Source organism: Rissa tridactyla, chromosome 4 (genome assembly GCF_028500815.1).
Source record: "Rissa tridactyla isolate bRisTri1 chromosome 4, bRisTri1.patW.cur.20221130, whole genome shotgun sequence".
In the NCBI taxonomy this organism is placed as follows: Eukaryota; Metazoa; Chordata; class Aves; order Charadriiformes; family Laridae; genus Rissa; species Rissa tridactyla.
Genome location: NC_071469.1, coordinates 21,958,892 through 22,238,152, shown reverse-complemented (window position 1 = coordinate 22,238,152; position 279,261 = coordinate 21,958,892). Strand labels below are relative to the sequence as shown.

General features: G+C 41.0%; 1 protein-coding gene across 7 annotated transcripts; it reads right to left on the bottom strand.

Moving 5' to 3' along the window:
* Positions 1–115,117: 115,117 nt before the first annotated feature.
* TTC7B (tetratricopeptide repeat domain 7B) lies at positions 115,118–267,532 on the bottom strand. 7 transcript variants are annotated; one of them, XM_054198205.1, is made up of 23 exons: positions 267,252–267,532; positions 246,836–246,990; positions 245,539–245,707; positions 231,892–232,022; positions 229,477–229,598; positions 214,183–214,261; positions 211,865–212,037; positions 207,244–207,307; positions 202,133–202,270; positions 196,647–196,730; positions 195,295–195,399; positions 192,626–192,743; positions 192,372–192,429; positions 187,749–187,821; positions 186,283–186,443; positions 170,557–170,673; positions 166,185–166,282; positions 162,542–162,686; positions 161,000–161,016; positions 160,686–160,736; positions 154,922–155,062; positions 148,579–148,781; positions 115,120–116,458 (listed from the first exon to the last, which is right to left on the bottom strand). In XM_054198205.1, exons 1-23 carry the CDS (start codon positions 267,370–267,372, stop codon positions 116,237–116,239), a joined length of 2,745 nt encoding a protein of 914 aa, XP_054054180.1. In that variant the 5' UTR covers positions 267,373–267,532; the 3' UTR covers positions 115,120–116,236. The 7 variants fall into 7 exon arrangements, with proteins under 7 accessions (XP_054054179.1, XP_054054180.1, XP_054054178.1 ...); XM_054198198.1 differs by lacking the exons at positions 160,686–160,736; positions 161,000–161,016 and having other exon boundaries at positions 115,121–116,458; positions 162,522–162,686; XM_054198200.1 differs by lacking the exons at positions 160,686–160,736; positions 161,000–161,016; positions 267,252–267,532 and adding an exon at positions 248,964–253,708 and having other exon boundaries at positions 115,121–116,458; positions 162,522–162,686.
* Between the last annotated feature and the right edge of the window lie 11,729 nt (positions 267,533–279,261).

Below are 279,261 nucleotides of genomic sequence, written 5' to 3'. Positions count from 1 at the left end.
CAAGTAGAAAGCTCTCAATTGCAGAAGTATGCCTGCAGAAAAAGTCTGATTGCACTGATATTAAATTATTATGGTAGTTTGAAGTTTTATGAAGCAATAGTTATAATAATGCCATTTCAGTACTCTGTACTTGGACACATTAGACCTGGTTCCATACAGTAGGTAGTTACTATCTGGGAAAAATAACCTTCCTTCTCTGATGAGGCAAAAAAGCTTCCTTATACGAAAGCTATTGCCATTAGTGAATATGTATAAATGAAGAAGTAAAATCTAATAAAATATATATAGCCAGGTACTTTTTTTCAGAGTTTTGCAGTACCTTGCTTACTATGAAATAGTGGAATATAGTGTAGTGCTTCTCATTTTAACAGGATAGAGAAGAATTCAGGTTCTTATTCCCAATTAATGTCCATCGCGTGCATGTGGCTTCACGGTGCCAGGCAAATGATGATGTTACTTCAAGAATGAAGTATGAAACTAATCTGTTTGTGGATTGTTAATTACTATAGCAATACCGAATCTCACATGCAGCTTTAGTTCCTAAGCTACTACCCAGAGGTTATAGAATCTACTTGTATGGCAACATAGGTATTTTTAGTGATTTACAACTCGTAAGGCATTGTGTTGACCAAATTCCAGATTAAATTAATTTGAATAGTAGATACAATAATAATTGGAGTAAATACAATAATAATTGGAGGAGGCATTAAGGTCACGTGGCTGGATTGGTGAGAAAACTGAACCTTTTTTGAGAGCTATTTCTGGCTGCACACCGCTGACTGCTAGTTTTGGAACTTATTTAATCTCTTCAGTCTTACTCTATTGGATTGGTAAGGTCTTTTTACATACATATTTTCTAATGAATTGAGTATACTTCCTTTTGAGTGAATAGATTGCTGTTAAATATTTCCATTGGGGATTTGGCCCATTTTGCAAATTTATCACCTAACAGCAGATTTTCTCCCAATTTTATGTTTCCGAATATGAAAACTCCATCACTCTCTTCAACGAAAACCAGTGAAAGCGTCACTCTTAGATCATTGTGTTCTGTTCGTGCACTACCAGCTCAGTGCCCATGAACTCTGGCAATTAGGTGGGATTAGTTGAATGAGGCAGATTCATCATTAGCTCAGAATTTCTTTGATTCTGGAGATGTAGGTCAGACCAAGTTTTACAAAATGAGGTTTTGTGGTTTCATTTAATTTTTTATTATACCCTCTATAAAAAAGAAAAAAGGTTTAAAAGGAAAAAGGTGTTACTGGTATAAACAAAGGCAGGGAAGCCGGCCTGATGGGCTTAGGGAGGAATAAAAGATGAGTGTGCTTGGCAAAGCGCTCGCACAGAAGAGCTCTGCTAGGGATGATGAGAGATTTCTGTAGAGCCATCTCCGGGAGAATCCCTGCAGAGAAGAGAGGCGAGTGGGGGCAGAAGTGTTTGAGGAAAGATCTGAAATAGATGAAAAAAGGTGAAACATGCAAATGGCCTTGGGATTGCAAATTATAGCAGCCCTGCTGCAGAAGCAAAGCCTCCACTGCCTGCACTAAGCTCCCAGACTCCCTGCACGGGTTAGAGGGGAAGAACCAATGCATGGGAGAAGATTCAGGGAGTGCTCACAGCAGGGACCTGTTTAATGGGCATGTTGGGGAAAAAGTATGAAGAGGTGACAACCCAACGTGCTGCTGTTCCCCTGTACAAGCTCTGTGCAGTGCCGTGCCTGTTCCCACTGGTCTGGAAGGCAAGCAGCAGAGGACCACGCGGTCGCTGTCACCAGGCATCGCTGTGGTCAGCCCTGAGACCATGCCTTATGCCCTGCCAGTCTCCAGGGTTTAACTGCTTCATGCAGCGATGCAGAAAGGCATCTCCATGGCAAGAGGAGTCAGTGCTCAGAGCTTGCCTGCAGCAAGGGCAGTGCCGGCGGGGCCATCCATGGTGGCCAAGCTGTCCTTTGTGATACAGGGGACAGCTTCTCTCCATCCCTGCACAGCTTCCCACCTTGCTCAGAAGGAGTGATGATCACTTGGTGCAGAGGAAAACAACATGCATGAGACAACGAGTCTCTCATCTCTTACTCTCCCTGGAGAGGGGAAAGCTCCATCCCAAATCTCTGCTCCAGCGATGCTGGGTTCAGGATAGAGAAGTTGTCAGGGGGCCTAAGGCTGGTGCCCAGGCCCGTGCACCGCAGCCAGTATGAAACGGACTTGGGACCCTGCTGCATGGGCTATATTGGCTGTAAATGCTGAAGCCAAGGAGCTTACAGGCATGTCCAAGAACTCAGGAAACTTCACTGTAATAAAGAGAGTCGCCCATAATCCTTAGGCAGCAGCTGAACAGGAGTTTAGGGAACTGTGTCTTAGGAGGAGTGAGACAGAGTCCTTTGTGTTTCCAGTCCCAGAAATGACTCTAGTGGTGGCTTGGCTTTCCATCTGGTCTTTAAAACTCACCTTGTCTCCTGTGCTGCAGTCCATGTTACCAAGCTAGGTACTGTGTGCTGATTTTTAGGGTGTTTTCTCTATCCTGTTTTTACCCACATGCATTTCTCCTCAACTTTTAAAATATTAGCAGACTGCAGTTTAGGACTGAAGCCTCACACAGGCCTAAGCTTGAATATGGACTATTTGACTGAAAACTGTCAGACAAGATCTTTAAAGCGTACCTAGAACAGCTATGAAGGGTTTAAAATCTAGTACAATATTTTCTAGCTCCTTTCTTTAGCCTCTAGCCCTAGTTTTTTCTTTCATCACATCAGTTTTAAAACTAATGAAATAATGACTACAGAGAAGGTATAACAGGTTCCAAATTAACACTTAGCGCAAAATCAAATGCAAACACTTTCCTCATTTTGAGCAGTTTAGCAAATGGTCTAGAAAAAGGAATATGGTGCAGGGCCATCCAGCCCAAGTTCACCAGTTCAGATGCCACCTACAAGAAGTTAACAGAAGTTCTTGCCAGCCAATGCCAGCTTGGCAGTCTGCAGAGGAGTGCTGCTTGTAACTTCACCCTGTGAAAGCACTTGAGGTTGCTGTGTGCCTTTGTGGCCAAGAAGGTCAATGGTCTTCTGGGTCGCATTGAAAAGAATGCTGCCAGCAGGTTGAGGGACATCATCCTCCCCTTCTAGTCTGCCCTGGTGAGGCCGCATCTAGAGTACTGTGTCCAGTCCTGGGCCCCCCAATTCAAGAAAGACAGGGAACTGCTGGAGAGAGTCCAGTGGAGGGCTACAAAGATGATCAAGGGACTGGAGCACCTCTCATATGAGGAAAGGCTGAGATCCGTGTCTGTTTAGTCTGGAGAAGAGAAGACTGAGAGGGGATCTCAATAATGCTTATAAATACTTAAAGGGCAGGTGTCAAGAGGATGGAGACAGACTCTTCTCAGTGGTGCCCAGTGACAGGACAAGGGGTGACGGGCACAAACTGGAACACAGGAAATTCCATCTCAACATGGGAAAAACTTCTTTAGTTTGAGGGTGACAGAGCGCTGGGACAGGCTGCCCAGAGACGTGGTGGAGTTTCCTTCTCTGGAGATATTCAAAACCCTCCTGGATGCGTTCCTGTGCAGCCTGCTCTGGGTGAACCTGCTTTGGCAGGGGGGTTGGACTAGATGATCTCTGAAGGTCCCTTCCAACTCCTACCATTCTGTGATTTCCCCTTCACAGGTGCTGCTATGGCAGGGGACAATACTCAGTCTCCCAGACTGGTGGTACTCCAGCTGCTAAATAGTCACCCTCATTTTCAGCGGGCTGAGCACACACAGCTCCAAAGTTTAAATACATGCACCTTGCAAGTGGAGGCCAAGTCTCCATGTGTCTCAGAGGTGACTGGAGGCTGCTGGACCATCAAGGGCTGCTGGGCTGCCCAGGCATCTTTGTCGTTGCCCTTTGCAGGGGACCGGGGCTTGCTGCTGCAGCAGCACCCACACCGGCCTGGCTGGGGCTCGGCTCCCTGCTGAGTGCCTGCTGCTTTCCGGGCAGGTTTTGCAGCTGATGCCAAGCGTTCTGCTGCTCCCACCAGCGCTGGCCACTGATGAACCCAGCTTCAACCTGCCGGGAGAGCCCTGCACAATGCTTTGGCTGCTGGGGATTACATCCTCCAAGTGGACTCTGTCTCCTCCACAGGGCTGTGCTGGAAAAAGGGATTTGTTGTTATTATTAATATCATTATTCGAACCAACAGAGTCGTGTGAGCTCCTCGCCCACTGCTTTTTGTTGCCCTGCACAAGGAAGTCAGACATGGAGCCGGTTCCTTCCCACACAGACAAAATGAAGGGTAACGAAGCTGGTGAGGGGTCTGGAGAATAAGTCTTATAAGGAGCGGCTGAGGGAGCTGGGGTTGTTTAGCCTGGAGAAAGGGAGGCTGAGGGGAGACCTTATCGCTCCCTACAACTACCTGAAAGGAGGTTGTAGCAAGGTGGGGGTCAGACTCTTCTCCCAAGTAACAGGCGACAGGACAAGAGGAAACAGCCTCAAGTTGCGCCAGGGGAGGTTTAGACTAGATATTCGGAAAAATTTCTTCACCAAAAGCATTGGAACGGGCTGCCCAGGGAAGTGGTTGAGGTACCATCCCTGCAGGTACTTAAAAGACGGGTAGACATAGTGCTCAGAGATACGGTTTAGTGATGGTTTTTGTCAGAGTTAGGTTGATGGTTGGACTAGATGATCTGAAAGGTCCCTTCCAACCTAGGCAATTCTATGATTCTATAACCTCCCTGTGCCCACGGGAGCACAGCAGCCCCCAGGCCGGATCCTGCATGGCCAGCTGGAAGCCGACCCGAGCCCAGCTACTGGGGCTCATTGGCACAGGCCACCCCGATCGCCCGGCCCAGGGAAATGTGACAGGACATTTACATGTCACCAGGCTGGAGGGACTGGAGGAAACTGGTCTCGGGTCAGCAGCTCCCATCGCTGTCACCTGGGATATAAACACAAGGAAGGAAACATCTTACAAATGGATGCGGGCTGTACGCAGTGACCTGCGTTAAATATTGGCAGCTGAACCCCCCCAAACTTTTGGAAAATTCAGATTTAAACTTTGTAAGTGGCCTCTATCTTGTTAATCAAACCGAACACCCCCGTTTCCCTACTCAACCCCAAACACAGCACATTTGAAATTCAGACGCAGAGAGAAATTTCACACCTTTAAACCACCCCACTCCCCATTTCCTTATAGCATGCCAGACACGCGCTTCCTTTCTTTTTTCCTTTCTGGATCAGTATGAGCACCTTTAACACTTTCATGGTTACCCTCTGTAAATATTATCAGGCAAATAAATGCCAGAAAAGAAGGGTCATTTAAGTCAAGGGACAACTCTAGAAGGACAAATGGGTAGGAAGGGGCCCAGGGTAAAGCTACGTTGGAAATTAAATGTTTCCTGGCATCAGAGGAGTGCAGATCTGGAGACACCGTTCTGTAAGGAGACATGGGAGAAAAAGGATTGGCTAATTTTTGCTCAAGCCTTACTAAAGGGAATAGATGATACGATTGCCTGAATCTCCCAAAAGCCAACCCCAAGGCTTGTCTTCCTAATGGCACTTGCAGTGGGGCTAAATAACCAGGACTCGTTATTAGAGTATATTTCAGGAAGAGTTTCATGGCAAAATTGGTGGCTTCCCACCATCTTGTCAGTCTCCCTGTTCCTAACTGAAAAGTTCCCTTGTTTTTTGGTTTGCATTTTGCTGTAGTTTTTTAATATTGTTTAGCAATTACAGATCCTGCTCATTATGCCCACAGCAAACTAAGCAGAAGAGGAGCTTTCAATAAAATCCATTGAATTCTGGGTATCTTTTGCAGCTTTCTTGTTTTTTTTTTTTCCAGTTAAAAACCTCTGAGTGTTTTGCAGCGATGTTATTAGTGAACTGCCTGCCTGCATATAAACAACATTACCACATTATTTCCAAATGTCCAAATGATTAACTCTGCTTCTGCCTGTCTACATTTTATTTTTTTTTTTTAGATAACTAACCAAGTTTCTTAAGTGTATACTCAGGTCAATGAGCTCAAGAGCTAATGCTCAAAGAGGAGGACTTATTGGGAAATAACAAGAGCTCTATAAGGATTTATGAGCCTCTTTTTGGTAAGGCTGAGGCAATAGCGACGGGTACGTTATTACCATATGCCAAATATTTAATTTTTTGCTGGAACAAGTTTGATAGTGACAGTTGACTTCCCCCGGGGCGAGTTGTCTCTTATGAACACTATCTTCACTGTCAGCCTTGTTGGATGTCTTGAAGGACAAGCTGAGAACTAACTGGGAGCTGGATAGCAAGGGGCTCATGCATAGGGATGAGCCCTGGGCCACAGATAAGTGGGGTAAGGAAACCTGGTGTTACCACTTCCAAGCTGTATCTGTTACTGGGTAATTAGAAGATTTCGATCTTCAGGGGTGCACAAACTCTGTTATCCACCCAGCCATTCTCTGAATTATTCACAACTCATTTAAAAAGATAAGGGAATGAAATATAAGATGTATGCACATAAATCATAGTGAGATCTTGCCAGTACCTGCTATGGTCAAGAATGAAACCCAGCTTCCATTACAATCTCTTTTTCTCACGCGTTTCTAACTTAGAAAATACAATAAAAATAGAAACAACAACTCTGAAGCAAATATATTTGCTTTGGTCACTCCCCAAGATTTCTATTTAGGGGAAGTTTAACTATCACCTTTTTGCCTTCATCCAGAAGTTTTTTTCCTCTAAAAAGAAAACAAACACAGAAATTAAATGCAAAGTGTTCAAGTTAACAAATGGCTGGGTATGGAAAATTTCTAATCACCTCAATGTCTGACACTGCATTTTGTATTTATCTTTCTTAGATTTAACATAAAGTTAAATAAAATAATATATGTAGTCTAACTGATACCTCCAGACTAATCAGGAGGTCAGGTTTTCAAAGTCAGCAATAGCTCAGTTGAAAAGAGAATAGGAACTGCAGGGCAGCAAATATTTTAGAAAAAAAATCTGGCCTTTTTCTTAGGCAGTCAAGGCTTCCCCTGATGAGTGGAGGAGGTATCGCTCTCCCACCAGTTTGCCCCTCCGAGTAAAGTTGCTGAGATGATATTGGTTGTGCAGCTTGAGTTTTCAAAATTTTCTACAGTGCACCAATTTGAAGTTGTGTGTGTTTTCTCAATGTGATTAGGTAATACACAGCGCTATGCTGAAAAAGGGGGAATTGTGCACTCACGGAGAATGAAATGATCCATTAGAACAATACATGTATTAATACAGAATTTCAGTGAATATTTAATATTATAAGAATGTCACTTGGAGTTACAGTTGACTTATACATGCAATCCCATTGACTTTAATTGAGGACAAAATTTGTTACTTGTCTTTTCTTTAACAAATTGTTCATTAAACGGTTGTGAGTTCTCTACTGAACCATGTGGCACTCGAAAAGAACAGTATCTTCATTGCCCGTTTATGATTTCTGCTGAAAGTCTCTATTAGGCTTGTAGTTTTGCCTTACGTTAGCGAATGTACTAATGGAATTTCCCTCTTTTGGGCCACTTTTTACTTTGCAACAACAGTTTCCGTGTTTTGTTTTAATTTTATTTCCACTCCTTCAGGCTGGTTTTCTAATGAGTTTCTCTGTGTGAGGCGCAAGGGCTTAGGTGTCTGGATGCTGCAGGCAATACCGTGCTATTCTGTAAATCCAGTGCCTACTTGGATGGTGTTAGAGGACACAAGGTCATAGACCAAATGAATTTAACAAACTTACACTGTAATAATCTCCTCACAGCGAAATGCATACAGCGTCTTGTTGCTATTAAGAAATTGGTTAATAAAAATAAGAAAAACAATTGGAATTGTGTGCTATAAAAGTGGTCATTACTTCAAAGAAGGAGCAGAGTCTGGGACCTGGCTCAGGTCCTATAGTTCACAAAGCTCTGTGGATAGTTGAGTAAATTCTTAGGCATCAGCAGTATTTGTAGGCAACAAGATCGGCAGCTTTAATGTCTGTATATATTTTATGATATGAAAATATTGCAAAATCATTTTACATGGTTTGATCTTCATGGCACTGATGATGATACTTTCATTGATGGCTTGAGTAGGTGCAGCTTTTTTAACCTGGTAAAATAGTGAAGGTGTTCACCAGTATTTGGACCAGCTCCTACAAATACTGTATTCCCTTGACTATAATTTATGTTAACAGGTGATGTGGACATGGAGTACTTGGAACTGTACTGATGGGGTCAATATTACCAGATGCTCAGCGAACCTACGAGATGCTGAGAGATTTCCAGTGAAGGCAGTGAGAGGCAGACTGTCAGCTCCTGGCTGGCTTGAGCCTTTGCAGAACACAAATTAGCTCCTGTCTGCTTCTCTGCACTTCTGCTGAAAATGCTCGCTCTTTCACGCTGGCTAGTTATTGCTCTGCTTTCTTATTGCTCATGAAAAAGTAACAGAGTAATCAAAGTCAGTTTTCTTATAATCGTATCGAAGTAGTGATTTAGTGGGACATCATATTTTTCTGGGAAGATTTTACAAAGCTTGTTTTAGTCATCTGGAATGGAAGCACACAATGAAGTGCAGTCCCAGTATCCACTTAAGGATCATTGGAAAAAATATGCAACATCATATATAATAGAGTTGGACAGTTTATTTATTTGGAATAAAATACCAAAGAATGGCTCCAATTAGAGTGATATTTGTCCAGACCGTCTTTGTTGGACACAAAAAGAAAATATTGTGCTCTTCTTGCTACTCTTTTTTGGGTTTTTCTTTCTCTCCTCATGCTTTCTGAATCTCTTGGCTTGCTTGCTTTCACACCTACTGCAAGCCATGCAATTCAAGAAAAGACCTACAAATTGAACTGTTGTGTTTGTTACTATATACCTGTATTCAAGCAAAATAAAAGGCAGCATTTGAAGATAGATATAGCCTGCTGACATCACTATGGAGGTCTTTCCGACGGCCTGGAAATCTGTCTAGTGTAGAGAGGGGAACAGGAGGACGCACACCTTTTTTCTCCACTCTTCATTTACACAGAAAACATCAGGATTTGAGCTCTGTCCGTGTCTGGCAATCTCCTGGACATGAACATTGTGTGCAAGACCACAACAGGAAAAGACGGCATGCTCCTGAAAATAAAGACAGGTCTTTAAGAGGATAACAGCCCACGGACATGCTGCCCCGCTGGCAGCCAGTCTAGTCCTGAGCACGCAGACCTGGGTCTTGGTGCCTCTTCCAGATTCCTCCTGTGGGCAGCGCTCACTTCTGCCGCCGATCTCCTGGCGTGTGGCTGTATGAGCTGCAGCTGCAGGGAAGGTCCTTGCTCTGTTTCTCAGTGTGGATTGTAGATGTTCAGTGCTGCAGCAAGAGCAATCCAGAAGTTTCCTGGGAGGTGCACAAACTCAGGGGCTGGTAGAGTTTGTCAGGAGAGGTGCCCCACAGGTGCTTCATCCCTCAGGACCTGCCCATTCCCAAGTAAATCATGGCAGAGTTCAGATTTAATTTTGTTTTCTTCACATAAATCATACTTAAATTTGAAGCTTATAGCTAACTCTACCTCTTTCTGCTATGCAGAATACAGGATGAACATAACACGTTCCCTAAAACATCAGATGATGTTCCGGAGGGCCGCAAAGAGCCATGAGCTGCATGAATAATAACTGTAAACCTCCTGACACTCTTGGTAGTATTTTAACCCATTGTCCTTCTTCAGGCAAGAGAAAAAAACCTGTCTCACTCTGTGTGTGCACACATAGCACTAGTATGATTCAGTACGCTTCCCTTCTTTCTCAGGAGCTGCCTTCCCAGCCGTTTGATCTTCATATGTTCTTTCACAGAACTGAATTGGGCATCTTTTCAGAATTACAGAGCAAAATGTTCACACCATAATCACAAGATGGAAGAAGTTGGGTTTTTTTCAGGCACTTGGGCATGTGCATTTGTTGCCTGCAACATATTTCCAGTCTCAGTGGTGGATACGGTGCTCACAAGAGGGTTAATGACTTCTCTGCAGTTGCTAGGTAATGCTGTCTTGTCATTGGGACAACTTACTAGTTAGTGCCAGCCTTTCTGATGATGTAATGCTTAAATAGTAATTGTGGAGTGCATTAAATTACCTTTTTATTTTTCTTGTTTCCTTTAGAAAGCTAGGAAATGAAACATAAAAGCCTGCAGCATTGTGATATAATCCTGCGTGGATAAATCAACCAAAAGCCAGAAAATACAGAAGCTGAACATTAGTCTAAGGAGACATCTTCAGCTCTGGGAGAGTGAGCTCTCTTGCTAATGTATTGTAACACAGCTTTTCATAGAAAGTACTGTCGCTTCATGGTTCTTGGACCAATACAGATTGAAACGATGGGTCCAGGTGATGGATCACTACAATAACAAATAGAGAAATGTCAAATGGGCTATATTGCAGTTAAAAATTCCTTTGCTCACTTTCGTTTTATTTTTCTCACTTCTGTTTAATTCAGCAATTAGAGCCACTGTTATAAAATGACAGGCACTGTTTGGATTCAAATTATTTTTCGACACAGACCAAACTGCTCAAAGCCACATGCAGCCTGAGGTGCAGCCAGGAGCCATGTGGTCAGGTCAGTTCCAGAGGTACATTCTTTGGATATCAGATCTGAAGTAATTGCTAATTTGTTCCTAGGTAACAGGAAAACACATCAAAGCGAATAAAACTATTCAACAAACATTTCATTCTCACTTCTGTTCATTTCATTCAGCCAAGTGGTCCAACCCCAGATCCCCCTTTTCCTACCCTGGGAAATACTGGAGGAAGACGAGACACAGGGAGGTTTTACACCCTTAAAAGCCTCAGAGCTCACGAGGGCCCTTGACCCTGGTTGTGGCACACCCCACCTGTGTTTTCTGCTCTCTCGGCCTCCTGGGACCCTCTCCTCCAAACCCCCTGCCCACCCCCAGCTTCGTGTGGACCAGGGCTGCTTTGGCTTCGTGTGGACCAGGGCTGCTTTGCTGACGCCTGCCCTCGGGTTGCACAACCCCAAACAAGCGCAGATTCAGCGAGTGCTCCCAGATCAGCGTGCCAATGCCTTCTTTCATGTGGCCTTTTTCTTTTTCTACACAAACATCTCAGGCCATGAAATAGCATTGGGAGTCTGGGGACTCAGGGTGACTACAAAGTGCCTGACTACCTTTTCATGCAAGCAGGGCAAATCCACTTGTGGATGCCATCCCCGAGGCAGGCTCTTACCCTAGATTAGAAAGCAATCACACAATGAGAGGAGTGGGTATTTATATAGCTGGCACCATACAAATGGGGAGAGAAAGGTGTGGGTAAACACCAGATTCTTTTTTTAATCTCTCTACGTGATCACTTTGAACCCTTTGGTGACTAGGAGAAACTGCATGCTCACTCAAACCTATATAATTGTGCTGAGCTCAGCTCATGTGCCCGCGTGTTGCTGAGAGTAGCTGTCTTAGCCAGCAACAGCGGCAACCCAGCATCTTTGTATTTCCCATTTGTCAAATTAAAAGGCCCTATTTCAGGCTTTCCCTTACGTATACTCCCACAGTGCTGCGCTCAGTGGACACATGAAAGGAGACCGATTGCTCTCTGAGATGCGTGTGGGATTCAGTGCCAGGAGAGAACAAGAAGTCTGCAGGCTTCAGCACCCAGCCTTTTCATGCCGCTGACAAAACTAGCAAGAATAAAATATGCAGGCTGAAAGGAAAAGGGAAATAATTGTACCCTTATGGGAGCCCTTCTCTGTGTTTTTGGGAGATATAGTCACAATAATGGTGGACATAGCATAGAAAACAATGCACAGGGTGAGATCATTCTTGTAGTCAGGTTCAGTACAGGTATTATTTACCAGAACCGCAGTGTACAGAGCCTTTTTGCAGGGCAAGTCTCTCCTACGACAGATCATTCAAATGCTTGTGGCAAGTACAGTGACTGCTGATATGAAAAAGCGGCAGTAGGAAAATAACTGACTACAGATTGTGAACCACTTTAGATAGATAGATTTTATTATACTAAGTTGAGTTTTAAGCCCGTATGTAGGTAGCTATACTATAATAAGGATGGTGAAGTATCACCACAGCTGTGAATGGCACTACCAGTCACATTTGCTTCCATTTGATGAGATAGGAGATTTCATCCTACTCACTCAGTTGTCTCATCTCGAAAAGCATAATCACCTTACGCAAATACCTGATGTATAATGCATGGTCCCAGCCAAGGGTGCGTGCACTGTGTTGAAGTCGTCCCATTTTGCACGCACGTTTCACAACAAAGACTGATACAGGATGGGGAGAGATTTTGCTGCATCACTACCGAAACTGAACTGTCACTTTGGTACTCTTTAAAAATACTTTTTCCTCCGCAAACATCAGTTACACCAACCCGTATAACCGCGCTGACTGAGCGTCCTGCAATGCCGGCAGTCACTACTACCCCTGCCTTCCAGCGAAAGGACACAGCATGCCAGCAGCCCGCCTGTCCTCTTCCAAGCATAAATCTTGGCACATAGTGTGGCCCCAAATTATTCACCTGCTCTGTGGTGCATCTAACCGCGGACAACCAGAGTCACCCAAGTGGCACCTGAAGCAGCCCTGGCAGTGCTGCCCACAGGGACTTGTCTGCAGCTCCTGCGTTTGGGCCTCCACAAGTGAGCAGCGTTTCCTCTTCACTTTCCTTTGGCTTGGGAGACGCAGAACATTGTCCTCATTCACTGGCTTTGCTGGAGCAGACTTGGTCTTTGCTTTAGCTAGCACAAGAAATACATAGATCAAAGCCAAATAGCGGAATACACATGTATTTCCCAGGCTCCATTTCCTAAATGTGTCTGAGCTTAGGTCAGCATCTATCTACGGTCTTTCCCCGCACTTTTGTGGCTTCTGCATGGATCCACAAATCTTCCCCTCTTCTTGCAACCATTTCCTTTGACCATGGCTCATTCTGCCAGTGACAAGGTCTTGGCTAATATAAAAGCCTTCTCCAAGGCTTTCTTTTTCTCCTTACATGCACCCTGCCAGGTCAACGAGTTCTAGCACCAACATCTGCCTTTTGCTACTGGCAGTTTCTGAGCTCTGCTGTGGTGCAAATATCCACCTGATTTTATCTCCCAGCCAGCCTTTGATGAGCCCCCTGCGCAGTGGGGCGTCCATGCAGGAGAGCTGTGGTGGGAGCTGGGGGGCCTGCGCCCCTACACACCCCCTCCCTGAGTCAGAGACACCCACGGGTCTGGACAGAAATGGGAGATTTGGGGGCCCATGAGGAGCTCTGCTCCATCTTCCTTCACCTAGCACTGTCCAGGCCCAGTTCTAGACCGGGGACGTGTGTTTTGTCCTCCTCCCAGTTCAGCAATGGTCCCCTTCACCAAAACCCTCTTAACGGAGCTTTGGGCTCCCGACGAGTTATTTCTATTCCGTACGTGTGCTGGGGCATTCTCATCAAATGGCTGCAAAGGTTTGTTTCTGCCTCCCCCCTCCTCAATAAATCTGCTATTTGGGAAGCAGATTTCATTTTGCTGATTCTGTCCGACTGTTTATTATGCTGGATTTCTAAGGCACTTATGCTTGGCTCGGTGATTCCTCAGAAAGGGAATGGTGCCTATTGTAGTTAACCCTGTAAAATATCTAATGAATAATTAAATAGCATGTTGTCTGTAATTCAGCTTTGTCAGTTCGGTCAGTCAATTGCTGGTTGCTGCTCCTATCAGACAAAAACCTTGCTGTGAAGCTTGTTTAAAATTCAGCATTTGCTAATTAGCATTGTTCCGAATGTAATTCTAAGTGCCACTTCTTCAGGCAATTCAAGAGAGCAATGTAGAACTTCAGTGTCTCTATGGAGACCATCTATAATTTAAAAGACAGAAACAACAGTTTAATGCCTTGTAATACTTAAAAAAATCACCCGTAGCTCTTTCCAAAATACCCCCAAAATACAAATAGAAAAAGGCTTGTGCCCTACCAGTATGCGAAGCCAATTTGTTGAAGATCGCTGAATTGTGATAGAGATGATTCAGTGAAACTAGTTGAGGGCTAAGTTACAGCACCAGGATTAGTCTCAGGGGTTTAAATTAAATACTGAATAAATATTTAAAATGCAAAAGATCAAATCGTTAGGCACACGTGCCAGCTGTAGGAAGGTAAAAGCATTTTGTTGGATTTATGCACAGAAAGACCAAGAAATGAATTCAACAGCCCTGCTAACCATCTGGCTCACAGGACCGTAAACCATGACTGATCTTGATTTCCAGGGCAGAAGCGAAGCGGGTTTGATCACCCACACCGGGCATCTTGCCTCCAGCAACACCTCGTATCCGACGCTTCAGAGAAAAACAACTTTGGGCATGACAGAAAGACAGGGTCTCCTGTAAATAACCAGCAACCACACAGGCGAGCTCTGATGAATGAATAATGCGAGATGTATGTACAAAGCCGTGCCTCCTCCTGTACAGAAGTATTACGGCTGATCAAAACCCAGTGCTGAAGCTGGTGGTGCTGCAGCACGTCGGGGAGAGGAGAAATGACTGCCTGCAGCAGGGCACCGGGATAAACACAGCTCCTGGGCTCTCCGGGCTTGCAGATGGCTCACCGATGCCTTGGAAACTCTAAAATTGTGGACAGTGTTGGGTACGATGTGGGAAAAATAGACAGAGAGCAAAAGCCATGTTCCCCACAACTGAGGAGCAGAGTAAAGGTGAAAGCTGATGGGGCAGAAGAAGGTCCCAGCAGCTGTGAAAGAGCCCCATCCTGGTCCAGACCTACCCTTTGTACGCGGCAGCTTCAGGGAGCTCCCTGGTCTGGTGGCATGTCATGAAATCAGCAGGGAGGGTGGGAACAGGCAACCAGGAAAGGAGGAAGAGACAGGAGACAGCCTGGGTGGTGAGTACAGCCCTTCTCAAAGTTGTGTTGGAGGCACCAGATATGAGGTGGGATAAGCCCCATCTCATGACAGCACCTCGCTAGGCCCAGCATGGTACGAGGCAGGTTTTGGGGAAAAATGCTGCATGCCCTGAATTTTGCAGGTAAAGGGGAACACGATGAGTACAAAACTCACCATGCAACCTGCGGGAAGAGGTAGGATAAAAGATACTGCCTGAAAAGAATAATCAGAAGCTAAAGAAAACTTCTAAACCCGAGGTCGTTATTGCTCACATTTCTCTATACCTTTTTCAAGGTTGCCTTGCAGTCGAGACCTTCTGCTCTCCTAGTGTGAAATATCTTAAAATAAATAACGCTATCTTCTCCAATGGTGCGTTATAATCAGAGTAGGAGTTTTTAAAAAGCCAAGCGGAAATGTGTGGTCTAATTTCTAGCTGAGTTGATCGGAGATAGGTTTTCTTACATCCTTAAAGGTATTTTAATAAAGTAGGATTTCTTATTATACCTTGTTAGATCACAGGAAATATTTACTACTCAAGTTTGTTAAGGAATACATTTTGCCTTCTTCATTGTCTTATTTCCTTTGCCCCTTCAGCAATAATGTTCATTAGTGTCTGTAAAAATAGACATTTAATGAGATGTTTACTTCATTTAATTAAAGTCTAATATTTTCTGCCTGGAGTACAATACCTACTTAGTGCTTTTTTTCTACATTAGATACATGTTAACTACATAACTGGATATTAACAGCAAACAGGGATTTTGTTCTTTAATACCAATAATTCTATTTTTTTCCTTATTATTCACTCACTGTTCCAGCTGATGTCAGTGGAAGGACACATATAGGAAAAGCGTGATCAGACAACTCAATGCACTTTGTATTTCGTGTGCAGCAGTATTTTTCTTGAAGAAACAAATGCTTTTTGCTTTAGTTTTTAGGAGACTTATGTGATTTCTTGTCTTGCAACTTCTTCATTTGGAGTGCTAGGGTATATGCAGCCATGGGATGAAAGAAACGCTTTGGTCATGGCAGTTTTCAGAAGTCCTACTTGGCATACAATTAGCGATGGCTCACTCCGCGGCTGCCCTCGCCAGCTCGATGCTTTCAGCTCACTCACTTTTGTCTCCTTTTCCCCCTTTATTTTCTTGCTGCCCCAGTATGCACTCTTGCTAAACGTGACTAGTTACCAGAGCCTTCAGTAGCCATCTTGAAACACTGCCTTTGCGGAAGCCGCCGGCTCGCACTGAGATCCCACTCCTCCCAGGTGGTGGGGTGCTCGTCCAGCCAAAAAGCTGTACACGCTACACACCTTACATGCCTGCCAGAGCACATACAGCGTGCGGTTCTGCAGTCTCCGGTCCAGCAGAGGTTAAACCAATGGTCCATGGCTGCAAACCCCTGAGCCTTGCATGGCAGCTGTTTGTGAGATAAGAGGGTGAGTAGCTGGAAGCTCCGTACCTCTTCCTCCCTACAAAACCAGCACATGTATCAGGGCACAGCCCGTCACGCCAAGCCAAATAGCAACAGAGCTGGATCAAGCCAGTTGGATTTTGGCAGGAGCCTTACGCCCAAATATCAATCTTTCTTAATTAGCCAACAGTTAGCCTGAAATTATGCCTCATCGACACAGCCGTATTCCTGTTGAACTTTTTGCTTTTCTGGTGGATCAGCCTTACTTGACTGAAAAAAAAAAAAAAAAGCAGCAAAGAAATACCTCATCAAAGATGATACCTCCTTCCACTTCCAGCTCCAGGGAGGGGCGTCTCACGGATCAACGAAGCTGGAATCAGCTGGTGTTTGTACCACAAAGGCATCCTGTCTGGAGCCAAAGGGGCCTCACCTCTCTCATCAGATGTATGCCCATTTTGAAAACAAAAAATTAGGTTCCCCCTTCATTGCATTTCCTTGCCTTTCTGTCTGCTGGTGTAAATAGATGCAGGACATATCTTAAGAGTCTGTGTGATGCCTTCTGACCCACTGGATTGCACTTGAGATATCTGCTTCAGACCTCTCTTTTAATATCATGTCTCTTCCACTTCAGACTAGGTCAGCTATTACTCTGTTAAGAATATTAGAAGTGTTTTTAAAAATGTAGTAAATTAAAACCTACCATTTCTTATGTGTCTCTTCTTCCTTTCCAATGTCATTGTTTGGGCAATACATCATAAAAACCGCCTCACTACAGTGATGTATGGCACTAATCTATCATGCGAGCACTATCTTTTTGGTGATATATTAGAACAATGCATCATTAAAACATCATTGATGGAGATATATATTACTCAGCTACCGACTGGCTAACAACAACATATATATTGGGACTTAGATAGCTTTAATGTATTAAATCAAAAGTGCATCTAAAATAATAATAGCCGAATGCTGTTAAGAATGGTGTGAAGTCGTATATTAATAGGTATAATGAGAGCCTCCGCAAGACATTTCAATTAAAAAAAAATGTTTTAATGAAGTGGTGGAAGCTGCCCTTCTGCCACCCACATTGTTTTCCTGTTCCAGAATGGGCCAGAAAGGAAAGAAAAAGGCAGAATGAAAAGATATAGGGCAATAGTCCAAAGGCATCACTGCCTCCTACGGCTTTGATGGGAATTAGGAAAAATAATAAAAGCAAGTGAAAATTTAAATGGAGAAAAGCAGTACCATTCCTTTAGGATTTTCTGACAGCTTTGGGTCTTTTTAATATCCTCAACTTTGAAGTTAAAACAGGGTCTCTGATCTTTAATAAACTGAAGTGAGGTGTACCATGGGTGTGGGCCCTAATAAAAAGAACCAAAGGGAAGCATGACCTTGTGTGATTCATTTGCTTCTAGCAAATTATGTGGCTTTGTCCAGGAGCATTTGTTAAATTCCCTGTCTTTTTCTAGAATGACTCCCTTTGCCCAAATGAAAATATAGGGTCACATCTGGTGAGGAAAAACCGTGTTGACAGAACCCTTCACAGACTATTTCCACTTGTACCAGAACATAAGATGCCCCTGCAGTTTCTGGACGTTGTTGGCTCTTCCTGACCCCATCTTTTGGGAATATCCAGGAAATACTCAGGGTCAGGGAGAGGCCATTGCATTCTTCTATGTGTGTCCTTTTTGCCTAAAGGCAGAAGCTGTGTTACAAACCTGCTCTGGTTCCTTTGGGGGGATGTTTCTGGTTTTGTGGGGATTCTCAATGACCTGTAAGCTAACATTTTTTAAAAATTATCCTCTCTTCAATTTACAGGGTGAGAACACTCTACATGGTTAATAATTTCTTCTCATAACCCACCTTTGAACTACAGAAAAATTAACTCATTTTTCAAAAGCTTATTACAGCAAAGCATAACAACTGTTTTATCCATGCTCAAGGAGCATATTGGTGTCAGAGCTGGGGCTGAGGTAGTAGGCTCCTTTCATGTTTTCCTAGACTTTAAACCATATTTATCTTTACCAAAAAGAAGCATTCTGTGAGCAGGGTTTGGAAAGGATAATCCAAACTCCAGGCTAATTTCTAAGGTGCAGATGAACCCCAGTCTGCAAAATGAGAAAGCCGCCTACTAATATTAGACTAAAATCAGGATATGTCGTGGTCCAGTGATGAAACTGCAAATTGTTCAGCTCTATTAACAGAAGGAGAGAGACAGGGGAGCAGGTAGCAGCAGGTTCAGCAGCACAGGGAAACCAATTGGTAGCATTTTGTAATGATGGGGGAGGGAGGGAGTGTGTTTCCGACGCCTGAGGGATCATTTTCCACACAAAGACCTTTCCCTGTGTACAGCCTTGAGTACATCCTGCACTCCACCAAGGCATTCAGCATTGCCAGGCATTGGGTCACCACATGCCCTATAAGTTCCAGTAATTAATTTCCCTTTCCACCGAAAGAATATGTTACATTAATGAATATCATTGACACAGTGAGGTGGCCGCGAATGTCCTGGTTCTGCTGTTACTGGTGCAATGTAGGACACAGGCAGAAAATAAACTGCCTGGTAGTTAAAAGGTGTTGTCTGGGAACATGATGTGGATGTAAAAATTCAGTAGCACAGGGCACGGCAAACTCATCTGTTCTTTTTGCAGTTTAGGCCGTATTTTTTCTTGTGGCTTTCAGCAAGTCCCTCAGGTTTTCTGAGCCCAGTCCGTAAAATCAGCCTTGCAGTCTTTTGTCATGTCCCACATAAGGGAGCATTAAAGATTGATTCATTCTTGTTTGAAAATTGCTGTGAAGATGAAAACTGCAGTATAAATTCTGCCTATTGTTCCAGTGGCCTCCTGATTTCAAAGGCTGCTGGGGTAAAAATGGTAGGAGACTGATTTAAGTGGAAATCAAGACGCGGTGTGGCTGACGCAGGACTCAGACAGAACATGTTCACCAGCAGCAGCCTGAGAGGGAACGATGAACGGAGAGATGATAAATAAAGCTCTTCAATACCACAAAGGCGCACATAAAAAAAATCTCATTACTGCCTTTTGCACTCTCTAGCCACTGTTCCTACAACTCTATTGGGCTCTGGCAGTAGTGAGAAACATGTTAATGAAACAGAACAGTATCTGGACCATCTGGGAAGGATATTGTGTCAGGTTGTATGATGAGATACACAGACATCCTTTGGAGTTTGCCAAGAGCGAGACAATAATATGCACGCTTAGAATAAAACCCCTGCCTTTGCAAGCAGACAGCAAAACACCAGAGGAGCAAAGAGGTGGGAAGAAACGCTCACACTGTGACACAAGTGGCTCTGTCAGAGTGCATGAAAGGGGCTGACAAGTGCTCCATCAATGCCTTTCATAAAACCAGCCAAGGTAAGGAAAGAGGTGAATACCAAAGCGATGGATACCGGCGTGCACGCCTGGGTTAGAGCCAGAGCACAAACCCATGAATCCACACCACAAGGACAACGCAGCTGCTTGTGGCTGCAGACAGGAAAGCCGGTGCAGGAAAGAGTCCAGAAACTTTCACTTGGATTTTCTCTTTAAGAAATGGAACAGCAAAAATAGCAGGGTTAATTAATAACCTTGAAAATTCATCATTAATTAAAACCCAGCACTGACTCATTGAAGTCCAGGCATACTGGGCACCCACAGTGTGGATGACGATGCTGGAGAAGGAGCCCTAATCTCACCTAATTGAATTCACTGTGGATCTGGGCAGCCTCCACGACAGCACCGAAATGGGCTCAGGAACGGGAAGGTCTCTGAGTGGTGCGCTCACCACTGTCGCCTGTAAGGGAGCTGAAAGCCACTGGGAGAGCTGGGGCAGCCTGGAAGCAGGAGCTGCGTCTGGGAGCTGACCTGACACCCAGTGAAATCTGTGGGAAGAGCCCCATACATAAGGCAAAAAATGCTCTAACTCTTGTGTGACGGTGTGATTGCCATCACGTTCTCTGCATTACGGCTGTGTGTGTTTGGGATAACCCATGACAGGACCCATCGCCCTACGTGCCGCCCATACCTGCGGTGTCAGCCTGGCCCCACAGCTCAGGGCTGGCCTCAGCCCGGGCCAGCAGACTGTGTCTCTGCCAGCCATGAGGCCCAGGATAAGATGGAAACAACATGCAAGCATGTGGAAAAAAAATGCCACCCAAAAGGGGAGAAGCTGCAAATGATTCAACACGTTGTTTCACCCTGTGGTTTCCCGGGGAGCCCAGGCTGCTGTGCAAGGACACAGTGTAAGGGACCAGCTTGCCCAGGAGCAAAGCGGCACCAGACGGTCTTGTAACCTACCAAGGTGCCACTGCGCTTCCCGCAACAGCCCTTTCCCTCCACACATTTAGAGGACCAATAATAATTAATTAAAACCTTGCCCTTCTGCACTGCTTTTCAGTCATGGCATTTCATAAGCATTACCAAACAAAGCTCCCAGACCCCGCTGGGAGGTAAGAGTGATCGCTATCCACCTTTTATGGCTCGATAAGCAAAGGCCTGAGGAGATGAAAGGCTGACTGCTCCCAGACTCGCCCGAGTGGGCAAGGGGAGAGGCAGGGCCAGGAAACCTCCCCTTTTCTCTTGCGTGACCATTCCAAATCCAGCTGTCCTCCCAGGAAAGAGCTCGGCAGCCCTGGGATATCTGCCTGTCACTGTGACACGAGGGCTTCCCCGGAGGGATGGGACTGAGCGTCCCATCACACACGTGCCAGCAGCAAAGGGACCGCTCACCGGGACAGAGAAAACCGCACGTGTCGACTGACAGACAATTTGCTCAACACCAGCAGGGAGTTTTTTGTGGCTGAGGACTGGTACCCAGGACTCTCAGCGCCATCTTCTCCCCTGCCAGCGAAATCGCATGACTTGGGGATAGCTGAAATGAGCGGTCTGTAAGTGAGCGGGCCAAGCTTTTTATCGTCTGAAAAAAGGGAGATGATCAGGGTCAAGACATTGGAGTGACTGCTCATAACCAAGCTGTCTTATTAGATTGGTAGCTCCAGTTTTGGGCCCAGATGTTGTAGCATATAAAAGCTGACATAAATTTACCACAGAAAAGCTGCCTTTGGGCACTGTAGTGTCCATCGTCAGCAGTGCACGCGCTCACTTAATGTCTCCTCCAGGCTCCCAGGGTAAACACTGCTTTTATGTAACATACCTACGCACATGCACATATGTGCAGGAGGATTCGGGAACAGTTTAGCTGAATTCTGTGTGGAGAAATTAGTCTACCTGAATGCCGTGTTGGATTTCATTGCGCTCATCTCACCGCACATCTGTCACAGCTGTGACCGTCTCTAGCAGACCAACAGCCTGTGCCTCCTGCAGCAGCTACGTGGAAAAGGCCTTCAGTTTGCACTGCTGCCTTCTGCAGCCCTCTCCCTCCCCTAAGAGGCTTTAGATGATACAATACATACCACTGTTTCGCTTGCTCCTGCTTTTTCATCCAGCAAGATAAAGGATCATGAAGACTCACTTTGCCTTCCTTTGAGCACAGCCTCCTCCATGCGTAGCGAAGATGAATATTCAGGCAAGCCACTCATCTCAAAAAACATCTAGGCAAGCATTCACACTATTTTAAAAACTCCCTGCCGGATGCTGTAGTGGCAATTGCCACAGAAAAGCCTATAAACAAAATAAACAAACACAATACCACTGAGGATCAGGAGAAGAAAGCAACAGTAATGCTTGCTATTCTGCAACCATTTCGAAATCCAAACCAAACCAACCAAAATTGTTTTCCTAGTTATCTTTTCATCCTTTTCCCTAGGCCTTTTCCACAAGGTACTTAGTGGAAATGAAAGCAATTGTTTTATACAGATAACTCCATAGCATTGATAAGAGACTGATCTCTTTTTTCCTGCTGCTTGAACACTGCACCAGTCTATATGGTGTTTGAAAACCATGTGGAAGGAGAACATTCTCTCTTAAATTCAATAGGCTTTTAGAATCACATTTATTCACTTCTATGGAGTTTTTCCATATGGGATTTCAGAGCCTTTTGTACAAGAAGGTGCCCCCTTTTCTCTTCTCCTCTCCCTCCTTTGTGCTTGTCCTTTCACCAGCACAAAGCTGAAGTGAACAATAGTATACACTCAGCTTTACGTCCCGCAACATCCAGGACTCTGAAGAACAAAGAATAAATACACGGCCGAGGGGCTAAAGATAGTGTGATGGGTAACTCCGGCTCTGGCGGAAAGTTCCGGTGCTGGTGGAAAAAGGTTCATTTTAGGAGGCAAAGAAAACGCATACTGAAAGCTGGTTCTGATGCGGGCTGGCTATAAAACCCCAACTGAGTCACTCTGCCTCTCCGAGCTGTGTTTTCTACAGCTGTAAAATGGGGTTTTGGCCCACAAGCCTGGGTAATGGTTTTATAAGGCATTATAAAGCACTATGAGGAAGATAAACAAATAACTTTGCTTTTTTCATGTGGGAGGGCAGGAGCAAAGACAGAAGGGAAAAAAAAGCAAATACACTGAGTGGGAGTGTGGGGACAGGAGTTGGGACAGTTTATTAATTTGGTTTCCATCTCGTTCTGGTAAACAACTTACAGCTGGGTGAATCCGCTTTGCGATCGCTCGCTTTGCTGGCGCTGGGGCCATGGTCCCTGCTCCGTGCCGAGGGCTGCCCCTGCGTGCCAGCATCCCCCTCCCCTGCTGGCACGGAGCCCGGCTGGCTGCCCCCCGCTTTGCTCCGCGAGGGCAGCTGGGGTGAGGGCGGCTCTGCACCCTGCTGTCGCTGTGTCACCTCGCCTTCCCTCCGTCTGAAAACCCGGCTGGGGAAACACGTCTCCTTCTGGTTGGGTACAGAAGGGGAAGGGAAACTGTTTGTCCCCTCCTCCGACTCAGATGTCCCCCTGGAGACCTTGGTGCAAGGTGGAGGGCACCCATGGGACCTGGGAGAACACGGAGGGGGAGCGGGTCAGGTCAGAGCCCTGGGAAAAGCTGTGCGGGGAAGACAAGGTCTTGTTTTTGTCCCCTTCTCGCTGAATCTCTGGGAACTCATGTCCTTGCCTGCTGCTATAATCACTGATTACATGCCATTTGCCTGTTGTATTAAAGCTGCTTGCTTAATTAATATCATTTTAAGGGCGGTCTTGGCATGAGGGAGACAAGCTGTTTTGAACTCCAGTAAACACATTTAGTATGTGATCATCATAAGCAGCTCCTGCAGCCTTTCTATGGCGAGCAGACAGAAAGCACCATGAGTTAATGAACTGTGTTTTAACCACCTGATGCTGGTCAAAGCTTTGATCTATCAGGTTTAAGGCTGGGTGGAGGAGGGGAGGCAGAGCGCTTCGCCACGCTCCCCAGTACCACTGAAACTGTTAATCAGCCTGCTCTGCAGTCTACTGCGGAGTTTGCTTTATTAAAGCTCCCTGCTGCCTGTACACGTTCACTGGCACAGACATCGGGAGACAAGCAAACACTTACCCAAGTGCAGAGTACTCGCTGCTGCATTGCAGAGTTTACTGGCATAAAATGATGGGGGTAGGTAATCGCAGGTGGAGGGTTGGGTCCTCCCTCAGCCCGCCCGCATCTGCAATCTCATGGATTTCTGTAATAGGGGATACGAGGAAGGCTGGGGGCAAAGTGTGCATGTTTAGGGCTCTCTTTTCCAGCTCCTAAATGCCTGGATAGCTGGCGTTGCTTTTACTAGTCTCGAGTGTGGTCTGTGCTGCTTAATGTGGTTTTTATTCACAGTTATTCTATACAACTAAAAATTAATTTCCTTTGAGGTACTCGATGGGGTAAGCATAATTTTATTTATTATTGTTATAAACTAACCTTGCCTCTGCCCAGAGGCCCTCTGTAAGGCTGAGGATGCTGTTGTGCTGTTGAAGCATTCAAAGTGAATTCAGCTCCCTTTCAAGGAGCTTGCAGCCTGAGTATTAGAGGCTTTCTGGTTTTCCTATAGGTTGTCTCAGAAGCTGGAGCAGGATGAAGTCACTTTCGTAGGAAATTGTAGGTGATGAATTCAGTTCATTTTTTTCCCCCTAAAAATCTCATCTGCAGGGTTATGGTTTTTTTTTTTCCCTTTTGTGCCAGCACAGAAATATTTGATTATTCAAATCATTTATTGAGGTTTAATACCAAATAGCTGGTCTGTTTTGTAATGTCTGTAAGCCACATTGGATTTGTTGTTTTCAACAGACAGTTTTTTCTGGAAGAAAGCTGGTATTTGCTTAAGAATTGTTAGGTGTTTCTAATTTACTGCTGTAAATACACGTGGAAATTTAATTACAATAATTTTCTTCTTTGTGAGGAGCTGATTCAGGGTTTCTTACATACCTGAGGAATACAAGGGGAAATAGCTGCCTTTTTTTTTTTTTTTTTTAATGGAACAAGGATTGCTCAGATTTCTTCTCCCTGTATGTTTCCTAGTGATACAATACTGCAGTCTCTGCCTTACTCAGCTTATGTCTAATTGCAGAGTATTTAGCAAAAGAATTCATGTGCAAGTTTTAGATTTGAAGTTAACCATCCATTATACTCGGCTTTGTTAACAGATGTCAGCTGAACAGCAGATACAGTCTAATAGGGAAAAATTCATCTTGAGGCCTATGTGAAGGTGGGCTCGCATCAGTCTGATTCAAGAATTTGTAGCTTGGGAGAGTTTAGGGAAAAAAAAATATTCTAGGCTGCTTTTTGTCGAAAAGCAAGGATGTTTCAGTGCAAGTGTGACATCTGTGGCAGCACTGGTTACTGACAGTCTTCTGGGACAAGCTGGCCAGCAGGGCTGGGTATCGTGGGAATTAAAGCTCCCTGTTCGTATGGCAACTTAACTGTCGAGTGCACATGCTGTCTGAGGGAAAAACATAATTTACCCAAAAAGGACTGCCGGAGCTTGATTTTTTGGAGCTGTTGAAGATCCCTTGACTCCCACAGAAATTGGTGGGAGCACGGGGTACCAGGTGTTTCCAAAAACACCGTCTCATTGTCAAGATGAAGATCGCGAAAGAAAAGCCAAATACGATTTCATTACTCTTTCAACCTTCCACATCCCAGATTTCACACCAATAAAATGAGGATGACATTTTGCTACCTTTTAAGGGTTAATGAAAGATAATATAATCTTAGGAGTCCTGCAAGGAAGACATTGGGAAGTGACACAGTTGTTATGCTGTTAAATTGCTCAAAAATGGCCACTTTCTCATCATTCAAATCCTACTTTAATTCACTTCCTCCAGTGACCCTTTCAGTGTTAATCCACCACACAGAAGTGTTGCAGTTTTAATTAAAAAGGAAATCTCTATCTCGGTAAGCTTAGTCTGCCATCTGATCGTGCAGTATGGTTTACGGACAGTATTATCTGTCTAATTTACATCATAAAACCGAGACTTAAGCGAGGCAGAACGCATGGGCAGCCCTCAGTAAATAATGCTGCTCTAACCAAAATCAGCAACGTTTTAAGCAAAACTCTACTGTAAGAATGGGGATGTGAGCACACCACACAGAGCGCTGCACACATGGAGGGTTACAGGGACACGGAGAGCTCTGTGGGATACCTCATTAAAATGAAATCTCTAAATTGAGTTTGGAGCAGCTTCTGAAAATATATGTTCCAGCTCAACCACAAGATATGGATTTGAGGCAGGATTTACTGGATTAAATTATTTGGCTTCTGGTATAATGAAGGCCAGTGGTCCCTGCTGACCTTTAAAATCTATCATCTTAAATATTGGCAGTGGTTATGTCCCAGGTCACTTGGAACTCCATAAATCAAATAGCACAGTGAGCTGCAAAGCTATGGACTGTCTTGAGGGCCTGCACAGGGCAAATATTCACACTGGGCTGACTAATATCCCCAAATCCCATCCCAGCAGGTGACTGGATCAGCACGAGTCCAGGACTCTGGCAAAAATCTCCTCTTAGTTGTTCTTATGTTTGGGTCAAGGTAAAGCAGCTGTCCCGGGGCAATATAAGGGTGAAGAACAGCAGTAAAAAACCAGTTTTGCTGTTCAGCTCCCAACAGTGCTAGCACATCAAGGCAGCAAAAGTGATCCGGGAGTCACTCACTTTGAGCAAAAACAGAGCCCTAAACCAATTTTTTTTCACATTACTGTCAGATTTTTAAAACACTGTGGGAGGAAAGCAGTGGGGGAAGGAAGAGGAGAGAGAAACTGGATCTTGTATTTCTTATTAGCAGAACAAGGAGGGAGGCACAAGATCTGTGTCACACTGTAAACGCTTTCCCTCAGAGGAAGGTGAACCACACCTGGCAGAAATTAAATGTTAATGCATCAAATCATGTCCAAAAGCACATAAAGCTCAAGGGACACCTTATGATACCCTTTGAAAACAACATCTAATTTAATTCCTTTGCATATCCTGATACCCAATCCTGCAGATTAGCATCAGTGAGTTAATGCGCTGCTGCCATTAGGCTCCCTTGGGGTTATCAGAAAACTGTATTCAACAAACTGTAGGCACTGAATTGAAGCACCTGGTCAGGGAAAGCCAGAGCAAACTACGTTGTCTTAATTGTGACCCAGTTTGGGATGTAGTAGAGTGGCAGCAACCCTTGGTAGAAAGAAACAGTAAATTGATTTTGCTGAGAACCTCATCAATCACTGATCACAGTGACCCATGGATCATTAATCTCATTAAAAAGTTCAGCCTCATGGCAGAAGTAATAGCAGGCACACTGAAAGTGTGTAAATTAGATATGCTTTCACAAATTCAAACAGGTCTGGCTGGCGTCCCTGAGGAGAGCTCCATTTCTAAATTGGGCAAACCCTTCACTGACTCTAGTTCAACTTCAGCCATTTACTCTGCGCCAGATACTGCCTTTAAGGCCTGTGGAGACCATCCAGAAGGTATCCGGCCTGTTATTGAGCCGTGTTTATAACACTCAAGTTAGGGAAGGAAGAGCTGAATCAATGGGCATGGTACATCACCTCTTAACATTGGGATCTTTTTGACAACAGACCGCTCTGCTGTCCAAGCTCTTTAGGTGAGGCGATCGGTCAACAGGCTGGGAAATGCATCTGGGAGTACACAGACAACCATGATTTTCTGTGTTTCTGTGAATCCAGGGATTTTGCATCGTTCTGGAGGATGATATATGACAGACAGCAAAGAAAGTCAGTTGTTCATGTTGGTCTTTTTAGCTATGGCAGAGGCTATTGTATCACTGAGCTGAAGATTTTGTTGTCTTCACCATGGGCTTTCATATAAAAAGGATGAGTTGTGAGGAGTCCTTTTTGTTAGATGCTGGACTTTTGGAGGGGAAATTGCTTAATATCCCCTAGACTATTTCTTGTCAGTACATCTGTTTAGCGTGTGGCCAAACAGAGAGATGCAATCCTGTGAGATGCGATGACCATCTGCCACTGGAGGGGGAAGTCCTGCTGTCCCCCAACTTCTTGCATGTCCAGCTGCTCTTGCCTGTCATTTACCTTGTGTCAGATCTGGTGCTTCTCGGATGCACCTGTGATCTACATCCATTTGCTAATCCAGAAGAAACCTAACCCATCAAAAAGAAAATGGATAGCTTTCTCCTGGCTTATGGAGCTGCATGAGCTCATGGATAAGACCAACAAGTGTCCAAGCTTGCACACGAGGTGGAGGGTGAAGTGAATGGTCAGGAACAGGAATGCGAAAGGGAAATAAATGCAAGGAAGTGGCTGGGTTGCAAGACAAGTCCTTGGCAGCAATGCCAAGCATTGCTAAGGCATCTCATCTCTCCTGGAACCACAGCCTACGAGGAACTGGGTTGAGTTCCTGGTTGATATATGGTTGATATACAGATCAGTAACTCATTTCCACTGCTTCCAGTTGGTACAGAGTCCCAGTTTTCCAATAACAAGATATGCAAAACAGTGGACTTTAAAGCTAGACAAAGTGTCGTTAGTCAATTGAAAAAATTGGTTGTCATATGCCTGATTGGTTTCTCTCTTCTTTCATGAGGTAGGCAAGTGCATCCAGGGTATTTCTGAGTACCTATTTGTAGAGGTGTAAGAGTTGTAACTGCATGCAGTTGCCAAAACTGCTACTGTGCAGAGTACAGTTGGAAAAATTGTTCTTGTTCCTCTCCGACCTTGTGAATGCAATCCATGATTCTGGGCACATCCATGCAGTCCATTTGTAGTCAGATTTGCTACTTGGCCCTGGTCTCCTAGTCATCTACATGCAACCACATCAGCCCAGCTCCTATCTGAAGCAAGTTAAATAATTACCTCTGCGAAGAAACTTGGATGCATTTGAGAGGGTTCTTCTCAAGGATCTGCACACCACAGACCCTACCTGCACAGACCTGGGCACATTCACTCCCTCCCCCCACAAGCATTCTCCAGCGCCCATAGGCTTATATTCATGCACACAAATGTCACTCAGCTATGCTCACAAGACTCCTAGTTGGCATGAATAGTACAAAACTGGGGAGCTGTAAATCAGTCCTCTCATTATTTGACCACTCGAGTTTTTATACGGAATCTCGTGATTGAAAAAACTAGAAGTTTTTCAGCTGTAAAAAGAAATTCAGGACTTCCATATTCAGGATTTCCAGGTTGTCCACATGCCATGAACTGACCAAGGCCAGTTCGTGCTGTGGGTTTGTCCTGCAGCAATAAGAAATTTGACTTCAGATTCATCCAACCAAAGGCTGCACATAGAAAGAGCTCTGATGTCAACCATAATGCTGGTGCAGCTTGACATACATGCCTTTATCATGAAGCTCTGTGCTTCACCGTCACCTGAGACTTGACCATCACACTGAGGTTGAGAGCTCTACAACCTTGGTAAGCTTTGAGACAGGTCAGACTCGCTGGGGACGTTTATTCACCCCTGCCATATTTATTCCCATGCTCAGAAGTGGAGGGGCCCCAAGCATGAGGCCATGCCTCTGGCATTGCCCCTAGCTCTGGTAGGTGTCTCGCCTAAGTTATGTTTACTGGAGAGATGAGAGTAAAAAGTAATGTCTAGGTACAACTATGCTTAGGAAAGGTACGCTGTGTGATTTGGGCATTCTTCAGCAGACATGGGCGACTCAGGGGCCAGGACAAAAGAGAGTCATCTCACCCCATGCCTTGGTTACCACTCACACACATGCACACACACACATGAGCAGCCTTTTCCACCAGCAGCCTCCCAACCTTGTTTGCCAACAGCGACATCCAGGCCCTGAGAGCACTCCCATATAACAACTTGCTATGTCACAGCTTGGCTGGCAGCTAAGAGCCAGGCACATAATTGGGGCAACAGTAGTGCACAAACACCATCTGGCCTAAATCAGCTCTAACAGGCATCTGTGTGTAGCCATCCATAGCCCTAGTTTGAGCTGGCCTTGCCTGCACCCCAACACATGAGGTTTTCTGTGGTGGGACTCTGACATCGTGTGCTGAGGAAGCAATGGCAGCAGATGCAGTTGTAGCAGAAGCAGGCAGTGTGGTTTTGCAACAGCCTCTGCACTTGTTTCCTGAACTTGGTCACCTTATGAGGAGGATGCTGGTGTGTGGTCCTCTGCCGTGCATGGGGCAAGTGCATTCTGACCCCGATGCTGGGGAGGTGTGGGGTTGCTCACCCCTAATTGCAGACATCAGTGGAGACTGGTAGGATGCAAGGTTTCTTCCCAGAGCACTGCAGCGTGGTCACGGTTCACGTGCTCCTGAGGAACGCAGGACAAATCGTACAGGACAGCCAGGGGACCAGGGCTTGCTCCAAGTGTGAGCTGCAAAGACAGTGTTAACAGGCTTTTTGTCTGCTCTATAGCAGGGTCCCAGTACATAATGGTGTGTTTGAACACAGTATGCAAAGCCAAGGCTTAATCATGGGTGCAGGGAAGCATACCAGATCATTGCTTCCTAGACTGTTGAGTTAAATGTGCAATGCCTAATGTTAATATTAACCTATATACTGGGTGGTTTGGAAAGTACCTGTTTGTACCGAGCTCTTCCAACTGAAACGCTTCATCTGCAGAGTTCTTGGTGCAGAACTGGTTATTCTGAAACTTGCTTTCCCAATTAGCTGGAAAGAGCCTGATTGTTTTCACCTTTTGGATCACATTTTAACTCCTGTAATAGCTTTACCTGATATAGATTGATGAGCAGAGATTTCTTTAACAATGCTATGATTACAGGCTGATTACACTTTCTGTGTGAATTAAACTTTTTGTGTAATTGGGCGTGAATTTAGGGAGAGCCTTTTTAAACTCCATTAGCAATTCAGCTGGGTTGTCTCTTCTGACTGGTACGCCTTGCATCTGTCACACGAGGGTACTCCATTGAGCTGTGCACTTTATCAGATGTAAATATGTACATGTAAAATCAGACCAACTGAAAGTCCTGAGTCTGCTTACATCCTGGCATGAACCCAGGATCCGTCATGTCGTTTCAACTGGTCCAGCTGGACACAGCTACCTCCTGGCAACCCTATACATCATCAGATGTGTCTGCCTCATCCCTTCCTGATTAAAGAGTAGATTATGTGATCCCAAGCTATTGCCAGCAACCTGGGCAAAAACTGCATAGCTCACAGGTACGGCATAACTAAGCTTGTGGTCAGACTGGTGCTTTCAACTCCATGTTGTTGGTTTTGTCTATAGCTTGCAGAGTATCTGCCCTACCTTCACAGGCAATACACCATGGAGTTAAAGAGGTTCAGGAAAATATGCTTTATGAGGAAGGACTGAGAAAGTTTAGCTTGTTTTGTTTAGAGAAAGGTTGACTGAGGAAGAAAGGTGGCTGCAGAGAGGAAGGGATAACCTGTTCATTATATGTGCTATGGACAAGGCAAGAAGTAAAGTGCTTGGATTGCAGTAGGGTAGGTCAAGGGAAAAACTTCCTATTGGTAAGGAGGTGAAAGATGGAAACCAGTTATCAGATGGGCACAGCATTTCCACCCTTCCACCAATTGCCTGTTGGGCATGTTGTAGGCAAGGGCAGGGCATTGGCGTGGCATAAGCCAGCAGAGACAGGCTGGCTCTGAAGGGAGACCCAGCACCCCTGAGCAGACCCCAGGTCACCACAAGCAACAGCAGAGAAACTCACATCCCTTTGGCTCCTCCATTAGCGGGGTTTCATAAATATCTGCCACAGGTATAGCTCATTCAGACCTATCTTCTAAGGTAGGTTTCATAAATATCTGCCACAGATATAGCTCATTCAGACCTATCATTCAACTACAGAGCTGAGAGAATAGTGCAGGTGATCTAATTCTTAGTTATCTGTTCTGCCCACTAGACCACAAATACCACCGTTCTCCTGAAACATGAAATTAAGCCAGGGTAATAATGATTTTTCTCCACAGTACTATTTAACACAGAGGTGTTAGCAGCAGCAGCCCCAAGTCCTAGGGGACCATGGGACACCTTAATTAGGAGGTGTGGATTTTTCTGGAGGGAAGTGATTTGGTGGGCTAGAAAGGTATTCTTAGTGTCCTCCCATGGATGCGACTGTGAGAAATAAATGATCTTTGGGCCATCGTTTTTGTAGCAGGTCATATTTTCGTGATGTCAAGCATGCTGCTGTCTTTTCTGCAATAAAGCTCACCTAATCAAAACAAGTCAGAGCTTATCTAAGCCCCTAGCCGGAGATATCTCTGTGGTGGCTACAGAGCGGGGTTTCCTAGCAACCTAAAAGGCATTAGACAGGGCTTTGTCAACATTTATCAGTTACACACAAAACCCTCCGTTTGAATAATGTTATGGGTGTGACATCAACTGACAAAAGCCAGGAAATTCAGAGCTGGGGCTGATTTTCTATCCTTGCCGCTCATCACGCTGAAAAACAAAAGGCACAGTCATGTGAGTGATGAGCAGAGCAAACCAACGTTTATATTTCCTGGCTTTTGTCCCAAACGAGATGCCATTTAAATGAGGTGCTCGGTATTCATTTCCTCTGGTTAAGACAGGTTGAAGGCTCACAGTAGGTAGCATGTTGGCAGCGCTGCCAGCTTCCCCACAGTCTCCCTTCCTTGAAGGGGCCGGCTTGCATGAGGAAAGAGATCTCTCAGCCACTCTGTGATCCTTGTTTTCTCCGTGGTGAAACCAGTTTTCAGATCCATGCCTTCAAAGGCGAAGGCTGCGAGCCTGCTCTATGCAGGGCCACCACTGTGTCCTTCAGCAGTAAAGATGCTCCACCTCTGTTAGCCCAAGGTGGAGCCGGTGAGGATACACAGGTTGAAAACACTGCATCTTCCCACCAGTGCCCAGCTTTATCAATGGAAAGATACCTTTTATAGTTTTCAAGGAATTCTTGGTACAAGAGCTTGGAATGGATCTTGTTATCAAGAATTGCGAAAACAAAAGTTCAGGAGAAAAAAGAATTAATGTAGGTGGGTTTTATTTTCCCAGACCAAAAATATACTGAGAACTGATGAATGGTCTGAAAAGTGATGGATCAGCACTATCTTTTATTTCTCCACTTGTAGTAATACAAGTGTTTAAAATCTCACAGCTTGTGCTTTGTGGAGGAAACTGGTGGAGGAAGGGATGGAAGAACTACCATTGCTGCTGATTGCCACTTCAAATCCTTGGGGAAAAAGTCCTCTGCAATTGAATGGGAACTGATCACCTCTCTACAGGCTTCTTGAGTCATCCCACAGAATTTAACAGAAAATAATTCTTTTGCTTCAGATTTGTATAAATGCTAGAAAAGAGATCTGTTAATTTTCACAATCTAAATTATCAGCTGGCATAAATTAACTTAATCTGACTTCTCCGCAACTCTTTGAATGTATACCAGCTCAGACTCTAACAATATAGCTTTTTGTATGTGTATTTGCAGTGCTTTACTGGTTTCATCTCTGGGTCTTTCAGTCAAAGATAACAGCCCTTTTTTTATGTTTATTTGAGGCCTGACATGAAGGGTTTATCGCCATGTAAATTTTTCCAGCCCGGTGGTGAAACCTCTGAAATGGTTTGTAAAGAAAGTTCTGATGAAACTTAGCTGTAGTTGAGTACTCCGGTGTTGTAAGGGAAAATCCCCTGAATCGCTGTCAGTGGGTAAGCAGCCGGGCTTTCATCCCCTCCATTCTTCACTGTAATCTCCATTAACATAAGAGTTGGTGTTTTGCTCCCCACTCATGGATGCCATACTGTCTGAAGTCCAAGGGGCTGGTGGAATAAAGGCTCTTATACAGGCCTCTCTGCTGAGGACAGCCAGCATTTCTTCAGCAAGCACATCATGAATATATATGCTACATATACCACAATGGAGAGGAATTACTATGCGCAAGGCTTTGAAAGAAATAGAAGCAGAAGGAGGTTCTTGCACTTTCTGCCAACATCATCTTTACTGTCCATCCATTTGTTCTCCATTTAGCCTCCCCACTGGCAAAGCCACTATTATGTATGGGAAGACGAGACAATGGGAGCCCACTACATGCGGCAAATGCGTGCATTGTTCCACAGGCTCCCTATAGGAATCACTGCATTTGCATGACCCATTTTCCAAAGTTTGGGTTTTTTTTTTTTCCTGAAGGGGGAGGGTAAGAGGAAAAGGGACAATGTCTCACAGCTCTGTGCAGATTAGCGGTACATTCATGCCCATGCATTGAGGTGGGTAAAGTAGCCATATTTTTCCCCAAAGTGCTTATTTGTAATGCATGCATGAATTCACTTAAGTCTAAAATATTTAGTGAATGTTGAGCTGAATGGAGAGTATAGGGACACACACGCAAAACTAGCAGAGATAATTGAATACGTTTAGCAATCATAGCAGCTTTACATAGCTGTATCACGTGCTCTATGGATAACACAGCTGGGACAATATGATTAGAGTTTTAAAATATCTAAGGATTTCTGTCTTAAGATAGTTATCAATAATTGCAAACTGTAACATTAAACATTTTTAGCTCAGTTAAAAACATATACCTCTTTTCTTTAATGCATGATAAAATATTGTAAAATAGAAAATATTTTCCCTTTGTCATTTTTTCAGGACTCAGGTAAGCAGGAAAGGTCTCTGAGAGGGTCTCTCCTGGAGCTGAAGTCTGCCTTGGGAAAGCCACAGGCTGCCAAAGGCAGGTGGATTAAAACACGGAAGACAGAAGTCCCTCAGATCTGACAGCGTTTGAAATGCCAAACGAGATCAAGGAGACAGGTTGCTGTAACACAGGTTCGTATGACCTGTAAAGCTGGTAAAGTCCTTCAGCAGTGGAGAAAATCTTGCTAGATCAAATAATAATTTCCCAGCTTCATTCCAGCTGAGCCTAAATCTGTACCTTTGCCCTTGTTCTGACTAAGACCAGGACCTCAAACCCATAGTCTGCAGCAACACATCCATCTCGACTCACACCTAATTAACTGCTTAATTAGAGCAGCACTGGGGGAACTCTGCTGTTTGGTTTCCCTTTCTCTCTGGTGCTCGATGCCACTCTTGGCAGGACCACGGTTCAGCACAAAGTGCTCAGGGCAGCTGAGCCTTCCTGGTGACGCACAGCAGGTTCAAGGGGAAGGTCCCCTCTGCTGGGGCTTTTCCTCTGTCTTCTGAGATAGTTGACCTTGACGCCACCATGAAGCTCTGCCCCAGGTCTCATCACTCGCACCACAATCAATTACCTTAGCTGGAGCTGGGGACTAATGCCTGGCTGTTTAAATTTGAAGAGCAATATGAAGGTCACTGAGGAAAGTAATGCAGTCCTGTTGATTGAACATGTGGATAAGGGCACCACAAAAACATAATCTACTTTGTTGGGGATGCGATAAACCAGGTTTATGTATGCACTTGGCAAGCAGTACTTGTGAGTGTTACTCCATCAGATAATCCAGAGAGCAGAGCAATTATATATTCCTCCGGTTCCTAATATGGCTTTAATGTAAGGATTAGGTCATTTTTATATTTGTAGGGTTTTCTAAAACAGTATTAGAAGTAACTCTTATTTATTTCCTACTTTTTTCCTGATTTTTATTCATGAAATGCTCATTTCTGTAACCAAGCAAACGTAGTTTAAGGGGAAGATTTCTGATATTCCCAAGGGCAAAACCTCAGTAGGACAAGCCTTCTTTTTCCTTCTCTATGCAAACACACATAGCGTGGGGAATAAAAAAAAGAACTTAGAAGCATGTGCACGCCTGCAGCGCTATGATCTTATTGGCATCACAGAGACATGGTGGGATGGCTCCTGTGACTGGAATGTTGGAATGGAAGGATACAGGCTCTTTAGGAAGGACAGGCAGGGGAGATGGGGGGTGTGTGTCACCCTCTATGTGAATGACTATGTGGAGTGCATGGAGCTCTGCCTGGGGATGGATGAGGAGCTGACTGAGAGCCTATGGGTCAGGATTAAAGGGAGGGCAGGTGACTTTACAGTGGAGGTCTGCTGCAGGCCACCTGACAGGAAGACCAAGTGGATGAGGCCCTCTATAGACAGATAGAAGCAGCGTCACGTTCACAAGCCCTGGTCCTCATGGGGGACTTCAGCTACCCTGGTACCTGTTGGAGGGACAACACAGCAGGGCATAATCAATCCAGGAGGTTCCTGGAATCCATCGATGATAACTTCCTTCTCCAAGTGATAGAAGAGCCAACAAGAAGAAGTGCCATGCTGGACCTTGTTCTCAACAAACAGGAGGGGCTGGTGGGGATTGTGAAGCTCAAGGGCAGCCTTGCCGCAGTGAGCATGAAATGGTGGAGTGAGGAGGGTGCACAATGACCTCGCTACCCTGGACTTCGGGAGAGAAGACTTTGGCCCCTTCAGGGATCTGCTTGATAAAGTACCATGGGATGAAGTCCCTGCAGGAAGATGGAGGCAAGAATGTTGGCTAATATTCAAGGATTAACTCCTCCAAGCTCAGGAGTGATGCATCCCAACAAAGAGGAAGTCAAAAATTCCAGGAGGCCTGCATGGATGAACAAGGAGCTGTTGGACAAACTAAAACACAAAAAGGAAGCCTGCGGAGGGTGGAAGCAAGGACAGGTAGCCTGGGAGGAATACAGAGTATTTGTCTGAGCAGCCAGGGATCAGGTTAGGAAAGCTAAAGTCAGATAGAACTAAATCTGGCCAGGGATGTCAAGGGCAACAAGAAAAGCTTCCACAGATAAGTCAGTGATAAAAGGAAGACTATGGAAAATGTGGTCCCTCACTGGAAGGAAACAGGAGACCTGATTATGAGGGATATGGGCAAGGCTGAGGTACTCAATGATTTTTTGCTGCAGTCTTCACTGGCAAGTGCTCTAGCCAGACTGCCCAAGTTGCAGAAGGCAAAGGCAGGGACCTTGAGAATTAAGAACCGCACACTGTAGGAGAAGATCGGGTTTGAGACCATCTAAGGAACCTGAAGGTGTACAAATCCATGGGATCTGATAAGATGCATCTGCAGGTCCTGAGAAAACTGGCAGATGAAGTTGCCAAGCCACTATCCATCACATTTGAGAAGTTATGTCAGTCTGGTGAACTTCCCACTGACTGGAAAAGGGGGAACATAACCCCCATTTTCAAAAAAAGGGAAAAAAGGAAGATCCAGGAAACTACAGGTCAGTCAGTCTTACCTCTGTGTCTGGCAAGATCATGGTGCAGATCCTCCTGGAAACTATGCTAAGGCATATGGAAAATAAGGAGGTGATTGGTGACAACCAACATGGCTTCACTAGAGGCAAATTGTGTCTGACAAATTTGGTGGCCTTCTATGATGGCATTACAGTGTTGCTGGATAAGGGAACAGCAATCGATATAACTCAAAGAGTGGTGGTCAATGGCTTGGTGTCCAAGTGGAGACCAGTGACAAGTGGAGTTCCTCAGGGGTCAGTACTGAAACCACAGCTGTTTAACATCTTTGTTGGTGACATGGACAGTGGGATTGAATGCACCCTCAGCTGGTTTGCCAATGACACCAAGCTGTGTGGAGCAGTCAACATGCTGGAGGGAAGGGATGCCATCCCTAGGGAACTGGACAGGCTTGAGAGGTGGGCCTGTGCGAACCTCATGAAGTTCAACCAGGTCAAGTGCAAGGTCCTGCACGTGGGTCGGGGCAATCCCAAGCACAAATACAGGCTGGGTGGAGAATGACTTGAGAGCAGTCCTGAGGAGAAGGACTTGAGGGTGTTGGTTGTTGGGAAGCTCAACGTGAGCTGGCATTGTGGGCTCGCAGCCCAGAAAGCCAACCATATCCTGGGCTGCATCAAAAGAAGTATGGCCAGTAGGCCGAGGGAGGTGATTTTGACCCTCCACTCTGCTCTGGCAAGACCCCACCTGGAGTACTGTGTCCAGCTCTGATGACCCCAACATACAAAGGACATGGACCTGTTGGAGTGAGTCCAGAGGAGAGCCACAAAGATGATCAGAGGGCTGGAGCACCCCTGCTATGAAGACAGGCTGGAGAAGAGAAGGCTCTGGGGACACCTCATAGCAGCCTTCCAGTACCTAAAGATGGCCTACAGGAAGGATGGGGAGGGACTCTTTATTAGGGAGTGTAATGATACGACAAGGGGCAACGGTTTTAAACTGAAAAAGGGTAGATTTAGATTGGATATTAGGCAGACATTCTTTACTGTGAGGGTGGTGAGGCACTGGAACAGGTTGCTCAGAGAGGTTGTGGATGTCCTGGAAATGTTTAAGGCCAAGCTGGATGGGGCTTTGATCAGCCTGGTCTAGTGGGAGGTGTCCCTGCCCAGGGCAGGGGGGTTGGAACTAGATGATCTTTAAGGTCCCTTCCAACCCAAATCATTCGATGATTCTATGAAGCTATGAAATTAGAAGTGTGGCTTATTACCTGGTAATATGAAAGGGTAGGAGTGAAGTCTTGCTTTCTTTGAATGTGGACTCATAATTGGTTTAAACCGATCAATGTCCAGGCTGTTAGCACGGGGTTTTTTGACCCCTCTCTGCCTGTTCTGCGTAGTCCTGACACCTCCCTTGGCCCAGTGCATATGCTTGGATAACCGTGGGATCAGGAATCTTTTCTGACATAATTTTCAGCTAGATGAGTTTTCGAAGACTGGCTGACCATGAGGTGAGCAATAGTGTGATCACTATCGTGGTACGGAGGAGGGAGTGTGACCACATTGTGAAGAGCAGAGATGCAGGATGTGCCTGTGCCCCGGCTGGAGGGAGGTGAGGCAATGCCTGTTTGGCAGCAGTTCACGCATAGAGTCAGCTTAAGCTAAGCACGAAACCAGAACAGAGAGGTTAACTTCATCCAGGGAGAACTATTTAAGCTATGGCACAAGGCTGGCACAAGAACAGGTGGACATATGGCTATGAATAAAATTAGGCTGGAAATTAAAAGGCTTCTAGCCACGAGAGGAGCGGGGTTCCAAAATAGCTTTCCAATGGGAATAGGGGGGTTCAGAGGAAGTCAAACAAGTGTCAGATTGAATTTAAGGAGATTACGTGACACAGTTGCTGCGATAGTGAGGAACATGGGCCAAAGACCCAGGAGATATATTTTCACCCTATCTCCCCTTCATGCTTTCATTTTGACTTCCTCTGTTACCCTTCTTTCTACTTCTTTTTTTCCTATTCCTTTTTTCTACTTGGATGACAGGCTGGAAAATCCTCTCTATGCGTTTTCTCTGTTGCTGTTACGTTAATTCAGCAGAACAAGGCAGGGGCAAATCCTGCTCTGGTACATCTAAATAGGCCTATTGAAGTTCGTAGGCAGAGCCAGCATGGGGCTGACCCTCGGGGCACAGGAGCTGGGGCCATGGGAGGCCATGGTGCCCTGATGACACAGCAGAGTCCCTGCCCTCTCGGTGCACAGCTGGTTCACCTTGCTGCTGCGCCATGGACGTGCTCACGCCTTAGCAGGCCACTCAGCGGAAAAGCACTTGTTTTCTGCTTGGGGAAACTGATGACACAATATCTACTCAAGAAGGGTAGTGAGACGTTAAATTCATTTAAAAGATGATGTGCCCTGAGATGTCCAAATGCCTGCATAAACTACAGTTTCTGTGGAGCAGAAAGGTCAAAAATACATGAATAGGTGTAATGAACATCACTGTAAACATGGTGTTCTGTTTAATTGGATACGGAGAGGCTGACCAGGTAGCACTTGTTGGGGAGAAGCAGGAGATGCCCTCAGAGCATGGTGCCAGGAGCTGCTGGGCAGCTGAGCTGTGCCCTGCCATTGGCATTAGCTGTGGGTACCCATCACTTTTGGGGTCCGGTCCTCCTGCGCTTGGCAAGTGAAGCAGCATGGTATCAGGCTTCTAGTGGCACCATCAGAGTCTGTGATTCGATCCTGCACCTCCAGGCTCTGAAATTCAGCTTGGAGAGAGCAGCTTGTTTCAACATATAATAAATACAAAGAGGGGCTCTTCCTGGCACTGGCTCCTTCATGTGCACTGGCACCCACTTGCAGTGACTGTATTTTACAGCTTGCGAAAGAATTTCTTGGTTTTCACAATATGCTGTTCTGTAAAAAGTAAGCATATCTTGCAAGAAGTTGATCAGTTAACATGAAAACTAGTAATTTAGATGCTAGATAGACCAAGTCACTTTTTTCTTCTACTGCACTATTGCAGCAGATGTTTAGGTTGCTGGTGGTCATCTGAAAAGTTGCCATGCCTCTGTTAGTTGGCATTAGTGCCTTCCTTTCATAGAAAGAAAACTGTTGCTTTTCACAGTTCAGGCTGTAATTCCATGAGGACCTCAGCCATATATCAGCTAGTTGCCATGGTCATAGCCTTTGTCCCACCCTGGCCATGGGACCCTGCCATCTCCCTCGAACAGCTCCAGTACTAATCAGCCCTGGCGCCCATCCATTTCAGCATACCAAACGGGCAGAAAGCTATTCACCTTTTTTTTGCCAGGCCAAAGGGGGCATGCCCAAAGTCACGGGAGCTGGCCAGAGAGCAGCCAAGCCTGAGGAAGCGGCAATCCGATGGGTCCAGGCTGCTGAGGTGTTGCTCACAGTTTGAGGGCAACAGATTTAAGGAGTCCTGTGGCTTAATTCAGCTTGAGTGTGATCCTGCTGGAGCTTTCCTTAATTGCCACAGTGATGAATTTAGCTCCTTTTGGTAAAACCTGGCCATTAGAGATGATATGCGCCTACGTACATACCCATCTAAATACAGTATAACCGGCTGAGTGAAGGGGAATATTAGAAATACTGCAGTTTCCCTCTTTTTATCAGTGTTCTCTGGGTTTTCCCTTGTTGGAAAAATAAGTTAATACACATTAAGATGAAAGCAGAATACAAAGTGGAAACTTCCAAAGTGTTCGTCACTTGTGTTTGTGTAAATTAAAATGTTTCATCTACAGGAAACTCTGGGCCTTTCTTTTTTCCTGTAGATTTTAGATTCCACAGTCAGCACTGCGGCATGAGATGCGCATTGTCGTCCTGCCCACTCTAACGCAGCCCACGCTCCATCAGTCCCACAGAACCTAACAACAGGTCGGTATCCTACACTGGTACCTGTTTCACCATCAGGTGACAGGGGAAAGGGCTTCCATCTGGAGGTGTCCGTAACACAGGCAGGAGGATGTGACCAGGCGTCCTTTGGGCACCATGGTCCCTCTGAGTAGCCAGTGAATATTCAGAGCCTTTACAGGTTTTTGGTTTTTTTTTCCCCTTCAGAAATTTCTCATGAGGTTTAATCTTAAACAAAAACATTTTATTTACAGCTAATGCACCCAGAACCTTGTTTGTCTGGTTGCAATAGAAATAAAAAACACCCAGACTATTTTCACTCCCCAAACCTGCCTGTATTCTGTAGGCCCAGACTCTGGCCCACTGCGTTGGATGGCTGTTACTTTTATCAGGTATTTCACTCTACAAAGGGTCTTAACTGAGCCTGAAGGAAATGTTCTTAGTGCTTTAATCAGATGTATGATTTTAGGTAAGACATATTAATGCCTTCCGGTACTATTAATTCTCTTGCAGCAATAAATAAAGTATCAGATCTTAGAGAAACACTTTACCAGCTGTGATGTACTTCTGATAAAAATCTGAGCCTATAAGTAATGAAGTTCTTCCCTTTCTGGTACATCCTCGATTATCATAATCCAGAGGTATTGTTACAACCTGCAGGATGTATACATGCACATAACAAAATTTTGCACAGTGCCAAAGTATCTTCTGTAGTTGGTGGGATCATGTAATAAAAAAGGAAGAAATTGTCTAACATGGTAGAAATCATTTGCTTAAAATGAGTCATGATTGAACGAACAGCCCGACGAGTGGAAGGAGCTCGAAAAGTCAGCAGAGCCCATGTTCTGGGTGCAAAGTAATATTGCCCACTGATCTGCGCAGAAATGTGCACATTTATATTACTCATATGTGAAAAGGCATGTCAGCTGAAGAGAAAAAAATAGCTGGTACTCTATCAGGTTAGACCTGACGAATAACTACCCAGAAGCTAACCTAATATCTGTGTGCTAGACACCCTGACGTGATGCCCAAGCCACAGAACAGTCTGTGATAGTTTGACTTTTTGGTGAAAGGCTGTGTTTACCGAGGCAGATTAAATAATATGAGACAGAAGAATGTGGGGAAGAATTCAGCAAATGTTTGTGGAAGCTCTGTGTGCTAAGTAAAGCTATAGATATATTTGTCTGCAGACCTCATTGCTGCCTCATCCTGCCGTCAAGTTCATGGCTGTTCTGCCTCTGCAGGCTTCCCTTCACTTTCTGGGGTCTTCTCCAGACATGGTCAATGCTGCCTCAAAACCTGACTGCCCAGCTGCGCTGTCGGCATGGCGTCAGCGTGTAGTGCCTTTTCAGCCACCAGCTTCTGGACTTCTTGCATGAGGTTACTGTTTCTGTTTGAATAACGTGGGATCAGAATGAGCTGTGGATCTATAGATGGTTTCCTGTGCTCTCTTGCCTATTCCTTATTGGATTGTAGCTTCACAAGTACAGTTTCATTAGAAAGGCCTGCAGCGGAGATTGCCTTCCCACTCTTTCCTGTTTACATGATACTGCTTATGCGTGCTGGGCAGAATAGTCTTCTTCTTCTCTGCATTCCCAGTATCAGACATTTATAGATGCATAGAGGCCACTTTGGTCTAATTTTACAGTGTTTCTGTAGGAGGGAAGGTAGGGTTAAAGCAGTTCGTTGGGGCTCAAGAACACCGGGATCAGTTCCTCACTTGATATATAGATAAATTGTATAATTTGCTTCATTTCTTTTTTATCTTAAATGTCTTTTTAAAATGGGGATAATGACATCTAGATATGTAGGATCACAGCAGGCCAGAGCTGACTGCTGCAGCAGCGGGCATTGCCATCACAGCTTTAAGCTCACTACCACTGGTAGCAAGGCAGGAGATTTCACCCAGGCTTTCACGTAAGTATGGTCCAAGATGCCCACAAGACTCTTATGATTTGCCCTGAAGCCCGTGTCTGCTAACTGCTGTCTGCCAGCAGGTTGCCTGCATGTGGCTGCCTGTGGCCACAGGCAGCGGTGCAGCTATGGCACAGGCTGGCTTGCCTGCCCTGCCTGTTTCTGTGGGGCTGTGGGCAGCCTGGAGAGCAACGTAGCCCAGAGCATCTTGGTGCTCCTCGTAAAAGAAGCAAGAACCGGTTGTTAAAACTGTCCGTGTTTTCTTAGTTATCCCTTTCTCAAAAGAGAGGAGCGTTTTGAAAGGTAGGAGTTGCTGCAATGAATTGGTGACAGCGACCCAGCTAGCCTGGCATTTTGTCCGGCAGGGACACCCTCCAGGCATTTGGGAAGACAAGGCAAGCAGCAGCACAGAACGCCAACGGTGGTAACCTGCCACCAAGAAAAGCCCATTCCTAATACCCCATGGTGAGATATTACATGGAACTTGATTTATATTCCCTCCAAAATTCTTTGGTTTTGTGCTTATTACGTGCTCTTAACCCATTAAGATGTCTGGTCTCCCTTTGAACATATACTTTGATTCCACTCTCCACTTGGATAACAGCCTGTGACAATGAGTTTCCCTGTCTAATTATCCATTGTATGAAAAAATATTCTTTGAAAGGCTTTGAATTACCAGACTTTCCAGTTAGTGAATATCCTTTGAATCTCTGATAAGAATGTTCTATCTTTTCTGTATCAGTTCTACAGAATTTCGTAAGGATACCCATGTGCTGTAAGAACTTTCCAGTGTTATGTTTTCTTTTGGAGCCTTAGCGTTGAAGTGGGATATGGTAAAGTTAAAAAAAACAACAACAAAGTCATGTTTTTCCTACCATGGCCAATGCTTGCTGAAGCTAGAAGTAAAAGGAAACTTTTTTCACTTAAAATTTGTGTAACTGCTTTGCTTCTTTTTCAGCCAACCTAAGCCTGGTACAGGCACATACAAATGCATATGAAGAAATTTCTATTCCTTCTAATGAGGATGGTGCCATGTTTTGGCAACTAACTAGCACTGAAGATTCAAATGATGGAAATAACTAGTTTTGATTGATTCACATAGTTCTATAATTGTAAATTATGAAACTTTTCAGAGAACGAAGTCATATTTGAACATAATATTAGAGTGTTACCTGTTTGATCTTCTATCTTACCTTAACTGTTGACTTCTTTACTGCTATATTTAGTCTCTGGTTCAAGAATATGCCCACATACCTTAAGGAGAAGACACGTTTTCAGAGCTGGAATCAAGTCAATGTGACTAGAAGCGCTTGAATATACACTGCATTTGGATTTCATCTGGGTTTGCTTCTTACAGACGTTCCTCTCCCTTGCAGGTTTCTAGGCTGTTCGCTCACATGGATTGGATATTTTCAGTAGCTGCTTGGAAAACAGGGGGACTTAGATGGGCTGCAGCAGATCTAAGGTTTAGATTCAACAACCTCTCCGTGTGTTTACTTACTGAAGACAAGGAGCAAAAGAGCAGGGCTTAATTTATTCAACAGTGACTATAAACACATTTTGTTCTCTGCCTATAGTCGCCCAATTCATCCAGAAACCGCAGAAGCAGGAATTTCTGATATGAAAAGCTGTGTTAGGTCCCCTAGGTCTCTTCTGTGCCAACCGCAGGGCAGAAATGAGGAAAAACTGACACCTGCATGGGAGTCTCAGGTCCTGGATACCGCATACGCTTCGAACTTAAATAAGCAGAGTTTCTGCTGCAGAGGCTCACTTTGAATGTCCTTGAAGTCTGGTATTATGCATTCTGGCAAGCAAGTAGAGAAATGAGCCAGATGCATCAATTTAGTCATATAGGGAGGTTTCTAGTAAACTTCTGCACGACGGGGTAGTGACAGTGTACTTAGTAAAGCCACATGCTTTTTTAAAAATAGCGCTATTGATTTTGTTAGTGTGTGTATCAAATGTTAGCACATTCATTAGAACAGCAGCCTTCCAACCACTGCTGTAGAACAACCAGCAGGCCCAGAGTCGATATCCATCTGAATACTGGCTCGCTTTCAAAGGGCAACTTAAAATTAGGGCATTGACTTTTCATGTTATAGAGGAAAGATTTTAAAGGGAGCATTTATCAAATAGAGTTAGGCAATATTTATCAAATACAGCTGGGCTGCAAATCCTGTTTGAGCAGGCAGAGATGTGTGCATACAACCATGTACAGCACTAGGAAAACCACATGATATATGTTTATACGTATATGTTAACATCTAGGGTAATGGTCTAGTATAGATGCATAAGAATAAAGAGGAAGACCTTTATCGAAGGAAACTTCCAGTCGCAAACTCCTGTGTCTATATTGAAACATCACTGAGTAGGAATGTAATGTATTACAGTGATTAAATAGATACTGTGTCTGTGTCCTTACAATGTAGTTTTTGTACAGTGCTGTGAACAAAGCAGCACATTAGGACAAATATATCTTTTGTTGGCAGTAGGTTTACAGCAACAAAATACAATCTATTGTGTCTGTTGAAAAAGAGCTAAGATAACATAGTAAAATCAACTTTCTTTCTCTCTCCTTGTAAGGATGACAGGTGACAGAAGAAGAGTGAATGAAGGTCGTTCCACTTCTTGTAGATTTACTATGAATTTGTGACCTACCTGTTTTTACTTTTTCCCTTTTGTGTCTGTTCATGCAACCCTTCAAACTTTCCTGGTCCCTGAGAAAAGGCTCTGCAGAATGGGTTCAGTACCGGTTGTGCACCTCTGTATTCTTAATGTAAACCCACGAGAGCGATTTATGTCTCTGGAGGACAAATGTTCCCACTGTCGGGGCACTGCTTGTTTCCTCCACTAAACTGATTAGGTTTATCTAATATCTGTGGGGTTTATTTGGTTGGTTGGTTTTTTGGCAAGGTTTCTTTTAACCCAGATAGGGTCACAAACCCAGTTCACCCTGCTGCTCCGCTGTTAACTACCTACCTGAGATGGTATCGATGGGGAGAAGAGGAGGTAGAGATGTCTGATTACATTGCTTTAGCTGACAGGAAAAACAGCCACAGGAACAAAGCCAAAAACACCTCCTGAAGCAACCTATTTCTCTTTCTTGGAGAAGGACACCAGAACTTCAAAGCTCCTAACTTAAGCAGCTTAGTTAGGTGAAAGAGAATAGGCATTTCCAGTCACACAGAAATTTTCGCTGCGTTGATTCTCTCTCCAGCGATGCCTCCATTACTGCTGTGACTGCAGAACGACATTTTGGTGAGGTGCCTGGTGCCAGGGGGTACCCCTGTGTCCGCAGTGGTGGCTCCCAGCTGGCCCAGGGGCATTGTATCTGAGCTGGGACTGCTCGTACAGATACTGAATTCAGTGAAATCTTCACAAAATCCCATGTTGATCTACTCCTGCTTCCCAGCCACATGCTGAAAGCATTGAACTGCATTTTCCCTCTTTCCTGTATTTTCCTTACTTTCTCTTTTTTAATGCAGAGCGGCAGGCGAAGAGGATGATTTCATTGGTTTTATCGTGTACAGGTCCTGTTAATTTTTAACCTGCTTGCCACTGTGATTGTTTGGTGAGGTCTTGGCTTTGCAAACTTCTTTTAAGTCTCAGCTGCCACACACTGAAAAGTGCTTTTGTGGTGGTGTTGCGTGGCAAGCAGTTAGACAAATGTCTTGGAGAAACACTATGTTTCTAATGGAAATAAAAGGTAGAAAAGACCTGCCTCTGCATTATTCTCTCCATTCAGCTGTCTTCACAGTTGGTACTGGATGCCTCTTTCCAGTGTATATCTTATTTTGAAGCAAGTTCAAGTGTTCCTGATGATGAGACTTCCCTTATTTTATTTTCTTTCATGTTGAATGCATTATTACCGCAAATGAATTTTACTCTCTCTCTCTCTCAAGATGGATCTTTACTTTATTTCCTGCTCCAGAAAGAGAAACCATGGCTTTGGGCAGTCAGCCTGTGTACAGCATAGTTTTAGCAGTTTTATTGTTCCCCACAGATTACGAGCTCTCGAAGTCTCTCTGAACTCCTGAACCTCCTCCTACTATTAACACTGTGACCAGAGCTGGGCTTTACAGTCTAAGGGGTCACCCAGGAATCCTTATCATTATGATATATTGCATTTATCTTGTCTCCTTCTTTGATGAATCCATCCTGAGCAATAATTTTAAACCTTTCTTCCCTTAATAGCAGGATGGGTTTTCATCTGGAGTTGAGTGTCCCCAAAATAAATCCAAGACAATCAACAGAATGAGGGAATGGAGTGTTGAGGAGCAAATATGGGAGGTACAGGGGGTTTCTGGGTCTTCCTTGTCATTATACCACCAAAAAGCACTATTGTAACCAGTGAAATTAATTCTTTACTTCTTTTCCAATTTCCACCAGTTCAGAGGGAGGCTTTAAATGAATCTCTTAGAGCAGTATTTCACACGTGGCAGCAGATTCGGGGTGAATTTAAAGTGTTGGTTTGAGAAACTTGACCCCTGTGGCAGAAAAGTTGAGCTCCTAAACTGTGAAGTGTCCAAAATATGGACTCATATCTCTGTCTGATTTTATGAAATGCGACTAACATTCTTTACCATGTTTGTAAAATACTCTGGATCAAGGATGCCATGGATGTGCCAAGTATTAAATTAGACTTATTTAGGTAACCCTTCTCCTCCTTAACCTTCTTCTCGTCCCTCTAGTTTTGGGCATCTTGTAGCTACCAGTGACCCAGCTAGGATCTGCCATGTAATATTGAATGGCGAGCTCTGAGAAATACCGAGTGTAGATACTGTTTGGAAATTAGCCACATTGCCAAGCTCAGATGATTTATAAAAAGTTATCTTTTTGTGTCCTTTTTTAAAATTTTTCCTTTCAAAAAAAATCAGATCCTTGTAGAGCATGAGAAACAAAAACTGCAGCACTAGTTAATCCCATGAAAACTTCCCTTTGGCGATGCCTTCTCGTAAGTAAAACGCAGTCCCCCAAAACCGGTTTCCAGAAGGAAAAAGTTGTCAGATGGCCATGGACATTATATGAAAAAATGTTTAGGATCTCCGTGCTGCTCTGGTTGCTGGACAATTGCGGTGTGGAAGGAGGGCAAAATCCAGTTTTGCCCATGCCAGTCCCAGCCACCCTCAGCCTACATCCACAGCAGAACCTGGGCCCATTTTTTTAGGGTGGGTGTAACACGTCCCCAGCTGACACGGCTGTGCCGAGGGCCACAGTTTGCTCTCCGCCATCAGTACGGATGGACACATCAGGGAGAGTGAAATGAGCCACACGTACACCCCAGGGATGGATGGGGCATGTGGCTAAAATGGAAGGGATAATAGAAAACTGCTCAAAAATCAAGAGAAGTTCTCTATGTTATGAATGTGATTTGTTAAATTAGCCCCAGATTTTATTTTTCTTTCAAAAACGGGCTCCTTCCTGACTAGAAAATTATCTATTTGAAGTCTAAATGACTTTGAGATTAAACTAAAAATTAGATTTCTGGATTTTAAAATTCAATTTTAATTGAAAGTTGCAGCCCTTTGGAATTTACAGAAACAGAAACTCTCTGAAGCCAAATGGCAGACATATTATTTGAAATTTGATGAAGAATTTGTCCTTAATTTTATCCAATTATATTAAGAGGTCTTTCTGCTACAAAGCATTAAAAAGCACTACTAAGGCCAGAGAGGTGGTAGCAAAATCTTTTTTCTGTCATGTGGAGCCCTGTGCAGAATTGCGTGGGCTTAAATAAAATGTATCTTGATAGTTTACCTTAAAACTCTCTGTCCTTTTCCTCAGTTCAGCTGAATCCTATGAAATAGATACGCAGCTTGGAGAAGTTCTTCACACCCCCACAAATGCTAAAAATGGCCCTGATACAACATGTATTTATGTAACAAAATCATCTGCATTAATATCTTCCTTTCCTTTCTGCAAGAAGCACAGGAGGGACCCAGGCTGACACATTTTCATGCAGCCCCTTCCATTCTTCTCCTTGCATTTGGGGCAGCAGGGACAAGCCGTGTTTTCCCTTAAAAAACAGGCCACTGAATAAGCAGGAATATGACGTGACTATTAATAGGGTGTTCGGCTGCAAAACCGCAGCCCAAGCTTTTGGGCTCTCTCCCTTTGAATATTCAGTACTCTGCTATGGATCAAAATTGCTTGGTAACAAGAGTTCTGGTCACTGTTGTTATCCTGATCTTCCAAAATAAAGAAGGCATTAAGAGCAAAACATTTCTTCTACTTTTACTGAAAAGCCAAGAGACTGGCTGGCTGATGGGATCAAGTGTGATGTATCGAGCCTTTAACCACTTATTCACATCTGGCAGAACAAAGAGAAAAATGTCCCCACTTGGCAGCTGTTTGCTGTCCCATTTGTCACCATCACATGCAGGTGGGCTTCTGCTCTCTAGATCACAGCCCGTCCCCAGGCACCTGGGCAGGTCTGCAGCCTGCGAGGAGGGCTCAGGCGCCGCGTGAACAAAGAGAGGGGCTTTAACTTGGCCTTCCAGGGCCGGTTCCCCAGGCTGAGGTGGAGATGTGCTGTCAGGAAGGGAAAGAAGAGTGAATTACAGCTACTGCTGCCACCGCCGATAGTGTCGGGGAAAGTCTTGGCAGCCCTGCCATGTTTAGCATCACCAAAATACCTGGGAAAATCAGCAGTCAACAAGCCTCCCTGTTTTTCATCTGGAGACTTATATACTGGTTCTGCTGTTCCCCTGTGGATACTGACAGCCGAAGGTGCCACAGTCCTTCCTTGCGCCATGGCTCGCCGGGATGGCTCCCAGCTGCGAGCCGGCTCCTTGGCAGACTGTGTTATTCCCAAGGGAGTCTCATGAAGAACGACCTCCTAAGCCTATTAAACCAACACTCGCCGCCCCAACCTGCTGCCTCTTGTGGAAATGAATCCTGACCAGCAGCGAGAATCAAACCAATATTCTCCACAGCAGCTGTAAACTCGATAAGCTCCCCGTCCTCCCTTCTCTCCCCCCGCCCCGTCCCTCCCTTTGGTGCCGGAATGAAGGCAGAGACACGCTGAGAGAAGCGGTCCAGTGCTCTGTTTGCAGGATAATATGCAGACCACATGTATGTATTAAAGGCTGTATGGAGTTATAATGAGCCAGGAGCATTTAAATGCAAGCCAAGGGGAATTTGCTATTCTGTGTGGGCAGATTTCAATTGTAAGGTTGGCAGCTCTGGTATCCTGTTCTCTAATGCCATGGGATGAGAAAAAATAGGCTTTTCTTTCAGAGCAGTTGATTATTGAATCCGCACCAGCTGTTCACCCTAATCCAAGCTTTCTGTGCTTGCGTCTTGTAATAGAGGCATCCCTCATCCGTCCATCCATCCGTCCATCTCCCCGTTCTCATTTTCATGGCTCTTTTGTAATCTTTCAGAAAGGTGGTTAGCAGATATCAGCCATCTAAAGCTACATAAGCGTCAGTACCAGGCAAGGGTTATAACTAATTAACGAGAGAAGAAAGGCACCCCCAGCCATTTATTGAAACTCAAATTATATTTCGCATCCACTGCAAGATGGGAAAAAAGCCATCATGAATCAGAAGGCAGAGAACCATTTTTTAACAGTGACACCTGACTCTGTGCCCAGCAAACCATGTGGGATCAGAGCTGGAGCGAGTCCGAGCTGGCGCAGAGCGGCGGCTGTCCCTCCCGCCCCGCCACAAGCCGAGGGACCTGCACCCAGGCATGCGGCAGCAGTAAAGGAATTTTACCCTTTCCACGCACCCCCCCCCCCCCCCTTTTTTTTTTTTTTTTCATACTAAAGCAGGAGGAAGGGGTGAGATAAGAAGTGAGTTCCTTCTGGGTGCTTCTCACTCAGCCTGCAATGTTATGTAAGGCTGGCACAGCCTAATGCCTGCTCTGCTTCGCCATCAGCCCGGCTGTTTCATCCCTGCTACACAATTATTTCATCAGTCTCTCCTACTAGACATCATAGGCTATTGCGATTAGTCACATTTATTAGGATAGCGGCTAAAAAAAAAAAAAAAAAAAAAGAGCAAGCGCAGAGGCCCAGTTGCACAAGGGACTGGGTGAACACGGCTCCTGGTGGTCCTTGCCCTAGAGACATTCCCTAGAGACATTCAAACCTCCTGGAGGAGGAGGACAAGGGACAAGGGAGTGACACACAGGAGACAAAAGAGGGGTGTGAAAGCAGCAGGAGAAATTCTGTTTCCATGAAGAGCTTTGGCAGGGGAGGGTGAGTTTAAGTGGGAATGAGCCAGCTGGGAATAAAAAGCAGCTGCAGAAAGGACATTGTAGGGGAAAGCAGGGTGGAGGAAAAGGTAAAACAGTAAGTGACAAGCTGAAGAACAGAGGTTGACAGTGGGGAAAAAAGGAGGGTTTGCTCAAAAAGGCAGCCAGCGCAGCATATCCTCCCTGCCTGCATGTCTCCTGCCCATTTTGTCTGCTGCTGCTGCACATTTTGGCCCTCTGTCTGATTCCCTCACGGTGTTTCTCTGTCTAAAAGATGCCTCCTTCCCTGCTTGCCGTGTTCTCCTGGGCTCGGAGGATTACCCCACACTTTGTGAAAGGGCAGCCTGTCGCCGCCTCTCTGGAAATCTTTGCTGAGTTGCAGAGACTGAGTGTAATGCCAGAACCATGGGAACTGCAAAGCTGCATCAGCACTAAAGATTGTACGTTCAGGTTTGGAAAACACAGATTTGGGATGCTCTGGGGCACGGTGGGGAAAGTGGACTGTATGACCTGAGAAGGAAATGACAGACAGGCATGTACAATTGCATTCCTGTGTGTTACAGGCATACAGAGGGAAAAATGAACCCTTGAAGTGACTGCTTGACTTCCAGGAGCTGGAGAGTTCAAACCGTGTGTGTGACTTAGCTAACAATTTAAATCAGTATATCTGGACAATTTACAAATAAATCTCCATAAAGAATTGGCTTGGCAACTCATTAGCTGACAGATGTTAATATAAAAAGAAGGCTAAATGTGATTCTTGGATGAGTGGAGAGGGGAATGATAACTTGCAGTAATGTGATTTTTCCTTTGCAAATGGCATTGGTGACGCTTCTATTGGGCTACTGATGTTGTAGTTTGGGCTGGACTGGCCACTAAAATGAACGACAGATGCTCTCTTTTAACTTCTCTCCCCAGAAGGAGAAAGAGAAAATAAGAGAGAGAGAGAGAGAAGTAAGGCAGAGAGAGAGACACTAATGAGTTGAAAAGAAACTAAACTACTTTAATGGAATAATAATAATAAAACAATAAAAAGAAAAGATAATAATATTAATAAGAAAATAATGAAATATGTACAATATATACAAAACCAGTATCGAGCTTACACGGCAGGCACTGGGAAAGTCCCAGGCTGGACACAGCGGTGGACGGGAGCTGAACTCACAAACTGGGTTCAGGAACACACAATCATGATCAAAGGTGAACGAACAGACAGAGTCCTCCTCGGACGCCGGCCATTGAAGAAAGAGCCTGACCCCTTTGATCCCTCAGCTTTTATACTGAGCGTGATGCAGATGGGATGGAATAGCCTGTAGGCTGGTTCGGGGTCACCCGTCCTGTCCGTTCCTCCCCACAGGTGTGACCCCTCTACGCTCTTCTGCCTCCGACTCTCCAACTTGGTACGTAGCAAAGTGAACTGACCTTGGTTGTTACAGCAATAAGCATAAGCAAGAGCCTCTCTGCATACCATCCCTTGGTATTAATTATAAACACCAGGCCTTATCTCTGCTAGAAGCCGACACTGTCTGAAAAATATTGTCCTGGTTCCGGTGGGGATAGGGTTAACTTTTCCTGGTATTCCATGCCATGTGAGCCACGCCCACCCTGAGCTGCCGGGGGAGGGGGCAGGCAGTTGCCGCTTAAAAGCGGGCTGGGGCGGCCCGGTCCGGCCGGCGAGCGGCGGGGGAGCAGCGGTTCCGTAATCGCGTTTGTATATTCCCCTGTCAGTGTTGTTGTTGTTGTTTGCCTGTTCCCTTTGCTGTTCTGTTAAACTGCCTTTGTCTCAACCCAAGAGTCTTGCCTTTTCTTACGATTCTTCCTGTGTTTGGAAGGCACGAGCGAGCGGCACGTGGTTCTTTGTTGCCATCTGAGGCTAAACCACGACAGTCCTTTTTGGCGCCCAACGTGGGGCTGTGTTTCCACCCCTGGGGCAGTCGATTCCAGGTGTACTGGATGCCCCTCCAAGTGAAAGCAAACTGTGGCCTGCACTCTGCTGCCAAAGGGATTGAGAAGAATGCATTCGCTATATCAATCGTGGCATACCACTTGGCTGCCTTGGACTCCAGTTCGTACTGGAGTTCTAGCATGTCCGGCACAGCAGCACTCAGCGGTGGCGTGACTTCATTCAGACCACGATAGTCTACAGTTAGCCTCCACTCTCCATTAGATTTTCGCACCGGCCATATGGGACTGTTAAAGGGTGAGCGAGTCTTGCTGATCACTCCTTGAACCTCTAGTTGACGAATCAGCTCATGGATGGGAATCAGAGAGTCTCGGTTAGTGCGATACTGCCGCCGATGCACCGTTGTGGTAGCAATCGGCACCTGTTGTTCTTTGACCCTCAACAACCCCACAACAGAAGAATCCTCCGAGAGACCAGGCAAGGCAGACAACTGTTTAACTTCCTCTGTCTCCAAAGCAGCTATGCCAAAGGCCCAGCGGTACCCTTTTGGGTCCTTAAAATACCCTCTCCTGAGGTAATCTATACCAAGGATGCATGGAGCCTCTGGGCCAGTCACAATGGGATGCTTTTGCCACTCATTCCCAGTTAGGCTCACTTCTGCCTCCAGTACAGTCAACTCTTGGGATCCCTCCAGGAAAAGCGCCGCCCCAGTTTCCAGTGGGCCATTCCCCAGACAAAGCAGAAGGCCTGATCTTGCTTCTGATCCTCTTGAAGGAACTTCCAAGTCATTTATGCAAGAAGTGAGTAACGGATACTATGACCAGTATTAGGGGGGCCCTGCCTCCGGCCAGGTGGAGGAAAGGGACAACCGGGTTTATTGGACGGTGTGGATTCGATGGCCTGGCACATCAGACCCACAGGAGTATAAGGCTCTAGTGGACACGGGTGCGCAGTGTACTTTAATACCATCAAGCTATAGAGGGGCAGAACCCATTTGTATTTCTGGGGTGACAGGGGGATCCCAAGAGTTGACTGTACTGGAGGCAGAAGTGAGCCTAACTGGGAATGAGTGGCAAAAGCATCCCATTGTGACTGGCCCAGAGGCTCCATGCATCCTTGGTATAGATTACCTCAGGAGAGGGTATAAAAAGGACTGTCGTGGTTTAGCCTCAGATGGCAACAAAGAACCACGTGCCGCTCGCTCGTGCCTTCCAAACACAGGAAGAATCGTAAGAAAAGGCAAGACTCTTGGGTTGAGACAAAGGCAGTTTAACAGAACAGCAAAGGGAACAGGCAAACAACAACAACAACAACAACAACACGGACAGGGGAATATACAAACGCGATTACGGAACCGCCGCTCCCCCGCCGCTCGCCGCTCGCCGGCCGGACCCGGGCCGCCCCAGCCCGCTTTTAAGCGGCAACTGCCTGCCCCCTCCCCCGGCAGCTCAGGGTGGGCGTGGCTCACATGGCATGGAAACCAGGAAAAGTTAACCCTATCCCCACCGGAACCAGGACAAATATGCTGTTACTTTCAGACAGTTCAGTTAGTTAGGTGGGGCTTAACTGAAAAGTGAAACCACTGAAAAGTAAATTGGTTCTGTTTTACCTCAAACCGGGACAACTGGATAATGCTCACGTGTCCACGTTTTCAGCAGAATATTGAAAAAGAAAGTGAGGTTGCAGAAAAAGGGCTTTGAGAAATTAGAATTATAATTTGAGATAATACTTTCTAGTAAAAGACTCAGAGTGCTTAACCTGTTACGTTTATCGAAAAGAAGATTGAGAAGTGGCTTGATTACAGTGTGAGTACCTTCATGGTGAGAAAATACCAGGTATTAAAGAACTCTTTAATTTAGCGGAGAAAAGCATAATAAGAAACGATAGTTGCAAACTGAAGCTGACCAGAGAAATTTAAATGAGAACTGAGGCATAATTTGTTTTTTAACAGTAGGAATGATTTCTGACTAAACAAATTTTAAGTGCCAAATGCTTCACCTCTGGATGTGTCAGATGAGAACTAAGCTCCTTTCTGAAACGTTCAGTTAAACACGCATTTTTTGTGATTCACTGCAGATGATATTGGGTGAAAGCTGACGGTTTGTGATACAATTTGGTGGTCTTTTTTGCCTAGAACTCCACGAACAGACCATGTACCCACAAGACCTCAAATCTTTTTACCCTACCCTCTTTATCTGATCACTTCCTTCTTTACCAGTTTATAGGTAGAAAGCTGATGGATCTGTACGCATTTGCATAGCAGTTAGCCCAAATCCTGGAGATCCTTCAATTCACATGCTAAATACTAAACGTAATTAAAAGTGAAAACACTTACAGCCTCAGTTCCAATCAAGACTGACTTCCAAGGGTATTTTCATGGACTGACAGCAACAGGAAGGCAGATATGAAGGTTAATATGAGTTGGGTGAAAATTGGACAGAAGTGTTGATTTGACAAAGTGGAAAGTTGCTTAAATCTGGCACTCAGCAGGTACCTAAAATGGTTAAAACTGACCCACGGTTCTTTGCAAGTACCGTCAGAGGGTGGCTGATAGGGTGCTGGGAACTGCTTGGTGTAGAGTAGATGATGTCTGGACTCTTATGGATTAAACAAGTATTACATGAAATCTGCAGTCATGACTGGCTTCAGTAATTCGGTCACTTGTAGTCATATGGTCCTAAAACACCCGCCGCTGGCTGTGTTGGTGCACACCAGCAGGAGCTCTAATCCAAACACTGCAAACACCTTTTTTTGGACCAGCGTGTCCCCCATTGCTATGGGGACTCCCTGAGTAGTCTAACAAGGGACCTGGTTGGCATGAATCTTGGTGTCAACCACACGTAAGGGCAAATATGTCCCAGATTTAGAGCCAGCGAGTTTAATAGTCGCCGTACTTTATAGGACTGCTGAAAATGAACCGCAGCTGCCAGGCTGTTTGTCTCAGCATCTTCTACCACCCCACGGTTGCTGTCAAAAAAAAAGGGAAAGAACATCCCATTCAAGCAAAAACCTGGTACAAAGCCTGCCCAAATGTGAATCAATGCAAAGCCCTTTAAACACGGTGGCCCAGCCCCACTTGTGGCAAATTTACCCCATGATGAATCAGTGCTAAAATTGTCACATCTCAGAAGCCTGTCGTTCTGTGCACAGCCTGCTCCTTTCTCACGCTTTCAAATGCACAGCCGGCCCGTTTTGTACACAGCTGCCACGGTGTGATTTGCTTTGTGTTTATGCCTCAAGCTTTGCCTCTCTGTTTCTGTGCCCGCAGCCTCAGTCTATTTTATGTCATCCTGGCTGGAACGCGTGCGAGAGAAACGTCCCCTTCAGCCGCACGTGAGGGCATGGGGGCTGCAGCGACACCGCAGAATCACGCCTCGTTTCTCTGATTGACTCTGGGTGCTGCTGTGGGGCGAGGGGGTGTCCTCGTACTTCCCAGCCCGCCTATTCCCACCCAGCACCCCATCAGGTGCGGCTGGGCCATGGATCCCGGGGTGCCAGTCTCTGGCAGCTCTGCCGCTGCATCCTGTCCATCATCTGGGGAAGGCGCTGATGCAGCATGGCAGGGGACAGACAGCCTGACAGACCCAGTGTGGCACCCGGCCCCGGCACCCTGCAGCTCCCAGCTCTCTTCACATGGGTATCACAGGTTGGGATCCGAGCCCGGAGCTGTGGTGCAGACCCTGTGTGGTAACATGGGTGTAAATCAGGAGCAGCGGTTTTCGAAGTGGGTGATGCGGCACTGGCGTGGAGTGATGGTATGAGGGCTGAGCTCTGGTTTGAGAGAGGGAGAGAGGGGGAGAAAGGGAGGGAGCGCTAAGGTAACCACAGAAACATGGTATCCTTGGATATTAGCAATCGTGACCTACTTCTGGGTATTCACTCACTTTTTTAGTGCTGTTGACAAAGGAGGAGTAAGATGGAGGGCTTAAAGCTCTGGGGAAAAAAAAAGAGGTCTTTCCATCATTTTCTAGGATCAGGATTATTCGAGAAATATTCAGCTAATGTAAATCTTTAACAGTTTTATTCCCTTGCACATCATGCTATTTTCATTCCCGCTTTGTGTACTGTAGAAAGTATTTCAATAATACATTACTGAAATATAATTGACAGAGCTGTATTGTTATGTGTACGGTGTAGATGACTGTGAGTGACTGGGGTGTCGTTGCGCATGTATAATCTAGCTACTGTCAGTGGTGTTAATCTTGGTCTGCATTTGATTTAGATCAGAGAGAAATCCTTCTTCACATGTGGTACCTGAGCCTGCAGGGCTCCTGGTGACCCTGCTGCAGCTCAGGAGAGATCTCCACTAATACCAGTAATTACTGTCGTAAATGCAGAAAAAAACAGGCCCTGGGCTTCAGTGAGATATGGAGAATTTATAATAGTATGTAACTGAGAGCAACTGAGTCTGTTTATTTTATGCCAGATTAAATACCTCTTTCAGACCGAAGAACAAATGACAAGGAAAATGACTGTGGAATTCACAGTCATTCCTAAACTATCAAAGGGGAGGGCTTTATTGATAAACAAAAACAGATGGGAATACAAGCACGTTGCCTGCTTTGGAGCAGTAAATGTGCATTGTAAAGAGTCAAAAATACATAATTTAGGGCTTCGACTGAACACTATTAAAGCTTTCGCTTCAGTGGACCATGGACCATTGTAGTGCAAAAACCACCTGTACCTGGTGTGTTGATAAAGACAGAAAATGAGGTTTAAGTCTGTAACTTTAGCTTCTAGTCTTCTTTCACTTTTGACAATTCTGTACAAAAAAAGTTGATAATGAATCAGGGCTTGTCAAGGTATTTTTAATATTTTTCTCAGCTGCAGTTCCTTCCAGCATACACAGTCTCAAACATTTAGACTATGCTGGCAAAATGAACCAGAAAGAAAAGAATCTCGAAGCCAATGGCAGTGGAAGTGTAGCTTTCCAGCATGACTTTTTATTAACTGTTGAGTGAAGACCAGGTTAGCTAACAATACTAACATAATGTTGCCTGAATTCTATTACAATATTGGGTACGTGCACAGCTGCCTTCTCTACAAATTGAAATCCACAGGTATTTTATAGCTCTATCTTCTACAGAACTTGAATCTCAACAGCAGGGTACTGACTAAAGACATGGCTTGAAGGAATCCCGCATAGCCCTTCAGCTACACCGGACATGGCTCAAGCCATGTTGTTAATTCTCAGAGCAGCAAACAAAGTGCTCAGATTTGACTATTCCCACTTTATGGGTGGGAAAATTGTACTAGATGGAGGTTAGGTAACCTACCTAACAGTAGGTTCCCTAATGCCACACAATGATTCATTTTGCAGGATTGAGTGGAAATTCATGAAGCCCGAGTCTGACAGAGCACAAGGCTGAACCCTTGCCTTTACAGGCGTTGACCCCAAAATTTTCACTATTTCTTTCATCTATTCAAGAAGGATTTATAGTCAGCTGGTTTCTGCTGATGCTTTAAGCAATGTCTCATGTAGACTTGCTTTGATCAGGCTTAGACTGTCTGGATTGAAATCTTGGCTCCACTGAGGTCAGGAAGAGTCTTACCATTGACACCAATTATGATTAATGAAACTAAATCTCTGCCAGTTGCTCTTATCAGGAGCCTTGTCTACTCTACACGGTAGAGCCTCACATGCATAGAGCTACCATGGCAGTAAACAGCACATGAACCTCTGGTGGGAAGAACGGCAAATCTGGGGCATGCACTGCGCCTTGCGTCCTCCTGCCTCCCCTCATCCCGCACCGTCAGCACAGACATCCTGGGGAGAGCATTAAGCAGGCACAAAGAAGCAAACATGGACGGGGTGGGGGGGATGTGTCAGTGGGCTGTGGATAATGCTGAGCTCAATGTGCAGTTTTGCAGTGCTGTCTAATGCCTGTGTCCTCAGGGATGTAGACTTTCTTATTTTGAAAAGGGCTTGTGCAGCGGGTTCATGAAAGATTTCTCAGAAAAAGCCTGTCTCAACAACCTATTAGTAACACAGCCTTATGACAGACTCGGAGATATTGCTAAAGCTGTTAGCTTAATTTATTGTGGTTGGATTGGGTGATCTGAGGCTTTATTTTTTGAGGACACTTTTTTTTCCTGTTGCACTCCAAATTTGGTGTTTTTCAACTAAAAACACATGACACAGATTGCATTTCTGGTCAGATTTTTAATACCCGCCCCCTGCACCATACTATACTCTCTCTGCTAGGGGGTCGTATTCATTGAACAGTATTTCCCACAAGCCTGTACATTTCCTTCTTCGTCTAAGTAGTTACTTAGTCTTTCTTTACTCTAAAGCTGAACTTAAATGAAATGTAATTTACATAACAAGTCACTCAGAGCCTATTGTGTGTCAAATAAAAAAACCTGCCATATTTTATCCTCCCCAGATGACAAGTAGAAAGAAATATGTTGAAAGGGACATACCCAGTTATTAAAGAGGTTTTGACAGCTTGCTTGCTTGCTTGCTTTCTTTCTTTCTTTCTTTCTTTCTTTCTTTCTTTCTTTCTTTCTTTCTTTCTTTCTTTCTTTCTTTCTTTCTTTTTCTTTCTCTCTCTTTCTGTCTCTCTCTCTTTCTCTCTTTCTCTCTCTTTCTTTCTCTCTTTCTCTCTCTTTCTGTCTCTCTTTCTCTCTTTCTCTCTTTCTCTCTCTTTCTTTCTCTCTTTCTCTTTCTCTCTTTCTCTCTTTCTCTCTCTTTCTGTCTCTCTTTCTCTCTTTCTCTCTTTCTCTCTCTTTCTTTCTCTCTTTCTCTTTCTCTCTTTCTCTCTTTCTCTCTCTTTCTGTCTCTCTTTCTCTCTTTCTCTCTTTCTCTCTCTCTCTTTCTCTCTCTCTCTCTTTCTTTCTTTCTCACTTTCCTTCTCTCTTTCTCTCTTTCTCTCTTTCTTTCTGTTTCTCTCTTTTTTTAATTTAGTAAAGTGCCCTTGTCATAAACTAGGATTTTTAAACACAAAAAGTTCCTGAAATATTAGAGTGTGCTATCTGGACTTTAGTCTCAACAACAGGCAGATTTACAAGACAAATGGCTTGTAGGAAGAAGCTACAAGAAAGAGGCAAAACTAGTTTGAGATCCATGATGAAGCAGAGACCCATTAAACTGTTTCCTGCGTTCCATACAGGAGCAATTCCATTGACTTTAAGTAAAATCATTGTAATACTAGATCCTTTAGTTCTTATTCATCTGCTTGAAGTTGAAGATGTGCTTTGCTGCATGGGATTCACAGTGAACTGCGCTTTGAAAGACCGAGTTGTAGGTAATTAGTAGTAGAGTGTTACAGTTGCTATCAAATACCTGAAGTTGTAAGGAATATTTGGGCAGCAGTAAAGCCTTATAACCTATGCAATGCACAACTGAGGTCATGACCACCCAAGGATATTAAATATGCAAAGCAGTTTTCTAAGTCCAGCAGTTGGTTTTGGTGTACAGGTCACATTTCAAAGTGGTAATAATCTGCCTATGGCAGTTTTACCCAACTCCAGTATGTTATTCTGTTCCAAGTCACAGCATGGCATGCTCTTCATTGATAAAAAAAGCTCTTGCTCTTCAGCAGATAAGTGACAGTCTCTGAGGGGACAGTGACACCAATGTGCAGCAGTCAAGGCGACAAGGAAATATTTGTAGTGAAGAGAAACAGGTAAATAAAAGTTTTTCTTTGAAGAAGGTTGGTCTGCTGGGGCTTGAACCCACCTGTGAGCCCTCATGGGCTGGAAGGTCTGAAATTCTGCAGCACCAAGGTCTGACAAGTCTGTCCATGGCCTCCATCAGCAGTAAACATTTCCTTCTGGTGTCTCCATGAGAAAATTAGCCCAATATTTGCAGCTTTTTGCCAATGACAGGATTAGTTGGAACACTGGGTATCCTACTGGGGAAAATCTAAGAATAACATTAATAATGTAATCCTTATGAACTAAAGCATCAGTCAGAGCCTTTCAGAAGCAGTAGAAGGGGTATGGTACATCCTGCAGCTAACGTGGCAACTTCAAAGTGCATGGACAGCATCCGCACAGTGCCACTAAGTGATATAAATACTTCTCTTAGCACTCCGTGCCAAGCTCCCTGTTGATACAAGCTGTTCACAAGAGATTCAGGCTAAACCTATCCATAGACAGAAGGAACCCAAAAGGTTACGTTTTTTTAGATGAAAAGTATATGAGGTCTGCAAGCTTCCAGTTACTTCCAGTACTTCTTTGAAGTATCATTTTCTGTTGTGAGCTAATTTCTGTTGTGAGCTAATCTCTGTACTTTAACCTGCATGTTTACCCACCAGGGACAGCTAACTTTGGGCATGGTGGGGGGTCCATCCTCACAAGAATGACACAAAACTTAGTAGGATCCTTTTGTGCCATATCCCCACCTCTGCTGTGTGAGGACAGCACACATGTTGGCACCAAGCCCAGCGCCATCTCTCGCCACACTGGGAAGCGCACACCATGAGGGGAAGCGCACTGTGCCTGCACAATACCCCTCAGCAGGGATCCCCGTCAGTCAAAAGGCCTTAGAGTCAACCACAGTCCCCAGGCAGGGCCTAAATAATAAAAAAGAGATTATAGAAGTGCTTGCAACAGGACCAAAGTCACAGTGGATATCCTGCAGTCAGAGGAACTGGCTACATTTGGCTCCATGCTGGTCTGGGGAGACACCTTCTTCCCCATCACCTCAGAGCAGCTCAGTAAAGTAGAGGGTGTTTCTGCCATTCGTTGCAGTGCTCACTAACAACACTACAGCAACGCATTATGCAGGCAAGGATGAGTAAGAACATGCTGTCAGTGCCAGGCAGCTATAGAGATTTGGAGTGTCCGTCATTGCATCCCTGTAATAGGATGTGGATTGAATTTTCCAGAAATGAAGGACTGGCTGGGTAGAGTGAGCCAGTAAATGGCCATTGATCTTTGGGTATTGCCTCCTTTTCCTAAAAATCCCTAGTTTTCAAATACCATGTTTGTGAAGGAAATAACTTCTCTTTTTCTGCAGTATGTTCTTAGTAGGATGATAGGTACAGTACATTTGGCATTGGGTTACCCAATTATTTCTAAAATGGAAAGACAAAGGGTTAGCATTCACAAAGCCCGTTATTGTTCTGTGGATCTCAGCACAGGGTGAATTTTGAATGGGAAAGGGGCATTACTATAGCAACACATAATGTAAGCATATAACCATAGCTTCCAGAAGCTCCTAGAAGTCTCATTTTCCTTTGGACAGCTCTTCTTTTTCCTAAAACAGATTCTGTGGAAAATTGGCTGTAGGGAATTTACCTCTGTTTTACCTGCTTTCATTACTGGTGAAGAAGAACAGCAACTGGAGGCATTTGCAGATTATTACATTTTTAAAATCTGGATTTTGCACAGTTTAGGAGGCTGTATGCTTTTCTGGAAAAGCTGCTCATTGATTAGAGCACTAACTTGGATGCTCAAAATGCTCCTGGCCAGCTACAGAATTGGGTGACCTTGGATATGTTACTTAACCACTAAGCACTAGTAAAAGACAAATTTCCCTTATAAGGTTTTTGTTAGAATAAGAATACAAAAGATTGTAAACAATGTGGTACAGTGGACAATACACATTTAAGATAGATATTTTTGTATTGATAAAACATGGGTCTTAGATGACGTTATTTGCTATGCTTAATCAGACAGCCACTGAAATAATCAGGGAGCTGATTAAAAGTGCTCTGTATAACCTTATTGAGGATGTAGCAAGTTGTCCTAACCATACTTGTTTTGGAGAGTATCTTGATAGAAAAGGACATTCCAGTTCAGAACCAGAAGCTTTCTGCATGGCAGCCACATCTCCCAGTCTCTATTCCTTTTCTACATTTATGTCTTGCTGTATTCCCAGTTCCTCCCGTGCCAGGATTTTCAAAAGTGACTACACAACTTGGATGCTTCAATTTCTAGAGAGTTCTGAGGTGCCCCCTCAATGCCCAACTGCTCCTGTCACAGGCTGCAGGTACAGGAGAGCAGAAGATACAGATCCAGAAACGGGCTCAGAGTTCAGACTCTGTAGTCGCTAGAGCTGCAGGTGTGCAAGGCAGGAACTGAGTTCAAGCTGCTCCACATTTCTGTGCGTTTCTCCTTGTATGCATCCATCTGTGAGAAGATCTACTGAGCTTGGGAGTAAGTATATATATAGTGGGGTGCTAGAATACATAAAAAGTCACATTCTGCATTTTTTGCCATGCTGTAACATGTCAGAGGCAGATAGACTGATAGCAGTCAGACCTATCTAACCTCAGTAAATGTGTTCAGTTCATCCCTGGGTATTGAAAGGCTTTAAGTAGTAACCATCACGCCCACGTGAACGTATGCCCACCAGCCTGATGAACTATGTGATTTGACTTTTGAACAGTACAATACGGACAGAAACAGTAGATAAATAATGACACCCCCTTTGGTTTTAGAAATAAGGATTTTCACCATCCAGCAGAGCCCGTGGTAGGCAGTATCCTGCTTCTGGGACTATCCCCATTCAAAGATCAGTTCCCTCAGGGGAAGCCATAAGAAAATGTGTCGAATGTCTATGGAACAACGTGCCAACAGGGGAGGTTTCTTCTACTCCTACTTAGCATTTAGCCTAGACTAAAAACACGGGAATTAATTGCCCTTCAAAATATTTTTAATCCCGTCTAATGCAATCGTGGATATTTTTTTGTCATTCATATCAGAATATAATTCATCTTCTCTGTCCTTTCAGGAAGAAAAGTCTGCCTCTGGCATTACAGTTAATATGGGCCATCTCACTGAGTTCAACCTCTCATTCTTGCCATGCCATATTCTTTTCTTTCCATGCAGAGAAACTAAAGCACAGAGCCTGGCTGCACGACTACTTGCTGCAGGGAAGGACAACTACTCATGACATGGGAATGGGACCAGGAGTGGCGAAAGTTCTAGAAGGGAATTGAAGCTTTACTAATGCCACAGGCCCAGGCTCCTGATCCATTCCCATCCTGTGTGTAGGCACTGGCACTGTTGCCAGGGCAGGAGCAGCAGGGCAGCACCTTGTCCTGCCACGGCACCTTTCTCAGTCTAATAACTTTGGACACTTCATCAGGCACTGGGAGAAGCAGATATTGCTATCCCTTTGCAACATAAAGAAACCAACAGACAGAAGTCCAATGAGGCAGATAGATAGTCTCAGGTGAAGTCCCCATTCTGGTGCTGTATTTTACTCTGGTCTATTAGTTTTGTATTGAATTCTTGTTCTGCATGAAAAGTCTTTTCTGGAAATGAAGTAAATGAACAAACGCCAAGATGGGCTCCCTTTGGGAACTGCTATTATTGCTAATGCAATGCCAGCACCCTGTGGCCCTGCTCACCGCAGCATCCTTGGACCTTCCTATAAACCTGGGTCTGATGGACACGTAACCAAGCCTAAATAGTTCTGTGATGTCTGAGGTACTATACTGTCACCTAAAGAGATTAATAGTCTCTGGATAATGAATTAAGAGAAATATAGACAATGTGTATACTGATACATTTAATATAGAAATATAAGATAAAAGCACAAATATAAAGCTTTCCCCTTTTCATTCTTTTTTCCCTCTTTTATACCAAGCTGCGTTGAGACTGGTCTTCTTTTAAATATTTTTAGAAATAATGAAATAACTGATGCATTGTAATCCCAGTAGAGGCCTCACCATTGTACCCTCAGGCGTTGCTCTGCTATTTCAGGCTCGGAAAGAGTGCAGTTTAATAGAGTGAGAAGATCAGAAAGCTTTGTCTTTGTCCTAACTTGATGTCTGAGTCCTCTAGGATCTGCTCAAATGCCCTGGGATTTCTGCTTAGTTCTTTTAAACATTATTCCAGTGCTGTAAGGGAAGACTCTTGAGCTGGGACCATGCTTCATCTCCAGAGGCAAAGAAGCTTTAGGGTAATCATTTCATTGCCTAGGGATTTGGAGGAAGTTTAAGGCATCATTGTGCCTGAGGATTTCAAGCTACATCAGGGACCAGAGGAGCCACTGGCATACATCAGAGTAGTTTCCATAGTCCAAATCAGCCCACAGCCTCTAGAGCAGCATATGCTAGAGTATTTTCTGCTCTTACTGCTTTTCCTTTCATCCCTGCCATCTTTGCTGGGCCTCATAAAGCATCAGTCTTGGAGGCACAGCAGGGATTGTTCTTGTCCCTTAGTTACTCAGCTGCAGTCCACGTGTGCCTTTAGAAATGTACACTGGGACGCGACGTAGGGCAGAATCTGCCTCTGTTCGGCTGGATTTCTAATGGTTTTCAAATTGTGACCAATGCAAACTCACTAAAGAAAAAATCTAGAGGGATCTCATGTAACATGAATAATTAGTTATGGTCATAACTAAACAATTGTTACGCAGTGTGTGTGTGGCCGTGCATCTGCTTCCATCTTTAGGTAATCAAACCAACATTAGAAATAAAAAACTTACACTAGGTAATGAATATAATAAAAAATTCTCAAGCATAGACATTCCAATTTTAAATGAATTTCCATAAATTCTGCTCATGCTTTTCCTCCCATCGTCAATGAATATTCAAGAAAAAGGTTCATGGTCAAAAGCGTTCACAAAAATAGCTCATTTTAATGAAGTGATACAGAATATGCACAGAAGTGCGTTTCCTATTCATAACTGTCCAAATCACACCAGAAACCTTTCTTTAACAATTTTGCCCGCTCTAGCAGAACATGGGGACCTTGCACCCGACCTCTGTGTCCCACCAAAGCACTCAGGCTTTCTACATGCAGGAACAAGGCTCCTCTCTAACCATTTTCTCTTTGAAATTCTGCTTGATGCTATTTCATATCCACAAGAACCTGAGTATTTTTAAAATATTGTCCTCTGCCTTTTTATTTGTCTGACATTTTGCATCAAAGCCCCTCTGCTGAGTAAGATGATTTAAGCAGCTGAAGCAATTGCCCAAAGCAGAGGCCAAAGGGAAAATATGAGTGAGGATCTGTTTTCTGTGAGCAAGAATATGTACTGTAAGCAGTGGAAAAACTCAAATTAATAGTTACCTATGGCAGAAAGCCAGGAGCATGCAGAAGCCTTTTGTGCAAGAAACCTGAGAAAACTGCCTTTTTATTAAATCTTACTGTGATTGTGGATTTTGTGGACATCCTTTGTAACCAAACAGGGACCTGTAAAACCCAGTTTCCATCGACAACATCTGAAACCAAGAGGCATGATAGTTCTTGTCCTGTCAAAAAACACAGGTAGGTGTTAAAAAGCTGATATTTAGCTGATAAGTCTTGAAAAAAAGGGGGGGAAAAAAGAAGACAGAGAGGTTAAGCCAAGACAGAGGAGTTGTTGGGGCTGGGGTGGGAGGCCGTGGCTGTGGGGTCTGCCCCATGGGCTGAGGTACCGTCAGAGGGGCTGGGCTGAAAAAGCACATGGAGGAAGGAGAAAAAGCGTTTCCAACCTACCTCAAAAACCCTGGGCAGTGGTGCCATGCTTCTGCCAGCCATGCGGCATGGCAGAGACAGGGGACCATGTGGGAAGGCCGCAGAGCAGGCAGCCAAGTCTTTGCCTCACTGCCCTCCATGTTTGCTTCAGGCGGAGGAGGCAGCCCTTCCTGAGGTGCCTTTAATACAGGTTTTAATAATTCATGTCATGTGAGTTTCCTGCTAACGTGAGGGGAAAGAGGAGCTGGGGCAGGCTGCATGAGGGAGGCTCATCGGTATGGAAATCACATACTCCCAGTCATCTATTTAAGAAACGTGTCGGTGCAGGGGTGGGAGCGCAATGACTCAGCGCAGGCAGCAGCAGCAGCAGAGGGGACCCATGATGGCCTCCGTCCCCCACCACTGCGCCAGCTTGGCCGCCCCGCTGGGTTGCCTTCCCTCCTGCCTCCCTCTGCCAGCAGAGTCAAAAAGGACATTCTGGGGACCCACTACTGTGTGGCCCCACATCACCCCTCTTCTCCCCCAGGCTGTGGAGGAGCCTGTCCTGGCATGCTGCAGTGCCCTGGGGAGGGTGTGGGGCACACGGGGTGCGAGGACACCTTCCTTCCCCAGCAGAAATAGTGATTTCCAGTTATGACCTGGAGCAAGGTTCATGGCAGGGTCACTTCGGTATTACATAGGGCCCAGCCTGTCCCGACGCTGCTAGAACAGGCAGAATCACAGAATCACAGAGCGGTAGGGGTTGGAAGGCACCTCTGGAGATCATCTAGTTCAACCCCCTGCCAGAGCAGGGTCGCCTAGAGCAGGTTACACAGGAACACATCCAGGCGGGTTTTGGATGTCTCCAGAGACGGAGACTCCACCACCTCTCTGGGCAGCCTGTTCCAGTGCTCTGCCACCCTCAAAGTAAAGTTTCCCCTCATATTCAGGTGGAACTTCCTATGCGCAAATTTGTGCCCATTACCTTTTGTCCTGTCCCCAGGCACCACTGAAAAGAGCCTGGCTCCATCCTCCTGACACCCACCCTTTAAGTATTTATAAATGTTGGTAAGATCCCCCCTCAGTTGTTTTTTTTCCAGACTGAAAAGACCCAAGTCCCTCAGCCTTTCTTCATAAGAGGGGTGTTCCAGTCCCCTAATCATCTTGGTAGCCCTTTGCTGCACCCTCTCCAGCAGTTCCCTGTCCCTCTTGAACCGGGAAGCCCAGAACTGGACACAGCACTCCAGGTGCGGCCTCACCAAGGCAGAGTAGAGGGGGAGGATGACCTCCCTTGACCTGCTGGCCACACTCTTCTTGATGCGCCCCAGGATGCCATTGTCCTTGGCCACAAGGGCCAAGGCGAGGAGGAGGGCATGATGGAAACACCATTATGGGTTTGCAATGGCACAGGCATGCTAGCACAGTGCAAGGCCTGGGGAGCCGCAGCAGCCTGTAGCTTCCCCATCTCTCCTGGGGGACCAGCACTGGGACATGTCTAGCCACAGGGCTGCAGGGTGACAGAATCACGGAATCACCGAATCTTCAGAGTTGGAAGGGACCTCTAGAGATCATCTAGTCCAACTCCCCTGCTAGAGCAGGATTGCCTAAAGCACATCCCTCAGGGCTGCATCCAGGTGGGTCTTGAAAATCTCCAGAGAAGGGGACTCCACAACCTCCCTGGGCAGCCTGTTCCAGTGCTCTGTCACCCTCACTGTAAAGAAGTTTTTCCGTGTATTTGAACGGAACTTCCTATGTCTTAGCTTGTGCCCATTGCCCCTTGTCCTGTCACTGGGAACCATTGAAAAGAGCCTGGCTCCGTCCTCCTTAAACCCACCCTTTAGATACTTGTAAACATTAGTCAGGTCCCCCCTCAACCTTCTCTTCTCCAGGCTAAAGAGTCCCAGCTCTTTCAGCCTTTCCTCATAAGGGAGGTGCTCCAGTCCCATAATCATCTTGGTTGCCCTTCGCTGGACTCGCTCCAGTAGTTCCCTGTCCCTCTTGAACTGGGGAGCCCAAAACTGGACACAGTACTCCAGTTGTGGCCTCACCAGTGCAGAGTAGAGGGGGAGAATGACCTCCCTCGACCTACTGGCCACAGTCTTCCCTATGCAGCCCAGGATGCCATTGGCCTTCTTGGCGACAAGGGCACACTGCTGGCTCATTGATAATTTGCTGTCTACCAGGACCCCCAGGTCCTTCTCCTCAGAGCTGCAGGGTCTCATGCAGCGGCTTGTCGGCAGGGTGTGTGCAACCCCTGTGGGTTCAACATTACTGCAAATGTAGTACTTTACGGTGCAGAGCCTCCTTTTTTGCTGTCCTGCACCTTGTAAGACAAAATGAAGCAGGCACGTATACCCAATACCTGCTTAAGGTAAAAGCACGGAAAATATTTGATTATTAATAATAAATTATTATATATGTAATCATGTAGGTCTGGGTCAGTATTAAGGAAAATGCTACCAAACTTGTACCAGATCAATGAATAGCCACTTAAAATTGGTTTAGGTAGTTTTTCTCTTTCTACAAAACCATCTCCCAGAGATCACTTACGAAGTCAGAGCAGAAGGCAAGGAATGACCGTGTCTGAATGGTTTAGTTATGATAAGGGCCTACTTGGAGGGGCCAGAGACAGTTTAAGTTAAAAGGGATTTTAATGTTGGTAATGCATATAATTACACTCTGCCTCAAAAATCCTTTGAGGTAGGCAAGTTATCCATATCTAGATGTTGAAACATCGTAAGGTTAACATTGTGTCTCATGTATATAAAAAATTTCAGATTTGCAGTATGAATTACTTTATGTTTTGCCTGAAGAGAAATAACAAGTGAGCAAGTTTCCGAAGAAGATTTTCAGAAGAAGAATTTTCAGAAGAAGAGAGGCTATGTTTTGCAAAGTGTCATGTGAATCAAGTCTCAAAAATGTCACTGGCTGTAGCAGGCCATCAGTTCAGAGGTGTAAACCAGCTAAACCCAGAAAACAAACTAAACCAAACTCAAAACTTTCCGAACTGGCAAGAAAAGGGTTTCACCAAAATGAAGGAAGTTATGTTTGAAAAATTCTTCAGAAAGGCTGCTCAGGAGGGAACCACTCAAGGACTTCTAGCTGTAGGGTAAGTGGGAAAGCCCTAAGGGTTTATCTGCAATAACAGTCTCGAGAGAAACCTGTCATTGCTTCCCAGAAGGATACCATTGAACATAATAATTAACCCATCTATAACCAGCATTTCTCTCCTAATAGAGGAAAGGGATGGAGAACAGCCTGTCAGAGTGTTTGCTTTCTTCATTGTTGACAACATACCCTTGCAATGGGTACATCTAGAGAAAGACAGGACAAGATAGCACTAACTGCAGAGCAGGTGGAAGGAGGGGAAAAAAATCCCTTGATGGAAAGCTGGGAACATTTATAGCCAATTGGTATTTTCGAATGGAGCTAGGAGGACAATTTTCCTTCCTTTTCACCTATTAATAAATCACTAGAAATAGATTCAAGTGCTGGTGGGAAAGCACAGTCTATTTTTCTGCCTCTCAGCAGGATAACCTGGCTATATGGAGGACTATCACCATCCTGTATTTCGTTTTGAGGCAAAGAGTCTCAATGGGTTGCTCAGAAAGCAAGTTTAGACTGACTAAACCAACGTGAGTTCATATTTTTGGCCTCAAAGACCAAATTCAAACATTGAGAATTCAGTTGCCAGTACACAAACCTCCAGAGAGAAAAACTACAAAAGTTGCCTCCATTGATTGTTCCTGCTCGGCTCCATGGAGGGGCTTCACTTTCTTAGGATGGGCTCAGCCCTTTCTGAAAAATCAGACATTATTGATATGCTGCTAATTTTGTTAGTGCTCGTCCAAACCCTGGCTCAACTTCTCCCTGCCTGATGTACCCCAGGAGCCAGTATTTGTCGAGAGTCAGATGAGAATGAAGCTTCATTTTTTGACTTTGATACAGTGCCGTAGGAAGCGCTGACAGTTAAATAAAACTTACTGATTCAGCTCACCCAAGTGTCTCCGCAGAGGAGCTGCCACACTCTTGACAACACATCAGTGTGGTGTTATGCTCCTTGAGGAGCTGAATGCATGCTAGATGGAAAATGCTCTTAATTTTTCTGCTTGCAGCTATGCAACTTTCATGGGGATTTTTCTTAAGCTCACTGCTGTTCTTGGTCACGTTCTGTGTCAGCAAAAGGAGACAAAGTTTGTCCTTGTTGCTGCTGAATACAGTTGTCTTTCCCTTGGCCTGAGTCCTGGTTATCAGGGCTCTGTAGCAGAGGAGAGGAAGGAGGAAGGAAGGGGAGCGAAACTTCAATATTACCAGCTTTCCTTGCTCGTGCCCAGTATGCAGGAAAGACTGGAGCCAAAGCAACAGGCCACTGTACCAGTCCAGCTGTCACCAGGGATTGCTACATGAGCCACGGATGTTGGAACACTGTCATGCCACAGTGATGGCTCTCCTGTCACCAGTGGTAGCTTTAAGTCACCTTTACTCAATTCTACAAGTGGAGTCTTATTTGACACAAAACCAAGTGTGTTGTTTCCTTTATGAGACCTACTGGACAGACCTGCTTGCACGATTCCCGTTGCAGCAAATCTATTTTACAACAATTCCCCCCTTCAAACATAGTAAATATTCTTTGCACTGTGGCATCTGAAAGGATACAGTTACTTGAAAGTGGGGTGACAGCCTGATGCCTTACAGTGAAACCTGTTTAAAGGTCTGTGCTCTTGCACTCAAGCAACAAAATTAAGTAGCCTTCAGATACTTCTTTCAATACTGAGTTGGTCTGTATTATTCTAACCACTGTATGTTATCAGTGCTTCTCAGCATAGCACTGAGCAAGATAGGAAGCCTTTTTATACAAGAAAAGATGATTAATATGTTTAACTGATTATTTTTGTAGCTTCGCCAAATGTGGACTTTTATTGGGGTGCAAGGGATTACCCTTAATCCCTAAACATCTGAAGAAGGTGCGAGCAGACGGGATATAATCTGCAACTGCTCTAGTATCTTTTGCCTTTGATTTTAAATGCAAGGCCATGATTAGAAAAAGAAGGACTGAAACCTGAGCTCTGATTATTAAAAGGCCCTTGGGAGTCATCACTGATAGCCAACTAAATGTGGTTTCCTATGAAGAACACACGGCAGAAAGTCTAACCACGGTATAAAAAGAGAGGCATCTGAACAGCGGGGCAGTTTGTGCTGAGCATGGCACCAAACAAGAATGCTGTTTGGGATCTGTGGTTTTTGGGAAGAATCAGGAAAGATGTAGGCATGGTAAATGTACTTGATGAAGAGATTCCCAGTGATAAACTGGATGTGTTTTTAATGTCATGCAGACGTAGGCTACTAACCTGAATGCAACCTGGACGGAATTGCGTCAACTGCATTAGTCGTGAGACAAGATTAAATAGCTCTAATAATCTCATTGGCCTTTACAAATTTTGTGGTTCCTGTGATGAGGTTTGTGTAAGTTCTGACAGGCAAACGAGTGCCCAACTGCATGCTAGAGGTGTTCCTCTGCCTGAGAAGCAGCCAGCAGCTATTACCACAGTAACCTGCCTTTAAATATTTTATTTTGACCCTTTTGTTCTCTCATTAAAATAACTGAAAGATGATGGACCGGGGTAGAAATCAGGAAATAGGCACTACTGACTGAAGAAGCTGTGGTTTGGCTGCCATTAAGATGTGGTTGACAGTTAACTGCATTGAATTTTTGTCTAATGCCAAGAGTTGGGATCTAGCATTTCGATGTTTCACCAGTTTTAAAAAAAACATGCAAGCGATCCTTAGGGTAAGGAAAAAATCTCTCTCTCTATAGATTTGTCATTTACAGCACAGGCACTTTGGTGATAGACGGTTGTCAGTGGTCCTTGGTTAGGTTTCATTGTCTTTTATATCTAAAACAAAAGGTGCAAAAACCTCTTGCAGTGAAATAATGACTCTGACTGCGCATTCTGAACTTCCCTGTTTGGCAAAGACATGAAGTGAACTTAAACATATGAGGAAAAACACCCCCCCCCAACAGAAGCACAGAAATACATCTGTAAAGTGGCAGGGGCAGGGAATGATTAGGACTTGCTGAAACCAGAATCTCCTGATTTGTGAGACTAAATCTTCTCTGATAGCAAGTCAAAGATTAAATTTTTATAACATAGGTTTCTGAAAATGACTAAAGAATCTGTTCTTAGCTGTCTGACCAGCTTGAGAAAGAAGTTGAAAATTGATTTGGTTGCCAAAGGATAGTTTAAAAGAAGTCTGTTTTCAGAAACGGCTAAAGCATCTTTGATCAGAAAATCACTTTCTAATTCTTGAGCTTTCAGCTATATTTAGACATCTAAGAGGATGACTTTTGCAGATGCACTGGGCAAAGTCATCCATGAAGTTGCTGGGAATTTAATTGTGGAGAATTTTGTCTTTTTTAAGACAAAGATTTAGCTTTCATAATCATGGAGGAAAAATAATGGAAAAAGGAAGGCTAAAAGTTGAAGGCCGATAACCCAGGAAATAACATACAAATATTATTTGTCAAATTGAATGATTTTAAGGTAAACTCCGTGATCTGTAGAGAGCCTAGTTCATGATTAATTCATCTCTTCCCCCGCTGAGTTCAGGACCAAACATAACGTTAGGAATTGAGAGTTGACCATTTTGACCTGAAAATGATTGTGGTGATTTTGGTGCCCTTTGTGCTGTTACAAACTTTTTCTGAAGAGTATCCATAATAGTTGGGAACAATATAGCTTAAGTTTCAGTGGGAGGGTAACAAGACTGGCATTACTGGAGCTCAGCACAAGAGTGCCATTACTGCAGCCCCTTCATCAAACTCTGTTTAAGTTCTGCTTTTGCTATTATAGGACACATTAGGCAAGCTGACAAACTTAGACGTCAGCTGGATTTCCTAAGTAAAAGAAGGCTGGGACAGGAAGGTGTCTATCTTTTGATCCACCTTGTCTAGCTTTTTAATCCATGTGAGGCTGCAGCTGGTGTGACATAGCTGACATTGAATTTAAATATTGTGACTTCCCAACAAGATTTGTCATGCAGGTAGAGGGGAGAAACACTGGCAACATTTCCACTGAGAAGAAGAGTTGTGTTGTTAAGCCCCTGATTTTATACACCTGAGAATTCACACAGGCAAAAGCAATCACAAATTTCCTACAACTGGAGCCAGCTTTGCTCAGAGTTTGTACCTATTAGGCATGAGAAACACGAACCATGAGGCACAAATCCCTCGGAAATCATGTTTTGTGTTCTAGAACTACTGTTAGTTTTGAGCAGTAAAGCAAAGATCACAGTTGTGTTCTCCTCCTCTAACAAAGGAGTTGTTCCAGGTAATGTTTGCAAAGTTGTGTTTAAGGAGAGAGTAGTCGCCAGTGTAAATAGAGCAGGACATGGGCAAGAACACAGGAAGGCTGGAGCCTGGGCTGCAGGAGCATGGGAGCATGCTGAAGGACCTTGCTGAAAAGAGATGGGAGAGCATGGAGAAGGAGAGGCAAGAAAATGAGGTAATTACTTTAATGAAATAAGGAATAAATATAGATGTCTGAGAAAAGAAACAAAATATTCTGCAAAGTGACAGGTTAATGAAATCCTTTAGATCTGTGTTCTGCAGCTGAATTCCCTGGCACCAAATTTTCCAGTGCAACCTCTTACCGGTTTTTTTTTTCCCCAGAAGCTGGGAATCCACTGTGCGTCTTTCCTGGGTGGATTCCCTGTGTCCAAACAAGGACTCAGCTTCAGTTTCAGCACTCCTCAGTGGGAGAACGAGCAAGGTCTAAGAGAGGATTGACAGGTAGTGCATTAGTGCTGGTTTGCTTTGAGCAGGTAATTTATGTTTAGTCACTGGATGGCTTGGACGTTTTTCTGTAGACCACACCTCATATTACGAATGCTTTCTCCGCAGTGGTGCCTAAGGTAGCTGTGAGAATGCATTTTCTTACTTCACCACTCATTTTGCCCACAAATACCAGACCATCCACACCCAGACACACTCACACAAGGAAGAAATATCCAAATTTTAAAAAACGTATTTATACCTAGTCACACAGAGTGTCAGCCTTACGCTGTCACAGTAATCATCAGATTCTCAAGGACACAGAAGTGGGTTGGTATAATAGAGAGTGGATGAGCTTTTATTCATTATTTACCCAGGTTTTAGACTTCTGCACATGCCTTAAAGTGAGTATAACATCAGGTTTTAAATTTCCATTACTGTGGTCAGATGTTACTCAGAAGTAAGAGGAGGAAGTAAAAAATAACTTGAGTGAACCTACGTACTGTTTAAAATGCATTAGTCTTAGCTGCCAGAGTTGCAGGAAGGAAACCAATTATTTCAGAGAAAGTCCAGTCTTGCTCAGCCTTTAGGCATGGCATGGGGTCAAAAGCTTGCCAACACTTCGGGGTTTTAGGTTTGGTTGGCTTGTTTTCAGGTAAAATGTTCCCCACACCACAAAGCCTATCGAGCTGGGTCGGGGTGAGGCAGGTGCAGGTAGGAGGTAGCAGGGCAGACGCTTGGGACCCCTCCATCCATCCCCTCCACACCCACCAGCCTTCAGGGGCAGATGCCACGCTTTCCTCCAGCCCCACACTGGGACATCTGACCGCAGGCCTCCAGCAGAAGTCGTGGCGGTGGCCGGCACAGCAGGGTGGCTGCGGGAGGCTGTGGGATGCCAAGGGCTGACGGCGGCTCCCAGGGCGACACACGGCAGGCACTGCTTCTGGCCCCGGCTCGCCACGCATCTCACAGAGGCTCAGCTTGCAATGCTGTGTAGGAAATGCTGCTTCCCACCCAGCGTTGCCATGGTGACAGGGAAACAGGCACCGTTTTGGGCTCTTTTCTTGGCAGCAGTGTCTGAAGGGAGCGGCCAATGCGTGGGTGCATAAGTCAGCCGTGCTCCACACACTCTCACTATAATTGTGTATATACATGTGTATATATATATAAAAATACATATATAGACACTTTTTTTTTTTTTTGCTAGAAAGCCCTTGCAGAACCTGTTTGAGGAAGTAACATAAACAATTGATATGAACCAGAGAATCAAGAAGGCAGCTTCGGTAGGGGAAATCCTAATTTTTGGAAAAAAGCACCAGTCCAATGTTCACCGTTCAATCCAAGGCGGCATTTGGTTCTTTCCACTGCCGCCGGCTGCGCAACAGGCGTGGGAGAAGCCGGGTGCTCAGCACAGCAGCGCTGGGTGGGGAGGCAGCCCTGAGCTGACGGGGCCCCATGGAGCTCCCAGCAGCTCCTTATCCATGTGCAGGAAAGTGGCTTCTGCAGCGAGGCGGATTCTTTAGGTGAAACACAGGACATCTTGGCATGCCAGTGATCCCGCACCCCTTGTGGTTGGCCGCACAACGTTCATGTGACCAGGGAGCTTTCAGTTGTGAAAAGGAGATGCATCTCACCACATTGAGGACAAAGCGCTAACAGTGACCTGCTCCAACACTTTGGCTACAGCAACTGCATATAAACTCATCATGTTTGCGGCATACGCAGCCCTTCTACGTGCTTTTGCAGAATTCATATAGCAAGACCTTGTAGTTTTTCTTGTTAACTCTTTTCCTGAAAGATCTACGTACACCAGCAACCACATACACAAGTGACCTCGCAATAACAAAGCGAGTTGTGCTTCAACAGTGAGGCAACTCCGGAATATCAGCTGGTCTGCAGTGTAGGGATATTTTCTCTTTTGTAAGGCTGTGCTAAGGTTCAGCATTGCTTTAGACTGGGTGACTCCAAGGACTTTTCTGATTCAGAATACAGTGAATTGTGAATTCCAAGGTGGCTTATTTCTCCTTTCTTCATCTGATAAATTGGAGATGTGATTAATTTTTCATTTATTCCAGCATAAATCAAGAACATCCTGTTGAAGCTGTCAGAATTTTACTGATATAAAACTCTCTGAACCTTTTGGCCCCCAAATTAGTACCAACCCTTGGAATTTCTATTGGATAACATTCACCTTAGACAAGGCTTTTGACGGAGATCACCATGTTTTCTTTGTTTAACATGGCTCAGTAGACCAGTTCCAAGTAATTTACCATAGGATTATGGAGTTCTTGAAGATTTGAGAGCTACTAAAATAAGACCATAAAGTAGGAAAGATCATTGGACCTCTGATAACAGTAAGCAATACCCATAAACAAGATGCATTTAAGCTTAAGAAAAAAGAAATTGTATATATTGTGAAATAAAGGCTATTTTTTCCCCTGATGCTGATCTTCTTTACCAATGTAATTTTCTTACAACATACCTCTGAGATACATTCTCAGAAGTGTAGGTTTCTGTCTGGTAGAACTCTGCAGCTGTTTCAGTTTCTAGAGGAAGAAATCAGAAACACAAAAGGGAATTACTCAACTGGAATTTGTCCAGAATTGCAGCAAAGTCAGGCGGCAGAATAAGAGAAAAATTTAACAAATTAAGACAAAAAGGAAATTTAGGGAAAATGAAGCTTCTTTGGCCTAACTCACTGCACTGTGCTTCTCAGACATTGCTGCTGTCTCTGAACTGTAGGAGATATGTGTTCACAGACTCCCTTTGCAGCAAAGTGAATTTAAGGCAGTGGGACCCTGCTGTCCCGGCCTTATATTTGAACATCCTTGGTCTCACTGTATCCTGGATGCTTTCTTAGTGTTATCATTGCCAGAGTCACTTCCGTGGGAGGGTGTGAAATACGATGCAAATATGTCGGTTCATATTTAGACTACTCCTAAAACTCATTCTGCACACCCTTGTGATCATTTGCACTAGTCATTGGTTATTTCTTCCAACTTTCTGAGCAGCACTTGTCACTTCTCACTGGCTGATCTGTTTCCTATGTAGGATCAGGTGAGGATTTGGCTCCTATAGAAGAATTGCCAAGGAATAGGACAGCATGTGTCCTTTTTCATCCCCACTTCCCTATGGGAGTAGTGCTGCTTCCAAAGTGGTATTTGGGTGATAAGCTTGACCAGTGAACTCCAGGCCTGACACATGGCACTGCCTTTTTAGCAATGCATCACCCAAAATGCATGAACTGTTTGACAGGCATTTCTGTGATTCCAGGTTCACTGTGCCATATACTCACCTTGCTAGGATGGGTGCCATGGATGTGTGTGTAGAGTGAGCCCTTACTTGCTTGAGTGACACAGTAAGGAAGCCCTCGGGGCTCCTTGCAGTAGAGGCAGTGATGGGGACCGAGTGAGAGCCAAGGTCTTGGCAGGGCTGAGCTGGGATCTGAGGGATCTGCAGAGCTGGAAGTTGACACCTGCTGATTACTGAACTGACAGATAGTTAAGGGCATGAGGGGTCTGGGTAAAGAATTCAGAAGACAGATCCTGGCCAAAATATAGCCACATAAAACCAGCATAACTCCAGTGATTTTGGAGGCAATCATTACTTGAGTCTGAATCATGACTTTTGAATTCTTTACATCCTGAGTATTATTTACCTGGGGCAAAATATGCTTCTCACAATGAGTGCTGAGCTCCTATTGCAGACCTCATTCAAATTTAGCTTTATACTTTGCCCCTTTTTCTCTGGAGTTTGCTCTCACCTTATGTACAGAGTGATCTAAATTTACTGGAGCTTTATCACCTGCTTCAGAAAGAATCACCTCCTTTTTTTTTCTCACTGAATCCGCAAGCTAAGTAGCAGTGAACTCCAAACCGCCAGGGCAAGCTAAGTACACTTGAGGCTCATGTAATCAATATGTTAGTGTATCTAATAATTAAAAAATATAGTTATGTCTATTACTGTTCCCTGCAGAGTTTTAATTGTAGTTTAATGCTGTGAAGCACATGAACTAAACTCCTTCATAGACTCACTTTGCCTCTTTCTCTTCTGGGTTTCCAATTTTGCTTTGATACAGTTTTTTAATTGTAAAATATTTACCATAGGGAGGGTGGAAATGTTTTAATCATTCAGACTTTTATTAAGAATCTTTAAGTTGCAAACCAAATGCACATTTTCTTGCTTGGAAACCTGTTCGTTGCCACCCAGACTGTTTGTAGCACTATGAGGGCAGCTCACTATGTCCCCAAAAAGCCTCGTTGTCTTGGCAAACTGCCCCGGTCCTGGACCCGCAAAGGTGATGGACCAGGATAGGATCATGGCATACAAGGCAGGAGGGGCTGCATCAAGCACCTCAGATTTTCCCTAGCTTCCCTCTAGATGGACAATAATCAAATCTTATTTTGTGGCTTTTTATCATCTGAAGTACTGTCAGTTTGAACGATGATCTTAAGGGGGCCTACAAGAAAGCTGGTGAGGGACTTTTTAGGATGTCGGGTAATGGTGGGACTAGAGGGAATGGATTAAAACTAGAGATGGGTCAATTCAGAGTGGACGTTAGGAAGAAGTTCTTCACCATGAGAGTGCTGAGACAGTGGAACAGGTTGCCCAGAGAGGTGGCGGAAGCCTCATCCCTGGAAGTGTTCAAGGCCAGGCTGGATGGGGCTCTGAGCAACCTGATCTAGTGGGAGGTGTCCCTGCCCATGGCAGGGGAGTTGGAATGAGATGATCTTTAAGGTCCCTTCCAACCCTAACAATTCTATGATTCTATAATGACTGTATGTTAACAAATGAGAACAAGGAAGTGGAATTGAACAGTTTAGTCTTGTGTTTTAGACATTACAGAAAAACACAACCAAGAAACCAAGTAAACAGTATATATAGTTGAGCTTGTTAAGGTAAATATAAAACATACCCAAAGCTATGTCCTCTGGAATTTATGATCTAAAAGCATTGAAAGTAAATTGGGTGTTTAAATCTGGCGATGTGATCTGGGATATTTAAGGCACAAGGACTTCTATGACACCTCTGTGTGAAGAAATACGTATATTCCATTTTAATAGCCTGATATCTTGTGGTTTGAGAGGCAAAAATATTTTGGTAATTTTGCATTCAGGATACCCTGTTAAACTGAAAGGCAGCCTCACTCACTGTTTTTCTTGTTCCTGTTCAAATTGTTTTATGTTCTTGCTGTAACTGGAAAACGTCCCTCCCACACGCGCACACCTCAGTCACTCATCTAATTCAGTACCTGAACAGTCTAGTTTGTCAGGGTGAGCCAACTCTGGCACATTCATCACCATTTATCCACTATTGAACTGTCATGTTGAAAGTTGACTAATATTTTATGATGCTCTGTCGTTTTCGATAATGGTAAAGAGATTTCTATGACAGGTTGTCGTTTCTGTTTTCTCACATGTAATTAGTCTCCCATACCATTAATTACAACATATAATGTTTGGTTTTTAGAAATATTCGGGTTGGTATGTCGTTTGAGCCACAAGTGGAAGCAAAATGACGAGCTTTTTTGGAATCATTATTTATTTCGAAACAGTGAACTGGTCCAAAGAGACCATCACATTGCTGCATAATATAGAATATCTGAAAGGCAGTGTCAAATGCCAATTAAAGGCTGCCTCATAACAAGATAAGACCCTGGTGAAGAATCCTTCGGTTAGAAGGCAGCACGGTAGTCTCCTTGGATCACACATGGATTCTCTACAACTGCACTCTCTAGTCCTATAAAAAGTCAGTCAAAGATTTTTACTCTTTTACTGGAGTTTTTACTGTGTTTTCGGTGTGTGTTTAACTTTACGGAGCTTTAGACATTGATTCTGAACCTGAAGGATCTAAGCTAGCTGTCAATGGCCTAAATGTGAGGGGCTGATTACAAAAGATTACTCATTAAAGGAAGGGTTCCCTACTTGGTTTCAGAAGACGAAGCTCATCTGAACTGGGACTATTAGTGCTTGCCTCTGCTCACAGTCGTGCAGGTTAGCTCTCCCCTCGCTCACCCAGTTTGGCTATGGCAGGGAATGCGGATATGCATGAGCAGCAGTTACAGACACAAAGTATTTACTGGAGATTTGGCTCAAATTATGTTTTGTCTTGTCTCTGTCTCATGTTCCTCTTCATTGCCTTTCTCATTTCCCATGCCTTCCTCTTTGAAGAACTGTTCTGGATAAAAACTCCCTCTTGGCATCCATATTCTGCAGGGCAGTGTGGGATCTCGTCACCTCCTTCCCGTCTTCCTCTTCTACTCTGACAGCAGCTGCCTCTGGTATAGACAGATATGATATCTGCAACTCCCATTTTTAGTGGCATTATTAAGTGTAAGCTCTTTTTGCATGGTAAAGAAGCTGCAGAGGCAAGGAAGGGAGAGGGAGTGTGGACTCCTCTTCTGTAGGCGCAGGGAATGCTGTTGCAACAGGAGATTATTCATGTTTGAGCAGCATCTTCAAATCCAGAAGGCTGCTGACTTGGCCTCCTTGTAGAAAGAAATACTGAACCTTTTCTGGCTGTTAATTATTCACCACTGCAGAATGATTTAAAACGCATGCGAATTTTCTTAGCAAGCAGTCCCTGGTAAATACATATTCTGTGCAATCCTGAGTTGTTCGTGTTGATGGCAATATCTGTAGAGATTTCAGAGGGGCTAGAATATAATATGGACTACTCGATTTATTCAAGATGACACAGGCATCAGCATCTCCAATAAATGAACTATCATATTTCTATAGGGCTTGTTGTAATTCTTTCTTAACTCCTCTACCTAAGTACTCAGAAGTTGCCTATCACTACTGCATGCAAATAAGAACTAGGTCTTGCATAAAATCAGCTTAATGGAGCTATTCCTGATTTACAATGGCATAAGTTAAGTCAGAACTGAATCTTTAACAAAATCTCTGCAGAGTGCTTTGAGCATTATTCAGAGTGTTGTAAGAGAGCCACAAACAATGACCTTTTTTTACTGGAAGTTGAACAGATTTACTGAACTGTTGCAATGTAAACACCTTACAACGGGGACACCTTTCTTCAGACTCACTCTGGTCCTGAGTGCAGAACAAGGTGAGATGAGTAACATGAAGGGAAGGTTTTATTTAATCTTCTGACTTGCTGCAACAGAGAGAATTACTAGAGAGTGTGTTAGGTGACAGTTCTCTTAAAAGGATCGTCTTGAGAACATTTTAACACTGATAAAATGGTGACTAACATTTCAGAGCTGTTACAACACTGCACCTGCAGAAAGGCCACTCCTTGGGAATCAGTCCAACAGAGAAAGTGTAAGCTATGAGAACACAGGAGGAAAAAGATCTGCAGAATGAAGAGACAAAAACTAGGTGAGAAATCCCAAATATTTATACACGTGGAGCAGACCCATCTCCCTAGTGTCACAAGCCCATGTCTCCTCCACAGGCCAGTTGGGATTTGCAAGTGCTGTGTGTCCCTCTTTATCCTCTGACACTGCTCTATGGCTGCCCTGGCATTTTGTGCAAGATCAAAGGTGAGTGAATCTGTGTAAGAAGAAATGAAAGAGGTGGGGGCTGCACAAGATGAGTCTAAATCTCCCCCCGTTGAAGCAAACCTCTGCCTCCCCAAGCCCTCAGCCCCCAGTGAGCCAGCCTGCTTCTCCTAATTCACCAGATGTCCTGTTCATGGCCACCTGAGCTGCCAGTTCCCTCGCTCGGCACCCCTGCTGCCACTCATGCAGGGAAGGAGTATAAATCTCTCCTGCAGCGTGTGCAAGCTTTTAACCTCCAGTTTGCACAATTATAAATGAAAATCCAAGGGGAAAGGCAGAGGCGGGTGTGAGAACAGTACTGGAAGAAAGAAGGGCGATGTTAAATCCTCAGCAGTAGTGCTTTTGAGTTTGTCCTACATGAACGTCACGTATGGTGTTTGTAGGGTCTGATGCTGTAAGTGCCTGTTATCTTTGGGATGCAATATTTAAAATGGTGTACACGCACACACAGACACACACACAGAGGTCTGTCTGCTTGTACTCGCTGAGATTTGTGAACCATGCATGGTTCACAGCTACAAAATCAATAGGCCTGGTGTGCCGGACAATTTGAAAAGTGCTTTTGTTTTCCTGCCTACCCTCCTTAGCAGTTTTACTTGGAAGAAAGCTTTATTTTCTTTAATTTCCTACCCTAAACTGCGACAACAACTCTCTGCATATTTTGCTGTAGATAGGGATGTTCCAGAACAGATGGTCTTCAAACCTTAAATACATCCATTACTGTGTCATTCACCTACCATTTATCTGTGGGTAGGGAGGTTCCTTTCAACCTGCTTTGGACTTTTACCAGGGAACTGGAAATTAAAATTTATCAAAGAGTCTAGTTCTCATGTTTTTTTTTCTTCTTCTTTTTTTTTTTTTATGATTTTTTCTTAGTTCAGGTGTTGATATTATTTATGAGAATGACAAGGAAATTTCCAAGCTAGCAAATTGTGAATTTCCGATTAAAAAAAACCCAAACAACAGTATTACAGTAGCCTAAAACGTGGTAGCTAAATGCAGATAGATCAGTGTCTTCCGCAATGGAACAAAGTGGTTTCAACAGGAGTTAAAGCTATTGAAATCAATCCTGTGGTAGTGAGGCCTGAAGCCGTGGACAATGTCAACTCTGTCAATGATTTCTGCTATGAAAACATCAGTCAGTCCACAAGCACAGACACATTAGCACAGCTTCAGCTGACAAGTTGTCAGTGCACTACTTCCAGACAATCTCCTTACTTTCTGCTTCCTGAGCTTCCAGCTGGCCTTGACTTCACAGCCCTGCTAGTTCTAAGTTTCTCAAAATCACTGGAAATGGACTGGCCCTATTCTGCATCGTTTCCTTTGAAGGTTCCTGATACATAGAAGTCTAACTTTCTTCAATAAGCTGTAATGAGTTCTGTTATCCTAGAATATTTGCTGATTGGGGTAATGGCTAAGAAACAGTAGCAGGCAACTAGTCTGAAAGGTAGAAAATGACGGAAAAGGGACTGTGATCTTTATCAGCAGAACAGGACAGAAAGATACTGGTGAGTTTCCCCTGTTCCCCTCCATGGCATGCTTTGACTCTGCCCTGCAGTGAACCACCTCTGGGCTTGAGCAGTAACCCAAGCACAGTCAGACCTTGACATCGTTAACACCCTGCCTTGCGGTACTTCCAGGTTAGCCCTTTGGAGGCTGTTGCTTTGCCACCACACAAATTCAGAGAGCGCACAGCCTGTTGAGTCACTTAACAAGGTTGCTACTGCTGCACGATAGAGCTGGTTTCCCCTTGTTAAGTCTCTCCAGCTACCTGAGTACCGACAGACCTGCCTCTTGGCTCCTGTAGTAGCTTTGCAGAATGGATTATAAAAAATACATTCCTGGCCATGTTTCAGGGAACAAACCACTTTCTTTATGAGATTAGAGATGGGTCCTTCTTAGCAAATAGTTATTTGACAACACTACAATGTGTGGACAAATGCAGTGCATGCTACCCTTGCCTGTGACCAAGGTATGGATGCTAAAAGGAAGAATTTAGAAAAAATCTGATAGTAAGCAAGCTGGACTAAGATTGATTATCAGTACAAAAATCAGACGAACTAGGAAAAGAACTGCTCTAAAAGTTTTTGGAGCTCCTCGTTTCCTAAAAGTGAGCAATACATTGAGGTAGACAGCAGCAGGCTGAACAAAGGTAGGTTTGGGAAGATTTTTCTAATACACAATATTCTACTAACCAGGAAGTGCATATTATAAATGTTTGAGAACAGGCTCTCTATATAGCTATTCCAGGTGACTGTTAGCAGAATAGTTACCTGGAACTCCAGTCTGGAGCAAGGTATGCAATACAATGTGATTATGACCTGAAAATAAGGAGGTAGACCAACGAGGCTATGAAGGATGAACCCTATTCATATTTAGATCAGGATAATGTAGCAGTACAGTGTTGAGCGACATGGTAACTCTGACCCATGCTTCATAAAAAGTTGTTGATAATAGCACTGCAGTAGATGAAACCAATTAAGAAAGTGATGAGTCAGGCGGAGTTTAGGGGGGTTATGACTGGGTCATCTCATCATGATTATGATAATGGCATACCAGGTGTGTTTTCAGTCGCATCTTTTATTACAAGAATAACATCTCTTTGAAGGTATTACTTACTCTGAGTGGGGAAATTACAGTGACTATCTCTGGAAGGAGAAATGGTTTGGTGTGCCAAGTTCAGCGCAGCGAGGCACTACCCATAAGACAAGCAAGCTGAAAAACTACGTGCATGTACATAAGGAGTACTGTATACTACCTCACAGTATAAAAGCAAAGCATGCTCTTGGATTTTGCTGTTATTTACAAGTCTAATTCCCTTTCAGTCCTATAAAAGCACAAAATACCTTAATGCTATAGGGATGTATTTTTAACATGTACCAACTGGGATTGTGTGAGGATGATAAAAAGTACAGCTAAAATAAATAGCTCAGACAGATTGATAAACAGTAGATACTAAACCTTCCATACTGGCTTCTCCAAGGAACTGTACCACATACCCTGGCTATTGCCCCATCTATACTCTTTTGCTCAGCTCTAGGTCACTCTATATCCATTCTGCTTCAGACAGACCTTTCTGCAAACAAACAGATATCACAGATACTTATGACTTGAAGAATGTGACCACCAGATACCTTTAATATTGTACAGGGGAAGGGACCAGGGAAGAAGGAGGTTTCCCCTTTCTGTTAATGATAGACCAAAATGGATTGGAGCTACTGGATTAGGGCTCTGATCTTGATGGATTAAGCAAAATTAATTAGATCTGTAGCTGAATGAGTCAGGAATGGGTAAACTGGGCACTGACAGGAACACTATTGGATCCTCTTTCCTTTGATTCAGTTCAACATGCTTTTAAGGGGCAGTGCCATTCAAGAGTTGCTGTCTTTTTGTCAAGTAATGAAGTGGATAAAAAACAAAACGCAAGCACAGTCATTCCTCTCTGACAGTATAGGCAGCTGGTTTTCTAAGCTCTCTGTACTGTACCCTTAGCCTTCGAATCTTCATCAAATTCCAATGTATAATGTTAAATGCCAGACTTGCTTCACAGCCTCAAGATTTGCGCTGCCTGAATAGCCAACATATTCAGCTAAAATGCAGCTGTGTTTTAAGAATGGATGAAATCACACCTATGTGCATATTGATTATAAAGCACTGAGATAAAAGGTGCCCTGTAACTGGAAGATACTACTCTATTAAAATTTTGTTAAAGAATACAAATAGTTATATTCTTTGGAATTAGATGAGTATAGGCCATAGGATGTTTGCTGAAAGGTCTTGGTTAATGGATTTCAAAATCTCAAAGCAGCCATAACATAACGTTCCACAGCATTTTGGATTCTCAAAAAAACACAGCTAATATACAAAATAGCCCAGCCGTGTATGCTATAGAATATTTCTGAGCCTATCGTTCAATCTGGCTAGATTTTTATGTAGTTGATTGTTTCTGCAAAATCTTTCCTAAGAAATGTCATCTGATGAGTTTAGCTCATTTTTTTTTCACTTGTGCTGCGTCAGTTTCTTCCAGGTTAGCTTCTTAGTCAACCAGTAATCACTGCAGTTCGAATTGTTTGTTAATGATGACTGGTCGAGCAAACAACAGCATTTCTCTGCCTGCACTAAATGAATACGTAAGAACTCCCATTTCGGTGTATGTGTTTGGGTGTTCGAAATAATGTGTACTTGAATATCTGTGTGTCTCGAGATTTTTATTAGTGCCAGTAACTACTATGTGACCTAAGCTTATCTTAGCAGTAGGAACAATACACTGGAATTTCACAATTTGCTGAAACAAGTCTGCCAGTAAACTATGCATTGTTTTACTGATGGTCATTGAATAGAATGGAAACGTAACATGCTTTGTGTGTGTGTGTCCAGCAAGCTCCTGTTAGAAGCTACATAGAAATGATGGTTCTTCCTTGATTTGTTATAAGAAGTATGACTCATTAAACCTTCTATGGATGAGATATGGAATGGGAGACCCTCGTTGACAGGTTTTGAAGGAAGAGAGGAACATAAAACTTACCACAATAGATCATATTTTCAGTCCATCTAAATCAGCATCCTATTTTTGACAAACTCTTGTATCAGACATTTTGGATAAAGGTGAAGGTGTGACAAATGCACTGAAGGCAAAGTGGAGTTTAATTCTAATCTGGATTTGTAGTAGCTAGTTACTGGCATCAAAGGTAAACCATGAATTTAATAAATATATAGAATGGTCCTAGCTTTACATTTTGGATGTAATTTAATATTGGGCTTATATTTAACATCAAGTATAAATATATTTAATATGTTTAATACTAACTTTAATGTAGCTTTTAAAATACAGGAGGCTTGTGGAATGCTGCACCATGGACTATGTAGGCAACGGGAGGCCACCTGGAAGGCAGAGAAAGAAATGACTAGCAGCCAGTAGGAACAGTTTTATGCATTCCTGTCTAAGCTAAACAGGGGAGACCTTCACTGAGCAGTCAGTTTTAGAAAAGCTAATTGAAGAAGTCCTTCCAATTGCAAATCACAAATGAAAATTGACACTAATGCTGCATATTCAGAAAGCTGGCATTGGTGAGAGACTTATGTTGCCTATTTTCAAATGAAAGAGGTCACTCCTTTACTCATTTGTTTGGTGTTTGTCATAATAACTGTAATTACGAGGCACTACTGTGATAATTTAATGTAATTTAGCACATAATTAGTGAACAAAAATCCTACACAATAATTTTTTCATGGAGCCATGCTACTAATAAATAGTGGCATTCAGTGACATCTTTCCTGTCAATGTGCTCATCAGGCTTATGTAGCCTATAGTATTTTTACTTGTCTTGCTTTTTTTGAAAAATGAGCACAAGTATCATAGCAGAATTACTGCAATGAGAGCTGCAAAAAATGCTCTGCCCTTTGGCAAAGAACGCTAACTTATTCATTACCCAGTGAGTACAGCTAAAAGAAGAGTGTCCTCTGAAAGCTTCATTGTCCTTTCCACGCTCTGCTGATGCTCAATAATGTCATTGCTGCTGATTCCAGGGAAAAATACTTCTATTGATGGGAGGGGGAAAAGTAATTTCAATAGGCTTTTCTGCTGCAGATTCCTCTCATTTGATCTCTATACAGGAAACAATCTCTGATGTTTTCTCTTCCTGTAGAAGAGGAAAGGTTTGAACTGAGGTGTTTTGTGTCTGCTCTGCATGCATGCCACAGAAAACTTGGACAATGCAGTTGACACATGTTACAACCACAAAGGTGAAGTAAAAGAACCCAAACCCCTCTAATTCGAAACCCTCATAAGTGTTAATGTGACTATGTAAGCAATACTTCATGTACCTCTCTTCTCAAGGGATCAAATATCTGAAGCTACGAGTTTTCCAGTCCCACAGCTTATCTTAGAGGAGTGACTTAATGCTTTCAAATCTGATTTTAAAATCCAAAGGCTTTGTTAAACTCATGTTTAGCCTGGAGGAGGCTTGTGGGGAATCTTATCTGTGTGTATAGATACCTGATGAAAGGGAATGAAGACAAGGGAGCCAGACTCTTCAGTAGTGCCCACTGAGAGGACAAGAGGCAATGGGCACAAACAGAAATGTATGAGATGTTCTGAAACAAGAAAACAGCTTTTTACTGTGAGGGTGGTCAAACACTGGCAGAAGTTTTTCAGAGAGGTTGTGAATCTTCCGTCTGTGGAGATACTCAAAACCCAACTGGACACGGTCCTGGACAATGTGAAGTAGCTGACCCAGCTTGATCACAGCAGTTGGACTTGATGATCTCAAGAAGTACCTCCCAATCTCAACCATTCTGTGATTCTGTGATAAGGGGTTTTTTTAAAAAAATCATCACCTTCCTGAGGTGTGGTCCAGTTTTTATTACCTACAGAACAGACTTAATGGGATTGAATTGAAAAATCCACCAGTGATTAGGATTTATGATTTTTTCATTTTCAACAGTATGCCAGAAACAGACCTTAGTTGTCAACACAAGACGTTTGGTTTATAACACTTGGTACATTGTAACACTGTAATTGCAAGAAATTCTGCAAGAATTAAACCTAGCAGTATTTCTGAGGGAGGGGAATCATTCTTTATTTCCATTTTATATAAGGACAGAGATGAATCAAGCAGCTTGCCTGTCACTGCAGATGAACACCGGTTTTGAGTGGGACCTCCCATCTCTTAACCTGATCTAGGCTTTAAAAATGACAAAGATCTCTGGAAATCTGTAGCTGAATGGAGCATCTGCAGCTAAAGTAAATTTGAGGAGAAAGGCAAAAGATATCCCAGGAGTAGGGTTCCCATAACCAGATGTTGATTGCGTTAAAAAAGAATGGGGAGAGCACTATATTTGCCTCTGCACTGTGATCTTCTTAGCCTGGCTGAGGGCTGGAAGGGTGCGAGCTGGTATTCCCCGCTTTCCACAAATCCATTTTCATCAGCTCTATTCAAAACCTTTCATTCTAAAGCTGAACCCTCATGGTCCTGCCCTTTCTATATCAGCCTTTTGTATGGGGATGCGGTTAATCCCCAAGCCCTTGACCTTTAGTGATTTGTACTGCTGTCAAGACACATTACACAGCTTTGCAAGCTGCTCTGCACTACAGAAGAAAATGTCCACAGTAGGGTTCTTTTGTTTAAACTACCATGCAACAGGCATCAGTGTTATCATGCAAAAATTGTTTTATTTTTCTTCTGGGGAAACAACACCCCCCCCGCCATCCCTTCTCCAGGAGAGTTTCAGTATGAAAAACAGAGTTGAGAAGCTAGAGTAGGTGTAGGGGAGCTGTCTGCAATTTGCAAACCAATGAAGATTATGTTATTCCTGCTGGGACAGAAGCTGAGAGGAAAATTTGAGCTTGGTATTAATACCTACGAAGACGATGGCTCAATTTTTCAAAGAAAAAACGTAATTTCTGAACCAGCCCATAAGTTTGATGAAAAAATGGGTTGCTGGGGTCTAGGAGCATCTGTAAGACACTCAGGGACTTAGCTGTACTCTTCATGGTTTTTTGGTGAATAATAAGTCTGTGGAAAGCCTGTAGCAACTAGATGGTGTTATCCTTGTATCCCCAGAGACAAAGACAGCAGATGTAGCACGTATACAGTCTCCCACCCTGGATGTTCCTTCATTCAGAGATTTAACCTTAGGGTAGCAGGAACAATTTCTTTTCTCTGCTGATTCAATTCTTGTCTTTTTGAGGATTTCAGCACGTGCCTCAGATGGACTAATGGGAATTTTGAAATGGTCTAAAAATAGCAACTGATTTCACAACCATCAGTGATGACTTTCAGCCATCAGTCTAAGCTGCATTTTGATATGGAGCTCATAGAAGAGAAAGGACCTGGATGCATTAGAAATTCCCATAAAAGAGAAGGTTAAAGAAAGACTCTGCTTCCAAGATTTACCATGTTCCGCTTAAGAACACCATTCTCATGCCAAAGAGAGATTTCATACCAAATTTTCTAGCTGTTACCTTTAAGAATCAATTTCTCACGTCAGCTTGTCAACAGGAACATTTACCTTGCATGGTAAAGGAGATTAACATCAGATAGTTTAAGAGGACAGTATCCTGTAAAAATAATCTTAGCCTTATATGGACAGTGATGACCTTTAGATTAACAAGTACAACTCAGGAAAGAAATCTTTGGGACACAGTGGATATTTCTCTGAAAATCACAGCTCAGTAGCTGTCAAAAATACACATAATGTTTGTAGAGAAGGACCTAGGAACAAAACACTAGTACACCATTGCATAAATCCATAGGTTGCTGGCGTCTGGATTAACATCTGCTTGCGGCTGTGGTCATGCAACCTGGCAAGGGGAATAGTGGGACGCAGAGGCGCACCAACAAGAGCAACTGGGGAGATCATACACGGGGAACAGCTTTCTGCATGGAGAATCAAACAGCCTCCTGTTCTTTGTTTTAAAAGAGAGATAACTGGGGTGGGGTTGATAGACTTGATATTATCACAGATGTTGTGGAGAAAGTGAGTGGAAAATGATTATTCACTAGCCCTAGCAATATGAGTGAGCTAATTATGTTATCCACTGGCAGGTATAAAACAAACAAAATGAAGTCTGTTTTCCCCACACAGTCCATCCCCACACAATAGTTCCGATATTAAAACCATGAGACTCATTACTATGAACTGTTGTGGAGGGCAAAAGTTCAGAAAGTGATTAGACAACTTCAGGAAGGGCAGGTCTGTCACAGCCTATCAAACATCAAAGCCTGGCAGCAGCCTCCAGCTCAGAAAGTTCCCAAACTGCTCATCACTGAAGCTGGGAGGCTGTTGCCGCAGAGGGATTGCTCTGTCCACACCTCACTTTGCTCTTTCCTGAGCATTCTCTCCTGACAACTGCTGGAGACTGCAAGAGATAGATGGTAGACAGACCTATAGTCAGATCCTATCCGTAGTTATCTATTCAGCTTACCACCCACGGCATTAAACATGTCTATAGATGTCACAGTCCTGATAGCTTGGGCAGAAATTCCTGGCAACAACAGCACGAAGTCTCCAGTGAAACGTGCCCATGATTTGCACTTTGCTATTGTAACAAAGGTCTTGCTGTGATTTCTGCGCAGTGCCACAGCTGAACCACACGGCTGACGTTTCAGTGTGATTTCTCTCTACACTGATGTGTTTTATAATTGTGCTGAAAGGGATTTTTAACCAGTGAAAAGATTTTCCTGGATTCCCGATTACTGTGGGCCTACGCAGCAATACAGATTTTACCGGTGTCCAGATAGCTTTTTTTTTTTTCTTTTTTTTTTGCTCCCTTTTTTGCTTTTTGTAACAGTTGGGACCTCTGATTCAGCATCTCTCCCAGTTCCCTGCTTTCTCCAGCTCCATTCATGCCTAATAAATGTGGTTTTCAGAAAGGAGAGACCTTCCTGACAAAGGGAAAGGTAGGACAAAAGGGGAGATGGGCAAGAAAGGGGAGAAGAGCTAGGCAAAGGGCAGACGGAGCTTTTCTTGGGCTCCTGCCCAAGATAAATTCCTTGTCCCTTTGCAGGGAGAGAAGCAAGGGCCTGCAGCAGCAAGAAGGAGGAACACAATTAAAACAAGGCTGAACCAGGCTGGTAGGATCACGGCTCAGGGTCCTTTTTAGGAGCTGCAGCTGTACACCAGACTTCCACATCATGAGCACGCTCCTATGCTTTTCCCCGGTGCTTATGGGAGGGCAGGTTTGCCGAGATCAGCAGGAGCTGGAGGTCTGAAGGGAGCAGCTGCCTCCGAGAGATCTGGCTCCCAGCGCCGGCCAGACCCTGAGCTTGGCAGGGGCCAGCCTGCCCTTCAGGTGAAGGCTTCTCTTACTCCCAGGGCCTCTGTTTCTAAACTGAGCTCAGCCCCAAGAAGGTGATGACTTAAGAAGCCCTGGCTTGTGGCTGTGAGACAGTGACCAGTCTGTGACCCAGCAGTAGCCCAGATTAGGGAGGCTGGATCCTGCCCTCTTGTTTAGGAGCATGGAAGATCCCACTGAGCGCTCAGCTGGGCTTGCCGTAACCCAGCTCTGCTGTCAGTGAGCTGACAAGGCATCCTGCAGCCCAGGGGACACTGGCTGTCAGCAGAGCGAGATTCCTGCAGGATGGGCAGTACACTGCCAGAGTGAGAAATAAATCTGGGTAAGTCACAGGGGCTCGCAACGGCTGGTGCTGGGCTCCTGCAGGCATTCCGGATGGAGTCGCCATGCCCCAGTGTGCCACAACACTACACTTACATTCAAAATCAAATTTGGTGTACAGTCCCACCTCAGAGGTATGCGTGTGTACATACCCTGAGAGCTGCAGGAATACCTCGTTGCTGAGCATGCAGAGTTACTTGGGTTTGCAAAATGGTATCAATTGACAGAGCAAATTATTAATGGAACAGACGCTGGCAGGGGCAGAGAGGTTTGGAAAGTTCATCAGGATACTCACCCACCCAGCTCCAGCCACGTTCCCTCCTCGTGCCTCGCGTCTGTGTTTCCAAGCTAATTTGTAATCCATTGCAATAGCTCTCCGTTTCTCCTGCGCTTGGAGTTTGCAAATCAGTCTGCCTGTCTAGAGCTATATCAAATGTTCTCAACCAGCTCCACTCTTTCACCCCTGTCAGCCGCGCTGACTAGATGAGTAGGCTCTGGAGTCGGGCAGGACTGGCAGACGTGACCTTCTGTGAATCAGCTGTAGACGGGCTCCATCTAAGGGGACTAGAGACACTCTCCAGCAAAGCTCGCCATGGTAATTTAAGACTTTACCATCTGTGGCTTCCCCTTTTTTAGGACTTGCCATTTCATAGTGGAAGAGAAGAATTACTTGCTCCCACCTTAACTCCCTTGCTCCTCCTCATCAGCTTAAACCAGCTCTGAAAGCCGGGCCAGTGGTCATACTGACACAGGGCTTGTGCTTAGTCTGCCACAAAGAGATCTCGCTTTGCTTTTCTGTGTTCCTCAGGAAACACACCTTCAGATGTGGTCTTTGCTGAGCAATAGGTGATATTTTTTTTTTCCCCACAATAATTAACTCAATGAAGACAAGATACTTTGTTTTGCTCTGGGAGCTGCAATAGTCAATGTCAACTCTAGAAACAGCTGTTGGCTGTAGCTGAATTCATTTTTTTCCCTTTTTTCCCCCCTTAGAATATGTAGGGTAAGGTAAAGCAGCACATTCTGTAAATGAATCTCAATTTTACTAAATTTGTTCAGTGGTAAGGAACCCTGAAAAAGCCTTTTAAAACATAAAAGTATTTTGCTAAGATGCTTTCAAATATTCTTTTCATTTGAAGCAATACTTTATTTAGAAATTTTCCTTACTGCTTTGAAGGCTCAAAAAACCCGTTCTGGGTCATTTTTATGTTTCTTTGCATTGATAAATAATTTTTCCCACATTTTGGTTTGCACAAAATGCCTGTGTTTTTTCATTGTGGTTGACCTGAATTCCCAACACAGATCCAGTTTTATTATTTTTTCTTTTTTAACTTGAAGGAAACAAAACATCAGCTATTAGCACAGCTCGGAGTGCATCTTGCCTGTTTATCTCATAGCTGAAAAGATGCCTTCCTTTGCTTCATTACATCCTATTTTATACAGATAGAGTCTCCTTGTGTTGCCCTGATAGTTCCTCTGCCTCCTCCTGGCTGTCCTCACCTCTCCAGGCCTTTCTGTTGTATCCTTCTGCTCTATGTAGGTCACTACTGCACTTCCCTGGAGTCTCCCCTTGTCATTTCTGAAATGAGATGCTTCATTAGGCACTCTCCAGTCTTCTGGCACTCCTGACTTCTGCAGTCAGCTTGCAGACACCTCTGCTCGTGGCTGTCTTCCTCCTCTTGCTTCTTGCCCTGCAGAAATAGTACCAAACACATCCATGAGTCAGAAGCTCTGGGGAATGCCCATTAGTGTGCGCTGGGTTTCTCCTGGGTGTGTTTCACACTCTGAATCTTATGCAACCTCATTAGGTTTCTTTTGTATTTAGATGCTCGGCATAGCTAATATTTGAGGAGGACAGATGAAAGGTTTTAACATTTTTTTTTTAAAGAACCCTTAAATTGCTATATTTTGGGGTAGAAGGTGGAGATTTGCAAATAAGAAGCAGGTCTATGCTTCCAGCTCAAATGGCTTTTATTTTACCCTAAGAAAAAGAAAACTAAATGAAGAGGAAGAGAACTATGTATTTGAGTCTGTGCAGCTTCCTGCCCCCTCCAACAGCAGCCCTGAAACCGAACAAGGCATGGCAGTTGTCTTCTACTGGGAAGGGACATTTCAAAGGTAGGAAACGAGGAGAACAAAGCGTGCGTGTTCCAGAGCTCTGCACACAATCACCAACAAATAAGCCTGGCAGCGCCTTCATTTTCTGTACGAGTGTGTTCCATGCAGCTAATCCCCTCGTCCCGAGCTGCCATCTGGAGTATGCCATGAGCAGGTCTGTGTAACAGAGGTGTTGCAAGCCTGCGACAAGCTGGGCAGTGTACTGAGGGCCTGCCAGCAGCCACGGGCTGTTCTTGCTCAGCCACACTTGGAGCCTAATACACAAAATGTACTCGGTGAAGGGCAACCGCCTCTTGTGAGAGGTCCCCTGGAAATAGGAGCCTGTGTCGTATCAGCAGGATTGCCCTCCCACAGTTTGGGAAAGCGGGATGGCGCTCAGCACGCTGCTCGGAGCGGCACTAGCACCCTGCGTCAGGGAGACTTTCAGAGAGCAGGAGAAATATCGACGGCGAACAAAACCCACTGAAACCTGCTGAGAGGATGCGTGGCTCCCGCTGTGCTAAAAATGGCCTTTCTCTTGTCTGAACACCAGGCGAAGGCCATGTGGCAGCTGGGGTCTGGCCATCCTCCTTTTACCCACCCAGCAGCTGCCCGTGGCGCTCACTGCTCCCAGCCAGCAGCATCCCAGCATCCCCAGTTGCCCTGTGTGCTGGTGCAGGGCAGCCAGCAGAGCCCTGGTAGTTCAGCTGGAGAGCCCCTGGGCGTCCCTCCATCTCTGCTGAGCCAGGGGGGCTGTGCCTCTCCCCTGGCCCAGCGCCATGGGGCCCCCGCTGTCCCCCACTCTTCAGCAGCCACAACTCTCTTGGCAGTGGGGTGAGGGGTCTCTGCAGGCTCTTTACAGCTATTGCTGTTTATGCTTCTGCTGGATGATACCTTTTTTTGTCTCTCCTGTCCTTTCCCAGCTTCATCAGCATCCCAGTTGTGCTCACCTCTCTTTTATGGCAGGCACGTGTAGGCAAGTGCAAGTTTTCAGACTCCTGGCAAAGCTTTCTATTAGAAAAGGGGAAAAATGGCTCAAAAAGTGCAGCCAAGCCCTGATGGCCGTAATCGTGCACGACTATTTATTTCCGCTTTTTAGGCCTGTGCTCTTTACTGGGCTGTCAGAGCAGCAACAGCTCCTGGCAGTGGGGGTGCTTCCCACCCAACGATCTCAAAGCTGGGAGTGGTGGACTCTCGCTAATCGCACTTCAGGGACATGGGGAAGGAAGAATGGAGCTGTGACATGATCTCCAGCCTGCCCTGCCTTGCTCCTGTCTCTCCTGACAGCTGCAATTTCTCGCCACCTTGAGACTAGGGCCCTCGTGTCACAGAAGAAGTAGAAAATCACCCATTAATCTTCTTCCTGTTTTTCCCCCAGGAGCTGCTGTGTTTGTTCAGGCGGGGATGCATTTGCTCAGAAAGGCAAGCGCTGCCCATCGGCACAGCCACCCTTTCTCTGCCCCTCTCCGGAGGGCTCTCCCAGCAGGGAGGCAGCAGCAGCCGCCTCCTGCTTGATGTCCGTCACTGGTAAACTGGCAGACAGGTCACCCTCTGCTCCAGAAGTAAGGCACCCAGCCCCTTTTTCGACATTAGCCTCTATAATGAAAGGTGCAGCTTCTGTTTGTAAAGAAAAAGAGAAAAAAGGCAAAGGTTTGGATCATATGTCCCCCCGCCCCTCCCTCCAATGGCTTTGATCCATTTTTGGATTTGGTCCAAAAGCTCATTAAAAGGAAAGTACAGCCAAGTATTACTCTGAAAGAGAGGAAAAAATGGCTCGTCCGTCAGAAGAAAGACAAACAGTGTCAGATACTGGTTGCTAATTTGGTCTCTCCAGGGAGATCTGCTTCTTTTTAACCAGAAGAGTGTTTTGCCACAGAGGGATGCTGAGTCAGCCTGATGCTTTCTTATCCCAGGCTTCTCCCTTTCCTGACATGACCCCAGAGTGGGCATCTCCCGTACCTGTTGACCTCCTCTGAGGTGTTGGATGGATACTCCTTGCGGAATGGACACCTCACCAATGCTCAGAATGCACCTGGAATCTTCTGCAACAGCTGAAACGCAGTGAATAGATGCATCCCGTAATAGCAGAATGGTGGCAAATAGGTAAATCCAAAAGACAGAAACCAGTCTGAACAATGATTCTATTATTCTATTAGTCTGGAGAAAAGGAGGCTGAGGGGAGACCTTATTGCTCTCTACAACTACCTGAAAGCAGGTTATAGTGGGGTGGGGGTTGGTCTCTTCTCCCAAGTAACAGGCGGTAGGATGAGAGGAAAGGGCCTCAAGTAGTGCTAGGGGAGGTTTCGATTGGATATTAGGAAAAAATTCTTCACTGAAAGGGTTATCAAACATTGGAGCAGGCTGCCCAAGGAAGTGCTTGAATCACCATCCTTGGAGGTACTCAAAAGACGTGTAGATGTGCTGCTGAAGGACCTGGTTTAGTGGTGGAGTTGTCAGTGTTAGGTTAATGGTTGGACTTGATGATCTTAAAGGTCTTTTCTAACCTAAATGATTCTGTAATTCTGTAAGAGCGAAGTAAAGAAAAATAAGGTGCTTCTATGTTGTTAAACATATTTGGGGACAAAACTAATTATGTCAGTGATGCCAGCCCAATACTCAACACAGTTCCTGGTCAGGTCAAGGGCTATGGAGAAAGCTAGATGAAGATGCAAATGTTGCATGACAAGAAGTCTAAAAGTCACTCAAATGGCTTTTGAGCAGAAACTATGGAAGATGTTGATTTGCAGGGTAACTAGGAGCACTAGGGAAATGCCAGAAAAGTGAAAGAAAGATGATGGGTTTACTAATATTTAAAAAGTGTAAATGAGATGTCCGCTCATGAGCTTCGAGTCCAGGCAAAATAATTGAATAGCTGAATGGGATTCTTTATTAAAAAATGAAGGAGAAGGGGGCTAATTAATTCTAGTCATCGTTGTCAAACTAACCAGGGATCTCTTCTTTGTTGAGATTATAAATTTGGTGGGTAAAGGTAAAAAAATTTACGTGTCTAAATTTAGTTTTCATCCTGACATTTTCTTTGGGAAAACACAATGTTTTGATTAAAAAATACAGAGTGATACATAATTCAAAGTGGAGCATGTTTGGTGGCTCAGAAAGTGGCTCACTGCCAGAGCTTCCACGTAACCATAACAGGAGAATTGTTTTGGCAGGCTGGTTTCCAGTGGGGTCCTGTGGGCCACTGCAGTGTTAATCTTGCCTCTTCTCCTGCATTAACTGTGGCTCATGCTCTCTGTGTGTGTGTGTGCTTGTGTAAGTAAGTGTGTACCTCTCTTCCTGGTGGGTTTGCACCTGCCTACAGTGGCTGTTCCTTGATCCCACATTTTTAATGGCTTTTTCCAAGGGTCTGAAGGGCAACAGCACGAATCCTGCATTGAGCACTTTTGCAAGCGATATAAAAGTTGGATCCTGGTGAAGAAGGAGGAGATGTGCTTCTCTGATACAGCGCAGCTAAGAGTGGGCAGTAGGATGGGCACGATGTGAAATATCTGCTTGGCAAATGCACTGAAAGCCCTGCCTGGCTGTGGGAGCTTCTGAGAGCTGTGTCCCTCTGGTTAAATCCAGCTTTCTATCTAGAGGTACTCCCATCAGAAACACCCCGTTGCAGGGGTCCTCAGTCTGGCGGGCACAGTAACAGCAAATGGGGGGGAAGTTCCATCTCAACAAATTCAGCCTGGAAATAAAGTCCAGATTTTTCATGGTCAGAGGAACCTCTCCTTGCTACAGCTTGCCAAAAGTTGTGATCACTGGGCACTTAGCATCGGGATGGGATGTTTTTCCAAAATGATGTGCATGTATTCAAGTGGAGTTGATTCAGGGAAAGCCTGTGGTAGTTTTCGCTGGTGGTAGTTTTCTCTGATGGTAGTTTTCATGCCCTTTTCATGCAAAAATTTTTGCTTCTGAAAATGTAGAACCCTTAGAAATTACATTTATGTAGATTGTAATACAGTTGTAGAATAGTTTTAGTCATCTAAAAACAGTCTGCACTGTAGGTCAGCTGTCACAGGGTAACCCTGGCGGTCCTGTCTACCTCATCCAAACACTGGTGCTTGTACCAACTTATTCTCAAGAGAAAGATGTATCCTCTAGTACAGCATTAGTCAGCAGTCTCCTCTGTTTCAGCAGTTGCTATTTTTTAGTCACTGGAAGGAGGGCTGCTTTAAGAAATACCATTTGAGTCATAGGGAAATTGAGCAGGGGTCAAGTCTCACTGTCCTGAGTAGGAAGTTGTACTCCCACTTCCTTCCTGCCTCTTTCCAGAAGATCTCAATAATCCTTTCCCTCCCGCCTTTCTGTCACTGAGCTGCCTGGGGAGTGAAACCTGCCCCAACTCCCTCAGGAGCCTGTGAAACGCTCCCAAAAACGGCCTCTCCCAAACCCCACTAGATGCCTCCTTTGGTGAAGCTGCAGGGTATCACTAAGATGTATTTGTGAACTCTTGGCTACTCTCAGCTTCATGCCCATTCCTTGCTGTGTGTCTTATGGCTGCTGGAAAGGTGAGAAATAAAGTGCCTCCAGCTGTGGGACACTGGGCTGAGGGCCTGGAAGATGGTGGAGAGCTCTCCACGGCTGTGCCCTGCCGTTCGCACCTCTTCCTCCTGGGTCACCATGCCTGAGCAACGCCGACTTGACCAAAGCACTTTGTCAGCTTTAATTATTATTGGGTTTGCTGCAAGTTGAATGTTTACTGCTTAGTAAATTGATGCATAACACGAGGCAACTATGATTTAATCCCATTTTGCAAACGGGGAAAGTTTAGGCCTGTTCCTGTAAGTGACGCCATGGAGGGATGTGGCAAAGAGCTGCGTGAAGAAGTGGGCTAATTCTTGGGCCAGCTTACCAAGGAGGAAATGGCTGAGGACACTTTCATCTTAGCGTAGCTGGATGCCTGCGTGCTTCGTAAGTAGTGCTCGAGGCAGTGCTTCCTCCCTTCAGCGCACGGAGGAAGGAAACTCAGTGGTGATAATGTACGGTGGAAGGTAGAGCTGGCTCGCAAGCTGCAGGGAGGATGTGACTCCACATGTGCCTCTGGAGTTGGGCCAGGAGCTGTGCCAGGGGAGTTTCCAGCGGACACCGCCTCTGCGCCGACAGAAAGGAGGCCTCCCCAGCTTGGATGCCATGTCCGGCTAAGGAGAGACCCTGGACAAGGAGAAACGGCTTAGCTGCCCCAGTAATAATAAAAGCACTGCTGGTGCCCTGTCGAGGTGGGGTGGAAAGATAGGAAGGGGAGCTTTCTGACTGATTTAGAGGAGGCCCACACATTTGAGAGATCCCCACTTTGGAAACGTGTGTCTTCATTGCCTTGGTCATGTCAGTGCCCTCACTGAGTGCTTTTGGCTGCCATACCTAATTCCCTGTGTATGTTACCCTTCATCCAGGGTTCCGAAAGCTGTCTGCAGCCCTTGATTAAACCGGTGCCTTCTAGAAGTACGTAGGTAATAGAATGAGTTTCATATATATACCTTATATATACCTTCATATATACCTTATCTTTTTTTTTAAATAATTTAAAACAATGTTAATTTTTATACATGCTGAAGTACCACTGGCTCTCTAAACTGATGTGAGGAGGGAACAAAACCGGATTCTTGCTTCCTGCATTTGCAGGACACGTTTATCCAAGGCTAGCAGAGAGCTTCAGTAACACCAACTGCAGATGTTCGTTCTTACTTTGTTAAAGGTGGTGTTGTGCCTTCTCTCCTGCTGAGCCCCACACGTGGCGGGCTGATGGCCCTGGTGCTCCAGCCTCCAGGGCACAGAGTGGACAACAGTCAACTGTGGAAAACAGGGCGGCTCTGGCAAATTCTGGCAGCTCCGTGCTGCGCAGACGGCAGTGGCGCATCCTCCGGGCTCATGGTGGCTGCTCCCAGCAGCTCGCCTGCACGCCGGCACTGGTGCCCAAGTGCAGTCACGGTGCAGCGACTCGGCCTGCTTGCGACTGAGGCAGCGTGGGTTTGTTCAGCTGCACCATTTGCTGGATTCCTTTTTATTTTCACTGTGACAGCTTTTACGCTGAGAAGTCAAACTCTCCTCCTAGCTAAACCTTTATATTATTCTATTGAATTGCAATAGAAAATTAGAAAGCCTATTATTGTCTGCAAATGCCGATACCTACAGGTAACATATTATTAGGGAATGAGAGAGGAGGCTCCAAATTCTTATTTTTAAGCAAAAAAATAAGGTTATGATAAACTAAATCTCTTTTGCCTGTTGAAGGATTGGGTGTAACACAAGTTCTCACCAAAAAGTCCAGGGGACACCTGTAGTCTGTCTTCTGAAACCTTGTCTTTCATTCATTGGTGTGCGGTCTGGTCTGTCAGGCTGGATGCAGCGTCTCTGAGAGCAATGGGCACAGGGGGCTGTCACTGAGCAGCACTGAGCGCAGGCAATGCCTACTCTGCATCTGTCAGCCGGATGCCTCTGCAAGGAGGTTATGAAAAGTTTGTCATTCCACATGTTGTCTACATATGATGGAGCCCTCTATAAACAGAAAGCAATTGGCAAGCCAGTATCTAGAAAAGGTCTAAAAGACAAAAATCTCAGACCGGGTTTTACTGTAATTCTGAGTAGAAATATCCCTGCGCACTGCGGTTGTGCCCAGAGTTCCCCTAAGCAGGATTAGTTTGTGACCAGAGGCAGCTCGTCTGTGAGGCCAGGTAATCTATTTTAAAACTGTATTTCTGGGGAGACCTCATTATGTTGCCAAATGAGCTGCTCTAACACGGCAGTCTCCCAGGGCAGCCAGGTACCACTCTCAGGGGTCAGATGATTTTCCTAACATTGTCTTGAGAGGCATGAGCTCAGGGTCTAGTGACCCTTGAATGAGGGACAGAGGGCAGGGGGCAGGAAGGAGAAAGATGGCATTTGTGGATGCAAATGGCAATGGAACAGGATCCATGCCAGGATGTCACGTTGCACTGGGGTAAATCCCTGGCCACCAGGGAGCCCTGGCTTGGTAGACTTTATTGGGATGATGTGACATGTCCCAGAAGACTTCACATGAAAACTGAGAAGCATTTCTGGTTTCCTCCTACTGTTTCTACAATCTCATTCTTTATTTTCACCAATTAGTCACAGGCATGGAGCAGAAATGCCTACAGTGTGTCATAGGTGGTGAAGAAGAAGGAGGTGTTCCTGCAGAGAGCCTGAAGGCAGGGAGGAGGTCAGTCTGGGCACCTGGACCATGACAGCAGAGGGGACAGTCTGCTGCTTGCTGCTGCCTTCTGACCCAAAAGCGCTGGTGGCAGAAAAGTGTCCTTCTGCAGGAGCCAGGCTTGGGTAAAGGGTGCCAGGGAATGAGCCCCGCTGACAGGACATCAATGTTTCTGTAGCCTGGAATGGCTTGGACACCATACAAATCAATGATCGGCACCATGGCTGTACTCCAATGTGAAGGAGAATCAGTGGTGGGGATTGCTCTTACTGCAGTGTATCTCAAAGCAGTATTTTTGTGGGTGCCTGAACATAGATTGTATGGTATTTTCCTCCTTGCAACGAGGGACAGACCATTTGACTAAAAATAAACCCCAAATTCAGCCCAGAGTGGATTCCTCCAGAATATTGCTTTTGGCCAAGCTGCTCTGAATTGGACAACAACGTCTGGAAAAGCTTCTGTGTCCCCTGACTGGCTAGAGAAAAAACTGTGCTTGATTTTGGCAAATATCCCAGCTCTCTTCAAAGCACAGAATGCTTCTCTCCTTTTTGACCTCTTTGCTGTTGGACTCTTAAACCAGCCAGAGTTTAGAAGCTCTCGGTTTATTGCGAGAAGCTGAAAATGGCTGGTGGCTAAGTTCAATACATGCAGGAATATTGTGGTTTATTCTTCCTCCAGAAAGGCACAGAAGAGAGGCTTTTTCCAGCCAAGCGGTACCCACAAAAGGTATGAAGCAGAGCAGATTTCATCAGCTCCAGCTCGCAGAGACTGCCCTTCCTAGGAGGAAAAACACCATTCTGTACCACGTAAATCAGTATTTTGCTCTGTGGGTCAGGAGACCTGTCTGCCATGTACCCGACTGGGCCGCTGTAGGAGCTGTCACCACAACATGCCACATAATTTGCTCTTCCAAGGAACTCAGTTCCCCCCAGTTTGAAACACCGGAGTTAGTCATCATTACCTTATTAGCCCACTCTTCCATGACGTAGTACGCCAGTACATTTTTAACTACCATTGTAGTGCTTCACAGCATTTATTCCACTGAAAGGCGAAGGAACAACATCTGTTTCAAAGGGAAGTGCAAGTGTGGGTAGAAAGTGCCTCCTCTATCCATGTGTGGTGAAGTCAGCTGCCGTGTTCTGGAGCTGGCCCTTGGGTTGGGCAGAGGGAGGCAAATCCTCTGGTCCATGTGTCGAGCACAAGAAGAGCAGATCCAGCCCCTTTGGGAACAGACATGAGCAGGGTGAGCTCGTCTTCCGACACGGCCTGGCATGTGCTGGAGACAGATGGGCCAAGAGACTCCGCAGTTGACTCTGCAGTTATTCACTAGCGAGATTTGCCCAGTTTCCCACCCACCTCCTGCCTGTGTCCTGAGAAGTGTGAGAATTTGATTTTCTGTCTTGTTTCCTAGCTGGCTCCCTGCCCGAGGGGGTGAATCACAGCAGCACCGTCCTGCCGCCAGACTTGCCCTGAGCCGATCCCTCAGCGCCAACAGTATTTCCATGAAGCAGGATGGCTCCTTCACGCCACCTCCTAACATCCCTCAGACTTTGGGCTGGTGCTGTCCCTGCCTTGTTGCTGACCTGGTCAGGAAACCTGCGGAGGGCAATCCAAAGCACCCGGGTGCTCCAAATTAGGCAGGCTTTTCACTGCATGCTAGGCAATGTTGGCTGATACAAGTTGCATGTCTACATCTAAACAAAATGTAGAACCTTTTTCACATCAAAGAGACTACCCATTTTGTCTGACATGGCCTCCTTTCATCACCCCCCCCCCCCCCCCGACCACTACTTGCTCCTAGATCTGTGTATCCACTTAGATATACAGGGTTTCAACTGTGTGGTTGTTTTAATTTAAATTTGATTTTGAGAAAGAACGAGATGAGCTCCAAGTAACAGAATGTGATAGCTCTGGAATATTACACAGCATTAATCTCAGCAATGAGTGGGAGCAAGACACTGAGGGATGCGCAGCCTGAGAAAACCAGGGAGGCTCAGTAAGTAGCAGGAGCAGATAGAAGCAGACAGCTTGGGAAGATTTTTGGAAGAGAAACGTCAGTATAAAGAAGGCAGACAGGAGAGAGACAACCCAGGCCACTTCCAGGGCAGACCTTTCAGTGAGTGCCAGCAGCTCTGTGCTGCTGGATGTGGAATTGTTTTATGGGTTTCTCTCATTTCCAGGCTTTTGGAAAACTATTGTCTAGTGCCTGACCTAACGGGAAGTGCAACTGCTCAACACAGGGAGCACATCCAAGAAAAAATTGAAAAGCAAAAAATGAAATTCAGAGGTTGGCTTTTCCTATTTTTAGCTTGTCTGCAAGTTATCCGGAGATGCATGCAACTTATTTTGGAAGATTTAGGAAGCAGAGGGTGTTGCCAGTTCTTGCAGTATAAAAAACCAAATGTGCTGCATTTCTTGTGACAGGTGATGAGCTGCAAAAGATACTAAATAGGCAGTGTTGTTAAGGGAGGGTGTTTTTAGACGTTGCATGAAAGATTTTTCAAGTAAAAGCTGAAGCACTTGCCTCCCTAATGTTAAAGAGAGAGACAGAGGGAGATGGACAGAGACCCAACACATGTGCAGTTCTGCAGCTGAGGTCACAGGTTGTGTAACTGCTCAGAAATTAATGAATTGGGCTGCAGCTGAAAAGGCGGTTTGCATTTCCAGACCCTCCCCTGCTGCACTCTACCATTTGCAAAGATCTCCACAGATCCAGTGGGGACGAGGCAGCAGGAGTCTCCTTGCTGAGGGCTTGCTGGTGTTAGAGGCAGGCCAGGTGAAAACCTTGCCTGAGGCCGGCTCCCTTCCCAACCCCATTAAGCACCTCTCCGTTCTCCAGCCTGACCCACCAGCGAGTTGCATCCTGAGCTCTGCAAAGAGCAACCCCGAGGCTTTCACAGAGCTCCCACCTCTGTTTGAGATCCAGGACCCCCCTGGAAGGGGAACAGTGCTTTAAACCCAGCCTGTGGCTGCCTACAGTCTCTCCTCTGAGCCTTATTGCGCAGACATGAAGAACTCAATTTTGTTTTCCTCTGAACCACTGTAGCTCACCGACTCCCACTGAGTTGCTCCTCATGGAGAACTAAAACTGTTCCTCACCAAACGCAGCTATGCCTGATGCACATAGGCTCCCTCTTTCTTCTACTTGCATTTACGGCTAAGGGCTTGTTAGCTCCCCGGGCCATTTTCTTTTTCCTGGTCAAACCAGGAATCTGGCTGAGGTGCCATTGCCTTGTGTGAGCTCTGACAACATCGAGGTCCTGGAGGTAAAGTCACACCAGTAGGTCATGGCCAAGGGATTTGTGTTGTATTCAGCCAGGAGGTTATTGTCCGCTATGCTCAGGCACTAATTGCTGATGAGGCCATGTATATGTAACACATCTTGTTTCTAATCATGTAAACAAGTATTTTCCTGGCCTTGGCACTGGCAGCAAAAATGTGATTAAAATTCAGTGATTTTCCTCCTGTCCCTGGTAGTGATTGTTCCCACCGAGCCATCAAAGGCAGCCGCCCGGCCAGGGCTGTGACCGGAGCTGTAGCCTGGATGATAAATTCTGCGAAGGAAGATGCAAACCTCCAGGAACAGCCTGTTTCCTCAGAAGGTCTGCGGAGCCTGTTGCTCAGAGGACCCCTCTGCATTGCTTCAGCAAGGAAAAGGCAGTGCTGCCCCACAATGGACAAAAGGGATGTGATATCCCAAGGTCTCCTTCAGCATCAGATTTCTGACATCAAGGGAGGACAAGCTGAAGAAGAGGCGAATATGTCTCTGCTGATCCTGCCTGCACCCTCTTGAAATGCCTTAAGTCTGTGCGTCAGGGCTTCTGTTGGTCACCTGTGGGACCAAGTGGGAATTGCTCAGCTACTTGGTGCAGACCTTGGATATGGGGGAGTTTGTTTCTCTGTTATTCCTGTCTTCCTGTGATGCAGAGGAGTATGGCACCAGCAAGTGACGGCATACGGAGAGGTTGGGGTTGTGCTCCCGGCAGTGTGCCTGCTAATACCTGTGGGCTTTCGATGACGTGCGGGAGGAATTATATTTTCTAGCCTAGGTTGACACAGCTTTTTCTCCTCCCTCCCTCCCTCCCTTCCCCCCTCCCTCCCTCCCTTCCTTCCTTCCTTCCGCTTGGGGGAGTGTCTTTTTTCTTCTTGTGGTCACCTGGGAATTGCCATGGTTGAGTCCCAGGCTGCCACGAAGGACCTGAACATGAGCAGGACCTGAACATGAGCAAGGCCCATGGGGCTCCCCTGTGTGCTTCCTGCATGCGATGCGGTTTTGACTTTCACCAGCCTCCTGTAGACGTGGGAAGTGAGACGTGGATGCCCCCATGTCCCTTTGCTGCTCTCTTAGCTGGTCTCAGCCAGTTGAGGGGTCCAAGCTCATATCCCGGGTGGATGCTGATTTATTCAGGATGGCTTGCTCCTTTGGCAGATGTTCTGCATTTCACTACATCAGAGACTCAGCTGTCAGCAGAGAGGGCAACATGCATATTCAGGGACTCCTTTAATGTCAGCCATTGCAGAAAGCGTCTGCTGCTCGGCAGTAACTGCTTGAAATGCTGGGTGGCTATCGGTAACACACCTCGGCACCCCTGTGCAAGTCGGGGAGCTCCCTTGCAGGCCTTTGATTCTCAGTCCGTTTGTTAGAAGGGCTGATTGCTTTGATCTTTTCTCTGGGAGACTTTTCCCTAGCAAGCCATACGGGGAATTTACAGCCCACCAGGTGCAGCACACTTGCACCCTATGGGGCTAATGAAATTTAAGCTTTTGTTCTAGAAGGTGGCTTAATGCACTTCTTCCGAGTTCCTTGCTCAGTCCTTGCCAGTAGGCCTCTTTCCACGGCCAGCACGCTGCACCCTGGCCTGGTTACTGTGCGTTAGCTCCCTCGGGGAGTTTTCCGTGGACACACAAAGGTGGTCAACTGTGATTAAAGGTGGTGGTTAGTGTTTTCCATCTTATCCTATAAAACCTCTAGTTAGAGCTGAGAAAACAGTAAATACCTAGCATGTAAGGGCCTGAGTGCTCTGCTAATAGCAGTGAAACGGGAGTTTGTGCATGTGCAAGAAGTGGTTGATATAGTTGTAGTACTGTATTTGTGATTTTTCTTTATTTACTCAGGCTTCCTGGCTTGTAATTTCACCTTTAGCGAGTGCAGGAGGTCTGTGCTGTTGGAGTAAATGACACTAAGGAACCTGGAGCATGTAGTCAATATATATATCTAAATGCTGGTGGCATCTGATGGTGAAGACTTTCTCAATCTTGCTGGAGGCCAATAACTGGAATCATTGTGGTGTTGCTCTTTCAGGATGCTCCAGACTTCTGCACATCAGAAACTATCAGAAAACAGTTACTAGAACCATCATAACATGGCCTTCACCCAGAGTGCCGGTGCTGCTGGGGCTTTCAGCTAAGACCTGGGCAAAAGCTGAGCTGTTTATTCCTGCCAGAGGTTACATTCATTCCTGGGTATTTTATTCCTCAGGTCTAGGAGGTTGAAGGGCTTCACTGTGTCACTCTGGCTTCTTTAGGATTCTGACTAGTTGTTGTGCTTTTCAAGATTACCAGGCTTGATTATCCAAGGTAGGGGTCAGCCAGCAGCCAAGCCATAACGGCCAAGAAGGACATAAATGTGTCTTGTAGAACATAATTTAAGGATAAGCCTATGTATAGAATGATACCCAAAGAACTCTTTCACAACAGCAGGGGCAGCTCACGTTAGTCAGTATTCCTGGTGCAGCACCTCACTGCAGGTTCACTATGTGGGACATCTTTGCGATGCACCACTTTCCACCTCTGGTGGTAGAGAGGGTGTCCAGCCTTCAGCCGTTGCACCAGTAAGAGGACTGTAAGAGTTTTCTTGCTAAGGGATGGCCTCAGCATGAGTTTTCATTATGAGTTCTGTGTATCTATCTGACACAGTGGTCTGCACAGAGCGGTGACAGTCACAAATTGTCAACAGCTGTGGCTATCAGTGGGTAGCAATGCTCCAGCACCGGGTCTGCCTCTGGCTCAGGAGCCAGGACCTGGCTCCTGGTTTAGCAAGTACCTTCCTTTGGGGACACAAGCAAGGCCTCAGCCAAGCTTTTGCTGCTGTTTCCATGCTGGGGCAATGGATGAGGGTTACCATTGGCCGTACCCGGCATTAACTTGTGAAACCTCTCAAGTCTGACAGCCTGTGGATTTGCTCCAGGCAGGCTGTGACCCTCCATGCCATTTCTACTCCCCACCCGAGGTTTATAGTTTAGTTAACAAATCCTCTTCTCCCCCAGATGGTAATCTGGAGTGCCACCCAGCTGAATGCCCTGGGAACACCAATCAAACATAGGTGACCGTTCAGGAGAGCAACCAGCACTTCCCGAGGTCACAGAATCGTTGAGGTTGGAAAGGACTTTTAAGATCATCGAGTCCAACCGTTAACCTAACACTGCCAAAACCACCACTAAACCATGTCCCTAAGTGCCACACGTCTGCCCGTCTTTTAAATACCTCCAGGGATGGTGAGTCAACCACTTCCCTGGGCAGCCTGTTCCAATGCTTAACAACACTTTCAGTGAAGAAATTTTTTGTACTACGGCAATCTAAACCTCCCCTGGCACAACTTGAGGCCATTTCCTCTAGACCCCTCACCAGCAGGCTCGAAGCACTAAAATTCCCTGAGCATTCTGCTGGTCAGCCGTGAAGTTTGTGTGTCATATAAATGGGGCACCGCACACAGCCGGAGATGCTCAGGTTGGGCCCATTAGATGTCTGCTTCCTACCCCTAAAGCTTCAGCACTGCCTTGCTGCAGTCTCCTTGGGCTTGGTGTGCGAATGTGCCCGGACCATGTCTGACATGGGACATCAGGACAGCAATAACAGCACGCAGGCCCTGCTGGAGCCTCTAGCCAGGCTACAACAGTCCAGAAGTTACAGCTTCTGCCCGGTCAATAGGATAGTTCGGGTCTTGTCCAATCTGGGCTGTCAGCATTTGGACCCACAGCTCCCACGGCGTGGAGGAAGGCAGTCAATCAGCAGGGTAAGGAGGGAAATTTAGGAGAAAACGCTCCCCTTTGGAAGCTAGCTGTCCTGCGAGGAGAAAGACAGGGTTCACAAAGGCTAGATGGTGCACAGCGTAAGGCCCTCACCAGCAGCCTGGAGAGCGAAGCTTGGTGAGCGCAGAGTCCCCGAGTTGTGGAAAACATGAGCTTTTTTTCTTTTGTGTAAGTCAGTGACTAAGATAAAGCTCTAAAACTCACAGTCATTGATACTACAGTAAAATTGCTGCGAAAGATTCAGAAAACCTGAATTTTTACCAAATGAGGAATACTGGCAAGTTCGGGACCACCCAACGTAACTCTGATGCTGGCTAAAACAAAGCCTGTTGCGGCGCCAAGCTGAACCCGAGTGCTGCAGCTCCGGCCATGGTGCCATACCCTGTAATTTTTCCTGCCCCTCTTCTTGCGAGCTATTTATACCACCCCCACTTCACGTAGGCTGCAGCTGCCGCTGTGCCTGAGCATCTCAGGCCGAGCGAGCTGCTCTCTGGAGGATGCTTTCTTCTAGGAATCAGGACACAAAAGCTGTCAGAGCGTATTGTTCGGCATCTCCCAGTGAAACGGGAAATCGAGGACGGAGAGCAGGGTGGAGGCAGCGCTTGTCACTGATCCGCGGTGCCCTTTGCACAGAAAGCAAGCTGAAACATCAGAACATGAGAAGAGCATTGAGAGACGCGTAGTGGGGAGTAGAATATAAAGGAGGCAGAATCTACGTCTGCTTTGGAACCACTCACAAAAAAAATACTAACGTGCACTTCCTCCAGGATGGTGGAAAGTCCAGCTTTCTTAGAGCATATGCCAGCCCTCAGGAGCACTCATTAACTGCCTTATGACTGTCCCCGCTAAATTACTGGGAAAAGACTTGAGCTGACACTGAATACTTCTGAAAATGTATTATTTTCTCACCTTTAGCTAGAGCCTTTTAGGCATTTAGCTGCCGGGTGGATAAGTACGTTCAGTGCCTCATTTTCACAGATAAAGCGAGGCTTTTTGGGCAAAGCCCTTGCTTGCTGCATGTTCACAATAGCCACAGCCATCTCGTTGCTGTTCTCTGGGTGTTACAACAGTGTGGGCTTGTTGTGCTCCAGGTTTATCACCTGTGGAACACCTCTGGTGTAGGCAAGGCTTGGCACAGGTCCCTTCTCTTTCAAAGAAGAGTAGGATCCAGGGGCGGCCTTGCTCTCTAAGCATAGCTAAGGCTGCGTCCTGAATACCGCAGTGTGTCACACTCAGTGAAAATCCTATTAGAGATGTTGGCAAAGGCTGGATGCTGACAGAGCTATCTCATGAGGACGGCGAAACTGCTGGGACAGTCAGTCCATCATGTGCCAGAGCTCTACGTTACTATCGGCCTAATTCGGGCCTACAGCGAGAGAATGATTAAAAAACTGCAACCCACGATATGCAGCACTGAATGTTTGGTGGTGGTATTGGCCAAGAATCACAAATTAAGTCCATTTTGGGGCCAGAAAAGGAAATAGTTGTGCAATAGCATCACTTCCTATTCAAATTCTCTACAGACAGGGTATCAAAGTCTGAGATAAGAATCACAGGGTGAGGCTGATACGCACTGAGGTATGTTGGCCATGAGAGTTGTTTTGAGTCTTCTCAGCTGTGACCTATATGATCGGTGCCTCCTTTCCTCCGGCACTTCCAGCAAGGCTGGGAGCTGTGGGTCTAGGCTACTGCTAGACACCAACTTATGAATTCTCGTGGTGCATTTGTGAGCTACAGTGAGCAAAGTCCACGTTATTTTTGAACGAGAACATCCACATAAGACATAGCATATTTTTATCTTACAGATTATCAGCATCACAGTTGTAATGAATGCATTTTGACTTTCCTGAGCAGATCTATTATCACCCAGTCTCTATTTTTCAAACTATAATGTAACAAGAGACATCAGTAGCGTAATACCTCAGGCTACTATTCACAGCAAAGGCATCTCAGCTGGGAACAGAAACCCACCATGCTCTTGCCGATTGTGTTTCTTATGGCAAGTGTGGTGCTCTGCAGCCAGGGTGGGAAAACTACCTTGCGAGTCCATGTGGGTGAGACCCAGCTGGGAACTGCCAGCACAACTAACTTGCGCTCTGCCACCCTACTTCAGCCTTTGTTTTGATGAGAACAGTGAGGGAAACAACACTGCAGGTTCTCAACACGCGTAATCCAACCTACCCAGTTGCTGGCCACTTCTGAAAGGGGCTCACGTCGCCTCTCCATTTCCACTGTCTCCTCTGCAGTAAAAAACAACCCCAAAAGTAAAGGCCACCAGCATGGTGAGCTGGTCAGACTCACCCTGCGGCCTCACACTCACCAGACCTAACGCAATCGGAGCAACGCAAATGCTGGGACAAGGTCTTCTGTTTAACAGCAGCTGCTGTTGGCTTGGGTCAGGCATAAGATGAAATTGCACCACAACCTGGCATCCAAGACATGCTTTCATTAACCCTTTCTGTTGCTGAAGCTCAGCCTTGCAGTACATGTTCCTTCAGGTGAAGCCTCTAGCCCAAAACAGACGATGAAGAACACACCAGAGTTCTCTGACAGGAGAAGAGGGAAACTGTACAAAGGTTTGTTTGCATCTGCTGGTGGGCCCTCTCCAGGGCTTTTCATAAGCCAGAGGAGCTTGTGCCTCCTCCCATTTTTATTTTTAATCTCTCAGACACCGATGCTCCTGACTCAGCACACATCACGAAGCGATTGCTCGCACACAGATGTGCTGTGATTTACTGCTTCACATGGTGCTGCCACCTCGCGCAGGGGCAGTGGGCAGGAGCACCTGCCCTAGAAACCTCTCTGGCTCACCACCAGCGTGGGGGAGCACCACAGAAACAGGGCAACGGGGTCATCAAGCGAGCAGGATTTATTCCTGAAGCCTAAGAGCGTGTAGGTCCTGTGTCAGTGAAGGCAGGCGCTGGGTGCTTTGGTCATAGGACCTGCCCGGCATGTTGCGGGGTTCGTGTTTCAGCACCCAGGAGTTCGCTACCCAAAATGCTTTCTTGCAAGATTAAAAAGAAGAAAGAAAGGAAAAAAACCTTCTGGAAGGGACCCTTAAAAAAAAAATAAAATGTTCAGTCAGAAGATTGCTGGTTTACTCCAGATAAAGAGCTATTTTTGTAGGGCAGTCAAAAGGGAAGCAATTTGTTATGTTTTATGGCCTCTGTTGCCCCCTCCAGTCCCACATTAGTAGTTGGTGCTGTTTGGAAAACAACAGTCCTGTGGAAACCTGCACTAATAATAATGTCTCAGGCTCGTTATTTGATATACATCTGACATGTGTTCGAAGTGAAAATTGGGCTCAGAATTTCCTTTTCTGGCACTGCCAACTTTCTATCGGAAAAGCAAAGCCTGTTTTTATAGAGGAGACAGCTTTATAGGCGCTGAAGTGAACTCGCAGAGGAACTCCAAGTCCTCTCAAAACTTACTGCCATAAAGGTAAAAAGCCCCTGTAACCTGGCTTTCTGTAACCTGTGAGCACGCACATGCATGTGCGTAGCAAAATATTACACTTAAAATATCGTAAGCAAGTCCTTTTTTCTCTTTGGTGGCAAGCGCGAGGGCACACACGCCGACCAGATGTTTGTTCCTCGGCTGTACCAACCAGAGGGAGCCCCAGCTTCACCGTCCTCGCAGAGATGGGGGGGGTTCAGCTGTAAAAACAAACAGAAAAGCACTGACTCCACACCTTTTAAAGCCACATCACTATGGCTTTAATAAATATTATCATTACCTTATTATGCCTTATGTCTAGTGATTATTTTTTTCAACACAGATGGACGGGGGCACCTTCAGTAATTTCCTACTGAAGAGTGTCACTTTCTTGGGGGGGCAATTTTGGGGGCAGAGAGGGAGCCAAGAGCTAGTCACGCAACTCCGGTGCAGACAGGGGGAGCAGGCTGTAGAGATTCATACCTGGGTGAAGCAGAGGAGGGTAATCTCTCCTACAGAGATGCCCGTCTCATGCAAGGACACAAAGGAAAAGAATTCAGCGTAACAGCAATGCATTTCATCCGCCCTTTAATGGCCAAACTGGGGTTTTACACTCGGTTCCTCCAAATAGGTTTTCTAAGTGAAGGCATACTTAGAAAGGCAAAAGCACTCTCTCTTCTACCTTCAGGAGCTTTGCTGTGTGCTCCTGCCGTGCCTCACGGACTGCATCCCCAAGACAGCATCTGTCAGCCATTGTACTCGGAAAACGTCTGGGCAAAAATGACAGTACAGTGGTGTCTAGCGCTTCTCTGTCCCATCACTGGGTATGTAACAGGACCCCGACAGAAGTAGTTACATCTTTTCAAAGGATTTATAAATTAAAAGGTACAGTTTTGTCTCTTTGAAATAATAATTAGGGAGACTAGGCAGTTGGGCTACAAAGGTGCTTTAAACTGGGAACTAGAAAGGCCAAGTGACCAACGCGGTGGCAAACCAGCATCTCAGGACCACGTATCCCTGAAATGGGGAAGAATGAAGTCTGACCAACACTCACCCCACATGCACCCTTCTTCCCAAAAAAGTCTGGGGTCTTTCTTCTGGTTCTTCTTTCTGATTTCTTTCTTCAGGTTTAACTTCCCTGTCCCATCTCTTCAAGCCCAGCTGCTGGCTTTGCAAGTCTGAGAAACTTGTCCCATCAAGTTTCACATAATCAGCGACGACAAACCACGCAGGCCAGAAGCTGAACATTCCCCCTCTTCCCTATTGTCCACAAGCAGGGTTCCTGGCAGCTAGGTTTTTGTGGTAATACAGATGCACGTGGAAGCGCAGCACATTCCAACAGAGGGATCAGAGAAGGTAGTTTGGAGATGAGGAGGTTAAACAGACCAAGTGCTGGCGAAGCGTACTTGCTGAAAGCGTATTTTTGCATACAAGGCTTTTAACTAGATGCTAGAGAGAGGATGATTACCAGATTGACAGTTAAGAAAAATGTCATTTTAACTGACAACTGAACAAACAAAGAATTAGTGAGGTAAATCTGGAACTCCAATATACCCAGGCTTATACTATCATTCCAGAGTAGAACAGTCTACTCAGGAAAAAACAGTTTTTCAAGGAAAATTATGGCATTTTTTTAAAATAGCCTTTGATGTTTAAAATGCATATAATTAATGACAAAAGTTTTCAGAGATAGTTGGATTAGTTCTGCTTGGACTGGTTCTCTTCTTCCTGTGATTCTCTACCAATCACGAAAGCAAAAAAAGAAACGAAGTAATTCGTGGAGTAAAAATGGCTATCTATCTCCACCAAAATTAGAGATTAACTGAACCAATTGCTTGAACGATAAGTTTTCTTATTGTAAGCACTGTGGAGTCAGACTTTTTATCCCGTGCAAGAGAGATTGCTGTTACACTCTAGTACATGCTTAATACAGCAAATGTTAATCGTTTCGAGTGGCACAAGCACGGCAGAGGAAGGGAAGTCTCCTCTGAAACCTGCTGTTCCAGTCTTATGGACGGGAAGTGTATTTGATCCCTGTTGAAAGGCTGGAGATCTCAAGCTTGTGCAGCTTGTCGTTATAGCGATACAGTTAGAGTGCTTGACAACGCAATTTAATAACCATTTTAAACTGGTGCAAGTACAGGCTGCTGTGTGGAGGGGAAGGCCTGTCTCCTCTCCTACATGTCAGTGTTTCTCCTTGGGCAGTAAATCAGATGCAAGAACTACCTGAAGAACTACTTCGGGTAGAAGCTTAGTAAAACCCTGGGGCAAGGGAGCAAGGGGTTGGCTTGGTCTTCAGCTGGATCAGCCCCTGATTTCTCTCACCATTCATCTGAACAGCTATTATTTCTGACACGGGCTGGGGGAGCAGAAGCACACATAGACTTGTGTGTCCACATGGAGATGGGGTCAGCCACAAAGTCCAGGAGCGACCCTCATGCAGCTGACACTGACCCACTGGCGCCAAGGAGAGTCCTTCCCCGGGACGGGCTGTTCCCACTGGCATCGCTCGCTTCGCCTCCGTGACTGAGACACCAGAGCAGGCTGGAAGTAGATTGCAAAAGGCAGATCTTTCTTGTATATCAACTAAAATAGATATAAAAACATTCTTGGCCTTCTTACTTGATTTAAAAAATGCAAAATTACAGCTGTGAAACACAGTGACTTTATTTTTAAGCTGAAAACTATGTTTAAACAAGTGTTGCTGTTTAATTCGTATGCTGCAAGGATTTCCACTTCCGCCTGAAAATTCCTGAATGTACAGTCCTACAGCACCGATCCCTTTTTAAAAATAGGTAGCTGAGGCTATTCCCAAGAGGTGGCAGCTTGTGGCTTTACAGTGAAACCGATTCCAGTGTAAGAGAAATGAAACAAATATTCAGGTTCACCCCATATACACAACAGCGGCCACTTCTCCACTAATAAAAGATACAACACAATCAGACAGCTAATCTTTCCACTTTGGGAGTTTATCAAAAGAGGCCAGGACTTTAAATTAAGCGAGAAGAATCAAAGATAAATTCTGCCATTACAGAATTCTCCTATTCTCCACTTTTGCCTGAAGCTCTCTTGAGGAAGACCACCAGTCTCAGATCTGCGTGCAAACTGCCTTGCTAGAAAATCTTTGCTATTATAATAAAAGGTGAATACATATTGTGAAGGAGCATGTCTGTGAAAGGTATTACAAATTTAAGTAACTGAACTGTGACAGCAGAAAAGCTCAGGAGGAACTGAATTAAGCAAATAAACGTGTCACAGTATCTTTCAGTACACCAGGTACCATACAGTGGATGCTAAAAGACAGCAGGGCCAGAGCATGTATTAGGAGCTGGGACTAGAAAAGAGAGAACAGTTGGCAAATAGAAAATACGGGGGGAAAAAAGCCAAGGACAGTAGGAAGAAAACATGCAAAACAGGCACTTTAAAAAGGGAAGGAAAACTTTGATGTTTTCGCAGTGAGCAAGATGACACAATTTCTACTGGCTTTTAAATAGATTTGAAAACACTACCTATTCTAGCCTTTTGGTCCGTTTCACAGAGAACATATGGTCTAAGCACTAAGCAGATACAATTTGAAAGTAGCCTCAGCCTAAAAGGCACATGAAATGCTGGGGCAGGGGGACGGGGGGGAGGAAAAAGAGAGGCAAAAATGAAGAGCTACCCCAAGTTTCAGTCTGCTGCCATTTGGAGATTCTCACTGGAGCACGCAGAGGCTGTGTCGCACTGAGATCCTCCTTCCACTCGAGGTGAGCAAGCTCTCTGGTGAGCGACGAAAAAGAACATTCGCCGTTATTATTCTGAATCATCCACTATCTGGTGCTAAGCACTTTAAAACCACTTCTTGTGACAAATCAGGCAAATCCCAAGGAGCACTCAGTCTAACGGGGAACGTGGAATTCTCCCCAGGCTCCATACAAGCCCAGAGTTGTAAATAAGCAGACATCAGACTACCCCAGCTCACACACCCTGAATATTCAGTGCAACGAGTGACCGTTCTCCACACATCCCAGATAAACCCTGGCAAGTATTTGTCTACTAAACATTTGGCACTATTGCTACTGACAGGGCAGCGGTAGGTTACCAGCTGACTTTTCCTTCAAGGGGTGCGAAGTGCAGGAGATGTTGAGAAAGAGCTCTGAAGACAGGCGAGGAAAACTGAAGAATAGCGTGTAAATATTTAACATGCTCTTCCCAAGCACTACCAAAGTATATGTAACTGCTCATGTATTATGTAGAGGCAGAGTAATCTGGCTTCATCGAAAGCTGGCGTGGAAGGAGTAAAAAAGGAGAAGTGAAGATTTACGGAAACCTGGAATCTAAGATAACAATACAACTGGCAAAGAGTATAGCAGCTTCTTTTCCCTACACTGGCCTCAGGGCATTTCATTTTGGTGTTGTTCCTTTTTGAGGCCAGCCGGCCACAGGCCCCACATCACAAAAGTATGTTCACGAGCCCCCTGGGTACTTAACCAGGACACAGGAAAGGTTCCATTTAAAAATCATTTTATTATTAACATAATCTTCCCATTTAGCCAAGTGTGGGTCACGTACAAGGAATGTCGGTAAATATTCCATTTGAGGCTTCTTTTTACATATTTCCATTGATAAATAAACTCTGAATTCACATAAAAAAGTTAAACTTAAATAACTAATATATTTTTGTAACAGGCATACATTGGTAAAATATAAATATTCTTGTACTCAGCCTTTGCTCTAAATAGAGGTAACAGTTAGCCACACATCACAGTTATTAACAACTGAAAACAAGAACTCAACTGATTTTCTGGCCTGGACTAAAATAGAGATGGAAACAGAAAATTCACATTTTGACTTCGGGCCAAAAGAGGTTGAGAGGCAGGAAGAGAACAGTTTTATTAACAGCCTTGTTAAAAATAGTCTGCTCTGCCACTGAATTTTAACTTATTCTACATTTGGTAGTTGATTCCATTATAATTTTATGTAACACTCAAATATCACTAACAAAATATGGCACATCATCCATGAACAAGATAACGATGTTTTAAAACTACCAGGGCAAAAAATGTAGGCGATATGAGTGATTTGGTTCTGGCTAGCCATTTTGTCCTCTCAGTCTAACAACAAGATATTGCATCACGTCTCTGTTTTGGCCACTTTCCCACAAAAGACTGGAGTTCATTACCTGTAACTCTAAAGTTTTTCAAACTAACCAGTTACCAGGCAAGCCTGACACACCTGGGTTTCCTCACCCAGAAGTCAGACCAAAATGGGTTGATCAAGATGCCCTCTCAAAGGACTCTGGGAATGATGGTAAAAGGGACCACGGGACTGCTCGCTTCAAGCTCCAGCGCCGTCAGGAAGCATTCGGTGGCAGCGTCATCATTGCCTTGAGCCTGCAGCACCTCTCCCAGGCCGTTCCAGACCTCATGGGCCGTGGAGTTCACCTGGACGGCATCTCTGAGAATCTTCTCCGCCAAGCTATAGCGCCCAAGCTGGTGAAGTATCAGAGCCTGCAAGAAAACAAAGGAAAAATGGTTGAGATTGCCAGTAGGACTTTCCTGAAGCTCAAATGGTATGTCGCAACAGTGAAATAAGCATATGTAGCTCTTGGGTTCAAAGTGTTATAGACTATATAAGACTCCTTTCTTTCTTTCTTTTTTTTTTTTTTTTTTAAGAAAAGAAAAGAAACAAACTGAATCAGGACTGGAGCAGGCTACTCCATACCAACAGGGAGTCAAGTGGTTTTGGACAAGAAACAAAGACACTGAAATGCAAAAAACGGAGTTGAACAACAAAACCTCCACCCAACCACCAAAAAATCATGAAGTACCTGAGCTTTTGTTGCAAGCTCCCATGTCTAAAGTCCCACCAAGGGGTGTGCCCTGAAGCGTTTGTATCCTGCCTGCACATCTCGGCACCCAGCTCATGTCTTACAACATCTGAGATCACGCACACGGCACCATCGTCTCTCAGGGACGGCAATGACAGAACCGAGTTCAGCCCAAAGGGCAACGGCCATGGCATTTGATTCAACCCACGGAATGGGAAGTGTGCTGGGAATAATATTGCACCAGTAGTGTATCAAGGTCCAGCAGGTAGATAATTTCCTCAGGAGCTTCCTAGACACAGATTCTTTGTATGTCGTGGGATGGGATCCAATTCAACACCACACGATCCAAGAGGATGTCCAAACCTGCTAGGATATGGGCTGAATGAGGTAGTGGAAATCTCCGTCCAACACATTCAGCTATGTTACTGTGCCAGAAAAGTCATGGAATGACCCAGTAAGAGTGATTTATTCTGGGATTATAGTAATCCTAATGATGTTATGCATTTTTACCTTGTGATTCTGTATTGCAAAATGAATATGGACCACAAATCTTTGTTTTTCCAGAGCGGGATCCTGCTTACATGCTTACAGATTCCTTGTGACTTCTCCCCTCCCAGCTCCCCACTCCTTGGACCATGACTTCTTTTATTTCTCCTCGTACATCTGTTCCTCAAATCCTTTTCAACCCAAGTGCCGATGATTAGAAAGTACTGAAATTCTATGCAACCCCTGAATTATCCACACTATGCTTCTGCAATTCTGCCCACCAGGCTGACTTTCAGCACGGGCAGACTGATAACTCCATCCTACAGAGCAATGGGGCGGACCATCCTCTGAAGAACGATATAAAGAGTGCTGTAGAGTATCGGCAAGTCAATAAATAAATGCAACGAGGGCTAATTTCTATCAGCCTAACAGATGTTCTCACATAAAGGTGTTAGAGGGCTCTTCTGGTTTTGGACTGTTTTTGAGCTGTCAAGTGAGTCAGCATTTCCAGAGTGAGCGAAGAGTGCTTCCAATCCCAAAATCAGATAACTCACAGCGTCGGTGTTTTTTCCCTGCAGGAAAGTGTCAGTGACTGGTAGGTATCAGATGTGAAATTATAAAAAATGAAGCAAGGAGGTGGAATATGTAGAGGTGGTTTGGCTGCATGCACCTAACCTTAATAGAATTAAAGTGTTCTTAATTTTTGAGACAAGATTGTCTACTTAATTTTCAAAAATATTCATATTTTTCTGTACTGATTTGTATATTTTATACTAATTAAACATATGAGTTCTTTGAATATTGGTAATACTTTTTTTCCCCAAACATGCCAGACTATTTTCCCTGCTTGCTAAGGATACAAGCTGTTCTTTTCAAGACCAAAGGAAACAACCAAATTTTGCAGATACAAGCCTCTTGATGGGAAGAGAAACACGTTATGTCACATCTGCCCATATTCTGTACGGACAAAAGGGTAGCTGAGATTTTCCAGGCAATAGAACTAGAGCAAATACTAGTTGTTTGCCTGCTATTATACTTTTCTAAGAATATAAGCTATTTATCACTAGTGAAGGAACCACTCTTGCATGGGCCATCGGGTCACATCCTGTACCCTCAGGTTTTGAGGGCATGGCTTTTTAGAGGGAGAGTCTCCCAGAAGTCAGTCTTTCACTGACGTCTCAGGCTGGGATAGTACAAAGACTCTGCCTTGGGTAGCAGCACTGGGGCAATGAGCTTTGCTTCCAAAGAACCAATGGGGAGAAAATCAGACTAATTTCATGGCAGAGCATCAAAAGGACGGTGACATTTGGTCACTATACCTGTGGGCTGAGCTCACATAATACCTTCCGATTCCTTAACTCTCTCAGAATGATGGTCATATGTTGTGAGTACCCACTTTGTAGATCTCCTTCCCGGATCACGTCATTAAAATTCCGAGGCACAGAACATTTCAAATTGTTTGTGGTCCTTGCCTGACTTTGCTCTATTAAGCACTACGCTACAGACCACAGGGAGAAGGAGCAGGAACGCCTATCACGCAGCAACATCCTTCAGTGACCTCACACCATCACCCATCCAAGAAAACTGACCTCCAGCTTACCAGCTGTCAGCGTATGCTTGCTCTCTGTACTAAATCCTTCAGGAAAAAAAAAATAACTCCCCAAAAAACCAACAACCAAACCACTAAAAAAAAAAAACAAACCCCAACCTATCCCCCCCTCCAAACCAAAACTCTTCTAAGATTTCCCAGAAATCAATACAAATTATCCTAGTCCTTCACTGCATATTTTCTTTTGCTTCCTAATTGGAAACAAAATCTCGAAGCTACCAGTTCTGGCCTTTTCCTATTTAGCAGCAGATGTCCAGACAACATTTATCTGCAGAATAATGTTACGTCTCTTACTTTATGGCTGGAGATGGGCTTGAACAACACATCAACTCTGCAGAAACACAGAGGGACACCTAAGTGACATATGGCTCACACCTTCAGGCTTGGCATGTTATCCTCCGCAGAACAGACACAAAGTTCAAAAAAAGTAAGTATCATAGGGATTTTGGAACCTGAATCAATTAGAAAAACTGCTATATAATCACTTGAGTAAATAATAATAAATATTAGTAGGAAAACACCCATTCTACAAAAAGATGATGAAAACAGTAAGTTCCTAAGGAATGACACAAATCTAAGGCAATCTATTTGTTCTTTGTACATTTTAAAATGCTGCGGTACTTGACAGAGGTGTTTAAGACAACTGTTGGCATCCTGCTAGGAGAAAGCAGGACCTTTCCTGCTATTGCACCTCTTTCACTAGTTCTTTCACATGAAAGACCGATAAATTTATGACATTTGCTTCTAACACACTTATAAAAGCCTCTATTGTGTGTGGGCTTCTTCATTTTGCAGCTCAGTAGAGATTTTGTTTATCACTTTTCCCCATATTTAGTTTGCTGAGAATTTTGGTGTTCCTTTGGGGTTGTTTTGGTTTTGGGTTTTTTTGACAAACCACTGATCTCCCCTAAGCACATTTAGGCTTCCAGCCTCTGTCTGTTCTGGATGTCTTTATGTTGTAAACTCTCTAAGCAAATCTTATTTTTCTTTTAGCCAGTTCTACGTTGTAGAGGTTGATTTTGTAACTCAAAAAACTCCAAGAGAAAACTCTAATCAGAAATGGCACAGGCAGAAAGTGAAGGGAATCTCTGAAGAAACAAAGAGACTTTTTTGTGCCATCATCAGAAGAAATGAAAGCGGCGCTTCATGTCCCCGATGTGTTGATATTTATACCAGTCACTTTGAATAATCCACAGTACTCAGATTTGTGGCGCTCAGATGCTCTCTGCTCAAGGAAAGGTCAAAAGCCCTTTACAGCGCCCAGGCCATCGCCGGGGCTCAGAGCTGGGACTAACACGGACTTTTCAATTTCGAGAGCCTACAGGGGCTGGCTTTCTGAAAAAAGAGTATTACTGCCTGCAAGAGGGCGGTACTGTAGTCACTACAAACAAGGTTCTACACAAGCTTCACATCACAACGGAACAAAACCCTCTAGAAATTAATAAAAAGGCTGGGGGGGGGGGGGGGGGGGAGTGCTTCCAACTTTCTTCTCTGCTGCAGGCTATTTCAACCAGCAATTTCTTGCTCATTCTTTCCTCATCCAGTCTGGAGTCACAAAGTCTCCCTCTACTTGACTGATGATTTCACATGTGTTTCCTCCATTACACTTCATTTTACATTGCCCCACATACAAACCTGCTATTCTTTGCTTAATTTGTCAAAGCATCTGCCCAATGATTGTTTTTATAATGATCGGACAAACAGGACCCAACCCCTGACTGAAGGCTCTTGGCACTGTTGTCAAAACAGAAGTGGTTTGTTATTTATTACTCAATATCTCCTAGGTACCTATAACAAATACAGCCCGGAAAAACAGCTATTGACTCTGAATAGGCAGAAATAGCTTAATGTACCTTCCAAAACACTCGGCTGAATAACCTTCATTTACACTTACCTTGCATGCGTTAAGAAAGGGGATTATACCTTCTGTATTTTGGATGCTGTCTTGGGACTAATCACGTTTAGCGTTTTAATTAGTGACACATCACAAGAATTATGAGAGTGATGATACAATTAGGTAAGAAAAAGTTAAGAGCATACAACATAGAAAGCAGCAGACGGATTATGAGATCTAGGATAACAGGAATAAGTCAAAAGTCAGTAAAACAATGTGGAAAATAACACAACAGTAACAGAGAAGTTCTGCAGCGTGGCAGAAGCCTGTAAATCAAGCAGCTTGGGAGAAGAACTACCAGTATCTTAAGGGGGCCTACAAGAAAGCTGGTGAGGGACTTTTTAGGATGTCGGGTAATGGTGGGACTAGAGGGAATGGATTAAAACTAGAGATGGGTCGATTCAGAGTGGACGTTAGGAAGAAGTTCTTCACCATGAGGGTGGTGAGACACTGGAACAGGTTGCCCAGAGAGGTGGCGGAAGCCCCATCCCTGGAAGTTTTTAAGACCAGGCTGGATGGGGCTCTGAGGAACCTGGTCTAGTGGGAGGTGTCCCTGCCCATGGCAGGGGGGTTGGAACGAGATGATCTTTAAGGTCCCTTCCAACCCTAACAATTCTATGATTTTATATCAGGCAACCACAGGATGACAGTGTGAAAATGTGCTGGTGTGAAAGAGGAAAACGCAGCTGACATCAGGAGAGGTTTCCAGTAGAGAGAAAGACACCAGAGACAGTGTCTCAGAGCTGTGCCGTACACAGCTACAGCACGGCCTCCTTGGGCACCTTGCATAGTCTGCTCTATTCAACAAAGGTCAAACTGCAACAGGCTCAGAAAATTACTGTTGAGACGATCAATAGAAATCTAAATTTACAAGAGGAGACTAACAGACTTGGTTTGTTTAACCTAGCAAATCAAAAGCTGAGAGGAGATGAAGTTACTTGCTGTAAAAACAGTAGAGAGAATAGAACAGAGAAAAACTATTTTAGTTAGAGAATAATGTTGGCACAAGAATACATGTGTATAAATTGTCTGTGAGTAAGTTTACCAAAAAAAGGTGAAAACATTCCTGGCAATTGGAGCAGCAAGTTTTTGGATCAGCCTTCTATTTGCAGTAGCAGGGTGCAAAACAGTGTTAAGACCGAGTCCTACAGCAACAGCTTGAATGCTCTGCTGGTTATGAGGAGGGGACTTGTCTAGAGGGCCCAAGGAGCTTCCACTACTCCTGTTCCAATATCAGGTTCTCTCTCAACTGCACCGAGAGGAAAGAGAGTGACAACATTTTCATGCCTACATAATTGATGCCCATAAACTTGATGCTTCTGTTCTAAGAACAACTTTCTCTCAATCCCTTGGGTTACACTGAAGCAGCAGGTGCAGAGAAATGTGCAACTAATGGATACAAAGACTAAAAAAGCAAAATTACAGTATGGTATATCCAGCTTCTTTCTGAAAGAAGCAGCCTAGTATGACAAAATGCATGGATTCTGAAATCTTCAAATGCATGAGGCATATTTTTAAAAAACAAACAAACAACAAAGCCCACACCATATTCACAGACTTTTGAGCACAGAGATGCATAATGGAGTTTTCAAATGCATGTAAGACAAGGCGTTTTAATCAGCATTCACTTCAACAGGACTCCACCTAGATAACTTTCAGTATGTGATTATAGATCTATCTGTATCCTAGATAAACAAGATACTTTTAAAATTTGTTCTATGGTGATGGCACAATAAAACCAATAACTTCAATTAATACCGTCTTCAATAAGCCAGAATGATATTTTGATATATTTTGCACATGTCAAAATTATATTTTGGCAGTTATTCTTCCCCTTGCAATTCAACATATTAAAGTTATTTTTCATTAGCTAAAGCTAAGCATTTTTAAGAGGAAAACGTTCCAATGAATTCTAATTTCCAAATGCAGATTTACATAGTCTCCAAGTAAAACCTTCAATTAGCAAATGCATCATTATTTATTAATAAAATATCATCACTAAGAATCCGAACAACATGATAAAATAATCAACTGTATAATGCCATAATTGCTTAAATAAGCATGTAGTGTAGTCTTCGCTGCAAAGGTATCCTTTTTTTCTGCAAACAGGCTTTCACTCCTTGCAAATTTACCTGTCATAACGATTAACCAAACAGTCAATGGAAAACACACACCTAGAAAAATAAACATGGGACAGAAATGGAAAACTACTTAACTAATTTCTGCTTTTGAAAACATGATTAAAACTAGCCATTTAGTAGTAGAGCCTAGTAAGGTCACTTTTTTATTTGCTTTTAGGCAAATGAGAAGCTACCATTAAATTTTTTTCCATGGAACTAAATTTTTAAAAATTAAAGCCATAATTATCACCCATCGTATGTCTCACCAAACCAGAGCTTCGCTGTAACGTGCTAAACAAGATTTGCACTAACAAAAGGTAAAAAGGCAACACTACAAAGATCTCTGTGGTTTCTTCAATGTGACTAAAAATGTCTGCTTAAGAGGGCTGGAGGTTTTCTTAAGGTTTAACCGTTTGACAACTATTCCACTCCTCCTGGAAAATAAACAGTTCTTAATCTCAACAGAAGCACCACTTGAGATTTTTACCTTTATTCACTTGATATCAAGAGGAACAATTTTATTTTCTCTAAGAAAAATACAGAATATAGGTGGGAGCTGTTCTAAAAAACAATGAAATTTATTTAAAAGTAGAAAAAATATGATGGGAACTTTGGCCATGAGTCCATTTGCACTTTTGCCTTCTTCAGAGAGGATGCTGAACTCTTAGTACTGAGCTCCCTCGTAACTCTGCAGAGAGGGAAACTGGTAACTAGGAGAAATGAAGAGTAACAGAAGGAGAAACGTGGCCAACCTCCATGTTTAGGAATTGCAGCCTGTTGACCCGCAAAAGACTCAGCTACAGAGATCTGAGTTCTACCAGATAATATATGATTTTTTTCCCCAGTAGGTTTATTACATTACTTGTTTGCTAAAGAGCTTCTAAATTTGTGTGATGCAGACCTCATTTAGCTAAAAAATACCCCTCAGAGCGAAAAGTTTCCTTGCAAAAACAACAGCTATAAGAAAACATTGTAAGCATATGAAAATAAAAAATGGACTGATTTTGCTTTTCACGATGAGAGCGGGGAGACAGAACAGTGGAACTACTACTCGCCTGGTTCACTGATAACCTGCTGAAGCCCAATAAGCTAGCAGCTGCAAATGTATAGTCAGATACAGAGCTATACAGATGTGGAAAAGAATGGTTTTTTAAAAAAGTTACAATAAAATGCCGAAATAACTCATGACGTCCAACTCCTCAGTAGTTTTCCCCGATCACAACTTTTTTTATTTTTTAACAAGTCCCAGCCTGCCTAAGACAGGATCAATTTTCAACCGTGGTATGCAGAAAGACGTGATAGAAACATCCCATCTTATCTAAAAAACTTGAAAATCAAGGATTACGACCACAAAGAGTTACAAAACTTAATATGCAATGTATGCATTGCAAATCCATATGCACTGTAATTTTAGCATCACAAAACTGCCCCTCGTTACATGCTGCTTTTTCAGCCTGTTTTGCATGTGTTAAGGTGGCTGCTATTTTCAAACAAATCTATCAAACTTGAAGGCTTTCCAGAGACTTGACAGTGTTATGCCATAATAATGAAACAGAAAAAGTGTTAGTGAGGGAAAACAATAAGAATTTGTCATGATATTTGGAAAAATAAGTAAAATTCTGCAGCTGATATTTCCCATTCTCTGTGATAAAAACAATGTTTTAAATGTATTCCATAATCAGTATTTTACACTTATGTAGAGTGAAATGGCACGTTATTTATATACTATGCTCTCCTATTTTCCTTTTAGCTGATGAATTTGTGCTGAAACACGTCCTTCTAATGGAAGCATGACTTTGCACAAGAAATCATTTATTAAATTCTCCTTTCGAAGACATATACCACAAACAGTTGCATGTTTAGTCCAGTTGCATGTAAGCAACTATTTTCTGCAAGTGCAAAAAGATTGTGACATGGCATATCAGTTCGAAATAAGCCATTCCATCAGAAAAATGATGGATAAATATAGTTCTATGTCTGCAACAACACAGATGCATTTTAGTGCAGGGATTTTGAAGGGTGATCATATTATAAGGTTTAAAAACAACTGGATCGACCACCAACACTTACAAGTAAAGATAATTTTCCATAAAATAAATAAATACATAGTTTTTTTGAACAGCAAAAGAAACTGCAATGTATATGCAATTTGTTTCCAAAATGCAGAATACAAAACTGCTTCTCTCATTTTCTCTAATGATGCAATTCTTTTGAATAATAAAAAGTGTGTTTCTTCAAATATGCTCAAAATACAGCTTCCTAGAAGCTCATTATGGATTTTTTTTTTTAAATGAGGACAACCAGCTGATACTACTACAGCTGATCACTCACTAAGCCAAACCAACTGATGAACAAACATGAACCCACGTCTGCAGCCAACATTTTTGTTTGTTGCCCGTCCCAAAGCATCGCCTGTTCTACGTGTCCCTTCCTGCCTTGTCCCCCTCACTTGCCTTCCTCGATCCCAACGCACCCAGCAACCGAGCTGTGTGCTCTGCGTCACCGCTGAAGCAAGCTCCCATCCCCAGTTTGTCATTTTTTTACCCTTCCCCCAGTGCTAACATCCCCCCTAAGGTATCCGATTGCTTCCCCTGCTGCAAAACACTTGTTGCTAGGAGAAAACCTACTGCTTGGCAACAGATTTTTAAAACAACAACTTTGGCTCTGTTGCTCACTGAACTCTACATCGCCGGCGTGAAATAACGAACGTGCGTGGTTGTTAGTGCATCTGTGTGTTCATAACCCCCTTGAAAATGACCGACCCCTTCCAACAGGGATGTGCTTGCCTTTTAGTTCGTTACTGTTCACAGCCCATAAGGCGGAAAGGTTCAAAATTGAAGTTGGGGTTTTAAAATTGCTGATTGCAGCCTTCCACCAAGATGGAAGCTCTTGGGAGACTTCTTTTCCTGTTAAGACAACATGATCTTGCAATAGTCTGCTGTAATTTTGATTTACACTGTATGTGAATGTCGTATCAGATGATAAAAACATGGCATGACATGCCAACATACCACGCTATATTGTGAGAACTAATTTGACAATAGCAAGCACACTGGAAGCAAATTAAACACCTTATTGATAGAGTGAAACAGCTAGTGACTTCAGAGATTATCTAACTTTTTATCTCCATCTGAAAATTACACTGAAGGTCTTATTTCATATGCTGTATCTACCAATACAGTAAAAACACGACAATCCTTCCTTCTGAAGTCAGATGGCTACAGCTCTGGCAAGTATAAAGGAATAATGAAATACAACCTTAGTCCCCAGATGATGGCCAGTCCTGAATTTGGAGTTCTTGTCATCTGGTGCAACCGTGTTACATTTCCTCCCAGCTGTGACACCATGACACTAAAGTGTAGGGGATTTATCCCTCCATCCGGAAGCTCAGCAGCGCTCTATCTCCCCCGTCTGCCCTCCCAGCACACATCAACCTTTCCCACAAATGAGAAAAGAGGATTTCCCAGATGTAGAGCATCCTTCAGATACAGACACCCACAATGAAAACAGGTGCTGGAGATCACGGCCACAGACAGTGCTGTTTATGAAATGGGCCCATGGTAATTTCCTTAATTCAGTATATTCTTGTATATTGTCATTCATATACTCACCCCTTTTCCCCTATGCAGGCATTTTATAGATACACGTCCTTGACCTAATTACAGTTTATTCACTACTGAAATCCTGCCATTTTATCAGTCTAATCAGTGGCTGCATTGAACTATTGCCTGGTTTCAAAAGCAAGGCTGGGTTTAGTACTGCATCACCATGCTACCTACCACCTACCTACTCCTAGGTACTGTTTGATACACATGCCATTATTTTCCAAGTTCTGAGTCAAAAGGTCAGACGTAGAGAAAAATTGTATTTCTGTTACTCAGGACATAGGACTAAGTGCTTTCAATAGCCAAAATCCTCCAAAAATGGCACAAGTGCAGAACAGGCTAGAGAAACTGAAAACCTCAGACCAACATTGTTGAAACGATGAGCCGCAAAGCTATCCCAGTGAGTCAATATTCAACCATTTGAGCAAAAGCTTGACTTTTCAGAGGAACTGAGGATACTGGGAATTCAGTGTCCTTACTCCACTGCCTAAAGACTAGATTTCAATTTAGTACATCTGAAGGTTCCTGGTTTTGAAAGCTTGTGCTTCATGCAAAATTATCACTAATGTCAAGAAACTCATGTTCTTCTGCCCACCAGTCAAGCAGCAATAGAATTAAAGAATAAATAGTAAGAAATAGCAAGCACGGCTTTTTAAGAAGCTGTTTTTCATTAATGGCAGTTCTTCTATAAAATCACAATGAATGTACTGGTGGTATGTGGCTTCTGGAAATAGTAATTAGAAAAATTGATCAAATGTTCTAATGAAGAAATCAATCTGAAGTCAGGGGAATAACTTGTGTATCAAAGAAGAAGCAGACATGCATATCCAGTACTAGGTTCTGTGGTTAAAATTTGTAATTAATAGAACTGCCAGAGTTCAAATTGAGTACTTTGGAGATCTTTAGCTAGATTGTCACTATATTGAAGGCTAGAACTTGCAGTCCATATTTGTACACACTCAATATTACAGAAACCAGCACTTACTTGTCTGAACTTTTGAGACTATGGAAAAGGCATCAGAAGTGAATGATACTTTTCTGAAGTACCTTTTTTTGCATTTATGCATGTGCATTTCTCTCAAATATTCTGACAAATGCTGTATTAAATATTCAGAGTCAGAACTGCAGTATAAGATAAAAGATGACCAGTCCTTTCATTACTAAAATAAAACAGAAATGCCAAGATTAAAGCACATTATTCACATTTTTCTTCCTTTTGCCCTTAGCCAAAGAGACTTTTGCGTATAGAAGCATGTACATACATAAGTTATAACTATGGCTAATGTCACTGTTTCAAAGGTGTTATGACACCACAGCAGCACATACTAGACTAGAATTGCAATAATCTCCAAGAAAAAGATTTGTAATAAAGCATTAACAAATATATATTTTTTATAGCATCCCCAGGAAATAGACCATTTCCCCTCTACCCCCAAAGCCGATGAACTGCCATCTGCTCCTCAGGCTCAACGCACTACAAAATGGGAAGATCCGTCTTCGTGGCATCTTGCAAAAACCTCCTGGCATGAGAGGGAATACACCCCCTTTTCTCCCCCTGGGAGATTCTTAAATGAAAGGCAGAAGCCGTAGGTACACCGCTACCCTGTCAGTCTGGCAGGACAACTGCCAGCAGATCCATCTTTAAGGGAAGACTATTTTCGGTGTGAAGGGAAGGCATACACCCTCCCACCCGTGCACTATCAGGCAGAGATCAGAAGAGCCAAACCCTAACTATGGGCTGAGAAAGGGCTTTTAGCGCTTTTTCAGTAAAAGAAAACAAAACACTTCTTTGCATACTGACTTACCTTTCACAAAACCTGAAGAAGTTGAATATACTGAAAACGAAGGAAAAAACGCTTTGGACAGTTAAAGACAGAAACCCAAACAGTAGTATTTTGGACAAAATACAGTGAAAATAATTTTAAATAAAAGCTAAAAATAACATTAATGTCCCTCAACATATCAGCTTTTGCTAATACTGATCTAGAAGCAAACAGATACATGTAACTGAAGTCTCACCTACGTTTTATAACTGAACTCCATATAAGCCTATTGGGTTCTCTCACAACTGTCTTCTTGTGGATCATTTTTAATTTTTTACTTAACAACTTGCCAAAAATAAGGCATTTTTCAGTTTAATTAACATCAGACCAGAAGAGCCTTCTTAGGTCATTCATTTTGCTCCCTTGCTGTTACCCACAACCTCAGCACCTGGTTTCTTGTTCTACACGATGTTTAGACTATAAGCGCTAGGAATCCTCTTCAAATCATCTTCCCAAATTTTCCCCTAGACTGTTTTAATTTGTTCCAGTGCCAATGTCACCTAGCCTTATTTTGCTTATGCTTATTTGTCTCATGTTTACATGGAGCATATATTATTATTAAAAGTTTCCTATTCTTCCCAGGAAACGTTCCAGAGACTTTCCAGTGCTACAGTTCCATCACATCACTGCTCATTGAGCACAAGGACAAAACTGATGCGAAGCCACAGGCCAGTTTTGTCATCCAGCCACACGACTTGGGATTCCAAGAGGATCACAGGGCCAAGCCTGGGAGGAAACCCCAAGTGAAACCTAGGCTTTAGTTCACACTGAGGGTAGACGTGCCCTGTTGGCCAGCCTCAACCAGTTTTACTGGCCATGGCAGCCTCCATATTTTGGGGACATAAAGCAAGCAAGTGGAGCATGAACACCACCACCTTCCATAAGGGAAGGACAAATCTGTGGGCTTACAAAATTAATGGTGAGATTACACTCTTGACAAGATGATGACATTGATAAATGGGATAACGTGATGTCTTATGTTGGGCTTGGCCAGCTCATGAACAATGAAGATGTAGCTCAAATCAACTAGTACCCCAGCTCTTTGCCCTCCCCTTTTGCACTTGCTCTTGCATTTTGTATTTGTGAAAGACACTGTATTCCTTTTTTAGAAGGGTCTCCACATCTCGCTTTTAATCCAACTGATGCCTTTCTCCTGCAACTGCTCTTCCCAAGTATAGGTAGCATATTAACTATCCTACAATCTTCTGTTAACTTAGGTTTCACTAAATATTACTGGACTAATGATTTGTTATTTCATCTACTAGTTCTTCCAGAATGCTGGCCAACTCCTCCATACTCTTCCACCAGCAAGTACTTGACACCATTTCCACACTTTCATTTCCACTACTAATTTTACCTTTGCCATTCATGATGAGCATCAGATTCCTGTTAGACTGAGGCAAAACACAAGTTTAATGGGGTTACGGACTTTTTATAATTGGTTATCCATCACTGCACTAATTGACACAGCATGTTAAATCATACGCTGCGGTTGGTTTATGGCTCTTGAAATCCATTTTCCAAACTAGATAATAAGTTAGGAATAATAACAAGGTTGGAATCTGCAGGGAAAGTGTAATTCCAGACACCGTTTCTCCCTCAGTCCTTTCTTTTGGTTTACTATGGTCAGCTGACAGGCAGCTGAAATAGATTTGAATCCTGCTTCCCAGAGCATCAGAATCTTGTCCATTTGAGTCACTTTTCTGGTTCACTGGAGCACAGTTGGCAGGAAGAACACAAGAATGGCAGAAAAGGCACTCCCACACAAAGCTAGGATTTGATCAGAATAAGTAAAGTGGGAAGTTAACTCTCACTGAGTGAAGAGCTGAAATGGAGAGTGGCAGCTTCCACTTTCAAGGATAAGAACTACAGCAACAGCGTGGGTTTGGTGGGGAAGGTGGGAATTCTGGAACTTAAGGCAGCCGCTGAGTGTGGGGTGAGATACAAACATTTCCGACCAGCTATTGTGTTAAACATCCATGGATTTTATCTTCAGCAAAAATATTCAGATACAAATGTTAGGTTAAATCGAATGTAATGCACATGGCAGAAAGATTGCACCTACTAATGAAACATCCTCCTTCAAGGAGAAGGTTTAGGGAAGGAAGCTTAGGGTTTGATTCTGTAGCAAGTGTGATGACTTCAGATGCCCAGGCTAAAGATACATCATTTTTTTTTCAACAGAGATCACCAACTGCTCACATTCTCATATCACAATTTTAAAGGAAATTAAGTTTGACGCGTCAATTACTTTAATAGATCTGACAGCGTTTCATACTGTTTTTGACTTTACATCAAGAACAGTTATTTCTGGCAACTGTAACCTACCAACTTCTGGATAGGCATTCAATTAACATGACAAAGCATCATCACAGACTGCATTTATGTCATACCATTTCATAGCCCTCTGGTAAGTCTTTGGGTCTGTGACCCCCCTAATACCATCTGTTCCGATGCCATTGTGGCTATCACTTTTTCAAACGGTCATAAATTAAAAACCAGACAGAATCCCAAAGAAGCTATTGTCAGCTGTCAGGACAAACTGTAACAAGGACCATGAAAAACATGGAAATTGAGATGTCTCTGCAGCTGACAGAGGTTCCCTTGCTCGTCTTTTGAAGAGTTGTAACCACTTGACAACATCTGCTGTAATTTATTATTTGCCTCCATTTAGAAAATAAAGGGTTCTGTTTTTAAATGAGAGAATGTACTTCTAAAACTACATCTATATTTAAAATTACATATTTTAAAGTAGTAAAACCAACTTACCAGCAGATAAATTTTAATTCAGAAACCAAGGCAAAAGCAGTCCTCTCTCTGAGTAGGTCAGATCTCCTCTGATAGAAGGCAAGTATTTTTCCAAAGTGCTACCTAACACAACCTTTGTCCATGTAAGTTAAGAGCTCTGATACCATTTTCACAGTGTATTGTACAGAAGAAATTTTGAATATGTATGATTTTTTTTTAAATTATTATTTTTATTTCCTTAGCCCTTTACTGATAAGGTCTTTATAACAACCACAATTCACTATTTTGTCTAAATATTTTATGCTGTCAAGTCATGTAGCTAACTAACCTAACGTAGCAGAATACGTTATGTTATGTTCTGGAATAATTTTAAAATCATGAAACAGCCTCAGTAGCCTTTCCTCCCGCCTCTTTTTTTTTAATACTTGCACAAGCCTAATTTTTTTTTTTTTTTTACAACATTCCCTCCTCTGTCTAGATGAAACCAGGTAAAGACTTTAAAAGTTGTGAAAAAGTATGAAGCTGACAAACGTGCACACAAACAAACATGATTTATTAATCCTGATTTGCTGATATCAGTCTGAAGCAGCAAGTTCAATGTGTGTGATATAAACAGCGTATCAGTAGAGGCTGAGAGAGATTGAACACACTGACCTGCAACAAATCATTTCACCAGCATCACTGATTAAAAAGACTAATCAATGAACTACAACCCGGAAAAAAACTGAACTCAAATGTTAATTTCAGATACATCTATAAAAGAAACATTAATAACTTAACTTATGAAGTTTAGTTCCTGGGATAAGAGGGAAGGGTTTAAAAACTTTCAGATTTTTCATCAACGTATTGAGAAAAAAATTTGAAAGAATCAAATGTCTGCATTCTAATGAGCCTACTAAACCACCTTATATTGCTCAAGTGTTTTGGGCAACTCTTTCTTTGCAGTGCTTAGCTTTTAACAGCATGAGCAATGTTAGCATTTTCATATTTCTGCCGAGTCCATACTTTGCTAATGAATTGCTTTGCTTGATTCACCTGAGCAGTACTAAAAGACTGAAGAGCCTTCCAGGTCAAATGCTTTATGTGACGATATGGGGCTCTTGAGTATGAGCACTCATTTTAACATCTCTATGTTTTGCTAATACTTCTTTTCCCTTCAGTTCTATGCCAGTTCTTAAGAAAGAAAAGCTGTTTTTAAATGCAACTTTAAATTCAGTGTAAGGGCTTTTTCTTGACAGGCAGCTTCCTTGAAGTACCACAACAGCATCTATTGTAATGCAGGATTTCTCGGATTTGTGCAAAAGTCAGACACATGTATTTTCCCAAGACTCCAATAAGCACATTTTTTAAAAAATGCATGTACAAAACTACATTCAACTTCAACATCTGGACAATAATAAATATTTACAACCATTCTGACAAACGTCAAGGTATTAAACTGCCCTCTCTTGTTTACCTCCCACTAATCACAGAGTGGGAGCACAGAGTTATGGTTTGCCATGTCTTGCCAAACTGAGCTCCTTCCCCAGAGGACCTTACCCCTCTGCAGGAAAAAGCTGGCCTGAGAAGTCTTGCTCAAAATTTTATTTATTGCAGATAACGGTAATTATATGAACACACAAACAACATAACAGCAAAAGGAAATTTATGACATTCGTTGTCCGAATCTGACATGTGCTACAAATAAGTAAATACGCAAGAGTTACATATGTGCTCACCAATTCATGTTAGGGGCTATAATATCCTCCAACTTCCTCCAAGGACATAAGACAAGACTTAGTTCTTTTTTGTTCAAACCCAGGTAGGAGTCTGATTTGTAGGACAGGAGGATGCATCAAAGCATAGACCTGAACAGAACATCTGAGAAAAACTAACAACCCATTATAATGAAAGCAGCAATCCTTTTTCCTTCAGATCTCTATATCCATAGACTTCATGTTTAGTGCTGGTTTGAAGTTAGCTTTTCTTGAAGTTTGAACTCTCTACCAAGTAATAACGTAAGATAAGAAACAAAGATCTATGGAAGTACTTTACCTTTATTACCTATAAAAGTACATCACTATGACACAGTGCTAAGTTTAACTGAGCTCTCAAAACCAGATCAAAAAGGAATCACAGAAACAAAGTACTGGTGCCACAGACACTTCTGAAAGTCTGCTATCCAAACAGCTACCTCCTCCAACAACCATCTCAGCTGCAACGACTTGGGAAATATTACATTCACTGAGCAAATCCAAGACAGCACTGACAAAATCTACCAGAAAGGAAGATAGTTGGAGGGAAGAGAGATGTCGGTAAACGAAATGATTTATTATTTATAAGTATTGAAAGTTCTGCAGGGAATTAGAGACAAGGGTCTCATTTTACTTGGCTGAACTGAAATGGCTATCAAGGAGCCGCCACATATCCCTTCACTTAAACTGCATGCAAAGGCAGTAACTATCAAAAAGATAATTTTCACTGATAGAGCTGTTTTAATCGTCTACATTTTAATAGGAGGTCCATCAATGACAGTACTAAATTTAAGTATCATCAGGGAAAACCCTCCTGAAGTCTGACAATCATTTGCAAGTCAAAACCCACAAAAGAGACCCCACAGGCTCCCTTCAGCAGGGACCGGGAATACTGATGCTGCTGCCTTAAGTGTACCAGATTCACTGGTACACTGGACATCCCTGGGGGGAAAATTATTTTCTTCAGAGTCCAAGTGCACTGGAAAGAATACGCACAGGAATTAAATGCGAGTCCCATGAATGTGATACTCAGATGAGAAATCAGGAGGCTTGTATTGTATATACAGCCAGGTAAGTCACAGCATCTCTGCCTCAGTTTCCCCATTTCTTGACTGGGAATAAATAATACATACTTCAGGGCAAAACGTATATGAAACTCAACATGTTGACCACTTAAAGCTGTTATGAAAACAAATACTATAACCTTTTTTTACATCTAGTCTTTATATCGAGAAATTTCAGTCATTGCCTTACTAAGTGCCATACCGCCTTTTTTGCCATACTATCTGCAGCCACTCACCTCAGCCAGTTACATTTTTATTCCTCTAAACTTGCTCAGATGCTTAAATATTCATGCTTAAAAATGTAAGAGCTGAAACAAAAAATGCAGCTATGCAACCAAGTATCAAATATTGCATTCAAGATTTACATCAGCTATTGATTCAAGAATGTAAAAATTGATAGTGCGTAGGTAAAAAAAAAAAGATTGTAATGGTGTATTTTTCAAAAGCCAATAGTTGCTTGTAAATTCAGTACTATAACAAAATGTACAGGCTAGATTTGTACATATGTGATTAGCTGTTGAAACTGAAAAGCTCTTTTTTCTCTCTATAAAGTCAATGCATATTAATATCAGAATTAAAAAGGTGCAGATCAACACTGCACTGCCGATTGAAAAAGCGATGAAAGCCCAGAACAGCTTTCTGTTTTCAAGTTTAGCATTACTAAGTCTCACTGGTGATGTATTTTTCCACTCCTATCAGTTTAGCCAAGTAGCTTACCATGACAGAAGCGGCACTAAAAGTGTTAACAACTCTAAATCTGCATTCGCTGTATTTCATGTAGAGTGCAGCTGGATTAAGCACACGGTGGGCATGTTTACTTGCAGACAGCAGAGTATTGGAAAGAGTCTGGTTTTAGAAAGCATTGATCCTTGTGCTTTTACACATGGATAACTGGGCTCAAGCAAATAAACTAACTGTACACCATAGCCTCTGGTATAGGTGTATCCAGTCCCAGGTTAAACGTGGTTGGCTTACTACAGCTTCAGTGAGCCTGCAGTGTTGACCAGACTTTTCAATCATTACCCAATTAAACCAACACAAATTGAAACTCAGACCATTGTTTCACAATGCCAATTGTACAGCACCAATACCAGTTTACCAAGACACTGGCTCGTAACTTTAGTGTTGATGTTAAAATTACATCACATCATAGCAACAGCATGAAAAGATCCTTTATGCTCAGCAGAAAGTCAGATTAAAAAGGCATCCAGACTTTCAAAGTAAAGGAATTTTCTTTTCCAAGCCAATATAAAACCAAAACCAGATAGATCCAGATAATCAATTTGTGAGAACTGGATTATCTCCATCCTAGAAAAAGACAGAAAAGAAAAATAAAAGAAATCAAGGACTAGGTAGCAAGTTAATAGTGGAAGCATTTTTACTACCAAATAGTAGTATACTGTTTGTATTTCAGAAAGAAAATTATTATTTCAGTTGTCTTAAATTATATGCAAGGCCTCAGAACAAATGTTGAAGAAAGGAATGGTTGGCAGTAAGGTAAGAGGGAAAAGTGGAATAAAAGTACAGTACGTGTTTATCACTGGTGAGACACTAAGCTAGCCTGTACAGTATTTGATTAGAGAGATTAATGCTGGGGGTGGGGTGGGGGGAAGTTGTAGAACTAATTGGCCTGGATTTCAGTAAAGTTTCAATATAGCTGGATATAGGAATATAAATCAAACTAGAGATGGCATAGAGAAGCAAAAGAATATAAAAATGAGTTAAGAACTAGTTTCCACCAGTCCATCCATCCAATAGGGACAGATGATGGTGAGTAGACTTCAAGGTTTGGCCTCAGGCTATATCTTACTTTAATTTATGGTCTCAGCCCACAGGTATCAAGACTGCCGATGAAATTTGATCGCAATAAAGTTATAGTACAGAAACAGGCCATCCAAAAGCTTTTAGTAAAGAGCTCCTGCAGTCCACAGCTTTGACCACAATAGTTTTAACTTGAACGACCATTCTCAACTTCTGTTCCCAAACTGTAGTTACAGAAGACAGCAGTCAGTTTTTTTCGGAGAAAACACTGGCCTTTTAATTAGTGAGATGCAGTACACAAGGTGGCCAAACAGCACCTCCCTCCCTACTGACAAATTAAGAGATGGCAGCTTTCTGAAGAACAGTAGCTGCACATAACTTTATTCACACTGTTTGTTGCTACTCGTTGAAAAAATATACTCTAATATGAAAAATAATGGAAAAATAAGCAGCAAACCTTAGAAAAGAACAGAGTTTTGAGAGTCAGACAAAACACACTTCAGATTTTCCCACAAGTTAAAGGTCACTGAAAGAATTGCTTTCTCTGTTAGTTTGATCATCTACGTTAAAAAAAACATCCTGAAGTAAAAATATAACCTGGCACTAACCTTAAAGGCCAATTCTGTAACTCCATCTAAAAAACACTTAGCTACCAGAAAACACAGTCTGTGTTTAAAGAAAACTAATCTTGGAGAAATTATATTATGCTCCTCATACATAGTAAGTTGGTTGAATCCTTCCAAAGTGCAAGGTTCAACTCATCTTTAAACTGTAGACTCATGAGCAGGGGAAGGGCTGCTAAGTACAATACTGGGTAGCAGGGAAGTAAAGCTTCAGCAAATGGAAAAGAGGTCTTCAAATAAAATTTAAAATGAGACGAGTTGGAGAGATAGAGAGACATAAAAATACTGTTCCAGACTGGGGATTTGCAGAAAAAACTCTGTACCAGAGTAGACAACTTATCTGGGGAATGCAGCTGTTTGACATAACCCTGGCAAAAGCAAGCATTAAAATCATTTCCTGAGGGACAGCTGCTTCCAGATACCTTGTTTTGCATTAAGGTAGGGCACTTTCTGCTCGATGAGGATAAGACAAGGCACAATTTTTGAGAACAACTTTTTTATAGTTCCTAGTTAGAAAAAAAGGAATCGTAATCGATTAGGTAACTTCTGGTCCTCTCAACAGCAGCCTGTTGTCTTGGGAAACAGCTTAAGCCAAAGCAAGTCAAGCTCCCCTGTGACAGATGTAAAGCAAAAGGTACTTTCACCAATGCACTAAAAATGCACCCGAGAACTGCAAGAGATTTATAGCAAAATATGTAACAATACATTATTATAAGAGAGACTGCTGAAGAGCTGGGTCTCAGACACTTGGCTACAGCACTGTGAGCTTCTCACACACACATTTACTGACCACAACTAAACCACATCGAATGGTTCATCTCATTCAGATCACTGTTGATGGTAGCATTTAGTTATATTTCACCAGTATGCAAAGTTACGCAGCACAAGAAAATAAAGAAAAAAAACCCAAACAACACATGTAGATGACTTCATGTCTCAAACATCTTCCTGTAGTTAACGAATTCTACAGAATTCTACAACAAAAGCTGTCTCAGGAAAAAGAAAATAAAACCCCTTTTGTTCGTTTAAAGTTAAGAATGGCTGCTCTCTCCAGCCTTTTTCATGTTCTTTAGATTTACCCCCAAATAAATTCTTAAATATATTTATTAATTATATGAAATTCAATTATAAATGATTAGATGCCAGATGTTGCCTACAAGCAAAAGCCCTTAGAGACTACAGGAAAGACAGCCACGCACACCAGGTGCCACATAGTTTTGATTGCTGTGTAAGTTCTCGCTATAAAATAATACTTTAATAAATTCAGTGAGCACAAAAATGCCCAGGGAAGCAAAGTAATCATAATTAGCCCAGTGCATACTTCAGCACAATGACCTAATTTAAAAAGTGTTTTGCAAAGCAATTCTCATACTGAAAGGCAATTACACAGAACAAAATAAAACCAGTATTTTTGAGATCCATGTGAAAAAGCAGCAGCAAGTATCCATGAAAAGGGATCACAGAATCATAGAATCTTCATGGTTGGAAAGGACCTTTGAGATCATCGAGTCCAACCATACACACAAAAAACCCCAAAAACCCCAACAAAACAACAAACAAAAAAACCCAAAACCAACCTACAATCTCTGCCACTAGAGCATGCCCTGAAGTGCCACATCTAGACGTTTCTTAAACACCTCTAGGGATGGTGACTCAACCACCTCCCTGGGCAGGCTGTTCCAGTGCCTGACCACTCTTTCAGTAAAGTAATTCTTCCTAATATCTAATCTAAACCTCCCCTGACGCAACTTCAGACCATTTCCTCTGGTCCTGTCATTATTCACCTGGGAGAAGAAGCCAACACCCACCTCTCTACAACCTCCTTTCAGGTAGTTGTAGAGGGCAATGAGGTCTCCCCTCAGCCTCCTCTTCTCCAAGCTAAACCTGCCCAGCTCCCTCAGCCTCTCCTCATATGACCTGGTCTCCAGACCCCTCACCAGCCTGGTAGCTCTCCTCTGGACATGCTCCAGCACTTCAATGTCCCTCTTGTACAGAGGGGCCCAGAACTGAACACAGTACTCAAGGTGAGGCCTCACCAGTGCCGAGCACAGAGGCACAATCACTTCCCTACTCCTGCTGGCCACGCTATTCCTGACACAAGCCAGAATGCTGTTGGCCTTCTTGGCCACCTGGGCACACTGCTGGCTCACATTAAGCTGGCCGTCCACCAGCACCCCCAGGTCCTTTTCTGCTGGCAGCTTTCCAGCCACTCTTCCCCAAGCCTGTAGCGTTGCTTGGGATTGTTGTCACCGAAATGCAGGACCCGGCACTTGGCCTTATTAAACCTCATACAGTTGGCCTTGGCCCATTGATCCAGCCTGTCCAGGTCCCTCTGTAGAGCCTTCCTACCCTCAAGCAGATCAACACTCCCACCTAGTTTGGTGTCATCTGCAAACTTACCGAGGGTGCACTTAATCCCCTCATCCAGATCATTGATAAAGATATTAAACAAAATGTAAGAGACCACAGAGGACAGTAGGGAATAGCACGCATTTTCATTTTCTTCCAGGCCTTTTCTCATTTCCATTTTATTCTTTTTTTAAACAAGGAGAACTTAAATATCAAGAGCAACTATTAGCACTTTACTGACATGAGGCCTCCTGGCCATATCCTGAAATACTGGGACTAAGACTATTGACATTTTCATTCTGTTAAATTAGTCTTGCTTGTTAGTATTTTTCCACTAGTAAAAATCTGCATGTTTTTTCCCCTCCATCCTCTTTTAGGTGGCCAGTTACCCATCAAAAGGCATGGAGGAAATGGCAAAGATTACTTTGGATGTCGACAACTTAGCCCTTTAGAGGGTAAAATGCGTAAGGAGATGGAAGGACTCTGGAAAGACTTTTAATAGGAATTACCCTTTCTAACACCTACAGAAAAAGCCTGAAAAGTAAGTTTTTCATTATGCTGTGATCAGATGCTTTTACTAGCTTGCTGGTCTGTTCATCGCCTCTACTTAGTACTGTGCAACAAGGAGATTCTTTCCATGTAAATAGCTGTAAAGAGTCATAAATATTTTGTGTTCTTTAAATAATACTAGACACACCTTTGTCTCTAGAAGCCTCAAGGGCAGATCATAGAATTGCCTAGGTTGGAAGGGACCTTTCAGATCATCTAGTCCAACCATCAACCTAACTCTGACAAGAAACCACCACTAAACCGTATCTCTAAGCACTATGTCTACCCGTCTTTTAAATGCCTCCAGGGACAGTGACTCAACCACTTAGCAAGACTCAGGTAACACATGGAATAGGCACCTAAAGCCACTGAAAGATGACATGTGCATTTGCTATATATAGTTTTACAAGCAGTCATTAGAACACACCTTTAAGGTATACTTGAACCTCCAATGAGAAAACCAGAGAGCCAGAAGCCCAAAAACTTAATTTGCGAAGATCCCAACTGAGGCTTTTCAGTTGTATTGCTTTGCCACTGACACTTTTGTATGGACATTCCCCAGTCAAGCAGGTTGCATAAGAAGCATGACGGGAAATATTTTGGAATCAACTGGCCATCTTGCAGTTGCATTGTACCCACATACTTAAAAAAAAAACAAAAACAAAAATCATTAAAAAGCTCAAGTATTAGAACCCCAGCCAAATCAAGCATATAAACCCATCAGACTGGCAGCAGTAAGAAATGCATCATTATTAACTAGCTATCCCAGAATGGGCCATTTTATGGAACTGCAGGGTACGCTTTTTGTGTGCCTGAAACACAACCACCAGTGGATAACAAGGTTGCATGGCACATGGTTTGGCAGCACTTCACTTCTACAGTGCAAAGACAATCAGATGCACCATAAATATTAAGGCAGGTTTGTTGCAGAGAATATATGTATATATATGTATATGTGTATATTACACATGCATGTATGTAAGACAAGTGAATAGAGTTGAGAAAGATATTAATCTTTTGCACCTTCCTTCTATGATTACTATGGATAATGGAGCATGGAAATGAGGGAAGAAAGAACAAAATTTGTGCTTTATAGATTTTTACCACTGGTAGAAATAAGGAAAGTCTTGTATACTAGGAAGACTGAAACCAGATTTTATCCACAAGCAAGTGTTTCCATCATTCTGTCTAACAAGAAATCATTACCTCTATCTACAAAGCTTGTATTAGTTGCATTTCGAGAATCACAGGATGGCTGAGGTAGGAAGGGACCTCTGGAGACTTTCTACATCCAAAATCAAAGTAGAGTCACCTACAGTGGGTTGTCAAGTGCTGTGTCCTTTTGAATAGCTCCAAGGATGAGAGACTCCACAACCTCTCCAGGCAAGTGAATGTATCATACGCCTGTATCTGAAATACTACTGTCACCATTATTAGCAACTTACATCACCTACCTACCTGGACTTGTGCAAAGCATTTGACACTGCCCCACATGACATCCCTGTCTAAAAATTGGAGAGACAATGATTTGACAGATGGACCACTTGGTGGATATGAAATTGGCTGTATGGCCACACTCAAAGTGTTGTGGTCAACGGCTCAATGTCCAAGTGGAGACCAGTGACAAGTGGCATTCCTCAGGGGCTGGTACCGGGACTGGTGCTGTTTAACATTTTTGTCAATGACATGGACAGTGGGATTGAGTGCACCCTCATCAAGTTTGCTAATAACACCAAGCTGCGTGGAGCAGTCAACACACGGGAGGGGAGCGATGCCATCTAGACGGACCTGGACAGGCTTGAGAGGTGGGCCTGTGTGAACCTCATGAAGTTCAACAAGGCCAAACACAAAGTCCTACACCGGATTTGGGGTAATCCCAAGTACATATACAGGCCAGGCAGAGAATGGCTTGAGAGCAGCCCCAAGGAGAAGGACTTGCGGATCTTGGTTGAGGAGAAGCTCAACATGAGCTGGCAATGTCTTCTTGCAGCCCAAAAGGCCAACTGCATCCTGGCCTGCATCAAAAGAAGCGTGGCCAGCAGGGTGAGGGAGGTGATTCTGACCATTTACTCCTCTTTTGTGAGACCCTACCTGGAGTACCACATCCCGCTCTGGGGCCCCCAACATAAGAAGGACACGGACCTGTTGGAGCAAGTCCAGAGAAACATCACAAACGTCAGAGTGCCGGAGCACCTCTTCTATGAAGACAGGCTGAGAGAGTTGGGGTTGTTCATCCTGGAGAAGAGAAAGCTCCAGGGAGACCTTATAGCAGCCTTCCAGTACCTAAAGGGGGCCTACAGGAAAGACGGGGAGGGACTCTTTTATCAGTGAATGAAGCAATAGAATGAGGGGCAACGGTTTTAAACTGAAAAAGGATAGATTTAAATGAGATATTAGGAAGAAATTCTTTACTGTCAGGGTGGTGAGACACTGGAACAGGTTGCCCAGAGAAGCTGTGGTTGCCCCATCCCTGGAGGTGTTCAAGGCCAGGCTGGATGGGGCTTTGAGCAATCTGGTCTAGTGGGAGGTGTCTCTGCCCACAGCAGGGGGGTTGGAACTAGGTGATCTTTATGGTCCCTTCCAACCTAAACCATTCTAGGATTACCCAAACAGTATGTGATTGTGCTCTTGTTCCCCAGCTCTTTGTCTGTCAATTACTTGACACAGACAGCATAGGGCAGGGAATCCCTCCTCAGATGCTTTGTTATGATGTCTGGCAAAACCAAAGCCATAATCCAGACTTGGCCATTGTGATCTTTGGATTTTATTCCTTGAACTTGAAATGATAGTTGGTTGCTACCTAACAAATTATGATATTTAATCCATACCTGCTGTATGTGAAAAAAAATTAATAATAGCTCAGTTTTGATAACCGAATCAGTTCAAAAACTTTATGTTATGAAACATGAATCAAAGCTTGAGATGAAGACTACTTGTATTTTGAAAATTGAAAACAAAGATTCTTAAAATCTTCCAAGCAAAGAGAAGCAACTTTGCAGTAATACTGCACACTGTAGAGTGACCTGCTGCAACAGCCAATTGAGATGAATTATCTGATGGGTGGAATTTTATCAGTTCCACACAATACAATAAACACACTGGAATGATTCGTGACCTGTCAAATAATGAGGAGTAACCCTAGCCAAAGCATCCCTTCCTTCTGCCAGCATCTACTACTAATTAATTTTCCATTTTTTTAAATGGGAACAAACAGAGGTGATAAAATGGTTTCTGGCAAGCTGAGACTGAATTGGTAAACTGTGGAAAAATCTATCACACGGATAACACAAAAACAGACGAAAACAGATAGTTAAAGCTGAGCGTGCCCGTCAAAAATCCCTACTTTAAAAAAAAAGAAAAAAAAAAAAGAAACCACTTTTCAGTTCAGAGAGAAATATCAAATAGAATTATCTGGAAAGTTAATTAAAAAGAAATATCTAAAAAACATCTAAGAAAAAGTTACAGAAAGCTGCCTTAACCTTTGTTACTAGATTATTAATAAATACTACACCTCAATGGCTTAGATTCTGCATCTTCTCCAGTGCCCTTCAGTGCAACAACAGCGCATGCTGTACAAAATCAGATTACCTCTGCATCTTCAGATATTCACAGATTGTCTAAACCAAATGACTTATTTAAGCCCCACTGCAGTATTCCTCTTGTAATAGTTGTCAGCTGAGGACAGCACAGACAAGTTGAAACCTGTTCAGTCCTTACAGAGCTCACTCTCAGGTGGTAAAAAGCATCCAAGAGTGGATGTATTTTCTTGTTGAAAGATCTGCTCCTGCTACAGCTGCTTTAAGTCATTTGGAGTAAATACAAGGTAATGTGAAAAGAAATTCTTTTCTGAAGCAGGACCTATGTTTCAACAGCCCCAAAATACCGCTTTCAGGACAACAGTTCTCAGGGGACCAGCACAGACAGCGCTGCCTCAGTAAATGGGAGCTCACTGCTTGAAGTTATAAACAAAATTAGTGCAGTAAAGTCTCATAGTCACTTTCTGTTTCCAAAAGAGCAACTAAATTCTAGTTTAAACTCAAATTTGTAGCAATTATTGTTGTCAAATACGGAACAAAAATAGGTCTGCTTTAAAAGACTACTGTAAAACTCAGATAAAGCAACCAGGAATGAAGAAATTATACTGATCTTCCCCCAATGGTAATCTTTAAGATACGGATCAGTATGAAATGGTTAACTGCTGTACTTGAGCTCAATAACACTAAAAATAAAAGGAGATAACTTTGAGACAAACAGGGAAAAACCAAACTTTTTTATTCACCTTGATTCACACTTTGTTATATTTCAAAAGCTAATGACTGTGCAAGTTGGTGTTATGCACTTTTTATTGCACTAAGCACCGATGGTTTTCTGTTGTAAGGCTAAAATGGGAAATAATATTTTCAAGGCAGCAAAGAATATAGCCTGTGAATACCACATGGCAAGTGAAGAATTTCAAGTGTATTGAAATGGTCCTTGACTCACTTGAACTTAATGGGAGTGTTCCAGGTTAAAATGCAAGTAGAACTGCCATTGTTTTCTCAGAATGTGACTCCTTGAAATATTTAGATATGACAGTGGCCAAATCACAGTAAAATGCCTTCAGTAAGGAGCAGTGAGTTTTTGGCTGAACATATGTTTTGCTTTCTGTACTTCCTATGAAATAACATTGAAGTTTCTGAAGGGCAAACCCACAACAATCTACTAACAAATCTAACAAAACCAACTACTCCTATTTCTCCATTCTTCTTCCACCACCATATGCATAAGGATGCACTCAGCGAGTCAAACGAGCACTGAGATTTGGCATTAGAATTTAGCTCTATGGTAATCGGTCACAAAACAAATGACTCACAAGAACCAGCACAAAGAGGTTAGGACAAGCCTACGTGGCCTAGACCAAACATTTTTACAGTATAGCATCCTGACAATGAAAATCAAAGGAGTTAGTGAATGTTCACCAGAGGAGGTCCTTGTTATGAAAGGAAGAATAAATACTAGAGAACACTGCCTCATTGAAAGGCAAAAGTTAGTTTGGGTGACAGTGTTTAGTCTTTCTCTTCTTAACTCCCCCGACCCTTTCCAACAGGGTCTGGATGCACGTTTCTGAAGTCTTCTCTGTGTTCCCTTTCTTTCAGTCAGCCCAATACCCTTGACAGCTCATAAGCATACACTACCCATATGTACTGCTAGGCTGCTTTCTGGCAAAGCGTCTTTAGGTTGAAAAAAAAAGTGTAAGTAGTAAATATAGTTAGAAATAAATAAAAATATATTTGTAACTGAGAGGTAAAGTGCATATAGTGCAAATAGTTAATCTAAGCCTTAAGAGATCTGACTTAGTTCTACATAATTATAGGAAACTTTAACAGATATCTAGCAGTGTGGAGTGGGGAACGTAATTCTTTAAGATAATGCTTTTTGAAAATGAATTTCTACATCAGTAATTTCGGATAAGTAATTTCTCCTTTTCTGTCTTAGTTTTCATCTCTTAGAAGCTGAGCTACTAATAGAATTAACTGGCAAGTGCTAAGATGAATTAATATTCAAAAATATTACGAGTCTTCTAGGACTATAATGATATAGAGATGCTGGAAAAACTATTTCATGTGAAAGCTACATTTAGCTAAGAAATCTTCAGCCTGAGAGAGAATACACGGATTTGTTTCCTGGACAATGGGTTGAAACATTCATTGTCATTTCAGGCATTACTGAATGATGGCCCGTTTCAGGACTTTTCAGACGTCAGCAGTAAGGGCTACTTTCCACAACAGCACTCTGACTGCAGGAGATAAAAGACTGTTTATTCTTTTTTCACAGGGGAGGAAAACAATGACAAAAGCAGGAAGGCAGCAGTAATGCAGAAATCTGGAGGTGATGATAAAGGGCAGGGAGAATGGAGAAAGTTGTTCGAATAAATCCATTCTGGCCAAAATCAGGCAGGTGACAACCAAATATATATGACATTCAGTCAATCGAAGTGCGACTCATCATTTGTCAATTTAGTCATTAAGGAAAATTTTAAATTTCATTGGATGTGATAAAAAGCGATTTGAAATATGGAACACACACTGAAGTATTTCAAACGCAAATTTGCACTGTTTCCCCCCACTGCACTATACAACCCTTAAAAGCAAGGAAGGACGCTGCATTTCTTCAAAAGCATTGCTGCTGCGCTCTGTGAAGCACACTTGAGTGATACTGACACGTCACTGCTTCACTCTTGACATCTTGTGAGCAGTTAGAGCCAGCCACAGAACAAGCTGGTATAACCCCTGGCTTGGAGAAAATTTCAGTTAGCGACAAACAGTAAAAAATTGCACCTGAGAACAAGGCAGATCCTCAAATGAGAACTGCATAAGAGAATACAGTGAGCAAATGTATGGATATAAACATTAACTGTGTGAGGAATAATTTAGTTGCACGAGCAACTAAAGAGAATTTTAACAGCGTTTCTCTTTGAAAGAACTACTTTTCTTGTTCAGCTGATTTAATTAATAAAACCCCCAAGATTTTAGAAGGGAGTGAAATAGCAGTGAGCATGAACACAAACACACTGCCCCCTGCAGCCAGGTCTCTGTTAGAATATCTCACGTCTTAGGTAATACAACAGCATAACCCAATCAGTTCCATTTCCCAAGAAGTTTAATTAAGCTGAATACAGCTGAACAAATTGTCCTTTATTCATGGACCATGCCCCCACCATTTGATGTCTCACTGTCTTAGGCATTTCATTATTAAGACGAGAGTTAACCTCTCCTTCCAAACTTTCCCATTTATCATTATCATTTTGCTGGTGAACAGATCTCTTCCATCACTCTTAACTGCTCCGATTTTCACACCATCACCAAGTCCTCCTGTTTTTTATTTTAGTGAAGACCTTAGAGACAGCAGCATGATTAATAACAACTTGTTTCTTTAGAAAATGGTAATTTTAGACAAATATAGTATTTTAACAGATTATGCCAGCCAATAAAAGGTAACTGCATTCAGGCAATACCTCAGACTTCTGCTAAGAGCTTGTGTTCACCGTCACCTTAACAGAACACGGAGTCTGCACTTGAGACAAATGCAAGAGTCTTTATGCAGAAACTCCAAAGCACAGGACAGGCCACAACTCACAGGAGGAAGCACATCAGTTCTCAAGCCACAAGACTAAACTTTCTAGTCTTTCTTCAGACATTTCTTCAGTAATTTAGATTAATAAGGTTGCTTCTGTGTAGAAACAGTAGATCGTATTCAGGAATAAGTACTTGAAGAGAGTTACGGAAAAAAAAGTTGTACTGAAAAATAGCAAAGCTTCAAAGCTTACTTTTTCATCTTCTTACCAGAGTGATGTATCATCATTAAAAGGATGGATTATAAAAGAAGAAATCTTGCCTATTCCCAATAAGCCATTCTTGCTTATACAAACACAAATAAACATTTTATTTAACTTTTGTTCTTCTCTGGACAACTACACATAATATCACAAATCAAAGATCCAGATTTCCCCACCATCAGCATCAGGAAAATTTGTCTTCAGATTGAACTGAGTGTCAGATGTCACTCATGCTAAAATTTTAATTAAAAGAAAAAAAATCCTTCAAAATTGATTTCAAGTTCAGCTATTTCAAATAATTTTACTTGGACAGGCAGGGCTAGATACATCTGCTACATGCTAGAACTTGTGCCATCCTTAAATCTTATTTCCTTTTTGTTGCATTTTATATATAAAATTATTATGATCTATACCTGGTATTTGTCCCCAAAAAAAGAAATTCACCAAAGCTTATTAAGTAAATCTAAGCTCTAATGTAAATTATGATGAAATAGTAGCACTTTATATTGTTTTCTAAGCATTGCTAGAAAGCCATAACAAATAATCTAAAATATCAAATTAATCTCAGAAAACAAGGTATTTTTTCACAGAACTTTGGTTCACAAACAGCTTGTCAGCTTAGAATTGTGAATACAAATATTACAAGTAATGTTTCAGCTGTTGTTATAGAGGCTGGTACCTCCACAGTGCTGTTGCTATAGCTCCCCTGCCACTGAGATCATATCTCTTTATAATAAAAAGGTAAATACACACACGGTGTTGAGATGTACAGATATTCATCTATACACACAGGCAAGAGTAAACATTGCAAACTTCCTCCTCAAAACGCTTTTTGCATTAGTCAAAAGATCAAGAACGATACAGAATCCTGTACTTTTTCCCCTCATGGAACTACACAGACAGCTATTTTTATAGCATACATCTTTAATATTTGTATTCAAGCAGCATAAATCTCTCAGCATCTCTTCAAAACAGAAAAGGTCTACTGCAATAGAGAAAGCTTTAAAAACCCAAAATTTTATATCATAAGAATGCTTAAAAAGGGCTGGCCGATCCAACAAAATGAATAGTTTTCCTCCAGCTTGCACTCAAACCCAGATCGGAAGCACCGTATTTTTCATCTCACATGCCTCGTAAAGGCAGCTAATTTCTCAGTCATTCTGAAAAGCATCATGTGTTTACAGACTATTGAAAGGTGGATTCAGAGGAGGGGCAAAAAGATACCCAGAAAAACATAAGCCCTCATTTTCACTAAGCTGCACTGCTTTAGGTCAACTGCCTGCTTCTTCAGGAAAAGGAACCTTTCGGCATTTGTCAGTAGGCTAAAATATCTCGAAATGCTGAAAAGGTGAAACAAAAAACTTTCCCTGTGCTGCCTTCCTATCTGATCTTTTGTCTCATATGTTCCCCTCAGGGATGTACAAGAAATTTCTCTGCATAATTCATAAGCAACTAGGCGGAAACCAGCTTCTACTTCAGAACAAAAAGTTTGGGTAAGTAGCGGATTGCAGCTGTTTCACTCCGCTCTATCTGGAAGAAAACTGGATTAAAAAGAGAAAGTAATTTTCCTAACATAGTAAGCACAGAATATACGATGTATGTGTAGATGAAGTATCTAAACAACCTTCTGCACTTATAATGGGGAAAGCACCTTTGTACTTAAAGCTACGCATTCCTTTGAGGGCAAGACTGATTCTCTACTTTTCAAAAATCTAAGAAATCACATAGCATGAAGGTAAGCAATCAACATGGAGAATTCAACTTTTAGTTTGGAATTAGACACCAGAATGACTGGTCTTTCCCCTAGACTACAGTATCCAACTCTTCTCTTACCACCTTTATTTCCCAAAGGCACTGATTATTAGGCAGATGCAAATTACTTCTTTTACTGCAGTCTCTGTTAGGACTGAAATAGTCTTATTGCCTGCAGATCCTTTTTATGTCCAAACACATAGAGAAGAGGGAATAAAAAGCCAGAAAAGAGTTTCCAAAGCTATTTTGCCAATAAGAATATAGATCCAAAACTCATAAGCTATGTGTTCCCCGCACCAAGTTACGATTTCACAACACAGTATCCTAAGTTGAGACAAAAGTACTTATGAAGGTGGACTCAAGACTTACCAGCCTCTGCATGCTTTTCACATGAGTAGGACTAATAGATAAGGCCTCTTCATACCATCGTTTGGCTTCATCGATATTTCCACGAAGTTCAGCCACCTGACCTCTCATGTAGAGGACATAGTGCGACATGGGAAAGAGATTAGCCGCTTCCTGGGTACACGCTGTGGCCTCAGCAGGCTTCCCAATTCCTATGTAGACTTCAGCTGTGGAAGGAACATGAGGACCAATGAACAATTCTTGCATCATCATACCACGACTAGATGTCACATGTGCTGTATTTGTAAATAGTTTCATTCTAAGCATTCTATTTTTAACTGAAGTCTGGAATTTTTTCATTTTAGCAATTTTTTCATTTTAGCTTTATTTTTAAGAGGTGAGCATGCCAGAGTATTCCAGTACCATTTAAGAACACAAAACCCAACACAAAAAAAGCACACAGAGATCCTTACAGCAGGTAAGAGAACACAACTAATTACAGGTTCTGAATTTTATGTGTCAGCTGTTACGGAAGCAGTAGCAATTGCTCCAGCTACCACTCACTAAATGGCAAGCCTCATTCTACATTTCCTACTTCAGAGCATTTTAAAAGAAAAATGTTATTTGATATGAAAGGTTTCCTAGTTAAGTTAGCAGAACACATTAAATGCTTATCAGAATGCCGATTTGACAAGATTTGTTTGTATTTCCAAGCACTTTATCTAAGATAGCCTCCAGAAGCTACAAACATTTAACTCTGTAGTTTAAAAAAAAAAAAAAAAAGGCACTATATTTGATTTAACATAAATCACTCCTGATGAAAGCAGTTGTGTAGCCTGACACACACTTGTCTAAATCAGATTGACTATATGAGGAAATAAAAGGTTCATTCAGTAAGTGATTAACAACTAACAATAGAAGAAGTATTTGCTTTCAATAGCTCTTATGACACTCTTCAACACCACTATTTTACCACCCTGCTGGATTATCTTAATCTCTTGTTGAAAGAGTGGGAGAAGAGAGGAATAAAGAGTTACTAAATGCAAGAAAAAAGATGTTAAAGTTTCTGAGTTGGGTTATCTATTTCTTTTACGTTGGTATAGACCCTAGAAAAATTGAGCCTCAAAGTAGTTGTAGAATTGCATTCTATTGTATCACACTGTATGAGAGTTTTAAAGATCAAGGTTTAAATCAAAATGCTCCACCAAAACAGCAAAGTGATCTATCGCTGTTCATGACATGCTTCTCGCCGTATAGAACAGGCCACCCATCTTGGTGTAAAGGCTGTCAGATCAGAATCTCACACTACAGGAGTGGATTTGGGGTTATGCCTAACACTCTGAGTGCTTTTAAACGAACTTCCTTCTGAGATAATTGCATCAAACAGATTTAATAGTATTCCTAACTAGTCAACATCAGTACTGCAGTGTACAAGCCTTATCTTACAGGTGACATCTGCTATGAATATTCATAATTATTTTCATCAAAATCAACTTACAACAATGACTAACAAAACCTGGACTTTCAGTAGCAGTTGGTGAGTAAGCACAGTTTAACATTCTTACTCATTTTCTATTTTTCAAACTGATTTCTGTAGGGTTGCTGGAGTAAATTATTTTCTTCCTCTAAGACCTGATCGTATTGATGGGAGAACGGACTTTTTTTTCCCCAGAAGAGCATTATTTTGCTTCTCAGTTGACTCTGATTTCACAGAACACATTCTGTCTAAATAAATAGTACGTCCATGTAGATGTATGAATTAATGCAATATATTTTTAGAAACTTATGAAATGCTTTTTGATGGAAAAATGTCTCATCCACATGAAGAACTAAGATGTGAAATTGCAGATCCAGCGACACTATTTTCCCCCTAACCCTAAAAGAACCACCTCACCTAGTCAGATAAAGAATAGGAAACCTGGAAGACAATGAAGGCATAAACTTTTGAAATCAAAATCTAAATTTGGGAGAAATTAAAGTTTTCTAGGATTTTACTTTTACTAACTGTTGGTAGAAACCAAAGAGCAAGTTGTAGCCATAATTTGAGAGCTGGACATACACCATAAAATATGAATTGTACTGAGAAGTTTTTTTTTCTTAAAACCCTAAAATACTTTTGAAAAGCTTTGGGTACTTCATTCTTGAGTGCTTTTCTGAAAGCTACGTGGTCAATGTTACTATGTGATAAACAAGATTTTAGCGAGTATAAAATACACTATGCCATTTAAATGCTAACCATTCAAGCTCCCCTGGTTTTATCATGTCTTCTCCAGCATCATTAGGGTTGAAACATCATTTTACATACACACTCCCACACCTGACTTAAGTAGGTGATCTGTTACCACAATAATCCTAGACTTAAAAATAAGCAGAGATTGACTAATTTAACGGACTGCAGTTGAAGTTCTGTATTCCTTGTGGGGAAACAAGTAAGGTAGCGATGGCTTTTAACACTAGGCAATAGAAGCTGCAATACTGCTTATAAATTAGTCTTACGTTACTGTAAGAGATACTAAATCTTGCTGTCCTGCTTACTAACTGCAGCAGAGAAACTTGACAGTTATTAACAGACCTTCCTAAAAGTATTAAATTTAAACAAAATAATTCCTTTATGTTGAAAGATATATAGTTTTATTTTAAAAATAAAATTTCCTTTTCTCTACCAGAAGTTATGCCACCCCAACAGAGTTGAAAAACTATGGAAGAATGAACAGAAAGTTGAACTTGTGGCTAGATGTAAAGCATGACAGTTCACTCAAGAAATTTCTGAAACTGAAGGAGAGCTGTTCGTTCTCAGATAATGACTTCAAACTGAATAAAAATGTTAAAAACCAACATGGCAAAATTCAAATAAATCAGTTATGGAAAACTGACAAGTGCCAGCAGACTTTGAAGGAAAATCTCAGAGAGGAGCAGCAGTTCAAAGAGAAACCAGGTGCCAAGTCTGATGTGCTCTTCTCAATATCTCCACCTAGAGAATGCCGAGAACGCCCTCTGGCTCAAACCTTTCCAATGCTTACACTTGCATTTTACTGAGAAATCAGTCTATTTTCCAACCAAGCCGCACAGCAATATTGAGTTCAGTCTTGATGCATTTCTTGAAGGACCATCACAGCCATCGATCATTTAGGGACACGTCTGGTTTTTAATAGCGAGTTACTGAAGAATGGACTAATTGCAAAAATCATTTTGTTTCACATTTAAAATAAGCCTGATTTTCTACCTTTATGCTGTACGCCCAGAAATGAAAGGCTGAAACTGTCCATTAATAAAAACAAGGTGAAAAATTAAAAGCCAGTTGCTGTGTGCAAAATCAACTTCTTTGGCCTGAAAGCCATGCTCATTTCCACTAACGACAGCTGGAATGATACTGTATATCCATAAAAATAAGCATTTTCTCTCTTTTTCACATCATATATTTTAGTTTGGATTAATATATACCATTAAGTTTTCCATGTATTAGAACTTATCTACGTAACTTTTCCATGTCTCTATAATCTAACAAGAAGAATAACTCTCAATTTTTGTAATTTAAGATTTAAAGCTTGTTAAAGATTCCCCCCCCTTCCTGATCAAACTAAGTAAAACACTGCACAAGCATACAGGGAGTCAAACAGTTAAATGTGGCACGAGTCTCAAAAAGGAAGCGATTTCCCAATAGTAAATCTTCACTTTTATTTAAAGAACATGTGCTGTAAGTAAGGCGTTAAGTAATTTTATCGCTGTTCTCTATGCAAGTAACCCATATATACTGATGAAGATACCTTCCAGAATATCTGCTTTGTATTGTGCTTCTGGAAGAAAACTTTATTTTGAATGTTCCTACTGTAAAGAGCCTTTCTCAAGGCTTAGGGCATTTACTGTAGCAGGACAAGTAGCTGAATAGCAGGATACCTAAACATTCTGAAATGCAGCACAAATCACTAGCCTGAAGTATTGAGAACAGGATCATTCTAAAGTGGAGAGGAAGTAGACTTCTGGTTGCAGTACCGTCTCCAAAGGCAGACAGAAACTCTCTTTCCTCTCTTGCTTTTTTCTTTCGTTGCTCCCCATACACAAAGAATCAGAGCACTCTTCATACCTCGTGGTGTGTTTCCCCTGGATCTTTAACACTTTGTTCATTCTCCAACCCAACCCTCTCCTACTTCCCACCCATGCTTCTTCCTGCTGGGAATCAAGAATATGGCCTACAGGCCACACTTGCTGAGACAGACATTGATAAGAATGGAACGCACCAGTACAGGTTGGGGGCTGACCTGCTGGAGAGCAGCTCGGCGGAAAGAGACCTGGGAGTCCTGGTGGACAACAGGATGACCACGAGCCAGCAATGTGCCCTTGTGGCCAAAAAGGCCAATGGCATCCTGGGGTGCATCAAGAAGAGTGTGACCAGCAGGTTCGAGGGAGGTCATCCTCCCCCTCGACTCTGCCTTGGTGAGGCCGCGCCTGGAGTGCTGTCTCCAGTTCTGGGCTCCCCAGTTCAAGAGGGACAGGGAACTGCTGGAGAGGGTGCAGCAGAGAGCTACCAAGATGATTAGGGGACTGGAACACCTCTCTTATGAAGAAAGACTGAGGGATTTGGGTCTCTTCGGTCTGGAAAAAAGACGGCTGAGGGGGGATCTTATCAATGCTTATAAATACTTAAAGGGTGGGTGTCAGGAGGATGGGGCCAGGCTCTTTTCAGTGGTGCCTGGGGACAGGACAAGAGGTAATGGGCACAAACTTGAGCATAGGAAGTTCCACCTAAACATGAGGAGGAACTTCTTTACTTTGAGGGTGGCAAAGCACTGGAACAGGCTGCCCACAGAGGTGGTGGAGTCTCCAACTCTGGAGGCATTCAAAACCCGCCTGGACGCGTTCCTGTGCAGCCTGCTCTAGGTGACCCTGCTCTGGCAGGGGGGTTGGACTAGATGATCTCCAGAGGTCCCTTCCAACCCTATGATTCTATGAAAGTGGACTGTGCAGCAGACTGCAGCAGCAGACCACCAACATGGATGCAAACCTAAGTTGCGAACTAAAACAGAATCAGCAAAGGGCGTCTGGACCCCTCCTTTGTGGGCGAAACAGTAGCAGCCACTTGCATGGACTGGATAAGCAGCAACAGGACACGACTAACAAAAATGAAAAAACCCAGAAAATAAGCAGCGGAACAAGCTGTCACGGAAGGCTGAGGAATTATCAGCATTACGGATGCTAAGAGTTACTGTTGATGGCTGTCTGTGATGCTTTATAAATATTTAGAATCAACAATGCCACCAAGCAGTGCAGGTGACTACGCTATGCCCTGGTGAACCTTGCCTTGTTCTAATGTCTGTTGCTTTCAAGGAGCCCTTCCCCCCCTCAACAAGGTCACTATTATTAATCACTATCATTGGTCACTCTTTCCAATATTCTAGACTTTTTCTCTAAAACCTTAATTAATAACTGGGAGCCATTGCCTTGTAATGACTTTCACACAATAAAACTGTTAATGCAAAATAGGTAAATTAAAACACTAAGAAATAAACCAGTGTTTTGTTGAATGTAAACACGAAGAAAAAAAATAATTACGTCACTGAAAAATGCTCAAGTCTGAGAGCAGACCAAAACAGAACAATTGCTGACTGATTTCTAAATTACGCCTTTTTGAGGCAAGTATCAATAAAAACAATTGCAATATACATTTTTAAATGTGTAAAAATATACTGGATCATCATTTTATGGTTAAAATTTTATATAACAGCTACTTGTGATATGCCATTTAGCTTGAGGCTTGAAGCAGCATAACAATACTAAATCCACTGAAGATGACTCCACACTTAGAAAAACAGTTCTGGGCCTTTTACATTAATGAAACTAGAAAGAAGAGAACTGAATGAGAGGTCATTATCACAGCTGTAAGGGACAGGTTGCTCAATAGCACTATTACCCCTTTCCCCCCCCCAACTATTCAGAGTTATTTATTTTCAATGATAAAGCTTTTCTAGTTGTAGGAACTCTATTCAATAATCTTACAAACACCTTCTTCCAACCAATGGAATTAGGGCATCTAGATTTCCAAATCCTAAGATGCTCAAGATACTTCAGAAACAAAATTATTCATGGATAAGGGAGAGAGTGTTGCCTCTGTTCTACAGAAGATATGACTCCACTGATAACAGCTGCATTATAAAACTACTGACTTATCTTACATAAATGATCTTACACACAAGCAACTCTGATGTGCTTTTTATTTCTTGACTTGCTTCAGTGCCACACACACACCTGGAAAAATGTTTGACCTGATGAGCGATAACAGATTCCAAATGAAACCAATAGATTTTTGCAAAGTCCTTAGGCTAGCAAGAAAGGGAAAGGAAAAGAACAAGAAAGAATTTTACTTTCACAGTACCTGCGTGAAGCCATATTTGAGCCAGAGTCATCCAAGGATGCAGGGGACCTTGTTTAGGGGCACTGCTTTGCAGAGATGAAGCAACCTCAGAGAGTGCTTGCTCCACTCTGGAAGCTGCTATTGATGTGGCATGGACTGAACCTGTAGAAGTAATAAAAAAAAAATTACAATCAGAGAAAGAATGAAGGCCATACACATTGCATAAAACATTTAATCGTAACCCTTTTTGTAAGAGGTTTTACCCCAAACTTCTCTAGATTTAATTTACATGTACTGTTCTGGAGAAGTTTTTTGAAATGTAAGGTTAATATTCCTTGTTATGAAAGCTTTTATACCGGTCTGAAAGACTATACAAAACCCACACTATTAAACTTGACACCTCTTTTCTGGATCTTTTTACGATCCAAAAAAAGGTTTGTGATGTTTGTGATGGTATCATACACTGTAATCTTCAGGTTGCTGCATGCACTTTGATGTTAGTAATTGCTATGTCCTTCCATAGAGTGCAATTAGAGGACTATTTTAAGACTAATAACAGTACAAAAAAGGAGAACTAAAATATGCAAGACGATCACAACATACCCCATCCCAAATACACAATTAAACTGCTGAATGTAAACCTTAGCTAATCAAGAAGGCTGAGTTAAAACGCCTTGTGGCAAAAAGGTCCCTTGCATGAAGAACATTCCCTAAGCATAACACGTAAAGGATAATTGTCTTAAAATGAAGCATTTACAAGTGAGATTAGAATCTCATTGGCAAATACTACCCTTTTCAAAGTACTGGAAATGAAACAGCTTCTATGACTAGAGAATAGCTAATGGCAACACTACTTTGGAAAGCCAATTACTGACAGCGTATTTAGTCCTTTTTTTTTTTTTTTTTTTTAAATCAAGACCATGAATATTTTAAACTACACTGCTTCTTGACATCTAAGCTTCATCGTATCTCTAGTTGTTTTATAATTACAAAGTACAAAATCTGAGACTGATGAGGCCTGATTAATAAATAATGGAAGTGAAATATTCCATAGAGGATCAGATGAGAAGTCGTCTAAGCCCATCAGCATATCTGTAATGGTCAACACGGCAGGTACCTCAAAAGACAGTATTGAATCCTGTACAGGTTGAACTGCACCCCACAAGCTCAGCCTCATCACTAGCAGTTAAGAAATAAATGAAACCTTCACTCTCAATATCACAGGTTTTCCAAGAATTTTAACAACAAGGGATTTCCTGCATAAAACATACATTCTTAAGTGTGACAAGATACATCAGACGACCAGAAAAACAGAAGAAATCCCTAGTACACCGATGAGTGGGAAGAGGAAGTTTTTCTGAAAATGTGCATCGTGTTTCCCTTAACTGAAAGAAACAAGGGAAAAGCAACACAGGACATAATTAACGTTTCATATGTCATCATGAACAAGAAATTGCCTTGAAAATCTGAAACAGTATCTGGCTGTGGAGTTTGCTTTCCTTTACTGGCTGATGAAACAACTCAAACTCCAGCCTGCGAAGTTGAACATTCACTAAAGTTTTTGTGTGTCTTATCTTTAAAGCTTAACTTCTAAAGAAATCTAAAGAAAAGGGAACTCTACGCAAGAAGCACATGGAGCGTATTCCAAGAAAAATACCATAAAGGTACCATAAATAAGCACGAGTCACCAGTAATCCCTTCCTTGTCTGACATCCATTTCTGTAAATGCACGTCACTGCAGCCTGTCCCTTGTTAGCCTTCCAGGGACAAAGAGGGAATGAGTTTCCTCATCTCCCCAGAAGAATTTGTAAAGAAAGGGTGCGATTCACTGACACGAAGGATATCATCTAGTCCCTTACTTCTGAAAAGCAAGTACCCAATTTAGTATTAACAAGGGCCTATATCTTCTACTATGTAAAGCAAGGACTCTGGCCGCTAGCCAGGCCACAAGTAATTTCATATAGAAAGTGTACTGTTAGATTTTAAGCCTCTAGTACTTAACCATAAAGCACATATGGTAACATATTATTAAAACCCTTTGTACATCAATTTCTACATAAAAAAGAACCATGCTGGGATAAAATTCTTGTGAGTTGCAGTGCCACCTATATTGAAGTTAAAATGGGGTAAATAACGAATGCTTCCTATGGTAATTAAGTCCTATCCTGGACTTTATTCTGAGTGGCAGAAAAAAGAAAGAAAAGTTAAAAAATATTTCTAGAGAATTTTTCTCAAAGTGTTGTTATTCAAATTGCTTATATTTTTGGAAGAAGTTATCCCTTAACATATTGCAGCAATTAGTTCTCTGAAGAAAATACACACATATACTAAGTAATAGTCTTCAAGTGTCCTTATTCCAATCAAACTACTAAGAAACAGTTACTTCCTGTCTTTCACTACATTTATACAGCTGATATAAAAGCATATTCTAAATTAATAATGAATATTAACAATCCAAAATTCAATGTGGACCAAGTAACTTAACTGTTTTAGAAACTCAGACTGCAGATTATTCAACATAATCAACTAAATTTAAGCTGCCTCTAAACAACACCCCAAATAAGTGGATTCTTGGAGTTTAAGTCTGAAGATCAACGTTAAGCAGCATACAAAGAATCTTGGTGTAATCTGCTGCAGGGCTGTTTGGAAATCCCTGCCTTTGAAATCCTTCGTGCTTCAGTCTTATTTAAAATGGAGAGAACTTAAGGATGTTGTGGAAACAGCACAAGAACATCAATAATTGGGCTTTTTTGTTTGTTTTTGTGCCTTTAAAAACCCTCCTTGCAGTGGCTATTAAGAGAGATATTAAGCACAGGGCTGTACTGCTTCCAAAAGGAGGAGGGTACCTCTAGTACAGCCTTGCATATCTAACGAGCACAGCCACTGTAACTTTTATCACACTTTAACATCTTTATTATTACCTTTTTTCTTTCTTTTTTTTTTTTTTTTTTTAAATAACAGTAGTCTTTGGCACTGCCCCATCAGGCATTTTCAGGTACATTGCTGTCATGCTGACAGCTCTAACCCATAAACTCCTAAATGCTTCTTTAGTATTGCCACAATTAACTGCCATCTGACTCATTTCTGGCTCCTTCTGTTAAAACACAATTAGTAAGCTTTCATTTTGCAGACAACTAAAAGTCATTTAAAGACCATTTACAGATCCTGTGTACTAAAAAGGTTTTTCTGACCTTCCTCCAAATTTTATTCTGCTCTTTTCTTATTAGAACTATTTGTTCCTTGTTCTGACCCAGGGGTCCCCAGATTCAGATCTTTATAGTCACATTACAATCATAAAATGTATAGTAATTTCAGTTACAACTGGTAAAGATACATAGCGGTTTGTGAGAAGCTGGAGGCTAAGAGGGGCTCAGAGTTTGCTCGAGGCCTCACAGACCCTGTGTAGCCAGTTACTTATTTGGTGGCTCCCTGTTGGTTTTGTCATAAGCTCTGCTCTTTTTCTTTCTTTGGTGTGTGTTCAGTATGCTCAACCAAAAAAACTTTCAGGGTTACAATTCACTCAGTTGTAACTTCCTTCAGATGCTCAGACAGAATAGCAATAATTTCTGGTTTAAAATTTTACTGTATCTTTCACGCACACAAATATACTGCCTCTTCCCAGACAACTTGCAGACCTGCTGCCATAGCGTGACACTTAAGAATAAACTCCCTCAAAATACTACAAGCAGCAAAGAGTGTTTACTTTGAAATACAAAAGCATGAGGTCTGGAAAAGTAATATATCACCAAAATGGATCCCGGCTACTCGCTTTAATTTGTTTAGTTTTGTTGTGAAGCTTGTTTATACTGAAAAGACGAAGTGCAGAACAGGGACTGTCTTTGCAAGATCTAGAATTCACTACTTAAATTACTTACTGATTAACATCTGGAATCACAATCACATTGCATACTGGAAAGCATGACAGAAGGTCTGAATCATAACAAAATATTTCTAAACCAAGAAGGTATAAACTCCCACTCAAGTTTCCTATAATGACATTTGTCCAGAATTTACAGAGTTTCTACTCACCATATTAACACAGGATCTGCAACAACCTACGGTTATGTCAATATTTCAATTCAATCTCAAATAGAAAACCTACCAACAGCCTGGTACAAACACAATTTAACCAATAACTTATCTCACAGAAACCTTTTTTTTCCAAGTCACACCTACAGTTCAAGTTCTGTGAAAAACCAAAGTGTCCAATTTATTCTCTTCAGGTAAATATTACAGGACAGTCTGCACGCAACCAATCTTTAAGTAGCAAGTATAAGTCACCCTATGTAAATAAGCGTGTCATGACTTCTTCAGGTCTTTCCTTGGTCATTTCCCAATAAATTCTTAACAATGAAGCCTAATGAACTAAGACACGGACTAAGACACGGACTAAGACACGGACTAAGACACGGACTAAGACACGGACTAAGACACGGACTCTATCAGCACTTAGTTGGCGGGCAGGCTTGGAGAAAAACAAAATTCCTTTGCTATGTTCATCAAATTTTCCTTCTGAAAAATGGGTAAAAGAATGGACTGTCATCCTTCATAAAACACGTTCATATTTACTAACTGACAAAGCCACTATAACAGGATTTCTTTTTATACCATAAAACAGTATATTACTAAAAAGTTTCACATTCATCATGTTTTCAATCAATGTTTCAACATTTACGTAAAGAAAAAACTGCTTTAGCAGCAATGCTCATGCAGGAGAAAAGAGAAGTCCCACGACTTTCAACTTCACATGCACACAAAGCTGGCAGTAAGAACGTTAGTGGTGTGACATGCAGAGAACTGTGCTAAACAAAGCAATCACATGATACAAAGAGGCAGCACCTTCTGCAGGACTGATACATCACCATTTGGTGAGACAGACTGCTAGGTTTAGCAAAAATTAACAATTTTTCCTGTAAAAGTAATCGTCCGAGACACCTTTCACAATCACAAATTACAAAGCTAGCTTATCTTTTGGTACGAAACTATGCATATTAGTAGTCAGGTATGGACAGCACCATTTATAGAGCATCCTCTCAGCTCACTGAAAAAGATTTTCCATGCTTGGTCACTGCCAAACATACTGTTTTATGTATCTTCTTACTTTTCTCTCCTCCACCAAATTGGTCTCCTGTACTATGTCATAAAAAGTAAAGTAATAAATGAAAAACAATCCCATAATTTACTGTTCAAGGCTAAACATACAGCTTTATAACGTAACTAGTTAGAGAAAAAGAGCATTATTTCATATCCTGGTCAAAGCAGCAGTTATTTTTATTGATCTATATTCTTCATTCTCTCTTATTTAGCTTATTTAGGTCATTTCAATATTTTAAAGCGTACTCTCTTAAGACATTTGTTCTACAAGCAAAATCTTGTGCCACAAGAGAAAGCAGTAGTTTACTGTGACTCGTGACAGCAGTTGTAACGTTGCATTCTGGACCAACGTACTCCTTAGGAACAGCAGTGTCATAAAATCTTCTCTAATACAACATATTGGCAGCTGGCCATTACGTTATGCAAGACCTTCTTAATATACCTTTATTTGCAGTCCTCTAGAAATGAATACTGCCTCTTTAATTATTAAATGCAAGTGTTAGTTGAGTGCATTCAGATCTCGTAAGATTACAGCCCTTGGGGTGACTGAATGGGCAAAGAGCATCAGCCTTGCTGTACACACTGTCTAACTTCCACTACTGATGGACAAAACATGTACGTTTTGTGGTAAAGGAAAAGGTGATTTAAGTCCTTAAGAAATTAATAGAACTGCACAGTGAATACTACTTACAAACTGAAAAAAGGGAGTAAAAACCATGAAAGTAAGCATCTGATGGATTGCCTTTGAACAGATCAAACCACACATTAAAATCCAAAGTAAGGAGAAAAAAATAATTATATATATATAAAAACCAAGAACTCCAAGAAAGCCAGAGGATTTCTGATAATCTTCAAACTGTAAATCAGGTTTACAGGGTTTCAAAAGACAAAAAAATTAAATAAGAAGATTACTGAAGATCACTGATAAATATTTTCATAGAGCTTTTGCTACACCTCTAAAATCATGTTCCTTTTCAAAAGAAATTGGAAGTAAATTAATAATACAAAGTGCCTTTTCTTTCCTTCACAAGAAAAAAACCTGAACTGAGTAAGATATGGAACATGAGATTTTCAGCCCTGGTAACTATACTAACATGCTATAAGCATCCAGGCAAACTTCTACTTACTCAAAGATAGAGCGCTTTAACTTTCATTAATTATTTACACTATACAAAGGACTTCAATATCTGAGGTTTTTTCATGGTTCCACTACTTCTCATGTATATGGTGGAAGCGCCTTTCCCTGAGGATACAGTAGCTTGGAAATGGTACATAATGGAATCCGTGCTTGGACTTCTGCATTCTTTCAGTTTGCCTTCATTCTTGAGTGGGCTCTTATTAACTTGTAACTCTGCAAAGAACAAGTCATTTAATGCTAACTGGGATGTACTGTTTATATAGTAGGTCTGAGCAAGTTCAACTGAACAACACCCAAACCTGTAATAGCAATGAATCAGCCATTCAAATGCTTCTAGAAGAAAGTCAAACTTCAACTAGTTAAACTTGGGTAGGGCACAGATTTCCTGGAGTCTAAAGGAAGTGCTTTCCTTAATTTCCAGTTCATAGGCTTACATAGGAGCTACTGTTTTCAAAACTCTAGTCTTATGTCAGCTATTTTAAGAAGTGAATTTTTGTAATACTTATTTTCTACATTTTGTTAGGAATTAACACTTTTGACACAATATCAGTTAAAGGCTAGGTGTCAAAAATGAATTTCTTAAGATTGGATTATAGTAAACGCAGTGACAAAGACAGCACTATGCATAAAGCTATGAATGAAGGACATTTTAGGAGAAATGAAAAGGAGTTAAAAAGAAATGGCTGGAAAATTACGTTGGTTTTACCCTGCCACCGGAGCTACTCTGGCAGCATTACTGTACAGTTTGTATTCAAGCAACACGGGGAATGATCTTACAGCGTGTTTAAATTGGCATCATTTCAATGAAGAGAACGGCTCGACTGGAAACAGCACAATGCTGATTTTCACTGCTCTAGTGCCTTGGAATCATTCCAAGATGCCCTACCTGCAATATGAAAATATACACTGATATTTAGGCAATTTCTTCTTTCGTGTGATTTTTCAGGGAAGGTTTTGGATGCAATTAACTAAGGCTTTCTGAAATTACGCCAATAAAAACTGTGCAGATAAGAAGGAAATTCCATGGAAAGGAGAGTCTTGTTAGGCAACAGATGCCAGCAATGGAAATAATTTACAGCAGTAAATGCTACGAAGCAGTCTTGACCAATAACCTCTTTGACAAAACACCTGTCATTTTTTGTAACAATCATGAGAACGGAGCATTAAATATATCTGTAACTTTACCTCTTTTGGGATCAATAAAAGAGTTCAGTCTGACAAAACTCTTAAAACCCGTTCAGCATTTAGTGAAGTGCATCTAAAAGGCCAGATTTCACTGACGCTCTGTTGAAACTTAAACTGTTTAAACACGGTTTATCAGTTATGAAGATTATCAGAAAAAATACAACAAAAACTAACACGCCCATCAGGAATAGAAAACCAATTTACAGCGAGGAGGTGTACAGGGCTCAGGAACTTGGTCACAGTATGGAGAGGCTGCATGGGGCCAGACAAAGGTATCTGGTTTAGGATGAGGATGAGGAAGATGAGAAGATACAAACAGTTGGAGAGGAGATTCTGTTCTTGAGAGAGAAGATGAGGAAGTATCAGAGGCTAAAAAGCGAAACAAAGAGAATGATAAGGGTGTGGGGGGGCGGGAAAGAAAAAAAGATCCAAGAACAGGGTTTAATGGACTCGTGGATGCCAAAAAATGCAAAGCATTTATTTCACCATTCAGTAAGATGGAAATGGCTTCTACATAAAATAAGTATCACTTCTGAAAGCAACATTAAAAAAAAAAACACCACAAAACCTTTTACTCTTATGTACTCTCCTTCCATACTAAACTAGATTGAAAAGGCAAGTAAAAGATTTTTTTCCCTATGTTCTAATCCATAAATTTGTAAAATATATTTAAGGAAAAATGAAGACCAATGTTTAAAACTCAGCTACTATTGTTTCTTCCTAAGATAAACTCAGTGGACTGCAACCACCAATATGCAACAAACTGAATAATCTGTTTTTAAAAAAGATTGAATGCAACTTACCTTAACCAAAACAGACAACTGAGTCTCAAGTGATTTGCATATGCATATCTATCTATGGATAGGAAATGTGCCTGCCGTCCTGTGAGATTTTACTTCAGTGATTGATTCATCAAAACTTTCTTTTTTTCCCTCCCTATTTATTTCCTTCATCAATACATACAAATATGGGTGCACACGACTCATGGCAAACCAGCTGAAACAGAGGGCAAACTTCAAGTAGGTTTGCCACTATTATTGATCAGGGCATTAGACTTAACAGTCTAGCCTTGTTAGACATCCACAATGCACTTTTTTTATACTACAAATGTCGCACAAATTTAAACTTGAATCATTTAATCATTTCTGATTATGGGATTGGTAAGAGCGCCGTATAAAACTGTTTTTTAAACTTTTTTTTTCCCCCAAATTTCAACTTCTGCTTAATTGATACATCTGAGGAAAAAAAAAAAAAAAATCTTTTACACCCATTACAGCTAGATATATTTTTTTAAAGGATTTTAAAATTCAAATTGCAAGTGCATAAGACTTCAGATTTGAATTTTAGCTCTCATTTCTTGGTACTCAGATTGGCCAAACTCAGACTAGACAGGCAAAGGGGATTATCATCATAGATGGCACGCAAAGTTAGGAAGAGGAAAGTTTCCAATTGTTCATGTGTATACACACACATAAACACACACATGGCAGCATGATACTGTATAAAGAGGAGGGGAGCAAACATTTCTGTCCTAAGAGGATTTTCCGCAATACCTTTCCCTCATGCTCCTATTTTAACATTTGTTTACTTATTTAAATGTCAAATTCCTTCTGCGTTTCTAAACACTGGGGATCCACAGAGTTTGCAATTGAGCTCTTTCAGCCTATAAAGGTCTAACATCTCAACTGTCTATTGTTTCTATCAGCTACCTTTTGTGAACGTTTTTTTTGACTGCCTGCTTAAAGTTTTTTCACTCAAACACTATGAAAAGCTTGACTTCTTTTATTCTTATGGCACCATAACCTTTTAATTTCTGCCAAATTTTTAGATAATTTACTGGATGAAGAATTTTGTCCAAAACTTGGATACGGAGATTTTATATGTATATTACTGTATAGATACAATAGCTAATAAAGCTCTAGTCCTTATCAGAATTTGAGTACTGGTATTAAAACAAGGTTTCTTCTGCTAAAATTAACAATTAAAAAACTCCAAACAAACAAAAACCAGCCCCAACCCTGCCAAAAAAAAAACCCAAACCAGAAAAAAAAAAGAGACCACCCCCAACCTATCCTCCACAATTACCTTTTATAAGAAAAATAATCAAAAAGGGACCCCATATTTTTAATTTCCCCTCTTGACCTCCTTGACAGCGGAGATTCAGAAAAAAACATAAATTGGAACTTATAGAAAAATCAGAATGTATGCATAGATCCTGTTTTACAACCAAGATATTGGCTGTAGGATTTGAATCTGGGGCAAGCTTCCTGAAAAGCTCACTGTTTTGGATGAGGGTTCATCTTTACTTAAAAGTGTTAAGGAATATGTCTTTAAGATCACCAATTCTTTATGCTCTCAAGTGTGGCATATATAAAATAGGATACCCCAAAGGTGCAGATCAAGAACTATGTGTCCCCATAAGAAGAAACAAACAAAACTCCAAAACTAACCACAAAAAAAACTTCCCCACCCCGCAACAAGCACTTTTTGAAGGCATAAAATAAATTATCTATGACTATCTATATACGTATATGAAACCTTTAAAATCTAGCTGTGTCATTAAAATGAAACAATGAGCTAGATTAAAATACAGAATGGTCTCTATAGAATGATATAATGTTATCTTATCTATTTTAATTATATGAATATAAGGCAACAGAAAATTCCACATTAGGAGCAGCAAGCTAAATTATGCCATACTTCAGCCCTTATCATATTGCAATTCTTTGAAATCAGGAGACCTGATCTTTGCAATCAAAACTGTTTGTCACTATAGCAAGCACAAAACACTTTCTATTTACTTACACGATTTCAAAACTGAGTGAACATTCAGTCCAAATTCAACGTTCACAAGTCAAATAACTACATTGGATTTTTCTCTACTGCACAATTCTGATATTAAACAAAGAGATACATTACACATTTCAATGTATCTGAATTTATGGGTCAGTGTGTTCTAATTCATAGACTGGCAAACTTTCCCATAAGCTGTTTGTGTCAAAGTGTGATTAAGCAGAATTTCACATCTGAAAGGTGCCAGGAAAAGCATGCTACAGTTTTGAGATAAAACCCAGGAAACAGAAAACTCTCAATATTTAGAATGCAAGTAACATGCTGTAAAAGTTTTTGGAACTAGCATCGTCATGATAATTCCTTCTTTAATTTTCACAAAATGCACGGCTCACCTGCTTTTTGGTTATATGACTTTTAAGGCATATCAGTTTGCATTGTGATAACTGAACACATTAAAATAGGCAAATTACATATTGTAAATATTTACTGACATGTAACAATCTTAGCTTTTATATAGTGCACCTCAGCATCATAATTTTTAGTATGTATATAAAAATATCACAGTATATATCATTTGTAATAAATAAATTTTGCTTATGTCAAAGCTATGTCTACAGTAAGCCAACTCACCCATGTAATTATATTTTAATATATATTAGAGATTTTAATTAATTAGCAATGTCGTCTTCAGGTTTTTTTAGGTTAAAAGTTTTCTGAAATTTTTCTGATTTAGCTTTTAAAAAGAAAACATGCAAATACCAAATGGACAGAAAAGCACAGGACTTTGGCAAATAGGCATGTTCAGCATACTAATTTTTAGCCCTTGCATAAGAAAATACCACTAAGCTCCGTAAGATCCATACTATAGGTATTTTAATTTACAGAGGATGTGGTCAGCAAGTACTTTATGAGTAAAAAAGAAAAAAGCTTATATTGCACAGTCTATTTCCACTTACATGACAATAATGAAAATATGATTTCATTTTGCAAAATAAAAAAAAAACAACCCTAATGCAAAAATCTAGCTATGGCCAGACCATTTTACCGATTTTATTGTTCAAATGCAGTTCTTACCTGTTTCGGGATCGCTGAAATCCGGTAATGTAATTGTATTAAGCTGTCGTCTATCAGCGATAGCTCTGTCTAACAGGCTGCTCCCACGTCCAGAATCACTGTAATGAAGTACAGAAATTGTAAGCTATTAAAATATAAAATTATATACTGAGATACAAGTTGCACGCTGCCCTCCTCCCACGAAAGTTCTTACTATAAAAGTTCTTGCTATGAACAGATTTAGTACCGAGCACCAGTAACCACTCACAGTGCATTAAGCCAGCTGCATTACAACAGAAGTAAGCTGAGCAAAACTAAATCCATATTTACTTCAGCAATTCTGTTTTCATAATTAATACAACCATGAAGGGAATACAGGCATTTAATTTGATTCATAGCTAAAAGCTTTACAGAAAGGATTTATTGTACCTTAAACTTTTATATAACACGAGGTACAGCTCTCACAGTAAGCTGAAATGGCAGATGTAAGTTTGAAAATCCACACTTTCCCAGGCTGAAGAGAAACACTGAACTCAGGACGTCTAATTTTAGGTAAAGATGTTCTAAAGATGCCATAACTACATTTCACGTAAAAAGGCATCACTTATCACTTTTACCTCTAGAGGTTTGGGGTTTGGTTTGTTGGTTTTTTTTGAGGGGGTGGGTTGTTTGTTTTTTTGCAGGGTGTTGGGGTTTTTTGCTTTCATACACACACATATACATATTATCTGCCTAATGTTGAATTTGATACTAACAGTGCAATAAGAACATTCTGAACACTTCCAACACTTCAGGAGCCTAGGCAGTAGCAGTGGTTTTCACTGATTGTTCATGTGGACAAATGCAGTTAATTTCTACATCAGTTGTAACTCAGTATCCGTCCCTCAGGCTTCTTGCTGATGTACTTGATGGAAAACCAATTGCTTCCAGAACTACTACTGAAGATTCAGCAGAAGAACAGGCACTGAAGGACTAAGCGCTCTTTCTCCTTAAGGTGAGGCGAGTATTGAGACAACACTGACAGAACAGAGTGAGGAAGCACATATGGGCACTCCTTCTTTAACATTCTATGGTAAGAGAATGGTAATTCTATGGTAATTCAGTAATTTCATTTTTAGGATTGTAAATGTGGTACTATTCACTATCAATTAATACTTTTTTTAAAAGCCTCATTTAAAAAAAAGCACCCCACAAACTTAAAAATAATTAAACTTTAAAGCAATTGGGCTGTTAGCCCAACTTAGCAGAGTGCACGTGTTTGTCTGATTCTCGTCAAAGAGAAAAAACTGTTCAAAATTCCTATCTTAAAGTAAAGCCTCAGGGACTGTAATGTAAACTTTAAGACTGGAATTCAGTACATCTTTCCATTTGCCTTAATTTTGAAAACCCCACCTTCCAAATTTGAACTAAGAGAAGGGCAAGAAGCCTTTCAGCATCTCTTTATAGTTGCACACTTCAAAAAACAGTGAAACAACTTCCTCTCTTTGTACAGCTGTTACTAAAAATGGTATAAATAAAATTTTGCATTACCCGAACACTATTGCATGACTGATTTCCTTACAAAATGATGCCATTATAGAAATCCACAGGAAACAGAAGGGAACTTTCTGGGACACACACTATCGGCTATAGTTGTTACATCAGTTGGTGCATATTTTCTGGTAACCGTTCTATTAATTACTTCCTCAATCCACAAGCACTGACGTGCCAAGTGTTGCTGACAAGGAGAGCCAGGCTTAGCATAAGTATCTTCTAAGCACTGGCGTTGTTGTTTGTTCTGTTTTCCTAATGAAAACTAAGAACTGGAAAAGAACTGAGCTGTTTTTTAATGATATTCAAGCAGCAGGTTGAAGACAAACATTTAAAGCTTCCAAGCCTTGCACCACAAAATAAGTTTTAAATTCATATTAACCATCTCGTGAGGAAGATGTTTGTATGCCGATTAAAGACAAAAGAAAATAGTTTTAAATTACCTGAACAAAGGGAAGGCAGTGTTGCATTTAGCCCTTACTTTGTGTGGCATATCTAGTTACACATAATTTATTTTCATTATTAAAAGATTATTGAGGACACTGAACCCAAGTTTACTCCACAAAATCTGATTAATTGCAAGAAGAAATATTTAACGTAAAACACAGCTTACAAAAAGTGAGTTCTTATCTCATTGGGAAAATGATACATCAAAATTGCTTCTCAGTCTAAATCAGAATAGAAAAAGATGTTTCAAATAAGCATAAAGGATATTTAAATCTTTGAAAAACAACATTCTAAAAAAGTTTCAAATGATTAAAAGATCTTTGATTATTGTCTTAAAGAACTATTAAAAGAAAGCTTCAGTTATTTCCAGTGGGACACATACTTTTCAAACAGTGCTTTTTAAAAAATTAAGTGTGTTAAAATTACAGAGGTTGGAAAATTTAAGTTTTCACAACAATCCTGCATCATCATTCTTCACTACATCTGGAGTACAGCTGGGTGAACAAAACTTCCCGGTCATATTTCGGGCCTGAGTGATAATCGTTATTCCAGTCAGGCAGATCTGGATGACCGTGATAAAATATGAAGGTATTCAGTCTGTAAATGTCACACGGGCCACCCAAAGAAAGGTTACAGCTTGGTATCCATATTCACTGTTTGATATAACTCTGAATATGTGATTCGTGAAACCTGTCCCCTTCCATCATGACACTTATCCACAGCTCCTGTCTATTCCATTCCTAATTTGATTTTAATTTATTACCATAAACCAGAACTTCAAGAAAAGCTTTAAATGTCAAGATAAAAAGCAGTAAAAGCTATTGGATGCAAAGTAGTCCGTGTTAATTTTTCCACTTAGGTGTTCTTGAAGGAGAACAGTGACCTGAGAGTCAGCAAACATTGCTGTTCGAAGCTGACACAACCAAGAGTAAGTTTGCACAGTCACTGCTGATGTCTGAAGGAAGCATTACTTAATGTGTATTAATCATGGCACAGTAGCTCTTAGCACAACAACAACAAAGTAAAGACAAGCCATGATTAGGGCCCTGTTCTGTGCAGAGAATGTAACAGCAGAGACAGAAGGTGAAAAGTTGTGCTGGAGTACACACAAAGCTTGACTGAAATTAATCTTAAATAGAAATTGTAACTATTCTGCACAGCACAGCATCCTGACAGTAAACTCTTAACCTCCCTCCCCATACGCACAGCCAGCCAATTAAAATAAACCATCACCCACTAAATTAGAAGAGGAATTGTCTCACAGGTCCCTGCTGCTAGTTCAATGAGTACGAGTTGAAAATAATTCATCTCAAATGTTCCTGGTTGCTGATGTACTTGCCTTCTATAATCCCTGGGCCCTGCTCCACAGCACAGTATTGGAGTCTCTCTCCATGTGCTGTGATTGACTCGGGTTCCTTCTCAGACTTTTCTTGCCACGCTTTCCAAACTTTCCTGCTCTGAACTGCTCACTAGCTCGCTAAGGGGAGAATCAATTTTCCTTCTTTGGCCATTATGCCAACTCTTTCAACCTTCTCTAAAGAGATGCATGTGTTTACATAACCGAGATCAAACAAAGAGCAAAAGCTGACCGATAACGTTCACCACGCTGCTATACAAGTATCTGATGCCACCTGGTACAAAGCTCTTCTGCTGCAGTAGCTCTTCTCCAGAAAACGTCAACCCTTCAAACAACCAGATAGCAGGAAATTCTGCGTGTCCTCCTCTCCAGGTACTTGATCAATATGTTGATTAGTACCAGCATGGATTTCTGCAAAGTGGCCTTCCCATTTAATTTCACAGCTTATCTAAATATACATGGCAAAAGACCTTCTCAGGAGCATTTTGGAAACACAAATAGGATTATATCAACTTATTCAAACACTTGCTAATGCCTTTGAAGAACATAAATAGGTTCATAAGTAAGACCTCCCTTTAAAAAAAAGCCATGCTGACTTTGCAAGCACATCATATTTATCCATGTGACCTCTGATGTTTCTGTAGTCTTAATTGTCTAGTCCTCCTTCATTTTATTTAGTGAAAGTCCTTGAACTAAGTTTCCACTACAGTAATCTCTCTGCTAGCCAATATAAAAGGTTCTATAACCCAGAACAGGGAAAAAAGTCAAGACAATACCAGTACATTGAGCTCCATCAAGGAGAATGGCAGAGTTACCCAATCTCTGTGATCAGTCCTCGTCGCTGCAGAGTTCTTTAGCTTTGGTGTACTTCACAGAACTGCGGCTAGCTTCTGTGCGTCCATCAACTGGTATCTTTGCACTTCAGTCTCCAGATTCCCAGAGGATGAGTTTGTTCATACGAAATACCAGACCAGGTAAAAGCAGGACTGCTGACCTAATATTGCTATAAAAGGCTACTGAGCAAGGTACTGCGCAGCCTAGAATTCTATAGCATCTTACCTTGGGTTAGTGAGATTATAGCAGGATTTCCAAATCTGGAGCATGTGTTTACATGTAAGGAGTGCTTCATCAGGGCCTCTGCACAGGGACTCCAATTTGACTTTTGTAAACAGTAATCTAGTGAAAAGGGAAAGGAAAATAAAAAACAAAAGAGATTCCAATTCAAGCAAACCGTTTTTAAAGATAGCCAACTTCAACACCAAACTGGAGAAAACATAACTTCAAAGACATTGTTAATTTAAATAATTGTTTCATGAAGTAATTACAATGAAGTCAAATATCTAACGTCAAAATAATGGTGCTTTTACAAGATGACCTTTTCAACTGGACAGAAACAATAGTTGTCAGGATTTTTAAAGTTTTTTTTAAAAAAAGTTAAGCAAGACAATATAGCTTAGTGAAATTACCATGACGACTAAAAACAGTACTTCATACATCGAAGAGAAGAGACATCTTCACTAAAGAAAATCTTTACCACTTTTATGAGAAAGAAAAGTATTTTCCATTAACTGGCTCAGATGATAGTTGTCTAGCATGTAACCCACAAAAGAAAACAATTCAGTACTCATGCAACTTACTCCCCTATACCATCAACTTCTATTACAGGAAATGGAAGAGGCTACACTGAAAAAGAAACCACTAGACCAGACAGATTAATGGGAGGTGGTTGGCACTGGTAAGGTCAACAAGAAAATGTGGCTCCACTCCATATTATGTTGCCATCAGCAGGTATTAAAAGTGATGTTTGACTTGAATATTGAACACTTGGAACATGTACAAGTGACAACCTGAAGAAAGCCATCAGTCATCAAATACGCAGCAAGCTATTCATAATGGAAGCAAATACGTTTGTCACTAGAAATTAATTCTGATTGCAAAGTTGATGTTTCTAATGGCACCAAGACAAATAAAGCACATAGCCTCATAAGATGATGCCTGCGTATTGCTTTTACATTCCATGTATCAGTAGAAGGTTCTCCACAGAGATTAACTTTAGACACCTTCCTGGATAATTAAAGACTATAAAGGCAATATGACAATAAAGGTGCTAGTCAATTGGTATGCACATTTATAGGAGTCACAGCATCTGGGAGCAGATAATACGCTGGGGAAATTACTAATTTAAAAACAATTTTAAATAAATTGCAAGATAAAAGAGCACAAAGGAGGAGGAGAGGATACATATAAAACTGCTAGCCTACTTTCTGTTTTTAAACCCAGGTGTGTTTTGGCATTTTATTCCAGTGCAACCTTAATCATCTTAAGTGAAAAATTTATATGATTGGTCATATGGTTTGTGTGGGAAGGCTGAGAAGGGTGTAGAAAGTGGGCATGTGTGAAATCTCAGAACTTTCTTATCCCAAATACAAACTTCGAGGCTGCTAATCGTAACTGCAAACTGCCAGAGGGTTTTCTCAAGAATAAGAAATGACATGAAGCGCCTCAGCAAGTTACAGCACCTAAAGCTTTAGTGTTGCACTGAACGTCCTTTGCAGAAACTACCCAGCATGTCAATCTAAAAATGAATCATGCTACCTTAATTGTACAATGTGTGTTTTGGTGGGACCGAGGAGGAAACGAAACGCAGGTCGCCGAGTTAGTTTAAGAGAATGAGTACCTGTGGATAAGCAAGGTAAATAAGGTCATATGGAGTCTAACCTTATGTTTTGTAGGAATGCAGAACAGAAGTATCAGTTACACTAGTTTAGCTTTCTTCCTATCAGTAAACTGGATTTGAGGATACAGGGAACTATATACACAATTTAAAGCCGTATTTAATTTGGCAGAGCAGTCCTCTCTAGATATTTAACTGTGACTGTATCACTGGAAGAAAAAATATCCAGGTCTGTCTATCATTTTACTTGAGAGAAGGAAAAATGACAAGTAACATCCTCCTTCCCTCACACTACTACACCTATTCTACCCTTAACACATGGCACACACACCCCCTGCCAAACAACAAGACCTAGGGATCAAAACCCAAACCCCAAATCACAAGGATCTATCTCATACAATCCTGTTCCTCTTTCTCTGTATGTAAAAAGAAGAGAGTAATTTTTACAGTTTGAAGAGCCTATAGAAGTTCAGCTTTTTAAAATTTGTGATCATAAAGCACTTCACAAATGTCAGGGAACGTAATATATTCAGCAGCACTGAATTTGCAAGTCATTCTAGAAAGAAGATAATCATAATCACAGTATCCCAGAATGATATTATAATCATGATATATACCTTATTATGTACAGTTTACAGATAGACTGAATTGACACTAACAGCCTTCAAGCATTTAAGACTTTCAGGAATTCTGTAGCAAAGAGAAGGCACAGCGTCAGTAAATCACTAAGATTCAGCATGTAAAAGCTAAAAGAAAAATTGAGCAGGAGATAGAAAGGGAGGGGATTTGGTTATTAAGAAATTAGTTAAACACATGTACAAAGTAGCAGGAGTCTGTGCAACAAAAATGTAAGAACCTGGACTACTACTGGTGGATTCAGGGGCAAGATAGCAGAAATATACTTGTAAGAATTAAAGCAACAGATCAGAATTTGACGCTTTTGGATGCACTTGGTATACATATAACATCATCCCTGTTTCTTATGCATTATGGCAATCAAGGGGACTGGATAGTTGCAGGTTTCCCAAAATACAAACAATGTTAAACAAAGTATGATGGAAAAATGAAAAATGTTCATAATTCTACTAAAGAAAGGCTAGGCAATTGTATCTAATGGGGGAAAAAAGAAAAGTACACTTGCGTGGGATTATCCACACTAAACCAAAAATAATCTTTTGAATAGAAAAGGTTGCATTCATAAAGTCACACAGAGCAGTTTCCCTGCGTCCAAGAAATATTTTGATGATAAATCACAAAATAACTAAGACACTTCAGAAAACTGAGATGGGATGTTAAATAACAAAATGAAAACCTGTCAACTAAACCCTTACTTGATAAATGGGGGAAGGAAGGGGAGAAAGAGGAAGGAGGCAAAGGGCAGGAGAAACACCATGTAACAAACGGGTCTTTCAAATTAACTTAATTCTTTCAAGTTCCCCTGAACATGAAAGGTACGAGTTGATAACAAGGTACAAGCTGGAGGTACGAGTTGATAACAAGATAAACAAGCAGTTCAGGGACAAGTATCATCAGGAAGGTTTTAGAAGCCATGAAGTAGATCATCTGAAAAAGGATTTTCTGAAAGGTAAGCTTCAAGCATCTGTGGAAACAACTCTTCTGGAATACAGCCTGCATTACTGAGACAGAGAATTTTAAACTTTACAGGGATGTTTTCACACCCATTTTGAATACGCTATTAAAAATGGTGAAGAATGGATAAAAGCTATCAAGAGATAGGATGATGAAAATCAAGCTGTACATTTTACGAGTATAACAAATTACCTGGTTGTGTCTGTTCATAAGAGTCAGAGGCTTAAATTACCGGCAAACGGCGCGGACCAAAACGTGACAGAGTAACCACAGCACGGGGGGACTGCACTCATGACTAAGAATGCGATTACTGAGGAACAGACAATATTTAAAATAGAAATGAAGAGCAGAACAATGGGTGTCAGCAACGTGTCAAACGGGAACAAATATAACAGATAACAAGAACAGAAATCCATCTGGGTCAAATCCTTTGGGGAAGACAAGTAGGTAAAACAGGTTCCGTTAAAGACATTAGACTAATGGGGCATTTGTTCCAGCATCAGATGCAGATCTTTAACGTTAGATAAAAATAAAGTGAATTGTATCATTTTAGGAGACTAATTACCCAGACACAAAATGGAGAACAAATCAAATTCTTAAGTGGAAGGGCTTAGTTATTCTTGGAGCTAATAGCTGATAAATTTATGAAATAGTTACTAAAGCAGCAAATGACTATTACTTCAAGACTGTTCTCCCTAACTAACGAGGACAGTATAAAACAGCTGCTTGTAACCTAATCCATATATTACTGGATTTTTATTTAAATACAGAATGAGAAATACCAAACGGGATTATAACTCGATCTTTGAATTTCAGTGGCATACACCCAAATAATTTGATAGCGAAGGTTAGCAAAGATATCCAAGATACAGTAGAAGCCTTGCATTTAACACAAAGATGCTAAAATGTTTAAGGATACGCGTCTCAAGTTGAAGGGGTAAAACTCAATGTCTGACAAGCCAATCATTGATAACATTGTCCAAGGAAGACACCAGAAACACGCAGAGATCCTATCAAGAATAGGAGGGGGCAGAAAGGGGAGACAAGAGCACAGAAAGCTGCATCTTAGGTATATAGTGAAATGTAAAGCTAAACTAGACCTGAACAGAATATTATAAAAAAAAAAAGTTACAGTCTTTAAAGACTTTTTTGTATCTAAGTAGGAAAAAATTCATGAAAATGTGTATACTAGACAGGGGCAATGGGACAAAGATTAAGGATATTCAGGAATGAACTGCCAACGTCCACCATAATCCTTATCTATGTTGTCTCAGATATGAAAACAATGATAAATAGAGAATAGGAACACTTTAAAAATGATTAGTTAATGCAGTCAGAAATAATCCATTTCTCGGAATTATGGAAAAAGTGACACATAAGATTGTCCTTTCTAAAGTAAAAACTTCAAAGAAAATATCGCTTCTGTACTGACTGGAGAACAGCAACTATATCACCAATGTTTTTTTTCCAAGAGGGAAGGCACAAACGAATATATACCATCTTAATAACATGTAAAAATTTATACAAAAATAGCATACCAAAAATGAAAGGAATATTAGAGTATCATTAACAACTAATATTGTTAATGGAAAAATGGGTTATAGTTCAAGTTTAATAAAGAGATTGTACCAAACAACCTGTGTAACAGTTATTCCAAACCAGAGCTCCCGAACAGCCAGGTTCATCAAGAGGAGGCAGCTGTGAAGAGGGCAGGTGTGATTCTGGAACGTACTCATTGGAGCAGAAAGAGAAAGAGGCAGTGCCACTGTACTATACCCCAGTGAGATCACATCTGGAATGTTATATGTAATTCTCATTATCATAGTTTAAAAGACACACACGAGAACTTTCAAACTGGAGCAGCTGCAGAGAAAGGCTGCGAGGGTGATCAGCTGACTGGAGACTGTAGAGTATGAAAAATACTTCATTTAGTCAGGCTAGCAAAAAAAAAAAAAGCCAAGAAGAGGTACAGATTCTATCTATAAATACAGATGAGACAAGAACCATGAAGAGAAAAGAATATTTTATCTAGAGGATAATGTCTCCAACAAAAAGTAATATATATAAAGGCCATACAGATTATTAAAACATAAAGGGTGGAAATTATGTCTCAAGATTATAAATGAAACTGTAGAAATGACTGTTTCCTCACAGTTTTTTTGGATAGACTGCAGAAGAGGTGAAGCAATTAAACTAACTGTTCTTAAAATACAGATGGCAAGTTGATGAAAAGTATTACAGACAGAACAACTGTAATAAACGGAGCCTTGTGACTTCTGAGGTTCTTGCTATTGCTTTATTCCCTACTCAGTACAAGCTCATCTATGAGATCACGATCTGAAGCTTCCCCACCAGCCACCCAGTGTAATTTGTAGCATAGGTAAGACTTTGTGAATCTCCAAAATAAAACTGCTGTCTTAATTATGCCTCCTTCTCAGCCAGCCTGTTTCACTTTTTGAAATAAAATACCTAGACGCTACAACCACCAATTCCCTTCTATAGCAACACTCTTATAATGTTAGGAGATAAAGAGGAGTCAGTTTGTCCAATACCGGCTTAAGTTATTAAGGATATTTCTATTCTGTAGAATGAAGCAAAAATTCAAAGCAGTGAAGACCAAGCTCTGCTATGCGACAAGTAACACAATTAGTATTGAGAACTCTTAGTTCTTTCAGTAAACAAGTATTGCTCACCTTGGGTGTCCTTTTAAAACCAGCTGCTTCACTTTGGGGATCAAGTAAGCAATTTTCGCATCTTACTGTGCGCCTTACGAGCACACCAGCTTGGATCAGCCATAGCTGGATATCTGTATTCCACATGCTACTGCATGGAAGAGACCTGCCTTTCATTCCCCACTTCTTTTTTCAGATCTGCAGTATAATATGCTACCTATCATTCTTCCACCAGATATGCCTGTTAGAGCAGTGTCATTCAACGCAGCGGTCATCAGGAATCTCCCTAAAGTCCCTCAGACTAAGAAACCTTCTACAGCAAACTTTAAATTCCAACAGACTTTTTCTGAAGGGTCCGTATCCCCATATCCTGATCAAAACTGAACAAAATGCTCTATTTTCAGTTAAGATTGGGAGTAAATGTCATTATTATTCTCTTATTATATAAATCTTTACATTGTTTAGGGCTTGACAAACATAAGGAAGAGCTGTGCATAACACTGAAGGTACATGCTTCGAAAAATTAGTCCTTTAGCATAACACAGCAAAAGCCTTGCTGGGAATCCTTTAAGGACTCTTCTGTATGCAGTGAGGTCAATCTAAGCACACTCTGCACAACACTGAACACATATCTCACCTGAAGAAGCTAAAATTTAAAAGGATGCATCAAATCCTCTTGTTTACAATGCAGAATTAAAAATGCAACTACTTTTTGGTTTACGTTTAACCTACTTTGAGTAAACTTAGTAACTTACTGTTTTAAGAGAACCTTTTAAAGTAATTTAACAGTTTGCATTTCTAACTTCAACTAACAGTATTTTTACATGATAATTATTAAAAGATGGTATGAAAGTAATTAATATAGTTGGAGTCCCATAAATATGGTAACAACCAACAAATAAGCCATGCAGAAAAGTGTCAAACAATAGCTTGGGCTCCCTGACAAGCACATGAATTTTTACAATAGCTTAAACCCAAGAATAAATTTTATATATAATCAACTCTGATAGATAGCCTGTTACTTATTAGAGCATAAAAGAAAGATGACAAATACCCGTTCTGTGTAGAGTTATATAATATTTCATTTTGGTTTCACATTTAAGTGCTCATTTGATCTATCCCAAAACTTCAAATCCTGGAACACTAGGAAAATTCAAAAGAAGTTGTTCTGGTTTTAAATCTAGGCACTATGTTAAAAAAATAATAAGAAAAAGAACCACCACAAAAAAAACCTCACCAAGCCTAAACCTATGTCTTGTGAAATCTTAGACTAACTAGTCTGACAATGATCCTGTACTTAAAAAACAAACAAACAAACAACAAAAAACCACAAAGACGGTGTCTGAAAATAAACTATTTTTTTTTAATAGAAAACATAGGCTTCTCTTCATATGATTGAAATTTAAGGGAAAAAATAACCACGCTGCTATAAGACCTACATTTACATGCATATTTCATAGAGTTGCATCTCATTTCTGTTACAAACTGTCAGTGTCAATTGCTTGTGTAAATTAAGTCAGGTTTACTGACGGAGCCCACAGAGTAATTACAGTGGGAAAGCAGCACGTAGAATGCATAAAATTAAGTTTGAACAAATATTATTCTGTATTGATGATTTGAAACAATCTATATCTATTCCTCTTTCCTGAATGAAGTATTAGCAAATCACTTCTTGCACTTAATATGTACATATGTAGGAAATATGTACATATATAGGGAAAGCTTCTGATGACTGTTACAGGAAACATAAAAGAACGTAAGAGAAAAGAAACATAAAATAAATGAGGAAATAGGACGAGGCCAAACTTTAGCAAATTCTGGTAGTACTGACTGAGAGAAACTGAAAGTGTCCTTCTGACAGTCTTGTAACTGATCATAAATAAATGGTTTAGAAGGAAAGGTTAAAATTAAAAGGAAAATCACAGAGTTCCCAGCATTTACTTCATTCACTGTCCAGAATTTGACAACAGTTTACTGTCTGCAACCTTGTAGCTTCTTTTAAAGGAGGCGGTAGGGCTCACTGCTTTAAGACCCTTCACTTGGGAATTCCACTTGAATCCAAGAGAACTCTAATATATGTGTAATGTACTCTCCTAATGAAAAGATCCTTATAACAGCACAGTAGGAAACTTCCCAAACAATTTGCTCAGCTGCACAGCTTAATAGCTCTAAAGCTGTATTTCTTTTTAAAAACCCAGCATATAGCCATAGGAACAAATACAGCCTTTGCACTCCAATGTGGAAATGCATCATAGAAATAACTGCCAAGAAGCAAATAACAATGCCAGCAAGCAGGTGATTGAATATAAGCCTGCATCGGAGCAATTACACTCAAGAAAACCTCACAATCCTTTCCAACAGACACATTGCAGGCGATTCTCCATATAAAGCAGTGATAAATGATACTGAAATATTTTGTGCGGTTCTTGTTTACATGTGATGAAAATTGATACAGCTCAACAGTGCAACGGGTAACTGAAAGGCTAGAGAACATGCCCTACTATCGGCAAGTACCATGATGTTCTTATCAGAAAGGACACTTGGAGGTGACCTGATTACAGAAGGTACCATCAGAATATGAAGTCACTAGAATTACAGAGTGCTTAGTAAAGAATGATATAAAAACCAATGGCTGGAAACAAATAGGGGATCAATTCAAGTGAAGAACAAAAATACAGTCTTAAGGAAGAGTGCAACTGAAACAAGCCACCACATGCTGCAATGATTTCTTCAGTTTTTGATACGTTCTTATCAAGCTTGGACGTCCTCTGGAAGTTATGCTTTAGCCAAACCTATATTAATAGAAAAACTAAAGCAAATTTAGCAACTTCTGATATACAAAAGGTCAGAGGTTTAAAAAATTGGTCCTCCTGGCTTCAAAATCTATTAATTTGAGCATCCTCTTTTGACAGCTGTCCCTTTAACGCTTACTGTAGAAAGTTTACAGCTTCGCATTAGTCAATTCCAGAACATCTGGATGATCATCAAAACACAGAATGACAAAATTGCAAAAATTTAACCTACAGGGAGAATGACAACATGAAACTAGATAGAACATGAAATGCGTATAGTTTTATAGAGGATTTACTTACACACACAGTGATTTTAGGTGCATCACTTCTATCACCATGATAATTAAATTACAGAAAGACATTCATAGAGGTGTCTGCTGCAATTGCAAAGTGAACCCTTGTGCAGTCAGTCTACTCCATTTTGAGTATTCAAGGAAAGCTTTATTATCATGAAAGGGATAAACATAAATCGTTCATTACAAAACATGAAAAACCATCACTTGGTAAGTACCCTGAGATAACTTTTTGCATGACTAAACAGATTAATGTTATTTCCTGGTGATTTCTTTTGAATTCCCATGACATTGCTACCCAATCAATTTCTCTCGCCTTATCCCGAGGCCAGTTTCCTCTTTCCGACTTAATCACATCTGCTTCTCATTTTTGTTCGAAGTGTAAACAGTCAGGAATGAGTCTCAATTATCCAAGCTGCATTTGCAAGCTAACAACACAACTATCGGCTATGTCTACTTAGGTATTTTTTTCATCTGCTTTTATCAAGCCAGTTCCTTCAGGAAATCCAGTTGACTGAATCACTGGATGCCCAACACCAGCAACAGGAGGTCAAGCACCCCAAATCTAGTTTTTGTAAAAACTCCAGAAAATCATTTATAAAAAAAGTCTCCTAAACGGTTTCTCAAACAATCACCAAGCATACCAAAAAGATGTGAACCCGTGATTCAGGAAAAGTGACAGATTTCTAGAGTGCCAACATTAGTCGTAAGGGTCATCTTCAACTTTGGTTGCACAGATCTGCAGTAGTGGGAAGTCCGTATACATACAGAAACACAGACAAAGTAAAAATAGGCAGTTCAGATTGCTATTTGAAGCCTGACTCTCAAACAAGCAAAAGATGCAACAAAATCAGCACTCAAACCCCCAAATAACACAATTTTGTGGAAACCATGAATAGGTATCCTTGGTGTGCATTGAATGGCCTCTGCTGCTCCCTTTGAAATATTATTCCCCATATATTTGTTCACAAAGCAGTAGCATTGCTTCTTTGCAAGGAAAAACAGCAGTCAGTCCTGTGACTTTTGGTGGAGTTTATGTATACTGCATTCCATCTTATGAATTCAATGTCCTTAAGAAAATGAAAATCTGCAAACTATAATGAAGATAGTTTCTGACTAAAGCCAGAACAAATTAGTTATACTTGAAAACTTTTTGTTTTCCTGCCTTGAACACCCTGTGGCAGCCAGCTCATGACCCAAACTGGGACTCTTTCAATCAAGTTTCAAAGATGAATCTACAGCCTCGCAAATATAATTCAGGGGTAAGACCCTGAGGCCAATGACCAATTTTTTATATAAAGTAATATCCATCTACCTATCAACAATCTCTTTTTAATGGACCATTCTGTAAAAGCACATAACAACCGGGGGAGGGGGGGGGGGGAAAAAACAAAAAAAAGAAAGACAAGCCCAGCATGAAAGGAAAAAACACAAGCAATTGATACTGTCTTTCATGACTTAAGAAAAATCACTCTTGAGACAAGATTCATTTCACTCCTGAGCTAGACAGGATCAAAATGGAATGGATTTGAAAAAGCATGTTGTCAAATGGTGACAAGAATGTATACACCAACCTGAAAGACATGGTTTTGGCAAGCCTAGCAGATCGCTACTTCTTGTCCAATCATGTATTACTGCCCTTTCCTCAAATAATTCACAGTGCTCTGTTTATCAAGGGAAAAAAAAAAAAAAAGTCCAAATTTAACCAGCACCACACTCTGTAGTGCAACTAGAACTGACCTCGGGAAAACAGAATAGTGTAGTCTATTGCCTTTAATTGATAAATCCGCCCCTGTCCCACAAAACATCATCACACACTGCATGTACCAACCAGCTCTTCTGCTATGCCCACCCAGACAACTCCCAGAAGGAAAGAAGTTTGTTAATCAATGAACTGAGAGGGATGTTAAAAAGCTCTGTGATTCTGGGAAATCTACTGTAGCTCAAAAGAGCCCTTGAGGGTCAGGAAGGAAAAGATTTAATAGTTTTCAGAGGAGTGACATATTGGCCTGATGCTTCTGTGAAATATTCTTGGAAGAAAAAAATTTTCCATAACACTTCAACAAATGTAAATGTTTAAACTGTGAACTTAGTCTTCAGTTGTCTTCAAACCTGTTACCATATGTCTTTCCTTTTTGAGTGTGCTTAACATTAAAATAACATACTTGCACTCCTCAAATAACCCATCTGCTGTTCCCTACTTCTGCTACTGTAAAAGCTTGTCAGCTGCTATCCAGTGCAGTCCAGTTTTCAGCATTAAATTAGCAATTAATATTTATAATTTGTTTCACCTAATTACACTAATTTCAGGCACTATACTCGTCTTTAAGTCCCCCAACACTTGAAATAACGAGGGAACCCCAAACAGCTAAGATTAAGAAAACAATATCACAGGTATTTCATTAAGAAACCTAACTCTGTCTTTCTGACTGAGAATCTACTTTTGACTAACTGTGAAGTAGAAACATATAAATGTGTTGTTTCAAGATTTCATATCATTCAAAAGACTACTAAGATATAAATTCCTCGCAACAAACAGATAAAAAGACAAGGAAAGAGTCATGGAAAGGAGTTTGCAAATAAGGCTCCTGAGGTAATCGCACATATAACTGTACTATATATATTGCACGAGGTGTACAAGCCCAGTATGAACCATGTACAAGCCCAGTGTGAACCAATGCAACACAACCACCACTACTCTGCATCGACCTGAATACACACCTCCAGGACTGCTTATATATTCAGAGTAAGCAATCACTGGATCAAATGAAGTAGAATTCAGGGAAAACCCAAGCAGCTGAGACCTCAAGCCTCCCTCACAGTTAAAGCATTCCAGTAATTTAGGATATATTGTGGCTCCTTCCTGCCTACTGTCTTTGCATTCAGGGCAGCATGTCCCTACTTCTGTTGTAAGAGGAGAAATGGATCATCTCACCCAGTCTCCCACATAGTTTGATGGGTTAGGACTCTGAGCTGCATCATGTGCGAGTTCAAATTTTATCAAGCTGGAGAGGAACTGAACTTCACATTTCTACTACAGGGACGAGTTGTCTAATGAAAGGTGGGGAAAACACAGTGTAACTTTGGATGAATTCAAATGCAGTAGGACCTGACTGAGATTAACTGTTCAGATTTTCTGGTGCTGGCACCTTACTCCCACGCATCTCACCAGAGCGGGGTATTCATAATCTCTTCAGTAATCTTAATCTGTTCAGTAATCTTTTGTCTAGAGATCTTTTTGTCCCTGGATCAAAGCACCCTCGGATCTCGGGAGGCTTCAGAGGTTAGCTAACATTTAAAAGTAGATTGATTGTATTGCTCTGAAGAATACAGCTAACTTGTTTAGAAGTAGAGTTGTTACAACCTAGCCCTTTAAGCTTACAAAAAGTTTGAACTGACAGTGCTACACATATTCAGGAAATATCTTGCATTACTTCTGGAAAACGTTACTACGTACCTATTTCACTTTTAAAGGTTTCTTAGATTTTTCACCAATAGTTTTTGCTATACCCCTTAAGGTCTCAGAGCAGGTTGCATATTTGTGCTGCCAATGTAACAAGCAAAGCAAGAACAATCAACTCTCTATTCAAAGAAAAAGCTATACAATGCTGCTAACAGCACAATGTAATGTTTGCTCATTCATTCCACTCCTTTAGATAATGATGGGACAGAATTCTTTGCCTGTGAAGAATTTCTTTCTACTTGCTGACCTAGAGGTGCACGGGGCAAAATCATTTTCTGATTGGCCATGTTTGTTCAGCAACTTTCTAGCTCTATAGTGCATGAAGATTAACACTTATTTAAGATAGAAAGACATACTTGCAGTACGGCCCGAATATTGAACATGAATTCCAGAAATGCATCAGATTTTCAAATGTTAAGAACTGACCAACAATATATTTACTAATTAATTACAACAGAAGAGTGCTGGAAAGTATCCACTTCCCAGCATGACTCGCAGTGTGTTCTATGACTTCCTTGTAACCTCTGGCATTTTACGAAGATGTAGTATTATAAATTTCTGAAAATTTGCTTCAAAGAAAAGCAAAACAACAAGAACGTACAGCTTTTGTGAACCATTTGTGAACAGGGCAGACCAGCATTCAGTGCAGCAATGCAATTACAGTGGATAAGAATAAAAGAAATAAGAAATAACATAAATCGCAAGCCCTATGTTTTACTTTAATATTTTCCAAGTACAGAAATTTATTATGCTGCAAAGCCACCGAAGTATCACTTTGCATAAGGCTGAGGTCATGGATTCTAAAGAAATACAGAGAATACCGAGAAAACTCTTGTACTATTTATCTTACTGGGATTGCAGGCATAACTGAAAGATAAAACGTAAAACGTGATGATATTTGAAGTGTTTACAAAAGCCAATAATTAGCAAATAATCAAATGTTTCAGTATATCTAAAAATTAGCAAGCCTTAGATAAACACAAAAGGATCTCTTCCCAGTCTGCTAGGAAGTACCATGAGATTGTATCCTTTACAGAAGTTGCAGAATAAGAACATGGAATCAAAGATACACTACACACTTGTGTTTTACACGTTATATATATGCACATACACATTGTCAACCATTTCGAGAGTACCAGATGTGGTGCGCAAGAAGAGATTGTAAACTTGAGGTTTTGCTGATAAATCCTGGAAAAAATAACCCAGTTACTTGAAGGAATCAATCCAAATTTGTATTATTGACCAGATGTGTCTGTCTGGCTGTCAGTGTCAATTGCAGAGAGCACACAAGGAATTTCAATCATATCCTTGACTTCTCTGGGAACCAGAAGTAACTTGACAGCACTAAAAACAAGACTCTAAAAGACTGTCTAGAGACACATGTAGCTGTGTTTCACCTTGGATTCTTCAGCAATTGTTGCCACATCTGATGGTGTTCCCTACTGCCAAGATATTGCTCTCAAATTCCTTGATCTGTACCAGTAAGCTGTAACAAAGTACACTGTATCATCACAGTGTTTGTATTATACAACAGGACTAACAATTTAGAACTATTATGACCCATATAATCAATATACATACATAAACAGAAAGATTGTTACTTTTTAAAACAACTCAGGCAACATGTTTAACCACAAGATGCAATCATAAACAAGTACAGAAAGGCCACGAATCATATTCAAAAAACCCATAAATACCTTTTGAATGCTCACATGTGTAATTTTAAACATTTTGCTGAATGATCCTTTGTTCTGTTATTACAATAGAGAGAACTGCAGTTTCACAAGTACTTCTTCTAGACTATTATTATTCTGAGAGATATAGCAGCTGTTTCTTTGTCATTTACATTGCCACGAAGTGGCAGAAGATGAAACAAGAACAGATAGAAGATGAAAGATCATGGTGCTCTGAACATGTTTGGTTTTAAAAATAATAGAAGATAAAATTAGGTAGCTGATACTTCAATTGCCTCTCAAACCATGACTTACTGACAGGACCCTCAGACCAGAGGAAGGCACAGACAGGTTTGGGAGCAGAACTGCAGGACAGTTCTGAAATTGTGAAGCACGTGCAGAAGCCCCTAATAAGAACAGAGACAACTTACACATGTGTGGCTGAACTAGGAAGTGAGAAACAGCAAAAGGCCACAAAAGCAGTGGCACAGAGCTGGCTGCAAGCCGCAGGAGTTCTGAGGAGAGGTGGTATCAACAGAGGTCCTGGGCAGATTTATGAGGAAAAAGGCAACGGTACCTTACATAGGCAGCCAAAAGGAGGCATGAAATGTCAAAGAACAGCAAGTAAAACCACTATAATCTCTATTTCCAAACAAATAATTCTTAAAGAGATCATATTTTTCTGGTATGTTGATATAGCAGCGATTTATGATACAGGCCAGTCATTTAAAAGGTAAGATTGAGATACTTCAAAAAATTGTCTAAATAAACATTTAGGATATTTTTAACACTATGGATTACAACCTTAGTGACTATTCGTACCGCATGGGAACAAAACATCGGAAGTTAATGGATATTTTGTTGTAAAGCATTTAATTGGATTTTCATAATAAAATAAAATAAATAAAATAAAATAAATAAAATAAAATAAATAAAATAAAATAAATAAAATAAAATAAAATAAATAAAATAAAATAAATTAAAAAACCCCACAGCCTTATAAAAGTACAAAATCCAAATGTATTTTAAGATATACTTAAACAAGAAGAATAAACACAAAGAACAAAGAATGATTTCTTTCTTAAACAACAACAGAACATCTACCAAACATGCTGCTTCTCTGTTCACTTGTTTAGTTATCAATCAACCAACTTCAGATGACTGGTTATTATACAGGCAAAAGAGGAGATCCTCTGTTATGATGTATTTTACAGAATACATTCCATACAATATGCAGAGTTATCTGTAGGATGGGATAAACCTATCCTAGGTAATAGTAAAGTCCTATTTATCTTTCTTAGAATATTGCATACAAACAGAAAACTACCTTAAAGCATGCAACAGGGAGAAATTGTCTAAACAAAGGGCCTGCAGAAAAAAAAAAAACACAACAAAAAAAGATCAACTATCTGGCTCTAGTTTCCTTTCCAAAACCAAACCCTTAATCACCATTTAACAAGACTTTAATAAAAAGCAGACTTGCATTAAATGGGCAGGGGAGAAGACTGTTGGGAAAAAAAAACTCAGACCAATCTTCAAGTCCATCCCCTCTTGAAATGAATGAGATGAGAATCTAAGAAAAATAAATACAAGAGAAAGCGTAGAAAGTAAACATGGCATTCACTCACATAAAGTTTTCTGGATATTCACTCAAGGCCATATCGATGATATTCAAAGCATCGTGATAGTGTTTCTGGGCTGATAGCAAGAGCGCAAGGAGATGAAGAGAGTTGGCATCATCTCCTTGTAGTTGCAGAGCCTGACGAACATAACCCAAAGCTTCTGGTATCTGATTTAAAACAAACAAAAAAAAAAAAGAAAGCACCACTATTAGAAGTATTGCCTATTACTTGATCGCACATCCATAAAATTTTCAAAATATTCACCCAGATACCATGTAGAATTCTATAGACCCCTGTAAAACACTGCTCAGAAGTTTCAAATGGACCTGATGGTCTACAGTGAACAGTAAAAATTAAGTAATATATTAACCCTGCAAAATAAGATACATGTTTTAATAAAACAGTTCCCTTCAGCCCTTTAAAATACTCACTTACTGTTCTTTTTCAAGTATTGGTTGTATTTCTAGATTATTTTGAAAATATTTTAATTGTAATACATTAATCAAAATGTACAGCTAGACTGTAGCAGTAACTTTCTTTCACATGGAATTTCAAGATCTCCTCAGCTGCGTATGCTTTTGCTCAAGATAAGTACACTAAGTGTTAAAAACAGGAAATTTAATTAAGCAACATGAAAAGTTTGGAATGCAGCCGTAGTCATAGCCTGCTACTGAAAAATATTTTGTGCTATTAAAGTGACAATCCATTCCACTCTAATGTGACATAGTCCAATGTCTCTGCTACTCATTAGCAATGAAAAGTAGTCACCTAGAGTATGTAAACTACTGTGCTCAAAACTACTTCCTAAAATAAACATGACACAGGAAAAGGCTTACCGTGACATATACAAAGCAGCTCCACATTATCCAGTTTCACGTAATATATGGCATAATCCTAAATCCCTTAAATATAACAGCTGTACAAGTTGGACTGAGCTCTGATGTCTTTTATAGCCTTAAAATATTTTCCAGTTTTCTTAAAACACATTTTCATAATTTTGTTTGCAAAATGCAAACCTCCTACAAGTATTCAAAAAAGGCACGGATCTTAGCAGATACTCAAGATTTAAGCACTGTCAAGATTATTAAAGACTAGTTTCAAGAGTCCAGAGTCCCACTCTCCAGATAACCATTCTGAGCACAGATTGCACACACTGCATGTAAAAACAGGGCAAAAATTGACTTTTTTTCCCTTCCATCCAGCAATGTAAATGCTGAAACAAATAAATTGAATGACTTATGTCTTACTTCTGACCCTAGAGCTGGAAATACTATGGCAGAACTCTGGAAAAGTGTACAAGACTGAAAGTGTTCAGAGAGAATATTTTGGTTTTGTTTTTTTCCATATATATGCATATATTCACAAGGAAAACCATGCCTTTATTGAAGAAATCTTAATCCGTATCCATCAACAGAAACAAATTCTATTCTTCATATGACAGCGTGAGGCTGCATTTTCCAAACACAACTAACCTGTCTGGATATGGCAAGCTGCAGTGCCAAGTAAAATGCTGCCAGATGATCTGTGGGAGATAAACTGTGAGCCCTTAAAAACAAAGAAACAAAGAAACAAACAAACAAACCAGTGAATTTTCCCCCTGTTAATACAGGTTAGACATACACACAAATGCATATATATTCGTGTATCCATATTCAGATCTCTTCACTACCCGCATGCTCATATTTTGATATAAGTAGTGTTCATTCCAGTGACTTTTCTCATACTTCTCAATCATTCTTGATTTAAAGGAAGCACTTTGGGCCATTAAAGAAGCATTTGAAATAGAAATTAATTATGTAATTTCAGTATAAATCTTAAAAATGAGCACCACAAAATGATTCTTCAATTAAAATATATTCCTAAACAAGCACTAGATGTAATTACCTAAGAACAGTTATAAGAAAAATTCATTAAGCAGAGTTTTCTTACAGAAAGAGGAAAAAAAAAAAAATACCCCAAAGCGACATGACCTCAATGAGAAGAATTATGTCATCTGCACGAGAAGTACCCGTGCAATCACACCGACCCTGGCCAGGATGGTTCTGAGGCACAGAAGAGTAGAGGCAAAGCACATCAGAGTTTTGTTTATTCTTCAGACTCCCAAAGTTTAAGCACATTTTCAGTCCAGCGTACTAAGCCTCTTAGGAAGCCAGTTACTTCTTGCTTTGACTTGCTTTGAGATTAAGTTAGCAGAGCAGCTTGCTATGTAGCAATATAAAAGAAATCTAGGATGGACAGCTTCTTTATAACAGCATTATAGTAAAAGGCAGCACAAAATCTGACTCATCACAAACCCATGTTTGAAGTTCAGATAACAAAGTTTATGCTGGTCATCTTGTATTTATAACTTCTGTCCACAAAAATGCTGAGCTGCCCAATAGCAGCAGCATTTTGTGATTATTCACTCTCAAAGTATTTGTAACTACCACTGTTGCAAGTAACCCCAATTACTAAAACAAAGAAGTAACTTTTTTCCACCTTTTTTGGAAACTGTGTTTGTTTGCTCTTAACGTTTTGGTCAAATGCACACATTTTGTCTTATTAATTTTAATGCTTATCCTACAGAAGATGTTCTTGTAATACACTCTACTATTTTCCCCCATTATACAATCTTTCTGCTGAAAGATAAGGTTTTTTTGGGGGGGGATGCCTGAGCATAAAGACAAAAAGAAAAAAAATTATGGCTGTATGTGTTTAGTAAATGCTGGGCAACAAGCCTGGAACTATTATTTTTTCTTTATATTTGTTGCATCCTTTTAATGGAGGCTCATTTAGAAATAGGATGAGTAATAATAATCTTTGGAATATCTAATGAGTCGTCCCCATCAGAAGAGAGGAAGAAAACTGACCTTTAAGCCATTACAACCACAACGGGAAACTTCTCCTTCCAATTTTTGCATTTCTGTCTTCCCAAGTCCAAAGAGACAGCTCTATTGGTTTAGCAACTACACCCAAGATGTATCAAAGCAGTTTAAGTCATTACGGGACAGTTTCATATTTTAACTCTACTGTTAAATAAAGGTTAATTTACCTAGAGTCAAATATAATGCCTAACAGGGTCCAGGCCCAGTCCTTTTTTAAATCTAAGTACACAAATTAAGCAAAACTAAGGGAGAACAAGAGATTTTAATTTAAAGAGTATTTGTTCAGTCACCCAAGCTTCAGCTAGTGAAAGAATAAAGCTGTTACTATCTATAAACCATTTGGTGAGTTCTGTGAAAAATCCAATTCACACCAACCACAGGAAAAGCACTGAAAGTCTTCCAAGAAAAAAAAAAAAAAAAGTTAGTGAAACAAACACCCCATCAGCACTGTGTTAAGGTGGAAACAAGCATCTTCTCAAATAGCCACTATCACAAACTAGTAGTCTTGAAATCTGGCATAGGCAAAGGTCCAAAAATAACTGTATTTCTTCAGGGCCTCTATTTCTTCAGGAATTGGTCTCATAGGTAAGTGATTAAAAAAACTGCAAAAAACACCCAAACCAAAACAAACTTGGCACATCAAAATACTGAGTCCAGTCCAGCTGCTGGCTTTATAAACTGTGTAGGAGATGAATGGAGAATTTCAACTTCCACCTCCCAGAAAACATTTATTTTTAAGATGTGGGAAGAGAAAATGGGCATGACTCTGGTACGCTGAGCACAGCATACTCTCTGTGTTAACAAATTTTTGGTAAGATCCTATACCTACATTATCAACACAAGGAACCAGCAACATTATCAACCATATTGAAGTGTATTTCCAGCACAGCTGAACTAGCAGGTGTGAGTCTCTCTATGAACACAAGTGGGGAAACGTTAATATGCAGAAAAACCACCTTTCAAAACATGCTTTTCCCCTTTCTCTTAGAAGGTAGCTATGGCATTTGTGAGATGCAGAAACTCTGTTCTCTTCGAGGGCCAAACCACTCTACTCAAGATTCTGCGTGGAGCCCAAGCTACTCACATCAGCAATATCACTAACTACTAGAGTTCTTAAAACATATTCCCTGCACATTACTAAGACCTCTGATTCTTTAATTAAAAGCCTGTGTACAAGTTCAATCTGAGAAAGGCCAGCAGAAAAGATGAATATATAACTTAACATCAATACCCTGGAACATGCACTTAAAAATACAAAATGTTGTTTCTAGGAGGTTTTCTAGAAGAAAAGAACAAAGAAAACCCCAAAGCATCAGAAAGATGCATAGAAAGCAGATGACAATTAACCCTCATGTTCCCAAGACTTTCTGTGTATAAATTTATATTCTGCTAGTTAGCACAAATGTTTCAAAGCTCCGTATCACTACAAAACTGAAGTTACGCTCAATGTATAAAGCTAAAGGACATCTATAATGGTTCGCTGAAGAGATGCTAGATATGGTTTCAGATTTCAGCTGGCACTTATTCACTGCTAGGAAGTCTTTGAAACGGAACAGTTAAGAAGGTATCAAGAGAGTTATTGTTCAGCTGTAGAGAATGAAACAGAAAAGTTCCTGGGCGAAAGACGACATAACACACAACCAAGCAACAATATTTGAATAGACCGTGAAAGAGTAATTTAGCAGTGATGACAAGCTGAATATAATTTGAAAAATAGTTCTCTCAACCTACTGTGTATTGCTTATTCTCTTTTAACTCAAACCACCTATTCTTTTTCTAGAGCAACCTAATAAGACATTACTACAGTAATTATGTTACCTATAAAAGCATCCTCATATTTATGGGTGGTCAAAATGCTGCACAACCTCAAACCTTAGAAAATGGAAATTTTCCAGACAGAGCGATAGCAGGGAATGACTCAGAATTTTGGGAATCGCTATACTAAACTGGAAGGTAAAGTCAACAGGTGCTGAACTAGAATGGATTAGCTTCAGGCTATGGTTCATTTCATCCCTTGCTGTTTCAAAGAATCAGCAGAAGAAAGCAATTCACTATTAGAACCTCAAAAATAGTGAATGGGTAGAAATGGCGAGAAATGGTTAGCACAGTATTTTTGAAACAGTGATGATTAAAGTCAGTGGTAAGAGGGATGGGTGAGGAACTGAGGTACAAAGGAGGAGGCAGAAAATTCAGTTTCAACATGGAGAAAGAACGCTGAAGTAATAAAAACTATTCAAACCACTAAGGAACAGGAAGAGCAAAGATATGCTGAAACATATTTACGTACAGAGGAGTAGTTAAGATAAAACAGAAAAAGGAAGGAACAATACAGAACAGCCTCACTCTAAAGTTACCTGCAAAACACTTTTTCAACCCTCTCCCCTCAGATACAAACTCACCAACAAAAATCTGAGATTTCATATTCACAAATGCACAAATTCATTGACGCACAAATCTGTTTCCCTGAAGCATTTGGGCCTATCTCACTGAAGCAGGGTTTTCAAGGGTATGTAAACGTAAAAAGAGATATCTTTAGAGGCTGCAGCACTTCCGCCAGCTTTGCCATCAATATTTGTTTCTTCTATAATTAGGGTAGAGATGTTCTCATTCACCTGTTTATTGTCACTTCATTTGCAAAGTCAAATCCTTGCGAATGAACTACTGGCATCCCCAACAGTACTACTTCTGTGTAAGGAACTTGGACGACGGGGCACTTGCATTGTCACTGCCTATGCTGTTAAAACTCAAGATAAGAGTTTTTTCTTTCCCCCTAGGTTACTACCTGCATTTTGCCCCTCATCCACAGCAGCAGGGACTCAATTATTGCTCTACCTCTACAAAGATAATTGCAAAAGCCTCCTATACAATCTGATCAGTGCCCAACTCTTCTGGAAACACTATCACATTGAGCCATAACTTGAAACCTTGCATCATACGATCTTCCCTTCTAGATCAGAACAGAATACTCCTTTGAGCAAATATTTTTTACTGGAGAGCAACACAAATGTCTTTAAAATGAAATAAAAGGAAATCCTTAGAAATCAATTTAGATTTTTCTGACAGAAGATGATGAAGTAAATGCTGAAGAAATACATTCCGTACTCATAAAGCGAGACTCCCAGAGCTGAAATCCTCATTACACAGTCTTTTACAAGTCCCTCTTTTCAACACATAATAAAAGCTTTTCACTATGTACAACAGAATGAAATGAAAAGATTAACACCCACTCACCTCTGAAATGCAAGAAGAGCCTTTCTCTGCAAGACCTCTTGCATCCCTCGCAAAGATGCTAAAAAGGATATATTTAATCAGTGATATGCAAGATCAAGAGGTTTCATTCCACACGCTCACTGAAGAAGTTTTAATGCATTGACTGAAAAAATGATTGCACACAGAAGCTTTAATTTTATGTCTAGCATTCCACTGGGTATCCTTTTTTAGACAACATGGGAATCTGCAAATGTAAATGTGTATTCTTATCTTACCATCAGTAGCCTGCAGACTGTAAGTCAATCCCAGTGCCAAGTAGCCTTTTGCTTTGAACTCTGATGTTTTGTCCCCAAGATCAACAACTGTTTTGGCAAATCCTTCAGCTTCTTCCAACTGAAAATATTATAAAACATCCATGTAAGTCTAAAACTAGCTAAATCTTAGATTATAACAAGAAGAATGCACAGCAACTGTATTATGCACACTGAGTCTGGTGAAATCTCAGCCATGATTGCTTTAAAGGACTATTTTGGTTTTCATTAGACTTAGTTTTCCTGCTAAACGCTAAGTAAAGAACGCAGATTTTAAGCTGAAGCACCCGTTCCTACAGTTGAGAGAAACTCTGGTACATAATACACAGATCATTTCAAACTTACTGTAGTTCTGGTTCTGCCTTTTTTCTTTTTTTTAAATACAAAAGGCATTTCTGGTCCATATATGCCACCTGGTAAAGAATAGCTTCACCAAGGGCAAGTCTTGCCTCACCAATTTAGTCACCTTCTATGATGGAGTGACTACATCAGTGGACAAGGAAAGAGCTACGGATGTCATCTGTCTGGACTTCTATAAGGCCTTTGACACAGTCCCCCACAACATCCTTCACTCCAAATGGCTCAATGTCCAGATGGAGATCGGTGACAAGTGGTCTCCCTTAGGAGTCCAGTACTGTTTAATATCTTCAGTAATGACACAGACAGTGTGATCAAGTGCACCGTCAGCAAGTTTGCAGACGACACCAAGCTGTGTGGTGTGGTTGAGGGATGGGATGCCATCCAGAGGGACCTGGACAAGCTCAAGATGTGGGCCTGTGTGAATCTCATAAGGTTCAACAAGGCCAGGTGCAGAGTCCTGTACCTGGGTCGGGGCAATCCCTGGTATCAATACAGGCTGGAGGATGAAGGGATTGAGAGCAGCCCTGACGAGAAGGAGTTGGGCGTACTGGTGGATGAAAAGTTGGACAGGAGCCAACAATGGGCGCTCACAGCCCAGAAAGCCAAGTGTATCCTGGGCTGCATCAAAAGAAGTGTGGCCAGCAGGTTGAGGGAGGTCATCCTCCCCCTCTACTCTGCTCTGGTGAAACTCCACCTGCATCCAGTACTGCATCCAGCTCTGGAGCTTGAGAGCTCCAGAGGAGCACAGGAAAGACATGGACCTGTTGGAGCAGGTCCAGAGGAGGGCCACAAAAAAAGATCAGAGGGATGGAACATCTCTCCTGGGAGGACAGGCTGAGAGAGCTGGGGTTGCTCAGCCTGGAGAAGAGAGGACTCCAAGGAGACCTTACGCAGCCTTTCATTACTGTAAGGGGGCTAATAAGAAACAAACTTTTTAGCAAGGCCTGTTGCAATAGGACAAGGGGTAATGGCTTTAAACTAAGAGAGGGTAGATTTAGACTAGATATAAGGAAGAAATTTTTTTTATGATGAGGGTGGTAAAACACTGGAACAGGTTGCCCTGAGAGGTGGCAGATGCCTCATTCCTGGAAAAATTCAAGGTCAGGTTGGATGGGGCTCTGAGCAACTTGATCTAGTTGAAGATGTCCCTGCTCGCTGCAGGGGAGGCTGGACTAGATGACCCTCAAAGGTCCCTTCCAACCAAACTATTCCATGATCTACCATTTTTGCGTTTCTCAAATAGAGTTCTTGCCCCATAAACTATTTCTTTAGGAAAATCAATTACAAGAACTGTGTCTCCAACCCTGAAAAAAAAAAAGTATAGCCATGCAGAACTCTGCATCACATAGAGTATTGCTGAATGTATACAAACTCATAAATAAAGAAAACATGTAAAAGATCAAGGTTTAACTGCACATCCATGCTAGCACATTATTTAAAAACCTAGAAAGAAAAAAAAAAGAAGCAACATTTGAATCGATTGCAGTAAATGTAAATGCTAAGTTCAGTAAGCTACTCCATATGGAGTCAATCCATAGGGAACAATTTACAGAACCAGTATCTATGTTAATTATTAAGACTGTATTTTTGTCAGCCTCAACAGTCATGTTTCTGCTACTGCGCTATTTTCTCAGTTTCTGACTGTGACTTTTCCCTCCTCTTTTCATCCTTTCAAAAATATCCTCATTCTCCTCATTACACGTGTCTCATATTACTCTGTACTCATTACACATATATCTTGAAAACTACATGATGATCTTCGATCACCTTAATGTTTTTTGTACAGATAAACTTTGAAATTGGTGTATCTAAAATACAACTAAAGTAACAGTTTTTAAAAAGACACTATCCCTACTAGGAACTTATAAACCCCAGCTGCCTGCAAACACGGTGTCACCAGAAGAGTCTCTTATATTTAAGAGATGTGTCTCATTCCGCAGTTATTTTTCTTTTGCACAGAGGAAACAGAAGTCTAAACTGCATTTTTAATCTCTGTACGCCAACAATGTTTCAGTTTCTAATAAATTTTTAGCTATGTCTTAGATCTGTATCAAGGTATGCTACCTTGATAAACGTAACCACTGCTGTCAAACATTTTAAATTAGGCATGCAAACAGGGAAGTACATGTGCATAAACGCATCTGTGCTGTATTTTTAGAGATGACCAAGTGGATGCAGTCACTGTGCAAAAGCATATGCTACATCCCTAAACCAAGATTTTGTTGCATTTTAGCACAGCTCTTGCTGAAAAGACAAGGAGTGGCAAAGCTTACCCAGTGGAGAGATCCCATACAGAGCTTTGCAGCAAGGAGTGGAATAGTTGCATCATCTGGCTTCAAACGTATACATTCCTTCAAGACCTTAACAGCTCGAGCAGACTGTTAAAAACATTTTCCATTGAAATTAATAAAAGCATAAATACGTTTAACAAATAGAAGATTCCTATTTCCATCATTTACTTTATTTTTCCCACGCGAAGGAGGCATTACTAAACATTTTGTTGACAAGTTGCCACAACTCCTCATGCAAGTGAAACGCAAGACTGTAGGCACCGCTGTTGTTATTTAACCCCTATGAACTATCATTAAGTGTCCCCCGCAAAACATTTGCACAGAACGTAATTCTGACATTACGTGACTCAGAAAACAGTTGTGAGATGCATTTAAAACTTTGCCAGGCCCGTAAGCTCACAACATTTGAGCCAGGCAACTGAAAGAGCAGGAATAGGAGAGTCTTCAGAACAAGCAGTGTTTTAGTGGTCTTTGGGAATTACAACAGCACTTAGGAAAAGCTCTAGTATAAGACTGCATAACAGATTGGCACTGCTCCTCTTTTTTTAATTCACTTGCCTCCAATCCAATCACAGATTAGAAGATAACTCAAAGTAAACAGAGAATGGGAAGAAGAATCAAGCCTCTTCAGAACCAATGTGCTAAAGAAATGTTCTAAATTCTAAACCAATGTTCTAAAGAAAATACAAATCATTCCTTTCCCCCATACTGAAGATAAGCAAATTACCCCCATCAAGAATGATCTTTTAGAAAATGAGTGTTATTTACATTACATAACGAATATGATTTATTTTCCATGACATGACAGGGAAAAGCAAAAAGAACTGAAAATAGAAGATTGCAACTGATAACACAAGTTCCTAGGTTATATAAAATAAAAAAAAAAAAATCCATCTCACTTTAATTGCAGAATACACAGTCTCAAAGACAGTAATATTAAAAAGACACAGTCAGAAATTCCCAAAGAAAAGAAAAAAAGGAAAGAGCATCATGAATCAGCATTAATTTGTACCTAAGTGTAAAATCTATTCATCAAAACAGCACTTAAACAAGTTGTTACTGGATCACATGATCTGGTATAATTCAATAGTTACATTCAATTAGCTTAGCTTAAGCTTCTTGGCAAGATAGTTCTTACCATCACCTTCCAGTCTCCCTGAGTTAGAAACTATCGAAATACCAGCATTAGGCATAAATTCAGGAGTACAGTGTACTTAGCTGATTTAAGGATTAGAATTATTTTCAAAAACACTACGGATGAAAATTACGGAAGTGCGAAATGTTGTTATTGAAAGCCATCAAGAGAAGAACTACATAAAAAAATTGAGACTTACTTTTCCCGCAGCCATCAAGGACAATGCAAATTGATACCAGAGATGGAACTCTTCAAACGCAAACTTCATGGCTCTTTCTAAACACTAATTTTGGGGGGAAAATAGTTATTTAAGGGCACATTCTTCAATTATTAAGAAGATATACCAGTATAAAAGTTTTCCAATAGACTCATACCTGAAATACACGTAATTAAAAATTTAAATCAGTCAAATAAATTACGTGAAAACAGCTGCCAGATTCTATGTGGAAAAAAAGAATTGAACAGAAAACTGATTTCCCATTTATTGCGTTTGTTTAAATAGTACCCTGCTGGTACTGTCCTATTTGGTCTGAAAGAAGGAATGATAAATATTAGCTTACTCAAGGTACCAGCCGCAAAAGGCAGGAGGTAAGTCTTAAGTGGAAGGGAAAATCGTACACACACTCTTCCTAAATTGTGAATACTTAGCAAGCAATGGCACCACTTAAAAGAGCAGGTGGGGAAGGTTAACCTGACAGTATTATTTTTATTTTTAATATTTTAACTTCACACTCGATATTCTGCTGAGATTTTCCATTTAACAACAGAATGCCAAAAGGAAAGTCATTATTACTATACTGAGATTAAACATATTAAATTAGCATTTAGCATTATAAGCTAATTTTGAACGTTTCATATCATTCATTATTCATACTGTGAATAAGAATTATTTTGTTTTGTTATGCTCATTTTTCCTAATCAGGACAGCTCCAGAGAGTCAAAAGGTGCAACACTTTTCTGGACTGAACTGATTTAGCAATTAACTTTCTAGTCTGCAGAGTCCAATTACATGAAGCATCTTTTCTGCTCTGATAGCTACAGCGTATATGCTAAACTGTAATACCATGAATTATTTTTCACGTTCAAGCTCAGCCTTAACGTTACAGAAAGCACAGCCAGGTGTGTAGCATGTTCACACACTTTAACAGAACCGGAAGCAAAGAACAGCCCTGAGGATGAAACAAAACAAATACGAGAAGCACATTATTTGCTACATATGAGTAATGTAGGCTAGAATTTTTCCTACCACACAATGTCCAGTATCAAGACTATTACTGAGTAGGTTTTTTTATTAAATTACTATAAAGGAATTGATTTTCTAAAACCAAATTCTTTCTAATACTGTTTTAAGAGTTCATCATCAGATTGTATGGGTAGTAAGTTAATTAAATGTCTATTAAGAAAACCAACACAGGATTTATTTTCCCATTGGGCTTGCTTTCCATCAGTGGAAACAAAAAGATCACAGCAAGAGACAAATAACCAAGTTAATAGTGATGTCTTCTCCTACAGCTTTGGATACTTTGTAGAAGTGCCTAGGCAAGGCACATTCCTCCATCTCCCTCCATGAATTTGGCAGAAAACAAAAGTTGCCAAATCCCTCTTTCCCTCCCCAGCAATCAGTACAGCTGTGGTGCTAACCTGAGTGCCTCGAAATAAAGGAAAATTAATTCAGGCTTATCTTTTCAAATACACTTTCAAATGCAATTCACTCTACCTGTTTTGATACCAGTGTTTTATATATGATTTAAGTAATTCCAGCACTTCGTCCAGAACGCTGAACTACAGCAGCTGTATAATCCCAGAGATTCACACAAACAAGTGGTGCATGGAAACTTTAATACTTGAAGTCAAAATATGTTTATAACTTTTTAGGCTGCCTAATCATACTTCCTTCTCCCATTTTTACATATTCATACATATATGCATTAATTATACAGAGGTACTTGTTCACAACTAGTAAAATAAAAATCTTATCTTCTCGGCCTTGCTTAATTAAAAATTAATTGCCAGTTCTAACTGGCAGAAAATAAAGAAGTTGGAGAAATTGATACTTTCGGTTTTTATAATTTTGTAAGTATAGGGACACAGGATGCAACTGTAGATTATTCTAAAAGGCCTGAGTTTCAACGTACTAATGATCTATTTACTACCATTTCCTTAACTTCTAGTTCTATTTACTTGGCTTCATTCAGCATGAAACGTGACAAGTTGCATGAGGTTTTTTTCTTCATAAGATTACAGAACTGGTGGTTAGCATGTGCAGGCATGAGGGATATACGTGCATATATGCGCCTATGACCTAGGCAACAACATGAACATCTTATAAAGTGGGTTCTTCTGAACCAAGTAACAGGCTGCAGGCTGCAAGAAGAGCAACAGGCTGCATCAAGAAATCAACCAGAAATACATAACAAGCAATAGTACCCTGGAAAACTGCAGGTTAAGACAATGTTCAGGATAATAGCAATTGACTTAACTAATTGCATACACATTCAGGACAATCCCTCTCCTGAAAGGCAGAAATGCAACTGTTGATATTGCCTTGTAAAAAATCACAAATCACTATATGGACTGGTAATGTTGATTCCATTACTGCATTTTGTTGCGTAGCCCTGTGGTCTTCTCCTGAAAAGCATATGCTTGAAGTTAGAGAGTAGAAAGATGAGTATCTAGGAAAATTTCTTGTCTGGAAAACATCTCTCCTAGTAGGACATTGATAAGCTCAGTATGTCATATCCTACAAAGCTTAAAAACCAACTTGATGACAAGCAGAGTACTTTTGTTTAGGAAAGGATTATGACAGTAGAAAGTTCTTTGATCTAGTTGAAGAAGGCGTAAGAAATTGAAAGCCCATTGTATACAAACTCCGTAAAGAAATGAGACCTTTTCAGTTAAGAACATGACTCAGCATGAGAACAGATTAACAAGGATGAGATAGATTTTTTTTATCACTTCATGTTCTTATACCACAACTAACTACTTCTGTAAGCAATAAGCTATAGTAAACCAGAAGTTGATAGCAAGATATCGGAACTGGTGGGTGAATACCATTTCCACAGTTAGAATAATGGTGCTTTCTGACTTAAAGCTACAACAGCTGCACTAGAGCAATCATAATTAGCGCACAGAGAACGAAGCCAGCAAAAAATTATATGCCTATTATATAACTGAATAGAATGTTTTTACATTTCTGAATTTGTGTTTATTGTAGTACTTTAAATTATAAAACTTTCAGACTATGGGTTGCAGGATTTGAGGGCAGATATCCTCTAACCACTTACAAAACTGTAAGAGCTTTCTTGAAGTCTATGTTTCCTGTGGTGCTTTGGATGACAAGAACTGGAACAAGTAAGCTATTCTGACCATTTCCTGATAAGCTCCTGCTGCAGCTGTATATCTAGAGTATCTGTATGCTAAAATAAGTATTGTCTATTATACCAGGTCTTCATAAGATGATTTTTTTCATGTTCAGAATAGATAATTCATGGACATATAATAAATACATTTTAATTAATCTGTATTGAAAATAATTTTTCAAACATATAAGAATTATTTTCTATTTTTCAAAGAGAACATTTCAGAAGAACATACATACAGTTTTGATGGAATAGAACGACAAAGATGCTAGACCCAGATTAAAAAAGAATAAGAAAAGGCCTTAAAACAATTCTTAAGTAGACTTCAGGTGACAAAGCCCAAGGCAGTGGCTAAAATCCCTCAACTAAGAAGCTGGTCAAACATGGAGGCTCTTTAACTTTCTAGATACATGTGGTTCTGCTTTTGTCTGTAACCAACATCACCACCTGCACAAGCAACTTGTAAGAAGCACTGAAATCAAAGATCTAAGCCCAGTTAAAACATCTTCCATTAGTTAGAACGTTCTGCTGTGCTCAAAACACAGAAGGAAAAGGAACAGGTAGTGGTACTCATCTGTCAGCTACAGGGGCTAAACCAGTCACACAAGCAGTGAGGGAAGTAAGCTCTGTGCTCTTTTCCATGGGAAGTGACTACAAGACTTTCCTCCCACCCTTAAGGGTAATGTTCTAGACTTCAAGATACATGGCTAAGAAGAGAGACACCTCTAGCTTTCCTGATGAAACCAAAAAACTTCTGTAGTAAGAAAGGCGAGAAGAACTGCAAACAAGAAGTTGCAAGTATTGTGACAGAAATACTACCCAAAGTGTCCCAAAGAAGACAGTAGAGGAATACCAGGAACTTGTGATATTCCTGTTAATATAATGGTGGTTTAACATTTAAAAAAAGAAAAAAAAAAAAGACAAAAACCCCACAGCAAAAAAAACCAAACAAAACACAACAGACGAAAGAATCAGAATTGGAACCCAGGGCTATACTACTGCCTAGTTGCCAGGCTAGTATATAAAAAGGAAAGGTTGCCAGCTGTTTTAAAGAAAAAAAGAAATCAGAGTTACCTTTTCAAGTTTGTTTTGAGTTTTGTTGGGTTTGTGGGTTGTTTTGGTTTGGTTTTTTACAATACTTATCGATGTCTATCCTTTAAAAAGTTTTAGACTAAAGTATAAACAGAGTCATCTCTTGCAGCTTTGGTGCAACCGTCTAAAACTCCATGAAGGTGATAGTGCCTGTAAGTGGCAAGTACAAGGAAATATTCCTGATTAGATTATGTTGTAGGGTGACAGTCCTATATGAGCGTTCACACGTCTCAGAAGCCTTTCTATTGTACTGATTAAAACTGACTTGTATGCACAACTTGCAGCTATGAAGTACTTTCAAGAAGACAACGACACAAATTCAGAGCTTAACATCACAGGAGATGCAGATTAAAGAGTGACTATCAACATACACCAGAGAAGAACTGGGGCTTCTTGGTTTTTTTTCATTTTTATCTTAATAAAAGTCCTCTATTCTGGTAGACAGAAACCATTTCTCAGCAAATCTATGCCTTCCTACCACACACGCTGAAGTATTCCTTCTGGATACCAACAATTAATCATGGTCAGCAACAGTCTCCTGCTGCTGGGTGAGCGCTGCTTTGAGCAGCAGAGAGATTCGCTCTGCCCAAAGAGCTGTAGTTGTTTCTCAGGTATAAAACTGTTAATGATACCTGAAAAACTCCTGAAGAAGTAAGTTGCCACAATGTAACAAAACACATGCAAGTTGCATAATCAAAGACAAGACATTTAAGATAGAGAACCCACTCTCCTACAGACCTGAAAGAGTAATACATTTCTGTTTCGTTAACTTCAAAGCCATTGTACAAACTCCAGGGACTTTGGAGCACTCCAAATATCATGAGGTGTAAAAGAAAGTTTTCTTTTGAAATAAAACAACAAAAATCCTTTTCCTAGGTATTTATATCTATCATTTATATCCACAACTTTAATCTTTTGCTGTTCCTCCTGCTGTCTCCATTTAATGTGTATCCTTTTAAGCAGATCCATGCCTCCCCACCTAAAACCCACATGATTTTCTGCGCCATTAAACACTTACCACACTTTCACACAATTTCTGTGCTTGACCACCTGAAGTCACTTGTATAAATTTAGACAGTAAACTGTTTGGGGTGTAAGCTGCCTGCTGTATTTATACAGTAGTCAGAATGACAGTGTCCTATATTTGTTTAGCCTTTAAGTACTACCATAATTAATATGATTAACAGAAATATGCAACAAAGACACAGTTGATAATTCACTATTATTGACAAACCTCTGAGAGCATTTCATATTGGCCTCTTCTTCCCAAGGCTATAGTAAGTAAATCGTAGACTACAGATGCGCTTTGCAAACTGATGATACGGTCGTTTTTGTGTTCTGGTATTCTGCTCAGTACAGCATCACGGTTAGCCTGCAACATACCAGGAAAAAAGAAACAGAATCAGTCATTGTAATCCAAACTATATTTTTTCTCAAGTAACTACTGTTCTATTCAGATTGACAGTCAGCAGTTGATATAGGACATACAGAGAGATAGTATTCTGCTACTGATTTACAGACAGCAAAAATCACCAATTTTATACATTAGTGGCAAGATTTATGTTTCTACACGGATCTATTTTTAATTACTTGATTCTTATTACATATATTAGGTAATGTATTTAAAATTACTGAAGAGTTCTCAGAAACCAAATAAGGTTTTGGGTTTTTTTTTCCATATAATGTATATTCATCTTTTAAAAATGAATTTTATTTTTTTGTATGCTAGTGAAACACACTAGAAGCATCTTCAAATCCTCTATTCCAGCTTTTGTAAAATAAGGTAAGCTATTTCTTTTCTCTTCCTAACGTTATGACACTATTCTCTCGCTTGTGAGCTGTCCCCTGCCCAGGACAGCCACACACTCACCGTCAGGAGTTACCAGTGAGAAGGAAAAACTATCCCTAGTTCTGAGCACAGGTTTGGAATCAGGCCATCTTTGCAGTACGGCTTTGTACTTTCAATCCTGTTTTGTGAAAGGCACGTTGCAAACCTAATTCCTTAATTAAACTTTTCCTTTCGAGAAGGAAGCAAGCTGAGCTAGACCTGGGTTGAATGAATTGAGCATGTTCATAGAGAAATCTTGTTAAAGAGCAAAGGATCAAATTCGGATCTCCCAGTAGCTAAGACCATCTATATTGAACTACCCAGTACTTCTCCCACTATACCATCAAGCCTCTGAAAATACCTTAGCTTGATATCTTATCTATTTCTAGATTTCTTGATGTTTAATATTCCCATTGGTACAAGCGCTAGTGTATCTGGTAGTTTGAAGTCAGAAGTTAAAGATCCTTCTCTTTCCTCCTCCCTCCTTTTCTTTTTTTAATTACACAGGGCATGGCCCCCCTAATAAATTTACTTAAATACATTAAATTTTAATGGGTAGCTTATTTCACCCTTTTTCGGAGGCAAGGAATGACACACATTAAAGGGTTATAAATTGTTTCTCTGCTTTAACAGGGTAACATTTTAATCTCTAAACATACTCAATACATCTTTAAAATCAGAATAATTTAATACTGGAAGAAATTTTCAGAGAGATACATGTAACGTAAAATGCACAGATATTTCAGGAATTATCAACTGAATAATCCACTGCTTGGTTTGAAAACACACATCCCTGCACACATACCCCAAAACAGACATTTTGCTTTCTTTTGATCAAGAATTCCTTGGCTTTTCCTTTCTACATTACATAAATATTTAGCCAGCTTCAAGAACTTCTTCCTTTTTAACTCCACATTTAATCACTATTTGACTCAGTTCCTCGCAAGTACAGAACAAGCCATGAACTAGTACTTCTTGGGGGGGGGGGGGGGGGCGGAAAGGCTGACAATGCCAAAGCAGTATTATAGGAGAGGATGCCTTGTAAGTATTAAAAATGTCTTATATATTTGAACAATAATCTTCGGAATAATTATAAAACTGAATGTATGTACAAACTTAAGTGCTCAGTGTTGCAGAACTGCCATGGTCTCAGACACAAGAAAGTAACAATTAGTTAAACTACCATGTGTCAGCTGGCCACACTTACCCTATACACACTTTAAGCCTAAGGCAAATGCGAGCAGTATATGATTTAGTTCACCCGCAGTGGAAGAAAGGATATGCCCAGCCATTCTACCACTGGCTAAGAACAGCACATAAGGCTGACCCCAGGAGGTGGTTATCAGTGAAACAAAGTCTAGTTGGAGGCCAGTAACTAGTGGTGTATCCCAGAGATTGATACTGGGCTTGATCCTGTTCAAAGTCTTTATTAATGATCTGGATGATGGGGCAGAGTGTACCCTCAGCAAGTTTGCTGATGATACAGAACTAGGAGGAGGAACTGATTTGCCAAAGGGCTACGCTGCCACCCAGAGGGACCTCAACAGGATGGAGGAATGAGCTGACAGGAAGGTCATTCAAAGGCTTAAAGAAAGCCTTGGAAATGCAAAGTCCTGCACCTGTGAAGGAACAACCTCAGGCACCAGTAAATGCTGGGGCCACCCAGCTGGAAAGCAGCTTGGCAGGAAAGGAACTGGGGATCTGGTGGACACCAAGTTGAACAGGAGCCAGCAATGTGCCCTTGCTGCAAAGGCGGCTAGTGGTATCCCAAGCTGCATGAGCAGGGGTGTTCCCAGCAGGCTGAGGGATGTGATCCTTCCCCTCTATTCAGCATTAGTGAGGCCACATGTGCTGTACTAGGTCCAGTTCTGAGCTCCCCAGTACAAGAGATATATGAACCTTCTGGAGACAGTCCAACAAATGAACACGATCTCATCTATAAGGAAAGGCTTACCATCAGGAAACACTTTTTTTACTGTAAGGGTGACTAAGCACTGCTACAGGTTACCCAGGGAGGTTGTGGAATTTCCCTCCTTTGAGATATTCAAAAGCCATCTGGACACAGATGCAGCCTGCTCCAGGTGGCCCTGCTTGAGCAGGGGCGTTGGACAAAATGACCTCCAGAAGTTCCTTCCAACCTCAATCATTCTGTGATTCTGTTACCACAGCTCAGCTGACACACAGGAACATGTACACCCACTGTAACGTGAAGATGTCAGTCCTTCAGGTGCCGCCTTTCTATTCATTCCTGTCTAGATAAGGAAAGGCTGGTCTGCACAAGTGTAGCAGCTAGAATACAAGGACATCTTACAGTAAGAGTCATGGCAGAGTTGCAGCTGACTTTCCTCATTAGGCATGACCATACACTGTAGTAGCAGTCATGTGGCTAAAAGAAACATTTTGTACTCTGAAATGTCCCTATAAGAGAATTAGAACACTTGAAAAGCACAGAACTATCTTTCCCAGCGCATTTCTTTCGTAACTACTACAGTTTAAACCTTACTCAAAGCATCCTTTCTGAATCCGGAAATTAAGGGAACTCAAGGTAAGACAAAAGCAGCCTTTGTAATCCACTTGCAAGATTCAATTTTCTGGATATATATCGCAGTAGATCTAATCCAAAGAAGAAGTTAGAATGTTCGAGTGCATCACTTCCCTGAAACTAGCAGTATGACTTAGGGATGGTATATACAGAGTGATTTGATTACTTTTACTTATATAAAATGCTACTTATGTCAGATCCTCATTCTGTTTTTCAACACTTACTTAAGTTCTTGAAGGACAGAAGTCTTGACACCTTATCTGTGTTTTTACTAATTCACAGACAATGCAAGGAAGGGATCATACTATTTTAATAACACAATGCCGTCTCAAAACACCAATGATTACTCAATCTTCTGTAACTGTTCATATTTTTCCCCCAAATACTGGTTTCAAAATCATAAGTCACATACTACTTCATAACTACTACAGCTAGAAAGTTAGCATGTACTGAAGCTGAAGTAACAGCTCTCAACTCTCAGAAAGGTAGGTTTGTAGCGATGAATATTTTTATGCTCGATCTTCCCCTTTCCCTCCTCCAAAACTAATTTGAACAAATGACTTAGCCAAAGTCAATCATGTAAAAGATTTTATACACCCCCAAAACAAACTTTTTTGCCTCAGATAACCTGCAATATTTACTTATAAAGAAAAAAATATTGAAAGCTTGCTAAGGGTATATGCTCTACATTGACAAGCATTTGATACAATTAGGCAGATCTAATTCACAAAGGAAAAGGTGTAAGTAACCTGGAACAAGACTTAACAGGGCAGAACTTTTAATTTGTTTTTTTGGCTTCTTAATGCTGATATGCAAGGAAGCACACATGCAAATACAGTAATCAGTAGTCAGATCCTGGAGAACTGGGACTCCTTCCACTTCACACCATGACCACAGTTCACATCAGAATTCTGTATATCTCCTCATGCACCTTACAGAGGCAGAGGCGGCCCCTTTCAGTCTTAAGTATATACCGCAGCAAAACCAACACGGGATAGAGGGAAATGTTTGCTCAGTTGTTTTCTGGTGACAGATTCTGTCATGAACAAGGCAGTTCACTAGGAACGAGGAAAGTAGTTGGCACTACAATATAAATGTTTGCCACTTTAAAATAGTTCAAATAGGACATTGTTCACTAATATGTTCAGATCCTATTTAACTGTATCAAAACAGAAATTATGCTACAGCATGAAAGCATCTGAACCACCTACAGAACTTAAAAGACTAAGGTCTCATTGATGTGCAGTCAGACAGACTACTATATGATGCCTCAGATTCTAGAGATTCCACGCCTCCAGTTAGAAAAACATCAAAAATTCCAGCTTCAGCTTTTCATTTCTGCCATTTAAGAACATATAACTGACCTGGTATGGGAACGTCAGTACATGGCAGTTGATAAATGACTAGTAAAATCATACTAGAGGAAAACATGAAAGGCTGGTAAAAGGCACAAGCACGCCACTGAAGGCAATCGCCTATCGAGAGAATGAGGACATTAAAAAAAAAATCCAGTAGCAAAGGCTGAGTGACATCTGAGGTTTAATGCATAATCGAACATAGTTTTTGTCTATGTTTATTATGCTCATCTAGTAGTCTTTGATTTGGTTTGTACAACAAAAATAACTTACATTTTGAGTCTGTCTGAGTGGCAACCAGCTGGGGTAACAGTGGTTCATACTGATAAGTGATGCCAAATGAAAGACCTGGCTTTGCGTTCACCTGCCTATGGTTAGGAGGAGGCTGGGCTCAGCCACGCTAAAGGAGAAAAACTCCTATTCATAACACTTGCAGACCTCATCTTGCTGGCTCAGAGGAACAGAAGCTTGAGTTTCAGAAGTAACTGCCTGCTTTCCTAACAGAAAACGAAACACAAGTCAAAGTAAAGACATGACAAAAGAAGTTCTATTTTCATTTAAAAAAAACACAAGGAAAACACACACATACAGAACACGCACATTCGCTCTATTTTACCTACCATAGATTCACTAATAAGCAGCAACAGTAAGGCTTCTTCTGTATTTTCTTGAGGACAAAAGATGCTGTTTAAAACGAGAATTTAATTATTTAAGCAGGACACATTACTTTTAGGAGTAGCTTACACAAATATAGTAAGAGTACTGTAAAAACTGGAAAATTTCCAGAAAAGAGAACAGAGAGTAACTTGCATAGAAATAATGATTGGTTAAAATGCTTTTCTTTGCAATGCTCTAAATTTGCATTTCAGAAAAGTTGTCCAAACACGGTAAGAGAACAATACCACCACAGCTGTCAGAGCTGAATACATTCAAATATCCCAAAACTACACATAATTTGACAACTGTAAAAACTGTATGCATAGTTCAACTAGCCTCTGACACCTAATCTACCTGAGCTGAATCTACATCACCGATTCAAAGGTCAGCAACAAGAAACTCTCTCAGAAGAACAAGATAACTTTTGTATTTTAGGCAACGTGAGGATAAATACTTCAACTCATCTTTCATCAGCTACGCTTGAGAATTGTTTTCCTGATGCATTCAATAGCTGTGAATATTTTTAAATAGAGCCATGGCAATCTCTGCCTGTTTGCCATAACCACTGCTACTTCTAGGCAGTTAAAATATTTGTTTTTAATGAAGTACACTTCCTTATGACTTGATACTGAGGGTTTCCATAGGATTAGTTTGCAAACTTTACTGTTTTCTCTGAACACTGGATGCTTTCTGAATCCATTTCCTCGCTGGTGGACAGACAACAGTAGTCTGCATTGGGTACATGACCGGTAGGAATTCATTCATTCTCTCTCTCTCACGCACACACATGAAAACTCAGCCAGTGACTGTTTTAACTCTTCAGATTTCTTTAAACTGCTTCTGAATTAGCACAAGTAATATTTATTTCCTGTTAATTCAGACCAATAGTTCCACAATTAACTGTTTAAATGTGGAATATAATTTCTTGTTGTTACTAAGCAATTCCTATAGTCCCAAGGGTGCTTAAACTACAACATATTTCAAACAGGAAACAAAACTTGTCTGAGATTCAAACATCTTTTGTGTATTTTTAAATGCACTAGAAATTTAAGCAGTAATTAAATGCCTGAAACAAAATGGAAACTAAACCACACCTGAACTCCAGGGGGTTTGAAACCAACATTGCAAACGTTTTACAGCAGCTAAGACCCCAGGGCAGTTGTTTTGTGGTTGGATTTTTATTTTTTAATCAATGCAAGTTGCTCACCAGATTTTGAAGAATATTCTAAATCTTAGAAGACATTTTTGTTTTTTACATAACCAAGAAATTTCAAAACACAGAACCACCCAGGACAGAGAATGAGTGAAGAGGAAGCATCAGAGCATTCCCCATACACCTATCCAGTCTTCAATGCAGAATTTAGCAACCTGGACGTAGATTTAACCTGACCAACTGGCAGCAGTTCCCAGAAAGCAGAATAATGACTGGAAATAGTTGCTGGAGAAATTACTTTCTCAGGGAAAAAAGGGAAGCTGCCCCAAAGGGAACTACTAAAAAGTCACTTATCAAAACAAAAGCAAATATTATTTTATCCTACAACTTCGAATATACTTTGGTAAATAAGTTGATGTTTGTCTAAAACAGCGAAGATCCTCTTCATGCAGAAATTACTGGGAAATTTTTTTGAGCTGTGTATGCAAAAAGGTCAATTTAGTTGACTGAACTCAGACTTCTTCTGTGTCTCCTGACAGATGCAGGCATAGTTGTAAAGTAATCCCAAGGTAACAGGGCAGAGATCAAAAGAGGCAACTGGAAGCGTGAAACGGCTACCAACCAAAGGCAAACCAAAAAGTTTAACAGATCTTCAACTGAGGATAAAGAAAACTGACAAGGCAGTAACACAGAGATCTACAAAATCATAAATGGTGTCAGCCAAATCACATTCACCATCCCCAAAAGAACACAATGCGGTTACTTAACATATCAGGCAACACATTTAGAAAAAACCAGTACAATTCAGAGTTGTTGGTCAGACGAACACCTAGGAAGAAGTTTCCTAAATGTCTTAGGTACTTACTATCAATAACTGCTGGAGATGAGATACTTGGCTAGACATGTTTTATCTGATCTGGTATTCATCACTCTGATGTGATGAAAGACAAGGCCTTTATTATATGCTCTGTTGCAATTGTGGAACTCCTCGCTTGCATGTCCCAAGAACATGAAAATTACACTGAACAAAGCCCCACTTTTGCCAGGAGGCATGCTTCTACAAAGGATGAATTGAGAATGAAGAACATAAGTCTGAGAGACTGAGCCTGAGAAACCTGCTGTAAGTATTCTGGATCAAGAAAGGAGAACTGCTAGAAATCTTTGAAGATAAAGGCCATTCTACTTGTCAGTAATGATGACACCGTAATTATGTGGGCTTGCTACTGTATAAAGTATTCATTAATGGAATTCTGCAATAAATGCAGATAAACAACTCAAATGCCTGCAGTATGACAGCATTTTATGTCACAATATAAAGATACTGTGAAAAGTAAACCAAAGCATCTCTTCAGAATTTAAGGTAGGACCACTTCTATAAGCAATCTACCATAGAAGCAGACTCTTTTCATATAACAAGGTCACATTATGGAAAAAAGCTTTCATATTAATTAATAAGGCATATATACTAGTAGGAGAGGAACAGCCTGTTCTTTATGATTTGCTGTGTGAAACCAAGCAGTTTGAATGAGAAAATGTGTGACTCTGCATAAAGGAGATTCCCTCATGTCTGGGCAATAAATGAATACTTTGCAAGTCCAGTAATCAAGTGATCCACAGTGATCCCCAAACCAGGTACTTCCTTTTCAGCAAAAAGGTTGCCTGCATGTACAGTTTTAATTATGTACTTACAGAGAAACACAGTAGTTCTTTTGGCAAATTGAATGTTCAACTCTATGCCTGCAACTTTTCCTAAAGCTCAAAAGACTGCTTTTTAATGACTTCACATCCTAGACATAGTCAGACAAGACTGAAATTAAAGAACTCACAACATCTGGGTTTTAATGCAGCTGGACAATAATATTTTAAAAAAGTATAAAACAATTCTTTGAAGAAAAAGGGTCAACAATTTCATATGGAACAGATAACAGGCTCCTCAAAAGAGGTTCCCAGATCACACTGATTTCACAGAATCACAGAACAGCTGAAGTTGGAAGGGGCGTCTGGGGATTGTCTAGTACAGCCCCACCACTCAAAGCAGGGTCAACTGGCAGGTTGCTCAGGACCATATCCAGTTAGATTTTGAATATGTCCAGTAATATTCTCCAGACTCCACAAACTCTTCTGTAATTTGTTTTTCTTAAGTTTAAACCGAATTTCGGTCTTCTCCATCTGCATTACGTAGCACTGTCCTGCTACAACAAATCAGTCTTGGCTAGATCATTATCTCCAGTGCTATGATCTGTTTCTCAGTTCTCTGGCTCACAGTGCTTTCCAGCATGTATCAAAACAAGCAAGCAATAGCTGTTGAATGTATTATGTGTGTGTGTGTATATATATAAAAAAAAAAATACAAGATCCCACAAGGACTTGTGTGTAGAATACAAGTAGAGCAGTGAAAAGGTTGCAGACTATGTAAAACAAGCATGCAATAACAAAGTTTCATCAGATCAAACTTAGTATCAATGACATAAAAAATTAATTTAAAAAGACAATGCCAAATGGTTAACATTTCACCAGTATGCTTTGACACAAGCATGTTACTTTCAGGCAGTAAGCTACACCCAAAATCTGTAATAAAGTGCAAAATTTTGTCAACAGGTATTTTTGGCATTGTCAGAGCATGTCTAAGGAAAACAACTTTACCTTAGAAACCATTTTTCATTTGATCAGATACGAACAAACAACAAGCTATTAACTTCTAAGAAAAAATTCAAATTCAAGGAAATGGCTGTCCACATTATTACTAATACAAATGGTGACAGTTTTGAAAAAAACCCCCACATTTTCAGGAAGGAAGGGATACGCACCAAAGATGCTCTAGAATTAACCATGGGATACACTACACAAACATGACCCACAGCATACCATTTATCTGAATCAGTGAAAGAATAAAACTCAACAAAACAGTGGCATCATAGAGAGAAACTAACATAAGAAGATTAAAAGGTAGCTCCCTTGAGAAATAAACTACCTTTGAAACTGTTAGATGTTTTGGTTTTTTATAGTGTTTCAGGGATGAATTTGAATCTCTGTATTGCTAACTCTCTCCTTTCTATGATAAAGCAGAATAGAGGTCTAGAAAAAGCACACAACTTTTAAAATGTGCAGTCTCAGATTTGCTACACAGTTCATGTTTTCTTTTGTATCCCAGATATAATAAGAGATATTGACTCTACCATATACCCCAAAACAAACAAACAAAAATATTTTGAGAATCAAGAACAAAAGATTTCTTGCATACAGTGCAAACTTCTGCTTGGAAAAGCATGTTACTTCCCTAGTTCTCTTCCGGGAATATACATATATATACACACACAGAGCATGGGAAACATTCACATCACCCGATTCCTTCTACATTTTCAAAAATATAAACTAAATTACCCATAACAACTGCAATTATAGAAACAAGAGAGGTATAAACTGAGTCATACTTTTCTCCAGTGTATACCCGCGGTCTTCTACTGAGCGCGTAATTCTTAATATTTGAACCTTTTCGAAGTGGATCATCTAGGGGTGACTGGTGAGGAGGATCTTCCAGTGGATTCCAGTAACTCTGTTCACACATGCCTCGTAACAAAATTTCCGCCAGTTGTCTTGCTATCGTCTGTAAAAGTGTAAGATAAATGTTTTCCTTAGAAATGCTGAATACAAACTCTTCAAAAATGCTTAGTTTGTTTCTAATGAATACAGTCACACAGAATATATTTTCTGTTATTTTAAAACATCCAAAAAAACAGGCATACCGCTGTTTGAAAGGTACAAGTACCCAGTTCAAGTCTCTAAACACAAAGGAAAAAAAATGGCAATAACAAACAGTTTTTCAATTTTATCAGTTAAATCCAGATACGTCTGAAGTATCAACGACAGCAACTGTTGCACCTAACAGTGGAGCACAGCCAGATATATTTTCAAATACTTTTTGTGCTCAATAACCTCTACTGCCTCTCCATGCCTGGAGCAGATGTTTCCATGGGTGAGACCACAGCGGGGCAGATATTTCCCTGTGGTCCACGGAGAGGACCACAGGGGAGCAGACATCCACACTGCAGCCTGCTGAGAAGACCACAGTGGAGCAGGATGATATTCCACAAAGGACCTGCAGCACATGGGAGGGACCCCACACTGGAGCAGGGGAAAAGCGTGAGGAGTAAGGAGCAGCAGAGAGAGAGGAACTGTTATGGACTCACCACAACCCGCCACCCTCCATGCACCAGTCAGGGAGCGGGGGGGTAGGGAGAGGAGGTAGAAGAGTCAGGAATGAAGGACTGAAGTTGAACCTGGGGAAAGGGGGTGGGGTGTTTTAGTTTTTGTCTTTGTTTATCACCATCCCACTCTCTTTTAATTGACAATAAATTAATTTCCCCCAAGCCAAGTCTGTTTTCCCCATGACGGTAACTTGTAAGCAAACTCCCTGTCTTTACCTTGACCCACAAGCTTTTCTATCCGATTTTTCACCCGTTGTATTAAGGAAAGGGAGTGAGAGTGCAGCTTGGTGGGCAACTGGCAGCCAGTTAAGGTCAATCCACCACAGACACTTATAATCCAAACCCCAATTGACTGGGGCTTCTGACAACTTGCACACAAAGGTGCTGGTGTTTGCTACTGTTGGTAAGGCTCAGCAAGAGTGAAATGAGGTTGTAGATCAGCATGAAAAGGTTTATTTTCACCAACTATTCTTGGCACTGTATATTTAAGTGTAGAAATACTTACATAAATATTATTCAAAGCTCTGAAGTTATCCTATAATCCATAGCTATCAGGTTAATCTCTTCTTTAATGTTTAATACACGTGCATACAAGCTGCACAACTATGCATCATGACAATAAAAACTCAGAAATTAGTACCAGGGCAGTAGAATGAAAGCAAGATCTACATTTGCATCAGAATTGTCAGTATTTCCCAGCAAAGATGCGTAACGTTTAAGCCACGAACAGCACCGTATGGTCTGTATCTTACACCTTCATTCCTATATCATAAGAGGCACTTAATCTTTCATTTGATTAAAGCTTGCAATATTATCCCTCTCCATTGAAAGTCCATCATTTAATAATTTTAATATCCTTACTAGGAACCAGTTATTAGGTGAATTAAGAAACCAATTACCTTCCTTATTACTACTTTGGAAGTTTTAAGGGCCTAGTAATAGGAAACAAATCTAGGACATTTTGAAAATCATGACATTAGAGCAAAAGATATAAGCCTTTTCCTTTTATATAATAAAGATGCAAAAAAAGATACATCACTTTTGGTAAAGGTTTTATGACAATATAAATAAGTCTGCATGATTTTGCTTTTATTGTTTTCCTTTATGAGGCTTTATCACAGAAATAAAGAAATGACAACTTGATAACCTCCAACTTACTAGAACACACAGAAAGACACTGCACTCTGTCCTCACTCCCATTACATTACAAAAACATGAAACAACACCCTGGCGAAACTATGGTAAGTCATAAATAGGGCAATAATGATTAAGGTTGAAAGTATGGTCAGTCAGAGATCAATTAGGTTTTAACCATAACCACAAAAAGGAAAGAGAAATAGGGGAGAGACTGGGTATCAAACATTCCTTTTTATTTTAACCATTCACTTAAGCCAGGAAGTGTAACCTTATAAAGTGGTGGATAACATCCTGATCAATATTCTGTGTATCCGATTATTTGTCTCTAACCCATCCACTATATCTATGCTTTACCTGCCTACTAAAATTCAGATGCTGCAATAGGAATGTGGTTTAATATAACTTACCATTCGCAGATTTTGTGTAGTTCTTGTTTCGACAGCTCTTAGTAACTCTCTAAATCTACCAACTCCTCTCGTCAAGTTCCTGTATATAAACATAGAATTTGACAGTATTCCAACTTGGATGTAGTAACACCTTAATATATTACTCTATGAAGTTGTTAAAATCCATGCTATCATTTTTTCCCCTGCATATCATCATCACCTTTCTGTGAGATAGAGAGAGAGAGATATATATTCATCTAGGAACCCTACCACTGACTACTATAACAACATTCCCTGACAGTTTATTGAAAAAAAGAAAGATTTTCATTATCAGTAGATAGTTCAAGAGAAAGCAAGGAAAAATGTAAGAAGTGGCCACCCCAAGAAGGGGAAAAAATTAAACTGATGTCGGTCTCACTACTATAATGGTTGTAATTTTCAGTTATATTAGGCTTCAAAGTGTAAACTTTGGAAAGAAAAAAAAAACAACACCCAAACATTCCATTTTAGCTGCCTATTGGCACCTTAAAATAGTGAAATTAAAAAAAAAAAAGTAAATCTTGTAATCCTCAATGAAAGTAATGTAAAATTTTAAACTCCTTTTCAGAGAGGAAAGAGCACTAACAGAGCAAAAGGCCCACTGCATGGCCAGAAGAGGACTCAGGGATCAGCGTTCTGGTCTCGACTCCAGCTGGCTTTTGGTGTGGCTTCTGCAACTCAAGTTTCTTCATCCATGCTTATTCCACTTCTGCTGCTTAAACAGCTTTTGCAGAGATTCAGGACCCTCAGAGAGGGGGCATTGCTCACACTAACAATTTTAGCAGATCTGAACTTTCTTCTCAAACAACAGATTATTTTGAATGACCTTATAGCTTTATATTTTTCTCATCACTGTATCAGTTATCTCAGCTATCTGGTTTTTTATTACACTTAAAAGCAGTTGAGGATATTCTATTTTACATTAATGCAGTTTGTCTTTGAACTGGTGAAGGACTGGCTTGCCTTTTGCTGAGCTGAACAACTGAATTCTGCAACCTCAACATATTACACAGGACGGTCATTTCACTCTCTGAAGTTTAGTTGCAAAACAAAACGATTTGATCAAAAGTGCGTTTTGTGTTAAAACATTGCTGTTATGTCATATAGTTGCATTATCTTAAGATGTGATTTTATGCACAAGCTATGTAACATTTACCTATCATGGGCTCAAAAGTGAAAAGAAATATTACATATTGTGTAAGCTTTTCATAAGTAAAGCACTATTGCACTGCACTATAAAGCTGACGTTGAAATTGCCTTCCTTACTCTGATGTCTCTGTTTACATATATATTTAAAATACTGGTCTTCTGAATTGCAACTTTGTAAAAATTCAAAAAATGCCAGCATTTTTTACACACTTCCTTTAAATTTAGTTGCAGAATACCCAAAACTAGAGTGTTTGATGCAAGAACTCTTACCACTTTACCTAGAGACCTACTCATTTATTTTACTCTTCAGATTACATGACAGAAGTAATCTCTGTTCTGTTTTATATAATAAAGGATTATCAGCATATTTCAGAAACTTTAGTCTCCAGCACAGACAGACATCTTGCACTGGCACAAGTTCAACTTCTAAAGCATTTTTATAAAAAAGCTCATTTAAAAAGAACTGGCATTTCCAAATAACAAAAACTGTATGGACAGGTTGAAAGTTATGGCAAAGCCAGCCACCAGTTTGTTAAAAAGAAATAAGCACCAGTCACACAAGAAATAATGATTGCTTATAAAAAGTCCACGTTACAGTACAGCTTGACCATAGAGTGAGCAGTCACTACATTTTAAAGAAAATTAATCTTGTGTATACATCTAACGTGGAAACAACTGCATGAAAGATTATATTTATTTATACATTTCATGCAGGCAGGCCTCTTAATAGCTAATGAATATTACACCCACTTCATATACCAATGAAGTTAAGTACAGAAAGTCAGTAGAGCAAATTTTAAGAAAACCTCTGAACTCAATGGAAGCTCAATACCTTCAGCGCCTTTGAAAAGCCAAGATACATACCATTCTGTAATACCACATGCCAAATATTTTAGAGAGTCAAAACCAGACCACTGGAATCCCAGCTTTAAGTCCTCTGCTCTAAGTGCATATTTCCCATGAACGGAGCTTTCTCTCAAGGACTGTACTGCAAAGTCACAGATGTGTCCTCATAACAAGATTTAAAAACCCAAACAGACAGACTTGCCAAAAAACTGCAAAATTGTCAAAAAAGAGCAAAAACTTGTCAGCTTGAAACACCGATTTCCCAGTACAAGCGAAACATGTACTATGTAGTAGAACTTCAAATCACAGTAATTTAAATCTTTATGAAATTTTAGGAATTAGCATTTTTTTTCCATATGACGTTTATGTCTTTTGATGTGTTACAAGAATAAAAAAATACTTTATGAAAAAGTATGCAACTTTTAAAAGTCCTTAAGAACTTCATGGCAGGTTGTTATTGGTTACCTATTACAGTTTTAATAAGCATCCACGAGGTACTGAAACTTGTGACTGAAGTTCTACTGTATCATGGAAAAAGCAGTAAGACCATACTAGAAAAAAAAACAACTTAAAAATATAGAATTAGTTTTTGCTTCATAAAGCATTTAACATTGATCCACTGCACAAGTGAACACAAACACAATACAGATTCGTCGAGCATCTTCTACATGAAGTGTACTACTAATAAAATACACTTCAAAACTACAATCTAAATCACCCCAAAACTGAGTTAAATGCTTTGAGAGCCAAGTAATGAAGCAAAATATACCATGAAAAATATGGTAGATCGCTGCACTGCTTTTAGCAAAGTACATTTCCTGTATTTGTGAAGAGTTTGTAACGTAGGGGAGAAGAGGGTGGCGGCTATTCTGGCACATACTTTTCCTGCCTAGCCTAGGAAGCACACGACTTTTACCTGCTTTTCACTACGATGTGCCTTCATGTTAGCAGTTCCACCTGTGCTGATCGAATGCCAGAGCAAAAGGGCAGGTTAACTTAGAAAACAACGTCCCACAGTGTCTGTAAACGACTTTGAGATGCCTTCCATTCTCAAGACAAGGAATTTTAAGGTACATTAACATGCACTCAGTGCTGACGCATTTTCAGTAATTTCAGAGGAGACAAAGACAGCCCACAGATAGACACTGCTAGTTACCTGTGTGTGTTTATATGACTACCTTCCATCAGAACATGTTCGAGTCAAGCCCTTTGAACGGCACCTTCCTAGTTTTTAAAGGCTAATTAAAATGTTTGCTGCTTTCGATCTTCAAGAAAAACCCCCGCTACTTTGACTCTTTAAGTCGCACCATACCAGTTAAAGACCGAGAATCAGGATTTAGAGGTACAATCTACTACTTAATAGTCTACACGAATTGATGCCCTTAGGGCTTATTTGCATCCTTTTGTCTATATGTTTACAACCTAAACCCCAAAAATTTATGTTAGAACTTAATTGCTTTTTCTGGTGCAAGATCAACTTTTATGCTCCTCTGAAAACTTCAGGCAGCTTTTCTGTTTAAAATAATGAAAATATTTTAACTGCATCTATGCAAAGGTGCTCACCCCTCAACAGAGAGAGAGAAATCAGTAACTGTAGATACAATAGAAGGAAAGTGCCAGAAGAAAATGAAGCGGCAGTAAGGACAGACTTTCAATGCAGAATCAGAAGACCTGAATACAAGCGTGCAGGCCATCAGAAGCAAATTTTTGGCACAAGCATATTTGTCACCATCACCACCAAGGAGTCTCTTGGTTTTAAAAAGCATTGTTTGGCATCTGACAACACAGTGCTTTGGCATTAGTGCTTCAGATAAATCTCACAACCCAGACAAATACTTATCTTGTTGTTTTTAAACATACACCAGGAAAAAAGTAGAAAAAACGAAATAAACTGCTCAATGAGAAAAAGTCTATATTTGAAAGATGTTAGGATTAAAAAAAAAATATAAGAAAAAATCAAACACTATTCCACATAACAAAGGGAGTAAGATTTAATCACAATATACTCAAAACAGGCTACAAAAGAAATGTTTTAAATTTAACCTCAGAAAGATTGATAAGATTGACTTACTTTATATTTACAGCATATTTTGATAATATCTTCTCCATTAATGTGAGAATGGCTTTGTTCATCAGGCATTTCAATTAACCCCCCAAATATTTAGTCTGTCTTTTATAGATGAAAAATGGAATTAGAGTAATTTTTTGCTTAGTGAGCTTAGAACAAACCTCACTTGCCCTGCAATTTCGTCAGTACTTCTCCTATTTAAGAGAGAAAAATATATCCAGAGCCATTCCAATGAACATGCTAACTTACTTACACCAGCCTATTACCTCATTACTGAGGCTTACTATATCTCACTTAAAAAATATTCATGTTTTAAAAGCAGAAAAACAAAGAACAATGAAATCTAGACTGCTTGATCAAAGTGATGAAACAGAAATTGCTTTTGAAGAGCCCACTTCCCAAATACACATTCTCTTTCCCTTTCTCTCTGTATTTATATTCAGAACAAGAAATGCAACGTTTGTAAACTCAACAGTACATTTTAAGTTTTAAAGTTTGGGGTTTTCTCCCAAGAAGTCAAATAGCAAAGCAAGGAAAGGTATTTGTTCTAAAGGGAAGGAGTAAGGGCAGGCAAAACTCTTGATACACGTGCCAATCAGAACAGTGGCATGTCAGTAATTTCAGTATGACTGACATGTTTACAAACAAAAAAAAAACAATTTAAAGCCATACACTCTAGCTAATAACTTTCAGACAATTAAGAGTAATTTATTTTTTTAATTTAAGAGAAGTTATTTTACATTGAATCAAGTTACTATATGAGCCAAAAAAGCAAGAAATTTGACAAATCAAGGGATTAACTCTTTGGCAGTAACAGAACAACATCCTAGTACTATGGCATGCCATTTGTTATACTGGAGCAATTGTTTTACGCAGCCCTACAAAGATGACATAAAAAAAAAAAGAGAAAAGAAAAAGGACTGAAATTCTATGGCTTTCTGTAATAAATTTATTAAAGGTCTGACAAAATGGACAACGCTAAGTCTTCTGCACAACTGATGATGCATCAGATGGTTGTGACTAATGTCTGTGTCTGTTTTCCCTCAGGTTTAAGGGTGGGTGAGCATAATTTTATCCACAACTGGAAAAATGATGGATCTAATGCAATACAAGACACCTCAAGCAAACATCCTGGTAAAGTTTAGGTATCTATCTCCAAAAGGCAACACAGTTGCAACTTCAGACAGTTCTGGTTTCCCTCTCAGGTTTCCCTCTCTTCCTTTCATATTTATACTCTGAATATTCTCACAGTACTGTATAATTTCCACAAAACATTGATTATTACTGGGTATTACTTTCTGAATTATAGGTAGGAAGTCCTTTATTTCCTGTCAGAACCTAAACTACTCTTTTTTTAAGCACGCTTAATAAAAAGAAAAAAAAAAAAACTGTTATGATGCACTTCTCATTTCACCCATTGTTAACTCATGCAGAAAGAAAAATTCCAGGTATCTCAAATTCATTACAGAAGATCATGCTTGCTTGATGCCTGAAGGTTCTTGATTGATGTCTGGACTTATAAATGAAACATCTTCAGTGTGCCATTACAGCTACACAAGCCCAAGCACTTGAAACAGCCCAATCGAGCAGCAATTCTTGCATTCATGCATTGAAAATGAAAACACTTACTGCCTAGACTGTGGTTCCACTGGTAGCTGAGTCTACCTAATGGTTCACTACCTAAAAAGGAAGGTCTCATTCTCCCCATTCTTTCGGGGTTTGTTCCCTTTTTCCATCATTGTTCCTTCTTCACATCTTCCTATTCTTAGTTCCATGGTCCTGCCTCTTTTCTCACAGGCACACCAGCCATTATCACACCTTCCAATAAATCAATTCACCTCGCTAAAATGACAGAAAGCTGTCATGTCTTTGCTGTTCGTTTTCTGCTGTTTTGGAGAATGACAAGACTCCACAGAAGAGCCAAACAGGTATCTGAACCAGCAAAAAGCAAACAAGAAAAATGCACGCCAGGGGTGTAGGTGTGGGGAAGATGAGAGCAGGTAACACTACAGTGTCAGGACACTACATATTTTGTTTACTGCGTCTTTTGGCACTACCACCTCAGCTCCTCCTCAGAATGTTCTTTTATGTAAGTGTATACATACAACACATCTATGTACATGTGTGTGTATACACTAAGTACCAGATTCAACTATTAAGGGACAAAGACTAAGTTCCCAAAAGGACTTCTCCAGTAACTGGAGACAGAGTGCACTAGAAACCTTGCCCTTTTCCTCCTATTATATTTGCCTTTTAAGCAGAGATCTAGTCAAAGGAAGAAATGGGGGCAGATTAAGAAGGTGACAAAGAAACTGATAAACAAAAAAAGCCCATTCTTGAATTCACAAGAAAAAAAGTGCTAAACATGCCAGAAATTTTAATAGGGAAAGAACTTAACAGAGGGAATAAAGTAAATAGAATTTACTCTGGTAAGTATGTAATATTATATTACATATTAGTCAATTTGTATGGTCAAAAATTTAAAGAGTTATTTTATCTATATTAAAAAGAAAATATAAAAACTCCTACAGAACTAGAAGAAAGAATGTGCAGCACCAACAGTGATTTTGTTTAGAACACCAAACTGAAGACCTAGGAGGCCACTCAGTTTAATAAACATGGAGAACTTCAGCAGAGTGACCAACATGGGAATGGTTTTACAACCTGTCTTAAAAATTCAAAGGTCAGAAATCAGCAGCAGAAACCACAAAGGAAGTATACTCTGATAAGATGCAATATTTTAAGCAGCAACAAAACAGCTGGGATGAATCAATGGAAGTGTAACATTTGGTAGAACCCAAAGAGCTAATCTGAAGGGACAGATCAAATATTTGATGAGACAGAGCTGAGCAACAACAAACAAGAGCCAAACCCTGAGCACTGCGTGTGGTTCAGCCCTCCCACTGGTGACAGCCAAGAAGAGAAAGGGTGTGAGGAGCAAGAGAGCCACCTTTGCAACGAAAGCAAACTAGGGGCAACACCTATAAAGTGGGAAGGGGGGACTCACAGACACTGTATGCTTGTCCAACACAAAAGCCAAAGTATAATATATTGGACAGTAGAATGAAAACAGAAATACATTGTGAAAAACAATAGCAAAAATGAACCAGGGGAGGGAGAAGAGAAAATAAAAATAAAAAATAAAAAACAACAAAATAAGAGGTTATCAAACCTCTGTTGGTTTTGTAACTCTCTTGGTAACCCCTGGAGATGTTTAATTTTGAAGCCAACACTTCTGGTTAGCTAGAGATATTAAAATTGGAAAAACACACGGTTTTCCACTACTTTAAGTTGTTTATGTGACATTTATTCATCAGCATAGTTAATAAGAGTCCTTTTATTGCCAACTCTTGTATTTGCTATCACACTGTTGTACTAAAACAAAGTAGAATGGAGGACAAGATTTCCTTTCATCTTTTGCACACAATGGCAATTCTGAAAATGCTTACTAAGCTGTCTTCTATTTTTATACTCTTCAAATTAATAACAAAGCAGTGTTCAATAGATTAACTTGGAGAAAGGCAGGGAAAGAGAGCCAAAACTCCCTAAATTCATAATACATACAACACACAAAATGTGAGTTGCATCTACAAATAGGGACAACACTTTCTGGAAAGCAAAGCCCGTAGAAATACTTCGAAATGCACAAGCATTATATTTATATTTATTTATATATTTATAGTTTTATATTTCATATTTATAGAATATTTATTAGTAATCACCTTTCTTTATACTCCTCTGCTGTTCATTCATTGTGGGTAAAAATTTATGCAGCCTTCCTAAGCATGAGGCTTACCGCAACACTTCTTTCACAAAGCAGAACATAAGACCACCTCCCTAAAACATCCTGCCAATAGTCTTTTAAAAATATCACAGTGAAATAAATGAGATTACCTCACTGCTAAGTTGCTTACCAGACATGCATCTGTTTGAATGTAATCTCCAGGGAGCTACTTGTTGCCAAAGAAACTCTGCTTTAAAATACCCACACTGCAGTAAAGTGGGGATTTGGTAAACAAAAAGACACTGAAATTTTGTCAAAATTATTTATACATACACACTATGCCTATGCACTGGAGAGAAATAAAATGCACAAGGGCACTATCACACACCCAGAAAAGGAAGTGTTACTTTCACCTTTGCGTGCTTAAAATACAGCGTATCAAAAAAAGGTCATTTGGGACACTGGGCCAGCATTGGAAGGAGAATTTGGGAGGCAGAAAAGGTAGATCTAAGGGGTGTACCAAACCCAAAAAAACCCTATTTCAGTACAAACACCAAAATGCCTGCACGTCAACAACAAAAAAATAATTACAAGCACTCCTTGATATAGAATCATAGACTGGTTTCGGTTGGAAGGGACCTTTAAAGGTCACCTAGTTCAACCCCCCTGCAATGAGCAGGGACATCTTCAACTAGATCAGGTTGCTCAGAGCCCCGTCCAACCTGACCTTGAATGTTTCCAGGGACGGGGCATCTACCACCTCTCTGGGCAACCTGTATATAACGCATTATCCTGGTGGTTACATATTTTAAAAGGAAAGGATGTGGAAATCAGGAGGTGGGAAGGGGAATTTTCCAGTATTCACTTGAATACATGAAAGTAAAGCTTGCCTGCCTTTCAAGATTCAACTGGTGGCTAGCATTTCTGTAACGTCTATTATGTCTCCAAGGTATTCACAGCAGTGAATACTCACGGTGGTCAGTCTAATACCGCTATTTATCTTAAAAAATTAAAAACAACTTTGTACATTGCCTGGACAATGACAAGGAAATAATTTGAGTAATGGACACTTTCAAAGAATTGATGAGTTTTCAAATACTTTTAATCTCAGTAACAAATGAACACAGACACGCACAGCCTCAAACACCTGCACGGTATTCAGCTTTTCTTAGCACCGTACTAGTCTTCACTGACCTTGGAATACAAACACGCTAGAACAATTTGATTGCTACAACAATTTGATTGCTACAACACTGCCTACAGCTTAAAAGGATAGTGTTGAAGAGTCAAACAACGTAATCCGGTAACCTTTGCAAAAATAGCTTATTATTAGTTATTACTATTTAAAATAAAGATGGATCATCCTTTAGTACTAGTATTTTTTTTTTCTCTTTTTAAAGCTCTGTAGATAATTAGTCTCCTAGTTCTTCCAAGAGACAGTTCCTTTTATCACCACTGTGACCAAAATACACGCACTCTTCCCTTGGCAAACTTACCTTAACGCCTAGCAAATCACTTTCTACTACTATCATAAGGAAATGTAGCGCAAATTAGTCCTCCTACCTGCTAATTTTCCTCCTTTTGAAGTTAACAGGGTCAATTAACATTTTTGCAGTTAAGAACTGGCAGCTTCTATAATTATTAATCAGTTCAAAACCAGGATTTCAATATGAAAAAAGAACCTTCGTAATTAGTAACCAGTAATTCAAAATACTGAAAAGCTCCATGTTAAACTATTACTAAAGCTTTAAAAGAAATGGCCAAATGCCACATTCATAGAACAAAAATCTTTCTCTTGGTGAAAATTACTATCATCCAGGTACAGCAACTAACTGCCCTTCAGAGAAAAATTAGTATTAACAGAAAGAAACTTGAAAGACTTAGTTAGTTGTAAGTTAGTGCAGCAGACATTCAGGTGATATATCTCATCAATATTGTCCACAAAACACCTAGGCCCCAAACTTCATCAGAATTTGAACCTGAATTTGACATGCAGAACAACTGGCCAAGGCTCTGTGCAAGCTTTTCTAAACATGGGCGATGTTTTGAGCAGGGGTTCGACCCAGATGGCCTCTCAGAGTGCCTTTTAACTTGTATGATCCTGAGTGCACTAAATATTCCCTCCCCAATTTAAGGCTCCAATACCATTTTTTTTCCCAACCCATCACAACACAAAACCAAAACCCTGAATTTGATGCTTGCAAATGCAAGCAACAGCCGTAATCAGCAAGGCTTGTACATGGGCTAAAAAATGCTAAGTATCTTCTCTGAAAAAGTGAGCTAGAGTCAGAATTCCAACTGCAAATTATTAAAATTCTCAAAATTCAAGATCAACTCAGATACTAACATTAGTCTTTGTATAACGCTTTGTATAACTAATTATTACAAAGGTTATTTGACATTATCTTGAATAAAAGAGATTCCTTCATGTTTATATCCACCTTAGTCCTCCATGTATTCTACCCGTAACTTCACAGAGGAGCCTTATTTGAAACTCTTGATGTTAAGACACAACTCTGAGCAATAAACACGCAACACATGGATTGAAAGAGAAAGCATTGTTGACGGATGATTTTTTTCTGAATATCTGAGGGAATAATGATTTCCCCTCACATTCAAATAGATTCTGGTTTTTCAGTGAAAACTAACAGAGTAAGAACAGTATCTTAAATAAACACGAGGAAAGCATCTGATATGACAGATATTAAAGTATCCTTTTGAAAATGCATTTTTGTTAGCAAGCACAAAACAGTGATTTTTTGTCTCAAATATATTCTGCCTGCGTTTCCTAACCATGCAAACATGAAAGCAGTTATCTCCAGGTCAAAGTTGTTTCGAAAACTGCAACAAAAGTAATTTCCAGTAGAGCAGTAGTATCTCACACATAAAGAATGTGATACTTCATAGGATTTCAATGTTTTTGAATTTCATCTTACTTTCTATTCTTTATTTAACCACCAATTCATTTTGAGACTAATGTGGGTTATGCAAAAAGACATCAACAGATTCGGAGAGCGATGGATAGCTAACACTGTGTTCTAATACAGTGGACAGCTGGTCATACAGTGTCTTGATTTATGTCAAGCATTTACATAAATCCTTCTCTTACGGATTTCATCACTGTAAAATCTCCAGCTGTGAGCACTGTATATGTAAAACGGAGGCACTTATGGACTGGCTTCCATCCACGCCTCCTCACTTACTAACATGAAAGCCATATTCCTGTGCTATTCCTATTTATGTTACGGTGGAAAAAGAAAAACAGATAGAGGAAACAATTTCTACATAGACAAGTCCTTTACATGAGTAACTCTAAGGAGGGTTTTCTTTTGTTGTGCTTGTCATACATTTTGTAACCCGATAAAAATCAAATTACATGCAGAAAAACTAGTTGGGGTTTTTTTGGTTTTTTGTTTGGTTGGTTTTTTGGGTGTTAATTTTCTACTGAGAAAAAGCCAGCCTCTTGAAAAACAACAGCCAGTTGAGAAACAACTTCATGGAGAAGGCTGGCAAGGTTGTGCTTCGCTGCAGCTGTGCCAGTACAGGTAATGGCACCATGATGAGCACAGAACTGGTCCGGGTTCCTCAAGCTTTGATTCAGCATGTGACCCGTGATGGAGATTAGACCAAATTGCAGCCTGGATCCTGGACTCTAACAGAGCAATATCCTTGGAGAGGGTGTGGAATATAGGAGAAGCCACAAAAAAAGAGCTGTGAAAGCTAGCTAAGTCTAGTTTTCACATGACAGCCACCTGATTTCAGACTCCAACCAGAAAGCTCTTTTGCTTTAAGTATATTTCACTTCCAGTATATTTCGGAACCTGACTAGCTCAAAAATAAAAACCATTTACAATTTATGTTGGTCTTGTTTATCTTATAATGTGAATACATAGCAAAGACTAGGATAGAAGGGATTACTGGGTACATAACTGCTGTCTTATCTCTCTCAGGGGCATTTTACTTGAAAATAGCTGCGTTAAAGTACTAATGTCAAAGTTCCTGTGCTCGTAGCTTTTCTTGGAACAACGTCAGGACTTTGAACTCCTTCAATTTGAAATTGCAAAGCACCTACTAGACTAAATGGGAGTTGCGTAATCTGCCTGAAAGACATTTAAAGTTACATATTTCACAATGTTTTTTAAACAGCACATAAACTCTACTTTAAGTTTTAGAACTTAAGTTTTGTTACTCATTCCACGCTGGAACGTTCTTCTGCTCCTAAGTGAAAAACGGGTATGTAGTTTCATTCTTTACCGAAATTCTGTACATTTTGGAAGAAAACCTTAATTTCAGATTTGTGTCTTAATAGAACACTAAAATAACATTCTTCATTCAGACTATTGCCACTTTATTTTATTATTTTTTTTAGATAATTGCTTTTCCATGTATTTTCAAAATGCCAGCACTTAGCAGCTAGGCTAAGTTAGGTTTCAAACACTTTCTAGTTTTTCATACAAGATAATGCATACCTGACAGATAGTCACTTAATCCTCCACAAAACCTTTTTTCTTGGCTTAAAAGAAAATCTCTGTACAGAGAGTGAACAAAGAAGAAATTTAAAGTGGATCAAGTGGCTTTTTGGGTAGGCAGCGATACTCCCTACATTACTGCTAAAATTATGCTCTTCCAGCTAGTATAAAAGTTATCTTATTTGCTTTTGTAGTTCTTAACTGACACATGCACAAAAATGATGCTTCTACTTCTAGTGAAAGAAGTGTAATTAAAAGCAGTGATTAGCTAACTGACCCCTAGATACACAACAACAAAAACCCACTCCATAGCAAAAGGACTTCAGATAAATTCAAATCTCCAGCAGATTTTGAGAGATGTTTGATAGTACATATTGGAGTGGAACTGAAGTCTAAAAAAAAAAACCCACCAAAAAATACGTACCATTGATGCATAGACACCTACTCAGATCTTTAAACATGCTCTAATGCATACATTACTATAGCCCCTATGCTCATAACAAGGTAGCATTTGAAGTGACTCAAACCAACGCCAGGCTATAGTTTGGTGAAAGGAATTTTATTTCAGATTCAACTCTTCTGAGTGTAAGCCTCACTTCACGAACATACACAAATAGATTTCACTGCACTGCAATATGAATAGCAGATTTAGTCTGCCTGTGAAAATAGGCTTTTCCTCCTCTCCCCCAGCACTCACAAGCAGTTAAAACTCTGGTGATTCCCTGCTTCCTCCACAGGATCTTAACATCCGCAGCTTCAGTTGCAAAAGGGAGTTCATTTTTTAAAAAATTTCAGTTTCTAAACTGCCTATATTAAAGATACCTACATTTCCTCTCCTTAAAAATGTTCGTATAATCTTTACAATCTTAGACTGAATTCAAACTTGAAGTATGTTGCAAAGCTTAATGGAAAGATCCTGAATCTAATTTCTATAAACCTAGCATTAAGAGAGATGACAAATTTAAAAACCAAGTAAAGCATCCTTAAAAGAAATGTATTAAAATACATGCTATAAATTTGTGACTATTAGAAAAGTATATATTTAAAGTTCTGTTCAGTTCTGGTAAACCCAAGTTAAAAACAAACAAATAAAAAAAAAACCAAAACAAAGAAGGGACCCATAAAAGCAACAAGATAACTAGCAGCCTGGAACAACGACCATATTAGGAAATCTTGAAAGAATTGGGTTTGGCTCTAAATTAAGAAAGGAAACTAAAGGATATAATGGCAGGAATATGTAAAATAATGACTGGCATAGAGCTATTTTTCGTAACACCTCGCTTCCTCTCATACCTCCCAAAGTAGCAGCACTGGCCAATGAAATTGGAAGAAGAAATTTAAAATTAAATACATAATGTGCAACTAGGTCATAAACTCCAAGTGACCGTTGTAATAAAGACTGCAAAAAAGATTATATGCTTATGTAGGAGTTAACAGGAACACCAGCACCATGAAGGATTAAAGTGCACATGGAATACAATCAACCTTTCAAAGATCACACCAGACCAACTAATATGGTCTAGGAAAAACATTCCTATGGGATGGAGGTTCCTTAATAACCTACTGCATGACTTTTTTGGTGCAGTTGTTTTTTGTTTTCTTAATTAATCTCAATTTACCGTGTTAATTACAGGTTGCTTTTACGCACAACATCTCAGATTAAATAGACCATTTTCATTCCTGGCCTTCAATCAAAATTCTTCAAAATGTGGAATTTTTAGCTTATTCTTAACCATGATTACCACTGGGATTTTTTCAATAAGTATATTTTATTTATCTTTTGTGCCGGCATGAAAACAGATATTTTATTTTTAGCTCTGGTAAATTAAAAAAAAAAATTAACTTTCGGAACATTCCGTTCCTCCTGCAATTAAATGATGAAAACAGAACTAAAATGTAACTCTCAAATCATGTGCTATTGCAGCACTACTTCATTACTTTAAGAATGAGATTTCAAAAGCTTAGTGACCATTTCCATGCTGAAGTCCCGGAACAGTTTGAGAACTTGGACAGCCTTTTGTCACCCTACCATCAGTACATTAAAATCTCGAACTCTTTACAGACACTGCATGATTCCCCTTCATCTCCTGTTCATGTATTTGAAAGAATAAGAAACATTTTTGGTACAAAGCAGTAGCCCTATCAAGAGTTCCAATATTTCAATCAAACCACATTTTCCTAGTGAAATAAGAAGCCCTGCTTCTGGAAATGAAAACAAGAGGAGGAAATAAAAGAGCCTATGTAGCCCTTTAAACTCAGATTAAGCCTGAAGTGTTTAAATCATGAAGTGTCATGCTCTTTACAAATAAAGAGCCTAACTTTCCATAATCCATAAATTATAAAAAAAATTTTAAACTATGTGATTTCAACAAATGTCAGAAATGTACTTAAAAACCATTTGTGCCAAGTTTTGAAGCTCTTAAAAATGGAGCGTTGTATTCCTTTTTTCATTTTCTGTGATATCTGAATTTATTTTTAGGCTTTTAAGGGAAGCCTTTTTTAAAATAAATTATAAAGGATCTCCCATGCACAATCTAAGAGGATCTATAGAGCATGTACAATGGAGATTGTATACTTGTATACATACTGTTGATCTTCATGCACATTTATCCTGCAGCATAATGTTAAAATAAGTGATAACTGAAGAGATTTGGAAAAAAATTACAAAATCAAATTATAAAAATCAAGAGTTTCAATATGTTGTCAATTACTTTCTATTAGTGTCTAGTAATAAAGTAAAAGAAATTTCAAATCATTAAGGTATTTCAAGTTCTCACATTCAGTAAGTAAAAATCTAAAATGCTTTCTGTTTAATATACTTTGATTAAATGATTTTACAATATGTAAATAAATACAATATGGGCAGCTTTACTATTTCAATCAAAATGTTACGACTTTATTAATAAAGAGGCCTCATGATTACACAATTCACAATTGCTAAAAATGATTATGCCCAGTTAGATCACAAATACGAAACCTAAACAAAAAGGCAAACACACAAAAGGAGAATCAACCCTTACCCATTCTTGAAATATAAAACATGTGCTCTTTGAAGTCCTGTTTCCAGGAAAAAACCAAGTTCTTGTTCATGTGCAGTGGGCCCTGGCTTAGGGCTTCTGTTTTGTATATTGGCATTAATTACCTAAAAGAACAAAAGGGAAAAATGTATTTAGAAAAAAAAATAAAAATCAAGTTTTGTGGACTTTTACACAGAATACTTAATGTTGGAAAAATCTTTTTCATTGTAGGCGGTGGCTAGTAGAATATTTCTATCCTTTTCTCCATTCCCACCTAAATATAAATCTTTTTGCTCTTAGATATACCCTTAAAGGTAAATTATTCACCAAACAGAAATTGCACTAAGAAAAATTTTATAACACTTTTTCAGAAAATGTTGTGAAGAATGGTATACAAAAAAGGAATATACGAAAAAGCATATTTGCAACTTTATTCGGTAGCAGGAGGTGACTGTATTAAAAAATCTAAAACTCTATTAGGTTAGGAAAGACTGCCGCAAGAAGCAGTAAGATTAAAAGTGATCTCCAGAGTGATGGAGCAAAGCACTCACTCAAAGCACTGGCACAGGCTGCCCAGAGAGGTGGTGGAGTCTCCTTCTCTGGAGATATCTAAAACCCGCCTGGATGGGTTCCTGTGCAACGTGCTCTAGGTGAACCTGCTTTGGCAGGTGGTTGGACTAGATGATCTCCAGAGGTCCCTTCCAACCCTTACCATTCTCTGATTCTATGATTTCCAAAAAACAATTTAGAAATAACTTAATTTGTATTACATCAACATTAAAATGATCTCTCAAAATGGAGAGCTGTCAGCTTTCATTTGCCTTCATATTCACCACATGTAGTCTACCAGACACTGAAAGACAATAACAAAACAAAAAAAAACAAGCAAAAAGCTCTCAGAAAAGTAAAAATGTGTATGTTTTCAAAAAACAGTATGAATTACTTTTCTTTCTCCCATCACATCAGAGTTTTTCTTTCACTTGCGTGACCCTAACTGTATCTAATAACCCTTTCAAAGATAACTGTCAAATGACAAGCCTGAGGCTTGTAAGCAATACGTCTGAAAAAGAGGGTCAGACTGATACTGCTAGCTTGCTTCATATTTTAATAGTATTCACAAGCCAAAGAATAGAGCCCCAGTGTATTGGATTTTGTCCAGACACATCTCCAAGTCTAAATAAAATGCAATAGTGTGTAACTCCTAGAAACAAAGGGTACCGCAAATTTTCTTTTCTTAAAAAGAGTATTTATAACACCAGAAGGGTTTCTGCTAAATGGTAAAAAACAGAAGACAAGCTTAGCAGTGGAAATGAAAACAACAGGAGGAAATAAAGGAGCCTATGTATCCCTTTAAACTCAGATAAAGCCTGAAGCTTACAAATCACGAAGCGTTACACTCTTTACAAATGAAGAGCCTAACTTTAACTTTCCATAAATTCATAATCCATAACTTATAAAATGGGGGGTGGGGAAAGAAAACAGTAACTTGGCTAATATTCTGCAGAGCTGTTAGGAGGTTATATCTATCTAACATTAAGAAGCTCAGCCATATCAGCTTTCATCTATAGGAAACAGGTCTCCTACATATCTAGTACCTCGGATTTTAAAGGCAGCTGTAGTTTCATACATACAGCAAGTAATATATTAATGAGACAAAATGACAAACGGGCTATCAAGTCTGAGAACATTGTCCTGACCCAATTTATAGAGCTATTAATATTTATCTGAAGTTCATCTATTTTTTAAAATCATATGTTTATCTGGCTATCATATCTGATGATTTTCTCATTATCCCAGGATTGTGCCTATTAGTTGAAGCAAACACACTTTCAAGTTACTATTCTGGACACCCCACTGATATGGCAAGTGTCTTGCTGACAAGTACAATGTTATTTCAGAATTTTACCTTCAAGTAGCTTTTTGAAGAGCATTTAAGAGCAGTTAAGTTATTGGCTCCAAATAAACATCAACAAGATCAATTTTCAATCTTCGTAGCTTTGTTTTGAATTATTTTTAAGAATTATCTGAAAAGCTAGTGAGTATATACATACAACATACATATTCCGATACGTGTGTTTGAAAGACACCATAATCCCTTGTTCATAAATTAACTACCATAGCATAACAAGAGGCCAAAGATCAGCATCTTGAATATGCACAGCAGTTCAGTGGAGCTCTGTCCCTTTTAGACTACTATCACTATTTTCTAAGAGGTCAGAATGAGAGAAGAGTCAGAAGGACAGCTACCAGACTTCCATTAACACACACTAATTTATTGTCCAATTGGAAGCGTACATTGAAGTCCTAAGAAAACAAATATTAGACATCTTTTAGTGGAGCTACCAAAGTGTTGATAACACCACATCAATGAAAGATGAGCCACACAATTGTTCGATTAAGCTAATTATCCCAGCTTACCCTTTCTATCTCCTGAAGGTACAGAAGAGCAATATCCCCAGCCTTCTCATAGCATGTAACAATTTCTTGTTCACGGTCCACATGGAGGTTGCTAGCCGAAGAAGAAATTGGCAGCTTCTCAAGACAGAGACCTGGGGGGGAGAATAGGGGGGAGAAGGAAGGAACAATTTCAAACGAAGCATTTAAAACTAATGTCATATAATATTATATCTAAAAAATGGTCCAGGCTAAGTCCCTTTGGTCAGGGGAAGAAGCAAAGAAAAAAAATAACTCAAAAACTTATGCAGGTATGGTCCTCTGATACAGACACAAACAAATACATAACAGCAACTCCTCCTTAATAATTATAAAACCAGAATCAGCCATTTCTTTAAATGTCATTTTGATTTAAAGACATTATGACAATCCACCACCAAAGTACCTAGTGTCTTTCTATATCAGTTTTAAATTACTGAATACTTCGCTTTTCCAGAGTGATCACAGAAACCAAGGCAGGGTGACGAATGGCACACAAGGTAATACTAAACTTAGTAACTGTGCAAGGCAGAAGCACATATAAAAACAAATATATTTTCAAAAAAAGAAGGGGTTAAGAAGTGCAATTTTTGTATTTAAATTTAGTAAGGGGTGGCTCACTCTCATCAAGGCACAAGTCTTTCTCTCTCAGGACTTATCCAAGAAATATGCTATCTGGTGCTCTGAAGAAAAAACAAAAACGTCTTTGCTTGTCTAAAATAAAAACCCAACAACTCTTACTAATTGATGCCATCTCCTACTAAGCCACCTCTATTACAGTTATTTTCAAGGTAATTAGAGAAAACAGCTGGAAAGGACCTCAAGAATACTAAGCCATTTATCTGACCAAGGAATCAACCAACCCCAAACACTTGTCTAACCCGTTCTTAAAACGCCTCTGATGACAGGGATGCCTTGGCCTTCCTATGCAAATCATTATAGAGCTCAACTATTCTCACAATAAGTATTTTTTCATAATGTCTACTAGATCTCCCTCCCTAGATTAATTACTCCTAGTCTTCTTCACAGAGAGATAATTCCTTTCTTTACAAAAGATTTTTTCAATGTTTAGAGAGAGAGAGAGAAACATGCTTGTCACAAAAAATGTCAACTCTCACTCATGTTTCTTTTCACACTTCCTTGGCAGCTAATCATCTTTATCTCCTCTGGAGACTCCGCAACTGGTTACTTCTATCTTGATTCACTCTGTGGAAACTGGATACACAGCTCCACCTGAGCCTCAATAGCACCCAGCAGAGAAGAGGAAAGACTTCCTGGTTTTGATATAGAATACTTTTTAAAAAGAGTAAAAGTTTTAAACAAACCAAAACAACAATAAAAAACCACCCAAAAAACAAATCAGCAAAACTTTAGTGCCTTTCCTTACATATTAGTAAGACATTCTCTTCTGTTTATGATCTGCAACAGATCATCAGCTCATATTCTGTAAGCCAGTTGGCAAGCCATGCTGCCTCATCAGTTACCCCATCTCATATTTATTTAAATACTGATTTGTATTTGAAGTGTAGCACGTTCCACATGTTCTTAAGAGATTTATTTCAGGTCATTCTTCAAGCTTGTCAGCAGTATATGCTGATCCTAAAGTGCCTTCAACTCTTCCCACATGAACATAATTCACAATTTAAATGACCATATTCTCAGTTCATCATCCAAAGGTTTGAGAATCCATTGCCGGAGAAACTAAAAACAAAACAAAAAAAAACCCAACAAAACACATATTTACATATTGGGCAGATGTCTGTTGAATGCCCGGTAGTTCAAAACCCCACTTCAGAGAATAATTTATCAAAGGATTTCTGTCCATCAATACTGTAAGGTGGGGACAGTATGTTTCATTGGAATTACAATAGTTAGTTACTTACTAAAACAACTTAGGAAGACGAAGCCATGGAATCTGGAGTTTATTTACTGATAAACTCAAAACTATGCAATATTTGTGACCTCCAGATACTTTTAAAACATCTATTAAGTTTCAATATCTCCCTACAGAAGTATAACTCATCTGTATAAAAACACATCAAGCCATATTTCTGGTTTGAGAGGATGCCTTAAGTCTGTATCAGAGTTTGTTGGCCACCTTTACCCTCCAATCCACCCTTTTACCAGTACAAACAACGCATATCCCTACAGCCCTATTTGCTAGCTATATACCCAGTTAAGACAAAATGCTGACTCCAGTACTCAATGCTCTGCTAAAGACAAAATAAAATTCAATATACTTTTCAAAAACCTACACATTCTTAAAGTGCAGCAAACACACAAGTGGTCGGTCTCTCAAAAACCCACCAAACCCGAGTACAAGCGACATTGGATTTTCTGACATGTTACGGTTTTCACTGAAAATAGTCTACAGTAGCCTATGCTAATCTTTCTTTCAATTTTCAATCAAATAGCAAATATCCAAGAAGTTCTTTTGTTAACTGTAAGTGAAAGACCCAAAAGCACCAACATTAAACTACAGAAAAGGTCAGTTACCCTGCTACTGCAGTAGACTTGAATGGATCCTCTGGGAAGAGGATCCAAATGTAAGGTTGATGTTGGACAGAAAGTTTGCAGTGACCTACACAAACACCTTCAAACTCAGCCTTAGAGGTGACCATAAAATACAACAAATGAGCTGTAATAAAAACATTGAATGACTGAAAGCACCAGATAGTTGGTAAGCGGATCACTCCTCCCCACCCCTTCTCTCCGATGACAAGGACAGTCAGTGCCCCACAGTAATCCTCCACTACATGAAACATATTACTCAGCTGGTTATTTGTAGATTTGACTTGGATTTATTATTTCTATTTTTATACTTTATGGCCACAACTATAATCTTGTTAATCTGAAAAACTCACTATAAGAACTTTCTCTCATTTTAGCTGAGAATTTTCTTTAAGATATGAAAGTACCTCAATGCTCTGCCAGGAACTTTAAGTAATGCAGAAGGAAGTACAAAATTCTAAGTGTCCTTTGACGAAGTAGATAATACTATTTCTTAGAATAACTTTATTATACAACTAGTATTCACTGTATTTTTTCCTGGTATGTTTACTACAACCCAGGAAAGTATGTACTTTTTAAGCATACAATGCTTTGGAGCAGGAACTTCATTTGGAGAACTATCCTGAAATGACCACTTAACAGGACGGTTTGGACACTATTTTTTTTGATGACACAAGGAATAATTACAATTCAAACGTATCACCTAGAAGAAAAACCTTGAATAAATTATGTTTTCTTTAACAAGTTAAAATTAGAGTCACTCCAGACTACTCATTTAGTTTTTTTCTTAAGTACAGATGAAGTTTAAGAAATAATGTATTAAAGTACATGAAAGTATTATTCAATTTTAAATAGATATAAATAGCAACACAGCAATAACCACGCAATATACTGGCCACTTCTTCACAAGAGTACTGAGAGATGATAAAAAGGGATTATTATATTAGGCCCTTGAAAAAAGACCAAGCAAGTGGTAACATACAGAATTGAGAAAAATGTGAATTTCAAAGAAACACTAATCATCCTAAATTATCTGCTGAAGACTTTTGCATATATTCAAACAAGTCAGTTCTCCCCTCTATGCTTGTTACCTCACCCGCCAGGCAGGAACCTCTGCTATTCTCCCTCAAAAGGGCAGGAATTTCTTTCAACTGTTCATATGCTTCTTTGAGATACTCAGAAAAGAGGTATGTGTTACTGCTATAAAATATTATTGTGTTTGTTGTGAAGGTTATAGCTATTGGTTTATTTAACTTCTATTGGTTATTTTCTGCATTCAAGAATATCACGTCAATTGGTACCACAAGTTGACTTTGATATTCATGGCTTTTAAGTTTAAGCCCTTCCAGTCAAAATCACCTCCAAGTAAAAGCTTCCAACAAACTGGGTCAGTTTTATTCTGGGAAGACACTTATCTCATACATATCTAGTCCTGGTATCAAGCAAGATGACTCCTGAGGGAAAAGAAAGTGAGAAGCAGTGAAATGAATACGAGTCTGTACTAGTTAAGCTTACGTGTTTTGCGAAGTAACTAAAATTGCTGTCAAAAGAGCAGAACAGCAAAAAACCAGTATTTGGACAAGAAAAGAGTATGCCTGATATTTAATTTACATGATAACTTGCGAAGTTTTTCTTTAAATCCTCAAAAACTTTACAAATTATCTGCATTTTGTAAAAGATTCAGAAACCAAATAGTAGATAGCTTTGTCACTTATTCCAGGTAGCTTCCTTGTGTCTATGGTCTCAAATCAGTGGCCAAGGTTATGCCAAATAAAGTATTTCATTTTTTACAAATACCGGAGTAGACCAGCCCTACCACCACATATGCACACTGATCACTACCCAAAAAGAAAGGACTCCTCAGTAAGAACAAATAACAAACCAAAAATTTTTCAGAAACCTCCGTGCAATATATTTGCTTATTCTTAGACAACCGACAGTTTTTATGTTAAGGACAATGACACTGATTACTTTTCATTTACAAACCACTTCAAAAAAAAAAAAAAAAGGCAAAGAAAGCAGACTTCTAAGTCCTGTACGACAACCGATTAACTAACGTTCCCATTTCATTATACAGATGCATTCATTATACAAAACAAAAATTACTCTAAGGTCAAAAGGAAATCCACAGCACAGTTCAGATCTTTACCAAGTACTCCTACCACCCAGACCACTACTGCGACCATTAAGAAAAAAAACCACCACAAAACAAAACCAAAAACAGAAGGCTGAGAAAAGTGTATCACATTTACTGCATTGTGTATCTGAGGATTTTCCATGATGCCAGCCAGTACCTTGTCTATATAAATTTTGGAGACCACAAATAATAATGGACCCAACAGTTTATCTACTGTTTTCAGTAGGTAAGTCAAAGGACAGAGGAAAAACAGTGAAAGACTATTTTATACTTAAGTAAATAAATATACTTTTGCAAGAGAGAGAGTCACATCAACAGATAAAGATTTCTGTGTTTGCTTCCTGTTTTCATTAAATGGACATATAAAATCCAAGTGTGTTTGAGTATACAGCACTTGTTCTTCCCTATACAATATGCAAAGCAACACTGGCAAGTGTTCTAGATGCTGTAAACAGAAAAAACCCCACCTTTCCTCTCCTTTTAAAGAAACTTCATATGTAGCTTATATATTTAGAACAATTATATAGAGTACAGCAAACGTTTATTAGTAATTTTGAAAGAGGACATTAAACAATCCGAATCACTGCTATCAAGGAACTCCCACAGTTTTTTTCTGAGCTTAGAACAAACACTGCTAATCTCACTGAAGGGATGGACTTATTTCCAGAAGCCCTCAATCAAAGATTGTGACTTGCTTGCACAGAATTATTTTAGAAAGCAAAGCATGAATTTTTTTCCTCTTCAATTCCCTACTGGTATTTGTAACTTAATTATTATAAAGGAATGGAGGAAAAGTAAGAACAGAAAATAGGGAAATATATTTATAACAAACTACCTCTTACTTTCACAGTTAATTGCAGATAGACTGTCTTAGTAGGAATTGCCTACTTTTTTAGACAATCTAAGGAAACACAATTAATTTCTCTGACTTTTCAAGTACCTTGTATTGCCCAGGGAAAAAAAGTCTCCAACAACTGTCAGGACGCAGGATCTCCTCCATGGCTAGTTTCATACACAACTGGCTTTCCAGAAAAGGCATCAGAAAGAAGGTCAATACCCACTTCTCTCAGCATACTTGAATTTAAGGGAAGCTGCTTTGGCAGCTCTTTAAAGAGAGTCACTCTTTTAAACGCAAACTACTTACAGAGAATTAAATTCCATTCTAAATGACACCCGGGGCAACATAAGCACAACCTTCCAGAGCTGAAGACAACATTTTATCACGTATGCTCATACTGCAATGTCATTTCATTAGTACAGCTTTTCTAATGCCATAGTTATGCCAGTGCTTTTAAGTGTCTTGATGTTTCTCAAAGTTAAACAGAGAAAAGGAAAAAAAAAACAGGAACACTCATCTCTCTTCTGAAGTGAACACCTACTTATTAATCCAAGCAGTCAATGGAACTATAACAATATTTTTGGATTTCTTACAATATCATCTGAGATAACTGTTGTGAAAAGATTGGTCACACTTTTCCTCTAAACGTAATGACATTCAAGCCTTCGTATTTTCTTATGAATACAAAATAGATTTCTACAGTATTTTTAAACAAGAGAGATCAGCATTTTCATGTATGTACTTGTTTCTTGAGAACGATGTGCCAGCCAATTCTTGCTTTACAGTAGATCCCTTTGACAGATAAGCACCTTCTAGAGGGGCTGAAAAAGCTCAAACTAGAGATAAAAGCTGGAAAAAGGACTGATAATTGTTGCAGATCCTGGAGTGAATGAATCTCTCTCTGAGGAACCCTCCCCAAAGCAGAAGAGCTGCACACCAGTATATGGAGTGGTCATCAAGGAAGCTGCTCTCTCAGGAGAAAGGATGGTTTAACTATGGAATTTATAGTTTTGCTGTAAATTGACAGGATTACTCCTACAGGCACCTCTAAGGAAAAAACACCATGCTCCACTGTGACACCAGTTCTTCCTATGGCATGAGAAAAAAGGCCAGAGTCACTAATTTTTAATTTTGGTCCACCATTTTCTCCCTCTCCTCACTCTGCCAAAGGCAAGATTCTGAAGAAATTCTAATGATTTGGAAGAAACCAAGAACAAGCAAAACACACCACCAAAATACTCAGGTCATAAAGAAGTTTATTTTAATAAGAAGTATATTATTTTCATTCAGTGTTTGGATTTCAAATACCGGAGCTAAAAGTAGCACCGAGGAAAGCAGGACAAACTCCTGGGTTCCCACCCCCAAGTCCCTGCTCCAGCAGGACAAAAGTCATAAAAATAGAGCGGGGAAAGACATCTATAACAAAGTTTGAAGTATCTATGGCACAGGCTTCCTAGACATGGTCTGCAAACTGCTTGCTGATGGGCTGCAATGTTTGCACAGCAATATAGGAGGAAGGAACTTAAGATGAGTTCTTGACCCATTGCCTAATGAGGCTAGAGATCCCCGGCATAATTACTAAACCAGCTTTCATTTAGCATTCTTCCATGAAGAGCTGCTTGGTGTCTGCTGACACAGGCCAGCAGTGCACAAGATCCCATTACAATCGTACATGATTAAAGTTAAGTGCAGCATCTTCTGCTAACTGCAAAGCAGCAATTCACATGCACCTGACCCTTTACTGAACCTAATGAGTATTTCCATGTTTCTATAAATAGAACTAATTAATAGCCAATCATTTAACTTGGTAAATGCAACATTAAATTTGAATATGGGTCAGCAGCAGTAAAGACAGTCTCACCTTACTCAACATATATCATCTAAATATAAACACAGTTATTTGAACAGGCAATATGAGATGTAAACTGGCCTGCAGCAATAAGGCTACGATCCCATAATGTCACAGGCTAACTTACAGACAACATCCCTCACATACTTAACAAGAATTTGTTACTGCAATACCACACAGCCATCTTGACAGATACCCGGAGTCGTCTATTAATCTATACGCCACAGTAAATACAAACACAATTTATTTACTAAAATCAAGTTTACAAAGTTGCAGACTTTAAGAAATGTCAAGACTTCTAAATTGCTATGTTCATCTATAAGCATTTGTAGAAAGATTCCCTAACTTGTAATGCAAAATATTGTAAATTATTTTTCAATTATGTCTTTTGACTTATGCAGCAGTATCAGAATCATGTTACCTAAGATTTCAATAAGCTTATTTCCTAGTTAAATATATACTTGTTATTTCAGAACTACTGACAAGTTGCACCTCCCCAAATTAACACCTCGATATCCCACTGTGCATTGCATCTCATCTCTGCTTCCATAAGCAAACAAAAATTGCTTAGAAACACAGGAGATATTGCCATGCACAGATATGCACAATATTTCTAGAATATTACCTCATTCATATACTGCTGAAAACTTGCAGGAACTTAATTGTCCTGTTCCCAGAGGCCATATCCCTAGGAGAATATTAGCTTCAGCCATTATTAAAATGGATTCTAAATATAAGCTTCTGTATGGTAACAGCATATACAGAATTTTTTCTGGTTGGTCTTGTAAAAGACGGGAGCAGGAAAAGTTGGAGCTAGCTGCACAAGCCTAACATGAAAAGGGAAAAAAAAAAAAAAGACATATACAGCCTTTAACTACTTCTTTAGAGATTCATAAATTGTCTTATTTCAATTCTTCTTAAGTTAAGATTTTCCTCAGTCTCAGAATTGAGCTTTGCCAATTAAACTGATCTAGTGAAGAAAAGGAAACAAATGCAGACAAAATTAACCTCTTGTAACAAGGGAATCTTATCAGAAGGTAGTCATACCTGAGCAGATACTTAAATATCCAGTATGTAATACAGCCAAAAATGTGCAAAACCCCTCTACAATTTACTTTGAGCCGGGACTTGCCACCACAATCTCAAGACTGTCCTTCCCTCCTCCTCCCCCTGCCCAGCCTCATCTCTGAGCTTTGCTCTTGCTGCATAAGACAGCTCAAATAATCGGTACCGATGGCCAAGCTACACCTGAGGCAAAAGAAAAAAAAACCAAAACAAAAAAACCCCAACACACCTGCTTTTTTCTGTACTGCTTCTTAAAACTTCGTATTAAAGGTAAGATAAGAGGTCACAGGAATGGTTCATAAGTGCTACTACAGAACAAGGAAAGGCAACAGCTTCAGGGAGCCAGTTTCAGGAACGCTCATGCACCTACTTTCAGGCTAACATTTTGCCACAAGAGTCATGCAAACCTGCCCATCTCCTCAACAATGTCCTTCTTTTATGCCCCTTTTTCTTTGGCTTGTCACACTCTTCTGAAATACACTGGCACCTCCAAACATAGACATTTCACTACAGAAAACTGTTTTATCGGATGCTTCTCCTCCGCTTTCATGTCAAATGTAACTACAAGCAGATGGGGGAAAAAAATCTAAACCAACAGATTCAAATAAGTATTCTCATGGTTTTCCAAACACTAAGCAGCCCAATTGATTTGAAAAGCTCCATCTTTTCATTTCTATGTTTTATATGACATTTAAAAATTGCCCCACTCAATTTCTTCAAGTCTTTGAATCTAAGAAAATTCTGTATTTAATATGAAAACTATGATTTTATTAATACTCTGTCCCACACAACACCTTCTACATACACATATAGAGTCATTACTCAGAAGCACAGCATCAAAATCACCTCTTTTCTTAAACACCAGATCTAATCCAGAACTGTATTCTATGGGCACACACACAAAAATAAATCAGTGTATGGTCAAAAAAAGTATGCCTGTCCACAAAGTTAACTACATAAAACATGATCGCCCTCCACTACACTTCCATTTTTAGCTTGTGGATTTGAGGAAATGGTGAAGAAAGGCAGGAAAATATCAGAACTACACTACAATCAGTGTACTGCGTGGTTGTTACCTCCTCGCAACTTTTGCATGAGGGATCTCTAAACAGTGCTGAGTCCTGACCTATGCTAATCAAGTTTCTGAGGCTTTGCCTCATGCATATTCAGATGGCTAGTCTACCCTCTGCCATTTTAATGCACACGGTAACAGATAACTTTTCATCAGACCACACTTACATCCTCTTCTAGTTAAGGCATAAGACATCACTACTAGCAAGTGGCTTTTGTTGACAGAAGCCAGAAAAAAACCCCAAAACTAAACAAGTTCTCCTGTTCCTTGAATTTCTTTCCAAAGAAAGTTTCTTTCCATTTTTTTTTTTTTTTGGCTCACCATTATAAATAACTAAGTGCCCATGAGATTTTCAGTCTGATGAAATAAAGCAGTTCCTTTATCACCAGACTAACAATTTTGAACATTTTCCATAGGAAGAGCGACAGACGGGAACCACTTTCCAGCACTGCTCGGGCACTGAGGCCCTGCGATTCCCCGCACACCACAGACTGGCAGAGAGACACATGTAAAGGAAACAAAAGATTTCAGAGGTAATTCGATAGGATTTTTCTTAGAATTTTGTTGACGTTTTACAATGTTGCATTTTGACAAATCTATCGAGAAGCTTTCTTTGGAAGATTTGAAGCAGCGTTTCAATAACAAGACATTTCCAAGAAAAGAATAACAATAATTTAATCTTCCTTGCTGGGTTTGAGAGCCTTCGAATCCTTTGCTTGACTTGCTATCATTCCATATTATGCTTCTCACTTACATTCTTGTAAATATGCTGTCCTCAGCTAAAGCTATAAGCATCATGGAGACTTAACAGCATTCTTTTAAAGATATATACGCATTTAATTCGTTTACATAATAAAAAACTTGAGGACCCCCTTTGCGAGTGCACTGCAGGGAGTAGATGGCTTTATTTCTTTGGTTTAATGACAGAGTTATTCCAAGTTGAAGACTGAAGACGACACTAAATTTCATGTCCTGGACTACTGTAATAAGGCTTGTGTAATGAAGACTACTGTAATTTAATGAATATTTTGTAGTGAGGTTTACAAACAACCTTGATGGATTAATACATTCAGCCACACTCACTCTGGAGAGTCTGAAGAGGCAGTGAGAACTTTCCTCTTTTGACTTTTGTCACATCTTACTTTCTAACACAAATACATAGAAAAATATATTTATATATGTGTAAATACACAGATATATATACACACATATATAAATACACACACACCCCCTCCACAGTTGAGCAAGCATTTAGAGATCTCACTTCCCTGCCATGGTCCAATTCCATTTTCCCTCCCCACCGTTGTCACTACTGTTCCTCTTCCCCTTCTTTCTACCCACCAGCAGATAAAACTCCAGCAAAATTTAGCTTGAACCTGACCTTGGACCCATTTTTGCACTTTGTTGCATCTGTCACACATGCTGAATCTTCCTTTGCTATGAAGAACCAAAAGGTTTCAAGCAAGAGTAGGATGGAACATATGGAAAGCGGGTAATTTCTAAGGCCTTGTTACGAACTATTAAATGTCTAGGGTTACAGGACAACATGTGCACTTAAGTACCCTGTAACAACTGCAGAAGAAGAAACACGTCAACTCAATCATCCCACTCAATCTGTCACCTCTGAGGTTACAGAATGAAACCTCAAAGCGAGAAGGTAAGCAGTTGGAGGTGGTCCCACCTTAAATAATGAAAAAAAGTGTTAAGGCAATTAAAAACTACCATTAGTTATCTGCCCTATGTCTTTGTCAGAAATAAGTACATCAGTATGAGACCACTATACAATAGCATAGAAGACTGCAAATCCACTGGAACCGGATTTGCCCCAAACGGGATTGAAATGGGGCAACTAAAACAGGAATCTTTAACTGCCTCTGTGCAGGTTGCCACACTGAACAGTGCAGCTGGGCTGATGCTTGCAAACAGGCAGCACAGACAGTCCCCCGTTGCTTAATAACACAGCGCTATGTTCATGACTGCCAAAGAAATAAAATCTAAATACTCAGAAGTGTTTTATCTTTATATTATCAGGTTATCCTTGAACTTGCAAGCAGAAACACAAATCCCAGTGAAGCACAAAATCCCTGTAAGAATAACTTGTATCTAGTTGGGTAATACCTACAAGCCTCAGTCACCTCTGAAGAGACTCTGAATTCAGACTGAGAAGTTTTATAGTCCACTCTTACAAGGGGAAAGAAGAATTTCCAGGGTGAAGGGGGAAGACAGTGAGAATTAAATGTACACTACTGGATAGAAACATATGCTATTTAGCTGTCAATTACTCTAAACTTATCTAGACTTTGCATAGTAAAATTTAAGACTGCTCTGTGACTTCTACCTCATTCTAGACCATGCAGAAAACAATATTCTTGCAACGTGCTACCCTGTGAAAAAGGCATATTAACTTTTATTAATCTTCCATTCAAACTGGAAACATAACAAAAAGAGATGATTCTGAACATGAACAGAACAACAACAAAACTGCAATAGTTTGCTCAGGTAAAGTGGTAGCCAGTCACCCAGTAGAAATGACCAAACTAATGAAATCTGATCAAGATTAGATCAGGCTTGATATGACAGATTTCAATGTTTAAGTACAAAACTTGAAATCAGAAGCAAAAAGCCCCCCGTCATGCCTAGGCAGAAGACATCTAGGCATCGCTCGCTCTCTCATTTTTTGTTGTTAAGCTGAGCCTACAAAACATTACAGGGTAGAAAAGATACATATTTTACAATTTTCTAATAAATTATTTTTACATTAAGTAAAATTACTAATACTGTCTGCAAAATTGATGCCTTTATGTTTCGACTGTTATATATCTTTATGAGGTCAAATAAAACAGACAGAAGAGTTGAGGTCTGGGAAAAGATTTGATTAAATTACTGGGGTTCCTTGGAGATATAAGCAAATTTAGGTACTTAAAAGTTGATCAAGCCTAACATCGCATTTTCATGGAAAGAACATGACAAATTCAACAGACATCCTCATAGATTTAAAAAACAACACACAACCAAAACACACAACGCTGAGTGGAATTCTACCAGTACCAGACATTGCCAAAAAGCCCACACAGACGCTGTATGAGAGAAACAGGTAGATTTACATCATATGTAAGAACTCCCCGTGTACTCCCTTCCCTCTTTAAGTATTGCCCAGATTTAGGAAGCATCCTTTTGTCTTGGCTACCAGTTAGTTCCCGTATTTCCTCGACATCTCTGTAGAGATTGATTCACGCTTGTTTAACGTTTACTAGAGGACTCTGTTGGTGGAAAACAGTCACTCTCTTCCAAGACTAATGTTAGAAACAATCCTTGACCAGTTGTCAGTGAATGCTATTTAAGTCTCTCCTAAATTGTGTTTGCTGACTTTGACACTCCTCTTACCATAACAAAAAGTCCATATGTACATTAAACCCAAGCTTAAACACAGCAGACCAAAGCAAACATTTAGACACAGTAAATTCTAATAAACCTACAGCATACAAACTGCCGCTTTCCTCAACACACTGACACAGCTTACAATGTTAATGAGTTTTCTAAACTGAAGTGGCACTGCCACCTTAAGACACAAGGCCAGCATTGCAATTTTCACTACAAGACTAGTAAAAAAAAAAAGTTTTTCAAAATTAATTTCACTTTCTGAATTCTTTAAAAAAAAGATATTCAGGTAAGAAAAACTCAAAAATAAAACTGTGCAAGAAATGCACTGCTTTAAGTCTTTTTATCATGTTTTTACTATTTTTCTCAATTAAGTAGCAATTTGGCTTAGGTTGAACATTTTAACATTCAGTAAAAGGCATCATAGTGAATCAGGGTTCTCCAATTCTGGCCACAGCAACTTCACTTCTTTGGTAACTCTTAACTTTCAGCAATAGTGTCTAGCCACAGTTATTATGATATTTACATATGGAAGGACTTCTAAATACACACATCAAAAAATTAAATTGGGTGACAGCGCAGTCAGAATATTAATTGAGGTAAAAGTCTTGTCACCCTAGCACAAACTCTGAATAAAGGAGCCAAGCCATCCTCTTATCTAAAAATGTGGTACTCCATCACTGCTGATACACAAAGCAAAAAATTCTTTAACTTTGGACAAGTTATGAATTAACTTTTTAGAAACTATTTCCACAGTATTATACTGCAAAGAGCAATCTTACCTTTAGTAGAATACGCTTCAGCAATCATCCGTAGCCTATACGGTGGCACTGCAGCTAGCTGCAAGTCATCAACTCCAACTCTGGCATAAGTGTTCAGAGCTTCTTTGTAATCACCTTCCACATAGTTTAACTTGGCCATAATTAGGTTAGCTTCTTGTAGGAATTCTGGCTAGAAGGAAGAGGAATAAGAAAGGTTTTTTTTCCTGAGAAAATACACCTAATTCTTTCTGATAATTATTTGGTCTGTTTTCTGTATATATTCACTGTAGAAACCCTCAGGATATTACTTGTAACAGGGCAATAAAGCAATAAAATTCTGTCTTCGTGTAACATGTGGGAAGCTTACAAATGGTGAATCCACAAAACCTCACTCCACCAAGCTACTGAAAAGCATTACCGGTCATTTTATATATTCATCTACACATGCACCAGAAATACCTCTCAGTCAGAACCTAGCTTTGCCAGGTGACAAAACTATTTAAAGGCAGCCTATCATTACAACCCCTACAATGATTTTTTCCTAACACCACAAGCACAGTTGAAAATAACATAGCATCAAAACTTAATGATGTATGTTCCACAGCCTACATATTTGATTCACACAATTTCAAAGTATAAGGGCAGAAGAAATGACTTGAAAAAAGGATTCATGGAAGAATAAAGAAGGAAAAGGAAGAGAAATTAATACTCCCACAAATCACATGAAACAAAACGTTTCAGATGACCGTAAAACAAGGTCCTTTTGATCTTTCAAAAGATGGACATTGAGTACAGAAAAGATATGCTGATGTAGTAGCTACAACAATAGTCAAGTAAAAGAAGGGCTAGACTAGTTAAGAATATCAAAAGGTTATGAGAGAAAATACTCTCAAGTATTAACCTCACTTTCCATACCCACAAACAAAACTTAAAGAACCTTTCCTGAATACTTGAGACTTCTACAGAAATTTAAGTATTTTGCATTTTTTAACAGTTTTATTTAATGCACTACAGAGAACCATATAGCTATATACTTCAAGAAAAATTTCCACAAAACAGGTTGCAAGTACTTCATTTAAGCATCCCAGAGGTCAACAACAATTTTCTTATTCTTTTAATGAAAGAAGATTTGAGAAATTTATTTGAATAAAAATCTATGAAGAAACAAAGAGCCATGAAATAGCACAGTGCTGATGATGGTCTGGGAATAACAATGATAAAACACCACACAAGCACTTTCCAGATTTTTCTCCATGATCAGCAGGGTACTCCAGTCAATTTCAGCTTTTCTAATTCTTGCTCTGACTGACTGACATACCTTCAGGTTTCCCCTATCAAGCGCTGCCGTGAGGTGTTTCCTGACCTCAGTCAGCTTTGGCCGCGGGCCCCGTGGACTACTAGTCTGTTTAAGAGCATTTTCCTTCAAAAATTGTTCTAGTTTGGACTCCCCAAGAAGTAGTTCTGCCATGTCATCTGTAAAAAAAAAGCAAACACATGAAATATTAGAAATCATTTTATTTCACTAACATTTCAGTGGAGGCATCCATTGCCTGAATTTTAAATAGAAACTAACCAAAACAGTGTCAAGTTTTTCGATTTAACACAAGTCATCTGGTACTTTGTTTTACTTTATAATTTATCTTTTACCTGCCTGATTCATTGTAGAATCAAGTCTCCTGTGTTCTAAGCTATAATGAATCAGAACATTAACCCGAAGTCAGTATTCTCCCCTTCCTCCTTAAAAAGCAGCACTTGATTCAAAAGCCTTATGTAGCTTTCTGAACATGACACGATACACTTCAGATATTCACTTTACCAAAAAAAAAAAAAAGGGTGTGTTTCACAAAATGCCTATCGTAGTTTCAAATATCAATACCGATATTGGATTAATTTATGCAACTAGTTTTAAATTACACGTCCCTCATGATGTCTTTGATCACCACATGTAGATATCGCTCTAACCTTGTTAAGACTCCAGCCATCCCAGGTCACCAGTGTGAACGTCCTTTTCTCATCTTTCTCCCCCTGTCTTAGGAGACTCACTAGACTTCTCAGACAGGAAGGTAGAACGTTAATACCAGGGTGCCCAGCAAAAGCTGCAGCTAGCACATTTGCTGAAATTCAAGAAATTAGTCATCCTCTACCTTCCCCTTACCCAGGACCACTAAGCTGATTTTACTGAAACGTGTTGAATAGTTCCTCTAGTGAGAAAAGAGCTGTAAAGTCATCACCTCACTCTCTGGGACTTGAAAAAGACCAGATCATGTCTTGCAAACAATGTCTGAATTACCCAAATTTGAACTAACAATAAATAAAATAGATTTTAAAAAAAAGGAGAAAGGGAAAAAGCTAACAATCAGAAAAGTGCTCACTGCCCTATAACCTTTAGTGCTGTCCTTAGAAGTTATGGGAAGGGACAGAAAGACCAGGTCATGCAGAACTCAGTGTTACTGTAGAGGAAAAGCTTTTCCTCAGGAAGTATAAATGCATCAGCATTATCTCACCTTTTAAGTACAACCAATTTCAGTCTTGTGTCAGTTGGACTAGTATATGACCCATGTACAATGCCATTATACAGTAAGGTGTAAGGACAAGTGCTGTCCTGTAATATGTCCTCTCAAGTAGAAAGACAAAAACCTGTAATATTTTTTTTTCCTTAAAACCTCCACCTAACTGCTGATTCTTAAACCACAATTTCTTCGACAGAGAGTTTAAGAGACCAGACAAACAGCAAAAACATCAAGGCAGTGCTTATTTTTCCATTTATGTTTTTTATTTGGTGTTCTGGGAAAGATATCCATGGTAATCTGGACATTTATTTGCTCTCAACTACCATTCACTCATGTTTTACTGTTTAAACACTACTGCAGAAGGGAAAGATCTTAGCATCCAGATGAAGACAAGCCACGCCACAGATGCAGCCAGGTTACCAGTCTGCTTAATTTTCTGCCTTTCAGACCATAGCCGTCAAATTCATTGATCTCAAATTTGCAATAATAGTTCCATTCCTTTGCCCACCGAAGTTTCTCCTGATACTTCAGCTATCCTCATCTCATGTCTAAATCAGACAGCACTGAATAATCTGAAGTGTCACTTTCTACATACGCTTTCTTAAGAGCACCTTTATGCCTCTTCACATGTGTTCTGTTGTGCCTTAGCTGTGACCTTCTGCTCAATCTATCCTTGTGACAACAATGCACTCCGGATACAGCTTAGATACACGTGAGCCAAAAATGTCTTGAAACTATCTCCCTGGTGCACCATTATTTTAGAGACATTTGAAAAAACAATGACACTCATCATCTTTCAAATTCATATTAAAGGTGTACAATTCCCAGTTTTTAAAAAAAAAAATAAAAATTACTACCACTCAATAACACAGCTACGGTATAACAATGAAATCTTATTACCCACTAATTGCCAACCAAAATCATGTTTTTATTTACCTATTTAATGCTCATTGGATGAATGGCACAGTTTGACATGCATCAGTAAGTCCATCATGCAATTTGCACATTCCTTAACAAAGAAATTGGTCAGTTTATAAAACGTGACTGAAATGTTTTCATCTCAAGCACCTTATGTATAGTTTAACAAAACAAATAAGAGAAGTTTTGATAAACATAAAGGCTCAAAGCTTGTACACTATAGTATTTTAGCTACAGTTTAGGGTACACTGCATTGAAGGTCAGCTAATCTCCTTGCACACCAGAAATTTAACATTTCTAAACAGAACTAGAATGAGAAGGTTCTACAGTAAATAAGAATTATTTTGGTAATGCACAAGAAACCCATTGTTAGCTGCAACAGGAAACAAGTGAGTTAAAGAGGACTTTAGCACTTGGTCTATCGGGACTGAGCACATTTAGGACTTAACACGGCTTGCAGAGTCTTTCCTGTGTTCAGAAAACAAGGAGAAAAAAGAATTTCTTCACTACAGCATGAGTTTTACCCATACATTATATCAGAGTAGAAAGCAGGGAAAGGGGCAGTAGACGCTCTCAGCATAAGCACCTGGAGGGACCAACATCAGGCTTTGAAATCTCTTGTCCACAGCCTCTATAGCTCCAACTCCCCGTAGCAGCAGCAGCAGCCACCACCTCTGACAGTCACGGTCAACTGGATCTCCTAGGAAATGACCCAAGCCAGAGGTGGCAGGCTGCCTCCCACCCCTAGTCATAGACCAGGACTCTGGCAGGCTCGGAGCCTGCCTGAAGACTGGGTTGAGGTTGTCCAAAGGCACAAAAACTATGATTTGTCCCCTGGAGAAGAGCAAGACAGCCAGCTAGAAACATGCCCTTTTACTGCACCCAGACCATCGACCTGGACCACAACACTCATCTGTAATTTGCACAATTGCCATTTTTTAATTTCATAAGCTCTCAAAACTCCTATCATTTGAAGTTTCTTCTATTATATTATACCTGAAATTTTAAATCATCTGACGAAATAAAAGTAGAGAAGGACCCAGTTTGTTCTCATAGAGTCACAATATTATCAATATAATTCCAGGAATTTTTGAAGAAATTTACACTCATTTTGCTACTCTTTCATTGAAGTCTGTTCAGCAAAAATACAAAATAAAAACATATTTCAATGTACTAAGTGAGGAAAAAGAAATAAGAAACATAATTCAACATTAAGGCACGCAACCCAGTTTTGAGCATTTCCACAGATTACAAAACTCCTCCGGAACTTTTCCAACATTTGACTGCTCTCATTGTGGAAATGTTTTCCTCACAAGCCACACAACATTTCCCTTGTTGCAATTTTTGTCCATTGCTTATAATACTTTCACTGTGCATTTCTGAGAAGAAGCCACCTCCATACTCAAGAGGGCTGGAGAGCGGGAGATGGCAGCAGTAGGATGCCCTCTTAGCCTCCCCTATTAAGATTTAACAAACACATCTCTCTCAACTGGTTCTCTTAGGTCACATGCTTTCGTCCCCTTATCTTGGTGGCCCTCCACAGGGCTGACTCTATTATACCAATGTCTTTCTCATGCTGGGGAGCCCAAACCTAGACATAATATTCCAAATGTGGTCTCACAAGTGATAAACAGTAGGGAATAATAATTTCTCTCAAACTGCTGACTACAGTCTTACTAATACAGCGCAGTGTGCGGTTGGTCCTCATTGCTGTAAGGGTTTGCTGCCAACTCACACTCCCTTTGTCGTCCACCAGGACCTTCAGATCCTTTTCTGAAAAGCTGCTTTTTAGCCAGTTGATCCCCAGAGTATACTGTTATAGTTATTCCTTCTCAAATAGAGGACCCTGGCATTTGCATTCGCTGGACTTCATGATTTTTGCCTTTAGTCCATTTCTCTAGCCTGTTGAGATCCCTCTAAACAACAGTCATATACTCCCCCACAGTTTTCTATCACCCACAAAACCACTGAGGGGGCATTCTCAATGTCTACGTCGTCAACAAGAAAAATACTAAACAGTACTGACTGCAGTATCAACCCCTGAGAGGCCCCACTTCTAATACATTACAGATTGGATTTATTATTTTTTTAAAACCTGTGATCAAACCTCTGAGCCCAGACAGTTTTCCACCTACCTCCTAAGTCCACCTGTCTTTTCAACTGAGCTACGAGGTATACTATGGGGAACTGTGTCTAAAGGCTAGACAAAGTTGAAGCCAACAATATCCACTGCCCCACTTTATCCATACAGTCAGTCACTTCTCAACATCAAAAGCTATCTATCTGGTTGGTTAGTCCTTGATAAACCTATGTCCACTGATCCCAAACACCACCTTGTCCTTCCAACAAGTTTCTAGGACATGCTTCCTAATCTTCCCAGGACCTGAAGTCAACCCTGATCAACCTGCAGTCCCTGGATCCTCCTTCTTGACCTTCTTGCAAATGGCCACATTTGTGTTTTTCCAGTCGCCAGGAATCACCCTCGACCACCAAGACCTTGGGGGGGAAAAAAAAAAAGTGTCCTCACAATGACACTGACCAGCTCTTTCAGCACTCTGACACAACCCACCTGGGTATCAAGAGACCTGCATGTATCCCCTTTGCCTAACACAGTCATCCTCTATCAGGGCATAATGCTTTACCCTACAAGACTCTTCCATCAAATGAAGTCATTTTCCATCAATATTAACAGATCTTCTGCAAGCGCTGATACAGTATTCTAAAAAGCACAAATGGTACAGACAATTGTCACCTGCTTCAATAAATCACATTTTTCAAGAGAAGCAATATGTTAAAATTAGATTTTTTATTGTTAAAGATACTGAGTATCTATTTTGTTACAGTTTATTTTCTGCATGTTCTTTCTTTTCCTTCAAACAGAAATCTTAGCATAATTGATAAAAATAAACAGCTTGCAAATCTTCAGTCTCAAGCTGCAAACTAAACAAGGTATTACACTGACCAAATCCAAATCTGACCAAATCCCCTTTGTTACAGCCTTATTCCAAATTCCACATTTCATTAGGTAAGCCACGGTATTATTATAAACAAATAGAGAAGTCAGATATTAGGACTAACACTACCCTGCTCAAAGACAGCTTTAGCACAGCACTCTGTAGGATTGCACTTTCTGCAATTGTTCCATCTCTCCGGAAATCAAAGAGCGTAAACTGCACACACATAAAGGACAGCTGGTTTTGTACACCAATGCAAGACAGGCTAGTTTTTGGTGTAAGGAGTTTAACATGCTGTGTTGAAAGGGTCTCAGAGATCAGAGGCCCCCTCCAAACTTACAAAGCTGTGCTTCAGAACACATTCGCAGGATGCAAACATTTGCCTTGCAAAGAACAGGTTGCTGAGGGGTTCCTTCAGCACAGGCATTTTTCTAATAATATTCAGAAGAATCCAGAGAGTGTTCAGAGTACACATTTTTTATTTATGAGCCTCTTTAAAAAGGTGATTAAAAAAAAAAGTGGGTCATGAAAATAAAACATGAGGTAAGCATAGTAATGTCCTACTTGGGAGAGCAATGAAGATTCATTTTGCTAATTGTATTTTTAAAGCTAAGTGGTGACTTAAAAACTCATTAAACGTCAAACTGTTTTAAGACATGTGCAAGTACATGCTTCCTCCCTGGTCTGTACTCATCAAAAACAAAGTATTTCATTTAACAAGCAATATTCCTCTTTCCTTTATTCAGTTTAACACTTCGCTGAGCAAACTTCATTTCCAAAGAAGGTCGAGGAAACACAAACGTAAAACACAGACAGTCATTTGGATTACTTGCTAAAACCAGTGCTTTGGTTCAGAAGCTGAAATATCATCAAGGCTGTTTGCAATGAAAAGAGTGAGGTCTACCATTGACATTCTTCAACACTTCAAATAGCAAAACTTCAAACGTGCCAAAGAAGAAAGTATCATACGTGTCTTCCCTCTCATATGCATTCCTTTAAGCAGTTCTCAAAAATTCTTGTGGCCCACACTCCTGTAACAAGCATTTCTTTAATTAAATACAGAAGATCTACCTTTATGGAGAGACAGGTAAAAAACACAGCTAGACTGTGAGGTGTTTCCTTTATATGAACTGCAAAATTGTCACAGAAGCATGTGAAACACCTAGTTTGGATGGCTACAACAGATTAGCGGATATCTTGAAGAACAGGTTAGACACTAAGGAAAAAGAAAATAAACTTTGCATTGTCAGGTGTGAAAACGCCTTGCCTGAGGCATGAGGATTCTTAAAATGAAGTGCTGAAACTATCCCTATTACTATAGGGGGAAAAAAAATCATTTTGCCTATAACTAAAGAACAGCACTGGCACATGTGAGAGCAGAGTGTGGCCGTACTCCCCTCCATATTCCAGGTGCTCAACAGCTGCACCACAGAAAGAGGAAGACCAGCTCTAGAAGCTCCAATTCTCACCCATTTGTGGGGGCACAGTAGAACAAGACAGGCACTAGGACTCTGCAGAAAGTTTGTAAGATTATTCCTCTCTTGTACACAGCAGAATTTCTCACACTGGGGAACATAAGAGGAGAGAAACAAGACGCCACTTCTGGAAAATTTAATTTAGCCGCTGTCTCTTTCCTCTCTCATCCTCCCCCCTACACCCAAAGATAAGTTTCTTCTCTCTGACGACGACTTAAAAACATATGATATTGTCTCTAAAGACAGGACATAAGCAAGAGCAAAGCCTTAAGTTCATGCTGGCACATACTCTGAAACTATCCAGACACCTTAAGATGCAAATCAAAGTAGTCTATAGCACCCAGATATTTTGTTCCCATCACTGATGCAAGTTAGAGGAGCTAATGATCCATCCACTAGCTAGGGACAGTCACAGTGCAGCAACACGTATTGCACATACTTTCCTTCAGAGGAAAGGTGGGAGAAGAGAAAACAATAGCCGCAACTTACACACAGATCAGATCAAGCAGGAAAACAAAAGCTGCTGTTCTAGGTCACCGATACACAGCACAACTCACCCTTTCCCTGTACCATTGCTATATCTCATGAGACACAGCACGGTAAGAGAAGCAGTTACTGTCAGACTGGCTTCCATCACAGAAGTGCTGCACTCCCTCAGCTGCTGGTGACTAACACTGGAAGACAACAGGTCACAGAATGCAAACCACAAAAGTTACTGCAAAGCAAGATTTTCTTATTTACCGAGTCACTCATCTGCTAAGTCAGTCGGTCTGGGCCAGACATTGGCAATAAATTTTTAAATCAAATTATGACTGAGAGAGTGCTTTATTAACAAAGCATTGGCTCTAGGCATGTCAACCGTTCAGTGCCAGTAAGATTGAGCCTCAATGGTGCTTATAACAAAATTCCAATTATATGGACATTTCTGCAAGAAACCATTTATGAAACCATAGCTCTAGCAGAGTTTTTAATCAGTTTTAGCTATCCCTTAAGACATCCTGAAATAATGTAAGTAATGTTTGAGCAGAAATTGCTTTTCTTTTTCTTCCAGCACAGTATGAGTGATCTAGATTATATTCTTCTATGAGACACTTTATAAAGACAGAATTAAACTGTGTAGTTTTTAGATACCTTGAAGTCTAGTGTTCTTCCAGCCAGTCTAAATAGATGTTTCAGAAGAAAAAAAAAAAAAGAAAACTGTTAGTGAACAGTTTCAATACCATGAAAACCAGATTCCCACTTTCAGAAAACTGAGACAGTTATGGATCAATATAAAATTCTTAATCAAAGGAGTCCCTCTTATTCATCCATTCCTCCACTGAAAGTTCATCAACAACAATTACTTAGTAGAGTTAGGGGTCATTTGACGACTTATATCACAACTGCAATGCAGAACCATTTCTTAACTGGAGAAGGACAGTCTAGCTTGCACAAAATCACAGTATCACTGAAATAATCCACCTGCCTAATAGGATGTTCTCTGCCTATAATCAAAGACAAGACTGAGCACCCTGGAACTGCAAGAAAAAATTAAGGTCACTTTAGGTGAAGTAACATGTTCCTGTTAGCACTGAAAGCAAAAAACCCAGACACTTCTACACAGGCTAGCTGTTTTCTTTCAGCTTAGAGAAAGCTAAAACACAGTCATACAAAATGTCTTGAGAAGAACCTTTTGCAGACATGGTTATTCCTCTTTGCAATACGGATCAACCCTAACCATCTTCAAAATGAGAATAAAGGCTGGCATAAATACGGGGTGGGGGAGAAACGACACATGATGACGTGTCTTTGTAAAATAGCATCTAAAAATATCATGACAGCTGCTTTGCTACTTGATTTCTAACATCTCCTTTTTGAAGCAAAATTGTTACCGCACTATTGGTATCTGAAGCAGTTATTCATAGAAAAACAGAGAATTAAAACAGAGGATTAATCTTCACTTATTATGGGTCAAGAATGATGAAGAATACTACTATTAGCTTTTAGTATTTCATATATATTTAGTATTTAGCTTTTTAGTATTTTGTTCCACTCTTTTGAATTACACAGCTGCAAGAAAAATGTGCAGAATTAGGATAAAATCTCCTACCACAAAGATTTAAGCAAAGAGGCTCAACCTCAGACTCAAGCCCTGAGGATCTGAATTTGAATGGGAAGTATTTAGGCAGAGGAAATATCGAGCAAACTAGCTACAGAATCTGAGGTGACTGGCCAAACAAACCTTAATCTTTCCTTGTAAGCAAGCAGAAAGAAGCATGTTGTACCACTTCACCCACTCTCCACCAAAATCTTCAGTATTTTAGGTTACATATTTCAGACCCTTAAAAAGCACAATTGTCCAAATGCATTGAAGTTGAAAGATCACGGTTATCATTAGTTCCAAATGAAGATACTGCATGAAGTGAGATCAGTTAGATGAAGTAAGGAGTTGTGAGAACAGAAGATGCTGCTGCTTCACCTGCCCTGTACTGGATTTCAGAGAGAGAAAGAAATAAAAAATTCAAGTCTTAACTCGGGGCTAAAAATAAAAAAAAATAAAAAAACCCCAACCAAACAAAAAAAAAACCACAAAAAAAAACCCAGGGGAGGAAAGAGTCAAGGGGTAAAGAACACAAGTATGAGATTTCCAGTATCCCAATGGGACCATAAATTGATGTGCAGGATTCCTGCAAGTCAAGACTTGCCTTGTAATCTCTGCTGTGGTGCTTCACATCTTCTTGGGAGTGAGAAAGGAAACTCCTCCTACTCAATCCCTAAAACTCTCACTCTTTCTAAAGGTAAAACTGAAGGCTCAGAGTACCTGAAGGGCAGCATGTTGTGTTACTTTGAGAGGATTCTTCTTCAGACTTCCTAAAAACACATTGAGTTACTGTTATGCTTAAATCTAAAAAACAAACTGAGGAAATTTTATCCAGGAGTGGAATGCACCAAGAAAGATGCCAAAGGGGTCAACTGCTTCATATGGTACTCGGACAAAAACTTCAGACTAAAGTTTCTGTAAAAACATCTGAAGAGAAGAAAAATCTTACATCATCCCACAGAACATTTATTACGAAGGCCGTTTTGAAATGTAGCTTTCTTCCAGAGGAAGATCAGGAAATCCTGGATCCAGAGCTGATTTCATATTCGTCTCGCAGAAACAGCATGAAACATGTGTTTTCTAACTGGGAACAAGTTGATCACACACTTAAAAACATTTGCTTTGTTCATGATGCACGTTAACAATCATTAAGAGCATTGGCTGTACCTGAAGAACATCATCAACATGTTTCCAAGTACTCATTCAAGTAACTCTGACCAGAAGTTACTTAAATTAAAATGAATGCTAAAACTAATCTTAGATTTATAGATGGTTTACATAAAAGAAAAGAAAAACAATATATGGATATACAGGTGTCACTTCTGATTCCATCACTGACTACTAAGTAGCAAGAATTCACAACATCACAGGATGGCTGAGGTTGGAAGGGACCTCTGGAGATCGTCTAGTCCAACACCTCTGCTCCAAGCAAGATCAACTAGAGCAAGTTGCCCAGGATCTTGTCCAGTCAGGTCTCTGGGGACAGCAGAAGAGCAGCTAAAGAACATACGCAGTCCAACAGGCACCATTGTCAGAAAGGCTGTAGACTGATGCAGATGATACACATGTAAAACCAGAAGCAGAAAATACAGAGTCAGCTGCTCAAAGAAACTTAATTCTACTTATTAACGCCTTTAATTATACAGTCATTCGCTCCTCTGCCTCTTAGGTACACAGAGGGCATGGCACCCTTTTACTGTGCAGCTATGCAATATCTAGGCCATCTTCCTGCTTGACAACCAAAACTTGCTTTGAACAAAATTATTATAGGCTTACCAGACTATTTATGCATATGCAAATTTACTTCCAAAGTATCACTACTACAGAAATTTATTTTATGAGGGCACATATTAAGAAGAACAGAAAACTGCAGCAATTGTTTCAAATTATATTACTTTTTTATGGCTTTTTTTTTTTTAATAGTCAAGCTCCCAAATTCTATGAAATGTTAAGACCATCAGAACAGTAAGTAATCAAGCCAGGACAGCCACAATGTATCACTTAGATTATTGATAAGTTTATGTTTGAATTAAACTTGGCCCATTCAATCAAATTAAATGTAAAAACAAGAAATAAGAATGTAGGCCATATCCATGACTGGGAAACACAGCGTGGGAAACGGGATCACCATCATTTTGGGGTATTTAATTGGGAACAGTTCTAGTAACCACACTGAGGGAGAATGATCAAAATTTAGCTTCTTTCCATTTACGTTGTGTTTAATTTACAAAGATGATCAAAGAGTGACTTGGAGAACAGGAAAAGCACATGCTGTGACAGCTAGGAATTCTTTTCAATCTTGCTTCTTGCTATGATTTGTTTTTCAAAGGACAAACCAGTTTTCCTGTCACTACTAACAACAACAACAAAAAGACAAGAAACTACTTAGATGGAAGGCAAAACCAAACCACTTCATGGGCACAGTGGCTCTTGTCCACGCTCTACCAAACAGCTACACTGCAGCACAGTGCAAATTTGACAGATGATGACAATGGAATCCAACTTTTGTTCTCCCAAAAAGGTAAAGAAACTGGTTGACAAAAAAGAAGAAATAAGAGGCTGAAGACATCCTGACTCTGCCCAACTTTTTATACATAAATTACACTTCTTTACTCCTAAACCTCACCATCTAGAGATTTTGGTTTGCACCTTCACTCCCTGGACATCCCTCTGTGTTAATCACTGATTGTCAGGTCAGAAGACGGACATTTTTCATCTATTGGATGATTCAAAGCTCAGATGAAAGCAGAACAGCCTCTGTTCCCCAAAAGAAGAGATCTTGCAATTCCCTACCATTTCCAAAAGCCACTCACTCACAAAAACCTGCCTCTTGTCCTCTTCCCTGCTTCCGCCCAGGAAATCTCAAGTAAATTCTTGAAAGACAGTAGGCTACACCTGTACCTCTCAGAGATTATTGTCTCAGGTACATAACCACCAGTTTTAAGACAGAAAGCATCCTTCAGCAACTTTGGGTGGTTTTTTTGTTTGCTTCTGTTTTTTTCAAATTCTGTCAGCTGTTCTAAAAGCAGTAGATCCCCTACTTCTACCTCTCCTTAAACCTGTCTCTAAAGCAATCACATTGGAGCCTTGATTAATGCACAGTGTTTTCTCCCCATTAAGGTAAAGAGACTGCAATTAAACGGTAAAGAGAAAAACTGAAGTGTGGCTGGAAGCTGAGCCCAGGCAAGCCTGAATTTGAAATAAGGCACACTTGAAAGATAAGCAACAACTTGTTCACATAATTAACTGCAGGAAAAACAGGGGAGAGTCTGGAAGCTGTTGGCGTTTTCATATCTTGCTTGCCTTTGCGAAAGTTTTATGGAGATAAAAAAAGTTGCTGGGCTCAGGTGAGCTGCATTCAGGATTTGTGTGGAGCCAAAAGTGACTTCCCACCCCCTTTTCGTGAAAGCAGCAGAGTTTACACCTCCTTTTGGGAAAAGGAAGGACCAGTCTTCTGTGAAACCTGGCAACACCCTCCACCTCAGAACTCTGCGTAAGTACCTAAGAGGTGTCAGCTCCCCACGGAGCCATCTGCACCAGGGCTCCAGCACCGACCAAGCTCAAGGCGGAAAAGACTGCTCCTTTATTCTAATAAAGGGTAAGCTCTAATTCATATAGCCAAGGAAGTAACCAAAACAGAACAACAATACACAATTTCAGATTAAACGCTTAAACAGGGAACTTGACAGTGGAAGAGCAGCATTTGCCAAACACCATAACACCTAAGTCCTCTTGAATTTCCTCCTTTGTTTCAGTGCAGCCTAAACATTCAGACACTTTCATTATCAAAGAAGCAACTACTAAGTATCTGCTAGAATAGATCCTGACCCTCTCCTCTTTTCTAGACAATACACGCACACGTTTCAAAGATCTTGTGCTTTGCTTTATGGCCCTTTACATGTTACACATCACAAACATCAGCTGTACAGCAGCTGTATCAAAACTCAAGCTGTTGATTAATCATTGCTAATATGTCATCTCTACAGAATACTAATATGGGTGACAAACTTAGTAACAGAGTGCTTAAGGTAAGCAGCTTTCTCCCTACTACAACATTACAGATTTTACAGATTATTTTTTTTATGTCATAATTCCACAGGCAGTGATCAAGATAATTATAAGGACAGCACAAATGATTTGATGAAATATTTGATTCTGGCCTTAAGATTTATGATTCTGTCTCCAGAGGCTGGTCTATTCTGTGAGCTGAATAAACCAAGATCCTGTTGGAAAAAAAGAGCATACACACTATAAAGCTGTGGCAAAATCTGTAAAAAGGAGATTTGCAATTACTTTAAAACTACATTAAAAAACCCACCCCCTTTTATGCATTCACTTCTCTTGAAGATAACATGAGATTATAGTACAGGATTTCTGTTTATGCATAGAGATTTTGAGTGGAACCACAGCAATCACAAATAGGCCACCAGTGGGGTGGGAACTTGCAGAAACTCATGCAATGTCTCCTGAAGCACCAGAGCAACTGATAACATCTCTGATCAGAGCAGCTTACTAATAATTGCCACAATGCATTCTGCCAAACATTTGCTGACACCAGAGAAATGCCCAGCTTCAGCACTCTTCCTCCAGAGCCTGGAGCAGAGATCAAATGCTCTCCAATGATTAAAGGTCTTGCTACCAACAAACATAGCATTATTAGCCAGACATTCTCACTCTCTCCAATTTATCTCAACACCCTGCCACTTTGCTTTTTACAAAGTTATTGTCTTCAGTCACTCCTTGTCAGATCACCAATTAAATGGTGTTCAGTGCAGAGAAAACTGCACAGAATTTAACCATCAAATTCTAAAATTTGATTATTTACAAGACAGATACACAGGGAGGGGGAATGGCCCAGATTTGGCATGGTTAAGGACTTTCTGCCCCCTTCTTTACTACCATGCAAGTCAGACTCAAACAAAAGTGGCATCAATGATCCCAATTTATTCTAGTGAACTTATTTCCCTATAGGAAAGTTAATACTAAGCTTTAACCATTGAAATTAGGTTAAAGGAACTTAAAGCAGCTATAGTACAGACATATACCAGTATATACACCAATAAGTCAGGCTACCATTTCTTCTTAGAACTTCTAAACAAAGCAACAGAGTGCAACCAACCCAACATTAATATGTGAGATGTTCAATTTCTAAAATAATTACATTCATAATATATGGAAGTGTCATTATAAACATAAGCAGCTATAAACTCCAAATACCCAGAATTACTTAGTTCGTTCCACTCAGACCGATTACATGCTTCCTCAGCGTGGCAGAAGAAAGTTCCCCTCACCTTTGCCCCTCACTAGCTGCTGACACTGCTCATGATCCACCAGCTGTTACACACTTCAGACCCCTGTGGGAGGCAAATCAGCTCAGGAAGCCAGCAGAAACTAACCGCAGAAAGAGGAGCATAGAGCCTTCTGCTGGCTCAGCACAGTAAGTCCCACCTCTGGTGTTCATCAACACAAGGGAGAGGCCAGGAACAGGGAACTGGGAGAAAATGCATAGAGAAGGAGCAGCTTGAGTAAAGGCAGGACGAAAGAGCTCCTCCACGCAATAGCAGCAAGGTGTTAGACCAGCTTGGTTACTTGTGAAACCACACTGACTACGCTAGCATTTTCTCTTCCAGATGACAAGTCAGTTGGAATACAAGCAGCAGACCTACATCATCGCTTACACTGTTGTAACACCCCTGGCTATATGAAGAAACAAAGCTGTCAGTCAAAAATAAGACAACACATCTTAGTACTGTCACCACCTTTCGTGCTAAGGACACACATTTTTTCTGAATGAAGACACTTGTCCTGTAAATATAATAGTGAACACAACAGAAGGAAAACAAAAAAGAACAAATGAAGAGTACGCTTCATTTCCGCTTTTGTAGAAATACAAAAAGGCACGCCACATCACAGTCTGCAAACTTTTCTGGTAGAGATCTCATTGGAAAGCTTTGCATCTATAAATTGCATTACAAGCTGTATGTATAAAAACCAAACAAATTTGATAAACACCTTCTAAGTAGGGCATGAGTCCTAAGAGGTTTATAAATCCCTGGTTTACTCTGAGGATAAGCTTTAACCATACATCTGAGGTCTTGTATTTCACAAGGCCATGAAACAAATGAAAACTGGTAGGATGTTCCTATTTTTATGTTCTACTTATACCCAGTTAAAGCAGAAGCACAGAAAGAGACAAACAAAAAAGAGACATGTAAAATATTTCCTGATCCTTTGGTTTTGCTACTCTGCTCCCTTATTCTGCAAGGCTAAACATGAGGAAAGATAGAATAAGAAACTATAGAAACAAGGTGTTGAGAGGAAAGGCAGTCAGAGAAGACCACACACAAAACAAAACAACACAACAACCAGAAATGGGGTAGTAATGCTAGTAAGAAATTCAATTGGTAAGAAAGCAATGTGTTAAAAGGCTGGTGTATTTCCATCAGCAAATTTGATACCTGCAGGTAACGTTCTGTTTTCATGGCAATGTCACAATGCTCTTGTTAGCGTGCATTCTCTCCCCACAGTAATGCAATATTTCACACTGGCTAAGGTTTCTACAGAACTACATCATTCTACCTCACTTGAACTATAAAAAAATTGCCTCCTCAGTGCTTTTCCAGAGTGAGCCATACATCTCACTGAACTTGAGCAAGGTCACGTTCCAATTGCAGCACAATGAATGGCCGGAAATACCCATGGAAATTCATGGATCTTTTATTTTATCCATTCAGCTTGCCGCTGAACTGACCTAAGGTTTCCTCACTGTGTTTCTAAAGGAAGAAAAGAAAACATTAGAGCACTGATGTCCTGAGAATGCTCTGAGCAGACACAACCTTCATACTAAAGTCCATTGTAGCCACTTCCTTTGAGAAGCTACTGCTCAATCAAAGATTCCTGACAGATGTGCTATCGGCTTTGTAATGTGATTGCTGGCTTCCAAAAATTATCATTCAAACACAAAAAAAATCCAAGCACCCTGAAAATCCCAATTCCCAAATCTATGAATGATATGATACTGTCATTAAAACTTGCAGAGAGATTTCAAAACACAATCCGCATAAACCTGAACACTTCAGTAAAATACATGAGTCACCTGTAAAACCAACATGTTATGATAAACTTACTGAAAAAAGAATCATCACTGGTATTTCATAAGTCTTATTTTTCAATATTTGAGAAGAGCAACTTTACAGATCTCTTAAAAAATAAAAGCTTTTAATGAAAAAAATGAATAACGGGCATTTCAAATATACGTGATCATTAACATCAAAGTGTTTAGGTCATCACTAGATATTTTGGGCACTGCTACAGTGAACTGTGTTCTTAGAGAAAAAACTCCCTCCTATGGCACAGTGCATTTTGTTCACACAGCTGTGGTTTTGATGCCAAACAAGTTTTCCAAAACAAAGTTACACCCAGTTCTTCTACAGATTAAGGCCTTTATTTAGTAAGTAGCCCATTCAGACTGGCTTAAAATAGAAAAGAATCCTATAACCAATGCTTCCAAATTCTGGGCACACTTTAGAATACATTCACATTAATTTCAGATATTCAACGTTTACTTGGCGCTTTTGCTATCTCTCATGACCAGGCATCACCACCACGATGTTCATTTGCAACGTTAGACAAAATTCAACAAATGGAATCAAAATTTCTTCAGATCATTTTCTTAGAAGGAACCTTTTCCAGTTAGTTAAACTAGCTGGGAGCGCTCATAAAGTTTATTAGTGCAAACTGCTTTAAGATTTTATTTCTAACAACTTGTGGTTTGTTTCAGTCCCATCTGAGAAGCAATACTCAGGATGTGAATACTGGAGGTTTCTTGCAACCAAACCGCCTACAGACTAGCCAAGCCCCACATCTTTGTGAACCTCAGAGTAACACAACGATTTCTATGCCAGCTGCTATAGTTCTTGTAAATCCTGCTGTACTGGGTGTAAAGGGCAAGGTGCTGGCAGCTGGCAGGGGGGGGCTTTAGGGGTGGCCCCTGTGGGAGAGGCCACAGGCTGCCCTGTCCCAGGCCCAGCTGGCTCCAACAGACCCCCAGCAAGACACAGCTGAGCCCCTCAGCAATGCTGGCAGCACCTCTGGGAAAGCGTCTTTAAGAAAAGGGCAGAAAATGCCACAGAGAGAAGGGAACAAAAGGAGTGCCAAACAGCAGAGGGAACACCGAGGTCACAGAAGGAGGGGGAGGAGGTGCTCCAGGTGCTGGAGCAGATATCCACCACCGCAGCCTGGGAAGGACCCACGCTGGAGCAGGTGGATATGCCCTGAAGGAGCTGCGGCAGATGGAGAGCCTGTGCCAGAGCAAATTTTTTTCCTGAAGGACTGCAGCCAGCGGGGAGCCCACGCCAGAGCAGAGGCAAAACATGAGAAGGAAGGAGCTGCAGAAAGAAACCACCTTACACCGACTATCGCCCCCCTTTGCCCCCCACACCATACGGGGAAGAAGCAGAGGAGTCTGGGCCACAGGAGCGAAGCTGAGCCTTGGAAAGGAAAAGTGTTGCTTCCATGTCTGTTTTTCTGTTTCTTACTATCTGAATCTATTTTAATTGGCAACAAATTAAATTAATTTTCCCCAAGTCCAGCCTGTTTTGCCCACAACAGTAATTAGCAAGCAATCTCCCTGTCTTTATCTGAAGCTATGAGTCTTCCCATCTTATTTTCTGCCCCTGCCCCATGAAGGAAGGGGAGAGACCGAGCAGCTGGGTGAGCATTTGGTGTTAGCCAAGGGTAACCCACCACACCTGCACATCACAGCTCTGGCCCAATCTTCTGTGGGAGTGCTGATGAAGCAAGAGCTCAAACAGAGATTTGTGTTACATGGCACGAATCTTATTACTGCTGCTGAGCCCTGGTTCTGAAGGACAGAAATGTAATACAAACTGGATAAATGCCTAACAATTCTGAGTTAGGTTAAAGACCCTTCTTTCATCTATCTATCCTCTGTGAAAAACAATGCAAGTCACAGGCTTGACACAGAGCACACATTTTCCATGATCCAAATTGTGACTAATACAGAACAGCAAAGGCAGAGACCAATCTATTAACATTTCTCTTCCCACTTTATCTTAAAGCTCAGTAAGCTCACAAAGCCTTTCAAAAAAATCCATCAGATACAGAAATTGGTTCTAGTGTCATTTTTGTGCATCCAAAATCCTATATAAACTGTCACTTATATTTGATCCACTGTCAGGTTTTATACAGACTCCTAATTCTATGAAGGAGTAGATAGGCTCCATCAGCAGAACAAAACAGAATAAACAACACAATAACCAAGTTCAGTCAAAATACTGCATCTCTCAAGTGCTGCACTTCTCCAGAAGTATAAACTATTGCCTTATGCATCTACACAGACCTCTATCCCAGGAGCTGTCATTGCTTTTTCTTCATTCATCTAATTTGGGTTGCAAGCTTCAAGGGATGGGAACTTGATAATAGTAAATACTATATCAATGCAAGAAAGCCCAAACCATAACCTGGACCATTAACATTTCTGTCAAATTCTCTAATCCCCACTTCCAAACAGGGGGTGTAGTTAAGTCCTGGTAAAGTAACAGTCTATTCTTTTGCAACAGTGTAAGACTGAAGAGATTACAAGAGGGCTTCCCCAAAGGATTCCTCCCCATCTGTGTTCAAAGACCAATAAACCCTATTCCTAGCAATGTTGATATCCTCAGTTACAATGTTCCAGCATTGAAGAGTCACAGCCAATTCCCTACACACCAATATACGGACAGAATGAAGATCCTCTCCCTCTTTTCCCTCTTCTCATGCTTTTAAATCATTCCTGCGACGTATTATTCCACATTCAGCCAAAAAACCAGATCTTTTGTTATCCATTCCCTAGCTGATTTGTAAAACTGAACATTACTACAGAAAGAAGCAGTAAAGTTCTGAGTACTTTTTCTTCAGTTGCTTCAGATTAACTAACAACAGGTATGTGCACTGGAGCGCCTTTCAGTTCATATCTCTCCTCACGGGTGGAACAGAGGCACTGCCTCTTTATAGTCTCACTAGCTGATAACCTTGGCCTGCAACCTGCTAGGTACACCACGATCTAGAACACAAACTTACAGGTTTAGACTCTCTCAACAGCAGGGGCATGTATTTCATTAAATAAATTACTCTCTTCCTTCATTACTCCACCCCTAAAAGAAGAGTTCCTTATGGTCACTTAGCTTGCTCATAATGTTCTCAATTAGCTAGAACTTGGAAGCCATGGACACTGATTTAATCATTCCTGTACTGTCGGAAAGAGATAAAATCTACATATGATACTTTCCCATGTTTTAGAGATCAGGAAATGCTCCAATAATTTGTATTTTGGCTGGTACAGAATCTAGAAGATACCATAATAGGAAAATCACTGAAGTGTAAAGTTATGCAGACTACATACCTTCTCCGATTCAGTTCGGTTAAAAATACCCAGGTCAAAGAATTTTAAGTCAAACTGTCACTAACATCTTCTGCCTAGCTCTCCCTACCTGTCTGAAATACTTTAGAACATCTTAAAACTATGATGATCATGCTGCTCAACCAGACAGCCAAAAAACATTTGCCTTTGCTTCAACTGATCTCTAACTAGTTCATGGTCTATAACTTAATGAAGTGTGTCCTTAAACTAAACTTAATACCTTCCACCTTTTCACTTGTGTTTAGTTTTAGTTAGTATAACACCAGTGTGTTTCAGGATCATCACCCAGTTGTTCTTAAGGTCAACGCATGTAAGGCTATCTAGTACTCATCCATCTATTCTTAAATTCTCTCTCTTTACTTTGATTCAGACTTCTCTTTTATTTGTACTTCTATAGATCTAAATCAAGCAGTTTCCTTCCCTGCCTAAATGTGCAAAGCTATCACTGACTTCACAACACGCTCCCAGTGATGCCAATCATATACCTCATCTTCTCTCTATGTTAATTTATCACCTCTGAATTTACTTGATTTCTCTCTAAAAATACCTCCAGGTCCGCCTCAAGCAAATGAGTGAGCCCACAGTGGTAGACACCACCCCCACGCCTTTTCTCACGTGCAGAACGAAGGCATCCACGCCAGGGAGAACTTCCCTGCATCTCCCTTGTTCATGAGGCACTTCCAAACCTCAGAATGAAGCACTGCTGCTCACCTCCTTCAGCTAACTTCCTTCAGAAGTTTGTGATATAAGAAATAAGGGACCAAGCAAACCATTCATAGCTTTTAGAAGAAAATAAATGAAGCTGCACTGCACTGTACCGCTGAGGTATGTTTATAAGAAGAAGGACAGAAGCCTTCATACAACACGCCGTGTACAGGCACTCCGTCTGTGGGCAGAAGGACACTTAGGACTTTCTGCACGCTGTCAGCATGCGTGTGCCTGCAAAACTGCAACGCTCATCGTAAACCATAGGACTGCTCAGCAGTTCAGGACGTAAACCCGGAGGGCCCCGCTGCCCGCGAGGACAAACGCGGCCTCCCTCGGACCTCGGCGCGGTGCCCAAGCCGGGGGGCGAGTGCCCCACCTCACCGCCCGGGGCCCATTTCCCAGGCGCCCGCACGACGGTGCCAGGCCCTCGGCAGCACCCGCGTCCCCGCCGCCCTCCTCGGGGCTCCTGCTCGGCGGGGCCGCGTCGCCCCGACCCGCTCCCCGCCCCTCCAGCGGCCCCCACCGCCCCGCCGCCTCCCCAGGCGCCGCGGGGAGGCCGGCGGGCCCCTCACGCCGGCCCGCCCGGCTGCACCTGCCGGCCCGGAGCCCCGCCGGCCGCCCCCCGCGGGCCCTCCACTGCGGCCTGCCGCCTCCCGCCCCGCGCCGCACCGTTAGCGATGAGCTTGGCCGAGAGCTGCTTGACGAGCTCGGGGATCCGCTCCCACTGGCACTCCGAGCGGCACCGCTCGATCTCCGTCTCCAGCCGCGAGCCCGCCTTCTTGGTGGCCATGGCCGGGCCGGGCCGATGGGCCCCGGCGGGAGAAGGGGCCGGGGCGGCGGGAAGGGGAAGGCAGGGGAAGGCGGGGGAAGGAGGGGAAAGGACGGCGGCGGCACCGGGCGCCTGGGCGGCGGCGGCGACCGGAGCGGCGGAACTCGAGGGCCGCGGCCCGCGCCGCGCTGGCGGCCGAGCGGCGGGAGCGGCGCCACCTGGCGGGCAGCGGCGGCGCAGCGCGGGGCGGGGCCGGGCGAGGGCGGTGCGGGGGCGGCCCGGCAGCGGGGGTGGCAGGGCCCGCCCGCTCCTCGGCATGGGCTGGGCCCGGATCCGAGGCGTCCTGAGGGGACAAAAGGGACAGTCGCGCTGCTGGAGGTGCCGCTGGGAACAGGGCCGGTGCAGCCGGGCCCCTGCGGCCACCGGCAGGAACTGCGCCTTTAAAACGATCTGCCCAATTACACACGGGGTGGGGGGGGAAGAGGAAAATTCATCGAATCATAAAATGGTTCGGGTTGGAAGGGACCTTAAAGATCACCCAGTTCCAACCCCCCTGCCACGGGCAGGGACACCTTCCAGTTGACCAGGCTGCTGAAAGCCCCATCCAGCCTGGCCTTGAACACTTCCAGGGATGGGGCATCCACAACCTCCCTGGGCAGCCTGTTCCAGTGTCTCACCACCCAGATACTGTAATCTGCCCGTTTAGCAAGTGTCTGTTACAGCACTTTCAGGTTACAGTACAATTTCAAACAAAGTATACTTCAGATTTTAAAAAGTGAAATAGAAACAGTAGCAGAATGTAAGAGTATTTAAGAAATCCATTGGAATACAGTAAGAGTGGAAAGAAGATTTGATACTGTAACAGAAGCAAAAGGAGAAATATGTGATAAAGCATTTTTTGCTTACCCAAGGTTCTAGAAGATCCAGAGAACACGAAACTGATTATAGCATGGTGTTTTACTGGAGAGATAAAAGACGATTAAATTAAAAATGAGGCAGGAAACTCAAAATCTTTGATACCATAACTACTAGTTCTTTTACACATAAGACTATGAAAACTAAAATTTCAACTTCGGAAAAGAGTTAATTTGCTTATGAAGATTATTCATATTTATTCACAACAATTTTAACACATTGTTAGCACTGATCACATCGTTTCAGTAAAAGCTACCAGCAAAAGAGTAGTATTAAAATGTTTACATAACAGTTCATCAGGTTTATTATCTTAATAGCTACTATTTATGAAGCGAGACATCTGTGCAAAAGGAATTGGTATATGTTGAAATGCGTTGGAACAATTAGGAAATCTGCTTTAACACTGATGAAACTTCATACAGCTGAGACCGCTCTGGGAAGGTTCCATTGTGGATGACCCATAATTTTATACAGTAAGAGATATGGAATGAACAGCATAAAAATGTATAGAAAAGAAGATCCTGTATATTTTGTCAATTGCCACTTACTTTTAGGAGCTGAAACAAAGTGTTGGTTTCTGGAAATAACCTATTTAGCAAACTGTTGGCACAGACTGAAGCATACCTGCGCTTTGCTAAAAATAGGAAGTCTGCTTGCAAGGTGAGGTAGCTGACTAGGCTGGAAGATATAGAGAGATACCAGGTGTCTGAAAACAATGGAAAATTAAAGTGCAGGAAAAATAACTAATATGTATTGGTCATCCATTTTGCCTTACGCCACCTCTCCCACTCCAGTCTCCCCAAACGCAGGGCGACAAGAGAGATAATGGCTTGTTGTTCAGTGCAATTTCATGAGGTTGGTATGAAGAAAAAGGAACCTTCAGTACACAGGAACACACCGATATGGCAATTCTGATACTTCTGGTAACATGAAAATAAACCTGATGAAGTTTTCTGTATTAGTACTCTATACAGAACTATGAGAAATAGAAGTGATGGGAGGTTAAACTGTTAAAAATGTAAACCTTATAAAGAATATAAGCTGACTTAAATAAAGTAACGCTTTAATCCGTACGAAGGTATTAAACATTCTATAACAAGGAATCAGAAAAACCAATTTAAAAAGTACTTGTATTTTTAAAGGTAACATATTCAAATCAAACGGTAGGAACTCACGTGAATAAAAAACCCCAAAAGACAACTTAGAATATCACTGGGTTTTACTCTAGACTGAGTTTTTGGCTTCTTAAGCAAATAACATTCACTGCTGAAGCGTCAGGGGAGGAACCAAACCTCAACTTTGTTCTAGCTTTCCTTTATTCTAAAAAAAAAAAAAAAAAAAGTTTAAAACTATATTTTCATGACAGCTTTGCTGAAGTCAGCTCACTGGTATGGAGGCCCTTGAAAGAACAAGCTAGTCAAAGCTTATCATTCAATTTGTGTCAAAGGCTATCAATGCTTAATGGCAAGTGTCATGTCACTATTTACAGAAAAAGTCTTTAATATACAAGTTTACCTACTACTCTGCTTTTAGTCTGGGACACTGGCCAATGGTTTGGGGTTTTTTCCAAGTAGAGTTTGTCCGAAGGTGCTAATCACAGTGCTGATTTTTAAAACTATTTTCTTCCTCAGAGGTTCTATAGCATACATCACAGAAAGACAAAGATTTTGAGGGAAATACAGTGTTACAGAAGACAGCACAAAAGTCCATATTTTATCTCCACAAAGCATAAAATAGAATTAAAAAGTCAAAAAGAAGTTTTCCTCAGCACAAATCCTTATTTTATCAATTTCTTACCTTTCAATTCAAATTAACATATTAATCACACACACAGAATCACACACAGAATGGTTTGGGTTGGAAGGGACCTCAAAGATCATCTAGCCCAACCCCCCTGCCATGGCCAGGGACACCTCCCACTAGACTACGCTGATCAAAGCCCCATCCAGCCTGGCCTTGAACACCTCCAGGGATGGGGCATCCACAACTTCCCTGGGCAACCTGTTCCAGTGTCTCACCACCCTCATGGTGAAGAACTTCTTCCTAACATCCAGTCTGAATCGTCCCATCTCTAGTTTTAACCCATTCCCTCTAGTCCTACCATTATCTGACATCCTAAAAAGTCCCTCACCAGCTTTCTTGTAAGCCCCCCTTAAGATACTGGTAGGCCACGATAAGGTCTCCTCGGAGCCTTCTTTTCTCCAGACTGAACAACCCCAACTCTCTCAGTCTGTCCTCACAGGAGAGGTGCTCCAGCCCTCTGAACATCCTTGTGGCCCTTCTCTGGACATGTTCCAGCACATCGATATCTTTCTTGTAGGGGCACCAGAACTGGACGCAGTAGTCTAGGTGGGGTCTCACAAGAGTGGAGTAGAGGGGGAGAATCACCTCCCTCGACCTGCTGGCCACACTTCTGCTGATGCAGCCCAGGATATGATTGGCTTTCTGGGCTGCTAGTGCACACTGACGGCTCATGTTGAGCCTCTCATCCACCAGCACCCGCAAGTCCTTTTCTTCAGGGCTGCTCTCAAGCCAGTCACTGCCCAGCCTATATCGGTGCTTGGGATTGCCCCGACCCAGATGGAGGACCTTGCACTTGGTCTTGTTGAACTTCGTGAGGTCGGCATGGGCCCACCTCTCCAGCCTGTCAAGGTCCCTTTGGATGGCACTCCTTCCCTCCAGTGTGTCAGCCACCCCACACAGCTTGGTGTCGTTGGCAAACTTGCTGAGGGTGCACCCTATGCCACTGTCCATGTTGGTGATGAAGATGTTAAACAAGACCGGTCCCAGTACTGATCCTTGAAGCACTCCACTTGTCACTGGCCTCCACTTGGACATGGACCCATTGACAGCCACTCTTTGGGTTTGGCCATCAAGCCAGTTCTTTATCCACTGAATTGTCAGTCCATCAAGCCCATATTTTATCAGCTTGGAGACCAGGATCTCATGCGGGACAGTGTCAAAGGCTTTGCTCAGGTCCAGGTAAATGACGTCAGTTGCTCTCCCCTTGTCTAGTGATGTTGTGACCTTCTCATAGAAGGCCACCAGGTTTGTCAGGCACGATTTGCCCTTGGTGAAGCCATGTTGATTGTACCCAATCACCTCTTCGTTACTCTTCTGCCTGAGCAGTGCCTCCAGGAGGATCTGCGCCATAATCTTAACAGGCATGCAGGTGAGATTGACTGGCCTATAGTTCCCTGGTTCATCCTTCTTTCCCTTTTTGAAAACGGGGATTATGCGTCCCCTTTTCCAGTCAGTGGGGACTTCACCAGACTGCCATGACTTTTGGAATATAATAGAGAGCTGCAAAAGAAAAAGTCAGACTCCAAAAGAGATCGTTTCCAAACCCATTCATGCTAAATGGAAACTGGCATTGCCAATGAAAAAGCAAAAAAGAGTATCACTCAACTGGCAATATATATTAAAATCATACTGCCCAATGTTGCGTACTGCATTTTAAAACTGTCATACTGTTTCTGGAAATGTCAGTTTTCAGTTCCTTTTGTTTCACCAGCAAAGAAAATAAGCCATGTACCATTTTTAACTATTTCTTAAGGGTAAAAATAAGATACCTATTACATGTTAGGAAATTAGAAAACTAGAGCTTAGTAAATATAAACCTCCTCTTACATGTGAATAAAGTCTCTTTAGCTGGCAAAGCAATAGCGGCAGCTCTTCTCTCTGTAGTACAATTGTTTGATTTCATTACATTATTGGCTAAAATAATACCTAGGTTTTATTCCCAGATCAGTTTCTGTCTACACAGGAATCACTGGCTTCACATAATTGCTGTTTTAAACTGCACTTCTGTGACCGCTTAAGAGACGACGAAGATCAAGTATTTCTTACATTGAATTTACTGAGTGCAGCAGTTGAGTTAAATCTCTTCTTTAGTTCCTAACTTCAATCCCTTTGAATTAATTAAATTGTTACACAGAAGAAAAGCTTTGAATTTTCTTTTTTCTTTTTTTTTTTTTGCACTGTTCCTAGCTACTCATTGGTAATAAAAATTATTTGTATTATTAATAAACATAAATATTTTCCCCATTGCTATTTAAATGCGTCTGGGATAAACAACGATGATTAAATTTGAAGCATCTACAGTCTTATACTGCATTCAAACCTTTCCATCGGTGCTGGCAGCATTAGCAGTTAAACCACTTGCCAACCACATTATCAGACCACCAGAGGGAGTCGAAAACTACGTATTTCTGAAAGTTTCTAAACCGCTGGGCTACAGTTTAAAAGATTAACTGAAATTGCTGTATGTTGTGAGTACAACACAAACGGGTAAGAAAAATGAGATAAATTAGAGGAATCCACGGAGACTGGGAATTGCTAAGGATAAAGTTAGTGAAAAAATTCTAGCAACCTCATCAGTTCATTACTATCCAGAGGTAAGAAAAATGTTTGTGATACAGATAAAGGAGCATTCAGCAACTATTTTTGTTCTGTGTTTGGAAAGAATGAAAATCATGCATTTATATTAGATTTTTTCGATGACATTAATAATTGGAGAGAAGGCTTAAAAATCCATAGATCCAGAATTAGTATACAAAAGTCCTAAAATAAAGGGTTGCCTTCTTTGGTCTCATCACGTCCCTCTGCATCACTCATGGAATGCCAGAGGCATCATGAGGACACTGGGCTTGTGCCTATGTGCCAAAGGAAAGCAGAAGTAATGGGATAATAGTTTTAAACTAAAAGAGGGTAGATTTAGGCTAGATATAAGGAAGAATTTTTTTATGCTGAGGGTGGTGGAACACTGGCACAGGTTGCCCAGAGAGGTGGTAGATGCCCCATCCCTGGAAACATTCAAGGTCAGGTTGGATGGGGCTCTGAGCAACCTGATCTAATTGAAGATGTCCCTGTTCATTGGAGGGAGGTTGGACTAGATGACCTTTAAAGGTCCCTTCCAACCCAAACTATTCTATCATTCTATGATAAGACAGCGGCAGAGTACAGCCTGCCTAGCCTGACGTGACCCCAAGAGAAAATCCTGGGAATTTGCATACAAGGTTACATTACGATGTTCCAAAACCAAGGTCCTTAGCAGAGAGGGGAGAAGGAGACTTCCTAGGATCAGCTGGGGCAAATTCCAAGAGATCTGTACTCCAACTGGGCAGAAATACTAAGAACTCGGAAAACGTGGACCAAGTAACAGGAACGCTTGCTGCTATTCCTGCATAGCAAATATGAGTTAAGAGACCCAGCCAATCAACAGTCTATTTCTGCCATAATAACTGGCAGAAGCAAAAAAAAAAACCTAAACTGGCTTGGTGTTTCAGAAATTAAGTTTCATGTAAAGAAAGCAGCATTTTCAAATAGATTAATAGAGAAAATAAAATAAGAACACAAAGTTGGAAGACCTGTGACAGATAAATTTATATAAAAAATTAGATCTTTTTAAAAGCTATGAGGATAATTAACTCTTTGGTCAAATACCAAAGAGGCAGTGGATTCTTCAAGTCTGTATGTCTCCAAAACAAGACTGGATGCTTTTCAGTATCATGAATTGGTCAAACCCAAGTTATTCGCTTTCCAGCAGACTAACTGATTTACATTGGATACCCTGTTCTAGCCAGGATGTCATTAGGAAATCACTGACAGTTCCTGAAAACCCTTGCTGCATTGTGCAGTGGCAGCCTACAAAACACCAGGCATCCCCAGGAAGGCTTCTGAGACCAAAGCAGCGGGCATCATTCTGCCACTCTGTAAACCATGGCACACCTGCATCTTGAATGCTGCATGCATTTCTGCTCTCATTGGTTTGACTCGGTAGGATATTTCTTATGGTCTTGCAATATTCAGCTGGCTTTACACACTGCAACTTAATTTGGCCCTTCTCAACCTTTCAGAACTCCACTGTCTAACACTTGCTGCCGTTGGCAGAAAGACAATTTCTGCTTGTGTCTTTTGAGATTCTCCAGAAATCAAAGTTTTTCCTCTTCACGTACTCCGCTATGTCATAGCTCCTTTCTAGGAAAAGTTCAACTAGATGTTTCCAGGGAAGATTAGGACTGAACTGCAGTTTATTTAAAATACAATAAGATGATCAAAGAAGTCTACAAAAGGTCTAGCATTTGCCTGAAACCACAGAACGGATCATTTCCAGTCTGCTTCACTGCCCTGTGTTGACAGGTAGAATGATCTTCAGACCAGGTAACAACAGAACGTATGCGCTTTTTTTAGCTGCTTGATAAAAACTAAAGTAGAAAGCAATAACATTACTGTGACTATAGTTGGTTTGGGATGGATGTGAACTATCATTCTGTGGACTTTATCCTCAGTTCACACAAATGATTCATGAGAAAAGTTTCTGGGAAATAACTGCCAGCTTTCAGCCTCTTAGTGCTCCTGCTGGGTCCGAGTACAGGTTCTTGAAAATCTGAAGTTTCACATTTGTAGGACAAAGCAGATTTCTGCTGCACGCTTCTGACTTTACCCTACTTCAAAGTGTGGAAGGCAAATCAGCCAGACAGATCTCACACCTGTTGTTCAGAGTATGTTTAGATCCAAATTTGAAGGTGCTATTTGAGTTCGTACCTTTTGGTTTGCGCTCATTTAAAAAAAAAAAAAACAACTATTTTTTTTTTTAATATTTTTAAGAGTGTTCTTTTTGTACTTCTAACACTATTCATTCTGTTTATCAAATATAACAGTTATCTGAAGAGTAAGATACCTGTTCATTGACCAGTGTATTTTAAGGTTGGTCCTTCTACACTTCTGATAAAGGGATGGGTTTGTTGCATAGCCTTCCTTCATATTTTTATTCCTTATATATATTGGACATTTGAATCTACACTTCTTTTTGGGCAGAAGGATCCATGCATTGCTTTTTGGGACAAGCAGAAAGACTAGAGAAATCAAAGAGTTAAAAGGGTTAACATAAATAGAAAGCTCAGGAAAGGGACAGAACCAAGTATACAATATGGGGAGTAAAATTAAATTAAAATAATTAAGAAAAAACACCCCACAAACAAAACCTCTATAACCTACTTAACCCAAATGTATGCTAGAAGCACGTGGGATTCTTTAGATATACTGATAGCATTACACCACAGGACTTAAACATATAGGCATATACACACATTTTTCTCCAAAACCAAGCTCCTGACAGTGGTGGAGACCAGTAATAGCTCAAAAACTATCAGGCTGCCTTAGAGACTTGTTCAGTTACTTCTCCCTACTGCCAGAAAAGTTGTGCATAACGTAACAGCCAATAAACATCCTTGGTTATTACTTACAAAACTGCCTTCACCCAAGTTATCATCTGCCTAGCATTCAGATGTTCAGCTTACTTTTTTAATTCTTCTGTGAGAAGAGTTCCCGGCACAACTTCAAAAGTCAGAAGAACAACGGACACGCAGAACACTAGCTATCCAAGGGGAATACCCACGCTGCTGCTCTGCGCTGCGCACAGCTCTGGCAAGAATCTCTCCTAAAGGAAACCAAGGTTGACTTGTTAATAACACATTATGTACTTCTCCAGATTGCTTTGCATTAACTTTGAAGCCACCACAGTGGTTAACCACACAATTTAGGGCAACAAAAAAAAACTCTTCCTATTGCTGAATGCCATGGCCTGGAGAAGAAAACGGGCTGACTGAAGATCAAAACCTTCATTACAGTTATCATTCCAACACAGCTAAAGAACCAGGTTTGCCAAACGCTGTTCATTCCCTGGTGTCTGGCAAGACTTATAAATGAGGGGAAGTACCTCCAAGACAGAAGCCCCAACAACAGATTTTCATAAAGCTGTGGCTCTGAGAGGACTGGCCAACAACAGGCTGGGCTTACCATCCTCCAGATCAGCATGGTTAGGCTCTAACAGCTCTAGAGACAGGAGGATGCAGCTGCCATCTGGTTCTGCAAACCTTTGATGAGTTCCCAGCAGTCTTCCAGGAAATAGCTTTCTTCTGTTTCTCCCACCACTGCATTCACAAAATGATCCTCACTTCTACTGCTTTTCCACATCCAAAATCAGAATCCTACCCTCGCTCATTTTCTGAATATCCTGATCTTGGGTAAAATAAACCATTGCAATTACTTACCTTGCTTTTTGGTAAGCTTCTGGCACGTGGCTTTGCACTTTGTTGATGTGACTAAGAATTTTCGAGAAGTGCGTGCTTGTCAGAAAGAAAACTTCACTGTAATCTGTTGATAACTGGCATATAGTGAGTTAAGGAAATCAGTGTCCATGTTGCCACCTTTACCATCTCCCTCGAAGAAAAGAAGTTGACAAGTGAACGTTTTTTTTCCGTAAAGACTTTAAGTTAAATGTGGAGACCGTTGCTTCTTCAAAAACAGTGATGTGCAACCAGAGTGTCCTGTGCGTTACAGAGAGGCAAAGTGCTCAGCATTCCCTTCTTCCCGTTTCTTTCCCTCTCCCCCCTCCCTGCCCACACTGACAGAAGAAACAGCACGCCCTGTTCTACTTACTGCAAATTAACACAGCCCGCTCCTTTATAATCAGCTGTCAGAATCCATCACCAGTTCGTTTCTTGCCTTTACAGCTTCAGAGGTAAAGGTAGAAATTGCAGATGATATCTTCTACTGGGACTCTAGCAAAAGACAGTTTTTTTCTGACAGGAAGTAATTTTGCAGGGTTCTTTCTCTACAGGTGAAAGAGATCAGTACAGTAAAGATACCTATAAGCATCCAAATTAGCTGCAGTAGCATCTTAATGATAAGACTGTCAAGGTTGAAAGCCAATGCCAAGCTTTTATTCATTTTTTGTAATCCAGATGTAGGTTAAGATTAAAGGCCTCTTCTCACTTTGGTGTTGAAGTAGATCTCAAGCTTCCCTTTTAATCTGACAGCTTTAAAATTGAACTAAGTGACCTGCCAGGGCTGCATACAGATGGACTGACGTGGCGATACATATTAAGTAGAACAGTATTAACACTTGAACTTAAAAGCAGCAGGGATATAGCACCTCGAGTTCTCATTTGTACAATCACCGTACAATGAATGCTTCATTAGACAGTGGGATCCTGTTCCCTCAAGTCGGCATAGCTTCAGAGTAACATTTTGTACAGCTGAGCTATATATTTAAAGAATGAGAACTCATTAAGGAGACATCTGAGAAAAGCTTTGAGGTACTTGCTGCTTTTGTGAATTAATTTAGTTTCTCTTCTCCACCATGTATTGATTTTAAAGGCAAAAAAAGGATACATACTGCTATTAATGAGTAAGCTTCTACAGCCAATATGATGATACTATCGCCTAGTCGCCTCTGTCTGCGTAACTTGGAGACAAAGCTTGAGCATCGTCCCCTTTGCATCATCGTCTTTAAATACCAGTTCCCCCCTTTCTTCTCACTTTGCTGTAATTCCAAAGACCAGTTTACACTGGAAAGCTTTTTTAGCGGAGCTGAATGTGTCACACAAAATCACACCCATAACCGATGCAAAATATATTTGGTTAGATGTAGTTATATCAGCAAGTATCAGTAATATGAATGTATATTTTGAACTAAACTAACTACATATAGTGATCACTTTTCCCAGATTTCTTTTGGTTATTCACAAGGCCTTAGCCTAAATCCTTAGGTTTTCTCTGACTTACGAAAATAAACCTTCGGTCACAATTATACTAACACAACTATGTATTTCCAAAAAAAAAAAAAAAAAACCACACGGAAAATCAGGTTAACATAAACGAGATGCCAATTTTAAGATTTGAAGCTTGATTTCCCGACTAAGTAAAATTATCTTTGTATTAAGAAAAATGCAGCAAGTTTGCAATCAGTTTGTGGTTTCATCTGTGACAGGTTTTTGAGCGGTTCCTGAACAATTACAGAAGAGTTGTTTTTCTCTGCTTTATTGTTGGCATTTCAAAGGAAGTTAGCAGACTTCTGCGTGAATTTGGTGAATACAGCCAGATTGGCTGCCAATTTTAAAACGTGATTTTACGCGTGAATAGCACGGATTCCTTTCTAGCATCGAATAAAGTATTAGTTTTCAAAAATCATAGCATTATAGCATATTAGGTTCTGCAATGCATCGTTACTACTTTTACTTTGGATTAACTATGAAATCAGTTAGTCTAGTGTTAACCAAAATGCCTTAACTAAGTTAATAGAACGCTTTTATTTCCCCTTGGCTCTGCTGGCTGAAGAGGCAACACAAGCACCAGAACCAAGAAAAGGGTGTAGCATGTGGGCAGAAGAAAGGATGAGGAATGGCCCGCTGGGTGACAGTAAGCTGTCAGCCCAGCCCATACCATCTCATCTACCTTAACACTTACCATTGATGCCCAGGCAGTTGCAGACTCCTCTTCCCATCGCACAGAACATGAAGGCTGACAAAATACATGGGTTTTCTTCAAATTTACATTATTGCAGGCATCTCACATTTCTCGGCTCTCGCTGCTTCCAAGCACAACAAACAAGACTGCTCCAGCTGGTCTATGTAATTGAAAGCATCACTTTATTTACTAGTGCAGACTACAGGAATCATCCTAAGCTTTCTTTTCTACACAGGTGTTCTGAACATCCAGACTCAATTGAACGAGCAATATATAAAAATGCTGAATGTCAGGCGAGAGCTAGCCAACAGCTCTGCATTTCTTATTTTTTTATAGAATCCGGTGCCCTGTGGGTCAAAGGAGCAAACTGAGAAGTGTTTCTCACAGGTAGACAAAGATCGAAACACTTTTATCTCTTTACAGCAGAAACAGGCACATTATTTCCTGTTCTCTCAATCCATAATATTCAGTCAACTATCTTGACTGAAAGAAGGCAATGTCATGTTCCACAATGTAAAAAACAGTGCTGAGAAAGACGTCATATATGGGGGGAAAGAATGAAGACCACCAACTTGGTAAAAATACCTGGAACGATACTTGAGAAATAACAAAAAATTCCAACTGAAGACCAAAATGTCATATAAAGATACACACACATATACTCACAGACCTGAAGAGTCAGGAAATATATTTATGCTGGGTAACTGGCAAGAAAGCTTGCAGCTCAGTGTCAGTGAGTATTGC

Coding starts and splice junctions, on each gene's coding strand:
- TTC7B (XM_054198205.1), bottom strand. CDS start 267,372: ATGGCCACCAAGAAGGCGGGCTCGCGGCTGGAGACGGAGATCGAGCGG. Junction 187,822..192,371: donor GCTCTTCTTGCATTTCAGAG/GTGAGTGGGTGT, acceptor TTTGTTTTTAAG/GGCTCACAGTTTATCTCCCA. Junction 116,459..148,578: donor TGAAAAGCATGCAGAGGCTG/GTAAGTCTTGAG, acceptor GTTTTCTTGCAG/GCTCTGATACTTCACCAGCT.